Source organism: Pipra filicauda, unplaced genomic scaffold (genome assembly GCF_003945595.2).
Source record: "Pipra filicauda isolate LSUMZ 115617 unplaced genomic scaffold, ASM394559v2 scaffold174_size2080704_pilon, whole genome shotgun sequence".
Lineage (NCBI taxonomy): Eukaryota > Metazoa > Chordata > Aves > Passeriformes > Pipridae > Pipra > Pipra filicauda.
The window spans coordinates 1,513,277-1,784,717 of NW_024104262.1; the positions used below are offsets into that span (position 1 = coordinate 1,513,277).

The window sequence follows — 271,441 nt, forward strand, 5'->3', positions numbered from 1 at the left end:
TGCAGGCTCTAACCATAGCTTATCTCTATCTACTGAATTTGTTTTCAAGGCTTAGCTTGACATATTAGCTCTGGTACAATTTCCAAGACTGCAGGACAGAAAGAAAAGGAAAAGGGAAAGTAAGTGGATGGAAAGTTTACCCATTTTGTCCCACCATCTGAGACAGAGTGTACAATGCATTGGCAACAGTATAGTCAAAAGATGATGGGAAAGAAAAAGAAGGGACGGAAACAGATAAATAGACAATGAAAATACTTACAGTTGGGGTATAAAATAAAGGTTAAAGTATATCAACATCACCCAGAATACATGTTAGTAAACTGTGTTTAACCTTGAAAATTGACTGATCCGAATGGATGCAGTATTCCACAGCTCAGTCACTCCGTGTTGCAGGGATAACTAGGTAAAACAAGTACACACCACTCTAATTAGCACTTGGGCTACTAAATTTCAAATAATCTCTAAAGTTCTGGAACAAATGCCCAAGTTTACTTGGTTAAACCCAATCCAAAAAAGAACTTAAATGACACTTTGCTTAAGAATGGAGCTGACACCAAATATTGCTGTACAGATACAAATAGAAGATAAAATCTGGGTGGGGAAAAAAAAGAAATGAAAATAACTCTTCAAAATATTATAGCCTTGCATTTGGTCTTTATTAACTATTCCTCACTGGGTAGTTGTCTTTGACCAAATGAAGCTTAATGAGATAGCACAGCATTTTTTCACCACACAGAAAATTTTTGGTCTCTAATTTCATAGGGTGTCTGAACTATACAGAAATCCTTGTATTTAGAGCACTGCCTTGTAAGTTTGTCTCTGATACAACCCAAGAAAAGAGTTGTCTGTAAATCCTGACTAAGTGTTTCAGTTCGAGCAAAACTAGAGGTAGGTTTGGAATATTGTTCAAGTATTTGTAAACTAAGAAGTTAAGTACCAGTAAGAATCAAGTTTTACAGTGACTAGTAAGAAAAAAAAAATTAAAGTCCAGCTCAGTTTTCCCAGCTTGCTAAATGGAATCACTGGGGACCAAGTCAGAGGAAGCAGATGTTGTACCCAAGCTTTTTAAAAGAATGCCTGTTGTTTCAAGAGGAACCATTGAAGTGTTGCTTAGCTATCTCAGCCTTTTCTTTGCCTCCATACTTTCTGTGTCCTCAGTTATAATTCATAAAGGCTGAGAAGTTCAGAAAAGATGGGCAAACACATGAAGAAATTGATGGTGATGGTGATGGTGCCTCATCCAGTGGGTGGCCGGTAACTAGTGGGGTTCCCCAAGGCTCAGCATTGGGGCCAGGTCCATTTAATATCTTTATTGTTGAATTGGATGAGGAGATTGAGTGTACCCTCAACAAATTTGTGGACAACAAGTTGGGTGGTAGTCTTACCAAGTCTTACCAAGGCCAAGTCTTACACTTTAGCCACAATAACCCCATGCAGCAATGCAGGCTGGGGGCAAAGTGGCTGGAAAACTGCCCAGTGGAAAAGGATCTGGGGGTGCTTGTTGACAGCAGCTGAACATGAGCCAGCACTGTGCCCAGGTGGCCCAGAAGGCCAGTGGCATCCTGGCTTGGATCAAGAACAGTCTGGCCTTCAGGACCAAGGCACTGACTGTCTCCCTGTATTTGGCACTGGTGAGGCCACACCTCAAGTCCTGTGTCCAGTTCTGGGGCCCTCACTACAAGAAAGACATTGAGGTGCTGGAGTGTGTCCAGAGAAGTGCAACAGAGCTGGGGACGGGTGTAGAGAATAAGTCCCATGAGAAGCAGCTGAGGGAGTTGGGGTTGTTTAGCCTGGAGGAGGCTCAGGGGATACCTTATCACTCTCCACAATTGCCTCAAAGGCACTTGTAGCCAGCTGGGGGGTCGACCTCTTGTCCCAGGCAACTAGTGACAGGATGAGAGGACATAGCCTCAAGCTGTGCCAGGAGAGCTTCAGGTTGGACATCAGGAAGAATTTCTTCACTGAAAAGGTTAGTAAGCACTGGAACAAGCTGGGTGGTGTTGTTTCAGGTTTTGTTTAGTTTTTTTGCTTTAAAGCCATTTTAAAAACCATTTTACCAGCACTTAGCATGCCGGAAAATGCTCTTCTGAAAATTTTAGTGTATGTTGTTTCACTTTCTTTCTTCACTTTCAGGTTTCAATCTAGGTAAGCAATGTCTTTTTTTGCCCGACAATAGCAGATTGAGGTTTGCATGTCCTCCACGCAATTTATGCCCAAGAATTATTATGCTGCCTACCACTGCAAGGTAGTTACTTGGTCTAATGCAAGAAAGTCTAAAGTAAAGTGCAGTTTAAAGGGAGAAAGCCTGAGAAGACAAAAAGAGGGGTTGTTTGTGTAGGCTGCTTATCCACAAGAAGGCAGTCCCATAACATTTCCTTTTAAACCACCAGCCCATTTCACTTTCTGCACATTATATGTGCTTAGGTATTTGTATATGTGGTGGTAGAAAGATCAATGGCATTTTGTACCTGATAACTTCTGAACTGGTGGAGAATGTCTGACTAGAAGAGGATAACTCTTCGAGGAAACTTTTTTTTTCCAAACCACTTTATCACAATTAAGTGTATGTATTTGCAGTAAAGAGAGAGAATACATGGAAAAAGACATTTTAAGACCTGAATTTTTCACCAAAATTGCTTTTATTTCAATACTGGAGAAATACAATCCTTTCAAAGTAACACTTACAAAAGCCTGTGAGAAGAACACACTGTTTTTGAGTGTTCATCTATTTAGCAACTCAGATCTATACAAAATCACAACAAACTCCCAGAGACATTAAATCTAGAGTCTTCTCAGAGACAAGATTTTCTCCTTTTGACTTTTCGCAAATGGTAAATTAAAACTGTAAAGAAAAGTGAGACACTCTTATTCCTCTATTCCAAGAGTTCAAAACTCTGAACCCTCTAAATCAGTGCAACACATTTAATTTTAAGAAGTCACTTGCACATTATCATTTTATTTGTAACAGTGATGCTTTTATCCCTAATAACTCAGCAGTGAGTTAAACTGTCCCAACAGATATCCCAAGACAAGGCTCCTTATAAGGAAGAAATAATTCATTCCCAGGGTCTATTCTCAATAAATGTAAACTGAATGTGCTCACTCCCTGAGGAAATACATCATCATCATGGTTGGGCTTCATGAACAAAGATTTGGGAAGGGCTCTACCTACGTTTGTTACAAGCGTGCTGGTGGCTAAAAAGGCCAATACGAGATAGGCACGTCTGGTTGCAAAAGGCACAGCAGAAAGACTCCTTAGGTGGTATATTCTGCAAGACACAATTCTTTCTTCATTGTCTTTTCTCCTCAAGGGTGATCCTGCGTGCGTTCTCAAAGGCATCAGCAGCGTTATAGATGGTGTGTCTCCAGACCTCCCGATTGGAGGCCAGAGTAGACCAGTTATGATGATCAATATGGCCAAGGCTGAGATGTTGTTTTCATGGAGTCCTTTTACTTCTCCTTTGGGGCTCTCTGCTTGTGGCGCAGTGGGCAAGTTTACATAAACAAGATCTTCGGGAGGCGGTGGTCCTTCATCCTGAGATGTGCCCGCCCAACGCAGCTTTGTGTTCTCATAACATGGCCTCAAATACTTTGATGCTGCTTTGTTCTAGACCAGATGTTTATGGTCACATAAATCTGACCAGTGGATGTTAAGGATTGTACAGAGACAGGTTGGTGGAAGCGTTCAGGTCGCAGGTGGTGGCGGTAGATGACCCAGGATTCAGATCCATATAAGAGAGTAGACAGCACTATGGCTCTGTAAACACTGATCTTGGTACTTTTCTTCAAGTGTTTATTTTGCCAAACTCTTTTATGAAGCTTTCCGAAGGCACTGTATGCCTTTGCTAACCTGTTGTCTATCTCTCCGTCAATCTTACCGTCTGAGGAGATGAGGCTACCTAGGTAATTAAACTGCTGGACTGATTTGAGCTCTGATTCGCCAATGGTGATGTGGGGATGATGGAAGACTTCCTTAGGTGCAGCTTGACCACTTGAGAATGATTTCATATGTCAAGTATCAAGCCACAAAAAGGCAGAGGACACAGAAATGAATGTCAAGAGGATTTTGCTCAGATTAAGATGTTTGTCTCCTTTCATCATTCTGGAATACTGGTAAAGCACACTTAGTATTTTAAGCAAATTTTCCTACATGCTTTAGATTCTAGCCTCTGACTCCAGTTTTAGAATCATGAAATTTAATTAAAATAAAAAGCTGCACTTTGAAAGGGCTCATTCAGTGCTGCTGGTTTATTTTCACTTTAACAGAGAAACCCTAAAGAGCTGGTAATATTCATCCTAGAGTATTTGATTTTAAAGGCTAGTAAAACGCAAAAGTTCTTTTTAAGTCCTTAAATTAAGAATAGTTTCTGAACATACTGAAGGAATCTATTTTAAGAAAACATTGTAAAACCACAGACATTGACCAGTTACACTGCACCAACCAATTTTAAGATGATAACTTCATCAACACTCATCACTACTATCTGCTTTTCCTACATTTTGAATTTCCAGTGTCACTACACTGTAAAGTGCAGTGATATTCAGTACTTTTACCTACACCAGTGTTTTTCAGCCTTTTGCATGATGTTAGAATACATTTGGTATTTGTAAAACCTAGAGATTTCTAATAAGAACTGAAGTGCCTAGTTATCTAAAAAGGCACACAGAAACAAGATAAAAAAGACTTGGTTTAGTACTGTAAACTCTTTCAGTGGGCCAATCAGTCTTTCTTGTTTTGATTATTTTAGTGTGGTTTTCTCAAGTAATTTTTTTTCTTTCTTAAAGCTTCAGCTCTAAGAACTCTCTAGCCTCCCTTCCCGTATTTTTTCTATCTTTGATCCCCTACCCTCTGAGAGTTTAAAAATATTTTATGCAGTGCATGACCCAGACTTTTGTTCAGCTTCAATGCAGGAAAGTTTCATCTTTTCAGATAAGATTTAACCACCGGGGTGGCTTGTGCTGGCTAGCATTATGTTGTCTGCCATAATTTTTCTACATTTAGACCACGGTGTGCTTCCTACAAAGACAACTGTGCAGCTGTATGCGATCTTCCTTTTAAATCAAACTGGTAGAATACTCAAGCTTTTGCTTTACTGAAATGACCACAAACGACTGCAAGTGGTCTAACACTTTAGATTATTAGGAAGGAATTTCACTGAGTCGTAACCAAGGGTGTTTTCCCATGCAGCTCATAGAATAGCCTTTGATTTCATGCAGGAAGTTAACCAAGTTAAGGCTACTGTTTTGCAGCCATTCTTTCCCCTCTGGGTAGCTCTGGGAGACAAACTTCCCAAAAAAGCAAAATAGAAACAGGAAAGGAATGCTCAGCTTGGCAAGGCTTTCTACAAGAACATCCACTGAAAGAAAAACTAACTAGCAATTAAAATACAGTTTGAGTATGGCTTAAACACATTTGACTTTCTTCCCTGAAGTTAACACATCTTCCCACTTGCTTTCAGAAAGCTGAGGGAACTCAAGGAGCAAAACTGGTTGGACAAAAGAACTTAAGCCTCAGAAAAGAATTTGCAAGCTGTTCAGGTGCTATGCCCATATAGCCAGAGCCCATGGAGAAGTATACTTGGTGCCTGTGGCAGAATTATAGAGCAAAGATGCCATTACCTCTTGGTGTGCTCCTTAGCCCAGAAACAAAAGAACCAGCATCCTGTATATCTATTAATATTTAAAGACTGAATGGGAAGTAGCTATTCCTGATGAGTGGTAGACGGATGAAAGAGGTGGATCTATGAGCTTTTCCACCTATTTTTCTCTGGGATTTCTTTAGCGAATTTAAGATTTCTGCCCAGATCTGAAGAGGAAAGACTAAGCTGAGATAACTGACATAGGCTAATTCTACTTATTGTGGATGATTTGTTGTTGTCATTCCTCTTACTCTTCTTATTTCTTGGTTTTTACTGTAAAGCTTCTTTACTATGACGAGAAGAATTCTTCCAGTGGCATTAGTGTTATTTTTATTGCAGCGGGTCTCGTAAAGAACTGCCACTGCCCACTTTAGCAAAGTATTTTTACTGACTTGCTAGATGCTTGTTTAAAAAAGAAATAGTGGTAGAACTGAGAAGAAAAATTGCTTTGAGAGGTGAACAATCATTAATCATGTATGGGATGAAAACTAAATGTAACTTTCCTCTCCTCTCATACACATGTAATCATGAAGTTCTTTTTTTCTACCGCCTTTGTATTCCATTTCTCTGCTCTCAGAAATACTGAGATCAATACCATATTAATAGCAGGAGCATTACAACTGCAGCATACAGGCTCCCTAACACCTCCAAAATTTCATTGGAGTTTAGTCTATAAATCCAGTAGAACACTTGTAAAACACAGAAAGAAGACAGTTAGTATTCCAGCAAGGTATCTATGAATTTATCAAACTGGCACCTCAACAGTGTTTTGTTAAGTCCATAGATAGAAGCACAAGCATCACTTTAAACTCACTCCGTACCCAGAAGGTAGCTTTCATGATCCAAAAGAAAAACACAAACTTGTAGCATATATATAAAAAATAAACTATGCAGAACATAGTTCTGGCACTGCCTGCAGTTTAAACTCCTTAGTTAAAAAATATCAGCCATTTTCTTATTATGAGCAACCAGCACCAGAAGATTTTTTAAAAAAAAAAAAAAGCTCCATACCTAGATGTAAATAAATCTCTACCGATGAAATTTCAAATCAGTGCTACTGTCTAGGAGCTTAAGAGCATACAAAAAAAAAAAAAAAAAGCCAGTACTTGCATATTCTAAACCACCTTCAGGATTCTGCCGAAATTTCTTTAAAAATCTAAGTCAGCAAGTCTGATACGGTTCATTCATTTTCTCATCCATTTTTAATGGAAAATGCAGTTACGGCAAAGCTCTTCAATCCCTTGATCAGAAAATAAGCGATTGTTCCAGTCTGGGGGGGGTTGGTGGGAACAAAAGGCGACGACAAGTTTGGAGCTAAATCGATGTTGTTTGCACCTCTTAAATGTTACGCCTGGCACGCTCTACGTTCCTCCGCCTCATTCTCTGACGGAGCCACCTCCCGCGGAGGGCGGGTGCGCTGCATCACGGAAAATGTAGTCTGTCTGGGAAAACCAGCCTGCCAGAGGGCAGCCACTCCAATTACGGCTTCTGCAGGGCATGGCATGCGAGCAAGTGCTGCTCGCCGGGAAAGTAAGTGTTGTTTTCAACCGCGAGTCGCCAAACAATGCCACTTAAAATCATAGAATCATAGAATCAGCCGGGTTGGAAGGGACCTCTGAGATCATCAAGTCCAACCTTTGATCCACTACCGCTGCGGTTGCTAGACCATGGCACTAAGTGCCACATCCAGTCTCTTTTTAAAAATCTCCAGGGACGAAGAATCCACCACTTCCCTGGGCAGCCCATTCCAGTGTCTGACCACCCTCTCTGTAAAGAAGTTCTTTCTAATATCTAACCTAAACCTCCCCTGGCACAATTTGAGACCATGCCCTCTTGTCTTGCTAATAGTTGCCTGGGAAAAGAGACCAACACCCACCTGGCTACAACCTCCTTTCAGGTAGTTGTAGAGTGATGAAGTCTCCCCTGAGCCTCCTCTTCTCCAGGCTGAACAGCCCCAGCTCCCTCAGCCTCTCCTCATAGGACTTGTGCTTGAGTCCCTTCACCAGCCTTGTTGCTCTTCCCTGGACCTGCTCCAGCACCTCAATATCCTTCCTGAACTGAGGGGCCCAGAACTGGACACAGTACTCCAAGTGTGGCCTCACCAGCACTGAGTACAGGGGAAGAATCACTTCCCTGGTCCTGCTGGCCACGCTGTTCCTGACACAGGCCAGGATGCCATTGGCCTTCTTGGCCACCTGGGCACACTGCTGGCTCATGTTCAGCTTCCTGTCAATCCAAACTCCCAGGTCCCTCTCTGTCTGGCTGCTCTCCAGCCACTCTGTGCCCAGCCTGTAGCTCTGCATGGGGTTGTTGTGGCCAAAGTGCAGGACCCGGCACTTGGCCTTGTTGAACCTCATCCCATTGGAATCAGCCCATCTCTCCAGCCTGTCCAGGTCCCTCTGCAGAGCCCTCCTGCCTTCCAGCTGATCGACACTCCCCCCCAGCTTAGTGTCATCTGCAAATTTGCTGATGATGGACTCAATCTCCTCATCTAAATCATCAATAAAGATATTAAAGAGAACTGGGCCCAACACTGATTCCTGGGGGACACCACTAGTGACCGGCTGCCAACTGGATGCAGCCCCGTTCACCAGCACTCTCTGGGCCCGGCCCTCCAGCCAGTTCCTAACCCAGCACAGAGTGCCCCTGTCCAAGCCATGGGCTGACAGCTTTTCCAGGAGTATGCTTTGGGAGATGGTGTCAAAGGCCTTGCTGAAGTCCAGACAGACCACATCCACAGCCTTCCCCTCATCCACCAGGCGGGTCACCTGATCCTAAAAGAAGATCAGGTTGGTCAGACAGGACCTGCCCTTCCTAAACCCGTGTTGGCTGGGTCTGATCCCTTGTCCATCCTAAATAAGTTCCAAAATATTTAATTAATAGAAAATATTTGGTTTTAACTTTGGTCAATAAAAATAAAAAAACCGCTTGATTGCTCTACAATGACACATCAAAGCCTCTCGGTAAATCCGACTGCCGAGATAAAATTTCAAAATAGTAAAAATATTTATTTTTAAAATGTAATTACTAAAACAAAACTGCTTTTTGCTCCACAGTAACACGAACACCAAAGAGCCCCTCTGCGCAAGGAAAGGCAGTGTGGGCTGTGTTTGCTACTCCCGATCCTTGCCGTGAGGCACTTCCATGCGGTGTTCCAGGAGCCGCGGAGGCGGGAGCGGCGCTCTGTGCTGCGGAAAGCGGCGGCGCCAGCGGGATCCCGAGAGACCCTCAGCATATCTATATATACACAAATACATATATTTTTCAGGAAAGACACTAAATTTGAGGCTCCGGCACACAGCCCCGAATGGCGCAGTTTTTTAAGGATCGCTGAGAAACACCCCGGCCGTCCGGTCTGCCGCCACATCCTCACGACCCACCTGGGCAGACGCAGTGCCTCCATCGCAATCCAACTGACTGACAGCGAGTCCGCACAGCCCAGCCCTTCACCCCGGGGCTCCCGGGGCGCTCCCAGGCCGGGACATCCGCAGAGCCAACCGGGAGCTGGCACCGGGACGACGGCGCTTACCGTATTACCTATAATCGAGGGAAAACAAAAAACTCACTCCCCGACACACCTTGGAGTTCGCCTCACTGAGCAACGTCAAGGACTTGTTATAGGCACGCGCCGGGGCTCCTGTCACAGAAGGGGCTTCGTCCGTCCCGCCCCTGAGGCAGGAGCCAGGTCTTTTCCGTCCTCGCTCCGCCCCAGCCGTTACCGTATTTCCCGTCCGCAAGGCGCGGCTCCCCCCACCCTTCCGGCTTTCCCGGCAAAGGTGACCGAGTTCAGGCCGCGGCGGCGGGCCCCGCCCCCGCATTCCATTCCCTATATGGCAGTGGAGAGGGGGCGCCGCAGGCCACGCCCCCCTTTTCCTACCACTCGCGCTCGGGCGCGCTCGGGCTTGCGCGCGTGACATCAGCGGGAGAACGGGCTAGGAATGAGGGGGGTAGGAGCACCGCCTCCTCCCCCCCCGCCGGGGCCGTTCTATTTACGTTTGTGAGCTGATTTGCATAATGTCACGCCCGCAGCACCGCCCCCCGGGCCCCGAGGCCCCGCCCCCTTCACCATGTTAGGGCAGAGAGGGGCGTGTCTCCGGCGGCTCGCGGGAGCTCGCCGCCTTCCTGGAGCCGTTTATACGGTACAGCCACTTCCGCTGTCGGCTTAGAAGGGGCGCGATCATGGCGGAGCGCGGTCAGCTCCCCCACCCTGCCAAGCGCCTCTGCTGCAGACCCGGCTATGGCTCGGGCTGCAGGCCGGGGCAGCGGGCGGGCGGTGCTGGGCCCGGCGGCGGCGCGCTCTGCGCCGGATCCTCTTCCGCAGCCGCCGCCGCCGCCCTGGGGCTGCTGCCGCTCGGCAAGACCCAGAGCCCCGAGTCCCTGCTGGACATCGCGGCTCGCAAGGTGGCGGAGAAGTGGCCCTTCCAGCGGGTGGAGGAGCGGTTCGAACGGATCCCGGAGCCAGTGCAGCGCAGGATCGTGTACTGGTCCTTCCCCCGCAGCGAGAGGGAGATCTGCATGTACTCCTCCTTCAACACCGGCGCCGAGGATCCCGCCGCCGGCCCCGGCGGCGCCGCCGCGCCCGGCGGAACCGCGGACGCCACCGCCGCTGCCGCCGACGAGAGCCGGCTACCCTTCCGCAGGGGCATCGCTCTGCTCGACGGCGGCTGCGTCGATAACGTCCTGCAAGTCGGTGAGTCACCGGCCGGCAGGGAGGGCACCGGCGGCCCCCCCCGGGGTCGCAGGTCTCCCTCTGCGCGTCACCCACCCGCCGTCCGTCCGTCCGTCCCTCCCTCCCTGCGCCGGCAGCTCCCCGCCCGCGGCCCGGCCCATGCAGCCCTTCACTCCCTGGCCATACTGCAGGCCCGGCAACTTCCTCCGCCGGTCTCCTCCCTCTCGCGCCCGGGACGCGCAGTGACTCCCTGGCTCCGTGACACGGACTCGGTCTCTGCCTGCCCCCTTTAACTCGCAGCCTCGCACCTCGCCGTGCCCGCTTCCGGCCCATGTAATCCCGTTTGGCTCTGGCCCCCTCCCCGCACCCACCCCCGATAATCCGGGTCACCGCTTTACCCCGAACCACAATAGCGAGGAGATGCTGCTCCCCCATCCAAGGGGGGGGACCGCCGGTGGAAATGAATCAGCAGAAGGACGGCCGGTGGGGGAAGGAGGGGGGTGTGGGTTGCGTCGCCGTCCAAAATAAAGACATAAAAGCGTTGCAAGACCCTGGCACCGGGAGTGCGGGGGGGATCCTGGAACAAAGGCATTTCTAGGGCATCGGCGGCGAGCCGGAGGGAGGGGGCGCGATCCACGCCGCCGAGGGTGGTGGGGCTGGGGTGGGAGCTTTGGGATGAGCCGCTTCGTGACAAAGAGACGGGGGGGGGGGGGGGGGGAAGCGCAGGTCTTCCTCCTCCTGGAACAATGTCCCCTTCTTCTTCCTCCCCCCCAGCCCAGCCGCCTGCCGCTGCTCTTCACCCGGTGCGGGCGCCCCTGGTTAACTCCTCCCTGCCAGTGTTTAAAGGGCTGCAGAGGTGGGTACCCCCCCCGCACTTTTTGAGGGCTATCTGCCGGGGGCGGCTGACCTTCCATTCAGGAAATGGAAGGGAGCCGCCCCCGGCAGACAGTCCCCTCCGCCGGTGGGTGATGCTCTTTGTGCGACCCGGCCACTTTGTTCTCATTTTGATGTTGTTTATTTGCGTCTTTTTTTGTTTTCCTCCCAGTTTTCTGTCGCTTCCCCTCCTCCTTCTCTGGAAAGGGAAAGACAGACAAAAGAAGTTGCTGCTCGCCTTTTGTTGACGGCGGCGGCTCGGTGTGTGTATGTGTGGGGCGCCGGAATCCCTCCCTTCATCCTCCCCCAAAACCTCGGTCCTGCCAGCTGCGGGCTTGACTTGGCAGGCACCTTGCAAACGTGCCATCAGTTTTTTTGTCGAAGGGAAGACGTGTCCCTGCTCCTAGGCTCAGTGCCCCTCCCTTCTGCCTAGGGGGACTTGTTTTTTTAAAATCTAATTAACTTTGTTATAAGTTTCATCTTTTGGCTTTCTCTTTCCAAAGGTCTGAGGTGCATCTGTGGTTCCTCAGGACTGGCAAAACCAGAAGTAGGGCTTTTTTTGGTTTGGTTGGCAGTGCTGAGGTTTTTTTTTTCTCTTGCTTGCACTTGATTCTGTTAGCAAGCGATGAGGAATGACAGGAGTGCACATAGAAAGGGTTTCTTGGCTGATTGCATTTAAGCCAGGAATTCACTGTGAAAATAAAACCAAGGGGCAATAAATAAGAGATGCAGTCTTCTCTTGGAGACAGACACCCAGCGTGGGCTTTGCTTTGCTTGCTTTCGGCAGTGGAATAGGCCTCAGTGAGTAGTTGTAAAAGAAAAAAAGTAACTTTTCATATGTCTTCCAAGGGGGGGGGGGCATTGAGTAATGCTGGCAAGGGTCAATGTGAAGAAACAAAATATGCATAAATACAACTGAGGTGTTGACTGCTTCTTCTGGAGCCCTTATATGCATTCCAGACAAATGCTATACCTACTGCTGCAAATACATTTGCTTTGTTGTATTTCCCCTCCCCCATGTGAGATTCCTTTGAAAGTCTGCACAAAAATAGTAGTGGAAACTGGTGATATGAAAGATGTCAGTTGTTTTGACAGAGGCCTTTGGCGAGGGAGCTGTGGAGGACTTGGGTAGGCTGGGTCTTGCTGTAGGAAAGTTCTTGTGTAATTTGGGTAGGTAGCTGTATCATTAAGGCCAAGTCTTGCTGACAGGATATTCCTTGTGAAGCAGAAAGGTGCAACTGTTAAAGGCAATTCAAACAGAGTAAGTTATATTGGGCAGAGAATGGAATTGTTTCCATGTAATATGGCTGAATATGTAGCATTGATGGCAACTCAACATTGAGTTTATGTAAGTGCATCTTTAGTGACCATATAAATGTTAACTTATGTTCTTTGCAGTATGAGTAATGGAAACTCTGTAAATGTTTACTGTTGTACTATAGAAAAGTGCAGTTACTGGACAAAGTATATTTTATTACATAATTTTAAGAGCATTGCTTGTAACCTGAAGTATTATTATAAACAGGGAATGTAAGATTTGATTTCTGAGAGATGCATGAATGGTAGTTAAATGTCTGAATTTTACGTTTTAAATTTTCCAGTGTAGCCCTGAATAAACATTCTGACAATTTTATCACGGTAACTCATTTCAAGCAGGAGGATTTCAAAAACCTTGTGTCCAGGCTTTGCTAAAAATCTTCATGTGATCCTTCATGCCCCCCAACTTAGTCTTGTGTTTTGTAACGAAAATCTGAAGTAAAAAGATGATGTCATATTAGTGATACACACAAACAGTGTTCTTGGTAATCAGGCAGTAAAGTTGTCTGCTAGCCTATTTTGAAGTTGAGTGATATTGTCGTAGCGTAATAATTAGCCTGACTTAATTTTGAAAGATTTTTCTCCAAAGAAGTTGGCTTCAGAATTCCGTTTTCATCTAATTTATTGATGTATTTCTAGCTTTTTGATATGCTTCAATTGGACATGAAGGATTTTCTTTTTTAGTTTATTTATGTAAAAAAAAATAGAGAATGCAGGATCCTAAAGCAAACCTTCCCAACTGCATGAAACAGCTCTTCAACCTTGCGTGTTTTAAATTTATTTCAAACCAAGTATTTTTAGTAAAAATTACAGTCTAAGGAATGAAGCACTTTGTGAGTAAATACAACAATCTGGAAGGAAAATTAGAAATTGACTGTGTTTCATTTGGCCAAATTTTTGAAGATTCCAGGAGCAAGCAGACAGTTTTAGATGGTGAAGTGTATATTTGGGTTCTGAGGTTAGTCTTGAATTAGTATACAGTACTGTATTGTCGTCACAGCTGTGGCTGTCAAGGTTAGAAAGAGGTGTGATCCCTCAATAGCACAGCTGACCTGGCGAGAGCCCTTAATGCAGCTATTCTAGGAGAAGAAAAAAACCTTTGTGCCTCTGCTGGTATGACTCTTGCTTGGGGAAAGACAGACTGCCTTGGTTGTAGTGCTGTGGAGCTCAGTTCCACTGCTGTAGCTGCATCTGCATTATAGGAGCACTTGAAGTGGGTTTTTTTGGTGTTTTTTTTTTGTTTGTTTGTTTTTTTTGTTGGTTTTTTTTTGTGTGTGTGTTTGTTTGAGGTTTTTTTGGGTGGGTTTTTTTGTTGGGTTTTTTTTTGGATATGTCATACAAGTACTCCTACAGGATCCCTGCCTCTCTGTAATTTGAAGTCGGTTTGTTTTTGTTGCGTAGACCCTGCTTGTGCATACAGGCCTTTCTTAAAGGAGTTACAGCCTTTCCATGGTAGCATGTGGCTTTGTAAACTCTGTAGTCATGCCTCTTAGGTATGAATGGCAAGGGAGTGAGTTGGAGGGAAGGGACTCTTAGGGAAGGAGAATAATATGAAGAATTCATTGACTGGCACTTAGAACAGCTCCAGAATATAATGTTAATACTATGAGCTAGGAAACTGCCTTGTCTGTGGAAGGGGGTTCAGCCGAAGAACATCATCAGTGTGGAGCTGCAGGTCATTTTTTTGAAACATCTTCAGTGATATGTGATTGGGTGATGTAACCAAAATACTCTTTAGAGAAAAAGAAAATAAAATTTCTTCGTTGTAAACTAGTGGTTAAAGGTCTGTGAATGTTTCTTTTGTTGGTTCTTAAGTGAAGTTAAAGGCTTGAGCCTTTTTTTTTCCGGATTCTCTTTTAATGAGAAGTATTTATCTTCTGACTCAGAGGTGCTTTTATCATCTGTTATTACAGCTGATTATTTCTCTCCTTTTCCTTTTTTAAAAAATACTTTTAAATATGAACTGAAAGATGGTGATTACTTTCAAAACCAGGAGAAGTAATTTTTTCACCATGAAGAAGAGAATGCTTTAGAAGACCATGTTGGTAGCTGCTGCATGTAATTCTGGTGGAATGTGTATTGTAGTCAGCAAATTTCAGATCCTTTCAATGGATGATGATTCGAGTTAAGTTTTGGTTCTTCCTAGCCATCTTTACTAAAAAACCCACAAAACCTTTGAAATTGTGGAGCAAGTAAAACAAAGGTGATTTCTCTTCTTTCTGGGCTAAGTTGTATGAATGCCAGTGATATAACATAAAACACCTTTCTATTGATAAAACTATAGCAAGTATTTTATGAGCAAATCTAGCACAAATGTTATATTGTGCTGTGAGTTGAAATGTGCATTGTAGCAGACAAGATGATCTTCACTGATGCATGCAATATATATGTAATTGCTGATGAAACCTGTGGAAAAGATGGCTTTAGTAAAAAGATTTAATGATAGTAATACTGAGTTGCGTGACAAAACTAAGGCTGTCATTAGTGGGAATGCAAGCACTGTGTTTTGTGTTAACTTTTTATGACCTGTGATACCAAATTGTTCTGGTAAGTGTAGTTACCATTTTCCAAGGGGAAAAGGTTGTGTTAAACTCTACCTGTTTGAAGAAGAGAATTTTATTTGCTGACATGCTGAAAGAACAATCATAGTTTCTTCCACCATCAGCCTAAGTTGGAGTTTGGTTAGGAATGTATGAGTAAAACAAGTAATCCAAAGTTTGTGAATACGCTGTTGTGGTATAGGCATAAACAAATGATGTCTGACTTTTTGGTGGACTTTTTTTGACTTAGTTCCAAGACTACTAGAGTCTTGCAAAAATGTCTTCATTGATTCCAGTTTCAGTTTGCTTTAAGAAATAAGTACCAATATTTTCAAGTTCCAGAAGAGAAATAAGTAAGCTCGCTTTTAAATATTTCTTCCTGAAAGGGAGACGTCTAATGCGTTCCAGTTTCCATGTTAGATTTGGAATGTGATGCATTAATTGGGGAATGCGCAAGCTATTTTCAGTGTGTGCTCTGATGTACTATCCTTGACCTTGAATAATTTCTTTGGAAACCCTAAAAAAAAAAAAAGTAGGGGAAAAGAAGTGAAAAAGTTGTCTTCTAAGACCAGATCACTGAAGATGGGAAAACTTTGTAAATCAGCTCCTGCCTTTTATTCAGTCATTCTAAAAATATCTAATCTGGATCTGAAGAGAACATAAGCCTTTTTGAGTGATTTCAAGATCTGAAAATAAAACCTTATACTAATTGTGAATTATGGGATAAATGTAATAGGACAGCGTCAATACTGCTCTAGAATTCATTTAATTTATGGAAAAAAATTAATTGCAAATCACTTCCCATCATAATTTTAAAAGCAAGGAATCTTCCTTTATACAGAAATTTTATATTTGGTTGATATAATAAAATTTTTCATTGTCTTAGGTCCCCTTAATTTCAAGGCTTTCCTCACTTCCAAGAAAACAATTTTCATTTTCCAAGTTTGCATTCTGTTTTAGAAAGTAATTCCATCTTTGTATATGATCGGATGTTTTTGTGTGTAGCAATGCTTGAATTTGAGTCAGTTGTCATGCCAGCAAACTGATGCTTGCATGTGCTTTCTCACTCTCCCTGTACTCTAAGTTTCAGAGATGAACAATTAATTAAAAGCAAAATCTGTGTGTGAGGGTAGGCTGGAGCTGTTTAAAAGTTAGCATATGTCAAACTGTTTTCTTTAAAAATCAGTAACTAGTTGCTGCATTTTCCTGTATCACTGTTTTTTTTTAAAACCTTTTAAAATTGAACCATTACTTAAGAATGTGGTAAAGTTCTAATTTAAAAAATACAACCTACTCCAAATGAAATGAAGTATACTGTCACATACAGCAATTTTTACTGGTGAAGGGTAAAGTATATTAGATGGCACACTCTAAGATGTGTCTACATGGGTTAAATGTTACCTGCTGTCTAGGTAATCTAATTTTGTCAAGATACAGCATGATGTTTCTTAGTAGTGTAACAAAATATGAGTGCAAAGTCACCGTAGTATAGGAAAGCAGCTGACATCCCTTAACTCACTTTTTCTTTAGCTGGTTTTCTTTGGGGATTAGGTAGGAGAATTTACTGCATCTTTAAGAAAAAAAAAAGACAAGGAAGAAAGGACCATGCTATTTTAACTGACAAAAGCTGCCCTAATTATGAAGATGCTGTCTGTGACATGAACTAATTTGAAATCTTAAAAAGCTTTCATGTGCAGCAAGGGTACAGATTTAATGCAAATTCTGATTGCCTGGAATGCAGTCAGCCTGACAGCACGTGAATACTCAGTACTCTCCAGCAACTGCACTTGTTCTGGGAGATCTGTCTCCTTGAACTTCCAGTTTTTCCTCTCCGTTTACCATCTAAGACTAGCTACGTAAAAAACTTCTTTTAGCTGGGTGTGTGTGCAGCCCTTGACATAGCGTCATAACCTTCTGTGACCTGGATCACTAGAGATGTTGGCTGGTACTGTATGCTGGTTTGCATTCTCCTTACAGCTACATGACAGTTACCGTGATTTATGTGATGCCCTTGAGGCGCATTACCCTAACGGAGTAGCAATATGAATCCAGTCTGTGTTGCTTTGGCCCTGCTATGGAAGACCAGAAAGTCTGGAGAACTTGAGATGTAAGTCACAATCTTACAATAGTTGTTTTCTGACTTAATTCTGCAAATGTACAAACAACTGGAGGAGTGTAGCCTTCTAGTTGTAGAGAATTCCTTCGTGATTGAGTCAGAACTGATAAAAGGCCTGCTGTACAAGTGGGATGAGGATACAAAAGACTTTTTCTAATGTGACACCATTCACTATAGACTGAAGAGTCTCCTAATGCGGAATTTTTACCAACACCTTATTAAACCCTTCTGAAAAATCAAAACAAATTGTCAAAGAGGGGAGACCCGAGCAGTGTTTAAAATGTATTTTAAAGTAATTGTGATATGCACCATCACATGCTTTATAAAGGAGAGTTCCCTTTTTTATTTGTGGGGGGGTTTATTATTATTTCTTTATTTTTTTATTATTTTTTTTTACTCTAACCCTCTCTTCCTCTTTGCAAGTGAATGCATTTGACAGTCTTGAAATACCTGGAAATTTTGCTGTGGAAAAGCATGGGCAATGGCTGAGAAGGTCTGATGTTAATTGGAAGGATACAGTAAAACCTGTCAGTAAGTTTAAATTCACACTAGTAGAGCTAGCTGAACAGATAAATAAGAAGCTCATTTACTTAATTAATGTGCTAAAAATTCAGATGATCTACCTTTATTGTGCTTTATTTACCAATCTGCCTGTTTACGTAAGTCATCTTTTATTGTTAATTGGTGTCAGACCTTTAATATGTTATGGCATTGTTGGAAAAATAACTGGGCGAAAAAGGCATAAGAAGAAGAAATTTCACAGATTTGTGTGATAATATTTATGTATTGATATTATTTAAATATTATAATTAATATTTATTAATATTTATTGTGTCTTTTTTACATTTTTCTTATTTTACAGAAGTTAATTGCATTCAAGTGATTGTTTTAAGAGCTGGGAAGATCAGCTGTTGCATAGCTGTATGACTTCTAAGAAATGAGACACTTTATTGAACATGTGCCAAATTTAACTGGTTACTGACAGCTGGTAGTAATCCAGTGACAGTGCAGGAACTATGCAAGAGTTGTGCAGCTGACTACAGTGTTTAATTTGTACTCACTAATGAAAAAAAAAACATTTGACCGTCGAGGAACTTAAAACTGGATAAAGTTTTATAAAGTGTGCGACTAAAATGTACAGTCTGTAAGAGTAGAGGATCAGGTTTGCATGCATTCTAATTATATAAGTTTTTTTAAACTTGTATTAAAAGCAAGATATTGAGTTAAAGGCTTTAGCACTGACTCTCAGATTTGTTTCCTTATGCTTAAAGTTCAACTCTTTCCTGTTCTAAACTAGTGACCTGTCTGCATAGCAGTGTTCCATTATGTGTGCAAGGCATAGGGGCAGCACAAATTCTCTTCCACGGTTCAGCTTCTAACTTACCCTAACTTAGCCACTTATGTGCCACTGTGGCTATGAAAGGATGGCAGATAAAATCAGTATTAAGAATTCATCACCAAATGCACCTACATTTGGTAGTAATATTCTTGGGATATTCTGGAAAATGTAAGCAAATCAGTGGAGTGGAGAACCATACAGTAAGCTATTGGTTGCTTCCACAGCAGTTGCATCAGACTTTGCTTGTCCTGTTTGTGGCGCACAGTGCTTTGGGAGGGTGGAAAGTAGGCTTAGTAAAACACTTGTTCGCATATTTACAAAGCTGGCCTCAGTGACCACATTAAACATGGCTTGTGCTGCTTCAAGACAATTCTGTGGAGTCCGCTAATTTTAAAAGTTCAAGAATGGAGAAAAATCAATAGTCTAGATGAACTGTTTAATATATTAGCTAAAGAAAAAGTCCGGAATGCTTTTATTCTGAAGTTCTGTGTTATGACCAATGACAACTGGGACAATTGGCTCTGCTGCTGCTTCTGTACATGCAAAATGAGTCTCAGTTCTTCCATTGATTTAGACTGTAAACCGAAACCTTGCAAACTGACTACAGTTAGTGTCTTGGGGATAAAATATCCAGTCCATTATATTCTGTTTCTGGATTTAGTGTAACTATATTACACAGAAGCCTGAAACTTCAGTTTCACTTCCTCTAGAGTAGGGTGATGAGGGTGATGTAAAATGCACAGCTATTTTTTAACTTTCTCTTATTGCAAGCTGTGATATGTGAGAACACCATCATGCAGCTTTCCTGGTCAAATATGAATGCATAGAGGTGACTTCAGCTCAGCATGCTAATGCATGAATGGTAGGCGGTGACTAGGAATGAATGGGTTGTGATGTAACAGGTGCTATGACAGTCTGATGGGATAAGGAAGCTGAGAATAACTTGATCAGTCCTACATACAAATTTTAGAGACAGCATGCCACTTAGCTTTACTGAGAGTTTTCAGTGATCAGTCTTTACATTGTCATGTATCCTGGCAATACTTTACAGACTTGATTTTTAGGTAATTATGCAGACGATAAATGTAAGTGGCTGTTTGATGACAGGAGTGAAGAAGTGTTTAGTAATAAATAAGAGTTTTTCTTACTGAATAATATGTGTTTAAAGAGAAGAAAGGTGGTGAAATGCTGAGTTAGATGCTTTGTAGATGAGAGGCTAGGAAGAGAAGTGGGGAAGTGATGATACCTGAGATAAGGTAGAAGTCAGAGACCTCAGTAGATACCCGATGCACTTAAGGAGGATATAGTTCTCTCTATAGGGTCAGCCTTCAATGCGTGTCAGCATAGGCATAGAAACTGATAGATTCTTTCCTACAAAATGAAACACAGTTTTCAAAAGGGAAAGCAGGTAAACAAACTATAACTTAACTGTTCTGTAGCTTTTGAAATAGTAAAATATGGTTTAAGTTTTGAAGTGGCTGTTCTGTCTTTTCAACTTTATATTCCAATTTCAATTTTATAAATAAGATGTATCTGACGTACAAAGGTAAGCTCTGATTTTTCAGATAGCACTGACTTTCTGTGTATTTGAAGGGTGTTTGTCAATTTTACTTTATTAGAAGCAGAAACTATTTCTGTTGAGTAATGGTGGAGGCTTGACTATTAAAGTGGTAGAACAAAAAGTAGGAAGTAGGAAGGGGAAAGAGGAAGAGAACTGTTGGAATTGCTACGGTGGTGATCAGAAGGACTGGAGAAGTTTTCCTGTGGATAAGAAGAGGCCATGTGGAAGACAAATCTGACATTAGTAGGGATATAAGATAAATAGTAAAGTTTGGAAACATAGGACAGATGTGGGTGTTGTAATCAGAGCAGCTAAGAGATCTGAAATTTTGTTGTATTTAAAAGGAAGGACTTGTATATGGTCAGCGCGACAAGGAAGGGTGCTGATGTGATCAGAAGAGTGAATATTCCCAGCACACAGAGTAAGCCTTAAAGGAGTAAGATGTCAGTAAGATCAAAGCTGCTATTTCCTGATACTCAAAGTGTGAAATGATAGCTAATGAAACATGTGAGTGGATGAATGGAAAGAGATCTGAATCATGGGCATGAGCTTCAGTGAATCATGCCTGTTATGAGATCCATCTTCCCCTCCCTCCTTGAATAACAAAAAGAAGTTTAGAAGTAGAGGTAAGTGTTGAGAAACTGCTACTGAAAGGAGGAAGCAGAGGAAGATGACTGAACAATGAGACACTAAGCTGTGATTTTTAGGAAGTAAAAGGAGAACCACAAAAACTAGTAAAGGTCTAAAGTTCTGGGAGGGGAATCAACATTTTATAGAAGTGCTGAAAGGTACAGGAACCTGAATCCAGAAAACATCTCCACTGAGGACCATGGTGAAACCCTCCCACTGAGATGCACTGCGCTGGAACCAGCAGAGGCCCAATGGCAGAACCACATTCCAGGCAAAAGGGCCTTGGTGTATCAATGACTTTGCTGTGGGAGCAAGGTGGTGATGTGATATCACACAAGCATCTCAGGCAAAAGTTAATGGGTGAATGAGGTGGGAGAACCAGCAGCATAAGAGTGCAAAAAGTTTGTATATTAGCCTGGCATGCATGCAGCTTGTTTGGTAGGAATGAGGTTGTCTGTAGTTGTGTTTTGGTCCGGGAGCCTGGGAGGTATAGCATGTCATTAAGCCTTGGTGAGGAAATAAATGTCATGAGCCTGGGAATGGAGGGGTGGGATGTAAGTGAATATGCCAAAGTCAATCTGCTTGTATTGCAGCTGATGCTGGTTTGAAGTGCCAGAAGCAGAATGTGTCTGTAGGGCTGACTGGAGGTGAGACTGCTGTGGACGTAGCCTGCAATTTAATCTGCATTTAGTAGCTGGGTACAAGTAATGTACCAGCATGTTCAATGCAGGTTGGAGGGACCTTTGATGGGCTCATCCCTGGCAGAGCTCACTGCCCTCTCACCCTGCTCTCTGCACTGAGCAGCTCCACTTCCACAGGCAAAAGCACTGCTGGACCTTTGGTTGGTTGGCTTTGGCAAAAATGGATATATTTGCAAGCAGGGGGCTGTTGCAAGATTTGTGGGCAATACGTGCTGTAGGTGTCTAACAGCAGTGCCCCAGTGTGGTGGTTGCAGCTCGCTGGCCCTTATGTGGGCACACTGGTGTGGCAACACAGGGCCTCCACTAACTTGAGCAGTGTATGTGAGCTCTTCAGAGGCTCTTGTACCAGTCTGCAAAACCTGGGTTGTGTCCTAAAGGTGGCATGCTAAACAAGGGCTGAAATCAATTAGTCTGTGGTCTTTGTAAATATGGGTTTAAAGCTCAAATACAGATCTGCTGTTTGTCTTCTTTCTAAGGCTGGCAACCTTAGGTTGCCTGACAAAGACTGTAAATGAACAAGACCTTAAATTCTGAGAGCAGTTATGACTATATTTCCAGCTGCAATTTAGCAAGAGTTATCATTCTTGCCCCCGCCTTATTCTGGGGAGTGGCCCTATTCCTGGTTTGCCAGCCTTGCAGCCCTAAGGAAGTTGCTGATGTGGAAGCACAGTGTGACTGTGAGCACGAGAGTTCTTCTCCAAAAGGTTGTTCCAGCAGATTTTGCTACCTCTTGTCACTCAGTGAACTCCTCCAAGGATGGACTACAAAACAGGCCTATCAAAATAATTGTTTTACGTTGTGAAATACTTGTCATGAATATGGTAAATGAAAGAACTGACTTATTTGCTGTGCCTTGGCTCATTTACTGCTCTGTTCCTCACTGTGTAACTTAAAACAGCAAATGCACGTTGCTGTGCTTATAAACTTGTATTTTGCAAAGGTTTTCTGTGATTGGCATTTGCACACTTCACCCATGGTGATGATCGCTGTGTGTTATCCACCCTGAAGTTACGTAATTGCTTTAGGCTGGCTTATATTCAGGCTGCTGTCAAAGGAATGCTGCAGTTTTCCTCAAGCTTGCAGCTTGTGCCAAGGCTTGTGGAGCTGTGTGGTGAGCCAGAGAACTGGCCTGCTTATGAATTCAGATCTTGCTGGGTGAGTTTCACCTGGTTTATTGGCCAAGAAAATGCTACTGTTGATGCAAGGGAGAGGAGATTGCAAGAGGGGGCACTGAGAAATGCAGGGCTCCTTTCTGTATCGGTCACACTCGGACTAGCCTAAAATAACCTAACTGCTGCCTGGGGAGAGGAGATGGCTGCTGTGCTTGGGAATTCACCTATGGCAAAAGGCAGCCTGTTTGTTTCAGAGACATCAGCACAGGTCTTTCCCGAGCCCAGACTGTGTGTTGGGCCATGTGAGTGAGCTGTTTTCCACATCGCTTCATCAACAGTGGGGTTTTTTTGTGTGTGTTACAAAACCTTGGCCAAGTCATGAGTACCCCTCCCACACTCCACCAGTGGTTAAAAGAAAGAGAGACAAATGTTTACTTTGAGTACAAGAAAGAGGAAAGAAATACCTAACCATTTAGTCAATTTGTGCACATTCATGTCTGTCAATATTTGCATAGCTGATGCAAAAGGTAGTTTTTGCCTTCAAAGTTCGTACATTTCCTCTTGAGGCAGTGCTGAACTTCAGCATACTTATGACTTTCAAAGTAGTTTTTCTCCTTATTATGCAGTTGTTTGGTGACCTACTAGTGTGTTCAGTGTTTATTTTCATCATAGCTATTGACTTCATTTGCTAAAGTAAGCGTTCACAGCTTTTTGCGTCACTAGACCTAATGAGCCAACATAGCTAAGAGTGAGGTGAAGTCTCTTCTTTCCTTCTTGAATTTTGATCTGTTGCCACTTAAGAGTCTCACTGGAGGCTGCAGGGTTGTGGTAGTGTAACAGAGACTTTAGTTGTCTGACATGGTCTTTTTTACTTGGTAGCATTACTTGAAAAAGAAATGATGGAGCATGACTTTCTTTCAAGAAGATTTTGAGCTGGGATTGTACAATGGGCTTGTGGGGGGGGGGAAAACTTACTACTTTTAAACTCAGTATTTTTATACGAACATCACCGAGAGTCTAAAATAGCTTTGTGATGTTCTGGTATCATTACTGCTTCTCTAACTACAACAGCAATTGAGCAAAATGTTGGTGCTTTTGTACAGCTTCTGTAGTGTGGAAGCTAAATGACAGCTACTTTGGTAAGTGAGGTGTATTTACTGAAATGATCTGTTTTCAGGACTGAAAGCCAATGTGTGATCTATTTCAGATGAACCTAACTAATGCAGAACTTAGTTTGCACATAACTGGTGGAGTTATGAAAGCCCTGTTGCACACTTCACAGTGCAGATGAGGCCATTTTTAGGGCAGAAACGGCTTCCCTTTACCATAAAGAGAAATTTCATGGAACTTCGTGTGCCTGTCTGGGAGAGGGTGTTTGGCTTTCTCAACTGCTTGCGCTGGGGGTGATCAAAGCTTAGTACTGCTTACTTTCAACAGCAGCCTGCTTCAGTGAGGAAGTATTCATCTGGGCTGCTCACATCCTAGAGCCCTTCTACAGCTCTGCCTAGACAGTTGTGGCTGTCAGAACTGTTAAAGCATTCATGAGCAAGACACCAGGTCCTGCAGTTGTACATAGCTTAAGCAGGGTACTTTACCTCTCTGGGTTGTCTCCTGCTGGAAGGAGAAGACATGCATGACCTCTAACTACTAAAGGTATCTAGATCCTTCCAGACCTCTGCAGGTGGTATTTACTGTACATGTTTATCCAGGATCCTAAATTAAATATTTTTTATTTGAGGAAAGTGAAGTTTATGTAGTCTGGAATCTTTCCTGCTCTATAGCAACACTGCTAAGAGTCTTTTAAAATTGATGTCTGCTTGTTTTAGGCTGATCACAGGTGTTTAATGTGATACTTTACAAGCTGACTATGACTTCTGCAAGCCAGGCTTGTTAAAGAAATGCCAGCTTGAACTTTTGTCTACTTAGGAGAATGGAAAGCAGTCAGGTGTATCACTCGTTCAGTTTTTATACAAATTAGTATGGTTTCATGGTTGTCTTGTTTTTGATCTCTCCACCTCTACCTCTACTTCTGCCTTGCTCTTTTGGAGATAATTACAATCAGGGGAAACTGGCTGTTCAGCACAGGGTTTTGAACTATACACAGTGCTGTTGCTCACATGAAGTTAACAAATAGGAAAAAGAACGATCCCCATGGGCGATGCAAGAGGTTCTTTAAACAGACTCAAATAAAACAAAAGTGCTCAATTTTGAAGCTTGGGTAAGTTACATTTAGCTAAGAAGCACAGTCCCAGGAAGGTTGGAGGCTTATGGGGCCTGGGTGAGGGAAGAGGAGAAGAGCAATGCTTGTAGACTTCCTTTATCTTCATTAAATTCTTAAGTTATTTCATCTACTATGGGTGGATAGGTATTCTTCAGTTTCTATATTTGCACAAATCAAAGATTGCAATTCATGTCATTCTAGAAAAAGTACTTTATGTCAAATTTTTTTTGTAACTACGTTTTGTCTTTAATATGGGGAAAACTATTTTTACCTTTCTTTATTGGACAGTCAAAAGAGGGTTAAAACCCTGGGATTTTTATGCATTGCAGTTGTGTGAGCATCCACAAATCTACCAAGTGTAAAACTTATTTAGATTAATGTTTTTTAATGTAACAGGCAGCTCAGACTGGATGTTTAATCACAACTCTGGGGTTGAGTGAAAAACAGTCTACCACCAAAATCCAGAAGGATGCACCTAGTTCTTTGCATACACTTTTGCTCACAGGTTCGGAATTTTATGGAACTGGTTCAGGAAGCCTGACTTGCACTTGCCATCCTTGCTAAAGCCCTCCAGAAGCATTACGTAAATACCCTCACAGCAGCTGGAGGTGAGAATGTTGCCTGTGGGTGCATGGCCAGAAGCTGTTGGGTGTCAACTGCTCCCTGTAATTTCCTCTCTTTGGACTTTTATCTTTTACATTCCTGATAGACAGCTGACTGCTTTCCACCAGGGGCTAAAGTCCTGTGGTTTACTTTCCAGTCACTGTTGGGAGACTGTCCACAGGGCAATTTCCTTGGAGCAATGAATGTGCCACCAGCTGTGCCTGTGCATAGTTTTTTTTGCTGCAGTAGATGTGAAGTTATACAAGGTTGTTTGACCTAGCAGAGAAGTTTAAGACTACTCTTGGATTTTAAATTTGAAGATATGAGGAAAAATTCATACTAGGTTCAGATTACTACCACTTCTAAAATTGTGTGGTTTTATCTGCTTAGGTGCTGTTGGAATTCAGGCTAGAGTTGCTGTTGGTTATGCTGTGCAGATGGTAGGTTTAGTTCATCTAGTAGTCTCCTTAAGTGTATCTATCTTTAACCATAAAACTGTGTGCAAACTCGGACTTGGGACTCCTGAAATTATTTTTAGCACACAATTACTTCTAAATGTATCCAAGAAGAACTTAGTGTGCACTGTGATTTGATAAGCTTCCATCAAGTTGAATCTGTCACAGTCAGGATGCAAGTACTGGATCTGTTCTAGCACATAATACTTTGGCAGAAACAACAGGCACAAAATTAATTAGTCTGAGGCTCTAAGAGATGTACTTTAGTAGTCTCTTCCCAAGAATAGTGCAGCACCAGATAATAAAGAAAGTAGATGATTTGTGCATAATGATTGAAACCTTGGCTATTGAGAGGCCTTAGAACATTGGTCATTTGAATCACATGTATGAAACTCGCTTTTACATAGGAGTGTCACTATTCTTGACTTAGACCATTATGAACATTTAGTAAATTGAGATATTAAAAGCAAAGCGTCGGTTTTGGAATCACTGGCATCCCGAAAAGAAGGGAAAATGTATACTGAATGATGAATTATGGTGAATATACAGGTTCACACTGTACTTCTCATTGAGTTTCATGATGGTTTAATTAATTTCTGTCTTCCTCCCCCCTCCCATGTAGTAGTGATGAGAAGGCAGTTTATTATAAAGAGACAGTTGAAACTTAAACCACCTATTTGTAAGCAGAATGTGACATTGGCCTCCATAGGTGTAATGGTTGTGAACCTTTTGAAATCCTTCAGTTCTTAATTGCCAAAAATTTGAAATGCGTTCCAGGTGACTACAAGCTTTTTCATCTTTTTGCATTCTGGTTAGTCAGAATACAATACAAAAAATTTGGTGCATCCTTATAAACCTGCTTTAATTTGGTACATACAGAGGGTGAACTGAACACAAAGGAGAAACCTCTGCTGAAGGCTGGAGTAGCTTCACTCAACCTGGTCAGTTAACAAAAAATGTATTTCCTCAGAAGAGCAGGTAGGGTATGCGTGCTGTATCTTGGTCATCATTTGAAGTTAATACCTGAAATAATATATCAAACTGGGGACTGTGCTGTAATTGGCAGGTTATTTTGGAGGGGAAAAAAACATAGCCGGTGAAAGGAATCTGTGACTTTTAACAATTTCCCTGAAAATTATTAAGTTCTTGAGCATGCCTGAAAGGTGGAATAACTTTTTCTTCTGTTGACAGCATTCAGAGTTAACATATATCTATCCTGTTAGATTTACATTGGCCCACCTAGTCCACTTAAAGCAGGAAAAAGACCTCTGAGAAAACCTTCATTAACCCTGTGTGCTGATGATGACTGCTGCTCCTCTCATTTCACAAGTAGCGGTTAGTAGGGAGATCGCCTGTTTTTGGCATTCTGAAGTTAATTACATTTATCGTGCTCTTTACACAGGCTAATTTTGAAGGCTTATAAAAATAGGTGTGTGGGGGAAGGGGGGCGAAAAAATTGTCCAGAATATATAAAAATGCTTATATGTTTTGGAGACTTTTGTCCATTGTAAACATAGAAACTACTTGCCAGCTTTTGTTTTCTGCCAGTGATAATAGGTTTTCCATACATCCACAATATTTATTGTATAAACAGCCAACAAAAGCTCAGGCTTTCAGGGGTAAGGTGAGCTGGCCTCTAGGTAGAACAAAGACCTTTGGTAGGGTAGGTGAGACCTTTGTTTTTCCTCCTGGAACACCAATGTAAAGGCAGCTGACAGCATGAGTGCAAATCGGAAACATATCTGGAAACTTAATTCCCCCAGTTGTGGTGTTACTGAAGTGCAAGGATTTATTTTTGTCTTACTGTCTTAAAGGGATGTTCATATTTAGCAAGAACAACTATGCTTTTTGGTTTGTGGGAAAAAAAAAGGTAATGCACGGAGAATAATTCTGTTAGAGGAACGGACATGCTTGCACAAGTGGTGCGATTTGTCTTGTGGTGAGGAATGACGGAGTTGCTGGGATTAAACTAGATGAAATAAATATACAAACCCTCTAGGTCCTGGAGCTTTTGGGTTTTCCTGAATTCAGCATTATGTGGAAGTGTTATGGAAATAATAATTCAAAATAAGCGACTCCTGATGTTTGTAAACCGGTATCTGATGTGCTTGCTTTTGTAATGCTCCTTCCATAGCCATGACATTGCTTATTTGCATGGGTGTTATTACTTAGAAAACCCTAAAGGAATGCTACTCACCTCCTCCATAGTTTTTCTGTGTGCCTAAACCATTACCACAAAGTCTTGACCTAGCTCTGAGACTACTTTAGCTCGAGTGTTTAGTGTATTCTGCCAGTTAACCCTCTAATTTGGCAGCAGTGCTTGCTTGGAGAGAATTTTCTTAAGGAGAAATGCACGTTCTGCTTTGAAGGGATGCCGCTACTAACATGTGTGACTGGATTGGGGGAGAGCTGTGCTGGCAGAAATCAAATCAAGTTCTCCAGGCACAAAGAAGAGGAACTTCAGTGCAACAGCATGGTAACAAGAAGGCAGCCCAACTGCACTGACAGGATAAATAGAAAGTAATATCTACCACAAATGGAAGAAGACAGTGTTGCACAATTCATGTGGTTTGTTTGCTGAGAGTAAATTGCTTTGCCTTGGAGAGCAAAACAAAAAAGTTTTTATTACAGCCTTCAAAAATTCTTGAAGAGCAAAATAGAAAAGTTTTTATCACAACTGTCATAACTGGCAACTAGATGTCTTTGTCCTTCGGTTTATAAACAGTTATGACTCTACCAGTCTAAAACAGTAAGAGAAACTACTTTCTTTTGTAATTTGAAGAATACTACTGCTTTTAAAATGTGTGCTATTGAATGCTCTGGGAGGCTTCCTGGAGAAAACTTATTCTAATTAATGAAGTTATTACACTATATTAGTTGAGGGACATTTTTTCTTGTTCAGTTTTGTGCCAGTCATAAAGTCTTAAAACTGCTGAGGTTCTAAGTTCCATGTCTTGTGTATAAAAGGCATTGAGCTTAATTACAGCAGAGTTGAGTGTTTAGGCTGCTATTACAGAGGATAGGATGCAGTGTGTTCACTGAACAATAGAAACAATAGAAAACAATTTAAAATTTGTTACAGCAACCTTTGTTCTAAACTTCTTACACTTATTTTTAAATCACTCTGATTTACAATTATTCAACTATACTGTCTGTAAAGAGCAAAAGATTGTCAGAATTTAGGATCCTTTCCTTAAAGAGCATAATAATGTATTTTTGAAAACTGCTTAGAGCAATTCACTGACATGTACGGGGTTATAAAAACACAGCATGCTCAACACTAAATGATCCAGTGTTTTGTACTATTCAGAATGTTCTTCTGTATTAATGAGAAGGTTGAGCTGATTCTTGGCATAGAAAGGTAATAGATGGCCATCACTGTTTGCCCCACCAACCCAAAAATCACCTATCTCTATTGTAGACTTAACATTCTTTTGTTTCCTTTTTTTTTTAATCTTGCTTGGGGCAAGTTCTGTCAGCTATTTAAGGCACCTTTTGCATTACGTGGAGCAGCATTCCTGGAGCTCAAGAAATCATTTTGGGTTCTGTTTGGCTAGATATTGGTATCATTAGGTTCCCTTTCCTGCTCTTCTGGCTCCCTCCCCAAATTTTTGGTTTGTACTCTGTTCTTCATCTGCTGCAAATGAAGTGGAATGAAGTTTCTTGCCCATGACCCTCATTGCTATAGTTTTTCTTATCTCATGTAATTTGAAAGCTTCACTGGGTTTTTCTTTAGTTTGATACTTAGATCAGTTCTTTTTCTTATTGTGTTTATTATGGGTTGGTTTTGAAACTCAGTACAGGTCTTAAACCTTTTTCAAGGGGGCATCTGCTGTTCTTGAAATGTAGTTCTTCCTGTGAAGAGCTGTATGCAGTAAGGGTTCTTAAAAGTTTTAGTTTACTTTTCCTTTGCAGTTTGATTGTCTCTGTAGAAACAGGGGGCTTAGTTGAATTACACTGAGTCTGTACAGTATGTCACTGGACATTCCTGCTGATAACATAGCTTTGGCTGCATCTGCAGTTGAAGAACATGAAATCTTGCAGTGCTGATGAGCCTTAAATTGAGTTTGCAAGAATTACATGCACTGTAAGGCATAGACTACTAATGTGGAACACGCTGAAAGCTGATTAAATGATTGCAGAACTTAAATCTAATTTTCAGCAAAATCAGAAATGGTTGAAGTCAGATTTCTAGGGTATTTTATACCTAAGTCTTTGCATAAGTGTATAGCACAGCAGCAGTTATACAGCTAATAGCTTTGTTCATGTTTGTATTTGTTGGCACTAAAATGTCTTTTAAAATTAAACACAACAAAAACAGGTTCTCACTGGTTTCTTTCAAGAAATTACTGCTCCATGAAGAATGAGGTGCGTAAACAAAACAACACTGCCCCTTTTGAGCTTTTCAGATCTTTCGCAGGCATTAACCACTTTTTGTGTTTGTTGGCAGTTGAATTTAAGCTTTAGAATTTTTGGAAAGTTATGAATATATCTTAACCCTATTGCCTTCTTGGGTTATGTGGTGGTGGTAGTGTGGCTGGTTTTGTTTTGTTTTGGTTTTTTTAAGTGATTAGCTGAGAATTAAAACTCTTTAGTTTTTAGGCAGAGTTAATCCTGGGAGAAAACTAGTTCTATTTCTGGGATTTTGACCTCTCAGTCAAGACTGAAGAATATTGACTGGCATGCTTATGAAACTGATAGGACAATAAATGCAAGCTCTTTAGGGATTTTTTCTGACTCCTTCCCAAGATTTCTGTCTAGTTTAAACCCATGGCCTGGCATATTGGCAAGGAAGTCACTATGATAGTAAAAAAATGCTTCCTTATGTTCAGGAGGAGCCTCCTGATTTTACTTTGGCTTGACACTGGGCATCACTGAGAAGAGTGTGGCTCAATCTTTATGCTCTCTCTTTAGGTATTTGTACAAATTGAGGTTCCCCTGAGCCTTCTCTTCTCCAGGCTGAACAGTCTCAGCACTCTCAGCCTTTTTTCCTATGTGAGGTGCTCCAGTCCCCACATCACCTTTGTGGTCCTTTGCTGGACTCTCTTCAGTATGTCCACATCTGTCTTGTAATGGGGAGCCCAGCTCTGGACACAGCACTTCAGATGTGGCCTCACAGAGGGGGAGGATCAAATGCACTGACCAGCTGGCAACACACTTCCTCCTGCAGCCCCGGATGCTACTAGCTGCCTTTGCTTCAACTAACAATTAAGAGAGCATTTTAACTTTTTCTGGTTTCAGACTATCCTTAAACCCAGACAGCAGTGAAATAAAAACACTTAAAAAGCAATCACAACTCCTCATTTGTCCTGCTTGTGTAATTGGAACGGTTTCCTTCGCAACTTTAAGAAGGGTTAGTTTTCAAGCTTGCATTTGTAACACCAGCTTTAACATCAGTCTGTTAGTGGATGGGGATTGGAGTTGGTGCTGCTTTCATTTGTGAGAAGCTACAGCATTAATTAATGAATTGTATATTCTTTTCTGTTACATATCGCTTGCTAACTACTAGTTGTAGCTGTTTCTATTATTTGCTTGGATTTATGCTTAATAGAACTTGGGTGCTTTGGTTGTCACTGACAAGACTCTTCAGGAATGAGGGTACTCATGTGAAGTTTACCTGGATTGCCTCTTTTCTCCACTTTTTGTTTCCCTGAAGTTGTTGAATAGAGCAAAGCATGGGTAAAGAGGAATTGAGGATATCTCATGGAGAAATTTTGGTTATTATATCTTCTCTTCAGCATAAAATAAGAAACCCCCAAACTGTTGCAGTATGGGGAGTTGTAATAAAAGCTGTACTCTTATTAGAAGAAGAAAGTTCTGTAGTGATTTAACCTTCCAGCTTCATTACTAGCCTCAGTTGAAATGGAAACAGTGGTGTGGGTGGAGAAAGCTATCTCTTAGGATCTGTTCCTTCTCCTTTCTTTCCTGTCATCATCTTCTGTCCACCAACAAATGTCAAGATAGCTTAACTATTCCAGAACATAAATATAGGTTATGATGAATCTCCTACAACTAGATATTACTTAAAACCAAAAATTATAGCTGCCAAATACATATGAGTGGCTACTTTCTGGACAAATAGTGAAAAATGTTTTAATGTAGAACAGAGAATGCTGTGTAAGTGAAGTAGTTTTCAAGCCAATGATTATTTGTCCTTAATAAGAATTGTATTTTTGCAGGTGCAGTTTATCACAACTAGAGAAAGTGAAAAGCAAGGAAAACAGCTGCAAAATTACATTTAAGAAGTGAAATTATTTAATGTTTCTCTTTTTTTAACAGCAAATCTTTTCTTGAAAGTGGTCTAAGAGTCTCTCCATTTCCACAGTCTATGACTTTTCCATGTACAGTAAGACTTTTAGAATAAGTATTTTCATGCGGGTGACAGGGTAACTAAATAGCAAGTGTATACTAGTGACTTTTCTTTAGGAAAGGAAAAAAAAGTTGGCTTTTCTGTTTGGAGTTCAGGCCAGAAGCTAGCTTTCAAATGGAGTGGTAGACAACTGTTCTATGCTCCTCTCTGTTCTTCATTCCATGCTGTTTGAAAAGTCAGTTGTGTTTGCAGAAGATAAGTAATGCAGGAGGGATTAAAAAAAAAATGAAACCAGCTTTATTTCCCAAAGCTTAGGTATGGTGTCTGCTATTGTTTCTATTGCAATTGTAATAAACAGCTTTTTTATCTTTGTCTTTTGATTATGCCTGAGAAGTACATGTAGGTTATGTTTTAGAAGGTTGTTGTATGGTTGAAAGTCTGGAAAGTAGGTGATAAAATAGATGCAGATACAGATACCACCTTGCAGTCAAAGTCTTAGCCCATACTCTCAGAAGAAAATTTGTTGTGCAGCAATGATAGAGCATCATAGATGTTTGCAGGTAATTCCTCCTAAATAAAACAAAAAGAAAGAAGTAAGAATATGTTCTGGAAACAAGTAAGCAATACATTTTGACTTTTAACTTCAGTTTATGTGGTTGAGCCTGTCTCAGAAATCCAATATATGCAGATTCTCACGGTCTAAAATGGTCTTTCTTTTGGGGAATTTAGGCCTAATTTCCTACTTCCTGTCCCAACAATGAAGACCTACTTATGTCTTTGAACCTTTGTTGGAAAGCCTCAAGCATGTTACACCTTTATCTCTGGATATGTAAGGATGCAGTCATAGCCACAACCTAATTGTCAAATACTCACTACTTGTTGGTGTATTCATTAGGTGGACCTGAACTGACTTGAAATCTGTAAAGCTGTAGCCTTTCTATGTAGTCTTGAAGACCTCTTGAGTGGGTGAACATAAACATTCAGGAAAAGGTCATGCTAGAGATTATATCGCTGACTTGAAGTGTTTTGTTTAGAATACATCACAGAATGTAACTTACTGTTGCTTTTAAGAGGATGTTAGAATTTTTCTAAGTTACAGAAATAGACACTGTTGACCTTGAATGTAATACAGAGAATTCATGGTATTTAAAGATAAGTTCATACATTGTGTAATGGATCACTCTCCAAGATGTGTAACTAGGTAAAAATGTAAAACGTTGAGTATCATACCAGACATAGGAAAGTATCTGAAATACAGCAGAGGACTCATTATGTTAGTGACAAGTGAACTTTGTTCATTCATGTTTCCCCTATGCCATGAACATGTTTAACAAAGTATTCATTTCACCAGTCCCATCAATACAAAAGTTATGATTTCAATTCAGTCATCAAAATTGTTAATATCTGAGTACAAGACAGAGTAGATTTGATTCTTTCAAGCAAGATTTAATTTGGGGGAGTTTGGAGTTCTGGAAGTGCACAGTGAAGTGGAATAGTAATGGAATTTAGGGACTGAAGAGCATCTTAATGGGTTTGAATTTCAATACGTAAGCAAATGAGGCAAATGGATATTTTCAATCCAAAAGGCAAAGTTATTTGGGGTCTAAGCAACTTGGTATGGTAGGGCTGCTTGTGCAAGTATGTGGGTAGGGTTTTTGTTTTGGTTTATTTTCCGGTTGGGTTTTTTTGTGGTTTTTTTTTTACCCTGACTGGGACATTACCAAGTGATAAAATTCATCTTGGCTCCTTCTTTTCCAGTCCTCTGCCTCTACAGGACACTATTGCTGGCACCAGAGAGCAGTATAATTGAGACTATATTGTGGTGTTTCAGACTTTCTTTAAAGTTCTGTACACTTCACACAGTTTTCTGACCTGTTTTGTCAAGATGACAGTGACAGAAGAGTTCTCATCAGAAGGTGTAAGTAGGCAAATCAGTCTGTTTGCTCTGGCTGAATGTGCTTGAGGTCATTTCTCTGTAATTAAGAGTGGCAGGGTGAGCTGACCTCTTGTTTTTTCCTAAAATTTTTGGAATGCATTGTAGAGCTCTGTGAGGCTCAGGCTTTGGTGAGCAGATGTGCTACCATTTGGCCAGAGCAGAAAACCTGTCTTTATTTCAGTGTCTTTAGGTTAAGAAGGTGTTATTTTGTTCATAGATTAGGCCATATTTCATGAGGCAACTAGGATGAAGCCGTATTTCCTTCTCAGTTCTCTCATTTTGCACAGAGCCAGTGAAGCAGCAGGAGAAACTTATTTGTGTACATCAGTAGATTCTAGCTAACACATTTCATTTGACAGGGAAGTGACACTCTTGTTCTTGCCAGCCTCATTCTAGAGGGAGAAGATAATGTAACTTAGAGAAGTATTTTCCAACTTAGATGTTACTGCAACCAAATCTGTCACAGCAGTTAGTTAAATATTTTGGTCTCACCTGTAAACCATTCATGTCTTTGCCTTCTACAGTAATTACTAAACTTGTCCCTTCAATCAAAAGCCCTGGAACATGAGACATGGAGCGGATTCTTAGGAGGAGTTTTGGCATAGCTTTGGCTTAGTTGTTATAATTTATGCCCTTGCATAGTGACTTAAGTATGATATCAGGTTTTCAGATAAAATCTGAGGTAACCACCACTGCCTAATTAAAAGACTTGAAAGGCTGCTCTAAGTAAAAGTACTTTTAAAAGGTTGCATTCCCTGAAGTAACAGCAATGAGGGTTTGAAGCAGAGAATTGTCCTTCAGAAATATCTTAGTTTAGGAGGAACAAGAAGGAAATTCTGTGTAAATGTTGTTTGTATTTCATTGTTACTAAATTCTTTGTATTTAGAACATAGGAGACTTTTCTCCAACAAAGTTGGCCATTCTGAGTGAGCAGGTACTCCCTGAGGACCATTTTTTTTGCCTAAAGATCTTTGGAGAAGATGATATACAAGGCTGGCTTGGTTTTTATGTCTCAATTTTGCAAGTTTCTGATGGTTTATCTGTTGGGGAGCTTCAGGGGGCTTCCCTACAGAAGCTGTTCTGAGGCTACCAAGAAGTTAGGTAGTCTAACTAGTCTAACTAACCTAGTCTGCTTTGACCTTCACCCTTATCTTCTCAGGGGGACTGCACCTTTACAAAGGCAGTGTGGATGAAACTCCTTGAGACCTCAATACTTCGCTTGGACAGTCCTTTTTGTTATTTACATCCTGTCCTTAACTTGGGAACAAAATCATTTAATGTATCAGGATACAAATTACACCCTCCCCTGCCTCCCTCCCCTCCCAGCATTCTGTAAATACAGATAGAATTGAAGGCTTTGTTACTTTCTGAACATGACTACTGTAGGTGGTGGTGTTGCTATGATGACATCCTGCAAGTTATGCATTTTACTGGTGTCCCTTTTTTTTTTCCTGTAATGGTAGCTTTTATTGGATAGTAACTGTTACCCACATTTTTAGCATTTTTTTGGGTGGCTTTGAGTCACTAATGCCTCTTAATTTTGTCCTATGGATATTACATGTCAATTTTTCAATGCACTTGGCAATCCTGTTTCTTCCTTTTATTTTGTTTTACCTAGCAATGTCATTGTTTCAAAAACTGGCTTTTCTTTTCTGTATTGGTCCTATTTTTTCTGAACCATTAGCATGTCAGTAAGAAGGGTGATTGCTCAGAAGCATCTGTTTTAAACAGGTGATTGTGTAGCAGCTTATGAGCTGTGTTTAAGTATCTGAAATTCATTCTTTGATTTCTGTTGTTTGATACACAATTTTAGGACTGTATTGCTGGAGCATAATATATTGTCATTGTATTTTTATGTTTTGTTTGAACCTTGTGATGATGCTTTTTCAGTTGCTAGTTGCAATTCTGATTAGCCGATGATGATGCTTCCTTACAGGTTGTTGCATTTTATCATGAACACTATATTGTAGGCAGAAAAATACTAGAAAGTTTGTAGTTTGAACTAGAGCAGCTCTTTTTAAGGTCTGGAAGATACCACAATAAACTCCAGCATGTTGCATGAGTGGGGTTTGTGTCTCTTGTAGATGCCTGACATTTCAAGAAAACAGGTTTAACCCTTGTTAGAGGTTTGCAAAACTGTCCTGAGAGTAATTAGGAGTATATACCCTGAACCATGTTGTAATGAAACACAGGGGTTGGAACTTGATGTCTTTCACTTGAAATTACAAGTGTATTCTGTGTATTCAGAATGCTTGTAGAAGTACTTCATGAGTGGTGTGCTGTGGTGTCTCTTGTTAGCTGAAGGTAGTGGTGAGAATAAAAAGTGTTCGGGGCAGATGTTTTCGTGTCAGGTGAGTAATTTACTGACATGTAGGTTCTGGGCTTTTTACAGTTTCAAAATGCAATAGGGAGAGAACAAATGTTACTGGGGGGTGTGTGTTCACCTGCTGTCTCTGTATGGTAACTTGCATTATAGGTTTAGCTAGTTTTACGTTGTAATTTACTTTTTAAACTAGTAAAAGCTTTTTTTAAAATAATTGCTAAGATGTGTTAAATGTTTGCAAGCGCACTTTATCATGTGCTGTGGGAACTCTGTATATACTTATGTATAACTTAGGCTTATGATGGTTTCACATACATTTCTTGCACTGTCAGTATAAGCTGGAGTAACTTTCAGCTGCTTTCTTCTGCCTTCGTGATGCATCTTTACTTGTGCCAGCAGAATGGTTTTGGTTTGGGGTTTTGTTTGAGGGTTTTTGGGTGGTTTTTTTTTTTTTTTTTTTTTTTTTTTTTGGTTTTTTGTTTGTTTTTAATTGTTTTGTTTTGGTTTGGTTTTTGGTTTGTATTTTTTGTTGTTTTTGTTTTTGGTATGTGGCCCGGTATAGTGATATGGATCAGGGAACTTAACCAGTGAAAGATGGTGAGGTTTTTATCTTTTTATTTGGGTGAGTGTTTTTTCCCTCCTAGCTGGGTCCATTTCTTGATCAGTTGAGTATATAATACCATAGAGAGGAGTTTTGGTAAAACTTGATAGGACAGAGTAGGGGGCAAAAATGAATGTCAGTGACTGATGCAGTCTTCTACAGCTTCTGCCACTTCCCTAATGCTGAAAGTAACTTAGATGAGGTCATGCCTGCGGGTGTGTTAGACTGAGGTACTACGTATTTCCTAATCCTTAACCATTAATGACATACTTTATTACCTTAATTCTCCCAATCTGTGCTTATGCTAAGTCTTTGTCCAAGGAAGAGCGTGGGTCCCGTTTGTTTGTGGCTTACCTAGTTTCTCCTACCAAGCTCTGAAATTACACTAGACCTAGCTGATGACGTTTTTCCAAAAAACAAGATGGAAGGAGGAAAAAATAACCATCCCCTGCCACCCAAAACTAAGAGGAAGAATAAAAATACCTGACAACCAAGTGTCCCTTTCCTTCAGGTGGCTCTTTCAAGGATATAGTTTACCTGATGTAGTTCTGCATGTAAAAAAAGACCATGTAAAAGCTTAGTACACAAGTGTCTTCCTATTCTTGTATTTTGCTTGTTGAAAAAAAAAAAGGAATGTATAGTGCTGAAATATATTCAAGTTGGCTAAGAAAAATGGAAGGAGAGTTGTTTGTTCCTTCTGCAGCATCAGTCACTCAGGTCCTTGCTGTAGAGTTCATGATACTGAAACTCTAAGCCTGATACTCAAAGCTTTGTTGATACACCATAGCATGTGCTTGAAAACACTCAATATCTCTGCACTTAACTATCCATTGCAGTACAAACTGTAAAGGTGGGAAAAGGACAAACTATGGTTGTTTGAAACTCCCTTTTTTAGGCCTCCTATGAATGAAAATTGGGTTTGTAGATAGGACCAAGAATGAGATCTTTTTAAACTGCAGAGCTCACAGAAGAAAACTATGTCTTAGACTGCAATAATGAAATGCAAGACTTCAGTTTGTTCTTAAGTAGACCTTGTGAAGAGTTGCCAGCTTTAAAAAGGGTGCAGTTTAGCACTGGAGTTTGTCTTAAAAATATTTGCAAGGCTAGTAATTTATATTTAACTGCAATAAAAATAGAAGGTGTTTATTCATTTTAAGAGCTGCCTTGGCTTTTCTCATGAAATGGAGATTTTTAAGTTGAACTGTCCTTTTGCTTCCCTTTGCTTCCTTGTTCATGTGCTTTTAGAAAAGGTTTTAGCCTCTCTGGATTTTCTCTTCACTGTTAGAAGCTTTTTATAATCGTTCTTATCTGCCTTACAAAAAATAAAATGTTTAGACTTTAAAAAATCACTATCTTTGGCTCAGAGTAGAGGAGATGTCAGTAGATGACTGAAGGACCTTTTCAGAGCTTGTATATGCTGCCACCCCAGTACTTCCTATTCACCTCTGCCCTTACCCACCTGTACTGTATTCTGCAATGTTTATTATTTTGTCCTCTTTGTGCAAGATCCTGTGTAAACTTATGTTACCAGTCAGCCCTAGTTCTATAAAGTTTATTCTTAAATTATGATGCAAAAAGGTGTAGGAAAAAGGGGGAAAAAAACCACAACAGGGAACGGAAAGAGTGAATGAGAAAGATGTGAACACATGGGTTCTTTCAGAGGCTAAATAGGTGTCATGTAATTGGCGACTAAAGTGTTCAAAAATCATTACTAACATCTTTTCAAATCAAAAGGCTTAAGAAATAATTATAAAAAACTTTAGAAGATAATTTTGAAATTCCATAGTTATTTGCTTCTTGTAGTGCTTTAGGTGTTTGTAGTTTTCAAACTGTCCTTTGCAGCTAAAAAGAGAAGCTTAAAAGAAATCTAACGGGTGAAAGGCAGACACAAATAAAACTTTACTGTTTTGAATAAGAGAAACCAAATAGCAAGTTGAAAAACCATGAGAAATTTAGTATTGTGATTATTCTAGGAAGATTTTTGAAGATAACAGCTGCTGCCCATGCTAATATCAAGATGTTCAGTTTTTTCAAATGGTGAGCTAGTAGTGAAATACAAATGTGGTGATACTAAATGCTGCTAGGATCAGTCATTATCCTGTTTTCAAATCCCAGAGAGGGATTTGAACATGATGTGGTTGGCTTCTCTGCTGATGACCTTTTTTGAGGAGTACTGAGATAACTGAAATGGTAATATAACCATCCAAAGGACATCATTCTCTGATAGCATTACATGGAATCACCATGAGAAATTGTTATAAACATTGTGGAAAATTTAAGCCTAAATTTAAAATGTCTGTCCACTGCTACATCTGATAGTAATTGTTATTTCAATTTTGTAACATACTCTAGTGACTAAAAAGCAGATATACTAATTGTTTCTCAGCTTTATGTTTTATCAGCAAAGATGATTTAGGGGCACTGATGGAACAGAAAAAACAGAGGAGGCTCACGGGGAGATATTTTTCAAAGTTCATACAAGTACCACAAACGAAAACCTCAAACTACAAAGGTAGAAGCTCAGTAACTGAAATCCCTTCAACACTGCTGTCACTCACCCAGTGGAACATTTCTATCGGTTTTTGGAACTGGCATTGTTAGGAGGATTTCAGGAAGATTACTGCCTCAGTAAATCCATGAATTGTATACTGCAATGGTAGAATAGATCAGATACAGCAACAGATCCTTTCCAACTCAATTATCTATTAAATGTAAAAGAAGTACAGAGATCATATGTTTAAAGCAGAGACCAAATTTGTAACCGTCAAGAAACCTAAAAGTCATGGCCCCCACAGAAGGTATTAAGTTACCCCCTAGTGTGCTTGAGTTTTTCGTGTTGCTATATGTGTTGATAAAATCTTGCCTTAAAATATGTTGTGGTAGTTATAGTAGCTATGGGGAACTTTTTATTCAAATAAATGCTCTGGTGCTTTGAAGGCATTGAACTGATTTATTCTATGCATTTAGATACTGGTGTCAGTTATGCATTCAGATAAAATACTTTTGCTTGTTATAGTTAACTCCTTAATTTGTCCAGCTCGCCATATCATGCAACCTGGGCAAGATTTATAAAACTTAACATGAAAGGAGCTGTAGAAGTGTTAGGTATTTCTTAATATTTGAAGTCCTTCATGGTATCCATTAAAATTGTGCATGCCACATGTGTGGCAGTCTAATAACATTGTAAAGTTTATGCTCTATTTTGATGACTGGAGCTTCTACACTACCTAAGAGTGATGATTGCAGAAGACTGGAAAAGGGACTCATCTTGAAACCATGCTTTAAAGACTGAATGGAGAAAGTGTGAGAGAAGAGACATGCTTTTTTTTTTTACCCATCCTACCTGCTCACTCAATTTAGGAACACAGGTTTATGCTATGATCTCTTTCAAATTAAAATGTAGCATGAAAATATTTCATTACAGAAGTCAAAGCTTGTTTGTTTTGCTTTAAACTGTCCCTGAGCAATGTCCTGTTCTAAGGAACACTAGATGTGATGGTTGTCTCCCTGTTCTGTTTTCTTTAAGTGGGGAACTTTAAAAATCAGAACTTGTTTTTCCGACTAAGAATGTGAACATCCATTTTAGGAAATCTAGTTTGTCATGTAAAAAAAATGTAACTGTAAACTTAGGAGTCCTTGCCAATGCTGTACTTGCCCCTCTTCAGGAAGTACATAGATTTTTATTTTCCCCTTCAAATTTGAGTTATCTGACATGGTTACAGGAATATCATTACTTATGTTGTAAATGATAGTGGGGAGCTGGAAACAGCCGATCTAAACTAAACATCTGTAAAAAGCTTTCCTGTTTTTTGTATACAATTTTCAGTGACAGTTGTACCTTGCCAGCAGTCTACTTGCTAGCTGAATTAAAAATTATCTCTAGTTTTACTGACAGATTATTTGATTCAGGCTTGCAGTATATGTAATGCTGTGGTACTGAGATGATGTTGACACTCAGAAGGAGGAACTTTATATAGGGTGACTGCTTTTTTAAGATGAGTGCCCCTTGCTGGATAAGGCAGCATGTACTGGATAGATATTCACTTAAAAGGGCAATAGAAAAGTGGTTTTGCATGGCATGCACTCTAAAAACCAGAGCTTAACTTGATTCATGTAGAATAGGGATCTGTGATGAGAGAACACGACAGTATAGCAGATCTGTGAGTGCTTAATCTGGGAATTGTTGCATGCTGTTGGTGACACTTGTGCCTGTCAGTGTTAAACTCGTTTGAGCTGTTGTGTTTAACTTCTTAAAAACCTCTTTTGAAAAAGAGGTTCAGGGATAGTGAGACTTACTGCTGTGCTTGTGATTATTCTTGGTCTTACTTTCAAAACAACTGGTATGTGTTTGGAGGGGGAGTTGGAGCATCTGTTCCATAGCTGTAACAGAACTGCAGTCTGGGAGCAGAAGTCTAAAAATGGGTTGTCATGTTCAGAGAGTCACAAAACATCATGGGTGGAGTGCTGGGAAAGAATTTACTATGCTGCACTGTCTACACAGGTCTGGAATAGGAAACCTTTCAAAAGTAGCAGGGCTATGTGAATGCAATGTGGAAACTGAAGTGTTGTGACCTTCAGAAAGCTTCTTTCATTTTCCTCAGATTTTTAGAAGTTATTGGAAAGCATTTGTATAGAAGATGTAGCAGGCTGTAACCACAGCTATTCTTAGCCTCCTCTCCACGTCTAGTTTTAGATGTGCTCGTTCTGAGCCCTCTCTGAGGGCACCTGGGCGTGACCAGTGCATCCTCCACACTCGCCCTGTGCCAAGCCCCAGTGCAGAGTCAGCAGTGCTCTTGCCTGTTCTGTGCTCGTATGCGTCGACCTCTGCGAACGGTGGCACCTTCAGGCTTCATGTATAAGTATCATATATGAAAATGTGATTAAAATCAGAGCTGCTGTTTCGTGCCTTGCTGTCAGAACGCGAACTTGGGTTGAACTCGGGAGGAAATTAGGGCTGTGTTCCTGCCCAGTTTGCATCTGCTGGGCCGTGCTGGGGCTTGCTCCTCACATTGCAACCGGCAGTCCTGGGCGAACGGGACGGTGACTCCCTGGTCGGTGCAGCGTCCCGGTCCGTGTCCCGGCGTGCCGGCGGAGCGCGGCCACGGCCCCGGTGCCGCAGGAGTTAAAGGCGGCCGGGCCGCGGCGTTGTGCAAAGCCGTGCAGCGAAAAGGAAGTGCATTGCAAAATGCTGAGCTCAGTAACCTGGCTCCCGGCCAAGCCCGCTCTTCCCTCGCCACAGCTGAGGGCTCCGTGAGCGAGCGAGTTCCCTCCCAGCCGCGGCCCGTGGAGCTGTTCAGGAATGCCGCCGCCTGACGTCAGGGAGTCGAGCCCGGGGACAGGCGGGCAGGCCGCGCCCCGGCGCCCGCTCCTCCGCGAGATTCCCGCCCGGCCTGCAGGAGGAAGGCGAAGTTGCTGTTCACTGGGAAAAAGCAAGTGGCACACACACGCACCGCCGCCCCGGCGCTTTTGTATTTCGTGTTCGGTGCTGCAGGCGAGTCCGTGGAGAGCTCTGAGCTCTCGAGGTCACAGGGCTAGAGGGTTTTGAGGGGCGGGGTATGCCCGCCGCCGCCGGAGCTCCTGCCCTGCCCTGCTGTCCGTCGGGTGACAGAAGCGCCGCAGCAGTAAGGCACCATGGTGCCATCACAACCCCATGTTTCTTGAGTTATGGGAAAGGTTATGTAGGAAGGTATTTGGAGGGTGGCAAAGTGTTTAGCTTTCCGTTAGAAATTAGTAAAATTATGTTGGATTTGATTGCCTTCTGGGTGATTTTCCTTCAGCTCTTTAATTGGGTTCAGGGCAGATCTGTGCTTCTGGATTATTATGAAACAAATGCCGAAAATTATTATGTCTGGAAAGTATCCAGGCTGTTGAAGAGTGACAGAAAGCATGTTTCACTATCACCCTTACTGGCAATAGAGGTAAGTGGAACATTACTTAAATATTTCCCTTTTAAAATGGATTTTGGGAAACATGTTGATTGCAGAGACTTCTCGGCTGCCTCGATTCTTGCTAAGCAGATCCAGGCAACTTCTTTGGCTGCTCTCTTGGTCTTTTAATTCAGTTTTTTTGGGCCTACCTTTCCTTCTATAACCAGTCTTGTTACTTGTAGTCTTTACTATTAAAATCTGCAAAAGTTATGGGGCAGTGTTTATCATTACAGGTCTCTGGTCAGTGTGCACTTGTTGAAGCGGTCTAATGCTGTTGTAAATTAGAGGTAAAGGCTGCAAGACTCCATTCAGAATTTAAATATAAATACATGATGGACTTTTCTAACTAATAGTTCTGTGAAGGAGAGGTGAAGTGGAAAAAAAACCTCAAGAGAAGCCCATTTTTCTTTCCTCTCCTGCTTTTCCTGTTCTGTTAATGATATTGCAGATATAGGTGGCATACCTGTTCCTAGTAGTGAGGAAGACAAATGAGATGACGGTCAGCAGACTGGAGATAAAAATTTTTGAAACTGTTAAAAAAAAATGTTTGTGCAAGGCAGGTCTAGTTCATGAAATTCATTGTCAGATGGTGTTGGGGCCAAGTCTTAACTAGACCCAAAAAAGACCAGAAATACTAGTATGGAAAAGACCTTTTAAAATTTGAGACATCATCTAGTCAGTGGTTGAGGCTTTAGGAGTCAGAAGTAGTAAATTTTTTCTGTCCTGCTGATGTGCTGCATGACTCTGGGTGAGTCACTCTTATGTATATTGCTTTCTCCACTGTCCTTTTCCTGTCTTGTCTGTTGGAGATTATTAAATTTCGTGAGTGCTGCTGGACAGTGCATACCACAGTGGTGCCTCAAGTTCTGTCTGGGGCATCTGCACAGTAGTAATACTTTAGTGTGACTACTAGGAAGCCTCTGGGTTGCCTCTGTGAATCAGACTAATTTACACCTCTCATTCCAGCAAGCAAATCTGGGATTTCCTCTTGAGCTATAAAATGACTAAGTCTAGTTAAATGCAGCATAAACCATATAAAACAGAAGTTTGGAGCTTTCAAACTTTCTAAATATTGTAGGCTATTTAACAGAAATTGCCTACACTGGGTTTGAGTCATGGAAAGAACAGGCACCACATAAAGCTTAACATTTACTTCTCAAATTCACTGTCAGAGGTTTAATTTGATGTATGGAGATGGATTTTACTAGAATATCTACCTAAGCATGATTTTTTTTAAAAAAAATTAGATCTATGAATTAACACAACAGAAACCATGTTGGTTGTATAGTTGGTTTTCATTGGTGTTATGCTATATGTGTTCCTCATCTTTCAGATTTCACTTCTCCTAAAGCCTGTTTTTATGTTCAGTTATATTCCTTGCTTAAGTACCTCGAAGTTCCTTGTCATCCTGACTCAAAGTGAACTTAGAAGCAGTTGAGAGAGAGAGGCCCTTGTCCTTTAAATAAGGGAAGTGAATCCAGTAATGTATTCACTAAGAAGTCCTGTGGAGCACAGCATTTACTGTAACTCTGAAAAAATGCCCAACCAACCAAACACAAACAAACCAGTGAAACCAACCAACCAAAAACCGAAAGTATAGAGCAGCACTGGTGCCCGAGTGGCACATGTTTTTCCGTTATTGCTCTACTGGCTGATGGTCCTGTCTTGTGCAGGCTCTTGTCCATCCATCCTGATGCAGTATTAACAATTTAGCACAATGTTAATGTAACTGTGCAGGAAGAAAACAGCAAAAGGCTTCTTAAAAAGCTAAAACAATGTAGTACCAACCCCTTTGCTATTACAGCTGTTGTGTCCCTCTGATAATTGGCAGAGAAGAATAGTCAAGAGATCAAACTCCCATGTATGTACTAGCTGCTTTCCCAGGATGATTCTCATTTCTGTGACAGTGTATTAAGTGCCATGTTGGGTTTTTTACCTGTGTCAGCTACTTTGGCAAAGGAGTGCTTGGGCTAAATTTGTGTCCTTGTTTTAAGTTTTAATAACTGAAGAAATTTGAAACACAGCATGTTCTTGCCTCACTTCTTTTTCAGAGGCATACACATGCAACTTCTACAGAAACTACTTTAGCAAGGGCTCTGATTAAGACACCACTTCTTGTTCCCCTCCTTTCCCCCACTAGGTCTTTGGGGACATCCCATCTGGTGAACTTATCATAGGTTGAGATTGGCCCCCCTCTGAGAGTCTGGGGGCTCAGAGGTGACTGAGTGCCAGGGCAGTGTTCCCTGGAGAGCCAATCACTGTCCATGTTGTTCGCTTCTGCTCAAAAATCATATATCACAGCACAGGAAGCTGCTGGCAGTCTTGGTTGTTTTGCTGTTGGTGTCTGCTGCGTGTAGGTGTTGCAGGCCAGGGGGTGGCTGGGCTCCCTCTCTCCCCCTCCGGAGGGAAGAGGGGAGCCCTGCGGCCCCCCCAACTCTGCCTAGGCCAGAGTTAGAGACAGCATTGGAATGAGTGCATGTTTGTGAGGGATGCGACTCACAAACAACTGGTAAGTGGGAGAGAGAGAGGCAGGCCCTGCAGCCAGGCCCTCTTCTTCTTTCCCCCCCACCTTTGTAGCCAAGTTGCCGAGGAGGGCTGTTTTTTCCCCTCTCGCTGTTCAGTGAGAGTGGATGTGAGGCTCAGCATTAGAGCAGAGCCAAGTGGACGGGCTGGAGGAGGCTCGATTGCTAGGGAGAAAATCCCAGGCAGAAATTAGAGACGGACCCCCAGAGAGAGAGAGAGAGAGAGAGGGGCTCGGAGGATGTCTCTGCCGTGAACTAAAACACAGGACAACCAAAAACCTGAAGGAGGAATCAACATTCCAAGACGCAGACGCTTGATAAGCTGAACTACACTGCAGCAGCCTACAAACCGAGGTATGACACTGAGAGGGAGAGATCACACAGCAGCAGAAGAGCAAGGACTCAAAGCTATTTTCTTGGACTCTGTGAGGAGAGAGACTGCAACAAACAACTGGAACTTCTGGAACTTGGTGAGAGGGGAGCGTTCAAGCCCAGAACACTCCCACAAGAGGGACTGGTTACTTTCCAGCCTTGAAAAGCTTCTTTCTGGACTAAAGGAAGGGGGCTACTAAAGGAAGGAGCTAAAAGGACTGACAGAAATGTAATATATATATATATAGTTGCTTTTAGTTTGTACAGTATATTTATTTGTGTAAATAAATGTATATATTTCCCCCTTCCCCTACAGAAGCCTCTGGTCTGAAAGTTTCCCTCCGGTGTTAATATAAATTGTGGGAAGGGGTAGGGGAAAGCCTGGAAATTGGATTTTTGGATTTCTAATGTGGCTCAAACTGCCACAGAACTCATGCAGCCAGAGAGCTGAGAGCAGAACACTCACAGCTGGTGGATAAATTAGGAATAGTAAATTAGACAGCTATTTGATTAGGTAAGAAAATAACACCCAACAGAACCGGTTTCCTTAGTATTATAAGCAGCCAAAAGTCATGTGTTTTTAAGTGCAGCAAAGGCATTTCTAGTGATTCTGATGAGAATACTTTGCAGAATATGAGAGTGAAAGCTTTCCAAGTGTCTCCTTCCTCCCTTCTCTCCACTTTTTTTCATGTGCCATAGCACAAAAAAAGGCTTTGTTTTGCTGCTGTTTTTCAATTTGCATGGGGTGGGGGTGGAAATGCCCCTCTTAAGCTTTAAAATATCAGAATGGGTTTGTTAGTTGTTTGATGTTGGTTTTGGTGGGTTTTTTGGTTGTTTTTTTTCCCCCTCTCCTCTCTGGTGTAGTGAATCAGGAGGATGAAAATCTCTCTTGATGGTTTCCTTGACAGGATTTGGACATTGTAGTGGTGACAAATAAACAACTTTTCAGTCTCATCCCATTTGCTGCATATCATTTCCTTTTCCATTTCTCTTTCCGCAGACACTTGGCAGCTTTTGCTTCAGATCTGTCTGCCCAGCATCCCATATTGTCCCTACACCAGGATGTGAGCCATTGTGACAGTATAATTGGTGCCCTTTGCCAGGAGATCCTGGGACATTGCAGGAGTCTCAACTGAGCAGGAACAAGGAGGAACTGAATGTTAATGTGTCTGGGAACCCCATGCCAAATGCAGTGCGTGGCTCAGAGAACACTGTGGCACAATGTAGACTTGATGAAGGTGGCTGGCTTGACTGTCATATTATGTACATTTTTCTCTAATGATTCAAATAACAGCAAAATAACTGTCTGCGGGGGACTGTGGCTAAATGAGTAAATGGAGCATTTTCTTAAACTTTTGTTAAAATGTCTTTTCAGTCCCTGTAATAAGTTTGTTAACTTTGAACTCGCGTATCTTTTTGATTCAAATCTTGTTTTGAATTTTGTACCTTTTTAATTGGAATTTTTATTTGACCGGGGGCCCCTGGTGGTCTAGTGGTTAGGTTGCAGCACTCTCACTGCTGCGACCCAGGTTCAACTCCCGGTCAGGGAAAAAACCCCCCGGGCAGATGGAGCTCGTCAGCCCTGTAAGGCCATCCATCTAAGAGAAGGTCACTCTAAACAAACCTACGTCCTGAGGACCTCGCTGCCACCGTCCAAGCTCGCTCGGCCCCGGCAGATGAACCTCAGGATTAAAGGGTGGGCTCAGTTCAGCGCACACTGTGTCTCACCTGAAAAATCCACTGCGCAGGCTCGAAGGGTAATGACCTTTCCCAAATCTTCACTCGCGAAGACTGGCCATACTTTTATTTGACCATATTCCACTTTTTTACCTTACTCAGTAAAATATAAGCTGCATTTTATTACCTTCTGTACGTAAATGGCATAGCTTATTTTGCTTTTGTGTGCAAGACCACGGTTGGTGTGGTTTGGATGTGGCTGGCCTGTGGTAACAGGAGGCCCAGAGGTAGAAAAACCAAAATCCTGTGCAGTTAAAAAGAATTTAGTTAAAGAGATTTTGTGTCCTCTTTCTTGTTAATGGCTTCTGATGGCTCAAGTATCGATAATTATATACCAAGAAACATGGTATAACCTTGTTCTAGCCTTGAAGTGTATTCACAGAGCTGCTTGGTGCTAGCTGACAAATTCTTGTAATAGTGTGGTACTTAAGTCACAGAGATACTGTAATAGTACATTGAATACAGTGTTGTCTGCATTCCTCTACTGCTTTGAGATTTGTTGTATCTGTAGGAGCAGACTAGAAGAGTAAGGTCTTGGTTTCAGCTTCGGGACATTTTGGAAACTTCCTCTTGAAGTTCAGTTATGCTGTTTGAAGTGACAGTTGCTGCACAGATCCTTACAATCGACATATTGTTGTAAAGCTAACTGGAATTAAAAAGGAAAAATATTCACAAGTTTTGCTCCTGCCTGTCTGGTATTAAACTACAGTGGTTTTAATAAGAGTTTATTAAAAACCTATTAGCTGAAAAATGGGTAATGTAAAAGTACAGTATCTGGGATTTTGTGCTGACAATGTACTGTGTGTTCAGAAACAACTTCTATGGGTAGCTCTGTAATAGTACTCACTTTTCCGTGCATTCATATTTCAACAAATAACACAAATAACAATCACAGGAAAATGACAAAGCAGCATTTTATAAGCAAATCTATGCAGGCTTCTTTACTCAGTGCTGCTCTTTTCCCTGTTTTGGCAAAAAGCAATGAGAGATACTCTTTACGTTGACAGGTGGGAACATGAAGAAATTTTTGCCTTTGCTTGCCTGCGTAAGGATCTGTTGTATGAAATTTTTTTGTTGCCTTCAAAACAACAGCTGTGTTTTGTACTACCAATTTACATTTTTTAAATGTGAACCAGTGCCTAGCAACATACAGGCAATGCTTTTGCTGCTACAGATTACTGTCCCAGAGTGTATACTATCTGGCTGTTAGGTGAGCAGCATTGTGAAGTGTCTTCATTTCTGTGAGTCTTGCCCTGCCTGGAAGTGAATTGTTACATTTGGCAATGGGGTATTTGAGCTATGGGGCATCCTGAGTCTCAAAAAGTTCTGTGAAAGAACAGAGAGGAGGTGGATATTTTTTTGTTTTTATGGCGAATGTGACTTGTTTTTCTTAAATAGAAATTTCCCCTTGAATGGAGCATGAAAACCCAATTCCCGGTAAATTCTGAGTGATACTCTTTGGCAAGCAGGAAAGTTTCCCAGAGAGCTTGCCAATATAAACATCTTGTGTGCGCTACTTTGGTCTCCTCCTGCTGTCCCACCTCTTTGATACAACTTAGTTGGCACTGGCTTTGCCAGTCGCTGTTGTGCAGGCTGCTGGAGTTGAGCTGGTGCTGCTATTGCTTGGGAATTACAGCCTAAAATTACAGTCTCTTTACCCAGCAAGACCACCATGTAGCAGGGAACATTATCTGCAGTTTGTTGTCCTGCTTCCATCTACTGGGAGGGGGAAACGAATGCAGTGCAGCCCAATAGATTTTGAAGAGCTGGAGGAAGCAAATGACCAGGTATGAGCTTTTGCTCAAACTATACCTGATTGGAATAATTTGAGTTCAGCAGGATTTTTTGTGATGAATATTTGCAGTTTTGTGAATGACTTTTTAGCTTGTCAGGTTTTCAGAGAAATGCAATTCTTAGTTTAGCTGCTGGTAGTTATAAAGAGTTGATGAAAACCACAGGTGCTTTTGGAGGTGTAAGGCCTGGTATTGGAGAGTCTGGTCCCAAACAGTTATGATTGTCCAGTTTAAAAGCACGTAGGCTTTGCTTACTACTTTTAAAAACCCAACACTTATTTATTATATAAATAATTGTATTTGTTATGAGTAATGATGTAGTTTATTAAAATCAAGACTATCAAGATGAGCAGTATTGTGTTAATGATGGCAAGTCAGTGCAAAGCATGCTTGGAAGCTGTTTCTGTCACTGGGATTTCACATGGGAATACTGGAGCTTGTCTCTGCGGAGGGGAGGGAGAAAATTGTATATGATATGCCAAAGAGTATTTCTTCAGCAATTAAAGATTATTTTTGTTTGACACCATTTGAATTACCTGCTTTGTTTGTGAGGTTTAATTAAGATATAGTCAGCTTGTGCTGACAGGAACGTAAAATCAATGCCTAATTTGCCTGAGGAAAAGGCTCTTTTTTCCTTTTGGTGTCTGGCTATGTATTTTTTGTTAAAGAAAAAATCATTAGCAATTTAGAGAGCAGAAGCAAATAGCCATTTTTAAAATTCATGTCCTCAAATGTTAATTTGATGCTTTGAGGCATAAATGACCTTTCTAACCAGGCCAAACTTGTCAAACAAAGAAATGATCGAAATAAGCTGCTTTGTTCTAATACAACAGGCTGCCTTTCAGGGAGAATTTCAAAACAATTCTGCCTCCTCGCTTTTGAACAGCATTAAATATTGTCTTCTGCTATATTTGAATTCAGATTTATGTACATCATTGCAGAGATGCTGAGGGAATTTAGAAAACCTGTGCAAATTCAGCTACAGACTTCAGCTCCTAGAACCCAGGGCAAGTGAATAATGCTTTCACCCACAGCTACCCCAGCTGATATTACTTAGCACTGAAAAAACAGTTAGGTGTGGGTCAGAAGCTGAGGGGAGGATTAAAAGGGGATTTCTTTCTTGCCACAGAACTGCAGAGTCAGGGAGAAAGAGGGGAGAAAAGAAATAAAACTAACACCACTCTTTCGTATAAGTATTTAGATTGCTGTATACACCTTGAAGGTCAGATTTAAAAACTAAATATAAATATTTCCTAACTACTAGGGATTTCATTGAGACTGGAACTGTGATTAAGTCTATCCTGTATGAACAGGAAAAACACTGGTTGCATCAATGATAACTCTGTCATTGTCAGATTTACCAGAGAAAAGAAATACAGAAAAGGTCAAGGTGGAAGATACAAGGCAATATCAAAAATAAATGTCTTTATACAAGATAATGCATTCTTTTCTACCTCTATGCAAAAAGAAGATAAACTAAATTTGGTACTCGAATAACATTCTTCTCTATCAGATGTGCTTGTAACAACTGAAATTAATCTCTTGAAAGGGTGATATGTTCCTGAAGCAACATCACAGTGTAAGCTTTTTCTTTAGGATATGAATAGTATTCTGGTGTTGCTGTTCTTGTTTTATTGCTTGGCTATTTTTGCTTACCCATATTTCTCTTTGCTAACATTGATCAGCATAAAAAAGGAGTATTTAATTATTGAATTTCTTCCAACTTCAGAAATTGAAGTATGTCCTTTAAATATTTGCTGTTTTTTCCTATTACTTACCTGACCAGAGATTTACCTGGCATGTTCTTCTGTATATCTATCTGCAGCACAATCCTGATATAAGTTTCTCAGATAAATGTGAGAAGGTAGCACTTGTCATTTTCAAATACTCAGGAGCTGAGCAGTATCATAAAATCTCTGTTCATTAATATTTGGTTGCTTGAATCTTTTATGTTAGGTTTTATTTTATCTTAGGGATGAAAAGCACAGCATGGTGTGCAAATATTTGAGGAAAGTTAATGTGATTCCTTCCGTTTTTTCATTGTGGGGGTTTTTTTTAAGATCTTCTGAAAGCTGTTTTGTATAAGATGGGAAGAAGAGAAGATACTTACCTGTTTGCTTTTTCTCTTGGCTTAGTAGAGGGTTCATATATAACCCCTAATGATAACTTTTCTGACACTTCAGGATCCATTCATGAAGGTATTTTACTTTGATAGACTCACTGATTTCTATGCATATTGCATGATCTTCTCATAAAATTAGGTTTTGTTGGATTTTTTGATTGCTTATGGTTTATGGTTCTTTTTGTTTTGATTCCTAAGAAGAAGAAACTGTTCTTGTGGCCTGAAATTTTGTACAAAGCACTTAAGTCCGATCAGGCTAAAACTTGGCCAGATGCTATACTTGTGTGGATTGAAACATATCACTTCTTATAGAGACTTGAGTTTATCTGACTCAAGAGAGAGGAGAAACTGAAGTAAAAGTCTAATTATTGCTTCAAAAAATACTGAATTCTTTTTGAAACATCAACCTGTGCACAAATTTTAGGTCACAAAATTCTGTTCTCTGGAATAGAACAAAGAGATCTTTCTTTTCTACTGCAGTGTCTTGCAAGATCGCCCTGCAGAGCTGTTCTGGGCGGTAAAGTGCTTGATCAGTCTGAGATGTTCATTCAGATGTAAGAACAAGCTGTGACTGCCACAAGGAATGCATATGCATGTACCAAACCAGGCAGAGTTGCTTGTGGAAAACAGCCAACAGCACATAACTCAACTTATTGACATAAGTATGAACAACACTTTAATTATCCCATAGTTTGCAGTTGAGTCTGGTAGTTGATCCAGATTACTGTCAGACAATATTTTCTTGCACACAGACACATGTGCTTTTGCTTTAAATTTGTGCAACTATTTCAGTTCTGGTTGTGCATGTCTTAAGCAACCGCTAGATTCTGTTTTATTTGGTTATGTGAGTACTGAAATGACTGTCTGGATGAAGCTTTACGTGATGTTTAAAGCACAGCGGAACTTGGGAAAAAAACCAAAAAGCTGCTGCAAGTATGCTATCATTGGCTTTTATGCAGCCAAAGCTTATCTGCTGTCTGAGACCACAGCCTTTTTTTTTTTTTTTTTTTAAAGAGATTGAATTCCTCTACATGCCATAAGACCTATAAGATATATACACCTATACACCTATAAGATATCTACACATTAATCTTCTGAAAATGCTTCTTCACCTGTTTGGCCTTAAGGGTGTTTTGTGCTGCCATGACAACTCAGTCACAAAGAGCCTTGAGTTTGTGGTTTCCAAGCCTGATTAATACAATGTACTGTAATTAGGAATAGGAAAAAAAACCCACAGACTCTTTTCCAAATTAAATATTCCCACTGCTCCCAGGACTTCCACAGCTTTCATTGTGCATTGTTTCGGGTTAGTCATAATTGAAATATTTATTTTGTTGAGTGTGGCTCGGACACTGGGAAGAGCCCCTGGAATTTATCGGACCTTTCAGCCTCTGAACAGCATAGTTTTGGGGTCTCTTTGAGAGGGCTCTATGATTTGCTATGTACCCTAAGAACGACCAGAGGTATTACAATAACAGCATTTCCTGTGTCGTTCGTACTTCTGTAGCACCAGTGCTTATCCAGAAGGGAATTAGAGATAATACAAGCAATATGACTTACTTTGCTCTTGCCATATTCTTTAGTCACTGTTACTTCTTTCCTGTGATAGTGTCAGTGGGAAATGAATTGGTGAAGAACATTAAAGCACTGAAATGGAAAAGACAGCAAAACACAAAGCTAGATATATTTATTTTTTCTGGTATAATGGTAACTGGTTTGATAAAATAGTTTTAGAGTTTTCTGTTTTTTAATGTGAATTACTAAATCACATTACCTTTTTTTTTTTTTTACTACAGCTGCTGTAGAAATGTGTACACAGCTAGTGTTTTGGTAAACAAAGCCTAGTAGCCAGATGGCAGGAATACTTAAAAAGTTGAGCGACATGGTTTGGGAAACATCCAACTGGAATATGCTGCATTTTGCTGGGTACCTTAGATTTAGTACATAGTGAAAGACTTTAGAGGTGTTAACACTGCACTGGCTTGAAAAAACAGATAAGACTATTACATAGAATACAAATAATGTATTGTATGTATTGAAATACATTGAAACTTGTAGTTGATTCTTTCTGATAGGTGATCCAAACTGCTGTCACACTGTATTTAGTTACACGTAAACAGATATGCTTGTGTTCTAAGTTCACCGAGCTGTTCCAAACTTAGTGATGCATATTTTAAACAATAATTTCTGTTTTCATGAAGACTTAAATTTTTCAATGGGTCCTTTCCTCACCCTTACTCTGTTCCATCTTCCTACTTGAAAGTTTGAGACTTGGTACATTTGGCTAGCTGTTATATGACTGGAGAACTTTGAGGGGAAAAAAAATACGCAGGGTATGGATGCTCAGAGTACTCTGCTGTTCTTTTTTATATTTTTAATCTGTTGAGTAACTGTTTACCATGGTGCATTAAAACAGTCAGCTTACTGGTTTTGTCTGGTTTCCAAAAGTAGGCTATAGACTGGAAGGTTATTAGCATCAACTTAGACACAGTAAAACTTATTGGGAGGTAATGAAGTGGATCCAGCTCTTGGTGACCCAGCTAGGGGAAAATACAGTTCTTGAAGTATTAAGCAGCAAAATAACTTTTTCCAAGACATGAAGCATCATCAGTAAATGGTGGCTTTCTGGCTTTATTAAAACTAGGGTCTTCCTGCAAGGTTCCCTGCCTCTTTTTCTTCCCTTCCCCTCCTTTTGATGTGGGAAAAGTCTGCACTGTGCAATAGCCGAGGCAAAGCCGCACAGCCCCCACCCCCCATCCTGTCTAGACTGCCTGTTTCTCATGCACTGCTTTTTGGAGGAGAGATTACTCCCAGGTTGTGCCGCTCACTCCTCCATGAGCAACAGCATGGGCTCTTTTCCTCCCTTTGTTTGCAATTCACCTTCTGTTGGTGTTAAGACAACCTTTGTCTGAGGTGGGTCAGTTTGCCCTGCAAACCTTTTCCATATGAACTTCTGCTTGTCAGAGCGCAGCAAATAGGAACCAGTTTTTGGCAGCTGCCACTTGATGCCCGTCTGGGGCTCGGAGAGGCTGGGAGTCACAGGGGCACTCCTCCAGGATAACTGCCAGCCTTGCCGTGGCATAGCCCACTCTGCTGTCCTGCCCACTCTGCTGTCCTACCGTGCCTTTTCACTGTCATCGCTCAACACAACACTGTTCAATCCATGATAGAGGGAGAATATCTATATTCCACCCTCCCTGCCCTGTGCAGACAATTTTTGTAGATTATGAATATAAATAATACTCTAGTGCTGAAAACATTAGCAAACTGCCTCTGGTGCGTTGGAAGTTTTTCTCTGCCCTTTGAAGTGGTCGGAGAGTAGACTAGTGGTGTGAAGCATCCAAGTGGTGGAATGAAAGGCTTCCTTACAGGGGAGTCTTTTGAGTCCTGAGGACAACAAAGCAAAACAAACTCATAAGGTTATTGGAAGGATAGGTACTTAGTAAATTGCAGTTATTTTCTGTCTCTTTGTTACCCTGAAAGAACAGCAAGAAGGAAAGTTTTCTTTGCTTTCAAGAAAGATGTTTTCTTACTGGAGAACTCCAGACCAGGAGCTCTAAATCCAAAATAAGGTTGTTCTCTCTTCGTTAAGGCTTTTTTACTTGCTTAACAAATAATTACACAAGGAAAAAAATTGGTTAAATAGTTTGTTTTCAGTTCAGTTTACTGCTGATTTCACTATTAACTCTGAAAGAATAACTACAAGTAGTATTTGGTCAGATGGTAGAACATTTTAAAAGTAATAATTTCTTAATAAACCACCATTTCACTAGAGCAATAGATCCTGCAAATGTCATCAGAAACACTTTGTTTGACTGTGAAAATGAGGTCATAGAAAAATTTCCTGTCCAAATGTGGTAAACACTAAGGTTGTAGGGACAGTAGATGAAAAACAAAATCCCAGGAATTCACCTGAAATAGAAATAATGCCATGGCTTTTCCAGCATTCACTTATTTGGAAGACAGACTGAAGAGAAAATACAAAGGTTATGTCTCGTAATATCCTGGACAACTGGACAATTTCTTTTTTTTTCTATTCAGCATTTTTTCAGAAATGAAGTATTATCCTGCCTTAAATGGTGTTTTCTTCAGCTGTCTTGTTTTTCATGGTCTAGAAGGTTTGTAATTTCCATTGCCCTCTCACGTAAAGAGCAACCATCACCCTTCAAAACCAGTTATGTAAACAATGACATGCTTACTCTTAAAAAGAAAATAAATTCTTTTTCTTTCTGCCAGTTTTATTGCTGGCAGGAATACTTTAAAATCATATTACATTTCCCAAACCAGAATATAACAGATCCATTTTCTACTTGATGAATTTTGTGTAGATGAATTTTAAAAAACTATATAAATTAATTTCTTTTAGCAGAGTCTTGGTTCTGCTTCATGATTTTGGTATTCAGACTGTTTCTCTTCATGTGGACTGGAAGGGAGTAGTCTTTGTTAAATATGCCTGTGATGGAAGAAGTAGATTTTTGTTGTTGTTGTTTGTTTGTTCTGAAGCTGGCATAATTAATTTGAGAAATAACTCTGCTTGCCATCATATACTTCACAGATGTCAATAGCTGTGATGGTCCTTCCTCACTGATAGGAAAACCACTGCCTCATCTTGAGAGGTATCGATGTGTTGTTTGAATAGCTTTCTGCTTTAAAAAGAGAAACTTCATATATTTCTGTAGCAGGATAAAGAAATTAAATATTTGTGTTGTTTTATATAGCATGTCTTAAGTAGATCCAAAATGTAGATTATCTGAGAATTTTCCTGTTGTTCTATTGCACACAAACTCTGTGTGTGCACGTGTTTAAGGGGCAGATGATGGTGTTCCGTTCTGCAGTTCCGCCCTGGTGCAGTCTTCTCTGCAATCCATACTCTTGATCAGCAGTGTCGAGCAGACAGCAGCCTGTTTAAGCCTGCTGATACCTTTATGCTCTCAGGCAATGGGGTGATGCTCTGCTTTACAAAATTCTCAGGACAGAGTTTGAATTGCACATCAGAGGAGCCTTCATGTGTGTATTGGGTGAGCAGAAAGGCCCAGTCCACCTGAGTCCTTTTTGTCCTTACAAATAAAGGCTGTCTACTTTCTAAATAAAGAAAGGAGAGTTAGGAAAGCCTTAGGCATCCTGTCATATCAAAACAGTGGGCTATTTGAGTATCATGTGCTCATAGCAGAAAAGACAAAACTAGACTGAGACTTTGTCTGGCCAGAAAGGGCTGTCTGCCACTCCTTGCTCATTTGTAAATTCATTTGTAGCACAGAACAAGGAGAATAGATTAGTTAGAATTTTGTTCCTAATATCCTAAAGCAGCCTGTGGGGATACCTAAGTGTAGTTATAGCTCCCAAATATTCCTAACGTCAGAACAGTCTGAAAACTAATTCTAGAGCAAATGTCTGCCTGCATAATCCTGAGTGCTTAGTTGAGATAAAGCTTGTTTTAGCTACATATATCAGAATCTCCTTTGCTCTGAATTTACGTTCTCCCTCCAACAGAGAGCAGATTGTCATTTACTCCAAATCAGATTTAAAACAGTGTTTCTCAGAAGGCATCACTTCAGTTATGCAGATCAGATTCATTTCCTGTGCTTACGCTTCTTTGGAAATATGTAATTCAAGTCAAAATCTGAGGTGGCAACCATAGATGCTAGTGCTTGCTGCCTTCTAGAGTAGATGCACAATCATTTTGCCACCTGAAATAACTGTGTTCATAATCAGTTTTCCCTGAATGAGGTGTAGGGGAGGATTGTTGGGACTGTCTTAAGATGACATTTGGCATAGGAGCATATTGAAGTTTTTCCTGAAGGGCATGAAGCATGTGACATACATGTGCTGGTCCCACACTTGACTCCAAAACGCTCTAGCTTAAAACTTTGGTGGTTTTTTTTTTCCTCTGAGGTGGTTTGCTATGTCAACAAAATGATTTATAACTGCATGTGGTAGAACTTAATGCTAGTACTCTGACCATCTTCTAGAAGAAAGAATAAAGTCTGTTGCAAAAGCTGCTGCTTTAATACGAGTACTCACATTTCCGGTGGCAAGAGTAGCCTGGAGTATGTGTCCCACCAGTTGTCAAGATATGATTCTCTTTCCAATTCAATTCATATCAAAACAGTGTAAAAGTATAGACTGGGGAGAGAGACCTAGGAAAAGAACTAAATTAGTAGTGCAGGCCAGAAGCTTGCGTCACCCTGAGTCCTCGGGTTTTTTGGTCTAGAATAGTCTATGAGCTGCTTTTTTGTTTGGGGCTCTGTTACAAGGAACACCAGGGAGGCGGCCTGTAAAAAGTACAATGTTTTTCAAAGGGAATAATGCTACTTAAGAGCACATAATATCTGAACAAACTGCATTAAACAGCATATGATTCTGCACATTATGCAGTGGCATTAAATATACATATTAGTAAGGTAGCAGATGCTGTAGTTGTGAAATTGCCCTGTGAAATAGGAGTCTTTTGCAGCAGGGTGCTGCTCTGTGTGGGACTCCTTCACATGTAATGAATAGCTAATTTCAGCTCGATAGTCCATGAGCAACCGAAGGGGATCAGGGAGGGGTAGAGTGTTCCAGCAGCCCAAACCAGCAGGATGTGCTGAGATGTGCTTTTAACGGAACAACATTTCTGAACTCTTAGGGGTAAACTCATAAAGAGGGATGCTGTCGTGGTTTAGCCCCAGCTGGCAACTAAGTCCCACATAGCCAACTGCTCACTTGCCTGCAGTGAGATGGGGGAGAGAATCAGAAGACTAAAAGTGAGAAAACTCATGGATTGAGGTACAGACAGTTTAGGTAAAGCAAAAGCCAAGCAAAGGAAAATAAGGAATTCGTTCACTGCTTCCTATAGCAGGCAGATGTTCAGCTGTCTTCAGGAAAGCAGGGCCCCAATCATGCTGTAACAGTGACTTGGGAAGAAAAACGTCATCACTCCAAATGTTTCCTCCTTCCTTCTTCCAACCTCTTTATATGCTGAGCATGACGCCATATAGGATGGGATATCCCTGTGGTCAGTTGGGATCAGCTGTCCCAGCTGTGTCCCCTCCCAGCTCCTTGTGCACCCGCAGCCTCCTTGCTGGTGGGGTGAAGTGAGGAGCAGAAAAGGCTCTAACTCTGTGTAAGCACTGATCAGCAACAGCTTAAACATCTCTGTATTATCAGCACTGTTTCCAGTGCAAATCCAAAATAGTAGTCCATGCTAGCTGCTATGGAGAAAATGAACTCTACCCCGCCAAAACCAGCACAGATGCTCAGCTGTTTGTATTCAAACTGAGGAATTGTTCAGCAAAGGGACAAGTGGGCATGTCAAGTGCCTGTTGCAGGGATGAGATGGTGATAGGTCTAAGTGTCTCATCAGAGGTAGTAGATGTCTTGTTTTCTACTTTCTTTTCATGTGTGCAACCAGCAGATGAACTGAAAATAAAAAAAAGGCATACATAAGAATTGACACTGAAAAGGTGAGCAATGATTTCCCTCATCCCTCTTTCAAAATATATGAGAATGCTTTTTGATCCAATTAATGTAGATCACAGATTGGGAGATTAATCTAGCACTGCACATTTTACAGGCATTGTTTTGTGAGAGCTCAGGTATAGGAGTTTTCTTCATAAGAAACAGGATTTTCTTGCTGCATACCCTGCAAGCCGGATATTCCAGGTTTGTTGCTGACGTCATTATGTTTTTAAAGTATTTTGAAAACAGTTGGTCTGATGTTCAAATATTTGTGTAGGAAACAGACCCCACTTAACCTTAAAACATCAACATTGCTAGTTAGGACCAAGCTAGGTCTGTGAATCTAAAATGTTAAGACTTGCTTGGAGAATAAGAAAGGCAGGAGATGCATCCAAGTATGGTGTGCCAAACTCTCATCCAGAGATTTAGACTGCAGAGAGGAAAGACAGATTTCTAAGGAAGTTGCTTGTATCTCCTGATATCTGGCTCACTCCTTATCAGAGGAGGAAGCCTCCTGTTTTACTAAGTAAACAGGAAAGGCCATATGTAGGGAATGGTAACCCTTACTACATAGTCTGTTTGATCTCCTGTGGTATAGTGAATGACCTGTTTGAACCACTTCTCAATAGATAGTCTAAATCATAATTGACCTTCTGGAAGCATAGTGCTAGTTAAACAGTTCTTTTCCTTCCAATTTGTCTGAAGAGGGTATGTATGGACTTTGGGCATCATAATTTTAAAATATGGACAGCTCTGACAAAGTACCCAGTTGTCTTCCTTCAAATTACACTGCTGAGAGAGAGCAGGGGAAATCTGCAGAAAGGGGTGGGGATGTTGTTGCAGGGGACAAGGCAGAGAGCATTCTTTCTAAATAATTTAAATTTCTTTTAAGCCATTTAAAGTACGAAGAAAATAAATCTCTCTTCTTTTATGTAAGGGCACCGACTTCAAAGTATTTCAGTTTATTTTGCTGAGACCTGGAATACTGACATGCTTAAAACTTAAAGGCCAAGTTTTCAGGTTATAGTTCTCTGTCGTTGTAAGAGAGGCTGGATACTGAATTTAACTGTCTTTTACTTATGTTTGTCTTACTGTGGCACAGAACTACTTCAAATACTAGAATGTCTCTCAATTTGAGTATCTTGAGCAACACTGAAAATGTTATTGGTGTCTTGCTATGTAAATGCAGTGGGACGGGACAGCCTTAGGCAGATGACAGTCCTATACTGTGCATCACTGAATTTAGTCTTACTTTATCTAAACTAGAAAACAATCTTTAACCATTAGCAATAGTATCAACAACTGATGTTAGAGACATGTTTCCTGTTCAGCTTTTTGACACCCTCCATCTTTACTTGCATCTGTTTCGGACTTCAAATACACATGATTTTCTTCAAGAACTTGAAATGATCTTCCTTTTTTCCCCTTCTCAATTACATTTAGGTAGGTTATGATAAAAGGTAAGAGCATAAACAAGAGAACCTTTCATTACTGCAAAAGTAATGCAAAAGTAATGCAAAACCTGTAGGCATGAGAACTGCATCAAAAAAGAGATTTAGCACCCCTACAAGAGTGTGTCTGGTTTGAGATAAGTAAAATTAACAAACATTGAATCACAAAGTTAGTCAGCAGTGTACTTACGGTGTCTTGTGGGTTGGGTTTGATGGTCACCAGCAAGCGTAACTCTTGACTACTGTAGTAGTCAACCAAAACTAACAAAACAAGGCATTAACCACACCTCCAGAGGTACACCACCTACCAGCTTATCACAGATGCTAATATTTGTGGTATAGACAAGTTAGCAGAAGCTGAAGCCCAGGAAAAATAAACTGCAAGAAAAAGCAGGGGTCTCATGAAAGCAGCTTGTTCCCTGGCTCACTGGAGCCATCCTCGAGGTTTTTGTCTTCTGTTGCCTTGTTTCTGTGTCTCCCTACATTGCACTATAAAAGTGAAATAAATTGTGGTGGTGTTGTAATTATTTCCTTTTCCTCTGTCAAAAAGGTAGTTGCAAGGTGCTTCTTGGCTTGTCAGTGAAAGTTAGAAATGTTATATGTTGCCAGACATGGTTTTTGTTTGGGTCAGTCTAATAGCTTATGTACTGTAAAACCTGGTCTGGAACCATGCTGAATTCCAGTAACTTGCTTAATAAATGACAGATTAACTTGTATTTTGCTGTATAATTTGTCCTCCTTTCTTCGATTGTTTTCCTTAATGTGTCCTGGAAGTTTTACTTCCTTGATTGTGCAGTTCTGTTTTTGCTTCATCCCCTTGTCTTTCCAAACTTTTCATTATCACCTTGCTGGTGTCGGGAAGGTTTTGATTTTGTGGGTGTGAGGCATGGAAGAAAAAAAGAAAAAAAATAATCTTCTGTTGCATTTTATTGTTCAACCCTATGTATGTTAATAGAGGCTTGAATGGCATGTTATGTGCTAACATACTCTCTAGAATCTTTTATTAACAGTCGGATAAGTGTAACTTCTTAAATTTCTGAGTGCTGCAGGTCAGAGGTGAATATTCCCTGAAACTTGTTGGCTTTTGAAAGGAAGAATGCTATGCTTCTCCTTCTCAAGGAGAATTAGTGTATGACTTTAGAGAAGGGGGTGGGCTTCTCTTTACTTCATAAAAAAAATTAACTTTTTTGAAGAAAATTGCATACTGGTCCTACCTATATTGCTTGAGGAGCAGCCAAGTGCTCTGAATTGGCTTAGTAGACGAATCTACATTGGGCTTCCCCATCCGCGCACCCCTACTCAAGCTTCTAAGTGCTTGCCGTGCATGCAGCTCCCAGACATCAGAAATGCCAAGGAACATACCTAGTTTTTTATTTCGAACTGACAGGTATTTCTGTTTTATGGATGTGGACAGATGTATGAGCAACTTACACTGAAAACTGTCCTCTCCCTTTGGAAATCCGTTTGTCTTACATGAAGCCTGTTCTTCGTCCCTGTCTGGAAAAAGGTGGTGCATGTCTATATGGAGGAGTACTAGTATGTCAAGTCTTATCACCCAGTTTTGATGGGGTGCACTAGCCAGGGCTGCTGCATATTGATTTGATTTTATGGAGTAATAATTGAAATTGTTGAGAAGTGGGGTAGGATCTACCTTAGCAACAGTAGGGAAAATTGTGAAGCACAAGAACCTGATTTCATACAGTTATGTCTATTTGTGTGGGTTTGGGCTGCACGCCAGTGTTATAAAGGATATTTTGGCTTGTAATACAAGTGACCTGTGCTGACCTTTTTTTTTAAACGACTCTTATTGTTATTACAATAGTTTTTTTGGGGATTCCAGTCCCCATTTGTGACTCCACTGCAGTTGGCCTTAGAGAGCTAGAAAAAAAGATTTTTCCTCTGATGCTGGCTTCAGCCATGCAAGGGTGACTCACTTGTGATATTGGTGGGTTTTTAGACTTCAGTTCTGGAACTCTTTGTGCTCTGGTTTTAGTGGCTTTCTGTCTTGCTTTGTTAGGAAATACTGTGTTGTGCTTCATTATTTTTGCTGGAATCCTTTGTAGTGCCCTGGTGACTAGAAGAAGTTGCTGAAAATATTTATCTTGTAAAATTTACAGTCCAAAATGAACTGAGCTCCTCCCAAGTTCCTACATAGAGACTGTTGCTTCCACGCTTAAAAGCCTATTTTTCTCTTTTCACCTCCACTTTGATTATGAATGAAATAGCAGTTCAGTGAATAACCTGACTCTTGCAGTAATTCACAAACATTTGCTAGAAAATTGAAGCAATAAAAACACAAGTATTCATGGATATTTAGTATACGAGTGGAAGAATAGAATCAGGGCCATAAAGAAAAGGTCTCCCTTATTTTCTATGAGATTTTGTGTCACTTTTCATTTGGCGCAAATGCAGCATTGATTTATTCTTTTTTTCCCCTCCCCGTTTTAAACAAAAGAAAATTATTTATTCCCCAGTTAGTAATGGAAATGGGAGTGGTAGTTTACTCTTTTAGGCCAAGTATAACATTTCCTGATGGAAGGTCAGTTTAGATGCAAAATTATATTGCTTGTGCTATTGCATAGCCTAAATTTGACCTGTTTCGGTGCAGTCTTAAATTACTCAGTGAAATGTTTTCTGTTGTTGGAATGACCTAAATACCTTTTACTGCAGGATTACTGTGTTTCAGACATCCTGTGCTGGGTTTTTCAAACTGTGTGACTGTGGAAATCCAGACACACTCTTATCAGGAATTAGTAATTTTCTAATATTTTTAAAATCTCTTTCCATGTTCATATCAGTGGTTGCTGTTGTCTTCGTTTTTAGGATTTTGTCCACTTCTGATTAAAAATACATGTTTGATCAAGCCCTTATCAAGTGTATGAGAAAGCAGTTTTTTCTGATGATAAAGCAATGAGTCAAGCAGGATGTAATTTTAAAGGTTTTTCCTTCTTGCGTTCACGCACCTTCTGTTGAACCTTTGTGCTGTTCTGTGGCCAGTGTTAGCTGAATTCTGTTCGTCTTTGAAAAGCCATGTAGACAACTACGGCTGATGATTCTTTACTGTACAAATTAGGTTGAACCCTAACTTCAGACAGTAAAGTGAAGCTGATACAGCCTGTGTAACATAAGCAAAGGACATGGCAGCAGCAATAAAGAATGTGAAAAGAGTAGAGATTGTTTGGTTTTGTTGCTCTTATTCATTTGCAGTGACTTTCCCATTTGTGATCTTGATACTTGTGCTGTAGCAAGTAATCATAGTTTCTCCCTGCAATTGTGATGAAAATCCAAAGTTGTGGTAAAAGCTGAAATTATTTCACTTGTAGAGGTAGATACCTCAGGCTATTGGAGGAGTTTCCGCTGCCTGCTTCCTGCAGAAAGGATGTCAGCTTCTCCCCACCATACTAGGAGTGAATTCCTCCTCAAAAGCTATTAACAAGTGTCTTTGCACTGACCCTCTGAAGACTGGTCATAATCGGTCCTTGTTCTTGGGTACTCTTAGTGTATTCTCAGGGTGCAGCTCCTTGCAGACTGTTTGTGCTTTCTCCTGTCTCAGGCTTTTCCCTTTGCAATAAATAAGGCCTGTGAAATTTACCAGCAGAGTGAAGGTTTGTTTACCAAAATTTAAATGTAGGTTAGTAATCTCTCTTGACCTCTTGTTTCTAGTCTTTGTTATGGATGAATGTAAACTTGAGCATGATGCTGACCTATATTTATATTCTATTACAATTTACCTACAGACATTTTAGTGTATGTTAGCTGGATGCTCTGGACAGCATGGTGAGTAGCTCCACTTACAGCAACTTTCTTGAGTATTAGTTACCCTTTCTTTACCCCCTGCCCTTCATTTTGAATTTACTTCCAGTTTCTCTTCAGCATCATGGTAGTTTTGATGACTTGTGATTTCACAGTTCGACTGCAGCAAGCTGCTTATATGATATATCCAGCCAGTTTCCCTCAGCTCAGCTAGTCTATTAAGTCTCCCTCAAAAGTTTCAGGCTTACTTTTCCCACATTTTGCAGAGGTTATGATTTCTTCAGCATAGATAGTAACCTGCAACCGTGGACTGCTGGCCTTCCTCACAGGACTCTGTTGGCATTCACAGTTTTAGTGAATCTCAGCACTGTGTTTAACCTTTGATTGAAGAGACTTGTCTGCTTCAGCTCTGCTTCTGGTTTGTAAGCCATAAACATCATTTGCCACAGCATCCTAGATCACAATTTGAACATCACTATGCTAGAGGAAAGTTCTATATTACTGCTGTCTAGAAAGCACTTTTCTAAACATCTCTTGTTTACACCTAGATTTTGATGCTTTCCTGGTGTCTACAAAGCTGAATGCTACAAACACCTAACATGGGGTTGATTATATCCATATTAAATGAGTTAGAGTTCTCAGCTTTCAGGTTTTGCAGAGATGTCATCTAAGGCTGTGAGAAGTGCTGGTAAGAATGTCCTTCAGAAGTTTGTATGGTGTTCCTGTGGGGTGGGTTGCAAGTTGTTCAACCACGAGGATAGCAGTGAAACTTTGAGGGACCATGCTCATTTGGTGAATGTTTTGCTCAATGCCTCCACCTCCAGACAGCATGAGCTGCTGCAGTCTGTATCTGTCTTGAAGCAGTCCAGACCTGATATGGCTAATGGGCAGGAATAACGGCAGTTATTTGTTGTTTGGACGCCTTTCCTTTTTTTCAGGGAAGAGTAGTCTGGATGGATGTATCCCATTCCTAATCACCCACGACTCCTGCTTGGTGATAAGCAGCTGCTGTTGATCATCAGAGATATGATCAAGTTTGTCTTGAGGGGTTAGTGGAGGCCTTTGTCTAAAGGACATAATTGGTTGAACAGTTCTCAGACTTGAAGGTTTGGGCTGGAAGACCTGTAAGATTGATTTTTTTTCTTTTAATGTAGCTGTTGAATCCATAGTGTTGGAACAAATAAATTTTTTTGTTCAAGTCACTAGTGCTGTCACTGTTGCAGCATGCATGTTCTTAGTATGTGCCAGTAGTAGTGAACCTTTAAGTTTTCAGTGTGGTGTGTGTGCATGGTCTTATTTAATGCTGCTCCCACTGTCTTACTGGCAGAAATTCTGCAATATAAAATTCTGATTATTGTCTGTATGGAGGGGAGTTGTGGAATCCAGGTGGTTGGTTATTACAGATCCTCTGTGGTTGCAGTGGAATAAAATGCCAATTTTATTCTAGGTGGCAGTGACCTCAAAACATAAGCTTGTCTATACCCTAAATCAGTGTTTTCTCTGTTTATAAATAGGCTCTTAACCTTAGCTTCAGGCTGAGAGGCGGCATGCAAAGTTTTGACAATAATTTCAAAGTGTGTTGTTCATCTGTTTTTAGAGTGTTCCAAAGTTCAGACAGAACTGAATATAGGATACTACTTTACCATGTTAAAGGAAAACTACTTCTTAAAAGGCAAAATTTGAATGAGGTAAATATAGCTTAGACTTGTGCTTGTCTTGGGAAAAAAAATGCAACCACTGATGTAAGTATGAAAAAATAGGTAATGGGCATGGTTGGAAACTACTTCCCATAAGCATTTCTTGCTGTTTTTGTTTGGTAGGCAAGATGAAACAGAGGTGTTTACACAGTGATAATGTGTTTGCCAAGTAATATAGTAGTCTGAATAAATGCCAGCTTATAGGCCTGCAAGTTATTTTAAATGATTGTTAAAGACAGAGTGTATGATTCTGATAACCAACATCAGGTTATTTAGGGGAAGGTTACCTTGCATGCTGAAGACTACCCAGCTCCCACAACAAACTCTTGCATTTTTTTCTATATATGTAACTTCATCTCTTGGCTTCTTCTGGGGTAGTAAAACAGCTAACGTATGTTCCTGACTAAAAGTATATATACCTGGTAAAAGAGTCAGTGGATCAAGGAACACATCCATTTTCCAAATACAGTTGGTGGTATATTTCCTGATTTTAGGATAATGTATGCATAGTGGGTGAGGCATGTACAGTATTCTCAAAAGGCACATGGTGAAAAGCTATTCAAAAGCACCATTTTTTAAGCTGTGAGGTATTACTGTAATCCAGTTCTGACATTTTTATATTTTCTGTAAAGGATAAACAATACTCAGTGGTGAGGTGTGGTTGCATTTCCATTAAATCCTTCAATTGTAAGGATGAACTTAGAGTGATTTGTTTGTTTGTTTGTTTTAACCATTGGCATTACTGCACACATCCTCCTCTCTCCCACCCTCCCTCCCTTCCCACCTCAGCATTTTCACTTGGCTGGTTCTGGCAGTTCTTGTTCATTTTGGTCTGTATGTTTTCAAAATGTGTCTTTGGGCTTGGGTATATTGAGGATAATGTTTTTTAACACTGGGTGACAGTAGAAATGAATTTGGCTTGTGAGATGTCATTGATGGTGCTTGTTTAGTGCAGTAACTTTGCTGCTTAGCCTGTTAGATTAGTGAAATCCCCTATTCCAAGATTCCCTTGACTTGAGGAACTAAAAGCCTAACTGCTGCTGCTTCTCCACATACCACTGTTATTTCTCCTCTTTAGTGCCTTAGAATTTGAATTTTCTTTTGTTTTATTCTAAAGTGGTTTTTGTTGTTGGGGTTTTTTTATGACAAGCATATATACTTGTGCTGGCAAGTACTACATTGTAATAGTGCAGATTTTCATTTATCAGGCAGCTGTACAGTCACAGAATGTTTTTAGTTAATTGACTGGATGCTGTCAAGCAGATTTTGGCAAAAATTGCTTTGTAAAATTCACAGACTTCTTAATGCTTTCCTCCTGATGGCATTTGGCACAATCCCCTTCCGAAAGTACAACAGCTGAGAACACTATCTTATTGGCTGTTAAATAACTTTTGAGGTATGTTTGAGGTGAGTGTTCAACAGCAGCAAAATCCCTCTGTAAAAGAGCTTTATTTTATACATTGTCTTAATGCTCCAACTGCTTTTTCTAAACACACTTTTGCAGAATGCAAAGCCTCTGCACATTGAAAATGTCAGCAAGACTTGAATTGTTGGTCACATGCTGGTTTGAAAAGAGTAAAACATTTCAAATTGCAGCAGCTGAAGGGAAAAGGTGATACATGCCTATTCTATAAATAGCTTCTGTAATAAACACATGCTTTTCCACCTGCAATTCTTTTGTTGTCTTTAGATAATAATGAATGAACTCTTATACTGAAAAGTGTTCTTCAGTGTTGGAGATTTTTGGAATGGATAAGTATTTCCAGCCAAGGTTTTGTAACTTTGGGTAAAAGAAATTTCCCCTTTGAAGGGAAGTACTTGTTTAGGGTGAGGCATTGCAAGTTTTAGGTGAAAAGACGGCTTCTGCATCTTTGGACCTGTTAGTGAAACGTTATTATATTCAAGCCCCCGCACAGGTAATTCCCTCTGTCTTCTTGCAGGGCCATGTAACATCTTGCTTCTCGGCAAGCTATGAATTACTTCTGATGAACACCTTCTAGCAAAGCACAGTGCATCAACTTTTTACCTGCTACTGACTTTTCATACTTTATTTGGAGAATATTAGATGGTTAGGTTATAAAAGATTTAAGGCTATGTCTACAGGAGAGCAACAGCTCTCTCAGTATTCTGCAGTATTGGGGGCAGTGGAGGTGGTGTCATTTGATGTCTGGTGGGTTAATTATAACAACCCTACCAGGGCTCCTGAGCTGAAATTTCCTGAATTGTTTTCTCTGGTGTGTTGAAACCTTTTTAAAGGTCATATTTACTAAAAACAATTTCTTTCTTTAAAAACACAGAAAAAGAGGAGGAAAACAGTGTTCCATAATTACAAGGCATTCCTGGTGGGATAGTTAATACGCAGCTTCTACATCTTTAGCCTGCAAGGTCAGCTGATGTTTTTGTTTAAACTCTCTGAGAGTTAAGAAGGGCAGGCTAGGTATGTTGACTCTATTAGTGCTGTCATTGTTTAGATGAGGGTCTGTGTTTCTAAATGTTGCTTCTTGTAATATGAATTCTTAAAAAACTCAGTGGAGAGGGAGCCATGAGCTGTGTTTGTATCTGAAAAGGGATTCAAGGGCAGGCTTGCTTTTAACAATGAATATTTCTGGGGACCTTCATGTTTCCGGGAGGATTTTACCTTTTTCTGAATGTTTGAATTATGTACTGACAAATTAAAAGTGGTAGTATTGTTGGGGTAGCTGGCTGGTCTTTTTTGTTATTTTACACCCGTTTAATGGAATATCTTTTATTGGGCCTTTTTCTACTGGAATTAATAGGAGTTCAGATACTTACTAAGAGTAGGATCATGCTCTTTCAGTGTATAAGCATTAGACTTTTCCTCAGCTAATGGATTAGAGTTTTTTGTGTGCTTCACAGAAAATTGATATTTAAAAAAACTCCCATGCAGTTTCTTTGAGACCATCAATCCAACTTTCACTTACTGGGAATGAACCTGAAACAAATACAGCTGGTTAATTTTTAAAAAGTTTCTCTTTTTGAGAGAAGGTACTTGGAGGAACATGCTGTGTGACTACTTAAAAACCAAAAGGAAAGGCAGAGGGAGAAGCTCCTGATATGAGGGGCAGTTCCACTCCCCTTCTCTCAGCAAAGGTTGCGTGGAGACAAGAGCAAGAATACTGCCTAAGGCCTGGGCTTGTTCATGCTCTCCCCTTCCTGTCTGTGCACTTTACAGCTTACTGCCTCTTCAGCCTTGACTCTTAACTACTTTACCTGGTAAACATTCTCTTGCAAAGTCAAGGTTAGTGTGTGCGTGACCTTCTTCAGGATAGAGTATCAATCAGACTACTGCAGTTGAATGTAATCCAGACAGGGATGCTGACTGCACAGCCTGCTCTGAAACATACAGTGTAAACAAATGGAAAAAGATGAGAGATTTTCATCTCTGTTTCCTGTAAGTTGAAGAGCTTTTTAAAAATTACTTGGGATACAGCATTTTTGTTTAGAGCTATGTATATATTTCTTTCCTTTCCCCCTTATCTAATCTTCATGTGACAATGCTTACTGCAATACACTTTTCTGGTATTTCAAGAATATTATATCAGTTTTTGACTTTGAGGGAGTGTGAGTTTATATTATTTCCATTATAAGTAGATAATGTATAACACCTTATTTGTATCTACCCAAGATTTTATATATACTGTCCAAATCTAATACTGGTACGGCGTATGAGAGCTAGTTGCATTGCCCTGTATCTGCACCTCTGACTTAATGCTTGAGCTGAAATTAGTGTCTTGCTGACATAAAGTCAAAAAGAAATCCGCTGTCACTGCTATTCAGTGTTAAATCATTGAGAGCCAAACCTGGGCCTTCATGTTGGGCAAACAGATGGTTTTAGGTTGGATCTTCAGCATTTGAGACCTTGTGCTGTGTCTACACATGGTGTCTTTGCTAAAGCAAAGTATGGTATAGCACATCTCCTTACAATATAAGCAAACATAGCTCTTTTGCCTTGTGCTTTGTTATGCTGCATGGAAAACAGGACCATAATGCAGATGTCTGGAACAGTGCATGTGTCTCATTCAGTGTTATAAATCTGACATCCTGTGTGTTGGTAACTGCAGCAGTTTGTATCTCCGAAGAGCTGCACAGACATGGCTGTTCTACTGGGTCACTTGGGGGAAGGTGAGCTTTAACATGAGCTCAGTGGTGGGAGAGTTGAAAGCAAAGAAATTAAGTGACTTGAGTCAGTGAGTCAGTTGAGACTAGGACCTGTGTTCATGCCACTAGAGTGCACTGCTTCCCTCTAACTTACTGAGAGAATGGTTACATTTGCTGGTAGGTGTGGCAGGCTCCCTGGTGGGGAGTTTGGAAAATTGCTGCCAATTTACTGAGGTATAGGAGTTTCACATCGGTCTTGATGGGATGCTGCCTTACTTCTGCAGCTGTCGTTTATCAAGTAAATATTTCTCTCGCTGTCAGACTTTTAAGAATGTTGTGATAGAATGGCAGTGGGCTTGTAAACTAACTTTTTACTCCCCTTCTGATTTTATTGGAGATGAAAGCAGTATGTACAAAAGACAGGATTAATCATATTTGTAATTAAGCAAGTTCTTTAAGATGTATCATTTCTCAGAAATAGCCAACGACTTTTACTCTATTAACAAAAGATTCTTGATAATGAGATATATTTTACATATATCATTAAGTTCTCTTTTTTTCCTTGCACAGGTTTCCACTTGAGTGGCACAGTAACAGAGCCTGCAATGCAATCGGAGCCAGAAACTGTTTGCAATGTAGCTATCAGCTTTGATCGTTGCAAGATTACCTCAGTGACCTGTAGCTGTGGAAACAAGGACATATTTTACTGTGCCCACGTTGTGGCACTCTCTTTATACCGGATCCGCAAGCCAGATCAGGTCAAACTGCATCTCCCCATTTCAGAGACACTCTTTCAAATGAACAGAGACCAACTACAAAAATTTGTACAGTATTTGATCACAGTGCACCACACAGAAGTTTTGCCTACTGCTCAAAAATTAGCAGATGAAATTCTTTCTCAGAATTCAGAAATCAATCAAGTCCATGGTGAGTTTGATACTTGTTCTTCCTTTTGCTTCATCCTCTCTTACATTGTGAGCTTTTTTGTGGCAATGAGGAGCATGACCTCCTTAGTTGTGTTTCAAGCTGAATCATTCTGTGATTTTATGGTGTTTACTAAAGAGGATTCTGTTATTGAACCTTTGTTTTAAGATGTTTAGAAAATGGTACTCTTTGGAAAAGAGAATTCATAAACAATGAGCTTGATGTCTCCAATATTGTTAGTGTGTGCCCTGTTCTGCTTCATGCTTGTATTTTCCAGCTATTAAAACCTGAGTAGTAGTGTTCTTTGCATAGCCATATTGCTTAAAGGAACAGTCTTATCAACTTACCACCAATGGTCTCTTTTTATTATTTTGTTGTTTGTAGTAATCTTCCAGCATTTTAATTGTGTAATTTTGTTTTAATGGCAAAGCATAAAAGCAAGTAGGTGTTACTCTTTTTTTCGTTCATGAAATATATTTCTGTCAACCTTTGGGATTTTGTTTCTGTATGAAGTCAGGAGACATATAAATCCTGTATTTCGGTGCTTTTCTCCTGTTAGTGCTGAAGCAGCTACAGTATAGCAAAGGTCTTGATCTTTCCTGCTCTTTCAGCTGCACACGTTTTAATGACTCTGTTTTTTGCAATGAACGACTTCTGTTTATTAAAGGATGATGGATGTGACTTGAGGCTTCTGACATGGCTTTTTTTATGGACCCTGCTGAAATGAAAGCAAGTAGTTGTACGCTCGAGGTGACCCAACTAGTATTAGAGTACTGTGTTCCTGTAAGGTCAGCTGATAGAAATGTCCTGTCAGGTGACCAGAACTGTAAGAATAAGGACAACTTAGAGGGGAAGAATAAGTTATCTAAATAACTAGAAATATCTTTTGCTTTTTTTTTTAATGAAGGAACAGGTCTTGTGTTAAATATTCAAGAGGCGTGACCATTATTCAAAGAATTTGCAATACAAATAAAAGCAAGAAGAAAGAAAACCACGTATGCATTACTTACAGTGTAGACAGAACAAAACGAGAGTGTTTCCAGTAACAGGACTCATCTGCAGCTTAGCCCTTCTCCTTAGGGTGCTCTGACCCTGGCAGGCCCAGACAGGTGATGTTGCAAGAAAGTGAATTTCAGGAACAGTGCTCTTTTTTTGGCATTGGGGGTTGTGGAGATGTGGCCAGAGGCAAGGCTGTTGCTGTGTTGTTGAAGGTAATGAGAAGGTTATTGTCAGAGCTGCCTGGTGACAATGGAAAGGAGGTGAAACTTAAAGGAGATACAGGACATTGAGCAGTAGAGGAAGATGCTCAGATTTTGTGCACTCAGGGCATGTGTCACGTGAGAGTTGTTAACAACCTCTGAACATAAGGAGCTAAGGAGTGAGGAAGAATTACAGTATGAGAGAAGTACAGAAGATTCAAACAGTGAAGGGTGATTAGAAAAGAGGAAGGTAGAGGTGGGAAACAAAGGGCAGATGATGGCTATATATGTCTGTATTAGCTGTACTGTAGTTAATGTAAGAGAAATGACAAGCTGTTGCAGAGACTTGATCAATATGAAGTCTGCAATTATACTAATTGTAGACATGCTAGTCTTTGTCAGCTATTTTCTTATTGTCAAAATACTTCACTACTCATTATTATATAAGGTATTTTTAGAGATTTGAGACTTATATCACAGCTCAAATAGCAAAAAGAATAGGAAATAAAAAAACTGAGTTGATGATCAGTTATGAAATTTAACAATGAATCTGAGTAGGTTAGTTTAATATTATCCACAAAACTGAAACGTTTCTTACACATGTTGCTGTTCTCCTAGTAAGAAAGATTGCAGTATTATATTGACTGTCAGTATTTCTTAATAAAATGCCAAAATCCAAAGTAGAAAATCCAAGCAGCATAAGAAAATAAACTGCTATTACCAAAAAAAAGCTGTGTTTTAAAAGACATTCTATAATTTCCTGCTTTTCTTCTCAGACTCACATAAAACCATGGCCTGAATTTTTTTAATGTTCACAATACCGAAAAATTACTTTTTCCTTAAAAGAATTATGTAAGTTCCTCTGATTATGTAGCAAATAAGTGTTCTTCTGGGATTCATAATGTAATTCTGTTATTTTGATCTTTAATCGATTTCCTTAAATTAAAAATAATAAAATTAACCAAAAGAAATCTGTGAAAAATAACCAAAAGAAATGTCTCTGGTTCTAATATCATAGGGTGATGAATCTAAGATCACCCTTCACTCTGTCATCCTCTGTGCTTCACATGTTAAGTTTAATACAAAACTGTCTTGTAGACTGTCTTGTGTTGAACAGTTTGACGTCACTGAACTGGTGTCTGAAGAGAAATTATATTAAATGCTACTTGAAGGCACAGATAAGTAAGAGGTAAAACTTGCTTATAAAATTAAGGGGAGACCTGGCACAGAAACACCAGAAACAGCTTTGATTAAAGGGAAGCCCTAAATCTGGAGTTGGATGAGGAAATTCATTTCAATGTGACTTAGGAGTCTTTTAATTTCAGGGTTGTTCTATACAGGACTTGAGTTGTTAAATTTTTTATTTTTCTTGCATGGTGACTGTACTAGTTCTAGTTTTCATATATTTGCAGTAATGCACAAAAGAAATCAGCTCTTGAATACTATTTGTATGTATAAATGGTCTGGGACGTAGAAGAGCTCTGACCACAGTGTTCTTGTTGTCTTGTTTATGAGATGACTGATAAGAGATGATTAGATGGAACAACTAGGCAGTACTTTCACAAAAGGAAAATTGGGTAATCATTCATTTGCTCAAAATTCTGTGTTGTGCAGCATTTGATCACTGACTTTGGCCTGATGACATGGGTTTTGGAATAACCAATCACTCTGAGTTCCTTGGTGGATATAAATGATGCAATGTCCTTTCTTGCTTCATGGCTGAGCCTCCTGCAGGAAAAAATAAGAGAATGCTGTTAGAAGCACAGGAATGTGTTGTCTAGTCACCAGCTTCTTCAGGAGAGACAACTGATTCTTTGGGAATCCTCTTGTGTATTTACCATTCTATTTTGACTTGGTGGTGATTACGTTACAAGAGTGTTTTGCATGTTTTTAGAGCATAAAAGCACGTCTTACGTCTCGTGTTCTGGTCTCCTCATGTGACACTGCTACAGCTGTGCATGTTCCTGATGATTTCAAAACTGGAGTTCTGTAGTGTGTAATGTCCTGTACTGAAGACGGTACAGGAAGGTATTAATGCTGATACCCTGATGTCTGCACTGCAGAACTGTTGGCCTTACATTGGGTTTCAATGTGAAAGCTCTTGCAGGAAGCTGGTGTAGCTTCGGATCCTGCTTAGATGAGGCTTTTGTCCTCCCTGTTAATTTTTGTACTGTTGTAGCAGAGAAGGTTATCAGGTGTGTGTTCTAGGAAGAGAGCAGTCAGGATGACAATGGATTATCAGCTGTGTTTGTCATTTTGTATATTTCTTTTCGTAGGTATGAAACTTTCACTTGAATAAATTGGTTAGAAGGTCAAACTGTGTTCGTGAGAATTTGAGTAGAAATGGGAAAGTAACTGCAAGATGGGAGGAAGGAGAGATGGAAGGTCTGTTTTCATATTAATCTCATATTAGAGTTAATTTCTTATTATGTGCATAGTGGAAAAGAGTCTACCTTTTTTGGTATAAGGATGTCCTGGCAAACCTATTTAGTTTTTAACTTTTAACTATCCTTTTTCTTTTCTTGAGTGTTTAGTACTGCTGTGGCAATCTCTGCTCTTAGAAGAACTATGTGGATTTCTCCAGACTTCCTCCCATTTTCTGATTCTCCTACTTGCAGTAAAAGTTACTTGCCAGTACAAACAAACCCCCTTGCAGATGAGCTTAAATTTAAGGAGGAGAACCTGGGAGAAAGCAGTTGAAATATATTTGTCTTCTGAGTAGAAGGGGTACCTTGTTTCTATAGTTTTTTCTGTATTTGTCTAGGCAAATATAGGTACCTCCTCAGCAAACATTAATTTGTAATGCCTATTAGCAGTGCTGGAGGAAGCATTCAAGAAGGAAACATCTATCAAAAAAAGCCTTCAAAGAAAATTTCAGAATATCTAGTCCTGTTCTAGTGTATTTTAGGTTCAAAAGGGCAATCTAGAGGTATAGGTGTGTGTGTATAGGTATGTGTTAAGATGTACTTAATGTATTTTACTGAAATTACAGGTGTTTTAGTGGAAAATTGTAGGGTAGAGTAGGGCTGAACGACAGAATACAATCTACTGCTGATCTACTAGTAAAGAGATTGTTTAATGTTAAAGAAGATAAATTATTTTAAAAATTATGAAATCTTTCACATGACCCAGCCTAAATTGGATAAGTTGCTTGAGAGATTAGTTGCAAAGTAAGAATGTAGGACATGACGGGTGAGTTTCCTTTCAAGAAAGATGAAAGTGAAGTGCTTAAGTGCTTAGTATGCGAATTGTTTAGTGAGCCAGAGTTGGAGTAGCCAAAACTAGAGAAATTTCAGAAATTCAAGTAGAAGTAAATAAGTACTACAATGTAAAAAAAAAAAAATTAAAGATCGGTAGCTGCAAAATGAAAAAATAATTTATGAAAGTCATAATTTTAGGAAAGGTATTTTCAGACACATTAAACATAAATATAAAAATTGTTATATAGAAGATGATGGAATTTTGTTAAAACACATGCAAGGTAAAATTAATTAAAATAAAGCATACTTATCTGTTCTGATAATGTTCTTTTATCTGCCATACACAAATGAAGTTTGAAACTTATCGCTATATGTTGTTTGTGAGATAGGGACTTAAGCAGGAAAGGTTAGATATTGTTGGTAAATAAGTTAGTGCATTTTGCTGTATGTGCAGAGGGAAGAGAGAATTTTTTTGAAGTTAAAAACCTGTTGGGGATTTATTAATTTCCCTCAGCAACTTAGGATCACCTGTCTTCTCTTCATATTTTGTGTTGTTAGCACTGACAGCTTCATAGCAGTTGCAGTTTTTCTTTGATGCTGTGCACTGCTGAACAGGTGTTATAAGTCACCCAAGAGTTCTGAAATTGAGTACAAGATGAAGTGACTTATGTCTAAACTTTTGGAGAATCAAAGCCATAATAATATTTTTGACTAATTAATTTTATGAGCTTTGGTTTTATGTAATCATTGTTTAGATTAAGACTGAGCATATTAAGTTTACGTATCAATCTGATTTTTATTTTCTTCTCCTTCTTAGAACTTGGGAGTTGATTATGTTTAACATGCAACCTGCTATTACCTTAAATATAAAAGGCTGCTACCCTGTTTTCAAATGTTATTTGGGTGTTCAGTGTTACAAACAGTTGTGCACAATATTCTTGCTTTGATTACTAAGATTGCAAAAGAGCATGAGTAAATATAGATGTCTGTATCTACATACTGATTATAAATATTTATTGTATTTAATTGTAACTACATGAAGTAAAGTATATTTCAAAGACCAGTCACAATAATAAAAAGCCAGAGTTTGAAGAGAGGGAGATTAATGTGTTAGTGACAATAAACTGACACAGTTTAATTACAGGTTTTAATATTTAGTATAATTGTACAGTGCTTTCCACTTTCATAGTTCAAATGTGAAACCCTAATTTATCCTCATGACATCCCTCTAAAGCACCTAAGTAGTTTACAAGCAGGGAACGGGGTTTAACCTTGGTAGCAAACTGCACGGCAGAGTTTAAATTCATGGCTGCCCATATTCCTCTCTGCAGCCAAACTGTACCTCTGCCAAGGCCTTGTGGTGGCTGTTCAAGGCTGTTCAAGGCTGAGCAAAGCTACTGCCTATGGGTTGAACCTTCAGCTCTGCCTGGTGCTGAGCTTGAGCCTTCCTGACAGCTATTGCTAGGCCTTCTTCTCATGTCTCTTAAGACAGCTCCCTCTTGTTGCTTGTTCAGATAGTTCCTTATCTATTCACCCAGTCCCATGTTTTCAGAGGAGAAGTGGTAGTGTAGAAATCCTACGCATGATCTGTGTTTGAGTGGGAGAGGAAACAGCGATCACCTGACTGTACGTGAACCCAGTCAGGTTCACTTCACCCAGTTGTGAAGTGCCTAGTTGAGAGACATGGAGATAGTCATGTCTTGACCCCAGAACAGGAATGACGTGGGCAGTGTAAGCTGAGGCTTCCTTGGCAAGACCATTAGGATGCCTGGCTGTTGCCGTGGTGGGAAGGTGGTTTGGACTTGTGCCTGATCAGACATGGTTTCTCCCTGCCTTGTTGGTTCATGGCTATCGGCTGAAGACTGCTAACAGTGTTGAAAGATGAGTGAATTACGACTGTAGCTAGTGCTGCTTACATGAACTCTGAAATTTCTTTATACAACCTCATCAAAAATTTTGATCATACTAAGTGTAGCCTGTATAAGATCTTTTAAGAAAATAATCATTCTGAGTCAGATGTATCTGTAGTACTGTGCTAAACAGCATCATAGAGCTCAGACGCTTGGCATCTTCACCTTTTACAGTCTTCTGGCCTCCTGGCTTGAAAATAACACTGGTGTGAGTATAGCAATACTGAGCTCCTGGGAAAGGTGTATTTGGGATCATATTGGGAGAAATAGCCTTGGTGGGGCAGTGCTGCTGTCCTGGGGCAGTGGACATGCTTGTTTTGTAAAGGAACCGTGTTCTTAAAAAATCTATGGTAGCTGTGTTGAAATTTAACCTTCTAGCACAAACTGACCGGTGAGCTTTTTGATAAAATGTAAACAGTTACAGAAGGAATTTATTTTTTCCCCTAAATAGGGAAGCTTAGCTGAGGAATTTTGGCCTATTTTTAATTCCGTCTGAAAGCAACCATACCAAGATTATTTAAAGATAAATATCCATTGAGGTGAAGAAAAAATATAAGTGTATTTTGTATACTGATGCTTTTATATAGTTCCTCTTCGCTGCTCTTTGTGTGTTAAAGCAATGAAATATTTAAACTATTTGCAAGGTGATACTGCAAACCTGGGTCTGCAACAGCTGCACTACTTATTCTTGTGAGGCTTGATTTCCCTTTTTGTCTTGTTCCTTGCAGCCAAAGACTTGTTATGTATGTCGTGTAGCTGACCAAATTGAAAGCCCCTTGAAACTAACATACTGAAGATAGAAGCACTCACAGAAAGAGGAGGTTTTTCATTTCTTGGTTTTTGTACTGTCTTGGATTTGATTCCTGTCTTTTGAAACACTGTGTGTTTCCTGTGGAAGGCAGGAGAGTTCATTCACATCTTCAACGACTCAATTCCTTATTAATTTAGGTATATACGTGTGTACATGTATGTGTGTGTATATATATATAGCAATGCAGTGTTCCCAGGTGTAGGCTCTGAAATTGGAGGCAGTTTAGGAATTTGCTGAGCTGGAACATTTTTTTGTTTACTGTCTCAGCAACTTGTAGACAAGACATCCCTCTGACCCTTTAAATCTTCTGATTTAAATCTTCTGATTTGTGTTTTCATTGAATAAAAATTGCGGCAATTTCTTCAACCACTTAAAAGCTTCATCTCCGTGGCAGAGCTGCAAGTGTGAAATGGAGGCTTGAATCAATAGAATCAATGTTTTTTTTCCTATACATCTGAAGAGTTGTAGCTATCTTTGCTTTTCAGATTCTCAGGACTTCTGTGACAAACCCCCAGATTTTTACAAATCTATATAATTTTCCTTTCCTGGCAGTATTCTTCTCTTTTTTTGGTTCAGAGGTAACATGGACATGGATTTAAAAGAGAGCGATTGTGTAATGTGATTCAATTTCTAACATCTTTGCAAAACCTAATAGATAAACCTAGATAGAGATTACACAGTTGTGACAAGTCCAAAATAAAAATGTTAACTTGAGTCTCGGGCATGCTTAAAGCACCTTACATCTGGTATGGTGATGCCTTACCTTGAGCTGAGTCCGACACCCATAGGTAAGTACGTTTCGGTGTTTTCAGTTTGAAGACCTTTTAAAAAGTGTCCAATGGAGTTGCAGGGGTCTTCAGAAAAAGAGAGGTCGCTAGATGGTGCAAGAACTTGTTTTAGTTAATTTTGTCATCTTTTAGTAGAGGCCACTGGGGAAAGTCACTGGTCTGAGCTGCAAAATTTGAGTTATAACAGCCTGTGGCCGAAGCACTGCCTGATGTAAATCTAGTCATTTCAGTCGACACCAAACTAATTCAGGTAGAGTTGCTCTGAATTGACTCTGCAGATGACTTTGCCTATGTAAAAATGCTTCCTTTGGAAGCAGCATGGTCTTAAATAGCTGTAACTCTTATTTATGATGGAAATGCCTTTAGTGCTTTAAGACTTTGGATTTGTTTGGGGATTTTTTTACTCTTTGTTTAGCTTTGCAGAGCCATCACAGCTCAGAGGCACCGAGGTGATGATTCTCCTCATGTTCATCAATAGCAGCGCTCACTAGCAGTCACTTAAACCTGAGCAAGATTGCTGAAGGTACAGGAATTACACAGGTGTTTTGGGGAGAATGGTTTTAACGTCACAATCGTAGAAATATAAATCAAAGTCTTAATTTTCCCTGTAAAATCATTTTGGTATAAATGCTGAGATGGGAGGAAAAAACCCTTCACCTTAATTTTAATGTTTTGTTAGAGAAGAGAATATTATTTCTTTAAATACTTATTCATAGACTGTAATTTCTAAGTGCTTAAGATTACTGAGGAGAAATTTATGTCTATTTTAAAGAATGTTTAGATTAAAACCAAGGCATTCAAAACAGGAGAGAACACAAATCCAAAAACCTCTGCAGTAGTCCTCTCCCCTGGACTGAAGAACCTCCTTTCTTTGTATAGAACATAATGATTTCTTTTCTTGCTGTTTGCAGGTGCTCCTGACCCAACAGCAGGTGCTAGCATAGATGACGAAAATTGCTGGCATTTGGATGAGGAACAAGTTCAAGAACAAGTTAAACTCTTCCTCTCCCAAGGCGGATACCATGGATCAGGGAAGCAGCTCAATTTGCTATTTGCAAAGGTGTGTTGAGTACTCTGAACCCTTTTTCTCTCCCGTGTTCTCGAAGCCAGTCTGTACTTGTTTGCGTCTTACTCAAAGTACTGTTATAAAACAAGGCAAAATCTTGGGAACACAATGTCAACTTAATGAGTTGTACAGCAGTGGACTGCAATCTGATGTGTCTTGATCAGTGTAAGGATATGAAGTAACATTTCAACTACCTACAGCTCTGCTGTTCTCTTCCTTCCCACCCCTAAAATGTTGGAAAAACCTGTAGAAATCAGTTTTACAGCAGTTTGCATAATGCACCTGTGGATTACATGTGGAAAAATTCTCTGAAGAATTGCAATTGGATACTGAAATCAAAATTTTGTTCAATTTGGGAAGGCAGACTATTTTTTCTACTTAAAAATTTGACATTGCACATATAAATTGCATTTCTGACTTAACAGAAGCAGAATATTTAACATTGCAGGATATTGTCTGTACTGCAATTTCTTTGCTTTCTTTTCAAGTTTGTATTAAAAGACTCGTTTCCTAGGTGCGAGAGATGCTAAAAATGAGGGATTCAAATGGAGCTCGCATGTTGACGTTGATAACAGAACAGTTCATGGCTGACCCTCGTCTGTCGCTTTGGAGACAACAAGGAACCACAATGACTGACAAGTATAGGCAGCTCTGGGATGAACTGGGTAAATGCATAGACTCATTTAGGTGTTGATGTGTATAATAAAGGAACAATTACATATTTGAAATTGAGAAGCTGTTACTGTGGTACTAGGCAAAGCAGGTTAGACTTTTCTGCAGTTTTCCTTGTTCAGTTAAGGTTGGGTGAAATTGAATTTATCATCTACATCATAAGACAATTGCAGTTGAAGAGGAAACATGGTATGAAAGAAGTACAATTCCAACAGGTTGCAAGTACTTTAGGATATAAAAGGAATAATGCAAAAAGTGGAAATGTAGCTACACAACTGAGGCTGAATATATAAGCTGCTAGTGCTAAACTGGAAAGGTTAAGGAAGAAATCAATTCACAACTAGAGAAGTCCATTACTGGACTGAGTAGGAAAGGGGATCAAATAACAGAAGACTAATATGCTTACTACTGCTTTAGGGGAAATGTGACCAGAAAGATGACATAGTTGTATAATTAAGAGAAGAACACAGGATGAAATGGGAAAGGAATATTTAAACTAGTGAGGTCTGAGCACACTTGCTCTTAAGTGTTCCTGGCTAATAAAGTTTTTAATTACTGCTTCAGAAATTTTCAAAATCTCTAAGAATTTTGTCATAGAATGGTTTGGGTTGGAAGGGAGTATAAGGATCATCTAGTTCCAGCCCCTCTGACGTGGATAGGGACATCTTCCACTAGACAGTTTGCTTAGAGCTCCATCCAACCTGGCCTTGAACACTTCCAAGGATGGGGTATCCACAACTGCTCTGGGCAGCCAGTTCCAGTGCCTCACTGCCCTCACAGTAAACAATTTTTTTTCCCAATATCTAATTTAAACTTAATATTATAGCAGACAAAGCTCCGTCATAGTCTAGATATAAGTGTAACAAGCATTTCACTATGTCATTTTTATGATCCCTTGACTTGCTGGGAAATAACAGTTTTTGCCAAACGTGGCACATGGCTAGCTGGACATACGTGCAGCATCCCACCATACTGAAAACTGGAGGGTCTCGTGCTTCATTGCTTATGTGGGTTAAGCTGGTAGGTTGTGAGAGGCAGAAATGTGTTCTTCACAACAATCTTAACACATGCTGTCAATAAACATAAAAGGTTTTGTTAAACTTTTGTAGTGGCTCCTGTTGTTCCATAAGTTTCATATTAACATCATTTTCTTGACAGCACCTGTCTGAAGGTAGACGAGGTGGAATCTATCTGCCTGCAGCATTGAATAAGCAATACTTTTGGATTAATTCAATTTAATTTACCTCTATTTAATCAGAATTCTAGATGCCATTCCCAGAAAGCTGCAGTGGAACTGTCAGCCTCACCACTACCTGAGCTGCTGTATCTGCGGTCTGAGGCAGACTGTATTGTTTCAGTCATGAACTACTCTGTCACCTCTTAACAGTATCAAAATATGTTGATCATGTACTGTGGTTTCCGTTGCAAATATATTTCAATCACTTCATGTGTGCAGTAGGCAAAGGGTAGAACTTAAGTTGGTTCTTCCGCCTCCAGATAGTGTTTATTTTGCTAAACTGTCCATTTCTTCTTCCCACCAGTGCTTCCACTGGTGCTTAGCAAGTTCCCTCCAAAATGCTGTTAACTGAATGAATCTCTCCAGCTTCACTCCCATCTGATGTGAAAGTTACAAGCTTCTGCAGTGTTTTTGCTAGGATTTTGCCTTGAGTTTCACTGTTTTCACATTAAACACATCCCTTTTTTCATGTGTAACCTGCATATCAAAACAAACAAACAAAAAAGAAAATAAAAAAGTGAATGTACTGAAATTGAGGGAGATTTTAAGGGAGACCAGATTTACAATAGGATACTGCAGAAGAAAAAGCAAGATGGCCCTGGCAACATACAATCTCTGCTCCTAATGGAAGAGGTGACTCAGACCTTGAGGTTTAAGGGTGTGATGGTATCGTTATGTTACAAAGTCATGTTTGCTTCTCCTCTTGTCATCTTCTAAGATGTAGGAGAACTAAAATATTAACAGAGGGAGTGAGACAGGCCTTTGCATACTTATCTTTTTGTATTATCAGTTCAGAGTAATCTGGGAGTGGCATATACGTATGTCTTTTAAAAAAGTGTTTTGTCTGTCCTATCATTTATTTCACAAGTAGGTAGCAATTTAACATTGTAGTTATGGAGAATTTTAGGACATAAAAAGTATGTAAATATAGACTCTGTTTAATAAAGGTTTGCTTGCTTGCCCTAGTATGCTGTCTGCCAACTGCTAGGCATATGGCCACTTTGTCAGTTCTATCTTGACATAGATTTTTAAGCATACTTAAATAACTTCGGCTTTGCTTCTTGACTGGGTCACTTGAGCCTTTCATTAGAACTTAACTGGTGCTTCCTGCCTGACATTGGGCATTGGCAAGGGTACTGGAAGGACACATTGAGCTCTGATCAGAGTTCTTGTTGAATTTTATGGTAAATTGTTTATTTCAGTAGAAGTCACATTGGGTTTGAACGTTTCAAGGTGCTGATTTGAAAACAACAGCAACAAAAACCCCCACACCTAAACCAACAACAACAATAACAACAAACCCCCCTAAAATAAACCATTGAAACCACCACTCAAGACCCCTAAGTAAAATACTTCAGGTCTAATATAAATCTATATAAATATAAATCTAGTATAGACACCTGATTTCAATATAAATCTAGTATAGACACCTGATTTCATAGGTAATTTACAATTCGAAAGCATCATATTAACAAAAAACACCTTGCACATAAGTAGGTAGTTGGGTTTTAAAACCTCTAGTTTGGGAATAAGAATATAATAACTATGCCCTTCAGATTCATCTGTTGGACATCAAAAAATTGGATGAGCTAATTGCTACTTATGGAATACCAGAGGTATTCTATTGGAAGGATCAAGATTACAGGTCAGAGCTCTAAGGTTGCTTGTGTACTTTTCATACTAGAAGAATTTAGATGTAATTTCAGTGATGCACTAGTGAATGCTTCCAGTTTGCCACAGTGACACATGAATTCCACTTTGCAGAGTTTAGAGCAGAGTTTGAATTCTTCATGTTGTTTCTGTTTAAATGGTATCTCTGTACATAATTTTCACATCCTGATCTTTAGTTGTTTGATTCTTGGTGACCATGGTTGAAAACTTCAGTATGTCATAATGATTAATTATCCGAAACCCCTTGGTTTACCTTTTAATTAAATTGCATTGATAAGATGAGAGAGGATATGGAAATACACAGTGAATAATCGCTGATGCCTGTTGAGCTGAAATCTCTGATTTGAGAGAAAGGTCAGTTAAACTTCTTTGTAGTCTAAGTGAAAAAAAATGGACCGTGAATCTTAGTACATCAAGAAGTTGTTAATATTCATCCATGAAAAATTAAGTAAAAGTTGGTTGTTCTCTGCAAAAATGAAAATATTTCCTTAAAAAAAGGGGGGAGGGGGGAATTGACTTTGTGCCCCAAGCCAGGGATCATGATGGCTCCAAGGCTCTGCTTTGGAAGTAAATGTTGAGTACTGACAGATGCCAGACATTGGGAGGAGACTGTTTTGTCAGCAAATGGGATCTGCAAGTTAATTGGTGTTTTCTGCAGGCTTCTGGCTGTGAAATTAAATTGGAAGCCCTTTAGCCACATGGATAAAACAGGACCTGAATACAAATGGCACATGTCACCATCAGGGCCCACTGTGAAACAATAGTGTTCCCATTTGAACACTGTGCCATTACAGATCATTTAAATGTGGGGATTACATTTAAACTAAAAGCCCCATTTGCCTCTTACTGCAATTTAAAAGTCCTCTTAGCTAAAGCTAAGTGACAAATTAAATGAAAAAAGTGCCCACATTTTTAAAGCTGTAATGCAAAACAACCTTTTATTGCTTCTCAAGTGTCACGAATGAATCATTATAGTTGTCAACCCTAAACCAAGCCATAATTGGAGCAGCTACTGTTATCAAAGTGGGGCTGCTCTTGTGACAGCTTAGTAAAGCTGAAACTGTTAAATTAAATCCCAGATGTTTAATCTGATGAAAGTAGTCAAGTAGAAGAATCTAAGACAAGTATCTACTGCTTGATGGAATGATGGAGCCCAACACCATGTCAACATGTAGATTACCAGATCAGATTTTTTTTTTTTTTTCAGTGAACTGCCATTTTCGGTATCATCTTACTGCTTGCCTTCACGGTGAAGAAACTTCACATAATTTGCGTATTTCAAAACAAACATTTCTAGTAGATTTCCTCCATTTTGCCATGTAAGAACTCTTTAAGGGGAGGAGAACTGGTTTCTTTAAATTGTGGAATAGTTTCTTGTGGAGTAGAAATATGATGGCTGTGTCATGGAGAAGACGCTGTGTCCAAAGGGCTCTTTGGCAAGGCAGGACAGTGGATAAAATTGGAGGATGTGTTCTGGTTTTGCGTCATGCTGATCCTGGTCTCTGTTGCTCATCTTATTTTATGATGTTGAGGAGAATTTAAGTGGTACTCTATAGTTTCAGAGTATGTGGTACCTTCTGCATTTTAATGCATAACCTTTTCCTGTCTACCTCAACCACCTCTTGACATCCAAAGTTTTTAAGCATAGGAACCTGTTATGATACTGCAGTGAGCTTCATTCATACGATAAAGTTTTTTTCCTAGTGATATGCTTAGAATCCTTTCTGTTATATACTAAATATATTCTAGCATACTAACTGGGCTGTTGCTATAAAGGTATTTCTTAAATGGAATAACATGTCTTTGCTGTAGTAGTTCTAATAGTAGTTCTTCACTAGTACTTTGCCCTGTTACAGGTCGCTTTTTAAATGTTGAATCAGGCTGATGGTCTGTTTTGATTTCACACTTGCTGATATTCTGGCCATTTTCTGGATTAGAATGATAAATTTTTGTGTTAAAATTTGAACTAAAATATCATTTGACAAGGTCATATAGATGTAGTGATATAGAGAAATAGTGCAATATATTTCCTGATCGATTATGCCTAAATTTTTACGAGTAGCACTTTGTTCCTCATCTAAACCTTAATTCTAAATGTTGAGTTTGAGCAAGGAATCATCATAGATTGATTTGCCGAGGGCAAACTAATGATCAAGTGTTAAATAGTGCTCTTTTTTTTATTTTAATTTGGAAACTGCTAGGAGTTTTTCTGATAGAAGTTTTTATAGTCATCTCTAGAAAACAGCAAGTTTTCTTTTAACCTTAACTGAGTGTAACTATTTTCCATCTATATTTCTGTCTCAGGCATTCCTTTCCTTTGCAGTTAGAGAGACAAACTTGTATGAATGGGACATGCCAGCTGTTCTAAACAGATTATCTGTGCTTAGTACCTAAGTGGAGAGGGGAAAAGGACAAAAGCAGCTGGGGTTGTTGCCAATATGCCCCTAGAGAAATTCCTTCCTGATACCAGATTTGATGACTACTCCAGGGCTGCCATGAAAAAGAATCGATAAACTTAAGCATTCATTACAGTTTTGTGCTCTAGTACCATTTTTCTGGAGCTACATGTTTCATGCAATCCTTTTTAGAATCAACTTCTCCCCACATTTTATGGTATTTAAAAAATGGTACAACAAGGGTCTTAAATTTCAAATCTGAGTGCCAAGTTTATATTCCTATTGTTATTATATCGTTGAATATCCCGAGTTATAATTGCATCATGTTCTGTCTTATAGCTAAGGAAAGTATCCATGCCCTGGATCTGTAGAAAATAAAGTTAATTTCAAATTTCTAAGTATACATTAGTCAATTGCACATAGCGCATTTCTGGCCTTAATGTGAAAGCTGTGGGTAGCCCTGTATTTCAAAGGAGGTGTGATGCACCATTCTTGGAACCATTACCATTGGTCTCTCATCGTGGGACTTTCTGAGTAGAGTGGTAACTTACACATATTTGTGCCTTAAACTGTATCATATCCAGTAAGCTGTCTTTGCTTAATTGATAGTTACTTTCATTTTGTTTAGTCTTAGCTGTCATGGTCTTATGAAACGTGTACTTCAGTTCACGTGCTTAAGGTTACACCTGCTTTTTCACAGAACAAGCTGTTAATATATGTCAGTGTCTTTGAATGATTTGTGCTTTTGGAGGCACTAAATTAACAGTACGTCAGAGCTAGCATCACAAGATAATTTTTCTGCTCTAAGGCCTGAGTTATGGATGACAACTTAAATTGCTGTTATGGCCTTGCAGTGTCTCAGTTGTTCTGCTACCTGGGTCTGCCCAGTGAATAAAGCCAGGCTGCAGTTCTGCAAAGATGGATTTTGTCTGCATTTTCTGAGGACTGTTACCTTCCTCCTCCATTATGGACATTGCCATAATGGTATTTGAAATGAGGATGTATGAGGCCAGAATATGACAGAAGACTTTGGTTGGTTGTGGGTTTTTTTCTTTGTTGGGTTTTTTTGTAATTTCACAGTATATTGTGAATTAGAAGGGACCTACAAGGATTGTGGAATCTAGCTCTTAAGTGAATGGCCCATATGGGGATCAAACCCACAACGTTGGTGTTCATAGCACCTTGCTCTAACCAACTGAGCTAATCCTGTGGCATTTATCAGATTTGAGAAATAGTGGTTACAATAATTACTTTTGGTCTATAAGCATAGTTTGAGGGGCTTGTTTTTAATATCATACAGAAAGTTACTTTTCCATTCAGTTTGCTTGGATGGAAAGTACTTCAAATTTCTTTGAAACAGTTCTTGTAATTTTTATTCCTAAGATGTTGAACTGATTTACTTATAAATGTCCTAAAAAATTGTTGCGTAAGGAACTGGTACAAAACTCATTGCATCCCTGACTGTGGAATCACATCTACCAAGACTAAGGGCAGAGTTTTACTGTAAGCCAAGCTGGTTCTTAGCATTGGTTTTTTTCCTTCTTCTCATCCTTCATTTTTCATATTTCACTAATGCTAAGCTGCCACTTAGTTTTCCAGTGCCACTTCTGGTAAATACCAGAGCTAGAGAGAAGTGATAAATTCATGAGGAGGAATTACTGACTCTTCACTAATTTCTGAGCTTTACTGTGGTTCAGCAATCTAGTGTTGTGATATTTTCCATTTTATTGTCTTGAATGGACACTGGAAAAATAAATCAAAAATTGGAAAAGTAACTTAAAATGAAAAGTGCAAGAATCTCAATCTGCTTGGGTATGTCAAAGAGAGACAAAAGAAACCCTTTGTACTTTAAGGTAGCCTATGGTAGACTAAAAATTAGATAGGGAAGACAATTCTTCTAAATGAACAAAAGGTAGCTAAAAGTTGTAGTTGGAGATGGAGAAATTTAACTAAAAATAAACTTAGAATTTTGGGTTGTGGTAGCCAGGCAGTAGACTATCTAACCAGGAGCTGTGCTAGATTCTTGTATTAGAAGTTGTAATTCAAGTGTGCTGTTTTTGTAAAAACTCAACAATTGTATTTGGGCTGGAAGATGGAAGTGACTTGTGAAATGTTAGAGTATAAAGGAATTCAAACTAGACAATCAGAATTTGTTCCTCTGACCAGTTACAGTGCAATATTTACATTCTGTGAGCACAGTTGTGGTAATCATAATTCCCGCTATGAGAAGGGAGTGTTTTCGCTTGCTCCACTTTTTTTTAAAGGAGGGATATTTTCATCCCTTTCTTTATGAATATCTTATTTTGTTGGACAAAAATCAAGTTTTGCAGTTTTGTATCTTCTTAAGAAAATTAGCTGGGAGAGAAATTCGTTCCTATCAATCATAAATTTAGATAGAAATAGCTTAGTGCATTTATAGTTAGTAGTCACATTAACTTTTCTTCTGAAAATTATTAGTCTCTGAAAATAGATGGTAACTTCTGAGAGTGTATTACTAGTTAAAGTACTTAATAAAATATACATATTTTGGGCAGGAGCATACTTTCACCATCTGGCTGTAAACATTGGCAACTACTTAAAATTGTGAAGAATTACATTAAGATACTCATGAAGGACTATTTTTGTAATGTATGTGTTAGTATTAGCAGTGCTTTTACCTTCAGTTGATTGATTATGAACAAATGATTGAACAGTTTTGTAAATATGACTCAAGTTAATAATTTGCAGATTCTTTATGCTTTCCTTTAGCTTTGTAGACTAATAGTCCATGCCTTGCTACAGCAGTTTCCTTATAGGGTACTACAGATGCATGTGGTAGGGTACTACTCTAATGAGCATGTGACAGATCCTAAGTGATCCCTTGGGGAGATAGTAATCTTAAACTATTACACTGTTAAACTGCACCTTTCAAGCTAATTCCTGTTCTTATATGAAACCCTTTGGTTGAATAGGCAGAGCATCTGCAAGGATGCAGCAGTTTTTAAAACATACTCAAAATGATGGAAGTGTGTGGTTGGTTTCTTTTTCCATTGTGCTAAAAATTGAAAACATAGGGAGAGAAAGCAGAAGTTTTTAGTTACTTGACACAGAGATCAGAGCATGTAGTTGCTGATAGCTGTTTCAGCCAAATACACATGTGCCTTTAGCCCTTGGAGCAGCAGCAAGAGAGAAAGGGAAACCTAAGGAATTAGGCAATTTAATTTGTCTCTGTTTTAGTCCTCTACTTTGTCAAATACACACTCAGAGGTTAGTGCATAGAGGGGCAGTGATTCCCTCTTGTCATCAGTGCTGCAGGTAATCTACTGCATTAGTCAGCCAGGTAGTGTGAAATGCATGGGGAGTGATTAGACTATCATACACAATACAATCAGCATGAAACACTTGTCAAGACCAATACATCAAAGTTTAATTCAATAATAGAGTGAATTAGAGCAAAATGAAACATTCTGTTCTCCAAGAAACACAACACCCATAGAAAGCATTTTTTTTCTGGAGGCTGAACAGAGAAACTAGAATGCATTAAGGAATTTTTATGAATAAAATTGCAACTTGGATGCAACAGAATGCTGAGAATAGTTTTCCTTGAGATTCTTACTGAAGAGAGAACAGCACTGAAGCACTTTGCCTGTCTTTACTATTGCATAAAAGCAACTGTTTAATTGGAGCATTCTCCAGTGGGACTTCTGATTATATTTTGTTCTAATGGAGATCTCCCCAAACCTGGAGAAGGGCAGTGGCTTTGCCAGTTATTCTGAAGGCACTTGTCCTTCTCCTTGAGAGTCAATAAATACCATACTGTACCTTCTTTAAGTTTTCTAAGTGGCTGTCCCAGTAAAAGTGGGTGTATGTTTAAAATACAGATGTAAACCATTTTAAAGTCCTTTGCTGACATTTCTACTTTAAAGAGTTAATAGGTTCTACCTGCTAGTATTGTTTCTCCTCTGGCACTTCCAGTGCTGGAAAATTATGCCTTTGTAACAGAAATGATTAGTCTCAAATGGGGCACAGTGGCAAGTGTGCTGCAAGTGCCGAAGCTGTTTAGTTTGCTGTGCAAAGGTAATGATCTTGATTACCTGGCTGCATTTTCTTTGAAATGGTCAAATGCAACTAATCTTATAGCTTAGTTTTTAAGAAATAGTTGTGCATTAATGGGAAGGGCAGAGCAGTATCACAGTAGATGTGCATCTGTTTCTTGCTTATTATAGTTTTGAAAATGCATTGATTGGTCTGAAATATATTAAATGTGAAATTCCAACCAAAGGCCAAGTCTCAGCCATTGACTACACAGGTATGGTAAATGAGGACATGCTGACCTAAGCTCAGCTATACAGCATCCCTGACAAGATAGCGTAATGTTCTAGAGGAAAAGCAGATTTCTTGGAAAGACTGTAATCCAACAGACAAACAGAATTGTATGCCAGGTCACTGGTCATGGTCCATGTCCTAGCACCTCACTGAAATTGTTTCCCTCACCACCTTCCCATTTACTGGGTCAAGAATAAAATATAATTGGTTTTATGAAAAGTGAGAAATGTTTAATCACAGTCCTTGCACTTCCTTTAGCTTCATGAATGCATGCACGCACAGGATATGTGGTTATTATGACATCTACTTTTACAGTGACTTAATGCTTCTTAATGTTTTTCAATTTGCATATTTAAATCCTGATCAATGTAAAGGCATGCGGTCCCTTTTTTCCCCACGAATTCAAAGGTATGGATGTCTCCTGAGAGAAACAAAAGCACTGATGTTCCTTTGTATGAATAAGGAAGGCCTCCATTGTTAAAACAGTAATCTAACCTTTTTTTTTCTTTTGGGTGGTGTGACCAATACTAAAGATGAATGACGACTGTGCATTTTCAAAAGGAGGTCTGTCTGAACCAAAGGTCTGTTTTGGCAAAGCTGGCTTTTACCAAGTCAAGATTACTGTTAAGTCAAAATAGGCAATTCCTCACTGCAATGTGACAGCTGTAATACTCATTCTCTTGTGAAATTATTGCCAAATTGCAGTTGCAGCATGTCTTACTTTCCTATTATTTTGTGAGGAAATTTTTTTTATGTTGAATTATGATCATTTTGCCACTGTACTGTGGGGAGTTTTGTATTGGAAAGATGTGGGTTCGAGTCAAGGGATCCAAATACAAACTTTACTTCTGTTTTTGTAGCATGCAGTTTGGGGTGGAGGGAAGATGTGTCAGCCTACTGAGAAACCAGTATGAAAAAACACCTGGTGAAAAACACCTGGAGACAGGAAGAAGAGAGTGAGCTGTGTTGAGAGAGAAAAACAGAGTCTGTAAACACAAATACTTCCTCTGGATTTTTGGTGTCTCTTTTTTATTTTATGAGACATTTGTTCATATTGCATGTGGCATTGGTGACATCATTAAATGTAGTCAAATATGTAAACTTAAGAATGCTAGGAGTGCCTTTTTAAGGGTAAATTCTTTGGAGCGTAGACTGTTGCCAACAGCAGTTTCTAAGCTGAAGACCATGGAAATTGATTCAGATACCTTTCTTGCAAATTAGGAAGTAGCTGCCAAATTTTCTCCATAGGCCTTATCTGTAGTAAGGGGTAGTAAGCATGATCAGCAGTTTCCCTGTACAGGAGCCATTTTGAAAGAAAATAGAGTATCTCTTGTTTGAGGCCAGTGTAAGCCTCCAGGTTGGCGGTGGCATTTAAGAGCCAGCTCAGGAGGGCTTCCACTGACCAACATCAGAGTCAAATAGGAAGAATATCCTCCAGGTTCCTGCCAGTTGGCGTGTGATAAAAGTCTGGGCACAAGCGAATGTTTTCCTCAAACTTTTCAATACTAGGAGCAGGACAGGAACCAGTGAATTGAAAGAGCCAGAATGTAGCAGATGTTAGGGGAGGGGGAAGGTGTTTAGGGATCAGGAGTAGGAAGAAATATGAATACAGGCAAATGCACCACACTTGGAGGCAGTGGGGAAGAGAAGGGAAAAAAAATAACACAAAACTCCCCCACCAAAAAACAAACCAACTGAAAAGACCTAGAAACGCAAATAGACTGAAGAGCGTGGGGTCATTGGCATTATGCGTCCTTCTCACAGATATTAGGCTTTGTAGCACTGCAGGAGCTGAACCTGAAGCTCTTTTTGTTCCCTTTTCTTCTCCTGGGGGAGTTTTGTCTTACAGTCCTCTTCCTGCAGGGAATCAGGCAGCCATGGAAACTGTGCAAGATCTCAGATGTGCTTGCAGCTTTCTCTGAAGTCATTGGGAGCATGGTGCAGTTGAGCTCTGTTGAAATTCTAAGTCGTTTGTGTGGGGTTTGTTTGAAATACACTTGTCCTTGTGCTTTATTTACATAAAAATAGCCTGGGCTTCAGAGGCAATGGCTGCTAACAATGTAGGTAGGCTTGACATCGTTTTCCACTTTAAACCACGGAAGTTTTTAAAGAATTTTGATACTTTGGGTTCTGTTTTGCCCTCTCCTGCCTCATAGATGTATCCTGTGCATAGTGGAGCTTCTGAAGGAGGCAGGTGAATTCTTTTGCCTCTAGTGGTGTTTCTGAGATGTGGAAAAAGAAAAGGCCGCTCTTCTTTTTTTTTTTTTTTTTTTAGGGGTATAGTGGAGTCAGTAGTGAGTGTTCTGCCTTGCTGGATGATTGAAATACTTAACCAGATGTGATTATGATATTCTACTAAACACTGGGAATCTGGTTACAGATTTATTAGATGCTGAGACGTAAAGTGTCTCTGTAGTGCCCTCAAGTGATACTTGATTTTGAAAATAAATAAACAGTCGCACCTTAACTATTTTCCAAGGCTTTCTAATGTGCCTCATCTTCTGCTTCATTTTGCAGATTGTGAGAAATGTAGTTGTACTGAATCATTGATGCTTAATAAGAACCAGTTGTAATTTGACTTGTTTTGTAGGGTGAAGTGTGCTGGCAAGTGTGTATAAAGAAAACCAGATGATTTCATTTTAAAAAAAGATTTTAAAAAATTGGCCTTATTCACTCCCATGGCAAGTTTCAGACACTTAAATCCAAAACCCAGAACACTTACTGTACAGTATTTAACTAGTGTGCAGTAATAAACTGCAGTAGTATAGTCTCTCTCTGTTCTGAACTGTAACATATCATATTTTGTTGTGGTTTTCAGATTTCTTTGATATTAATTCCCCATTCCACATTGGTCTTGAATAACAGGAGACTTGTAACCTTAAGGATCAAGCTGTTACTCCTATGCTGTGGCTTACCTGAGTTACTTTAGGAATTAATATGATGTAATAGCCTGGTCCCTGGGTATCCATTTTGCATTCTTAGCAAGAGAGTCCTCGAATATGAGAATTTTACTTTCCTGGAAGAACCAGCTGCGTTTTTATTCTCTCTCTTTTTTTTTTTAGCCTGTCATGAGGATTGCATAGTCTAAGCATATTCTCACAATCTCCTGTAGTGTATAAGGCGCATTCTTAATGAGCACATGAACTGTTGCGAAACAGTACTTTCAGATGACTTCATGCTTCTGTCGAAGTTCAAGCTGATGAAGGGACAGCTGATTTAGAGAAAAATCTTTGCATTTGAAAATTGCCACTAGACACCCTAAGGGTATTTATGCCTGCCATGCTATATAGTCTCGGGGAGACGTTTCCAAAGTGGTGGTACGTGTGATATGTCAACACAAATTAGTGTTCCCTTAGAACTCCCTAAACAGAACAAATTTTCTACTGTAACAAAATTACTGAAGTACTTGCAGTAAAAATATCTTATTCCTATCAAACTGCACAAAACTCGTGTTTACTGGTTATCTGAGATCTAGATGTGTTTGAGAATGGGTTACATCATCAGGAGTACTTCTGATGGATTCTGAGTGTGGAAGTATGTGTTTACGAAATATATGTCTTACTAATGTACTTCTTTGGTTCCTGTAACGTGAAGCTGGAAGATACATAATTCTCATTCATAGAAAACCCCTTCTGATACAAAAATTAGTAGGAAAACTTGGTTAATGTTCTTCTGTAACTTTATGTGAATTCTTTTTTGCCTTTTACTGATGTTCCTGTCTGATGACCCATACATTGGGAACTCTGGATGTCTAATACAAAAATCCTACTAATGCCTCTTAATTGAGAAGGCTGACTTGGTACCATCTTTCAGCTTTTTCAGATTGACCACACTAGCCCCAAGCACCTGCATGGGGAATTACCAGTCTGCCTGGTGTTAAGTGTAGCTGTAGTTAAGCAAACAGGGTAGCCTTTGAGGGGAGAGAAAGTATATGGTCTATAAGTTTGCAATTAGTCATTGACTGCTGCGTTTTTAATAGAAAACATAATGTAGCGTTTTTTTTTTTAAATCAGGTGCTCTGTGGATGTGTATAGTCTTAAATCCCCACTGCAAGTTGGAGCAGAAGTCCAGTTGGCTAAAACAACTGAAAAAATGGAACAGTGTGGATGTTTGTCCCTGGGAAGATGGAAGCCATGGAAACGAGCTACCCAATTTAACCAATGCTTCGCCTCAGGGTGCAAATGCCAACCAAGGTGAGCCTAAACGTATGCACCAACTGCAACATACAATATAACCTCTACCTTATATACTCTAGCCTTGCAGAATTCAGCACTCTTTCCTAGGACAAATAACTTTCTTGTTGAGGACTGACCAGCCAAAATTAGTTTTACTAATACTGTCTTTGCAGAAGAACAAATAAGTGGGTTTTTTATTGTACCGGGGCTGCAACATTTTCAAAGCAAGCATTTGTGTTTAGTTAAGTCTTCTAACTTTTCACTTGGTGCTTCTAAATATTGTTGCATAAAAATTGGATGTCTTTGAAGGATGTTGTGTAACAACATGTTTCTTTGCTTTACTATAATCTCGTATTCCTTCTGGTGTTGGGGTTTTTGTTTTATTTGCTGTTACAAAGCCTTGATAACTATTTAAAGAGAGATCTGTTGAAACTACATTAATCTTGTATGTGAGAAACTAAAGCAGCTGTCCATGGGATGTGCTCTGTATCTGTCATCTGCATTGCCAGGTGCAATGGAGGATGTGGAAGCAGTGCTTCCATCTTGGAGGACATGTCTTTTCTTACTCAATATCATGCTTTCTAATCTAAAATGTGGTTATCAAGTCTGACAGAAGCTTTGTACAATCCTCTTCAAGCAAAGATGGCTATTTTGCTAATAACTAGACAAAGTGCAGGGTATTTACTCAGGAAAAAACCCTCGTAATCCTCAAAACCCTCAGTATTGATGGCAGATTTGCACTTAGTTGGGTTTTTTCTTGTTTCTTTTACTTGGAAGATTACCTCTGAAGGAAGAAGCTTGGTTCATTATTAAATCTCACAGCCAGCCGGGGACATAAAAGTTCATTCAGCAAGTGGCTGCTTACAGAGGTATTTTGCTTCCTCATGATGTTCAGACTAATGTGGGCAGGCTAGTGGTAATTCTCACATAGCTTCTCAATGTTCAAAGACATAGTGCCTTGTTAGTAGAGAAATTCTGCCATAGGAAGATGTCCAGTAAGGACTATGTCAGTCCTATAGGTTCACTACCTCACTGTATTAACAGTGTTTGTGTATGTTCATGGCAAACAAAGTTATACAAGTGCTCAAAGTTAATGTCACTTCTCAAAGAGAAAAACTACAAATCTTTTTTACAGTTTATTCATCCTTCATCCTGACAGCTCTGGGTCTGAGGAGAAAAACTGGTGATGCTTGAGTGCTGTATATCTAGTTTGTTTTTAGGGGAGTTTGTACATGCTGTTGAATGTCCTTCACCTCTGTCGGTTCTCTCTGCAAAGTCCTGTTTATCATCAGCTGTGCTGGTTTCTAGATCTCTCTCTGAATGTAAATGAATGGCACACACATCGTCTGAGCTGTGGGTATTAATAGGATGTGAAATGTCATCTGGTGGAGAGGGGGGCAAGACAGGCTGCCATCAGCTGGGGTTTGGTGAATAGGCAGGAGACAAGAATACTGTGAATGAATGATTCACATATGAGTGAATAAAAGCTGATGCAGCTTTCTGAACTTGTGAAAATGACAGATTCATCCAACAGACCACATCGGACAGTGTTTACTCGAGCCATTGAGGCGTGTGATCTGCACTGGCAGGATCTGCACTTACAGCACATTATCAGCAGTGACCTATACACCAACTACTGTTACCATGACGACACTGAAAACTTGCTCTTTGACTCTCAGGGGTGGCCCCTCTGGCATGGTAAGTAGCTAAACCGGAAAGACGTTTCCATGACTTGCTGCTTTGTTCATTTTCTATGGCATTATTTTGTGGGGGGGAGGTGATGGGGAGATGGATGAAGAGCCTGGCAAAAAGAACAGAGGCTCCCTTGAAATGCTGGCTCAGAAGTAGTCCTTTAAGTCTCTCTTGCATAGTTTTAAAACCAAAACAAAACAGGAAAAAAATAAACAAAAAAAAGCCCTTTTGAGTAACCTAGCAAAACAGACCACTGCAAATATGGAAGCATTGCTGTTCCTCAATTATTTTCTCTGCTTTAGAACATGTTCCTACAGCCTGTGCGAGGGTGGATGCACTACGATCTCATGGATATCCACGAGAAGCGCTGAGGCTAGCAATAGCTATTGTTAATACACTGAGAAGGCAGCAACAGAAACAGCTGGAAATGTTCCGGGCTCAGAAGAAAGGTAAATGTGGGGAAGAGAAGGGCAAAGGGCATGCAAGTGGGCAGTAACACCAGACAGGAACTTCACATGAGGAAACTGGTTTTGAAACTAAAGTGAATGAGGTGACTTTTAACTCTTTGGTTCAGATAGTGGTAATGTCACATTCTGGATGTCAGATTTTCTGTAAGCTGTGTTGTGAGCTGTGCAGGGCTCTGTTCAGCCTTCTGCAATATATCTGGTATGATGGGGCCTTTATCCCAATCGGGGGTTTTGGTTACAAAGTGAAAATAGTCACACTGTGTAATTTACAGGCTTTTGAACAGAACTTTGCATTTGGTGTGTCAGGTGTTTAATTTTTCTCTCTCTGACATAAAATTTTGCTGAACTCTATATTCTGAGGTGTAAGCCTGAAGTGGACATTGAGGGTAACAATGAGGCAAAATCTGCACTACAGAAATTCATCAAATTTGGCAGTGTGTTCCAAGAGGATATCTTCTAATGCTTACAATTTCAGTGTTTCTGAATAGAGGGGATTGGTGGTTTTTTGGCTGGTTGGTTCATTGGTTTTGGTTTTGAAATGCTGTTTTTTATAAAATATTTTGTAGTGTTTCTCTGATCGCTACCCTTGGATTTTTTGAAGGAATGTTCTCCTTCAGATACAGTTTCTGTTATGTGATGCTTGCAACCCAAAATAATCCTGCACTGAACTTTTTTAGTTTGAAGTGGCAGTGAAGAAGGGGATGGCTTTGTGGTGGAAGAATGCATGAGAAAAAGTAGAATTCCTTTCTCAGCTGCTACAATAATCCCTTTATTCAAATTTTATTTTACCTTTTCTTTTCTACTCTTAAATATGTATATTCTCATGCATTGTAGGTAAAAATACCAGTGTGAAGTCATACGTGTAAATTTTTGAGTGTGTGTTCAGATGTTTTCCCAGAAATAAGTATTTAGAAGACAAGGTATGCACCTAGCTGAAAAAAATTTAGCTGCAGTTCCTATGTGTCTCCATATTTTTTTCCCATGGTACTCAAAGAAGAAGGTTTTCTTTGAGCACTGTTTTTGGTAAGAAGAGAGGTGTCTACGTCTGTGTGTTCGTACTGCTGGCAGGTGTGATGGGTCTGTTGCAAGTTGTGTGCTGGTTGTAATACTGCTCCTCTTCATTCCCAGTTGCTAATGCAGCATGTACACATTCAATACTTGTGTTAATTTCCTTTCCCTGTGAGCAGTTTCTCTAGCTATCAGCTAATATAAGGCTATTATAAATAAAAAATGGAGCACATGAAATGTGAACTGTCCTGCCCCAAAACAAAGAAGTTTGTTGTTTCTGTGTTGTCACTCAGTGCTTTTTTTATTTTTTACACTCAAGTAGAATTTTTAAAAGATGCTCTTTTTATACTGCAAAATGTGCTGGTCTTCTCTATAACCAGGTGAAGTCTACAGCAACAGCCCAGTTTTAGGGTTCAGTTCAACAAACTCCACATCCCTCTTCTTAGCTTTTATTCCTGTGACTGATCTGACATCCATGGAAGCACTTGTGTGATTTAAAGTTAAATGTCTCTGAATAGAGGATTGAAGTCTTTGGTTGACATAACACAAGCGAAGGTCGTAAGTAGGCACAGTAGAATAAATAAAACATAGGTGAGTCAGTAAGAAGTCACTCTGATTAATCCTTTTTGATAATACTACTTGCTTCTGCCTGTCATCTTTCGTATGTGCTATTTGTAAGTAAGACAGTGATTTACTCGTTTGTTTTTCACAGTGCGTACCAACGGATTCTTTAAAAAAAAACCTACCTTCCTGACAAGTATGTCTGTGATTCATTTTGTAGCCCCACACATTTAATAGGCAGGAGCAGGACTTAAAAGCTCTGTGATAGCAACATATGGTTACTCAGAAATATGACATTTCATGAACAAGATAGAGTGGAGGCAGGTACAAGTGTGACAGGCAGAGAAGCTGAGCATCCATAAAGACTCCTATACAGTTTTTAAACAGTCACCCATGATGCTTCTCACCTCTCATAGTTCTGTTGTGTCTATGTGTCTAGGAGGAAAAAAACTGGGAGTTAAAGGGGAGCTGTTGCCATAGGGCTCTTAATGAAAAAAAGATTTGGAGAATCTCTAATATTTGTTACCACAATCACGCTTCCTCCAATTCACTGCACATAACAATTTTTTCATGTTCTAAGCAAATGATGGGTGAGGGCTACAGAACAAACTATCTGTAAAGGTATTTGTGGACTGAAATTTTAAAATGACCAGAAATACACCTTATCCAATCAAAGGACAGGTTTTTTTCTTGTGTACCTCATTTAAACATTTGATTTTTTTTTTTTTAAAGTAGCTGTCATCCTGAGTTTAATGAACTTTTTATATACATATATTTATATATAAATAAATATAAATAAATAGATCTAGGGTAAGCTCATAATTTATGAAATTGGGTCATATTTTAGAATATTTTCTTTTTTTCAGTTGTATCAGATTATCTTAAAATGTAAAAGTCGTAATGTATCATTTTGAGTGAGGAAATAGTTGTGAATATTCTACTAAAAAGAAATCTTAGTTGTAGTTCTTCAACAGACATTTTAAGAAGAGTTACTGGTATCAAGGAAGAGATTTCAAGAGACATTGCAGTTGAAATTTTTAACCCATAATACACTTTGCTAGTGCTCAAAAAGTTTGGCTTCTATTCTTTCTCTTTTTTTTTTATTTCATCTTTTACATATTCACAAAGGGCAGTGAGGCAGTGAATTCACGCTGAAAGATACTACTTTCTATGCAGAAGCTAGTGGAAATACTTTGAATTCTGTACTGAGAGCATTTCAAGCAGTTTTACTTGTATAACTGTTCTGAGAGGCTAATGTAAGCTCTCTTTCCTTTCCTCCTCCCTGCATGTTTTCTGTCACAGAACTTCTCCACAGAGGAGTAACCTCAGTAACGAATCTTGAAGGTTGGGTGGGACACCCTTTGGACCCCATTGGCACCCTTTTCAGTAGCCTGATGGAAGCCTCTAGGGTGGATGATGAGGGTTTCCATGGATTCTCAGACTTCACGGGTAAGGCCAAGCAAAGGGAGCAATCTTCTATGTGTCTTCGTTTGCCAGAGGTGTTTTTCTGTTTTGCCTTTTTGAATCAGCTTCAAAGCCACTGTTTTTATAGAATAAGAACTCACATTTGCATTCCTTAGGAAAACACGAGGGAGAGAAAATGTTTGAAGTAAACTAAGAAAGCACTTAAAAATTACCGGTTACTCATTCTTGAAGGCAGTTCTGTATTTCACACTTGAAATAAAACCAGATAAGACTTTATAGCACCAGTCCTCTCCACATACATTGCTCTGTCCTCTTTCTGAGAAATTGCAGGAAATCACAGGGTCACAGAGTTGCTGAGGTTGGAAGGCAGCTCTGGACATCATCTAGTCCACTTGGTCTGCTCGTAGCAGGGTTACCTAGAGAGCACATTGCCCAGGTCTGTGTTCGGTTGGGTTTTGAATAGCTTCAAGAGTGAAGACTGTACAACCTTCCTGGGCAACCTCCTGCAGCGTTCAACTACCCTCATAGTAAAAAAGTGTTTTCTTGTGCTCAGATGGAATTTCCTGTATTTCAGTTTGTGCCTATTGCCTCTTGTCCTGTCACAGGATACCACTGAGAAGAGTCTGGCACTGTCTTCTTTACATTCTCCCATCAGATATTTATACAGTTTGGTAAGATCCTCCTGAGCCTTCTCTTTTCCAGGCTAAATAATCCCACCTCTCTCACTCTCATTGTATGAGAGGGCTACAGTCCTTTAGTTACCTTTGTGTTCCCGCACTGGATCTACTCCAGAATGCCCATCTACTGGGGAACCCACAACTGGACACAGCACTCCAGATGTGGGCTCAGTCACTAGTGCTGAGAAGATGGGCAGGATTCATTCCCGCAGCCTGCTGGCAACAGCCCTGGATGTTATTGGACTTTTTAACTGTAGTGTACATAATGCTTCAAAACAATGACAAAACACTTAAAATTGATCACAAACATAGTCTATAAATGACAGGAGTTGGAAAGTAGTGTTGCTATATCCAGACATGATTTAGGATAGGAATAGGATGTGTACACCCATTTTGATTTCAGTATTTGCTTCCCAGGAGTTTAACTGATTAATTCCTTATTCTCAGTCTCTTTCCACCTTTGGGGTAGCTTCTTAACACCACTTGTGTGGACAGAAACTGGATTCATCCCTTTACCTGCAGCTCCTTTATATATATATATCAACAATCTTCTTGAGGCTTTGCCTCAAAACTCCTTTTATTCAACTAGATTTTCTTCAATAAATTTCTAATCTCCTATCCACTGATTCTGGAAGAACTTTTAATTTAAAAAAAATGGAAATCAGATTCTCTGCAATTATAAAAAAACTAAAGCAACCCCATGAAATAAAAACATTGTGTGTTGAAGAGTAACTTCTGCGCACACATATCCAGTCTTCCAAATGCATTCAGCCTTTCCATTTGCTGCAGTTGCCCATCTCCTTACATCTGACAATTATAACTTTATGTTTCCAAATTAGATTGTAAAGTGCTACAGGCTGGAATAGAGTTTTGTCATATGCTGTCTGTGAAGTGCCAAATGAATTGGTAGCACTCTTTAAAGCAATTTATGGCTTGGCCTGTGTGGAATTTGCTTGTAATTGATACTAAAAGTAGGGCTTCTAATGTTAATAGTATGCATTTTTATCAGAAACACTACTGTAACAAATTAAAAGCCTGAAAGGAGTGCTAGCAAACAGGATACTTTAAAGATGTGGAGTTCCCAGGCCTGTTGTATTTGCACAGTTCTAATAGCTTCAACTGAAATCTATACAGGCGTATAAGCACCTTTCCCTTCCTCTTACACATCAAAGCTTTAAGGAAATACTGAAGTGGGTGGGGAAAGAAATTGAAGTGGATCTTCCAATTTTGGCCTCATTAACACAAAGCTAGAGGAACTGCCTTTCTCTAAATTGTGCAGTTTAAAAATAAAAACTTTTATTTTTACTTGAGTGGGTTATTTAAAACCTTTTTCTTTCCTTTTTCTTTGTGTATTTCTGCCACATGGAATCAGATGACATATTTTAGATTGGATTTTGAGACTGTGCTAGTAATTTAAATAATTTTTAAAAATTAATACTACCAGAGGAAGCATTTGTATATGTAGCATTATAGGCAGATCATGGGTCAGAATGGTTTGCTGATATGTTTTTCTTTCTATGTCACCCCTTACAGAGAACATGGGGCAATGCAAATCTCCGGAGTACCAGCACCTGCCTGCTCACAAGTTCTTAGAAGAAGGGGAATCTTATTTAATGCTGGCCGTGGAAGTAGCATTGATAGGGCTGGGACAGCAACGAATAATGCCTGATGGCTTGTATGCACAAGAGAAGGTTTGTCGAAATGAGGAGCAGCTCATTTCTAAGCTACAGGAAATTGAATTGGATGATACTCTGGTGAAGATTTTTCGAAAACAAGCAGTCTTCCTATTAGAAGGTAGCTGAATATAGATGCTAACTGCTCCTTTAAACTGCCTCCCCTTATACAAGCACACAGAAATAGTGTTCCTGTGTAAACTGCCTTACATGTTTCAGGTGGTTTTTTTACTTAGAACTCCAGGAAAATATATTTTCAGATCTCTTATGAAAATCAGACATACTTTAGATGTTGCATGACTGTAGAGATAAGGCATATATTGACCTGTAAACCTTTTGTTTTAATTTTGATTATACTTCCTTCTTTACATTTGTTGTGTGTCATAATCTTAATAACCTGATTATACAATCCAGGCTCACTATTATAGAATGCAGGCATCAGTTATTAACAGTTCCCAGGTAGCAAAATTCTAGGTATTCCTTGTATCCTGAACAAGAGACCAGACTGGCAGCTTTATAAATGTATGAAGATTTTTACCTCTGTTCCCAAGTGAAGAGTTCAGAAATTTCACTTAGAATTGCTGAGAGAGAAATGTAACTTTTTTTTTGTGGCAGTTAGAAAAATTACTTGCCTTTGAAGTTTGTATCATATATGAGAATTGAAATATGCGTTAAAATACTGAGGCTTAAGACTTGGTCTTGTGACTAAGCTGTGACCAAGAGAATTCGTGTTTGGGAATTCGCTAGCGTTGCAATAAAATCTGTACATAGAAGTGCATACTTTTGCCTTAACTTTCAAAAAGTCTTAATATGTAGCACTTAAGCCTCACATTCAGATAGTAGTTTCATGGGTTCTGAGGTTGTCTTTCTGGTTTTTGTTTTTTTAAATGGAAGAAAAAGCTTTAAAGGAACCAGGTAGCCAAAGGCATGGTCCAGGTTTTTGAGTGCCTGCTCAAGGGGTGGAGGGAAGTGTGGTACTGCTCTAGGTAAGTTGTGAAATTGTTACAAAGTACTCAGGTTTGCTTTCTTTTTGTAAGTTGTTACTCTTTTTAAACTTCCTCTTTTGTGGAAGAAGTGCAGTATGTTGCTTAGGGTTCTCAGCTGTAAGTCACTGTTTTTGCCCAGATTGTTAAAGACTTGTGCCATTGGAAATGGTAGAAAAGCTACACCATAGGGAGAGTTTCTGTCACAGTGTGGCTGTACTGCTGCCTTATGGCCTTTGGACAAGAACTGCAGCTGTCTAGATCGAGCTATTAACTACCATGCAGGATTCCTATGTATTATAGAATCAATTTGCTGCATCTGTTTACTGGTAAGGATGCTTTAGGAGGAAAAGACAGAATTTCTCTGACGTACTCTGTGATAATTGAATCAGTTTACAGCTTTGATCACTGGAATTCTTCTTATATTTACTTAGAGTAGTAAAGAAGTGATCATAGCAGGAAATCTGCTAGTATTTGGCTATTGTGAGTAGTGTGCAACAATGGTCTTGCATTAGTGTGTGATGAGAAATCTGGCTTTTCTGCAGTAGTTTGGTTGACTCCATGTTAGGCAGAAACTGACAGCCCAAACGGAGGAAAAGCTGTGCAGTGATTTAAGAGGCTAATTATATCAATTGTGGGTTTTTAGTAGAAGTCCTACAAATACAGTAAGGAAAACTTAATCCAATATTAAGCTGATTTCTGTGCTGTTAATGCAAATTAGTGCATGCTGTATGTAGCTACCACTTGAGTGCCTGGGAAAGCAGAACATTAGACTATTTTGCAAGAACTGTTCTAACTTTTTGCTTGACTGCTAAGTTAATGGCAGAATATATTTTCATATAGGTCCTTTGTCTTGTATTCTTTGTGTCCTAACTGAGTTTCTGACCGCACCACCAACTGGCAAACATACATGAGACGGCTCCTTTCATTCAAGCAATGCCAACTTGTTTTGAATGGCTTTCAGCTTCATTTTAAATGATTATGAGACACACTGTCACCTACTAAATCTTCATTGACGTTCCCTTTGTAATCAGCCCTGGCCTTCAGAAATGCCCACCTGTGGAGCTCAGAATTTTTTCATGCCTAGTGATTTTTTATTCTTGCAAGTTTTGCTAAAGCATCAGTCAAAAACATTGCTGAAAAAGCTTGGCTGTTTCTCCTCATCTGCTTCAGTGTAGAGTAAGGGCATGTTAGTTTGAACTGCTGCTGGAAGCAGTTTAAATGCCACATGTGACTCCACAGTGAAAAAGTAAATTCACACAGCTGGCCATCCATCCATCCATGCATCCAAGTGTGGTGGGTTGGAGTCTCTAGTAGAAGTTGTAGTAATTTCTAGGACTGCTGGATGCTATCTGTGCAATAATAGTCCACTAATACTTGATATAAGATTCTTAGTCTGTATCTTGCAACATTTAATGCCCAAATCTCTTGTCACTAAAATAAAAAACTGTTTGACACAGTTTTCCTGTTAATAGAAATAACAGTCTTAAGTTTGCAGGAAAAATATAGAAATGGGATTCAAATGTGCTATGAACATTTAGAACTTTGCAAATAAATAGTTGCATTTAACTGTGGTGGTGTTGTCAATCCTGTTACTGCTGTCGTGAAGTTGAAATCTATATTCACTGAGTGAGAAAAAGCCATTGCCACAACAATGGGGGTAGTTTTCCCACAAAAAATAGAATTTTTAAGATCATGTGACTATAATGGACAAACAGAACCGAAGTGGACTTTGATGGACAATCTGATCTAGCATTCTCTGAATCACAGAATTGTTCAGGTTGGAAAAGACTTATAAGATAATCGAGTCCTGCCATTAACACAGCACCACAGTGGTCACCATTAAACCATGTCCCCAGGTGGCACGTCCACGCTTCTGTTGAATACATTCTGGGATGGTGATTCCACCACTTCCCTGGACAGCCTGTTCCAATGCCTGATTACCCTTTCAGTTAAGAAGTTTTTCCTAATATCCAATCTAAATCTCCCCAGCCCTTGTTACTTCGGAGAAGAGCCCAACCTCCACCTGGCTGGTGAAACGTCCTGTCAGGTAGTTGAAGAGACCGATAAGGTCTCCCCTAAGCCTCCTTTTCTCCAGGCTAAATAGCTCCCTCAGCTGCTCCTCACAGGACTTGTGCTCCACCACTTGTCCTTCACCAGCACCTCAATGTCTTTCTTGTAGTGAGGGGCCCAGAACTGGACACAGGACTTGAGGTGCATCCTCACCAGTAGCCAGTACAGGGGGACAATCACTGCCCTGGTCCTGCTGGCCACACTATTGCTAAGCCAAGTCAAAATGCCACTGGCCTTCTTGGCCACCTGGGCACACTGCTGGCTCATGTTCAGCTACTGTTGACCAGCATCTCCAGATCCTTTTCCACTGGGCAGCTTTCCAGTTACTCTTCCCCAAGCCTGTAGCACTGCCTGGGGTTGTTGTGATCCAAGGGTAGGATACAGGACTTGGGTCACAACTTGACCAAGTCCAGACCAGTTATTTAAATGCTTGATGTAAAGTGAGATATTTGAGGGATCAGATGCTGCTATGGTGATTGGTCATGTAACTTTAATTAAAGATATGTTTCTACTGTAATCAGTCTTTTTTTTTCTTGGTGAATTTGTGATAAAGCAGTCACACATTAATGGGGTGCATAGGGATTGAAGCGCACAATGTAACTGTGAGGAGGCAAAGCTGGGATTATGACTCTCTACTTATGCATACCACAGGCTGCTGAATTAGCTTTGTGGTGCACTGTAACCATTCTGTCATTCGTACAAGCACTAGTAGTGTGCCTAATACTATACAATTTGTAGTCTGTCTTGTTTTCTCAAAGGTATTTATGGTATATAACCATAAATAACCATATATGACCATATAACCATGGTATTTAACATACATTGAATTTATATATTTCACTGAAAATAGCAATATAACTTTAGCTTTTTAAAGCAAACTCTCTCTTTGGATACCACTTCTAACTGAAGGTGTAGAGAATGCTTTTAAAGGTCCAGAAGTTGGGTTTTTGCGGTATGTAAAGACTGACATTCTGTTCCTCTTTTCTGCAGGTGGACCATATAGTGGTTTAGGTGAAGTCATCCATCGAGAGAGCGTTCCAATGCACACATTTGCCAAGTATCTCTTCACCTCTCTCCTACCTCATGATGCTGAATTGGCATACAAAACTGCACTGAGAGCCATGCGGTATGTACTCACGGATTGTCCAGAAAGAGCATCCAGTAGTGGATGGGAAAGGTGAAAAGGCTTGGTAATCAAGACCTAATCTATTTTTCTCAAATACACATTCTTCCCTTCAAGGACAAATTATTTTGGTTCTGTCATCTATAAAACTAATTGGTGTCTGTAGTAACTACAGTATAATAATTTGTAAATATACTGTTAGTGTTTATTTACACCTGTAAAACAGGATTTCCTGTCACAAATCCTTCTAGAATCCCACTCTTGGAGCAGAGATTTTGTGTTATACAACCACTTTAGCATATGTCTTTTCTCACCCCCATGGTTTTATGTTTATGATGGTATTGGTATTAGGAAATGAGGAAAGAGGCATTTCACCAGAAGCCTCAGGATCATCTGCTGCTCAACCTGTTCAGTAGGACTATTTGTTTCATTGGCCTTCTTTATAACTTAACTCTCAGTGATAGACTTGAACCCATATAGTGTGGTCTAAGCCTGTACATTTTTTTGAGCTTGCCCTCTTCTGGGTGAATGTTGGGATTTAAATGGAGTATATCCAATGACAACAAAATGTCTGGTTTGCATTACATTTGTCTTCAGTAATCAGGAAAAAGATGTTTCTCAGGGAGTGCTCAGTGTGTGCTGGCTCTACCTCAGTGTGGACCAGATTGGTAATGGTGTCTAAGAAAAGCCTTCTGAATGAGATTTCAAGGACCTAAGTGATCAGCAATAAATCCGTTGTCCACATAGAATGCAGGGAAGAAACCAGTTTCATCTGAATTGTCTTGTCTCTGTCAAGAACCTAGTAGTTGATGGTTGACAAAGAATAGCCACAACTTAATAATAAGAGCAATCAAGTCCTAGAATTTAAAAAAGAAAACACGTTGAGTTTTCCTGGTCATTATTACCAAGCATGGTTGCACAGTGATTCAAGGACATGCTATCCACATAAGTAGTATTAGGTTCAACAAATAGTTTCTGCCTGTATGGTTTGGAGGTATTTATTCTGCAGCTACTTTCTCCAAAAAGCTAAATAGGGAGAAAATAATTCTGTATTCAAAGGACTAAGTGGGAGGCCATGCATAAGAACAAAACACAGCTACTGTCAGGTCAGGCCGAAGGTCTGCATAGCCTGTTGGGTATTTTCCTGCCTCCAAGACAGCCTAGTAATGGATGTTATGAGAAAGAGTCTAAAAAATAGGAAGAGTGACCTCAGATACTTGCTGATTATAATTAGCATTTTAGGAGATACGTTGAGAAGACAAAAGTACATTACTGATTGCTATTGAGAATAGTCAAATGTATGATCAGAAAGCTGCCTGGACCATCTAGGTATGCTCCTCTTCTTTTATCTCAAGGTAGGTGCATCAGTAACTGGTTATATCAGATCAGGAAGATAGTACCAAATGTAGTAGCTGGGGGGTTTTTTGAATCTTTTTTTGGTTGGTTTGGTTGTATTTGGGGGGGGTAAGAAAAAAAGGTTAATTATTTTATAATTTGTATTTATTTTCAGTTGCTACCTTAAAATAGTTTCTCAGAGATTGTTTGTGTGGTGTTTTCCTCCTTAAACTAAACTATTGAAACAATGCTGCAAGAGTAGAATAGACATCTATCAGCAACTTTGCTTAGTGCACTGAACTCTTCAGTAAACATGACAGCCTTGTGCTGGTCCTTTTGAACAAGGATTTGGGCTTTCCCCAGAAACCAGTTATAACTGAAAACTTCTTTTTTGAAAGTTTCCTTTCTCAACTAGAAAAACTAGCGAGACACTGAAAGATCCAACTGATGACATCTTCAGTTAGTCCTGGGTAGCTCCAGCCCTCTTTTGCTGTGAAGCTGTCATCTCGGCCAAAGAAGTTACTCTTCAAATAGACCAATATAAGAAAGAGTTGTCAGTGTCCATCTGGTAAAATCACAGGAGACATCAGTGCAATCAGGGCTGTTCTCCATAGCCCTTTTGTCATAACTTTATAAGATAGATGAAAGTTCAGCCCTAGACAGTAATCAGTCTTTTTGTAGCTTGATATTTGGCAGTCTTCAAAAAGGTGGGCTTCTGTCTTGAACTGTGGTGATGGCAGATTTAGACACCTCCTATTTTATGTCTGTCTGCTTTCCTCCACACTTCTCAGATTCTCCTAAGGATGGTTGATTACTCTTTCCATTCACACCACTGTTAGTTCAGTGCATAAAGGACTCCCAATACAAACCAAATGAAAAAGTAACATAATACTGCCTCAAGGGAGCAAGAATAAAACATGAAGATTGAATGTCTGTCTCATGGCTGAGTGGTTGAGTAGTCAGAAGATGAAAACTTGAGCATCTTTTCTTCCGTGGCAGGGAGGAAATGGCTGTGGCAAGGACAGAAATCTTGTGTGGAAATCAGTAAAGGTGCTGCATAGAAATCTCTCCAGCTGTTCATGCTTTTAGAAGTGAAGCATATTTCTTTTCTCACTTCAACTTTTATTAAAGAAGTTAACTTCCCAAGACCCCAGCTAATTGGTTCTCCAGACATAAGTGTTTAGTGTCAATCTGCACACAAGTTTGCATGGGTCAATGACCCACGATAGCAGCTCTGGAGTTTTTAATCTCTCTGTATTCAAAAACACCTGTTGCTCTTTAATTTTTTGAGTCCTGTTTCAGTGTGTGGAATGTTCAGTTTGAAATCAATGGAAACTGATACCACAAAGCCTCTCATGTGTGCACCTCAGGTCTGAAAGGACAGGATTGTCCTATCCTCGATGGTCACTTCTGTCTACAGTTCTCTGCTTGCAGCACTGAAACATATGGAGCAGAGCCTTGGTAAATGTGGATCTGCAGTGACCTAGTTGGCTGCTCACTTGGAATCTGAACTTGAATATTTGGCTTAGTTTGGCTGATCCCTTGTTAAGCCTGAATTTCACCCAGGCTTTGGGAGCCAGATTTTAATGGTGATGTTTAATCACAAGGTAGCTTTGCTAAAACCTCACTAAATAATTGATGTTCCAAGGGGGGAAAAAAAGTCAAGAATGCTAAATCTCTTTGTGCTTTTCTGATGTTCCCTAATCTTGCCATAATTGCATGAAAGCTACCAATTCACAACAACACTTCTTTTCACAGCAAAAGAGCACAGAAGCTGGCAGCGAAATTCAAAGTAACAAAAGATTTCCCCAAAACAGACTCCTTCTTTCATACTCTTTTTCTATTTACTGTTATACATAACCTAATAATCCCTTTTTTCATTAGGTAGTTGGGATTTTACTGTTTACTGAAACCGTCTTATAAAACATCTCTCCCTGCAACCTCACTCTATGCTTGGGAAAAATCAGCTGAAGAGTTTATATGTGTTTTATTCTTACATGTGTAGAGGTATCTTAGTGGTACTGGGGAATAGACTTGACTCAGTACAAGAGTAAAAAAGGAAGGGTTTGGGTTTTTTTCATATTAGCATGCACATACATGTGTCTGAAAATGTAATATAGCCTACTGATAGGTATTTATGTGGTGTGTTGTATTTTTTTGTACCTGCTAGATGCCTTCCCATGTATTCTAAATTACCTTTCTCAGTGAATTCTTAAATAGACTATCATATTCTTTTCCTAAATATGCTATCGTATGCTTCAGGAACCTACAGAAAATTGATGGAACTTAAATCTGTTTTGCTGTGAGAAAAAAAGACATGCACGACAGTTGCTTACGGAACTTAGGTATTTATTTAACTGCAAGAAATTGTAACTTATATTTAAATGAGGTTATTCCGTAAGAAATATTCTATCACAGAAAAACACAATGCATTGGATTTTCAATGTTCGGTAGTTGCAATTTGGTTGACAGAAGCGATCCAACCTCTTTATTCTCCCAGCTGACTTTCTGCTAGAAAATCACTTGCATATGCAAACTGGTAGAAACAAACCTCAGGTATTAACCCTCATCAAGAAACTAAGCACTGTAAAGCTTTTCTCGTGAACGTTGCCTTATTACTCTCATTTGATGTCTCATTAACCATTCATGTCCTGAAACTGTACTTAGTTGTATTGAAAAAAAAATACCTAGTTTTGTTCACTCCTGCTTTTTGCATTGGCATTTATAGAGTATCTGGTGTACCTTCTGTATCTAGTGTATTGTAGGGGCCATCAGTTCAGTCTTTGTGGGTTGTCATTTGGATTGTAATAGTCAACAATAAACACATTAATTTGAATTTTCTAAGTATGAATGCTCTTTGTTGGGTAAAGCTGTTGTAGATTGATGCATACTCGATTAAATTTTTGCTTCAGGATTAGAAAGCAAGTGTCTGATAATGATTTTAGAAGGAAACTTCCTCTGTTGCTGCTGTTTGGAACCCTAACATCAGATTTTGGTACATTATAAAATGTTGGTAGGATAAAGTTTAAAGACTTTTAAAAGTAGTCATAGTTGAAAAGTAGAATGTCCTTTTGAACATAATTCATGTCTGAATTAATTGCAAATCCAAATGACTTGTTGAAGTCCAAATGACTTGTTGAATATCTTTCTCCATTACTTTGAGCATTTGGAAGTGAAGAAGGCGTGTTCCAAATATTGAAAAATATTTACAAGGTCTCAATAGAGCAAGAAATGCTCCACTTTCCTTCCTGAGGGCTGTGGTTCAAGGATTGAAACACTGGTAGGAATTAAAACTTCACCTCTATACATGGTGCAGAAAATCTCTGCTGCCTTGGCTAATGAGTGGCTTAATTGTCCTGTGAATTTCTGCCCATTGATGTAGGTGAGTTTGGCAAATGGACTATTAAGATTCCCCAAGAAGAGAAGGGGTTTTCCAATACTGGGTTTTTTTAGTGTAACTGAAAAGGCACATTTCAGCAGGACCGGGGAAGTGATTCTTGCCCTGTACTCAGTGCTGGTGAGGCCACACCTGTGTCCAGTTTTGGGCCCCTCAGTTCAGGAAGGATATTGAGGTGCTGGAGCAGGTCCAGAGAAGAGCAACGAGGCTGGTGAAGGGACTCGAGCACAAGTCCTTTGAGGAGAGGCTGAGGGAGCTGGGGCTGTTGAGACTGGAGAAGAGGAGGCTCAGGGCAGACCTCATCACTCTCTACAGGTACCTGAAAGGAGGTTGTAGCCAGGTGGGTGTCGGTCTCTTCTCCCAGGCAACCAGCAGTAGGACAAGAGGGCATGATCTTAAGCCCTGCCAGGGGAAGTTTAGGTTGGATAATTAGGAAGAAATTTTTTACGGAGGGAGTAATCAGACATTGGAATGGGCTGCCCAGGGGCGTGGTGGATTCACCATCCCTGGAGGTTTTTAAGATGAGACTGGATGTGGCACTTAGTGCCATGGTCTAGTAACCACGGCAGTGTTGGATCAAGGGTTGGACTTGATCATAGAGGTCTTTTCCAATCTATGGAAGGATTGGAATGATTCTATGATTCTATTTCATAGACGAGGCCAAGTGTTCTGGCTGCTTTAGTTTAGCTCATGAGTAACTAAATGTAATAGTCTTTTAATTAAGGAGGATTTCTCTCATATTTCAGGTTGCTGGTACTGGAATCTACAAGTCCTTCAGGAGACATGTCCCGCCCTCACCACATTGCATCTGTTGTTCCAAACCGGTATCCCCGCTGGTTCACCCTAAGTCACATCGAATCCCAGCAGTGTGAGCTGGCGTCAACCATGCTGACAGCAGCCAAAGGTACGTTGCTGTCAGTTATGTACTGAACTAAATGTATGCTTTTAATATTGCATGGAGTAAACAGATTATAAAACTAGTATTTAGGAATCCAAATCACAATCTGACATGAGCTTGAAATGGGTACAACAAACTGAACTGACTTAAACCTGTCACGTAATTTTCTAGTAGTTAAGCTAGCTAGGTGGTATCTAGATGACCTTGGTTTGAGTCTGATGAGACAGCTTTTTGTTTTTCTGACATATGGCATTGACTGTGAGACCTAAAGGTCAACAAATCACTTCTAAAATTCACAAATCAAAATGACTTCTGGTCCTAACACCATCAGACACTAGACGAGTTGTGTGCAACGAAAAGGGTGCATATCTTTCATTCGTATGTGACTAAGTATGGAAGGTTTCTAAAAACAAGATGTGTATAACTGAAACATCATACTATTGCACAGCAATCACAAGCTCAGTTATAATGCATCTCTGGGTGTTTTGGGATCATGTTCTATTTTGGTCATTCTTTTTACACCTTGCAGGTGATGTTCAGAGACTGGAAACAGTGTTAGAATCCATCCAGAAAAATATACACTCCTCATCACACATCTTCAAACTTGCCCAGGATGCATTTAAAATAGCAACACTCATGGACAGCTTGCCAGACATCACTCTTCTGAAAGTTTCTCTGGAGCTGGGCCTTCAGGTATTTCCCTGGTTCGTTGTGTTAGTAGAATAATATAGTTGTTGTATTACAATAGAAGAAAGGAATTGGAATTAGTGTTGGTGGGTATAGCTTTAAGTGCAGGAGAGGATACTCTCTTTGGGCTCTGCCTAGAAGTGTTTTTAAATTCTTCTTCCTGACACAAAGCTCAGTGTACTGGTAAACACAGACCAGGCGTCTGCACAGCCCCCCTTTGCACCATTTAGGCACAAGAGAGAGCTGGCAGTCTCTGGCTACAAGGCACTCTTCTGTTCAGGGGTGAGAGAAGACCAGTGCAATGGGTTCTGCTGTAGGACTGGCTAGATAGCAAAATTATTCTGCTTTCTAGGAATGCACTGTATTTTCTGTGTGGCCTTCAGGGGTTTCTTACTATTCCTTCTCTTCCTTTCCCCTAAATGAGGATTGGTATGTGCTTGTTGAAAGTCAAGGTCAACCATAATGACCTGTTGCTAAGGCAGACCGTGCTGACTACAGCCCTCTCATTTCCATCATCAAAATCCTTATACTCCACAAGCTGTGGTGTAGTCAGATGCATCTGACTCAGCTTGAGGTGTACAAGAACCTCAGATCAGTTTTCAGGCTCTTAGGAGAGACTTTGTAAGCTAAAAGGAGACAGCTAAGTAGTAATAGTTCCTGACACTGTTGAATCTTGGAGTTTACATGGTTCATATCAACAAAACTAAGTACCTTCATCCCTCTTCAGCGAATTCTTAAAAAGAAAAAGCAAAGATCAGAAAACCATTTATTACTTGGCTTCAGTAAATAAAGCTCCAAAGATTTCTGGGAAAAGGATATTATTCCAGTTGCTTCTTATGCTGAAGAAAGGTACTATATGTCTATTCTAGGCTGTTAGAAGCCAAAGCCTTTAGTCAAAAAGCTGAGGTTCTGTATACTTTGTTAGCCTTTCATATTTTCCAAGGTCACTGTGGAAATCTGCTTGTTTCTTGACATCCTGGAATGTTTCAGCCTTAAATGTTTGTTTACATGAGAAAGAGAAAAATCCTTACAGCTGACCTGTGTGTCACCTTAAGTGTTCACCAAGTATCATTCAGTGGAAACAGCACACTTTGGATGTCACTGTATTCATGGATACTCTTGTGTGGTTGACAGTGTCATCAGAATGTCTTCATTGAGGTCTAGTGGAAGTAGTATCATGAACCCATACTTTGTCCTCAGTCCCAGGGTTTCAGTCAAATTGGTGTAGAACTTGTCGACTGCTCTGTCCCAAGCTTACCAAAGGTGTTTTAAGAATCTTAAAGATTTGCTTTCCAGAAGGAAGATGCATAACGCTTTTCTGGTAGTAACTCCCAGCTGTGTAGTTTTCTACAGTAATGCTTTTCCTGCCAAAAACTTAGTGTCAGCACTGTCTCTAGTGGCCTACTGATTATTCCCCTTTCTCTTCCCTTGACTTAGTTGTAATTAGGTTGTATTTATTCACTATCTGGTATCTGATATCTACAGCATAGAACTAAAAGAGGTGGCAGGAGTAAAAAATATGACAGAAAGCTACATGCCACATTCAAGTGACTGTAGGACTGGAAGGGAGTATAGGTTGAGAACCCTCTTACAAATGCTGCTGACTTCAAGCTGTTTTGTGAGTGCATTTGTTGACTTTAATATGTAAAGATGATCATTGAGAGCTCTATGATTGACCTATTATGTACTTTATTTAATTGCTACAAACAGTAGTATCACAATAAAATTACTGATATACTGTGCATAGAGGGAGGAGAGATTATATAATTTGAGAAATTGGTAATCGATTGTTTTTTTGTTGTTTGGGAGGAAGCTTTTTTGTGGGGTGGGGTTTTTTCTTCTCCACAAATAAAACAGTCTCTCTCCTTGTATTAGGGAGGGTTTGGGTCATACTGAAGCCTGAAACCATGACACCATTGAAAGCTCAACAAAACTGATATTTATTACCAAGAGGTGACCCACAAAACGAACAAACCCAAAGGAGAGGAAGGAGGAGAGAAACAAGCCCCCAACACGACCTCCCCAGTCACCCAGCCCATAAAGTTATCTTACTGACCTAGCATGCCTATAATTACCCATAGCAGAAGCTGCATCCTTGGAGAGTCAGTAAGTTCACAGATTGGCAGGCGTCCCCACCAAAAGGCAGCGTTGTCCTTGATGTGAAGCTTGCTACCTTCCAAAAAAGAGCTATCTGCTTTTGTACAGATCCACTGATTACATCTGTCTAGGCAGGTGTGGCCAGCCTAGACACAACCAGAGGTTGTCAGTCCCACCCCCATGGTTATATAAGTGCATTACTTCAGCGCATGCGTGAGCACTTTGGCCACATGTGCAGTATGCTCCTGGGGTCTTTCCTAATTGAGTCTGGGGCGTTACTTCATCATTATAGTCTTCAATTTCTCCTTCAAGCGACCTTGGAGGATGATTAGCGAATCATAAAACAGCAATTAAATGTAGTTTATACAAGAACTCTTTTCAAGGATGAAGTTCCCATTTTATCAGTGCTTGTTTTCTCATAACTTGTCAGGGAAAGAAGAAAACTTTTACAGGTGGCTGAGCCAAACATAGACCAAAAGTATCAGCATAATTAACTCCTGATACATTCCACCATGTGGTCTGTGGTTGGACCATGACACTGGTGAATGACTTGAAAAGCATATTGATAAAGTGTCATCTCCAAAAATGTAAACAACATCACAATTGAGTAACAACAAAAGTACAGACAATAATATAATCGTGTCCATCCTCAGTGAGGAGATCCCAGCGGGTTTCAGTGGTCATTTATTTGAAGTCAACAGTACTTGAGATAATCTTTTCCTGGTTGGCAGAACTAGTTCCCAAGTTTGGACAGATGAACAGGTGTGTCCAATCATATGGGCCCAGACAACGTGATGAATCTCAGGAATTTCTGCAAAATATAAAGTCTAGTACAACAGAACTTCTCATTTCAGAATTTTATAGTTTGGATTCATCTTTTATAGTATGAAGTGGTTGACTGCCAGTCACACATTTATAGGCCTGTTAGGAGCCATCACAGGCAATGTATATCTGGAGTTTGATGCAACACCAGACAACATCCTGGTCTCACCAACCGCTCCCACAGAAAGCTTGCACTCTCTGTACAGATTCCAGGCCTCATCGGGGCAAACCGTCCTGCCCCAGTTTACCCCTGACTGCAGTCAATCCCCCCTCACCTCATGGAGTGATAGTACAGGTTATCTCTTGCCTCCATGCTATAAAAGAATTTTATCCATCTTCACATTAACTATACTATTGAGTGTGAAATCATTTCTGCACTTAACTAGACTGTTACCAATTCATCATAAGAAAATTGTAAACATGATGCAAGCCAGAGCCCATAGGGAGGCCCACAAACATCAGTCCTTCATTTGCAGTCTTGCCAACCAGCTTTTCAACATAAGCTTTTCTTCTGTGAGACCCAGCACCTCACACATGGTTATTTCACAGTCACATATACTTGTATGTAGACTCGTAAGCCAAAAGGTTTCTGTCATTTGTTGATTCCAAATAATTCTTGCCACCTGCTGTAACACTACTGGGACAAAACACATACAAATATGAGCACTGCAAAACAATCAGGGTAACAAAACTGTAAGTTCCCTGAAGATATCTCTAAAGCCAGTGAGACATCTTCAAAATTCATCTGATTTAGAATCCCTAAACCACACCATTCTGCCTGATCTTCACAGACATCACTGGTGTGACATTAGCAGCACAGAAACGGATCGCTCTTTACAGCGATGACCATTATTAGGCCTCAAGATGTTACAAGTTCTATAGTTTTCCACTGTTTTCTTTCCCCCCTTAGTGACACGTCTGCCCCATCCCAGGAGACAAAACTAAGCACAATTGGAGTTATTCTGTACACAGCATCACATATTTCTTTCACGTCTTGAAGTCAGGGCTTAGCTCTAGCCATTACTTTTAATATTGCTGCCAGAACAATTTGGCAGCACACAGTTCAGGAATAATATTTCAATTCTGATTGTTGCTTACTAGTAATACAAAACAAAACATACAGATTGTTGGTGCAACTCATCTAAGAAACATAGACCTTCTTATCTCTGGAACAGTAGATCCAGGAATCCGTTGGGACACGAGACCTGCTAATGCAAAAAAGAATAACCAATCCATTTTCTTATTCAAGATACATGGCCTGCACTGAATAGGCTAATGCAGCGGTAGTCATGGCTGTGGTAGCTGCATCCTCCCAGCCCCTGGCCAGGCTCACTGAGAACCACAAATGACAAATAAGGATCACTTGAAAGGCATTGTTCATTACACGAATCACAATGTCAGGTGTGGACAAGAAGACACACGAGAGACAGGTACATGATAACTGAGTCATTACACCAGTTAGTAAAAGTTAGTAGACACAATGAATCATATTTAGGAATATGTTTCCTTCCATGTGACATTTAGGCTGGTCTTGTGCTGCTCAGCATTCACTGATTTCCATCCAGAATTCTTGATACCCAGCCTCTGCATCTGCAGAACTGGCTTGGGTCTGATCATGGTAAGGTTTCATCAAACGTGCTGGAAGCCAGCAGGGTCCTGTGGGAGACAAAACACAAGCAAACTCCCCCTTCTCATACTACTCCCATCTATTTGGGGTGTTGTATTGCCTCTCCTCATTACAAAAGTATAGTTTTATCAAGTTAAGGTTTTGTTCTATTCTTGTTCCTTTTCTTCTCTTGTTTTATTTTCTTTTCCTTGGTTTTAACAATTATACTTTGTGAAGATTCTTAAGAATCTTAAATCTTCAGACATGTTTCATTTTCTGTTTGTGACCCCAGCCCACATGTGCCCACCGCGTGACTTGAATGACCACCACGTGAACTGAAATTGCTATGGCTTATTAATTTCATGCCAAACTTCCAAGAACTTAAACTCACAATAACTTTGAGGGCTGGCGGCTGCTGTTTCACTGCCTCCACCAGGGCCATAAAACTCCATATCAACCTAACACCCTCAGGGGACAAAGTGTCACTGGCCCCATGCAGGTTAATTCACAACATACAGAAGAGTCAAAGCAACTGATTTTTCACAACTATCATGAAAAAACAAAGCTCCTTGACTGCATCCAAAGCAGTGCTTAAGCTAATTAAAAGTGAATTCATTGAAGTCTCTAATTGACTAGTCTTGTACAGAGCTTGCTCCTAAAAATCTAGCCTTCTGGAAGACACAGTTGGGTCTGGAGGAGGCCCTGCTGCTCTGCACCTTCAGAGGGGAAACCAGCTCCTGGGTGCTGCTGTATTCCAGGGATCAGATACCATCAGCCATGCCACCTTGACAAACATAACCACGAACTTACTACAACAGAGTTTCAAACACAGCTTAGGTATCTGCTTTCTCCCTTTTTTTTTTTCTCTGTCTTTCTTATCACTGCAGACCTCTGCTGCTGTTACAGCTCGCCCTCCTTTCCCCCGAGGGGTGGAGAGGGAGAGAGTGGCCAGAGCTGTCTGTTTTTTGTCTTGACTCCCTACAGTTGCTGCTGCCCAGCTCCTCTGCCTCTGGAGGGAGGAGGGGGAGAAAAACGGCCAGGGAAAAAAAAAAACCGGCCAGAAGCTGCTTTTTGTCTCTCTCCTTTATTTTTCTCTGCCTGCTACAATTTGCTGCTGGGCTCCTGCCGCCCCCTCCACCCTCGCCCTGCGCGAACTCCTGGTAAACTCGGGTTTAGAACACGTCCCGGCGTGGCCCCGGGGGGGGGAGGAAACACCCATCCCCTCTTGGTCCCAGGCTTAGAATGCATCCTGGCATGGCCTCGGGGGAGGGAAATGCCCATCCCCCTCGGGTCCCGGGCTTAGAACACATCCCGGCCTGGCCCCGGGGGGAAAAATGCCATCCCCCCCAGGTCCCTCTACATAACACAGAGCCCGACGCAGCTCCACAGAGAAACCTCTTCCCCCGGCAGCCCCAGGGATGGCAGCCCGGCACCGGACTTGACTCCTAAACGATCCCTGAGTGAATATCAAAGCTCCTGTGTCCGCCTAGGGACACTTCGACTAGGGACACTTCGACGAAAGGGGTAACACAACCCCTGGCGTTTTTAACACCATGTCCTCCGCCCATAGCTCCCTGACACGCTCACAAGCAATAACACTTGACTCGGAAAGAGTCTTGTTGGACGGACTCTTCCCAGTTTATGTGCTGGATGTAAGCTTCCATGGCATGAGATATCCCTTTGGCATATTCAAATCAGCCCTCCTGGCAGTGCTCCTTCCAAGCTTTCTTGTGCACCAGTTCTCTACAGAGCATGAAATACTACAGGACTGTCAGTGGCATTCTCACACTGAATCTAAAACACAGCACTTTAACAGCTATCAGGAAGTAGCTTAATTCTATCCCAGCCAAAACCAAGTGTATCACAACACCATAGACAGAAGATGAAGATCAACAGAAGCACAGGGAGTCAGCTATATTCTGTAGTCTACCCCCCTAGCCCGATTTTTCTACAAAAAACAACAGTTCACTCCACAGGCTATGCATCCCACCTGCGAATCCTACTTTGTCCCTGGCAACGATGTGTTTTGTGTTCAGTGTGACATCCTCATCGCCAAAAATGTATTAGGGAGAGTTTGGATCATACTGAAGCCTGAAACCATGACACCATTGAAAGCTCAACAAAACTGATATTTATTACCAAGAGGTGGCCCACAAAACGAACAAACCCAAAGGAGAGGAAGGAGGAGAGAAACAAGCCCCCAACACGACCTCCCCAGTCACCCAGCTGTTGCCCATAAAGTTATCTTACTGACCTAGCATGCCTATAATTACCCATAGCAGAAGCTGCATCCTTGGAGAGTCAGTAAGTTCACAGATTGGCAGGCGTCCCCACCAAAAGGCAGCGTTGTCCTTGATGTGAAGCTTGCTACCTTCCAAAAAAGAGCTATCTGCTTTTGTACAAAGCCACTGATTACATCTGTCTAGGCAGGTGTGGCCAGCCTAGACACAACCAGAGGTTGTCAGTCCCACCCCCATGGTTATATAAGTGCATTACTTCAGCTATAAGTATTCCTCTATCCTTGAAGGATCTGCAGTTGGAATTACTTTCTGCATGCTATTCTAATTTTTTCAAATTGTTTGACCTATTAGGTGAAAACAAGGAACAGAGAGGGGATGACAAGAGGCTGCCATTTTGAACTCCAGTGTGTTTGAGTAACTTAAAATCCCTCATTTAAGGACCTAACGGGTCTTGGTTTGCAACAGGATTAATTTGTATTTTGTTTGTGTTGTTTTAACAGGTGATGCGGATGACACTGTCAACGCTGAATTGGCGACGGCGGGAAATGGTGAGGTGGTTGGTAACATGTGCAACCGAAGTAGGTACGTTCTGAAATGTTTCTCTTGTCAGCTACTCCTAGAGGGCTTGATCTTTGTTGTCAACACCCAGGTTCTACAAATGCCTCTCACTTTCTGTTCATCTGTAAAATTCCGCTGGTGAGAACACATTATGGCAAGGATTAGTGGGTATTTTTAGGCACAGAGCAAGTGAGGCAGTAGTTGAGTAGTGCAGTGTGACTTCTTTGTCCCATAAGGTGGAGTGTGCATAACCTATAGCACATACCATATACAAATACTCAATACCCAAAATACCCAGTGCAGCAGTGGGAGAACAGTGTTCTCAGCAGCATGTTCTGATCATTTCTGGGCTTTGCCATAGATTTCCTATGTGTCTTCATGAGGCATCCCTTAGCTTCTGTATTGTGGTTTAACATCTGCAAGATGAGGATACAGAATCTGAAAATAAAGATGAGTGCATTAAAAGCTGTGTAGCTGTTAAAAAAATTTACAAAAATTAGCAGCTGTGGTAATGAGAACAATATAAGTACTTACGATAAGGGAGCAAGGGAGCAAGTTTAATTGTCAGTAAAGGTATTTCTGGACAGTATGCATTTCTATCATATTTATTCCTTCTTCATATGTCTGAGTTGGATTGTATGGCAAAGATGATTCTTGAGTTTCAGAACTTTAGAGAATTGCTGCTGCTTATTCTCTGGATTAGTTTATCCTTTGCTTTATGTTTAACTGGGAAATTATTGTTGTCAGTAGCATGGGGGAATAGAACTCGCCTTTTAACCAGAAAGTGGTTTGTGTCTGCAAATTTTCATGCAATGCTCTCGTATTTATTGCTTTTATATCTTTGCTAAGATGATTTTTGCTGAGGCTATCTTACAGGTATTAGTGTCTGAATATTGCTTTGTGCAGTTGCATATCAGCAAATAAAATACTGGGTTTAATATTGCTTTAAATTAGTTTACATATCCTAATAGGAGTGTCCCATAAAAAACCTACAACATCATGCAAAGTACTCTTGAGGCTTAATCAAGCTGATATAGCTAGGAATCTATTTAAATGAGATATACCTCATTTAAAAGGTCCTATCTGGCTATGCTGAATTGTTGCAGATGAGTGGAGGGGTGCACAGGAAGCACCAGAGTCTTAGAGAGAAAATTAAGACCTCTTTGTGTGGTTTAGGTGGGTCACAGATGTGTCTAAACTGCCTCTAGCAATAATAAGGCACTCTAGTTGGCTATAAGGTTCCATTTAGGGAACTCATCAGTCGCTGTTTCCTCCCCCTGCTAAACACACACATGATGGGAAATAGAGTGATACGAAGGAAAACACTTATTTCAGTTAATATCCAGTAGTTCATATCACTCAGAGTATTTCCCTAATAAGGATCTTGATGTTCAAGTGCTTATGAATTTAATTGATTTAAGATGTGTTTAGTAAGTTCTGCTAAGGTATGCCATGGTGTTGTACTAAGCCATTTTGCATACTTTTCACATTCTTTTGTGGACATGCTATGCCTTGAGATGTACAGTGAGAAAAGAAGTTGCAGTTGCTCTGGTGTGCGGTGTGAGGGCTGCTTTGGAATGATGTGATGAGACCAAATGAAACGTTTTATCCAAATTGTCTTAAATAACAAGCAAAACAGCTCAACTGTCACACAGGAGATTAAACCTTGTCTTGCAGGCTATTTTCATTATTCTCTGAGTTTTGGTGATTGTTACAGTTTGCAATGATTGCAGAGTTTGCACAGCAGTCTTTGTTTTAATGTTCTTTTCCAGCCATGCTGTGTGGTTGAGTCTTTCTTGCTGGGACATACTGGTAACCTCTTAGACTTTGCGACAAGTGTAATCTCTTGCTGTACATCTGTATCTGCTAGGTCTTATCAGTTGTGGCTGATCCTTTCTTCTCTTCCCAGGTGTTTATGCACTGGATAGTATCATGCAAAACTGGTTTACACTTTTCACTCCAACAGAAGCCACTAGTATTGTTGCTACAACAGTGATGTCCAACAGCACCATTGTCCGTCTGCATCTGGACTGCCATCAGCAGGAGAAGCTGGCCAGCAGTGCTAGGACGCTTGCTCTACAGTGTGCCATGAAGGATCCTCAAAACTGTGCCCTCTCTGCACTGACCCTGTGTGAAAAGGATCACATAGCCTTTGAGACTGCTTACCAAATTGTTCTAGATGCTGCTACAACCGGCATGAGCTACTCGCAGCTTTTTACTATAGCACGGTACATGGAGCACCGTGGTTACCCCATGAGGGCCTACAAGCTGGCCACTTTGGCCATGACACATCTCAACCTGAGTTACAATCAGGACACACACCCTGCCATTAATGACGTTCTGTGGGCATGTGCACTCAGCCACTCCCTTGGGAAAAATGAGCTAGCAGCTATAATACCTCTGGTGGTCAAAAGTGTCAAGTGTGCAACAGTACTGTCAGACATTTTGCGTCGGTGTACTTTGACCACTCCTGGCATGGTGGGACTTCACGGAAGGAGGAACTCTGGTAAGCTCATGTCACTGGACAAAGCCCCTTTACGGCAACTCTTGGATGCCACAATTGGAGCGTACATTAACACAACTCATTCACGTCTCACTCACATCAGCCCACGACACTATAGTGAGTTTATAGAGTTCCTCAGCAAGGCACGAGAGACCTTCTTAATGGCTCATGATGGTCACATCCAGTTTACACAGTTTATTGACAACCTAAAACAAATCTACAAAGGCAAAAAGAAACTGATGATGCTCGTTCGTGAGCGGTTTGGTTGATGAAAATGTGTGAATGAGGGGGTTGGGGGTGGGAGTGGTGATTTGTTTTTACTTGAGCCTGCCTTTGTATCCTTTTTAACTTAAAGAAACAGAGCCACACCGGTATTATATGTGTATAGTTATATTGAGTTTGCAAACTAAACTGTCAGGTTGTGAAAGTTTGTGTGTTGAATTTTTTTTTTTCTGTTTTGTATGAGAGAGAGGTTAAAAAAGGTTTGGTTTACACTGAGTATATGTTGTCAAGTGGCAAAAGCCCACATCGCTCTCCTCTTCTTTCCGTATACGTTCACAGCCTCAAAAACAAACATATATTGCAATGGCTTTAGAAACCAAACAAAACACCTCCATCCTGTGATAAGTACCTCGAATGGATTCAGCTTTACTCCTTTGTAACTCATCCTTACATTTCAGCATATTTAAACAAACCAACAAATGAAATACTAATAGTTAAAAGGCTGACCACGTGGCTTTGCAGTGCTGTTCATCCAGAAGCATGGCACACAACGCTTGTGCATGTGGAAACTTAGCAACTGTCAACATACATTCTCAGGGATTTATCAAAAAAATTTAAAAAAGAATGAGAGCATTTATTGTACTGTATATATATTATAGTATATGTCTGAATATTGAAAAATATAACATTAACTAATTTATAAAAAAATCTATGTAATGCAAAATACTTGAAGCTGCAGTAGCTTGGTTTTAAACAAAAAAAAAAACCTATCAGAAGGACTAAAGTGCGCCTTGCTTCAGGGTTGGCTCAGGTGGTGAACTATATGCTGGGCATCTATGCAGAGCCACCTTTTGGATTGCATGGTTGGACTGATACCTATTGGGGAAAATTTTATATATATATATTTATACAACCTGTGTATACATATATATGTATACATACATACACACATGCTTGTAACAGGCACTATAGTAAAGAGGGACAACAAAAAATATACAGCCAGAGCAGCAAGCCTTAGCATTAAGAATACAGTATGCCAGAATCGGGGTTTGTGCCTCCTAGCCTAGAAAACTTTAAGAATATCCTTTTTGACACAAGACGCAAAACGTTTTCCAAAATGATTGACATGATACATTACGCCTTTGCAGTGAGCTAATAATAAGCTAACCTTTGTGCACAAATAACATATATATATATATTATATATATATATTCTGCATAGGTATTTTGACTTTGTGCAGGACAGAAAGTTGTGTAGGTATGACTGTTCTACTTTTCAGTTTGGTTTTTTAATATATTTTATTTTCTCTAGAATTACTCAAACAAAAGCAGCCTTCTATCTTGCCTTGTCTTAATGCTTTAAAATAACCAAACTGGAGATCTAACTACCAAACTGTTCATTATATTATTAAGTACCAACTTTGGTTACAGTATAGTGTCTTTACTTTAGCTGATGGTTCTGTATCTTTGTGCTTTTTAAAGCAGTTTTTATGTTTTGGTGCAAAAGTTGTCCAGTGTCTCTTGTTCACTTCATTAGAGAACATGCTAGAGGTATGTTTGTAGGTATTTTTGTTTAAAAAAACTATTTCATGCTCTCCATTTTATTTATTATAATAGGTAAAAAGGTTGTACTTCATCACTCATGTAAACATGCTCATGAAGTTGAAAGTAATTAAGATTTGATACACTGATATCAATTTATTTATGTAACTAAATCACTGTTTTATAAACTTGTTAATGATCAACAATTTTTTTGTTTTGATTAAAATTAGTTTTTTGAAAGTTGATTCTGCCTCCTTTAATGGTGTCTGTTACTGGAGTTGAATTGTGTTACAGATAGTTCATAGATCTTGAATGCCCAGATTGCAACTGTGGTACATTATGGTGGTAAGCAATATGACCACCGGGTCCAGGAAATAAATTTCGTGTTCCTCGAAAATTTGCAGAGGAATTGGAATGTTAACAGCTGCTGGTGGAAGAAGACTTAGTGCTTCACAGGAGGGGCTAAATGCTGCCTGAGTCTGAAGATGTGTCTTCTGTACAACTAACAGTAAGCTTTGACATATTGCCCTGGGAGGATTGTTGAGTGTGTGGGGGTGTGTTCCCACTAGTGGATAATATTTGGGTGACTGTAAGAGTAGAGATGCACTGCAGATATATTCAAGGACAGTTCTTTCTGTGTGGATTGGCTTTTCTAAAGTATTTTTGTGTATTTTGTGTTGTGCAGCTCATTCCACACAGCACGAAGTTCTTGCTCACCAGCTGATAGCTGATATTTTTGCTTTTTTTGAGCCCTTACTCCATCAGAGTTGTGTGAATTTTCCAGCCCTCAGAGAATAATGGGATATGACATGGTTGAAAACTGAAGAAGAGCTTTCTGCTTTACTACCATTTTTGTCATCTTAGGAATGTTACCTGATATTTGACTACATGACCTAAACACCTTCAATTCCTTTTTTTTTTTTAATATCTTCAGCTGAAAAGAGAATTAGTATGCAGCAAGCAGCTATCAGAGATGCCAATGTAACCATGAATTCAGACAGTGAGGCTTTGTGTCACTGGAAGATTAAGAAGGAAAATGTCCGAATCTTTGTACAACTTGTCATGTAAAATATGAGTCTTTTACAAAGCCTTGCTAACAGCTGAGATGTCCTGACCTAATAGTACTATCATTCCATATCTTCTGTGACTTCAATTCCAAGTATTAAATTCTCATTACATTTTTGCTCTGTTATTTTGTCCAAGATGAATTATAGGCAGTGTCACAGTAAGGAAATATCACTCCATTGTGCAATAGGGTTTGCATGGTTGCTTTTTCTTGGTGGTGGTGGTGGTTTGGGTTTTTTTCATTTTACAAATAATTCAGTATTAAGGATATTGTGGATTATGTAGGTTGCAAAACTGAAGCCTATTTGAAGACCAGGCTTTAGAATTAAATACAGTCCTGGTGGTTGCTACCTGGTTTTGATGGGCACAGTGGCTTTTTCTTTCAGAACTGATAGAAGTTTATTTGGCTTGTTTTCATGACTGAGTAAAGTCTGTGCCTGCACTGGTGCTGCGCAGTGCCGTTCACACCATGTTAAAAGCCCTCAAGGACTAACAGAGGCTTGGCCAATCTTTCTAGTAAACTTGTCTCAATATGTACTGCTTTTGGTTTGTGAAGGTAGGAGGAATCCAGGAATGGGATTCCACAAAAAAAAAAAAAAAAAAACAAAACCCAAAAAACAACCAACCAAAAAAAAAACCCTGAGGGATCTTTTGGTGAAAGCCAATCAAATATTTCTATAATTCCTGACAGTGCATATGAATTTGGAAGCATAAGGAATCCTAACCAGAATACAATGTCTCAAATTCTTTATCTTCTCTTTAGAGCCATATATTTGAGATACACAACTGAATACCTCTGCTATCATTGCTTCCAAGTGTTTGAGTGGTTTTCAGCTTTAAATGAGAACTTCTTTTAAATCCAGGTTTGCTATTCACTAGTGATGGGATCTGAATATTATTATTGCATATCATAGGCTACCTTTCAGTCTTCATTCTTCTGGCGTGTCAAGTGAAGTCCTGAAGTAGATGATATCATTTCTGTATTATGAGACTGTCTTGCAGCCCAAGAAAGCGACTTTTACCCATAAGTTTGTTTTCAGGTATCCTTTACTGATTCTGCCAGAACAGAAACCAAAGAGATTTGCCTTACCTAAATTACATTATCTTTGTTTAGTTCTTTAGTATTTCAACTCTTCTTCGTTTCAGCTTCCATTTTCTTCCTGTGAGAGAGAACTGCATAGCTTTTCAGCATGAAAAAGAGAAGGGCACATATGGGAGTCTCACAAGGTGCGGCTGAAATCCAAAACCACTTCACCTGAAGTGCTTCATGTCTTATTCTCAAAATCTTTCATTTTTGTTACAACAGTGGAGCTAAATCTGGATTGCGTGTACATGACAAGGAATTTTTTGAATTGTGTGAGTAATATTTTGAGGCTGGGGCTGCAATGCCAAGACTGGTACTATATTTCATTGTGGTTGTCCAGTAGAACAGATAGAGGTCTTTCAAGAATAGTGCATCTGCTAATAGGTGCAATGAGTGCTTTGAATGACTAATCGACAGCTCTCGCAGTGCAATTGAAATTTTGGAGGACTGTTTTTACTATCAAAGGTAAATTTTGCTTCCTTGTATTTTTAAGGATAGAAGATATTGAGTACTTTGTATTATTAAATTTCAATAGAAATCCATGTTCCTTCATTTTCTTTGTATAACCATAAAAAGTTTCTTGCTACAGGCTTTCAAAGGCCTGTGAAAGTCACTCTGTAATATTCTGTCCAATTAGTTTGAGCTTTTAATTTTCTTTAGTAGCAATTGAGATTTTCATATAACTGGGTGCAAGTAACAAGTGCAGCAAAACTGGGCTGCTGCTTACACAGAGGGGAAATGCTGCTTTCTGAGGTGTAGTTAGAGTGAACTGGCACTAAAATAAATTTTTCTTACTGAGATGCCTTCAGTTTGATTAAAATGTAGATTTTTTACTGAAAAATCATACAACCTTCTATTTCTGCTTTAAAAATGAAAGTCCTAGGAGTTCATCTAGTTTTAATGAAGGATATAATTTGGAAACATGGCGATACCAAAAGCTGATACCTTTACAGAATTGGGAAGTTGTTACACTCTGGATTTTAAGCCATAAACTGCCCAGAGCAGTTACATTTTATTTAAGACTTTTTAAAAGCCTTATAGTTCCTTATAACATCGAGTTGGCATCCGGAGAAGGAGTCACACACTCTTCTCTAAGAGGAATTCTTTTAATTTGGTGAGAAAAATAAGATATTTTGGGAAGAGGTCTTACAGGAGTAAAATACAACCAAGAAAAACTATTTCACTAAAACACTCCGCATAAAAACTCATTCCACAGAAAATATTCACTACAAACACTCAATATACTAGTTTTAGTAAAATACAATTCATTGATTTTAAGTTACTCACAAGAGAAGGAAAAGAGTAAAAGAAGAAAACAGATTAAAGTGTGAAGAAAGAGAGAAGGAGAGAGAGGAAAGGAAAAATGGTTACTGACAAGATCTGATGGTTCACATGGTGCAGACTGCAGGAGAGAGGAGAGAGAGCATTTACATGGAGCCTCATGAATTTATACAGTTTGGTTTTCCCTCCCAGGCAGGATATCCGGTCAGTGCCTTCCAGGCCCGAGCGAGTTGTGCTGTAGCCAGTCACAGGCTCCAGGGGTGTGGTGTGGGCAGGCTACCAGGCAGGTCTGCTTTGACTGACGGCCCGGCTGCAGGGCCTTCAGCTCTGCCATGTGCTCTGCATGGGCTGCAGGCCTTGCCTTCTGGCTCTGCCATGTGCCCTCAGGGGGACCGGACCTCTTGGCTGCAGGCTATGTATTCTGAGCAAGCCTTAGGTAATAAGCATGCCCTTGTAACCTGCCATGTAACCTGCAGGTCTAGGCCCAGTCCTTCCCCACACACACACAGTCACAGTGAGTTGGTTCCGACCCATATCAATAATTCAGTGAGGTTCGGATCCAGTATCTCACAGAAGTATGATACCCTCAGGTATCCTCTTGCTCTGCAGTTTTGGTTAAAGTGTTCAGAGACAAACATTTTTCCATCCTTTTAAGTGTTTTCCCCCTTGAAAGTATGTATTTTTTGCAAGGATAAGTGGGGAAACTAGGAGCGCAAACCACAAAGTGTTTTGCTTGACCTTTGCCTTGCAACAGTGCAACAGGCAGACTACGTTGAATATGAAACAAAAAGCTTTCTTTGTAAGATTCTAATTGGAGAGACAGCAAAGTGTCAGAGATAGCTTTATTTCTGGGAAGAGGTTGGTATGATTTGCCTTCCATGCAGAAGTGTGCACTCTGTACTGCACAGGCTAAATGAGTCTTGCCTTCACTGACGCCCTGGGCAGTTGGCATCAGGTAGCATCCAACTGAAATGTTTTCCATCCATCATTACAGGTAGTATCAGTATCCCTACAGTTAGTAAAAGCATGGAATTGTATTCTCTGAGAAAAAGAACCTCTTTTAAAAAGAAAATTACTGCAGATGCTGATTTGCAGAGAATTCCAAGGTCATAGGATGAAGCTATTAATATATATTGACTACAAAGCACAAGTTATTTCTAAAATCAACCCTGACTAATTCTTACAGCTCTTTGAGCTGTAAGTTATGACTAGGAGATACCGGAATCATGAACTGCCCCAGGAGACACCAAGTGAGTAATCTTTTACTGAGTTTTGTGCCAAATGCATGTCATTGTTTTAACTTTCCTTTTCTTCTTCTTTAGCCTTTGTCTTTTTGCATTTAAAGGGCTTTGTATTTGGAAAAATGTTTACCTGAAAGATGATGTTCTTTGGTCTGATGATGTTAAAAGTGCAGTGAAGCTGTTCTTGGTAACCATGGTCCACAGTGTTGGAAGTAGCTGTGGAGCAGTGAATGAGAACGGTGAACTGTTCAGTCATGCTTACACCGGAGCTCGTGAGCTCAGTGAGACCTAAGGCAGCAGCCACAGCTGGCCTGCAAAAACAGCACTGTCTGCCTTTCCATCACTCTGACCTTGGAGTTGTTTGTCTGACCACAGAGAAGTCTTGGTTTGGCATCTCAGGCATCAAAGGCAAATCACTGTTCATAGACTTTCTGGAAAGTCGAAAAATAAATGAGGCTGATTAAGGACAGAGTAAATGCTCCTCTGGTGAAGCTGCTGGAGTTACATCATGGCTAACCTTGGCAGACACTTTTGGGAAGCCTATTAGTTATAAGAACAACAGAGGCAAGAGAAGGACTGCCAAATTCTGCCTGGTAAATGGGCAGGAAAAATCATTTGGGGTTTGTGGCCTTTATTTCCAGATGACGTACATTGCATTAAACAGCACAATAACTATTTGTAATGCTCTTTATTGCTTGGCTTTTCCAATGCACAGGGAAGAGTCAGGCAGATTGTAACTCATTTCTTGTCTGAGGCATTATTACAAGTGGTATCCCTGAAGCCTCTATCCCCTCTGAAAATGCAGGGGGACAAAGCTTGCCCTTGCCCGGGCCATCTTGCCTACACAGAATCATAGAATCAGCTGGGTTGGAAAAGACCTCTTGAGATCATCGAGTCCAACCCTTGATCCACTACCAGCGTGGTTACTAGACCATGGCACTAAGTGCCACATCCAGTCTCATCTTAAAAACCTTCAGAGACAGAGAATCCGCCATCTTAAGGAATTCTCAGCAGCACAACCAAACCAATTCAGAAGGCTAAGGCTGCAACAGGGAAAATTTCATTAAATGCTTTCCCAGCAAAATGCTATTTGTAAAACTTAACAGCCATTGGTCACTTAGATGAATGGAGATTGTGGTTTCTGAACAAAACATGATGTCTTTTCTGCCTCTAATTGACACTTTGAATGTGTTCAGTAGATCAGTAGGTTAATTAAAAATATCCCAAAATAAACACCGAAGTGGAAGACATGCTAACTTGTTGCTGAAAGGAGCAAATGTACTTGAAAAAGAATTTCTTCACAGTTATGCTCTACCTGCTGTACTGTGAAGATGGAGGTGTGAAAGGCAGCTCTTACTAACAGCATTGTGACAACCATCACCCCTCTCCAGCTGGTTTTGGTGGGAGAGAGGGTGAGGAGACATTTTTGGATGATGTTTCTTGAGTTTTAAAACCCTTTTTTTCTCTAGCCGCCTGATGACTGATTTCCAGGTGTGGTTTGAATGTAGCATGGGAAGACTGCCTGGTTACTCAGGATGCTTTTGCTCTACCACCCCTGTGTCAATACAGATGTCTGACCCAGTGCACACTATATTCTCCAGCACCTTGCAATTTTTACCTCATTGAGGATGCTATCTCCAATTCTGTCATGCTTTCAGTTTTGAAAGATGTGCCTCTCTAACCATCCTCAAAAATCCAGGATCTAATTTAAAAACATTATGTGCTAAAAGACCTTTGATGCTCTGTTGGGAGCAGTATAGCTTGGCCACTACTTAGTCATTTAGGAGTTCTTTCCTATTCTTTGACTAAATCGTATAATGAGAAACTGAGAAGCCTAATAGGCATGTTGGAAAATTTTAGTGTGAGATGATACCAAAATACTGAAAAAAGAAACTTAAGCACTGCCTTATGGAGTGGCAATTGTAGAGGTAGACTATACTCCGAGAGTTTTCAAGCTGCTCTGAATCTCTCAATCCTTTATGGGAAGGCTAGCCCAATTGAGAAAGACTTATTATTGCACAGTGGCTTTGATTTCACAGCCTGCTTTTTCCCAGCTATCACTGTATTCTCCAGCTGGAACTACCCATACGTCAGCAATTCTCTTTTTGCATTTTGCTACTGGCATGGCGTATATGGTGTTATACCAATGTTCCTCATGCTGCACTGCATTACCTTAATGAACAAGTAGAGTTTGTCCAGGTTGGGTTCAGTTTTGCTTTGTCTGGAAACCGTGGTAAGTTCCTGTCTCCCAGAGATAATTAGGGCCTATGGGTGCTGTTCTCAGTTAAGGAATAAGTGGCCACAGCTCGAGAAAGCAACATGGTTCTACTCCGACTTTGATGTCATTCATTTTATGAGCATTTTGACTTCCTTACAGAGCAAATGCAGGCCATAAAACCAGAAGCTAACAAGAAGCAACTTTTTTTTTTTTGTAAAAGGCAACAATTTTCCAACATTTGATCTTACATCAGAAAGAATAAAATCAAGAAAACAGTAATTACTGACAAGATTTTTGAGTGCATCACTAAACATATACACTGCCAAGGCACAAGTTCTCCACTCCTAGAAAAGTTCAGACAAACCAGACAGGATGATTTGATCTTTTAGTTGCTTAGTACCCAGATGGTCTGTGTATAGATTGGGTGTGTGTGAGGGAGATACAACTGGATTCACTAAAATGGCACTGACTGTGTTTAGAGTATGAAAGCACTAGTTTATGCACCTGTTCATCCTGCTGAAATGGAGAACAACAGGTATTTCTGCCACACTTGCCACGTTTGCAATCTCCCTGGGCTATCTCGTTGCTCATCCCACATTACTTATATTTAGGTTATCTGGTACCAGCAGCAGTCTCTGTTTACTGTTTTCTTGTTACCCATATCTCTGTCTCCTAGTGAAGGGAAGTAAAATTGTGAGGAATATCTCTAATTAAAATTTCGGAGACGGCTAAATAAAGTGAAACAACTTTATTAACAGCGCGCCGAGTGTGATGGACTTGTGACCAAGTCCGGGCACACTCAGAATGGGAGGGACAAGCCTTTTTAAGGTCTCTTGGTTTACATAACCACTCCCTCGCTCCTCCCATGCCAGGCCTCTCTTTTCTTCTTTAAAAGGTGATCTTTGCCTTCTGGTGCAGTTCATTGGTTGTTCCCATCCACCTGTCAGATTGTTTCCCTGCCCCCGGCCGCATGGTCCCTTGGCAGTGAGCCCAAATTGGTCTTACTGCCTTACATGCTTTCCAATCTGCCTCCACAAGCAGCAGTAGGTAACATTAAGCAAAACAGCAAGAAGAGTAAGCAAAACAGTAAGCAGCAGTAGGTAACAGTGAACAGAATAGCGTGCAAACCCCCAGCTCCTGACCACAAAATGGTTCCTCAATCTCTCCAAACAAAATGACCTCCAGGTATCTCAACATGAGGTAACCATGGAAATCCCTACTTGTAATAAACCCACCTTATTTATTTCCCACAAAATGAATAACATTTCTAGCATTTGGACTGGTGCTTGAGAAGTGCAGCTGAAGTGATAGCTCTGAGCAGAAGCCTGAGCTTTAGCAACTCCTGAGTTCAAGACCTAAATTAGCCAGTAATTTCACAGTGTTTTTGTCTTTGCTGCCATTCAAGTAGGTGTTTACAGGTGAGCATGTTCATCAGGGGGAAATGTAGACTCAGCTTGTGAGTCTACAACCAGTAAACATATTTGTTTCTGTCCATAACTACATATGCCCTGAAGAAATTGCTTGTTTCCCCTTTTTGTTAGTACTAAATGCTTCTCTACTGGATAAATGGTGGTGAGGATTAAGGCAGTAGGTTGAGCCCTTTGCAGGCCACGTGACTGAGATCGTAGATATTCCTTACAGCCTCCCTGTGTTGTGTCATCCCATCCCATCCATGAGCCTGAGCGACTGCCTTTGTTTGAAGTGACTGGTCTTTTGTGCAGCTGTTGGTTTTCTGCAGATGTTTCAAATTGCCAGCAATTCTGGTGATTTTCTGTATGTAAGAATTGTGAGGAATTAAACTGCATATTGAACTGCAACACCATGGATTTGTGATTAAATTCAGAAATTATAGTTTGGGAATTTTTCTATAAAAAAATATTTCTCGGATAGTTCAGTGCATCCTTGATGTCTGGCTTTTCCAAACAATGATGATTTTCAACTCGCTATATTTATTTAACATTCAGCAGCGCAGCTGAAGAGCCCTCTTTATGTTTCAGAAAGACACAGGTCTCTGGAAGCTGTAATTCCAAAAGATGTTTGGATTTGGGGTTTTTTTTCTACGAATTCTTATCCTATATACTGAATGAGTAGCAGTTCCTATGGCAGATCTTACATATCCCTAATGTGAAGATGAGATGTAAGTCTGAACTGTCTTTTGATTTAGGTCTCTGGATCAGCAAGATATGAGATCAGACAGCTGAGCCTGTGTGTGTGAATAGTCACTGTGAGGTCAATGGTTAACTTCCATAAAGTACTTCACTAAAAAGAGGGTTTAGAAGCCCAGTGGAGTGCACAGCGTGCTCCTTCAGCAGCTGGTGGCAGCTGGGTCATCTGTGCAAAGTATATCATCCTATGGGACATCTGCCCAGAGCTGCTGAGGTGACTCCCCACTTCCACCCCTTGATGCAAAGCTCCTCCAACAGATCCTGTGAAGAGCCTGTTCTACTCTGCCTGGAGGGATTCATGGGATACACAATCTTCTCAGAGATTCAGAAATGGACATGAAGGAATATGCTATGGAAGCTGTAGAGGGAATTTCCAATCTTTCTTAAATGGAGAAGCTTTTAATCTAATTTCCTTTGTTGTCTTTTTAACAGCTTAAAATAAAAAGCAGAACAAGAGTGAAAAATAAAACTTAAATTGCTTCTTGGCAGCTCTGTTTCACTCACTGATGTTCTGCAAATTTGTCAAAGCTCTTTGCAGCCTAGCGTTTAAAAAATCCTCCTATTTAATGTTTTAAGTGCCTGCTAAAGTAGGTTTTTGGACTGCTACTTGTTTACCAAGTGTCTCGTTACAGGCCTGCTGCAGAAACGTGTTTGGGGAGGATAAGAGAGTCTCTCTCCTTAGGTGAAGCTCTCTGGCAGCAACATAACCCTCAGAAGAAGTGGATATGGTCTCACAGTAATTGCTCCTAGGGTTTGTAAAACAAATTATGGCTCGCTACAACACGAGAGCAGTGAAAGCTATGATGTCAGAAGCTGAAGACAAATCATTCCTTTGATGTAGATAATTTTTGGCTACAGAATTGCATTCAAGACTAGGATGCCACCATCGCTTTTATATATGCGTTTGTGCATGCACACTTTTTAAGTCCTGGTATAGAAAGAGATTGTGGCTGTCCCTGCCGTATCTTTACAACTGAGTTATAAAACACTTTAAAATAGGGGTTTATAATGGAAACACTGACTGATCCTTAAATATGTTGATGCTAATAGGCACCACTATAATAAATCCCATAAAGGTTTTAAAACATACATGTTTTTTTCTGGGAGAGGATAGACTGGCTGCTGCCTGAAGTGAAGCTTGTCATTTCTGTTCTTCAAACCATTTGAATCTTCAATGGCATCTAAGAAGTCCTGGGTTTTATTTAACACTTCAGATGGTGCTGGTATGTAGCAAAACAATGTTTGATATCTAAAAGCTTTTAAAATTGCAATATAGGAATGACAGCTCTTTTCAGAGCATGTAATTTTGCGTATGTATGTGTGATACAGTGCATAAAGTCTTTCCAGCTTCTTCATTAATTTTTTTTTCCTGAAATAAATCCCAGTATGGAGCAACTGTTCTAGCTTTTTGTGTTCTAGGTACAATCACTACACCCGCTTTTGTTAAAATTGCTCCCCTGATAAAACTACCTTCTTGTCATTATCTTTAGTCTTACTCATTTTCTTACAGATTTTAATAGGTTTCTGACTTTCCTATTGGCAACAGTGGACAGAAGCACACTGCACCCTTTAGCACTGGCTGTAGCTAAAAGTTCTCACCCATGCTCTTGTGAGCACTTTTTGAGTGATCCTTCCTTTTGCTAGCAAGAGGCAGCCAGCTTGAGATGGGAGCAGGGAAGCTGTGCAGCACAGCTGTGCAGCATCTCACAGTTGCTCTGGGGTGTTAAGTTTGTCTTTCACACTCAAGAAGGCAAAGCAGATTTGTAGTCTGAGTGCAGTGATATGGTTTGGACTTGAGCTGTGATCCCAGGGTGTGACATACTTGCTCTGGAAAGCAGCACAAAGAGCAAATAGCAGCATTAAACACAGGAGTGCTACTGTTCTGTTGGACATTGCTGAGCCTTTCCTGGTGCTCACCACAGCAATCTTTCCTTTTTCTTGCCTAAGGTCTAGAAACAACATATTTTTTTCAGTGGTTGGTTGTTGCTGTTGTTGTGTTTCTTTTTTGTTCCCCATGGAACACATGGTTCCCTTGCACAGAGTCTCCTGGTATGTGCCAGCAGCCCACTGCAGCCTGGTGCCCCAAGTGAACCATGTAGGGGGAAAAATTGTGCAGTATGCCTGAGAAGGCTCAAAGACAAGGCAGGGAATGTTGCATGGTCAGACTCTGGGACCACACTTTCACAGGGAAGTGAAAAGGGACGAGGTTGCTTTGTGGTGAAGTGCTCAATTGGCTGCTGGTAGGAAGATGCTGAAAAGACGCTTTCAAATTGAAAGAGGAATAGGTTTAGATAAGTTACTAGGAAAAAACTGTGAGAGTGGTCAGGCACTGGAGCAGGTTGTCCATGGAAGTTGTGGATGCACCATCCTTGGAAAAGTTCAAGGCCAGAGCACCTCTAGTTGAAGGTGTCCCTGCCCATTGCTGGGGGGTTGGAACTATGTGATCTTCAAGGTTCCCTTCCAAACCAAACCACTTAAAATAATAATAATTATAATTCCTGAGACAGAGAAAATGAGGTGACTTGCATTGTTTGTGTCTTCTGAGCTGTGGTGTGACCAAAGTTTATTATAACTTGGCAGTAGTAAGTCTGATTGAAGTAGAAGATTGCTTTCTGCTCTGACAGATGCAGTATCACACAATTCCTTTCATATCTTAAACAAGTACCTCCTGTCAATCTCCAAGGATCTTCCTAATTTCCAGCATGCACAAGAAGGCTCAGGAAAGGTAGGTGCTGTGTCAGTTGATGGGCAGCAGAGTAGGGAGCAGAGCAGCCTTCAAAACCTCAGGCCAGAGACATGAACTGCAGGCTGGAATGGAACAGTGCAGGGTGACACAAACACAGGTGCCCTCAGCTCATGATGGTGTCAGCTCTGTCCTTTCAATAAGCTAGACAGGGGCTCAGCTGCAGTATTTCCAGTTATGATTTCACATCTATATGCATGAGGAATTCCTTGGTGCAAATATTAGGTGAGAACGTGTAGTCTGGGAGATAACCTAGACAGCCACTGCAAAGTCATCAGCTTCCTGAAAAGCTGCAGTTTGTGCATGGGTATCTAATATTGTGTGTTCTCCAAAAGAGTACCAGAACATGAAATTCAATATACTGAAGCTCCATGATCTTATTTATTGGGGTTTTTTATTTTTCCCTCTAACCTGCCTTCCTTCTCCATCTGTCCAAGAAAGAGATTACTTTCTCAGTTTAGAGCCCTATTCTTCACTATAATGTGAGGTTCCCAAAGGGGGCTCATAGCATGTGATTCAGGTGGCAACAAAAAGCAAAACCCGTGCAATGAATCTGCTCTTTACACAAGGCTGTACTTTTGTGAATGGTGGGAGTTTTCTTCTGTAAACTTCAGAACTGCAAATGACATTGAGAAACCTCCTGTTTGTGTCAGACTAATAAAAAATACAGCAGTGGTATACTACTTGAATAAATTACTCATTGTGAGCTGCTTTGTGGCTTCATGTGACAATTAATAATACCTGTACTGATGTTGTCAGGTTAATGTTTGTATTACGCTGGTATGTAAAAACCACAGCATGTGTCCAGGTCTCCTTGTGTCACCTGTGCCTCCAGAGTAGGCACGGGCCTTGGCACAGTAAGAATCCTTCCATGCAAAGCTATGTGACACTTCCCTGGTGGCTGCTTTTCTTTCTGAGTCTGATACCTTTCCAAGAAAGGATAATGGCTGCTACTGTGCAGTATATTCTGGTTAGTCAATCTATGTCTCCATTGCTCAGATAGTATCAGTGTGGTAGCATATGAACCTAAGACAAAAATTGCAAAAACTATAATCTATGTAGTAGCTGGAAGGAAAATTGTTATAAGTTTGTAATAGTTGTGGGTTTCTTTACTGTCTTCCACAGAGCAGAAAAAAATTGGAGGGATCAGGAGCAGTAAGATGCTTCTGACACAGCTGGATAAAATCAGCTTTATCTGAACAGCATTTCTGTTAGCACTAGGTTTGTCATCCATGCGTTTTGGTTCCCCAACAGTGAGACAATGGATGAGTTGGATGCTTTTATTAACTTGTCTCAAAGTACCATGTAAAATTAATAAGCATAGAGAAAGAGTGCTTTCAATTCTTGAGAGAATTAAAGAGTGTCAGAGACAACATGGACTTAAATATGTAATGGGAAGTAAGCTGCATTCAGGGATTTCTGTAATAAAGATAATGGAATCTAGAAATGCAAGAGGGTCAGTAAGCTTTTGTTTTCATGTTATCTGCTCTGTAGAAACTGCTCTAATGATGACACAAAACATTGGTATTCTATCATGTTTGCAACATGACTCAGGTATATTGATAGGAATGACCTCTGTCATGACCACATTCCCAGACTGTGTCCCTCTGAGATCTGTTGTTAAAATGCAGATTGGGAATTCAGTTTAAATACAGTCAGCTAAGTAAAACTAAGTGATACTTCTGATGAAGCTGTTCTGAGTGACTAGTTGGTCTTCTACACTCTTTCTGAGGGGGATCATATTAAAATCAGTTGCCTCAAATATGGCTCATTCAGCTGAGGTAATTTCTTCAGCTGATCTTGACCAGTCTTTTCTCTCCTTACTGCCTTTCCAGAAAGACCAAGTTTAATATCTTATTCCTAAACTATGGCAAGTTGTGTGGTCCTCTTGCCTCATACCAGAACTGACTCTAAGCATTAACTACTATTGAGCAGAATTTTCTGAAAATGATGGCAAAAAACCACTATGGTTTGCTTGGTGGAGACTTTTAAATTAGCACAAATTAATTGTTTATTTTTGATTTTTCATAGCAGCCATCTGTGATCTACACAGCAAAAGGCAGCTAGCCAGAGCAGTGACCTGTTCAGGTTTAAGCTTTGCGAATTTCCCTGGCTTGAGTGCCACCAGGTGCCTTCCAAGTGGCAGTAAAATTGGGACATAAGAAAAGCACCTTGACATGGCTGCTAAAGAGCTTGTCTGGAAAGGAAATTTTCCCTCATCATAGGCTCTCTTGGAAAATTTTTTACAGGTAAAGCTGGTTATATTAGTACTAAATAAAGCATTGTAAACAAGAAACCTAAGGGGAGCTGAGGAATCTTATCTGTACACTCAAAATATTTTAAAGTCTATCATCCTGAAACATGTATTGTCATTCTGGATCCAAAAGTTTTCTGGTCAAGTCATGTGCAGAAGAAACTGTTCCCAACAGTTATCGTCACAGGTGCCTCAACTCTTTCCCAAAGGGCAACACAAGGGTGGTGCTACAAGTCTCTCCTCGGCAAGCAGAGGTTGCATTTAGTGATGCCTACTGAACCAGGTAATGACAGATTGGAGGATTCCTACTGGTTATTTCATGCCTTTTTTTGCTGAAGTGAGTTCAGTTCTTAGGTGATCCCCCAGGAGTACTTTTTAAAATAGAGAACAGTCAGCCCAACATTCAGCTCATAAGAGTTTCTAGGATGGGACAGAGATGTGACTCTGTCACTCACAGTTGTTATGCCCACTCCATACATGAAACAACAGCCAGGAGTCTTACAGGGAAAGGAGGTTGATTTCACCCAAAAGATTTCTCTCACAGTAGGAAGTCAACAAAAGAGCCAGTTCCAAAGACCCCTGGGCTGTGTGACTGGAAGAACATGTAGCTGTGCTTACTACGCTAATTCATGAGTGATATAAATTGTGCCCAGAAAGACCAAAGTCAACACAGACTGCTGAAACTTGTATTTAGGACTGGGGAAGTCTAACTGGCTTCATAAGTCATTGTTGCATGATAGCCACCAATGAGTGCAAGAAAATGAATAGCTCCTCTCTTTGACTCTGTAGATATATGTCTGTTACGACCTGCCCCAGGAAAAAGGGGGATGGGGGGGGGTAACCCAGGTTTTATCAATAATTCCCTTGGGGTGGATTAAAGTGAAATGACACTAAATAACCGGTGTCTGAAAACATATATTGACAAGGTTTATTTTAACAATTTTGTATCAACAGGTATGCTAGCATTTTAGGTGCTGTCATATAACAAGGCGAACCTTTCGAGGGAGGAGAAAAATGCATAGGGGAGAGAAAGACAGGGTAAGAGCAAGGGAGAGCAAGAAAAAAGAAAAGATGAGAGTGGTAAAAACGTATATAGTCACCACCCACTGGATCCAGCGATGTAAAAAGCAATGGTCTTGATCCGCAGGCGGTGGGGGGAGAAGAAGAAAAGATACCCCCCAAACCCCCGAAGTCACCAGTCAATATCTATATCCTTTGCACCTCCCCCAAGGCGGGGAGTTGTTTTCATAGGGTGGTGTCCCCCTTTTTGGCGCGGAGTTCATGTGGAAGGCGTGGTAAACTCGGCTCTTCCCGCCTTTTTGGGGCTTGACATCTTCTGCACTGGAGGAGGGAGGATGGGCCCAGTTGCCCATCAGAAAGTAGAGGTCTCTTAGAATGCATAAATCATTAACTGTTTCAGTCTCTGACAATGTCTGCGGTTATTCCAGCCAGACATCCCTGCAAGCACCTCCTCCACTGATATTCTTTCGGAGAGTGAGCAAAAAATATTTCATTTATAGCTACCACAAACATTGGTTGTAACTTTTTTGCATGTGTGATTGCAGCTTTTAAAAGTGTATTTGCAGTAGCTTTATTTAGCTTGGAGAGCAAGAGTGAAGTCATGCTCTTCAGCACAAACTACACAAAGTTGGCTTGCTCTGTGCATGCTCACATGATTACTTTGGTGCCTAAGTTCAACAGAGTAATGAATAATTATTTCCATATAATGTTTCCTTCATTTTCACATATTTCTATATGATCAAATGGGAAGGAAGAAACACTAAATTCGCACTTACAGTAAATGAGCTGAATACAATACCTACATATGTGTAGCATTGAAAGAGAATGATCTTCATACATGAAATCTGCAAGATTTATCATTGTGCAGGACACATGCACAAAAGCAGATCAAATGCAACAGCTGGAGTCACTGGAGAGCTAGATAGGAATTTGGTCTGGGGAAAAAAAGTCAACAATGTCTATTATTCATCATTTGCCGTTTGCAGTTGAGGAAATGGAATACCCTCTGACACATCTGAAGAAATTTATGATTTATTGGAAGTAGTGAAAGAAGTATAAAGCCAAATAGTAATGACATCCCCTGGGGATGTCTTGCCACAGTCTTTTACATACCATTAGAGCCATTATAAATAGCTGTACTAAGATAAAAATCCTGGCAAATATTTGGCATTTAATGCTTGAGATATGAGACTATTCATTCTTTGAAGTCAAGAGATTTTAGTCTCGTCCAGCACCATAACACTAAAAACTACTACCTTTATTTAAAAATCATTCAAATTCTCTTTCACTTTATACCCAGTCTCTTTTTGCTGGAGGTGCCCTGGGGATGAATAGCATTAACCACATCACCTCGGCTTTGTGGACTTGTTTTGTAGCAGGAGAGCCCCGTTAATTTACAGTGAGCATTGTGTGGGATTTGCTTTTGACCTGGAAGAATATTGCTTTCATTCACTTTCAGTGGCCACTACAAACAAAACCATTTCATAGAAATTGGCCAGATGGAATGAAATACTCGCTTAAAATATACTGGTTAAAAAACCCCAGTTATTATGACTATATATGGAAAAGCCATTATGGAAATGTAGTGAGCCAATCTGAGTAGCTGTTTTCCAAATATTACCTATACATTTAATTTTTGCATGCTAGCCTAAATGAGAAATTGTGTAACTTCCTAAACTGGAAATGGTAAATACTCCTGAGAGCATCGTTTTAACAAATGATAACTATGCAGCCATTCATGCCTAGACTTGTTCCTGCACAACCTGACATTTGTGGCATGAACACTCACTGGTTTCTTCCTGCTGTTGCATTGCAGGTTCCTTGCTTTGCTTTGTAAACCAGGAATTCCACGTGTTAGAGCATGGGTGGAAAAAAGAGGAAGAGGGTTTAGAGAACACTAAACCAAGAATTCACCTGCCATGGGTCTAAACCCCAGAAAGCACAAGCACTCAAACTATGTTTGCTATGGTCTATAAAATAGCACTCAAGACATTGGGGAATAGTTGGGCTCAGACAAAAATCAGTGGTATTGCAGAGGTAGTTTGGGTCTTGTGTTTTATCCTTGGACAGTATTTTTGCTTTAAATTACCACAAATGAGAATGCTTGCAAATTGTCAAAAATTCATGCATAAAGGACATTTAAATTAGACTTTGTGCATGGTAACCAGGGGGCAAATGTAAAGCTGCTAAGTTACAAGTGCAAGTGACTTCAGTCAAGAAACTGCATATAGCAAGTAATACAGAATAGTGCTGTAAAAAGAACAAGAACTACATGTCAGTGTGAAGTAGCTCCCTACAGTCGTAAAATGGTTGGGTCAAACAGACCAGAGATAAACTTAGCTTTTATGAGTTGAATTGTCATCCTCTTGCAGATTAAACATGAAGTTCCTATAGTTTTTAAATGCCTCTTTTCCAGATGTACAAGAACATGTACCTTATATAATTAATTAAAATTAATATTATTAATATTAGACCTTACCATCACACCCCATCATTATTTTTTTCTCTATTCCATATGATTTTAGCAGCCATCTTCAAGAGTGAGGGTGCACACTTCAGCTGGCTTTAAAAACAAGGACTCCAAATTCCTGCACAGGACACAGTGCTAGGTTCCCATCATGGCAGTTTGGCCACAGAATTCATCAGCCATTTAAGCAAAGTTCAAATGCAGCTGGGCAATGCTGCTTATAGCCCAGAGTAGGCACAGCTGAAGATCAGACATTCTTAGTTAGTTATTCCTAAGCATGCTGCAGGGCAGGCACCTCTGTGTTTTGAATATGTGCAGCTGACTAGTCGAAATGATTGATAAAATGCTCTTTTTTTACCCATTGCCACTGAAGTTTCCGCCACCTTCACATATGCCTCAAAACCTACTGACATCTCTGTCCTTTCAGAACAGTATAACAATTTGGCATGTCTTGTCTACTCCCTTCTTTATTTTTTCCTCCAAAAATTATAGGTACTTGTAATACACTGTGATGATTTCCCAGCTGCATGTCCCCTTTGCATAGTCTTTTATGTGATCCACTTGAAGTTATGTTGCCCATTATGTTCCTCATAGCCTTTCAACAGTTGAGATAACTTTCATTATGTGTTCCTGACAGCAGGATAACCCTTAATCTTCCTTGTAAAAGAGTTAATGTTTCTGAATGAGCCCAAGCTTCCATTTTCTTGCCCAGCTGGTTTTTCTGCTGTTGCACTGAGTTAGCAATTGCGATGAAGTTGCCTGCAGATTCCATTACCCCAGTCCCTTATGGGCTATATGCCACATACATTGTCATGTATGCTAAAGATTTCCTAGGACAGAAAAGCATTAGAAGGTTTCTGCAGAGACTGTAAGTGAAAACATAGATGAAAGTGTAAAAGCAAGGTTGAAAGCACTCATTTAATCTCATCAAAATAAACATTTACAGCTTTTCTGACCTTTTCCTATAGGTCACCTCAAGCCCTTCATCAAGGTCACTGTGATTTAAAATTTAGACCAACATTCCTTTTAGGCTGTTACATTAAAGTCCAGATGGGAGCGAATGTTCAGGCTCAATCTCAAATTTTCCACCAACTTCCAAATTCTTAAGCTGCAGACAATTGCAAGAAAGTCGGCTGCACATGACTATTTATGGATCCCACACAGGAACACTTTGTATGCAGTGGCTCTTGGTTACATAAGCTGTTAAATATTCAACAGGTGACACGTATTTTACCTTAAAAGGTAATTTTTTGAACTCAGGACGGGGTGTTACCTTCCCTCCTGATTGACTGATGACGTACCCCTCTGTACATGCACAAATGTACATGTACATTTCTGCAACAAAGGCCGGCCATGTGGCCAGGGGTATATTTTTCCATTTTTATATTTTTCCTACCTCGACTGCAACGTTTCCCTGGTGCCAGGCTGGGATGGGGCCTTTCACTTTACAGCCTCCACGAGGCGCCTAAAGAAACTCTGGAATTAAATGAAAGAAAAGAAAATTCCACCCCCTTCTGTTTTCCACTAAATTCATTTTGCTTATAATAAAACCAGATTATTTATTTCTCATACTCAGGACACAGAGTTTAGTGACCATCTTAGTCTGGGGTGAGCAGATCTTGCTGCTTGGAAGGTGTTTTCCAACCGTGCCAACGCTACCCTCTGCCACTGTCCTTTCTGTAGCTCAGAGGGTTTCTCCACAACAGGGCCTTGGGTCAAGTCTCCCACCAGCCAGGCTACAAGCTTACAAAATCAGATTTTCTTAGAGTTTTGGTTGTTTTGGTCATTTTGTTTCTTTGTTGTTGGGGGGGATGTTGATGTATTTTTGGTTTGTTTCTGTTTGGGCTGTTTTTTTGTGGTGTTGGGTTTCTTGGTTTTGTTTGTTTGTTTTGTTTGTTCCCTTCCTCCAACTTCAGGAAACCCATAATTCTGATCCATGAAAGGGAAGGGAAGTCCTCCCTACCTGGAGGACTCACCTGGGGAAGGATGGACCCATAGGGGCTGCAGGGACTTGACTGCATGCCCTTCAAGCTGAGAAGGAAGCTGAACAGAAATTTCCTATTTCCTATATAAGTAGTCTGCTGTCATAGGTTTACTTGTTCTAAAAAAAAAAACCTTGAAATTTTTTTTCCCATGCACTATGAAAGTAAGCTGTTGAACGAGGGAGGGGGATGCTGGTTGTCTAGAGTGATTCACACACACAAAAGAACTGGCCGGCAGCCTCACATTCCAAGCTAATGGGCCTCAGAAAACTTGTGGGGGGGAGGTAAGTTGTTGGGGTTTTTTCTCCTCGGGAAACAGCATCCTTCCTCACTTTACTTTTGCCCTGACTAAGGGAAGGTGTGTGTGTGGAGGGGCTCTGAGGTTCATTTTGTTTTCGACCAGGTCATCAGGCTGCCTTTGACCCCAGTCTTCCTCTGTTCTCCTGTGCCCTATTCTGTCCATGGTCTGGACTCGCTCAGATTTCATAAGGGAAGCCAGGGCCATCTGCGGAGGAACCTTTGAGGGAAGAGGCCTCCCCTTCCCTCCTCCATTCCCATGTTGGCAGCAGCTTGTACCTACTGAAGAAGGGGGGGGGAATCCCAGCCAGAGCCAGCCACTGACAGCGTGAGTCCATAGGAAGAACCCCCTTTTCCCCTTCGATCTTTCCCCTTCTGGTGGGGTGGGAATCTCCATTTCGGCTCCTCCCGCGCTCCGGGGCCCCCACGTGGCCACCGCCAGAGCCCAACAGCGCCCCCTGCCGGCCACCGCAGAGCACTGCAGGCTCTGCTCCTCCAGTGATCCAACAGCGCCCTCTCCTGAGCGTGGTTAGAACTGCGCCAAAAGGCGAAAAGTACTGAACTCCTTTTGGTGGGAACCTTGGGTGCAGGATTGTTGTTTGGGGTCTTTTTTTGGTGTTCTTTTGTTGTTCTGCCTATATATATATATATCCCCTTTAATAAAGGGCTGTTATTTTTTCTTTCTCCATACTTCCTCAATTGGAGCCTCTTAATTTCGGGTTTACAATTGCTTAGAGGGAGTAGCTTAGTCTTCCTCATAACTTGTTCCCTTTAGTGAACATTTCAGTCTCATTAAACTGAGACATCTACCCACTAGGTTAAGAGCTGATTTATTTATTCATCTACAATTGCGGGTTTTTTTCATTGATGGCACATATGAACACACAAAATTTATTCTCTTAAGAGTGTGCAAAGGAATTGAAAATGTTAAGGGTATTGGTGAGAAAAGCATATGACTGATTATTCTGTTTTTTAAAACATGCAACTTGAAAATGCTTCTTGGTCTGGGGAGAAAATATTCTGTTTGACTTTGGTGACCAATCACATAGTGCAGTTAGTGAAAAAGCAATAGCTGTGGCACGGTGTTCTCAAGTAAGTACACAGCCTGCAAGATGTTCCCATGAATTATTCAGTGAATAACTCTAAATAATGAAAACACTGAAATCTGTGTGTAGATGTAATACGGGGGACCAAATTAAGTGCATCGTTCAATAGGAAAAGCTGACTCAGCCCTAGTGAAGAACAGAACCAGCAGTTCAGAAACCTGTGGGTCTATGTAACATGAATTTGCTGTGTGCTAGGAAGAGTAATCCAAGCCCAGCAATCAGAAGTGGATGGCAGGTATCTTTCAAAATGACAAAGCCATTTCCAGAATACACAGTCTTCACCCATAGGCTACACCTTCACTGTAAAGTCACCTTCTGAGTCACTTCCATTTTCCATGTTGGCTTCTTGGGAACTGACTGTGGTTGGCTGAGAACTATTGTCATGTACCCCCTTGGTGTCTGCAGCAGGCAGTGACCCCAGCTGTGGCTGCTGAGCTATGGGTACTCAGACTTTAACCTATTCCCCCTGCTTCATACCACCTTTGTGTGTAGACTAGCCTTGATAATCCATAGCCTTGATAATGGCAACACACAGTTGCAACACAATCCTTACACGCACTATAGGTACTTGTTTGTATCAGTCTGGAGATGTTACAGCTTTGCATGTATTTGATGGTTTTATTCTGAGCTGTAGCACATATTCAAATACAGCAGAACAGTAACTCTTTCTTCCCTTAATGTACCCATCAAAGCAATCATAGGGATAAAAACCCTGAACAGCTGAGATAAAAAATAATTCATGACCAATGCCTTCTTGGAATTTTATTTCCCATTTTATGATCTAGAGGAGAGGGACTAAAGCTCACAGGTGGTGTAGCAAATTTCCCTGTTGTTTTCAAAGTGTTCCTGCTGGATGCAAGGCAAGACTTTACAAAAGTTACTGAAGGACAGTGGGGAATAACAGCAGATTTATATTTAAAAAAGAAAAACTAGACTATGGTAAGACATTTGCCAAGCTATGACTCATCATAAAGCCAAACAGAGGTAAGTGAATTGCAGTAAAAAGTTGCATATATTTTATTGATTTTTGATGCATTGCTAATTTTGTCCATGCAGCCAATGTGTTGCTGGCTTGCAGTGGATGAAAGAACAATAACAAGAAATTGAATCAATCATTTGTTTGAAAGTAAGATAAAAACAACAGTATGGAGAGAAAAGAAGGAACTTGTGAAAGATCTAGTTACTGTTTTATTTTCAACATTCAGCTACTTAGCTTTAATAGAGCTTAAAATACCAGTCAAAAGTTGTGGCTGGGAAGGAAAACACACAAGGAAAACGTTTTCTGATGATTGAGAGGTTTATTCTAAAGGCACCATGGGAGAAGAATGTCTTGGGGCTTCAGCAGATTTGAAATGTTGTACAAGAACTCAGAAAGAAATTGATCTAAAACAAGCAGTAAATGTATTTATAAGTCTTATTGACTACCCTGGTGGGTTACTGCTTCTAAAAAGCTCCAAAGTACAGGTCTGTAATATAGGTTTTCCGTTCAGACACATGAATGCCACAATCTGCTGGGATTCAGCATAGATAGGGGTTTTGTTTTTACTGGAAAAATGCAAGAGGCACATTGATGCAGTTTTCCTTTTCTCAGGTTTTAGTGATCTGAAATCATAAGTGTCTTAAATAATCCATAGTTTCTTTGTGCAAACACAAACTTTTGGGATGTGGGGATGTAGCATGAATCACATTTTATTTCACTTCCGTGTTACAGAGTTCCAAAATACTGTGGCAGCACAGCTGCTAGATTTTATTCAAAACACTTCAGAAATCTGGATAAGGTTGTGCTTGTACTAGAATTACAAATTTGGATGGGACAATATGGATGATTTTGCTTCATCCTCCTCAAACCTCTATCTTTTTCCTGCTGTGAGAGAGGATGGCTGTTATCTGCATATGTGTTGTCACAGGCTGCAATGTCATGCAGTCACCATGTGATCTTTTATGTCCATACTTGTAAATGACATGTCAAAATGAAGAATTGTCTGCCAGGTGGTTTGATGTCTGCCAGCTGTGTGTGTAAATTGTATTCCAATTTGGCATTGTAGAGTAGGTTGTGACCGTCACCTTGAGGTTTGCTACTGAAACTGTTCTGGCCAGTAATGCCTCATTTAAGGAGCTATAGCTGAGGGAAGGGAGTTTGGATTTTTATCGAGGGAGAAAGGGGTGAGAGTGGAATAGCTTGGCTTTTGGAAAAACCTGTAATACTAAGGATACTGTCGTCACGGGATTTTAGGCCAGAGACCCCACAGCCATTTCTGGAAAGTTCTCAGCTGCTCTGTCACTAAAAATTTGAACAGTAGGTCCTCTTGGAAAATCAGGTATCCTGAGCAGCTCTAGCAGTTGGTCTTGCTTTGAGCAATTCGGTCTGGGACTTAACAGAAATAAAACAGCAAACTGAGAAAGCCACAGAAAAAGAGGAGCCATGAATCCACTAGAAAGGTGCAGAAAAATGTCCCATACCCCTATCCCCCAAGGTTTGTTCCCTAACCAAACCTATTCCTTTGCAATGTCTCTCCATGGGAGAAATGAATAATTTTGAGGTTGAGAACAAAAAAATTAAAGTTATTCCAGTTTATTTATGACAAATTATTAAGACATGGTCTATCGTTTCTTTGTACCTTCAGCATGGAGAGAGACTGGTAGAGTTCAAGGCATATCAGAATTTTGCATGCATTTTAGCTTGTTGAAGGACAGCCATTATTAAAACTATGAAGGTCATTCTGCCATGGTTAACAACCACAGAAATGTGAGACTCGGTATGGAACCCTTAATATCAACCCTCTGAAAGTCTATTTTCATTTTTAAAAGTATGCTTTTTAATCAAACTGACAAGAAAACAAGATGTATAAAGAACAAAGAAATGTCTGTTTTCTAAAAGGCAAAATTTGTGAAGAAAAATTTTCTCCCTTTTGTAGCTCTTTTCTATCTTCTTTTTCAAAATAGCTTTGATATCTTGGAAAGAAGAGAAAACAAGAGCGAAACTTCAAATAATGCAGTATCTCATTGTGGGGGTTTTAAGCTCTATTTTTCTTAGCACAGTTCTTTTTTCTCACCAGAAAATTACCACTGTCAAATTTGGAACAGGCTTGCTTCCTTCCTAAGGGTATCCTTCAGTGCATCTGTAGCTTTGATTATATCTGTGACGACTTTGAAAAATTTCCACTAAATTGGACAAAACAAGCAGAGTGACTGCAAACCCCATGAGCTCTAAGCAGATTAGCTGTGAACCTCACCCTTCACACAGGGCTTTCTGCCTGTTGAGCTTCATTTTGCTGTGACATCCCTCTGGCTGTACCCAGGGCAAACTGCTCTCAAACTGGCTTCCCATATGTTGCTGCAGGAGCAGCCAGTCTCAGCAGTGATTGCAACAGTTAGGTCCCCACTTCTAAACTAAGATCTCTCCAAATTAGGGCTGCAGTTTGGAGTGGGAAATCTACAAAGCACTTACTGTAGAGTACTAGTTTCCAAAGATTTGTTATCAGCAGTGTGGGAACAGCATCTTGAGCAAATTTAGATGACGATTAGAAAAATATTTCCTTCCTATGAAAGTAGAATAATATACCAAGAGTGCGAGAAGCCCATAATTTGGTGTTTTTCATCTCCAAACTGTAAGGAATAGTCCTGTAATGTCAGGGAAGGATATAAGTTCTTTAAGTTGTTTATCTTAATCTCTGCTTTTTAAACTCTGTATTGTGTGTACAAGATACCAAATGATATGGTGGTGTTAATGTAACTCTGTACCTGAATAGATTGTGAAGGTGTGTGGGCTGATGCAAGCACACCTTGTTTTGAATTCTGTACTATACCCTCACATGATGGCTCACGTGAGGTAAAAGGCTGGAGGCACACATCTTCAGTCAGAAAGAAACATCAGTACCTTCCCTTTCAATCCCTTTCTCCCCAGTAACTGCGTAGGCCTCATACGTTCCCAGTACTGTGCTTACCTTCCATGAATGTTTGAAACTGGGGGATTGTATACAGTCTCATACTGTGGAGTGCAGGGGGAAGGGTCAAGAGATAGGGAAGAAAAGGAGAAATTAAATCCCCCGCGGTACCAGGGTAAATCTTTCCCTGGAATATAGTCCTAGTAAAAAGTTCTTCTGGAGTAACTTTGGGCATGCAGATAGACCATGTCAGCTGTTCCTTGATTGCAGGCTGTGAGCATGCTATTGCCTACAGTCTATGTGGAGCAACTCTTTCCCTGGCAGGGAGACAGATTTTGGTGTATATCTGCCCTGCAGTAAGAGCATCCTCGTGGGTGGTTACCCAGAACAGCCAACAGCACCCTGTTTGAGCACATCTCAGCCTGTGGTAAGTTCTGTGTGAGCTCTTCGTGAAGATCTCAGGAAGAAAACATCTTGCGTCTGAATTAAATATCAGCTTTCTTTTTCTAGAGGAAAGAGCATTTCCTGGTGTATTTTAATCTGTAGTTTGTTCACAGATTGCATTGCAAGCACTGCAACAAATGCCTGGGTCTAAACCTGAGCAGTCCTTTGCTACTGTTAGGCAGGGGACTCAGGAAATTTATGTGGACTTTTTACATTGCTTGCAAAACACGATTGAGCAGCAAGTGGAATCCGAGGTGTCTAAACGTTTAATCTTGCTGCAATTGGCAATTGAGAATACAAATTCAGATTTGTCAAAGGGTTTTACATCCCTTACAGTCTGCCAGTCCATCCATAACTGACATGATTCAGACGTCTCAGAAAGTTGGGACTGATACACATTGAGCGGATCTATTAGCTGCAGCTTTAACAAACAGATGGTGGTGGCTGCTGCACAATAGGCACCCTGTTACAATTGTGGTCAGAAGGGGCATTTTAAAAAAGACTGTAAAGATGGCAAAAAAGCGGGACCCTCTGTGAAACAGACAAAACTGTGCCCTCGTTGCCAAAAAGATCTTCACCGAGTGCAAATCTAAGTTTCATAAAACAGCACCCCTCTTCCACCACTGCAGAGTGGGAAGAGGAGCGGGAAGCCGTCAGCTCCAACAAGGAATACGACAATGATGCCAGCACAAATGCAGGAATTTCACGGCAACTGGCTTGCATCCTGCGACCAGCCACCACAGAGAGCACTGGAGTGGACCTGGCTGTCTCCCGGTCAGTCTTGTTAACCAATACATCAGTTACTCCCCACGAGGGTCTGGGGACTGCTAGGGAATGGTTACAGTGTGTTCTTATTAGGATGCTCATCCTCAACACATGCAGGCTTTTTTGTGCTCCCTGGAATCATTGCCGCTGATTATACTGGGGAGATTCACATCATAGCTTAGACACCTCACCCTCCTTGTCATATTAAGGCTGGGGAAAAGGTTACGCAGCTTTTTTATTTTACTGCACAAGGTCCGAAGGGAAAGGGATGTCGTAATGAAAATTTTGGCAGTACAAACATATCATGTATTATGGGGAACAGCAAATCTCTCACAATCATCCAATGCTAACTTGTTATATTAAAGGGCAACCATTTACGGGTTTGGTGGACACTGGTGCAGATGCTACTATCATATTGAACACTGATTGGCCCACCAATTGGCCCCTAAAGACTCCTATTGCTGCAGTCCTGGGTATCGGTGGGACCCAGCTCCACAGACAAAGAGCACAGCCGCTTGAAGTTCCAGGATCAAAAGGACGAAAAGGCCAAATTACACTTTATGTGATGAGTGCTCCTTGTACATTATGGGGGAGAGATTTATTGAATCAATAGGGTGTTTTTATATAAACAAATTTATCCTAGGGGCCACTGTAATGCAACCCTACCTAAAACTCAACTGGAAGACAAATATGCCAGTTTGAGTAGAACAGTGTTCCCTGAAACAGGAGTGGCTGCAAGAACTCCAAAAATTAGTGCGTAAACACTTACAGGCAAGATATCTTGTTTCTTCTACTAGTCCGTGGAATACACCTGTGTTTGTTATTCCTAAGAAGAATGGTAAATGGAGACTTTTTACACAATTTGTGAGCAATTAACTCACAACCCTTTAGCCCGGCCTTCCTTCACCCGCTATTTTACCTGACTCTTGGCCACTGATAGTTATTGACCTTAAAGACTGTTCTTCTACCATTCCTTTGCATCCAGAGGATATGCCACATTTTTCTCTTACAGTACTGGCAGTTAACAATCAGGAAGCTGCAGAATGTTATCATTCGACTGTTTTACCCCAGGAAATTATGAACGGTCCTATAATGTGTCAAATATTTTTTGCATAAATTCTTACACCTGTTCAAGTCTCTTTCCCATAGGTTTTGCTGTATCGTTATATGGATGACATTCTCGTCGCAGCACCAACAGACAAACTGCTCTGAGCGCTTTCTCTTCTACAGAGACAATTGCAGCAAGCAGGGCTGTGTCTTGCTAAGGATAAAGTCCAAAACCATTCTCTGTGGAAATATTTGGGGTGGAAAATAACAGAAACAGCTATTTTCCCGCAGTCACTACATTTAGGCCTTGACATACAGACACTTAATGATTTGCAGAAACTGTAAGGCACAATCAATTGTGTGTGACCGCAATTAGGGATATTTACACAACAATTGGCCCCATTGTTTGAGTTCTTAAAAGGTAATCCTGACCTATCTTCACCTCATTCATTAACTAATGAAGCAAAACATGCTTTGTCATGTGTGCTTCAAGCTATTCAGGGTCAATACAGCTATCGCATAGTGTTAGAATTACTGGTTTTTTAAATTTTGATTTATAACACCCTTCAGCCTTATGCCCTCTTATCCCAGTGAGATGTTGCTTATACTGACCCCTTACAGGTTCTGGACAGGGTTTTTTTACCTCATGCCTTTCCTAAAATGATAACCGTGGGTATTGAGATGTTAACTATGCTCATAACAGCGAGGCTGACATCGTTTGCAGCAGTTACTGGCATGCGATCTTGCAGGAATTTAGGTACCAGTTGCCAAACAAGATTTTGCTTTTTGTTTCAACAGCACATGCCACTACAAATTGCTTTAACAACATTTACTGGGGAAGTAAAATTTTCCCTTCTTCATCACAAGCTCTTACATTCGCCACCAGCCTTACCGTTGCACCTAAAGACTCACCTTTCTCATGCCCCCATCCCAAATGGTTTAACTGTTTTTATAGACAGGTCTGGAGCAACAGGAAAAGCTGTGGTAACCTGGAAGATGGATAATGATAAATGGGACTCAGACATTACATTTGTTACAGGCTCTACACAGATAGTAGAATTGGCAGCAGCTGTTCGTGCCTTTACTCTTTTTTCACAACATCCTTTTGACTTGCTTAGTAAGTATTCCTCTAGACCCGCAGGAATTATTCACTCTTTGTAACCAATCACTGCATACACCATCTCCCTGCCAGAATCTTACGAGAAATGACACTTATGACCCTTGGGATGGGTGGTGGTCTCACGTAGGTCAGCCATGTACTAATCCCCCTCAAGAACTGGAGTTGTTAGGATCCCTGGGTGCACATAGATGCATAATATTTAGGAACAATTGTAACACCCCATGGAATGTCATCAGTACTGGACAATTTAGTAATGCATCTCTATGGTGTTCACATGTAGATAATAGTACCCTATCCTTTTTGAGTCATATGACCTTGCCATCTTGTCTTTTCCTCTTTTGTGGAGATCAAGCCTGGGTTTTGGTACCAGCAAGAATTATTGGAGGGCCTTGTATGGTAGGGAAATTAACTTTGTTCACTCCTAATACAACAATGATCCTAAACCACCATAATAGATCCAGGAGACACGTACACACCTTTACTAGTGAGTGTAGGGATGACAAAAAATTTTGGAATCAGGAGACAAGAATTGATACTTCTTTCCTAATAGGTGGAGTGGCAGCTGCAAAGGCTTTAAATACATTAAATAAATTAAGATATTGGTTAGAGAAAGAGACAAATGCTACTAGTCAGGCTATTGACCGATGTCCAATCAGTGAGACATGCTACTTTGCAAAACAGAGCTGCTATTGATTTTTTGCTTTTAGCACAGGGACATAGATGTGAAGAATTTGATGGAATCTGTTGTATGAATTTGAGTGACAAATCAACCTCCATTCATAAAAACTTACAACAGTTACAAAATCTAACGAAAAAGCTGACAGTGAACGACAGATAGAACCCCTTTGAAGGATGAGATTGCACTTTGGGATTAGGGCCATTGGTGAAAAAAATTCTAATGTGTGACTTGGTTATAGTGTTAGGTTTATTGGGGATGACTCTGTTTACCATGCTTGATTGGGATTGTACCGTCTGTGATACAAAAGGCCTTATGGTACAAGTCCAACAACTTTAAGTGCCGTAGAAAATAAAGACAGGGAGATGTAGGGAACCGGGACTATGTGACCTTTGGAGAAACTTAGAAAGGGAAGTCGGCAAGATAAAAGCGGACATGGTGAAATGTGTCCTCGTGTGGGTGAGGCCGCAGGAGTGATATTCTAGTGAACAAAAAGTGCTTGACTAGCAATAGATGTAGAAGAAAGTTACTCACAGGAATTTACTACAAACGTAACAGGGTGTATAAACCATGATAGAACTGTAATAAATGATCTCATTATTCCACTTGGTGTCCATGCCTTCATATGCCACACTCTCCCTCTTTCCGCTCTGCTCTGAGCAGGCAGTATCATCCACTGACACAGGATGAATGAGAAATAGCACCCTTTGTAAGCAAAATCCTAACCAGGACCAGTTCTTTCCTAGTGAGCTCATAAATTTTTGGGAACTTCACTTCCCAGCTGAGCGTGCCTTAACATCTTTCTCCTATGAAGCAGAAAGAAAAATGCCAAAAATCTATATCCAGCCTCTCTACCTCTTCAGATTTATATTGCAAACATATATTTATAAAAATAAAATGAAAAAAACATACCAACCTCCCCAAAACCAGGAAAGTGGATCTCAAACTACCTTTTAGGGGAGAGGAGCCTAGAACCAGATACTTTGGAAGTTTAGACAAAATTAGAAAAATTAGAAAACTAGGAAGTGCAAACAGTGTTTCTCAAGCCCATCTCTATTTGATGTGGTTTAGAAAAGCTTTATTTGTCTTCAAAGGATTAGTAATTTGCTCCCTACTTTCTCATTAATGAGCCCTTTAGAAATGCAAAATACTTCATGGTGACTCCACCACAGACATGTCCTAAAACAGTGACCATACATCATTGCAGTGATTCTAAATGTATCAACCTCCCCCGTTGCTTTGCTGGTGGGCATGGGGATGGATTGAAGTCAGGCAGGACCCCAAGTTCATCAAGCATGTGGTGCTTCCCGCAGTATATCAGAGCCTTTCACCATCCACATGTGGCTGGTGCACTGAGCACATGGGTAGAGACCTTTACTTTGTTTCTTATCCTCAATATATACCTGTTTTCCTCCAGATTGCTAATGACCTCTTGAAGAGCAACCCTGTCTCCACAAAAGGCAACTTCAGGCAATTACTGAAACCCGCCTCCCCACTCCACCTCATGTTCCACTGGTTTTTTCCCCACCAATGTTCTTCTATTCCAAAGCAGGCATTCTCACATTTCAGTGTTTTCATCTCACAATTTCAGTGTCTTCCTTTATACTTTGTCTTATCTAGCAGTTCATCAAGCTCCACCTTGCAGAATGCAGTGATAAGGAAAGAATTAAGAGCCTGAAATTCACCTCTATGAGTTGATAAAAACCTCCCCCTCTGGTCTCTGGACATACTCAGGGACTGGGGAGCAAATTCCAGAGCATATATAGAAAAGGATTATGTAAAAATAAAACTGAAAAAATGCAAGGAAAATGTTTATTAAAAAGCCTCAGCATACCTTTTAACATAATAGTGTGAAGATATTTAATATCAGCAACTATCAAAGCAAACTGAGGTCTGGGAATCTATGACTGTATTACTTCTCTCTGTGTTCTTGCCCAGCCTTCAAAGACTGTGTTCACAGCACAAGTGATAATCAGACCAGGCAAAATTAGAAAAGACACTAATCAGCCCAGTGTACTGACTAGTGTGATGCCACTTTAGCCCACGGCTACAACAGAATTGGTAGGAGAGAGATAAAGGCTGACTTTTCTAAACTGTGACATGTACGTGAATGAGCAACAGAGTAAGAAGACGTGCAACTAGACACACACAGTCTCCAGATGTGGGAAAAAACCTGTTGTCTCCATGCCCACTGTCTACACCTCCCATCTCTGTGGAGCCACCTGTGCAGACTTTGCCTTCTACCTGTTTCTAACAGGTGATACCAGAGTTCAGTGGTTACATCCTGAAAAATGCAAGAACATTACTGAAAAGGAACTGAAATTATCCATTCAGTATTTCAACTTCCCCAGCATAGTAATGCAGAGGGATACCTGTGTTGAAATGTCCCTTCGGTTCCTGACATAAACAGTCAGCCATGGTGTGATCACACAGTGATCACTGTATCAGATCTTTTGCCTGGTGAAGTTAATGAGCCTTTGTTAACTTAAATTTTAGAGCAGCTGCAGAAAAACAGGTTTTACTTGGTCTTGCATCCAGATCACTTCCATCACTTACCTGAAGAGAAGTTTAGAATTTGAGAGAACACCTTACTTCTTGCTTTAGCTATTTTTGAAGCATTTCAGATTTTGCTTTCATCCTCCTATGCCCATGAAAATCAAAATTAAAAACAACAAAGCAGGCACTAACAAATGAAAACTTTCATATGCAATTAGATGCGCTATGCATGAGGTATTTTCTCCGTAGTAAGATTTTAAACACTGGAAGCTTGCCAAATTCCAGTGTGTATTGAAATATTTTCTCGAACTAGAAAGGTAATAACAAATTTTTGACAAGCCATCAGTGCAATACATAAATCTCAGGAAAGGTATAATTTATTTGTCTGTATAAATTTTTCTGCTATTAAAGTTGGAGCTGTTCTGATAGCATAAGCACATAGGATTGAGAAATACTTGATGTGCCATCACATTCAGTTCTTTATGTGTGAAAATAACTGTACCCTAAGTAGTACACTATCAATAGCTTAATCCTCCACTTTCACTTTTCTTCTTTTCCCTGTGCTATTGGAAAGACATGGACTGTGGATTCACAAAAGATGTAGTGGGGTTAGATTTGTTAAGTACCTATTTCTTGCAGCCAATTTGAGAATACCTACTAAGTACTCAATGAAATGCTGCCTGGGCAATTACTGTTCTTAAGACAAGAGCAGTCTGAGGTTCTACTACTCAGAGATACAACCCCCCTAAAATTGTGGTGCTTATGACGAGGCCCTAAATCATGGAGCCTTTATAACACTATTGAAGATAATGTACAGAATCGTAGAATTATTTAAATTGGAAAAGATCTCCAAGACCTTTAATTTCAACCTTTGGCCTATCACCAGCCCAGACAACAGTAATAACTTCCATATCCAGTCACTTCTTGAACACTTCCAGGAACACTCCACCACCTTCTTGAGCAGCCTGTTTCCATACTTAACAATCCTTTCCATGAGTAAATTCCTGATGTCCAACCTGAACAACCCTTGGCAAAGCTTGAGGCTATTTCCTCTGGTCCTGTTACTAGTTGCCTGGGATGAGGGTTGATCACCACCTGGCTACAACCTCTTTTCAGAGAGTGATAAGGTCACCTCTGAGCCTCTTTTTTCCCAGGCTAAAAAATCCCTCAGTTGCGGCTCACTCAGCTGCTCTTCATCTTGTTCTCCAGATCCTCATTAACTCTGCTGCCCCTCTTTGGACACCCTCCAGCACCTCAATGTCTTTCATGAAGTGAGAGTCCCAAAACTGAACACAGGACTCGAGGTGTGTCCTCACCAGTGCTGAGTATAGGGGAAGAATCACTGGCCTGGTCATGATGGCCACACTACTGCTGATACAAGCCAGGATGCCCTTGGTCTTCTTGGCCACCTGGGCACACTGCTGGCTCATGTTCAGCTGCTGTGAAAAAGCACTCCCAGGTCCTTTTCCACTGAGCAGTTTTCCAGCCACTCTTTCCCCAACCTGTAGCAATGTCTGGGGTTGTTGTGACCCAGCACTTGTTCTTGTCAAATTTCATACCGTTGGCCTTGGTCCATGGATCTGGCCTGTCCTGATCCTTCTGCAGAGTCTTACTGCCCTCCAGCAGATCAACACTCTCACCCACCTTGGAGTCATCTACAGACTACTGAGTGTTCATTTTATCCCCTGGTATTCGTGTGTCATTAGATGCTGTTATTTTGGTCCATGTCTGGCCTTGCTGCCTGTGAGAGTCTGTTCTTATCTTGCTAAGTGATCAGAAAAGAGAAACTGACAAATGGAACTTCATCCGTGAAGGGAAACATCTCGTGTACACTGAAATTTTTTGCAGTGTTGCTACTTGCTGACAACCGGTCAAGGACGAGTCAAGGAGAAAAAGAAGAGGAGGCTGTAACAAACACCGACCCATAATGGGAGACCTCCGACGTACACTGTGCAAGCGCATGGGGATTTCCACTTACATAACATGGGGAGGGACTGGAGACCTCTAGATGGGTCTGTTCTGGCCACATATATCCAAATACATGTCAGAGACTGACTGCATGAAAGACAGACAGTTCCTGCTCCAGGCTGGGGTGTGGTAACAAAGAGGACTAAGCGTGTTAAGCCTACTGAAGTCCAGGAATGCAGTGGCTAGTCCTACTGGGAATTTTGAACATATTGGGGTTGGTATGTAGAGTAACTGTGTGAATTACACAGAGTGAGTGGGAGTTGACCATGGACTTTCTTTTTCTTCTTTGGCTTCTCTTTTCAGTTGCTAATTTTTTGCAATAAGGAGTTGGTTTCTTGAATTTTATACAGTGTCATCGTTTCGCCTCAGAATCCTCCTGGTAATACCCCTTATCTAGATCATTTAAAAAGTTATTAAACAGAACTGTCCCTGGGGAACAGCACTGGTGACTGGCTACCAACTAGATGTAACTGCATTCACAAGCACACTCTAAGCCTGTCTAGCCAGTCAGTTTTTAGCTCAGTGAAGACTTCACTTGTCCAAGCCGTGGGCTGCCAGATTTTCCGGAAGAATGCTGTGGAAGGTAGTATCAAAAGGTTTGCTAAAACAGGTAGGCAACACGCGCTGCCTATGAACGTGTTGACAATGACTAACATACTTCCTCCTGGAGGGTTGTGTGCACAGGTGTTTAGTGTGATGAAAAGACAGACTGAGCCTAGGAGACAAAACATTTCTTGGTGCTTACGGAGCTGCAGGACCAAGCTCCACATCCTGCTCTTGTTTGCTCCTATCATGCTACACCTTTCATAAGCTGAGCAGGTATACAACAGAGGTTAAATCCCTGTCTGAGAACCACGAAAAAGCACCATATCTTTTAGAGAAAGGACTCTCATTGAGAATGCAAACTTACAGGAAATGTCACGAAAGAGGAGGCAAATTTCCAAAATACCATGTCTACAAAGAATCCCTACCACTGGAGTATACTTGCTCCTGTCCGTTGCATCCCAACATCCTTGGTGATATTTGAGGCATTATACTAACCTATATTTGATCATGTTGCAGACAAAAGAGGATTTTGCTCAAAATGTGTGGAAGTGTCAATGTTGACCTCAAAAGACAACAGGGTACCTCGGCTCTTTTCCTCTTCCTTCTTGTTTTTTCTCCTTCAGAGCACTCTCAACTCTGTATTCATTCAAAGGAAAAGGTGGAACTGAAGCAGATGAAAACTGTGGGGGGCACTTGCAGATCTCTCAGCTCCATGGCCATGCTGCTCAGGAGGGACCACCCAGGGCTACAAGACCCCCTAGCAGACCAGCACCTGCAAACAAAAATGTTACTACAGAACAAGTTATCTTTCTTACTGGGTTCATAGAAAATTTAAACAATACAAAAAATTACCACAGGGCCAGCCAAAATACAGTTAACAGTTCACACAGCAGGCTTGGGCTCCAACTTTTGGGCTTATCATGGCCAGTCTTCGCAAATGAAGATTTGGGAAAGGTCTTTTACCCTTCGAACCTGCGTAGTGGATTTTTTAGGTGAGACACAGTGTGCGCTGAACTGAGCCCACCCTTTAATCCTGAGGTTCATCTGCCGGGCCGAGCGAGCTTGGACGGTGGCAGCGAGGTCCTCAGGACGTAGGTTTGTTTAGAGTGACCTTCTCTTAGACGGATGGCCTTACAGGGCTGACGAGCTCCATCTGCCCGGGGAAGTCCCCTGACCGGGAATCGAACCTGGGCCGCGGTGGTGAGAGTCCTGCATCCTAACCACTAGACCACCAGGGGGCCCCTTTGGGCTTATACTGGTAATGGAAAGTGATAAATTTGGTTTTGTGGTTCTTTCAGTATGTTAAGTAAATGGTGGCTGGGAAATATGAGGCAGAGGTAAAAAAAAAAAACAAAAAACAGAAACCAAAACAAACCTAATTTTTCCGAATAGTGAAATATGTAGGTCTGTCTCTATTCACAAAAAAAAACCCAAAAAAACCCCCAAAAACAACAAAAACCAAAACAACAACAACAAAAAAAAACAAACTCAAACCAAAACCAATAGATAGATGTTCATATGTTATTCCAGGGAGTTATAAATTAGGGAATGGAGGAAAGGAAATATGTAAAGGTTTGGTGTCTTAATTCTTGAAAGTACCACAATTTCTCTTTAATGTTCAGTAACTCTTCTCAGCTCCTTATCTTATGATAAGGATAAATTCCAGACCTGATATGTATTGCAGCACAGAAGCAAATGGTAATTTTGAAGGAATATTTGTGTAAACTGTTGTGTTCTGTGGGGACTTAATATAAAGAAATATATTCAGTAGCTCGGTTTGCTATATTGGAAATGGGAATTGGGAGCATTGCTGAAAGGAGCTGCCTCTTATTCATCTGTCGGGTCTAATTTTATTAACCGATGCAAATTATTCATTAAACATATATAAAATAAATTGAAAAGGAGAATGAACTCTGCATCATCACTGATACCTTTAGTCTAAATATCCCAGTAAAAATAACTACAAAACCCTGGGTACCAGGTGCTTTTTATCCTGAGTTTACACTACACTGTAGTGAAAGACCTTGGAAGGGAATGGTTGAAGTTTCCCCCGTAAAACTGCAGCATTTTCATATCAGTATCACATTTCCTTGAAGGCCAGGTTTAGACCTGTTTAAGACCTAATGTGTTTGGACAGCAAAAATTCTGTATGTTATAAGGTAGAATCCCTTTTATACAGAAGGAATTGGATCAATGTGACCCAGATTTTCTCTCTCTCCATTTTTTTGACGTGCTATTTCAAACCCTTGGCATTATCTTAAGGAAGGGGCTGATCAAACTGTAGGTCTGGTACTTGTCAGTTGTGGATAACTTTGGCTTCAGTCAGTCATGTTCACACATAAATGAGTCGTGACAGAAATAGACTGGTGAATAGAAGAAGCAAGTTTACTGCAGGTAACTTTTATAAATGTAACGAATAATAAAGTCTGCTCAGCAGGAAAACAGCCCAAAATACTTAACAGATTTATATATTCTCTCTTTTACTATCAGGAACTGCTCCTTTAAAAATAAGTACCTTGTGGGGAGAAACAACAAAAGGGCTATAATCATAAACTCTTCTTCTGCTCTGTACTGTGAGATAATGAATGAGTGTCCTGCTCATGAACAGAAGACATTGCTATGTACAGAGAACAGCAGAAGTATCATAGTGACATCAATTCTGCCTTAGGGAAAGGTGATGCATATCTTGAGTGAAACGGCAGAAATAGAAATCCCACTCCTCTCTGCTTTTTCAGGATTTTTTTTTCTGCTTGTCTAGAATTCAGAAATCTAAAAATATATATATTCCATTCAAGTCAGAGAGGGAAAACCAAAATTCTAGTGCAGAGTCCCCTAACTGAAAAAGAAGTAAAACCAGTGTGGTCTTATTTTTATCCATGCGATATCACTCTGCTATGTACAGTGTGGAAAGAAATTAAAAAGAGAAAGGTGGGACGAGGGGAAATAAGGAAGGGGTTTTTCCTAAACCAAATACAACTCAAACACATTTTCAAAGCAATTTGTATTGATGTCTCTCCAATGATTTTTTATTTATTGCCCCTAAGTTTCTAATTAAATAATAATTAATATTATGACCAGAATTGTCTCACATCCTCAGCTCACTTTGTCACTATCTTTGTCTCTTTGATTAATGCATAGTCATTTATTATCTTATTTAACAAACTGAGGTTCCTCTTGACAAACAAGACTAAATTATTCCCATAATATTCTCCTTATTGCAGAAAAGGAGATTTAAACTTAATAAAAATTATCCTCAATAAATTTAAAGCATTCTCATTGCAATCTTACAAGATGGAAATAGGGTTTTTATTTGGTTTATAATATATGGAGTTGTATAAAGCATCCATCAATAAAATTTACATATTCATTTGTACTGCTTCTGTAGCCCTGGGTGCTTATTATTTAACTTTTGCTGTATTTATGAAAATAATTAATGGTCTGACCAGACAAGGGACTCCAATACTCACTAGAATGAGATAATTGAGGGCATAAATAACGTTTAAATTTTGTATTTTGCTTTTTTAATTGATTATTTTTTTCTAGCTAAACCTCATAAAGAGGAAATCAGTTTACCTGGGGATTATAATGAGTTTGCATGAAGCAGTTTGACAATGCTGGAGTTGTCTGGGAGGCTGCGCCAGGAGCTGCTGGGCTCTGCCCAGCGGAGAGGGGTGCAGCACCAGAAATCCCAAGTGTGTCCATGCCATCAGGGCCAGTCTCTCCCCAGGGAGCCCAAATCCCACTCCCTTCCCTCCCATCCGTGCTGAGAGGGAAGCAGAGACAAGATTTCTCATTGCCCAAGAAAGCATCCCTGCCATGCAGACGAGGAGGAGGGAAGCACCAAGTTTGTAATGAGGATATTCATAATGAAGGGATGTGGGAATCCCTCTGACACTCAGTCTACTGGGCTCCCAGAGGACCTTGGATTTTTTGAGCTGCAGTCCTTCTGCTATTCTGTTTTCACAGACATGAAGAGTTGAAACAGGTTGGCAGGCTGCACTTCATTTCTTCCCAGAGCTCCTTTCTTCCCCTGGTTCATTTTCATAAATGTATTTTTATAATTATAATTTATTCCAATTTCATTAACAAGGAATTTCCCATCATTCTACCTGCATGTTTCTTAAGCAACATGTATAAACCATACAAAAATAACAGGAATGTTGTTATTTGATTGGGAAAGCAGAGCCACCCATTCATAGCACCCAGTTTCTCTTTATTCCCATACATTCCCGAGCAGGGGCATAAGGGAGCAGCCTCAGGTGGCAGCAAGGACCTTGGGACAAAAGGGAAGATACGCTTCTGAGAGGAGGAGGTGTGGACAAGATGCTCAGCATTCATTGTTGCATCTGAGAAATCAATCAAGTGATACTTCAGGGGAAAAAAAATCCCATCATGGCCTGATAAATTGAAGTGACTGCACCTAGAGAAAAGTTGCATACCTAAATAGCTTTTGAGATCAGATGATAATCACTAATTTTACTACCTATGAGGATAGTCCCTCTTTAGGTAAATAAAGGCCACCTTTCAGGGCTTTTTTGTCACCAGTGACCTGTGTAACATGACCCAGTAAAGCTAATCAATATGATTGTCTTTTCATCAATATCTGATGAATACTGGAAGCAAATGGCTCTTTCTAACTGCAGAATCTCAGGACATAAAAAGTAAAAGTATGTGGTAGGTTAAAATTAAAAGCCAATGACAGCCGTCTCTGTAAAAATTATTTAATGGCCTGTAAGACTGAAGCATTTTTTCTGAGGTAAGTCAGCTTTGCCATGTACTCATTGAGGGCCTCCTCTTTCTTCTCCTCACTATTCCCTAGTGAGTTTTTATTTTGTGTAAGATGAAGATGGTGATGGCAGAGTGCTGTGCAGGTAGAGGTCAATCTTGACAGGACACTCCACTCAAAGGCCTTCTCCTGGCTTGATTTAAAAATTTAGTAATGAGTGCAGAATCTGGGCTAAAACCAGGTTAAATAAGTATGTCTCCTTGATTCCTGCTATTAAATAAATCAAAACATATTATTCTTCAGATATGAAGAAAACACAGAAAAAGAGCAGTGAGAAAGAATAAGTCAGCCCTTCGCAGGATCTTTATGTCATAATGAATGCTTGCCAGCCCCCCCAACTACAGTAGAGGGCACATTGGTGGCTATGTAAATCAGACAAAGTACTCCACCTTCTGCATACCAGAGCGGAAGATTTCCATCCTCTCCATCTGGCTCATGGGGTCTCTGGAAAGACATTTCCCATCACAGTTCGTCCCTCTATGAAGTTTGTTGGTTGCTATGGCAGCAAGGGAGCTTGAGGGACCTTCACCAGTCTGTAGTCCGTTCCAAACCTTGAAGTTCAGTGCCAAAATTGTGGGTAAGCAGCAGTTCAAGGATTTTGAACCCATTTCTCTATCCCCCTCTTTGTAAACCCATTTCTCTATCCCTCTCTTTGTAAAAATGTGTGACAATCTCCTTTAGCCTTCATATGATAGGACATTGAGCGCCTTTCTGCCATATTTCACAGAGGCACCTTGCTATGTTTAAATTCAACCTTTGCTTTTCTGATACCAAATAACCTTCCTTTTTTGCTGGTGTGTTGTTCTCTTCTATCCAAAATTCCTGTAATTGACATCTCAACAGATGACATTCTTTCTGACCACACATTTAATTCTAATTGTATAGCAGTGATCCCCAAGATCCTGGTCCCCGCAGAGGTCTCAGGTTGCTTGGACTGGCCAGCACAGGGAGGTCATGTCAGGACCATGGCAGGGGTACAAAGCTGTAAAGAAAGAAAAACCTCTTCACATTCTGACTTCTGTCATCTCCATCTGCGGATATGGCCTGAGAACCTCACTCCTCCATCACAAGCACGGTCATGCAGGGGCATGGGGCTGAAATGAACCTAGGTTGTTGGCTAACGCAGCTGCAGCAATCAGCTCTTGGAGGGTAGAGTGCAGGGGTCTGGCAGCAAGGAGAGGACCCTGACTTTTGCACTAACTGGTGCAACATGCTGTTGCAAAAGACTGTGTAAACCAACATCAATTTTTAAGCAAATTCTAATTCTAGGACACCTTTTTATCTCTCTGATATTTGTGTCCTGTGTTCCAATTTGTAGCCTGAAAAGAGGCTTGGGTATATGCACTTCTTTCTTCCCGCCTCTGCCCACCTTCTCTGCTGTTCCCACATGCCATGACAGCTCTCTGCAAATTCTTGCCTTCCCCTTGCATGTGAATTCCTGGAGTTCTGTTCTGCAGCCTAAGGAGCAACAAACAGAGATATCAAGGGGCAAAACCAGCACCCAGCCCTTCTCTGATTTCCCTGTCTCACCCTGTGACCTCCATCTCCTACAGCAGCTCTGAAGCCAGTAGGGTAGCAGGCTGATACTCAGGTCTGACTGGCAGGGCAGATCTCTTCAGCCTGAATGAGTGAGGGAAGCAGAAACGAGGACATTTGTAGGAGGTTTTGCTCGGAGTCAGCTTGAAGTTCATCTTTGTGCTTTCCTGGTTCTGCTGGCTGTGGGGAGAGAGCCCAGACTGGCATGAATCAGGCAGACTAGCTAGAAAAGACAGCATATTCTAGTTTTTTCTCTGTCCTGGATGATGGCTAAAATGCCAACTCATAACTATTGTTCAGAATTTTCCCTTTTGATGTTAATAGCCGTGTTAATTAATAAAGATAACAACAATTAATTTAGCTGAGCCAAGATGGCCAGTCATTTTGGAAATAAAATATGTACACTCACTTTCCGTTTATACAGTTTGCATTCACTTGCACACTACTTTTATTAGGTCCTCTGCTTCTTAAAAATACCATTTCAGGAGAGAAGAAAATTTTGTTTAGCATGTTACCCCTGTGAGTCACCCTTTAATTGGAAAAGCCAGGCATACATATACCTTTCTGGACTCCTCTGTTATGAGATGACACATGAAATAATGCATTAACTAATTTGATCCAGCAACACAAAGGAGGTCATGAATTACTGTAACAACTATCATGGACAGGAAATTAATATTCTCATAGCTACACTGATCCTGTAAATGAAGTATCAGAGGTGATTAAAACCTCATTTTGATACGGCAAACTGTCTCAGAAAATCATGAGAATTTTATAAATATGCTGACGAGCACAGTTTGTCACAAACACACCACAGGTGTGAATGACCTGAGACCTTACAGCACAGTTTAACCTGCGGTCACTGGAAGCATCAGCGGGGGATTGCAGAACCACCGTGTGAGCAGACTGCTTCAGTATTCACCTTTATGTGTCACCAGCAACTTCCTGTTAGCTTTTAAGAGCCTCCTAAAATGTGATGCTTCATAGCAGCAGTTAATATTCTTTATCACTTCTGAGGGCAATGGTGAGGAGAAACTCTTCAAGTTAACAAGTATGGAACCTCATTTCTGAAGTTAAACCCTAATCACAACAGACAGCATTTATATCAATTTTGACTTTATTTGACACTCAGAAAAAAAAAAAAAAAACAAAACCAAAAAAGATGAAAAAACAAATCATATGTTTTCCCCTCAAAGATTCCAAAGTTAAATTTTTAACTGGCTGTAATAGCGCTCAGTGACTTTTTTTTTTTCCTAACTTCAAAACACTGGGTGGGAGAGGGCAGTACCAGTCATCAAGGCCAACCTAATGCTAACACAGACAATCACATCACTGAATCCACTTCATTAACTCACAGAGAATACAAGAACATCATTGACTAGGAAGCTTTACTGGAGGGTGGCGAATGAAAAGATAATGAGGCCAAATTCATAATTCCCATATGTATAGTGGAACAGAAACAGAGCAGCCTTTAGGATCATGATCTTGTCATGCAATGTGTGAGTCCAACAGGTCTATCAGGAATGCTGTGAAAATCTCCCAGCCATTTACACATTGCTGCCATAAAAGTGGGTTTATGGTGTAGACAATAAACAGTGTCCTTAGAAAGTAGTTTTGAGAGCTCTGAAGTCAATCTTCACGTGAAGCAGAAAGGTTAGGGTTAGATGGTCAATCAAGTCTGACCATCCTGGTCATACTGGCACAGCAGGTCTGATAGTTCTGATTAAACCTAATTAGGATAAGTTGGTTTTGTGGACCAAGTGGCTTAGTTGGAGAGACCAGGATTGGACTCTGTCAGCATGTTGAGTGACAGCATTCTGACTAGCAACATGAAACATCAAGGGCAATATTTTTGGTGGAAATGCACTTAATGGAAAAGATTTGAAGAAAAATGCAAAGTTCCTCTAGCTCATTAAAATTAAACTGATACTTCAGAAAAAAAAATTCTAGAAGAGCTGGTCTAATTTTCACAGGTTTGCAGAAGAGGAAGTATTTGTCACCTTGAATAAGCTGTGAAAATATTTTTAACTTGTTTAATTACAATTGGCATTCCTTCAGCACAGCCAAATGCTAGAGGTGGCCAGCTCTCTGAAAAATTACTGTTACAACAATAATGTTGCTGTGGGAGCCCTGTGGGGGAAACTGTAAGCCAGCTTCGAACTCTCTTTTTTCACTAAGCCATCTCTAAAACCTGAGCTATCTGCTTCTTTTCAAGTCGCTGAACATTAGGAATTTTACTCAAATCAGCACTATAAGCAGGAGCCACTTGGTTTTTACTGTCAGACAGATTGGCTTTTCACTTAGTGATTAAGAACATGGATACCTTTAACATGAAGTGGTTATCACCATCAAGTTCCAGTTATACATGCTCATATACAAATTCTGCTTGTCTGACTTAGACTGAGAAGAACTTCTTGTCTTCCAAACTCTTAGACTGATCTACTGGCAACAATTTTAATTCCTTTTCTTTTCATGGACTAAAGCTGTGCATGCTCTGTGGGGTGTTTAAGACTGTGCTGGTTTCATAAATTGACATGGAAATGGAGCTTTTTGGGATTCAACTCTTTATGCGTTATGATTCTAGGACCTCCCTCCCAACACCAACAAGCAAGTGTCAGAGTCCCTTTTGTCTTCATGTCTTCTTTATCCTTATCATGGTGTTATTTTCCTCCCTCCTTTGGTGAAATATGATTCACAACAGAAAGTAAGATATTAAGAGCTGTGTATTACTATCCCAGGCAGAGATTCCTCAGCGCATATAAGTGGGTCATTGTCACAATTGCAAGCCTGCTCAAAGGCTGGAAACTGTGCATATGTTCATGCATCATGGTGATGCTGTGTTTGGGTTAAGTCACTATGCTTGGCCAGAAGTTTCCTTTGTTGCTGTCAGAGGTGCAACTTGAGCCACGCTCTGCTGAATCAGAGGTGAAGTATCTTGAAGACTCTTGCCTAGATCTGTTCTCACTGGGGATGCCATGAAAGTGGAAGGAGGGTGTTGGGTTTCTCTCACCGGAGAGTTAGGAAAACAGCTTACTGAACCCACTAACAAACTGAACTTTTCCCCCTGCCAATCCTACATTTCAGTGGGGTGTAAGCCATCTGGCAGCCTACCCCAGGTAAAAGAATGTTAGCCCTATCTGCCATGAGCCACTGTGAATTTTTGCCTTCAATCTGGGGCATTTTGCCTGCAGTTTCATCAAAGTCTGTCTGGCAATCCCACTCACTACCTCTTCCCCAGGCTTGGTGCTTTCTCTACTGGAATCCATCATTATAGACTTTAGATGGACTTAGTATTTTTTTGGCTTTAGCAAGATTGTAAAGCATTAAAATTACCAAACATTTGACCACATTAATATTTCTTTAACATCTATTAATCCACTCCCTCTCTAAAAAGAGAACTATTACACTAAAACAACATGACCACATCAGTCATGATCTTGTAATACCTCTACAGCAGCTTTCATACCATACTTCTTTTCTACGGAAATGCTATCTGTCTTAGGCCCGGGGATAACAGAGAGAGGGAACAACCAGAGAAAAATAAGCAGGCATTTTCAAGGCCAGCAATGCACTGCTAACCCTTTCTGTGACTGCCCAACCTATCCCTGACACAGCCCCATCCCCAAGAATATGCATGCTATCTAGGGCACCCCTGTGGCCAGCTCTGGTAGCCCAAGGCACACTTAGAACAGACAGAGATGTAGGCCTTTTTTCCCTAGGATTCAAGGTGCTACCTCTGCTGAGTTGAGCTGCAATTGTGAGCCTGAGGCTTTTCTGGAACAGAATTTCATCATCGCAACTGGATGGGAAAATGTTTTAACAGAGCAAATATGCTTCATTTGGGCTTGGATGCTTCTTTGCTTTGGTAGAAATTTTTCTGATATTCTCAGAAGGAATTGTGTGTCATCACTCAATTTACAAAGAACAAATGTCAGATGAAAATTTTGCTGAAGATGATCCTGTTTGAACTACAAACACAAACTAACACACTACCTGTCCGGCAGTTCTGGACTCTGCAAAGATTGCTGCACCCGGGCAGTACCTCCAACCGTATGAGCCCATACATGAGCATAGGTGTCGGTATTGCTGCTTCTCCTTTTCTGCAGTATTCTTTTCAGCTGATTGTTAAGTATGGTTTGGTTTTTAGTAAACATTTAAAATTAAACCTAGATAATAGACTTCCTTGAATGTGACACTGATAGCAATTCTGAGAAAACCAAATATCCCTTCAAACCATTTGTGAAGCTAATAGATCCTAAGAGAGGAGCAAAGCTTCCACTCAAAGTGAGAACTGTGAATGTTCAGTTAGTCAGGCTAAAAAGAAAATAAAACCTTGTCAATCTCTCTACCCTGTAGATTCACAGACAGGAAGAAAGGGGCAAAGCCTACCTTACTTCATTAACTGAATCCATATTCTGCACTGTGTTTGTACTGATACCAGCAACTCTTTTCCGTCAATATATGTGATTACGGTTGCCAAAATGCATTTTCACAAATAGACTGTTTGTCTGCAGTCTTACTTCCAATTGATATCTCATACCAACAATTTCTTTATCAGGAAAATGGGCATAAAAAAAAGACAGTTCAATGCATAATTTTCATTTATATTTTACATATTTTTCCAAGTTATTATTGCTTATTTCAGTCTCTAAAAGCTCACTAGTTCTTTTCGAATTGCAAAAATCTTGCCTAAAATGAACTCTGAGCGATCAATTAGTTGGATTACAGAATCAAACCTGTATGTTAACTATTGTGTACTTTCATAGATTCCCTTATATTCTCTCTACTCATATTTTAATGAATTTTTTTTAGTGACAAGATCTTTCTCTATCTCCAGCTTTAATTTCAGCCCCAGATATTCCTGGAACACGAGGTGCAGTTTTTATAGAAAACTAGAAAGTCAGATATGTCTGTGTCTGCCAGATGTGCAAATGCAGTCATGTGATGTGATTGACAAACCAGATCACGTTCCTCATCATTACAAAGCGGTGGAGTTGCCCAGTATTGCTGAAAAGACACTGGCATTTGGGAAAAATTTTTTTCAAAGTGAGTGGCTCTGAATGTCTTTGGGCAGATGGGTCTCACCTTGTAGGGTCCGACTGGTACACCTAATACGAGAGTTTTATTACAGGGCTTGTAATTAGCAACTAATGAAATCCCCCCCATCCTCAGCCTCCTCGTAGACCAGCAGCAGGTTCTCCTATTTTCAGACATATGCGAAATATCTGCCAAATCACTTGGCATATCTCAGCAGGAAATGTGCCAAATTGCGTCACAGCTAGACTGCCTTTTAAAAAAAAAAATACAAGTGCTGCCACGGCTCGGTTTGCGTGGAATAAGATTACCCTCCCCTGGAGCCGGGATGCTGGTGGGGATCCCCCTGAGGACAGCTTCACCGCTCCTGCCAGCTTGCTTGCCCTGCTTCCATAAGTTAAATCTTTTCAAGTCCTTCTTCCATATTATGATAAGGATGTGCTCTCCGCTTCTCCAAAATCATTACCAGTAACCAGTTCTGCAGGTCCAGCTCTCAGAATCCCCACAGTGAAATAACAAAGCACAGCTCACCCAAATCTTTTGCAATTCCTCTGGTTCTAAATTAGGTTTTCTCTCCTCCAATACTTAATGACAGATAAATTAAGAAAAGTTATAATTATAACTCCGGTCCAGCACAAAAACCCCTATCTTTACATTTTCCTGAAGTTCTGTTCTGCTTGCAGGGGCCAGGTGATATTCTCAGGTTTCATGGAGTGATTTTAGAGTAGCTTAATCAACACCAGTGAATTTACAGTGTTGTGTTATAAAACATTATTAAAGTGAGAGACCAAGATTTGTCAAGCATCCTCTGCTGAGTTTTATCCTCTTTCCATTTCCAATCAGTTCTGTCAATATTCTGTCTTATACATTTTATCCAGCTGGAAGTCATGCAACTGAACATGCAAGAGAAGAGAAGAAATAGATGAAAGAGAAGACAACATAGAAAAATTTGAAAAGTTTTCCAGAGAAAATGGAGAAGAGAGTCTTGAACATTATTTGACGCAACAGAATGTAGAGCCATAATTACAAAATAGCTGCAGTGGCTAAACCTCAGACTATCAACACTTTGTAAAGACAGTATAACTACTTTTTCCCCTGTGAATTTTTAAATCTAGTAATCAAGAAAAAGCAGTGGCAAACAAGCACTATTGGTGGCAACTTTGTATCTGCCCATTGGTACTCATCAGAATAATTTGAATATACTGGAATGCTAAACATTGAGTAGGGAGAGATGTACAGAATTTCACCTGAAAATCCTAAGAAAAAAAATTGCTTGATGCTGTGGAAAATATTTTTTAATACTCTTGAGAATTCATAACCACATTTCAAGCCACATTTGAAGTGACTGAAACAAAAAAGAACTGAAGGCTTTTGTTTTAAAGAGCTGTAAAATAAATTGAAGCATAAGATATACACTCCTTTAGCTGGACTGAGTCTCCAGGCTGTAAAGTTATATTAAGGACTAGCAACTTTTATTGTGGTTGGAGCCATGTTCCACTGAGGAATTCTCCATGAACACACAGAGCCAGGCAGCACAACTCACCCCAGACAAGGTTCTGTGCCAGAGGAGTCAGCAACAGTTCACATCTGGCAAGAAAAGAATTTTGTGTCCTTTATTTATTTATTTATTTATTTTTAAGAATGATTGCAAGGGCTTCTTTTCTAGACAAGGAGAGCATGTTTGAGCAAAAGGTTTTGAAGGTGGTGTTAAAAAGAGAAGAAAAATATTGACTTCTCCCTTTCTGGATTGTCCTTTCAAAGCATCTTCGTTATAGTTCTCAGTCAGCAAAGTAGCTACAGCACTAAAGCAAAGAATAATTTTTGTTGTAAAGAGAGCACAAATGAGACCACAGTACATATTTATGCCTTAGGATTCTTAGGATTTTTAGTTTTTCGTATATTTTAAAGTAACCGTGCAGTAGATCTAGATTTTTGGTGTAGTGGTATAGTCTCTCACGCTATAGAATAGTAGTGAACACCAAACACGCTTCCCCACTTCATATTGAATTTTCTGAATACTTTAACTTGTTTAGACTCCAATCAAGGAAGGACTATAGTAAATACTTCTTGTGCAAAAACATGCATTCCAGGCCCAAACAACAAGATACCGTCATAGTCAAAGCAACCTTCAAACCCGGCACCTTGGGAAAGCTGAAGAGAGATTACGTGCCATGAAGAAGAGGAAGATGAAGAAGCATCTTGGGACCTTTGACTCAATTCCAGAGAGGCGGCTGGAAAGGCACCAGCTGCTGTGTACCTCTGAGCTTACATTGCAAGACCCTCCTGGCCCATCTCAGCTATTTGACTCAACTTTTATTAGCGTTCACAAACACAAAAAACTATTCTGTTTTTGACAGAGTTGATCATCTCTTCACATCCAAAGAGGTAACTGGTATCATGAAGAGGGTAACAATGATAGAAAGCACGGCACTAATTCACATGTGTGAGAGAAATTGTCTAACTGACAGCAGTAACATGTTCCATCAGCTTGTACACCTTATGGAGAGAGTTTGCCCTCTGACTGGTGTTGTTTGTGTGCATGGCCTGTAGTTGTCCTCGCTTGAAAAAGAAGCCATGGAATCTTATTCAGCAATTGAGTTAAAAATACCAGAAATTACAGGAAAGGAGTGGGGAACAAATTGTAGGAATTCAGGTAGTCACCCAATATCTAAGGTGAAGGAAGAGGGGAAATTCTAAATGTAACTTTTTCTTCCATGCTCTGAAAAACTAATAGAATTATTCACTTTCAAGTGATCTCTCTTTAAAGATACATGTGTTAATTTGGGCTAATGAGGGAAAAACTTACTGGGAATTACAGAATCTGTAAATAACATGACAGCAAAAGAAACAAACAGATTTGGGTTGTCTTTTTTTTTTAGAACCTTAAACGCTAGAGAAAGATAATACTTATGTACTGTAATCTAACTGTGAAGGTGGGATTGTTCCTTACTGAAAGGATGATAGTAACAGACTAGTTTACACTAAGCTTTCAGTATATCCTGATGCAGATTGCTGAGTAATGTTGCACATTTGTAAGTGCAGGGATATTTCTGACCGTCCGAGTCCTAGCAATGTTAAATCCCTGTACTGCCTCTGGCTTTTGTAGATTGAGAAATATTGTTTCAATTAATTTCTTTATGTGTACAGTGCAGAGCCAAGGCCTTCACAGAAGGGAAGGATTACTTAATATATTTGATATTGTTCTGGTTTTATATATCCCACTGTGACGTTTGCTTTTGTACAGCATCATGACAGTCTTAATTTTTGTTTGTCCCACCCCTCCCACAGCACTGCACTTCATTATTTTTGTCAGCGGGTACAGACTTCCACTTATCCTCATTGAATTGCAGGGTATTTATTTCAGTCCATTTACCTCTGTTTATTGAGGTCCTTTCAAACACTAGTCCCATTATCTAAAACATTTGCAAGCCTTCCTGGCTTACACTTGTATGAAAATAGAACAGGCATCCTCTCTGATTTTTCAACCAACAGTAGGCAACACATGATTGAAGCCCATACAATCCCATTTAATATATGTGACTAAACTCTAGGTGAACAGATGATTTCTGTTCCCCAAAGATGATTTTCTCAAGACATGTGGCATGTTTCTTTGTTGTTTCCCCTGGACCCCGTTGCACTAGTCTGCCTATGAACATGCCATGGGAGACAATGTAAAAAACCACTCTAATGCTTGGATATATTACATCTTCATCTTCTCTCCTTACCACAAGTCCACTTATGCTGCCATTGAAAGAAATTAGAGTGGTTTGACATGATCTATTTCTGGCTATCCATTTTAATTACCACTTCATGAACCTCTTGGCACTGTACTAGAATGTGTACATTAGCAATATGCTGATAGTACAGTTTGGCTGGATCTCAGCGGCAGTGAGTCAAGGGAGAACATCCAACATATTTTTTTTTCCAACATTTGTCATCTCTATCAACATCATTACTCAAAAAACCCCTTTACTGCACCCCTTCTGTTTGAAGAGGAACAGAAAGAGTGATGTGGCCAAAAATTTTAGTATGATTCCTAGTTTTTCTTGTCTGAATATGCTCACTCACACGAGGGCATTTGCACTGCTAAGGACATCAGTATTCTGTTAGGTGAGACCTTTGTGTGTCACTGCTTCAGAAAAATCACAGCCCACACACTGATGATTTATAATATTAGTAGTTTCACTGACAATTTTATTTCACTTCATATAGGTCAGAATTGAACCAGATATACAAATTCTTCCCTGATGTTCTGGAGATACAAATGGGAAAGAGAGAATATGAAAAGAAAGGACAGGGTAATAAAATGTTTAGGCACATAAATGTGACAGTAAAACACCTGGGTAATGTGCTTCATTAACAGAGATATCTCAAATGCCTTTGGAGGACACAAGAGATGACAAAAATACACATATCTCCTCTTGAATCACAAGAGTGCAGTAACTGAACACAGCCATAATTCAATACTCATGTCCATTTCATTGTTAATCCAAAGAAGTTGGCTCCAAATGACTGGTCTTTATCTTTCTGAAGAGAAAAGAAAATATTCCAGGCGAATCCATGTGGTCTTGTGCTTTAACTCTAATGGCAGAGAAGCGAAAGTGGGTCTGGAAATGCCTTCTCCATTAAACAGAATTCTGGTACCAACAGAGTAAATGCCAAAAACAACAGCGTCTTCTCTTTATGCTGCAACCACTCAGTGAGAGACCATGGACACACTTGCTAGGTTGTGAGCTTCTCAGACACACCTTGTTTTCTTCCAACTAAGACATTGCAGGTACGAGCACACCAACAAGAATAAAACCAGCATGAATCCTCCCCGCTGCCATTACTCTCATAAAAAGTTTGCATAGAGGTGGTATAAACATGATTCTACTCCCTTAAATTTTTGGGGTTTTTTTTGTCTTTCCAATTCTCATCAATAAGCAGTAAATGATTAATGTGGCTTTTTCCACTAAACTGCTTCAGGAAATGTTGAACATTACTGGTGGGAATCTTTTGAATAATTCAATCTCCTTGTTTTAATTAAAACTAAGTTCTGAATGTAGTACCTATTTTCCCTGGAGATACTCATCAAAATGTCAAGTGTTCCTTCTAGTGGAAAGGCAATCCCACAGTACAAACAAATGTATTTATCCACTGTTGCTTGCAAACAGGAGACCTTTGCCTCTATTTTTTGTCACTTCATTTTTTAACATGAGTAAATAGACCGTGAAATATTAAACAGTCTTTATGCACAGAATGACAGACTATTATATATCAGAAGAGCTTGAAGAAAAAAACGAACTACCAGAGGTAAAAATAGTTAGAAGTCTTTTCTTGTATTTTACTAATTATTCAAGTGTGACTCTTAAAAATGCTTATTTAAAAATGGAACAATATTATGAAACAAAATATTTCCTTCACCTAGCTTTCTCAAGGCAATGTTTTTGCCTTAGAGAAAAGCAGGGCTGGGGTGCCACCATCCGGTGAGCTGCAGCAATATCATTAGCACATTGCAATTTTTGACAGTTGCTGGAACTGAATTTACAATTACATCTGTGTCTTGATCAACACTCAAATTATGAAAAATCTTTTCAAGTTCCTTTTGAGAAATTACAGTAGTAGGAAGATGCGTTTTAAAAATCATACACATATATTCAGCACAAAAAATCCTGACAGAGTGCACTGTATGCCCAGCAGGTCAATGCGTTCACATGCTCTCTCCTCTTGCATGGCTGAGACGCTCTGAAAGTGGAGACTGGCCTTTTGCTGTAAAACACAGCTCTGAGCCATGTTACTATAATAATGTGTTCTGAAATCAGGAAGTACATGGTGCTGTACCAGAGAGAATATAAGTTCACAGTCACATTACTTTGCACTATCAGTCAGATTTTACAGAATGTATTTTAGATTCTTTGTCCCATTTTTATTTGTTTACCTTAATTTAAAGGAAAACCCAGGCAGACAGTATGGTAGGGTATGCTTTTAGAAAACTGAATAAATTTCAGGTAAACTCCCCATTATATATGATGGACTGGCATCTATCCAGAATTAATTTTTTATTATAAATTATTATTTATAAATCATTAGTATAAACTATAGTTATAAATTACTTATAATGGCTCTTATCAAATTTGGATGTACAGTACAGTGTTAGTTAGAGGTAAAGATAAGACAGTTAAATATCTGTTGTTCATTAGCTTCCTCCCACTAAATTGTCATATATAAGTTCCTGAAGTTATAAGAAATGGTGTATATTCGTGTAATAGGCAAAATAAGTCCAAAGCTTAATATTGTTGCACCTAAGTTAGGTCATTTGGGAAGCAGGCATCTAGTCTATCTAAGCTTGTCAGGTAAGATGATAGAAGTACTCACATAAGCCTAGAGGAAGCAATTTCTTCCTCATACATTGCTCAACAAAATCTAAGTGAATGAGATACAGCTTTCAGATACATATTTGGAGGAAAACAGTTCTCTAACCAAATCTGTAAAATGTTGCCTTTATTCCCAGTCATGGAATTTACATACATATGACATTAGTCGTAACTCCTGTGCACTTCCTACAGCTAATCCTCCTGTTTATCACTTTATTTGCAGTGTTCCTATTATAACATGGCCAGACACAAGGGGAATGACTGTGTCATTGGCAGTCCCAGTTCATAGTTTGCAAATATTTCAAATCTAGCACGTCAATGCCATACAAAGTTAGTTACTCTTACTAATCCTCTAGTGGAAGGCTATTGCTTGTGTTTATAGTGGAAAAACAAAATAAATTTCTTTTATTTTTTTGGTCTTCCTTATCTAGCATGAATAGTCTTCAATCTGCTAAGAAAATTTTAAGCTGAACCTCCTTAAAACCTAAATGCTCTTACATGTATGTGTCTGTTACCTATTAAGTCTAAAAACCATAGCATTCATCAGTTGCCTATATACAGGCAGACAGGTATTAATGCAGCTGCCCAGTTGTCACAAAGATGGGTTTGGGAAGTTGTGCCACCAATACATGAACTTTCTGTGTTTTGGTAATGCCAAAATTGTCAAGGATCATTTTGCTGGGAATTTTTTACCCTTCATCAAGAAAATAAATTTCTCTTATTTTCATTGTTTAAGTATCCTGAGGGTATCAGTCATGCATTGTTTTGATGTCCAAGTGCCTTTAGATGAGACTATTCTGAGGGGTGAATTACATGGATTCAAAAGTACCCCAAAAAATCCCTAAAAATGGTTCCCAAATCATGGTCATGTGCAGTGATTAGCTATTACAAGAGTCTCAACAGTGCTTCTGTTCTAGACCTGCCTGCACTCTCCTAGAGGTCTCTTCGAGCAAGTTCAGCAGTGCCTGATGCTACCCTGCTGAGACCCTCAATTGGTCCTGGCCCCTACACCTGCTTTGCATATCACTTCCCACCCAGAGTGTAGGAGGTGTCTTTAGCTGGCATGGTCCTTCAGGACCAATCAAGCCAACCTGACACCATAAGCAGATCACAAGTCAACAGCCCAAGCGGAGTCATCCTCTGAAGTACAGACTGAAGGGCAGGCTCTTAATAATCGATTGCTTTCACTATTCAGCTTCATAAGCAGGGTAATTCAAACATTGGATGGCGTTTTTTTTATCTCTAGGATGAAGATTAGAGTATGTCCTACTTGGCTAATGTGGAGACCCTAGATGATATAAAGTTATATATCATGATTTTACCCCAGCCAGCAACTAAATACCATGCAGTCACTCAATCCCCAGAAGTGGAATGGGGGAGAGAATCAAAAGAGAAAAAGCTAGAAAATACGTGGGCTGAGATAATGACATGTGTAGATGTGCTCAGCAGGGGAAGGATTCCTTTTCCCAAGGAGGAAGCCATGGCAGAAACAAGATGCGATAAACTGACCATTACCCATCTCCCTGTGCTACTGGTACGGAGGAGGTAGATGAACCTGATCTCTGTACTAGGGAACTAGCTATGAAATGGAACAATTTAGTCTTTTTATCTTTCAGCAATTTGGCAATAGCTGCCAGGAATACTAATCTATAACAGGAAGGCTGAAATTCCCATGTCCTCCTTTCATATGAGTCTTAAATGTAGAAAAGCCCAATATAATAACAACACTGCCATCCAAATTCAGAAGGATGTCACAGAATGTGGTGATTTATCTGCAATGGGAAATAGTCTTTTTCAGTGGGTACGCATGGAAACATCATTCACCTGCAACAGTTACGCTGTTTTCTGAAGCAGAGAAAACCTACTTGTTTAAGATACACCTGCCACACTAATGCAAATTATGTCATCCTTTGGTCTGTGGTGGAGTTTGTAACAGCTGATTCTGCCTATTTTTTTTTTTTACAGGACAGTACAAAAGCTGTTTAGACTTCTCAGTAAGTCGCACATACAGGCCTGCTCTATGAAAAAATAGGCTTAATTTGCAAAATTAATACCAAAAGATCTAGAGAGAGGACATACCACAAGAAACAATAATTAATTTAATAGATGGACAGCATATAAAGGACTCTTGGATGTTCTTAGAGATATTGCTGATATGTATTTATAATCACTGAATTTACAACATAAAATGAGGAATAATATAGAAATAGAAGGAGTTTTAATGAAAAAATGTTAAAGGTAAAAATTACTGCAGGAATTATGGCCAACATACATTTAATTTTTGTAGTATTATCAACAAGTATGATGTAATAATGTACCTCAGAAATTACAGAGGGAAAGAGTCTTGACCTTTTAATTTCATGGAAAATAAAAAGAAGTATGAAGATTTTTATTACCAGCACTGAAATATATTTCATCTAGAATGAGGTGTACCTATTCAGTTTTATGCAACATTAATTTTCATATTTTAAAATATGCTTAGTTGGCAGCTATTGTTTTTTGTTTCTTTTCTTTTCTTTTGTTCTACTGGTATTTTAATTTCTAAACTTTTAATCTTCTGAGACTACTTAAAGGCCGATCTCACACCCTGTCATAATTAGCCATGCTGGGGAGCAGCAGGATGATGGCAGTGCTCTTGCTGTTGGGAAAGAGGAATGTCAGGATGGATATAACCCCATCCCTAGCCAGAGCAGGGAAATGGATTATCACAAAATCTGTACTGGTCAGTTAGAGATTCAATTTTTATAGACATTTCTTCATCACTTTGGCATTCTAGATTACACTGGTTAGAGGGAAGCAAACACTTTTACCTCAAAGAAGTTCACCCATGTAATATGAAATAGCATTGTAATTTTACAGCATTTTTTCCTCTGATATCTGTTCCTGACTGCTTTTTAAAGATGTTTCCTTTCCCATCACAGCAATATCTGCCGTGCTGTTTCCTCAGCCCCAACAGCTGCCTTGACTTATTGCTTGAGTATGGGAAACAAGTTCAGTATCCCCTGTCCAGAGGGTGCTAACTCAGCCTCCTCAAATCCTTCTCTCCATCCTGGCACTTGAACATTGCTTGATCTGCCCAGACCTCTTCTTGCTCTCCTCCCCGCCCTCGGCTTCTTCCACCTGCTCTGAGTCACCAGCACAAATAGACTTTCACCTGCTCAGAGTCCAGAACAGATTCATATGGGAAGAGCAGGCAGCTAATGCCAAGCAGCCCGGTTCCTGCACCAAACACAGGCAGGGTTGCATACATGCTTTTTTTTAAGTCAGTATTTGCCTTTATGTGCATTGAACAGTCTGTGCTGCCTTAGTCTCCAGGGAAGACTGCAGCCTTCCTGTGTTATTAAGTTCTGCCTAAGGGTGGTCGTACAGCTTTGGTTTGTGCAGAAAAAAAATTTATTGATGTTCCATATGGTATAAATCAGTGTTGAGATATTGTGGGGATGAATACCATGAAAAATTTGGCTTAATTTTTTTTTCTCATGACCTGTTGGAAACTCAAAGCTTAAATCTATTTATTCACTAAAGTAAGCCCCTCCAGCATGTTAAAATGCTGGTTTATTATAGCACTGCTCATGAGTGTTTATATTACAAACATTAAAATTTTTTAAAATTTATTTTACAAAACATTATGAAATTTGAAAAATTAGCCACTGAAAATTAAATTAATTTTGCAGAAATGCCTTCACATAAATAAAGGTTTGACTTTAATGAATTTAGTTTAACAGAGACATATATTATTGGGTCATATATTGAGAAAAGAAAGATTAATTACTTAATTGGCCTCTAAAACTCAGTAAGTTGTAAGTAAAGTCCTGAAATACTTAAGTTCCCATTGTAATGCTTTTTTGAGATATAGCTAAACAAATGCTCAGAACTGTCTGTAAATCTAGCCTTCTAGACGTTGAATTCAGCTGTGAAAAATGGCTTATCCTAAAAGATTCTGAGATCTGAAATCGGTACTTCTCTCAGTTCCAGTATAGACTATCACACTCAAGCACATGCTTCACAGCCACCTCTTTCCAAATACAAAGCTGAAGCAAGAGAGGTCTGACGCACGCTTTGATACAGGTGCGTACAAAGGTCTGTACGCAGCAGTTGATACCGCTCTGAAACACACCTATTTCCACTCACAGGAATTTTCACTGTTTTGTCATGGCTGTGCACCAGGATAACCAAAAATAGATCCTGTCCCCATTAAATCAATTTTGATTGCAAGTACCTGCTAGTAAAGAGGAAACAACTTGAAGCACCTTTTGCTCTACTTTTGAAAAGATCATCAGATCTAGAGTTTAATTGGTGTCACTCAATGTCGCTATGGCCCTATATGCCTTTGGCTTAGAATTTTTATTGACTGGGAGGGGAAATGACCATCATGGCTTATACAACTAGTTCCTGGAAAATGTACTTGAAGAAATACAAAACTGCTTAACTTCTCAAGTTTGAACTTGCATGATAGGATTGAATTGTAAAGTAACACAGGCTTAAAAAACTGAAAAACGTTAATTTTTTAATATTTTCTTTTTAAAGATAAATAGGGATTATACTAATAAAAACTAATACATTCCATGAGAAAATTATTAATAGTGTTAAAAACAAGGCATACAAGTAAATTCTGACAAATACATTTAGCTTGCACCAGATAATGTTTTACTCCTCACAAAGAGGAATCTACATGGTGGGTGACACTATAAACCTGGTGCCAGCAATTCTGACAGATCAAATTTATTAATTCATTCAAGAACATGAAAAAATTGACCATTTCTGGCCTACACCAAGAGACAAGCAATAAGGAATTCTCGAGGCAACATCCACATTACAAACCATCATGACAAGGTAACGGCAATAAGATAAGGCCAGAGGAGAAGGAGATGACATCCCATTAGGAACCCAGGAAACAAACCTAGGTCAATAAGCCTCACCACCTTTCCCTGAGGAGTTCAGGCTATAAAATGAGATGTTTTCAGGGCTAGGAGATACTACATATTGTCAACAGAGGCTTCTCACTTTTATTCAAGACCAAACAAATCAAATAGAGGGCTCTTATCCATTGTTTAAATCCAAAGGACATAAACAAGTTTCCAGCCTTTTGCAGTTTGGTGATCCCACTGCAAATTTCCCATAGTTCTGTACACCAATCCCTGTCAATAGCACTTATCTGACAAAGACAGGGACCACGAACTCTTGTTATTGGCAGGTCTCATCTAGATTTTTTTCTTCTCTTCAGAAAGAAATAAACGTTTTATTTTCTCTTAAAGGGATCTGGCACTGTAAATCATAGACTCACAGCATGGGTAAATCTGGAAGGGACCACAGTGGGTCCACAAATGTGGCATTACTATGTTACTCATAAACCATAGACGTGACAGAGAAGAAAGGAGTGATTTTTGTCATAGTCAAAAGAGACATGTCACATGATGTGTTGTCCAAGCAGAGGCAATTTATAAATTTTAAAGTTGCTTTTAAGTACCCATCAGTAACCTATCTCCTTTCTCAACCCTTTGTACTATTCATTATAATTCACAGATGATTTTTCACCAGCAGTATTAGGATTTAAAGCACTAAGGCTTCTACTCAAAGCAAAAGAATGCATTTAAATGATGAGATATATATTATTAAAAGGTTTAAAACAAAACAGAATAGTATATTTTATTTTAAAGTGTATGATTTGAAATCTTATTCTAGGGGGTGCTTTTATTTTATTTTTTGTGTCATACAGAATGAATACAATTTGGATATATCCACACAGATCCAAAAAAATACGGACATCTCCAGGTTAGGGTTTCTGGTCCCTGAGCTGCTGTGATCTTTGCAGAGCATGGGATGGCAGTAGAGCATGCCTGGCACAGCAACAGTCTGGGAGGCTTATATACTGAACGCTTAATAACCAACGGTTTTTCTAAATCCCCTTCTAATCTGTCTCTGATACTGAGCAATAAAAATTCTAGCTTGACCTAGTCAGACTTACAGACACTTTCTTAATGCTGAGCACAGAACATTCCTAACAATGAGTTTGCTCCTATGTCTTTTATTTAAGCAAATTCCTATAAACCCATTTCAGCTGATGACTGCAAAGTGAGTGATAAGTCTAATAATAAGTGACATTTCAATGATTTTTTTTGTTGTTGTTGTGATCACCAGATTATTTAAAAGAGTACTTCGTTAGTGTTTTTCTGCTGGAAGGATCTTTCCTGGTTTATTTTAAATAAATAAATGCAAAGATTTTAAAATAAATGAATTCAGGATTTTTAAAGATCAGCAGTCACTACTACAAGTCCTATTAAAACACCTTAAAAAACAACAGGAAAGATAGTGCTATTATCATCTCATTGAAATTATTAATGATTCCATGTGAAAATTAAAGCAATCACAGAATATTCTGAGTTGGAAGGGACCCACAAGGATCATCAAGTCCAACTGTTAAGGTGAGAGGGGCCCATATAGGAATCAAACCCACAACCACAACTAAGGTAATTTCAGGTTCAATATAAATCTAGTAACAGAGTCAATTATTTCCTGGTAGTAAGATTGTTCAAACACATTAACCTGAAAGTATCACTGAAAGGAGATAGTGCTGCAGGAGTGATGGTCTCCTTCACAAGCTAGTTTTACACCACTGACTACAACTTTGCTCAAACAAAGCAACTTCTATATTGACCTAAATAGAGAAATAATCTCAGGTTCTAGGTTTTGCTAGACTTATACCCTTCGGATAAGTGATTTCCAACCTCTTCCAACTACGTAGAACTGCCAATACTCAACACTTCCCAAGAAGCTTAAAGATATTGAGGGGAGTCCTGCAAATTGAAATACAGTTGTCGTTTGTTTTCTATGGCCTCCTGCCTGTCACCCTGCAGCAACCCATTGAGCCTTGGTAGCTGTCATAGGAGTGGCCAAGAGGAGGGAATTTTCTTTCAAGCTAGCCAAGGTGACATCTGTCTCTATAGCAGTTTAAAAAGAACAAGGTACACGGGTAAACTAAAAGGCATTCTCATAAATGTATGAAAGGATAACATATGCTGGCTGAGTCCTGATGAGTTGAGATAACGTCTTCTGAAAAAACTTCTTGCTCTCATTGATGCACACAGATCTGGGACTCATCTCAGAGAGAGTAGTACAATATTTCATTTATTTTAAAAAAATGAGTTTAATTACAAAAAAAAAAAAAAAAAGCACATGGTTATGGATCTGTATCTCCCTCAGTGAGTGCATAGGTAAATGATGGGCACTTCTGAAAGCAATGAAGAGGAAACTGGGCTTGTAAGATTTTCCTGTTAGTCATGCATCTGTTTTTACCAATCCCGTGATGTTTCCAGGTGTTTGGCTGAGTAACTTGCTTGTCCATACAATGCTAAATATATGTCAAGTGACCCGATTATGCTTCTTCAAGGAATCTTGCTTGCAGAGCTGCAGTTCCTCATGCCTTGCTCCTGCTGCTGCTGCACGGGATTACAGAGAGCTCTTTATTATCCATGACTCACATCATGATGGGCTAATTGTACAAACGCAGTCACTGTATTTTGCAGTGCATGCAGATCCAGCTCCTTTTTTTTGCGCTCACTGCCAGGGCTGTTGTCCCATCTTTTTGGTGGTCAGTGTGGCATACAAATACCTTGCTTTTTGCCACAAACTCTGCAGCTGAATTGCTAAATATGAGTGCTGAAACCTCAGTTCCTGACAAGAGGCTTTTGTGGGGCTTTTGTGACCACATTCAATGGTTCAGATGTTTCTGCGCTGCTGGGTGCTTGTTCCCTCTCGGGCAATTGCTGCTGTTTGTCAGTTCTTGTTTTCTGGATGTATCAGTCTTCGTATTTTCTGTTGTTTTCACCTTACACATCATTTCTCTATTTCAAAGAGCTGCAAGTTATTCACTGAGACTTCAGGGCATTTGAGAGAATAGGAATGAATTCTTTCTAGCTGCAGAGCACCTGAGAGGCTTGGGAGGGGAAACATGGCCATAGGAAACAGGAATAGGCTTGATTTATTAATGGGTAATATGCTTTGTCCATAGCCTGGTGGCCTTTAACAGACTTTCTGGAGTGACAGACAGTCCTTGGAATAAGTTATTTTTCAGAAAGGCACAGTTTATTTTCAGTAAAGCTACAAAGTGTTGCTGTAGGGCCTTTTGAGTTCTTCTTTCCCAGTGACAGTACTCATCCTCTCTGGTAAAAGTGGGCAAATAGAGCACTTAAAATTCAAGCCCCCGAGACCTGTTATTTTCAAATAAACCTTATGTTTTATATATAAAAAGCTGGAGCAACCCTCTGTGGATACTGACCTGTCCCCAGGCAGATACCCAAGGCCCACAGACAGGGTTACCCTTGTCCGGCCCAGCTCTTTGGCTGGGGAGTTGCAGTAAATGGTCAGAATTGCACAATGTCACTTCAAGACAGTGAAGAGCTGATGAGATTGGTTGAGAAAAGCATGATCTGGGCCCCTTGCACCTGGCTTGAGTGAGGACTATCAGCTGAATGATGTTTGAACTGAAGCTGAGGTTTCACAGCCTAGTGTTTCAGGGAGGCACAGAAGACCACCTATGACTCTGTATCAGCCAATAGCCACACGCCCTTCACCGTTAAATACAAATCTTGTTGTAAGTCTAGTTCATTAAGAAGAAAATGATAGGTGATGAGAGTCTGATGAGACAAGCCTTTATTGCCACCTCAGTATGTGGAGGAGGCCAATGGTGTTTATACTACCCCTTTTGTCAACTATAAATCCTGACTGGAAGTAAATGAGTTGCTCATTAAGTCCCATTTACATATTAACTTACATACCCCTCAGGATACAAATGAAGGAGACCATGGCATGTGTAATGACATGCATGACTAAGGTCACCAAATGCTACCTCTAACAGGTGATTGTTCCATTCCCTTGGGATAAGCCAAAATCTATAGTATAAAAAGGAAGCTTCAGGGCAGAAAGAGTTGGGGGGAGAAAATGCTTCTGGGGGATTTAAACATCTTTGCCTGCTTGGGATCTGTCAACGTACTATGTCTGTCCTCCCCTCCTGAATGGACTCCTTTAGGTGAGCTTTTTGCCTTCAACTGTGTCCATGTAAACCCATGAATTTTCATTTATATATGTGTATATAAAGTGCTAACAGATCTCTCTTACTATACTTTCTGTTGCAAAATGTGTTAACAGTCTTTACTTTTATCACCAGCAATCTTGAATCTGCTTTCCTCTTGCTTCAACTGTTCGTTGGTTTTAAGTATTAGGCCCACCAGGAAGGAAGGAAGTATTCCATCCTATTCCTTTACGTAACCCAAACATATAAATAGATGGAGAGAGAAGCCTCTTCCGCTCTTCCCTTCCAGCGAGGTTTGGAGACAGCAGATCCCCGCAGTCGGTCCCGCTTCTGTGGGGGAGCTGGGGCCTGGCTTGGCCTATGGGGCCTGCTGTTTTCTGCTGATTCGGAGTCCAGTGGTGTGGCGGTGGAGTTTGGGGCAATTGTGCTGTCCCAAGGAGAGTAGTGAGATATTCTTTTGCTAATTCCTTAGTTTGCTAGATCCTGAGGTTTTTGATTGTGTGTATATCTATTTTGGTTTTTTGTTGGTGTTTTTTTTTTTCTTCCTTTCCCCTTCCCTTTCCCTTTTCCTTTTGGAATTGTACATAGTATTTCAACTGTATGTAACTGTAATATACGTAAATACATTTATTTTAATATAGTTCAGCAAGTTTGGATTTTTCATAGTTTGTTTCTTAGCTCTCTGCTGGAGGTTTTTTTGTGTGCTGGGTCTGGGGACTTGGCGAGAAGCCAAGTAAAAACTTAGACAGTTTTATCTGGTGCGTTGGCCAGGAAAGCTGCCAAGAGCCATTTTGTTTTGTAAACATTGACCATTGTTTGGGGACACAACCGGGAGAGCTGCCAAGTACAATTTTGTTTATATAAACATACTTATTGTTTGGGAACAAAGAGAAAGAATGTACAAACATGGCCTTTTTATTCATTTTTTTTGGTCATCCTAGCTGTTTTTATATGTTTCTAGATATCCTGTGAGAAGTCACCCAGGAGGCATATACCAATTCATACCTTTCCTTAGTCTCGACATCAAGGGCCTAGTAACGGAGGTCCCTAGGATTAGAATTGGCCCCAATCCTTACCTAAATTGTTTAGCAACGGTGCTATTATTGATAAAGGCCATGGAAGTGTTATTTAACATTGGAAAGGTGGTGTTGTACTGCTTTCCTTTTTGTAGGAAAGGCCAAACCTCGATAGGATTCACTGGAACTTTGGGAAGGGCCTTGAAAAAGCCAGTTTCTGGACGGCAAGGAATGTGGGCAAACTTTGGCAAATTGGTAGGACATGTGACACCTCCCATTAGTTGGGACTTCATGCCAGAACAAGTGTTTGATCCTGACGAGATGGCACGTCATTTAGCAGAAGGGTGTTTTTCTTATGCGGATTATTCAAATATGCAGTTTTTTGCTTTGTACTGGAGCCTGGCAAGTGCCTATTGAGCTGCCATTGACTACTCTTGGAAGGCTAAGGCCGAGGCAGAAACTCCAACTATGCCACCTAAGACCAGCGCCACCTCTACTACATCCACTGAAAGTGGGACTCAAACTACACCACCTGAGATACCTCTTGCCCCTGTAGTGACAAGGAAGTCATGGATATTGAAGCCCAACAGCATAAGTCTATGACCAATGGGAGATCAAAGCAAGCCAGATGATAATGAGGAGGGGCCCGATACTGATAGCAGTGCCAGAACTCTACTAAACCCCCCGAAAATAGAAAGTGAAGTTTTGCAATCAGTGACCCCAGCAGAACTGCGAGACTCGAGAAAAGACTACACTCGTCAGCCTGGTGAACGAATTCTATCGTGGCTGCTCTGATGCTGAGACACTGGGGCTAGAGCTCACATGTTAGTAGGTCATGAAGCACAACAACTAGGATCCATCACTAGAAATCATGAACTTGATCAATTACTTGCAGAAAGGAAACCTGAAATCAGTCTTTGGGTGTGGCTTGTCACAAGTGTGAGGTAAAAGTATCCATTCAAAGAATATTTAACATGCCCTCTGAGAAAGTAGACTAAGGTAGAAGAAGCCACCCAGTACTTAAGAGAATTGGCATTTTTGGAACTTATGTATGATGACTCTCAATACAATTGCATCGTTGATGAACCAGAGGGTGTCACCTGTACAATGCTTATGTAGAGAAAGATAATTCAAGGTGCTCCTGCATCATATGTTCGTGTCTTGGCAGCAGTGATGCTTCCAAACACAGAAGCAACCCTTGTGGGCACGCTGTGTACTGTGTTACGACATAGGGAAGAAACAGTAGAATCCAGGAATGCATTTTCTAGAGACAATTTTGATTCCAGTTACCGACAAACACCTGCGAGAGAGGGGCCTTATGAGCATTCTGAATGAGGATGACTACAGATACTACAGAGACAGACACTACAGAAAGAGATCAGCAGAACAGTCTTGATCACAATCTCGATTTTGGTCCCGGTCCCACTTGCGATCTCCTTCCATCACACGCAGAAAGAGAGAAAGTCCTAAGCGTAGATCATGTAGTGAACTGTGGTCTTATTTGCATGCCCAGGGGGAAAACATGAGGAAGTGGGATGGTGAATCTACTTCCAAACTTGAAGCCAGAATGAGAGACCTAAGATGCAAGAAAGCCAATAAGAAAGTCATCTGCATGGTAGATGCAGAGATGCAGATGTCCTAGAAGGAGAACTGCGATCTCCAAGACTCGGGAAGACTGAGGTCCGTTTCCGGGATGACAAGAAAGCCTCTGATAAGCCCAAGCAAAGATCTGATGGTGAATGCTCTAACCAGAACCAACAGAGGGGCCCTGCCTTCTGCCAGGAGAAGGAGAGGGATGAGAAAGATAACAGAGTTTACTGGGCTGCGTGGGTTCGATGGCCTGGCACATCGGATCCCCAGAGATACCAAGCTTTAATAGATACTGGTGCACAGTGTATGTTAATGCCCTCAGGACATGTGGGCACAGAGACTGTTTCAATTTCTGGGGTGACAGGAGGGTCTCAAGAACTGTCAGTGGTAGAGGCTGGAATAAGCTTGATGGGAGACCAATGGGAAAAGCATCCCATTGTGATGGGGCCAGAAGCCCCTTGCATTCTCGGCAAGAGAAGTATCAGATGAGGATACTTCAAGGACCTGAAGGGGTACCAATGGGCTTTTGGTGTAGCCGCGGTGACCGAAGAGGAATCCAAATGATTATCTGCCCTGCCTGGCCTCTTAGAAGATCCTTCTGTTGTAGGATTATTGCGAGTCGAAGGCCAGGGAGTGCTGACAGCCACTACGACAGTGCATAGGCGACAGTACCAGACGAGTCAAGATGCTGTGATTCCCATCCGTAAGATGATGGGGAAATTGGAAAGCCAAGGGGTGGTCAGTAGAACACACTTGCCCTTCAAAAGCCCCATTTGACCTGTATGTAAATCTGATGGGAAATGCAGATTGACTGTAGACTATCATGGCTTGAATGAAGTCACGCTGCCACTGAGTGCCACTGTGCCAGACATGCTGGAGCTCCAGTACAAGCTGGAGTCCAAGACAGTGAAGTGGTATGCCACTATTGACATCGCAAATGCGTTTTTCTCCATTCCCTTAACAGCAGAGTGCAGGCCGCAGTTTGCTTTCGCGTGGAGGGGCGTGCAGTACACGTGGAACCGACTGCCCCAGGGGTGGAAGCACAGTCCCACCATTTGCCATGGACTGATTCAGGCCACACTAGAGAAGGGCAGGGCCCCAGAACGCCTCCAGTACATTGATGACATCATTGTATGGGGGGACACAGCAGAAGAAATTTTCGAGAAAGGAGAGAAAATCATCCAGATTCTCCTCAAAGCCGGTTTTGCAATCAAGAAGAGTAAGATCAAAGGACCTGCCAGAGAGATCCAGTTCCTAGGGGTGAAATGGTAAGATGGATGATGACAGATACCAACAGACATCATCAATAAGATTGTAGCCATGGCGCTGCCGACCAACAAGAAAGAGACACAAGCTTTCCTGGGGGCCATAGGCTTTTGGAGAATGCACATCCCTGAGTACAGCCAGATTGAGAGCCCTCTTTACTTCGTGACACGTAAAAAGAATAGCTTTCAATGGGGTCCTGAACAGCAGCAAGCGTTCAAACAGATCAAGCAAGAGATTGCACATGCTGTGGCTCTTGGACCAGTTTGGACAGGACCAGACGAGAAGAACGTACTTTATTCTGCAGCTGGAGATAAAGGTCCCTCCTGGAGCCTCTGGCAAAAAAGGCCTGGTGAGACATGAGGGCGACCACTTGGTTTCTGGAGCTGAAGCTACAGGGGTTCTGAAGCCAACTACACCCCTATGGAGAAGGAAATTCTGGCAGCCTATGAAGGCATACAAGCAGCCTCAGAGGTGGTTGGCACTGAAACACAGCTCTTCCTAGCACCCCAACTACCAGTCCTGAGTTGGATGTTCAAAGGGAAGGTGCCCCCGACCCATCATGCCACAGATGCTACGTGGAGCAAGTGGATTGCTTTGATTATGCAGCGTGTATGAATGGGAAGCTCAAATCGCCCTGGAATTCTGGAGATTATAACAAATTGGCCTGAAGGTGGGAACTTCAGTCTGGCAGACAAGGAAGAAGATGAAGAGCCAATGAGTTGAGCTGAAGAAGCTCCACCATATAATCAGCTGCCAGATGAAGAGACGCGTTATGCCCTTTCCACTTATGGTTCTTGCTGTATTGTAGGAAGGGACCAGAAGTGGAAAGCAGCCGTTTGGAGTCTCACCCGACGAGTGGCAGAAGCTGCCGAAGGTAAAGGCGAATTGAGTCAGTTTGTGGAACTCAAAGCTGTCCAATTGGCCCTGGACATTGCTGAACGAGAAGGTTGGCCAAGGCTCTACCTCTACACTGACTCATGGATGATAGCCAATGCTCTGTGGGGATGGTTAGATCGATGGAAGAAGATGAACTGAAGGCGTAGAGGAAAACCCATCTGGGCTGCTGACTTGTGGCAGGACATCGCTGCCAGAGTGAAGAAACTGAATGTGAGAGTCTGCCATGTAGATGTCCATGTACCCAAGAGTCAAGCTAATGAAGAACATGATAACAACATACAAGCAGACCGAGCTGCAGAGGTCAAAGTGTCACAAGTAAACCTAGACTGGCAGCAGAAGGGAGAATTGTTCCTAGCTTGATGGGCCCATGATGCTTCAGGCCATCAGGGCCGAGATGCCATCTATAGGTGGGAACAAGACTGAGGGGTGGATTTAACCATGGACATTATTTCTCAAGTTATCCATGACTGTGAAACCTGTGCTGCTATTAAGCAGGCGAAAAGACTGAAGCCCCTGTGGTATGGTGGACACTGGGACAAGTATAAGTACGGGGAGGTATGGCAGGTTGATTATATAACATTGCCACAGACTCATCAAGGTAAATGTTATGTGCTTATCATGGTGGAAGCAACCACCGGATGGCTAGAGACTTATTCAGTGCCCCATGCAACAGCCCAAAATACCATTCTGGGCCTTGAAAAGCAAGTCCTATGGCGACATGGGACTCCAGAATACACTGAGTCGGACAATGGGACTCATTTCAAAAATGATTTAGGTACTACTTGGGCAAGGGAACGTGGTATTGAATGGGTATACCACATTCCATATCATGCACCAGCTGCTGGGAAGGTTGAGAGGTGTAATGGACTGTTAAAAACTACTTTGAAAGCACTAGGTGGGGGAACTTTCAAGAATTGTGATCAAAACCTAGCAAAAGCCACATGGTTAGTGAACACTAGGGGTTCTGTCAATCAAGCTGGCCCTGCACAAGCAGAATCCCTCCACATTGTAGATGGAGACAAAGTTCCATCGATCCACTTGAGAGGTATGCTAGGGAAAGCTGTTTGGGTTACCCATGCCTCAGGCCAAAACAAACCCATTTGTGGGATTGTCTTCGCTCAAGGGCCAGTATATACCTGGTGGGTAGTGAGGAAGGATGGAGAGATCCAGTGTGTGCCTCAAGGAAATTTAACCTTGGGGAAAAACTAATTCTGTGCCTTGAGTTGTGTTTTACAGGAAGCCAGTCACCAGATGAGAAAGACCTGAACTAAGCTGATGTCGGTATCCAATGAGGAGACAGCCCAGAATGATGAACCAGCCCTAAAACCAGAACTGTGATTGTGACCGAGGAGGCCACAGATCCTAACTGAACTGATGTTGGTGTTGATTTTCAATGACAAGACAGCTGCTCCGAAAGACAAACAAGGACTACATATATATATATGTATATATATGCATGGGATATAGGTGAATGCAAGATACAGGTGTTAATAGTATGGAATAAGGGGCGGAGAATGTAATGGTTTTAAGTATTAGGCCTTCCTTCCTGGTCACCACGAAGGAAGGAAGAAAGTATTCCATCCTGTTCCTTTACATAACCCAAACATATAAATAGATGGAGAGAGAAGCCTCTTCCACTCTTCCCTTCCAGCGAGGTTTGGAGACAGCAGATCCCCGCAGTCGGTCCCGCTTCTGTGGGGGAGCTGGGGCCTGGCTTGGCCTATGGGGCCTGCTGTTTTCTGCTGATTCGGAGTCCAGTGGTGTGGCGGTGGAGTTTGGGGCAATTGTGCTGTCCCAAGGAGAGTAGTGAGATATTCTTTTGCTAATTCCTTAGTTTGCTAGATCCTGAGGTTTTTGATTGTGTGTATATCTATTTTGGTTTTTTGGGTGTTTTTTTTTTTCTTCCTTTCCCCTTCCCTTTCCCTTTTCCTTTTGGAATTGTACATAGTATTTCAACTGTATGTAACTGTAATATACGTAAATACATTTATTCTAATATAGTTCAGCTAGTTTGGATTTGTCATAGTTTGTTTCTTAGCTCTCTGCTGGAGGTTTTTTTGTGTGCTGGGTCTGGGAATTTGGCGGGGAGCTAAGTGAAAAGTTAAGTCTCCATTTACAAAAAAAAAATATTCTGACTCTCCCTGTGGTAATAAATGGAGTTTCCTGCATCATTAATGTCTCCTAGCAGAGTGCCTCAACTATCAGGTAACAGCTCAGGCCAAGAGAGGCAACAATAGTATACTCCACATACACATTAAGCACTGTAGATTTCTTCTTCATATGCCTATACTTATTCATGATTGTGGAGTTTTTCTGTATTAATCCCAAATCTATATACATTTTCCTTCTAACTACGAAGGAAAAATACAGTGCACCAGAAAAAGAGAATGAAAGGCATAGGCAAATAATCAGACTCATTAAATATATTAAAAAATAGAACAGAGACAAGTTGGAAATAAAATGGTGTGGTGAACAATGTTATTTTTAAAGTCCTATGAGAACAAAAACTGTTAATTTTTCAGCAAATTTCAGTTGGTCTAAATAGTAAATAAGCTGTAGGTAACACTAATTATGAAGATGCTTCAAATGCTACTGCTGCAGTTGCCAAAACATCTTCTACCACTTCATTCTATATGTTTTTATCAAGAAAGATAAATGATAAAAGGATCATCATTTCAACAGACTGAATTCCATGTTTCTAAGGCTATATTTAAACAGATATTGTCAAGCTTCATTCCTACAGAAATTAAGGAATGCTACAGACCCAACAAAAATCACTATCACAGCAGAAAATAAAGGCTTTTTAATTAGAAGCTTCTTGATCAATAAAAATGTACTGGTGTATGAGCACAGAGACATATTTTTGTAATTCTTAGCCTAAAGAACACCTGCCAGGTTTAAATATTCTAACCGAATGAACATGAAACAGAAAAGTCATTGCAAAAATCCTTCTGGGTAAATGGGGCCAGTTCTGTACTTCATCCGTCTCTTTATGTAGGTGCTTAACAGGAAACGTGTGCAAATCTTACTTAGAATTTAGTGCCCCTTTAGTTAGCTGTTGAACACTAACAACTGTGGTTTATTCCAGTACTCTTTTTTCTTGCCATGCACCAGTTGATTCAGAAATCACATGTATCAAGAAAGAGGAAAGTGAAATCCAAGTTCTTCCTGACACAACAGTGTTTCAGCAGCTATAGGGAGGTCCTATTTCTTCTGTGCATTAGGTTTGAAGGTTTTATAGCTGATATTTTTGAATAATAATGTTTTTCAAAGTTGAAAGGAATAAAGAAGTGTTTTTCAAAAAATGAATGAATTATCAAAAGTGATGCATTATGCATTACTGACATTACTCTGTCACTGTGACGTCTTTCACTTGTATCAAAACACACTGGAATAACTCAGTGGTGTCTACTATTTACTGTGTGGTTATAAGAGAACGCTCTCACCCTAAAAAGCTCTAGAGTTTTGCAGCACGTCCATCTTTCTCCAGACACTTATCCCTGCATGTTTCAAAATCTATGGACCAACATTGTATAATTCCTAAGCTGAAAAGCTGAAAAGGGTAAATATTAATTTTTTTTCATATCCTACAAAAAGATTAGGTTTTGACTAATTGTAACAGGGAAAGTTCGGAAAGATGCTGAGACTGAAACCATAAACCGTTGAAAGCTCAACAAAACCCAGTATTTATTACCAAGAGGTGGCCAACAAAACAAAAAAAAACCAAGAGAGAGGATGGAGGAGAAAAATAAGCCCTCAGTACAACTCCCCCACTCACCCAGAAGTTGCTTATGAATTTATCTTACCAACCCAGAATGCCTAGAATTCCCCATAGCAGAAGCTGCGTTCTTGGAGAGTCGTCAGACTCACAAGATAGCGGGTGTCCCCGCAAAAAGCAACGTTGTCCTTTGATGTGAAGCTTGCACCACCCAGCATGAGCTATCTGCTTTTTATACAATTAATTGGTGATGCCTACCTGGGCAGGTGTGGCCAGCACCACCCAGCTAGAGGCCTTCAGTCTCTCCCTCCATTATGCAAGTGGTGCCCCTTCTGCGCATGCATGTGTACTTTGGAATTCCCCCCGCACTTGCGCGCTATACCTCCAGGGGTCTTTTCTAAATGAATCTGGGGGTGTACTTTCAAGTGCCCTTGAAAGGCTGTCAACCAATAGAGAGGTACCAATTAAGTATAGTTTATACAAGATGCTCCCTTCAAGAATAGAGTTCTAGTTTAACAGTGCTTGTTTTCTCATAACTTGACAGGAAAAGAATAAACTCTCACAGGTGGCTGGACCAACCACAGACCAAAAAATAGCAGCATCTAACTGAGCACGAATACACTAATATTAGACCTATTGTAACATAGGAAATCCAACTCATTCACAGATACTTGGTTTGCGTACTTTTTCAATTGTTATGAAATTGTTGTGTCAACTGAGCTTTAGAAAAAGAAGGGATGGGGAAACTTCCAAAGTGTTCTTCTTCTGCTTTTATAGGTTCCTTGTTTAATTTTATTTCTTTAATCTAAGCAAAGACAGTAATAGAAGCAAGTTTCTCAGAAAATTCTTTATTATGCCTCAATAAGCTATAATTTCTGATAAATAAATTTACGGTATATTGGGGAGATATTTATTTATCCGCAAGTATTTTTACTTATTATTATGGGACATCTAACCAAGGGCGGAAAGCAGGAAATGCAACTTTCAAGGCTCTACTTTGAAGATTTTTCTCTTAATATTGTAGAAAACCAATTAGATTCATTCTAAGAGAAACAAAAATACACTCTTGACTGTAGCAACCTCATTGTGCTGTGTTTTTGGGGGAGCTTGTCAGCATCTGTCTGATCCACTCTGATCTTTATTCCCACTGTAAACATCAAAGACACTTTTTGTTGCTTCTCATAAAAATAAGCATCAGACTTCAACATGTGCTCTTTTGGTTGTTGGCTTCTGGGGACAACAAACTGCTAAAATTCAGTCTGCAGAAGTGCTAGAAGAGATCCAAACAATTTCTGCATTTCTGCTTTCCCTGTTTCAGCAACCTTTCATACCTCTCTTTTTTCTCTTATCAAAGTTGCACCATTTAGTCTTTTACACAAGTAACTTTATCTCTCTCAAAACCTGTATAGTGTCTTGAGTGCCAAACTTGAAATATTTGATATTAGGCACATCAACATCATTTACTTACAGTAAACCTGATCTTCAACAGAACCCAGCAATGCAATGGCTCTATGGATTTTGTGTCAGGTTCTGTACTTGGTTACACCGGTAAAGTTCATGATGTTCATCTATCAATGCAACCGAGTAAGATCTGTTCTGATGAGATGGGAATATAATACTTTCCACAACAAAACACCATTTTTAGAACTTCTGAAGGCCTCATAGCTTCCTTGAACTTCTCTTCAGCAAAGAATAATCTATGCTTGATTTAGGCAACAGTGACAGCCCCTACAGTTGACATCATTCCTCAGAGAAAGCAATTAGAAACCTACTTTAGCTACAGTAGAATTGTATCTCTGCTGAAAGGTTTATCTGCAAAAAAAATTGTCTAGGATGTGACATGTCTTCTTGCAGGCACCATGAAGACACCAAGGCCCATTACAGGGCTGTTAGAAAAACACATAATTTAGCAATAGAAAACCTGTCGGCATCACAGCACATCAAAAGCCTTTTTAAAACTTTAATGATATGTGTACTCCAAAGGCCTGCTCCAAATCTGTTAAAAATCAGTAAAAAGAAATTTAGAAAGGGAATACCTTTTTTTTAATGTACCCTTATGTGTAATCCATTTATTATTGTGACATAATTGTCACTTCGTTTAAAGAATCACATCCTATGTTAAACAAATAAAACGTTTACTTAATCTATTATGCATTTTTATGCAACTTTGTTGGAAAAGTAGTGACTGGCCCTTGGCTGGTATTTGGTAAGTTGTGACAGTGATGTACAAATATGACTGCATTTTACACACACAGTGAATTTCCAAATTTGTTTGTATTTTTATAAAACATATAAAAATAACATCCATTAGTGAATGGCATAGATTTTAGGTACTAGTGAGCATAAAGACCTTTAAAATAGATGGGATTCATACATAAAATGGACAGGCTAGTCAGTTCTGGTTTGCATGGATTAAAAGTCAATACACCTTTCTGTTACAGTGATCATTTTATTTAACAAGATTCTCATGACATCCCAAAAATGTAGATGTCCTGAGGGACTCTATGAAAAGCTAGCCTTGATACCAATCTTGGCCTCCAGCAAGGGAGCAGTTTAAGCACACTCCCTCTGTCTCAGTGAGGGTGGCTATGAGCCAGGTTCACCACTAAACCCTGGAGTAAAAGGGGTTTCTCTCTGGGGTACTCACCAAGGTGCTCTGCAGAGTGCCTGCCAGAAACACCACTGGCATAACCACCCAGCCCAGGAGGCTCCCTGCTCAGCATGAGCTGAAAACCTTATGTTGACTTTCTGAGGGAGGCAGGAAAAATGGGTGGCTGACACAGGATTCTAGGTGTCATTGTGGGGACAAGTCCCACAAAGACTGTTACAGCAATAATTAATTTCCAGGTACAAATAATTATGTTTTGTATACACATACAATTCTTGTAGAGAAGTCAACGAAACAAAGCCTGTGCAGCCCATTGTTAGGCAAAATACAAAGTGAAGAAAGGCATCTTTGCATGTACTTTTCATGGTATTTTTTTTTTAATTATTGTTTTTGATGTTTAGAGTTCCAAAGTACTGCCAAAACTAGTCCAATGAGATTGCATGAAGCTACTGCAGATACATTCATTATTTCTGACTATCAAAAAGAACAACTTTAATCTCAAATCATGTACCAAGTGTTGAGGAAAAATCTAGGGCACAAGAGTGAGTTTAAGCTATGAGGAAATGACAGTTTCTTCTCTATCTATGAAAGAGGATTTCTTTTCATGTATCTAAGATGATACCCTACTTTTCAGCTTTAAAACTCAACAGCTTTCTCTTATAAAAAAAGAATAAAACTCTCAAATACTTCTCTAATATATTAACTAGTAAGTGGACTGTCTTAAGGTTCTCTGAATCATCTGTTGGGAGGTGCCATGTCTTACAAAATTACACTGCTTCCAAATATTTTTGCTAAATGAAAGGAGAACTGGCATCCACACTTGGGAGTGGCATTTTGTCAAAATTTATCACATCAGTGATAAATGTTATCACTTCGGTCAAGTGAATATATTGCAATTTAAACATTTTAAACTTTTAAAATATTAAAGATCAATAATTTTTGAAGATCCTGAATTTTTATTTATTTCCTTAGACTACTTAGAAATACATTCCGTAAACTCTTTTTCTATCTCTCACCTGTTTATGCCTTTTATATTAGTCATCACTATATCACCTCTCTATTAGACAAAATTATTGCCATAGATTGTATAACAAGGGCCCTACTTCTGCTGCACTTGCTGTGAATTATTTTTGTTCCTCTTCCAGCCCCTGTCACCATCCTTCCATGATTTTTGTCTGTTAGTGACAGAAAAATGGTATGTAACACAGAGATAAACTGTCCTCAGTAACTGTGATTTCATATTTTATAGTATTCTGAAGTCAAATCTAAACACTTCTTTCCAGAAAGAAAAAAATTGATGTTTAAGGAATGTTTAATTATGAACATGTTACTGGTTTAAACTGGAGAATGGTAACAATTCATCCTTCATCCCTCTTTATGCATGGAATTCACTGTTGTTTTTAAACATGAAACTATTGGTATGGATTGAGGGTAACTCTATTCTGGAGTGAAAATATGCTATTCAGTTTGCCAAAATTCCTGTTTATTTTTATATTAAGAGATGAATGTTCATTTTTTTTAATTCTGATAGTTGCTAGCTTTAATAGTTCTTAGACGTTGCCTGCAAATACTATCAAATTCCTGAAAAGACGGACTTAGCACACTTCAAGGATTAAGTCTGAATTTAAATATTTAGCACTTCACATAAAAGTGACCCAGTTTCAAAAATATTATCAGGAAAATTCCACATATGGCAGCAAATCTTGCATTGCTTTCTATGCATGCTTACTTATATTATGACCATTTTCCAATCTAATTCAAGAGAATTCATGAGAAATACTAGAAATACATTTCTCCACGTACATCTTTTAGGAACCAGTTTAAGGCGTTTCAGAAATATGCAGTCATACAGGAAACCTGTCTTGAAAAAGCTTATGAATTCTGATTGATCCTGGGAACTAGACAATTCATTCTGATTGTAAACTCCATTTTGAATGTGATACATGGCTGATGTACTCAGTGTCATCACCATGCATCACTAACCTGTTTAGTAGTTAACTAGGAAGACTCTCATTCCAAAAAAGTATGTTTGATAGTGGTCCAGCTGAACCTAATAAAAATAATTTTCATTTTGAGTAGCCAGGTTTGAGATGGGAAAATTCTCAAACAACAGGAAATATAAAACATTGCCATTATCTTTAAAAATGAAATTATTGAAGAACATCACAACACTGGAAATTACTAAGAAAGTATTTATCACATTTACAATGGATTTTGACAAGCACTACTGCCAGGGTCCTCAAAGGGGCCTCTCTGGACAATGGCTGGAACCACACCACAAAAAACGCAACAGGTTGACATTTAGAGGGACCTGGACAAGCTTGAGAAGTGGACCCATATGAACCTCATAAAGTTCAATAAGGCAGAGTGCAAGGTGCTGCACCTGGGTCAGGGCAATCCCCAGGATCAATACAGGCAGGGGATGAAGGGATTGAGAGTAGCCTTGCCGAGAAGGACTTGGGGGTGCTTTTGGATGAAAAGTTGGATGTGACTCAGCAATGTGCACTTGCAGCCCACAAAGCCAATTGCATCCTGGGCTGCAGGTCAGTGGAGGGGATTTTGCTCCTCTCCTTTGGTGTGACCCCACTTGGAATGCTGCATCCAGATGTGGAATCCTCAGCATACAAAAGACATAGACCTGTCAGAGTGAGTACATCAAAGATGACCAGAAGGATAAAGCACTTTCCTATGATGAAAAGCTGAGAGAGCTGTTGTTCAACCTGGAAAAGAGAAAATTGCCAGAAGACCTTGTTGCCCAAATACTTGAAGGCGGCTTATAAGACAGATGGGGACAGACTTTCTAGAAGAGTCTATTGCAATAAAAAAAGGGTTAATGGTTTTAAACTAAAAGAGGGTAGATTCAGACTAGATATATGGAAGAATTTTTTTACAATGCAGGTGCTGAAACACTGGAACAGGTTTCCCAGAGAAGTGGTAGATGCCCCATCCCCGGGACAAGTTGGACACGGCTCTGAGCAACCTGATCTAATTAAGATGTCCCTATTCATTTTAGGGGAGTTAGACTAAATGACCTTTGAACGTCCCTCCCAACTCAAATACTGTATAATTCTATGAAGACAGGAGAACAGACAATGCTGCAGGCCCACCAGAACAAGCTTTATTGTGCACAGGTCCATTGTGGAAACAGGGAGCCAAAGCCACCTGGTAAGTGCTGGAAAGGGGAGCTCTGCTTCTGAAGTGGAAAACGCTGAGCTGGCCTACAACCAGTGTGCACGCTATGCACACTAGTCACTTCAGTGGTGTTCCTGGACAAAGCATGTTTGAGTCTTTGTCAAGTCCCTGTATTTCCTTAATTAATGCAAAATTGCCCAGAGAGGATAATGATGTGGACAAATGGTGTGCTATTGAAAAGACAGGTTGCTGTATCTCAGTCACAGTTTTTCAAGGAGGGAGAAGGCTCTAAATATATATGAAATAATTACAGACTATAAGGAGTGTAAAATGAATAGCCTGTGTTGTGCCTGGTGGGCTTCACAGAAAACGGTTGGTGTGACTTCCGGACAGGGCACTTCAGAACATGTCAGGATGAGGGTGAGCCTGTTGCACTACACATTGCAACAACCTTGTAAGGTCACAGACGTGAAACTAAGAGCTGAGAAGTCATATGTACCAAATTTCCAATCCTATGTTTTCATCTGTTAGATGCATATCGCCAATCTCCGTATTTTCCAGTTTTATTACTGCTATTCCATAAATAATTCGTTCTATCCAATACAAGTGGCTTCGTAAGAGTTGATAAATGTTTATACCTGACCTTATATACTTATAATTATTTAAAACCACTAAGTAGTAAGTACAAATCTAAAAGTAGGGGATCAACATCTAATAGAATAATAGAATATCCTGAGTTGTAAGGGATACACAAGGATCATCAGAGTCCAACTCCTGCCCTGTCAGGGCAGCCCCAAGAATCACTCTATGTGCCTGAGAGTGTTGTTAAAACACCTCTTGAACTCTGTTAGGCTTGGTGCTGTGACCACTTCCCTGGGGAGCCTGTTCCAGTGCCCAACCACCCTCTGGGTGAGGAACCTTTTCCTGATATCCAGCCTGAATCTCCCCTGATACAGCTTCAGGCCATTTCCTTGGGTTCTGTAACTGGTCACCAGAGAGAAAAGATCAGCACCTGCCTCTCCACTTCCTCTTGTGAGGAACTGTCATATGCTATTTTAAAGTTATTTTTTGTTTAAATACATAAGTCCAGGAAATGAGCTTATAAGGAAAATCCTATGTATGATAGTCACAATTAAAATAAAGTCAAAAAGTTGATAGCCCTGAAGTTAATTTAGTTTTGAGACTATTTCACAGAAAATATAAAGGAGGATGTAAAAAGAAAGCTAGTTTCTTAAGGACTGTTTTAGAATATTTCCTAGAAAAGGATACAGTTTGTTTTAGGAATAAACCAGGTGTACATATAAAGAGAGAATAGTGGCAAAGATACCATTCTGGTAAGTTACTTATTTTTCATTGGGAAAAAAAAAATCAAGCTTGTGATTCTTTAATCTTCAGATGACAATAGCTCTTTCCATCATCTTCCCTGAAGTGCTTTTACATAATTTCCTCAGTGATTTTGAAAAATCAGTTCCTGAGCCAGTTGTGTAGACAAGTTACTGTCCTCTTCAGGTCACCTGTTCTGTTACTAACTGAGTTTTGGGCTAAAGGAGCTATGGCTAAGACCAGAGTTTCTTGGGAGGGAGAAATCCTATTATTTTTCTTTCTGGTAGAAATCTACATCTTCAGCAGAGAAGTGACATAATTTAAAAATGCATTCCTGTCAATGTACTCCAGAAGTGGTGAGAAAAATGAAATCCACAAAGAAAAAGCTCAGATGAGGATCAAGCTGAAGATTTATATCCACGAAAACTGAGAAAGAACGTCAGAAATCGCAATCTGACAGAAATACATTTTTTAGAGAAATCTTTGAAATGTTGATAGAATTTCATTAAAAGGAAGGATCTTATCTTACCTCAGTTATATAATATGGCAATACTCAGTACAAACTGCTGAACTTTGTAAATGGCATAAAGAAGAGATAAAAATGTGGAAAACCTCACAGGTTAATATATTACAGCCTTGGACCAACACAGGTACCATGTTTCTCCACTAGAATAAGTGAAATTCCTTACGAAAGCACTACACTATGATACATGAGTATTTTTCTCAGCAAACAGCACTGCACTGTACTATTTCTGTTATTGACTGAGCAACAATACTAGCTTATATGGTCACTAGGATCATCAGTCTTTAACACACAGCTTTATATGTAACAACAATTCCACACCAAAAGACATATCGACTGGTAGATGAATTTCTATGGTTGTTCAATGTCACAGGTTTGAAAAGAGATGTTGGAACTTTTTCCCAAGGTCGTGCCCCCCCTCCAACTGTTTTTTCCGGGACGGGGGTGGGGGCAGAGCGAAGCCGCACACGCTGGACAGCGCGGGGAGGCCTGGCAGTCCTTTTTTGAGGGGGGGGTTGGGGGTTTGGTCAGCGACTGGACAAAGCAGGAGCCTGGTTTCTGGCCGCCTCGTTCTCTTTTCCTGAGAGGAAGTTTTTTCCCCACGGGACACCTCGCGGAGGACGACTGAGAGAGAGAGACCCACTCATCTCAGAGTGAGGTATTCTGCTTTCAAGACTGCCTGTGGGAAAAGGACTTGGTTTTTTTTCATTGCTGGCTGCGAGCACACGTGGCTGTGAGCGGCTTTTGAACTGCCAAAGGCAGTCCTGCGTTCCCTCCCAACCCCCCGGGTTGCCGCGGGTTTCTCCCCCCCACGTAGGGATTTGGGACTTTGTTTTGTTTCTTCTGAAAGTTTTTGATTGCACCATTTATTGTTTATTCAGATTTTGTTAATAAAAAGCTGTTTCTTTTCCACAGTTCCACCTGAAGCCTCTTAATTTTCAAGTTGTAATCTTGTTAAACTAAGACATTCAGTCCTCGGGACAACCCCCCATAGAATACAGAATATGTGAAACACTGGCCTTCTGCATGTACTTGTATTTTTTTCTTATTTGATGATTTAGATTGGAGAACTCCTTATGCCTCAGGTTTCATGGGATACAAGAATTAAATTTGGACCACAGAAACAAATTCAATAATTTGTTTTGTTTTTCCAAATACTAATTTAGGCTAGAAAGGCAAGTTTTTTCTAGCAGAAATAGGGCAGCAGAGACAACACTAGTGTTAATGGTCTTGCGTTTGTCTTCATGGATGTCTGCTGAATGTTGATGGTTTAAGAGGGAACTCTGAACAGTCCTGATGTCCTAACACCACTGAGGGTGTCTAAAATCAACTTTATAGAGGATATTTTAATACTGAGAATATCTTAATATCGTATATTAGCCATGCCTGGTGAACACACTGTTTCCACACAGCAGTAATATTCAGGCTTATCTACCAGGCAGCTTCTTGGACATGGTGGTGCTGAGCCACCCTTTTGACAAAATTTTCTTCAATCTGTCATTTTGTTGCTTATTCAAAGTAAGCTTTTCCCATAGTCTTACATTGTCATTATCACAGTCTTCCTGTGTGGCATGTATTTTGCAGTGATGCAAGTTTTCTTTACAAATTATTCTAATGCGAGTACTTTACACTTGCGTGTGCAGGGACAGGTCACTATAAATGATTATTACAACTAAAATAGATTTCTTTGAACACACTAAAACTTCGTTCAAAAAAAGCTGTTCATTGTTTACCAGGAGTCTGCTAAGTGCCGTGATCAGAGTCATTCTGTTTGACTCTTGCTTGCTCAACACTGGAACATCGTGAGAAGATGGCTTAATAAATATGTGACAGTCTATCAGATATTAACACAATGAAGTTATGCTATGATCTTTTAACTCTGGGGCACACATATTGAATACACATTCTCAGAGTGACCACAGTTGCCTTCCTAAGACACACAAAATTAAATTCTTCGAAGATATTTACTTAAGTAATGACAGCTGAGAACAAAAAAGTTACAATTCCTATAAGCTAACTACTGGGAATTAAACACCATTCTCTAAAATGTGTGGCAGCTTCATGGGTTGGATGTAGAACGAAAACCTGGATGTCCTCCATTTCATCGTTTCTCAATGTGTTGGGTTATTTCACTAATTTATTTTACTCTGAGGATGAACAATTTGCATAAATTCACTCTTTATGTAAACTTATTTTAGAAGGATGTTAATATAAAGAATTTGTTAAGTTATGAAGGCAGGAAAGTTACAGGATAGGGATCTTCTTTTCACTATAACTGGGTCCTGTTGCCTTTCTATTTGTTTTGGTTTTGATAATAGTTGACCTCTGAGCAACAGAAAACAACTTGTCAGGACAGTTTCTGATATAGGGATACATGTGCTGCATATCCTAGAATTGTCTGGGTTTGCCTGATTTTCTCTGTTGTTTCTCATTTTCTTAGATGAGGTTATAACCTCAGAATTAGAAATGAAAAATGATAGTAACTGTAACAACCTCTAAGTAACTTCATTTCAATGCCCCTTAAGGGCACTTCAGTGGTTTTATACATAATTATTCAGAAAAAAAGCCTCCACCTCTTCTGCCAGCATATGGAAAGTCAGGAATTCTTTCTTCAGGTTCCTTTGTACAGGCATGCCCATGTAACCAGGAAAATCATTTAGGTGGTGGTTGAATACACAGCATTAAACTCATTGCTAAAACAGACATGAAGTTCAAATGAAATCTGTTAATCCAGGTGGGGGAGAAGGTTTAAGCAGGCAAAAACCGATTTGCCATGATTACAACAGAAATGTAAGGTAAAGATCTGAAAGAGGTCATCTAGCCCATCCTCTTGCTCGGAGACTGGGTGTATACCATCTCTAAGAGGTACTTAATCTCTTCTTGAATCACCTTCACTGGAGAATTATGACAAACAATCTGATCCAGGGCTTAACTATGCTTAAACAGAAAGGTCCTTCTTTTTTCTACAGTGTACTCCAGCCTCTAGTGTACTCCAGCCTCTAGTGTACTCCAGCCTCTAGTGTACTCCAGCCTGAACCAACTGCTGCTTCTGCAATAGCAGTTTGACACGGGTTGTCTTAAGCGTGGTTATTGTATAAATCAAAGCACTATTGATTTCTCATTTGTGGATTTAACATTTTAATTTTCACAATTAATCTTGTATATATAATAATTTTGGGGAATTGTAACTTTCTTCCACATGCTCACTATATCAACAGGCTGCTTGTGCTGGACCAGTGTGCCTGCCAGGCCAGCTTACACCATTTGCAAGCATATAAAAGTTGATAAATCTTTTCAAATTTATTTTTTTCTCTGACATTAATGAAGATAAAAATATACATGAATCCATTTGCACACAAATTTATTAATTTATCCAATGAATCTGTTTTCAGCTCGTGTAAGAAGTTGTGTTTGACAAAGCTGCTCTTTGAGGTCCCTTTTTTGAGTTCATCACAATACTATCTACATTTGTATGACTCTCTGAATCGCTTCCTCTTTTCTAACAGCATGTTAAGAAGAAGAAAAATGATTTCTTTTAAAATGAAACTTGGCAAAAAAATATCTCTTGGGTGAGCTCTTTTGGGAACTATACACAGTACCATTGTCAGCAAGTCCAAGGGGGAAAAAAATGAAACTTGCTTATCTTTCATATGCCTTTCTGCCATTTGCCTGAATTTTCATCAGTGCTGCACTAAAAAGGAGAAATTCAGTCATATTTTTGCCAGAGGAGATGAGAAAAATAAGAAATAGTCTTTCTTAGGGAAGATGCTGGGACTCAGATGATACTTTACAGCGTTCCACAGGTATAGATCCAGAAGTTTAGTAAACAGAAATTAATATAAATACATTTCTTTAAGCTGGAAGAAGAGAACAGCTTCAAAACATTTCCTACCTACTTTCAGAGCAAAACATAAAAAAGTTTTTTCCCCAATATACTTTCACTATCTGTGTAGTACTCAGTACAAGTATAAAAAGCTTAAATGTATTTAAATCTATTCCAGTAGGTGGATCCAAAATATTCTAAGTATTTCTTCCTTCATGATCTTGATCTATTGAGCTTGAAAACATTTGAATTCAATTATGAACATTCAAGTGAAAAAACTTTACGCTAGATTCAGTGTATTGAATCATGCTGGTATTTCCAAATAACTCCACTCCTTTGCTCCACAGCAGCTGTCTGTGACCGTAGCCATGCCATGCCTTTCAGCCAGACACTTTATCTTCTTCAGAGGTGTCTCTGTCCACAACTCAGCATGACAGATTTTATGCTTCCAGTTCAGAGAGACCAGACTTCCTGCCACCTTCTCTGAACAGAAAAAGGCTTGCCCAATCACTGATGCCTGCCAGAGCCCTTCCACACCAAAGTGCAACCTCACCCCCTTTACACAGAGATGTCTATGCCACAGAATCTATTTAGGTATACAGCTAATTTCTTAAAACTGTGTAGGATTTTTATCCACGTCACTTGCCATAGAATGCCTGTGGTCTTTCAGTGACTTGCCCTCCTACACACTGAATGTAAAGGAATCCTTGCTTTCAAATAATCTCAAAGTAGCAGTTCAGCTGAAACTGAACCAAGTTAACATCTTTGACTGGGAAGTTACTGCAGTAATTTCTTCCAAATGTAATACTTTGTTATTGTTGCTTTGGGAAACCAAGAAGCAGTAAGACATATTTCTAGGGACTGGAAGACAGTAGGGTTGTTCAATTTTGTTTCACCATTTCTGAAACCCAGGAAAGAGGAACATAGTTTGACTATAACCCTTTAATACTGGAAAATACCATAATGGCTGTTTTACAAAAAAGGGGAATTAATAACTTTTAGCTTTTCTGGTTATTACAGTAAGTGGTTACAATGTCTAAAATTTATTTATTTTTTTTTTACTTATGGACAAAAAATTATGTTTGCTATGCTTATAACTGATAAGAGCTCGCTAAACATAAATAGCCTTTGTTAAAATACCTTTAAAAATCTTCAATCTGATAAATACATGCAACTTAATTTGTCAAATGCACAACTGATCTGAATAGTATGCATATATAATTTCTGTCTAGTTTCCAAGGTGAATGAGTAGGAAATACAGTGAGATTTGCAAGCATATAAAAGTTGATAAATCTTTTCAAATTTATTTTTTTCTCTGACATTAATGAAGATAAAAACATACATGAATCCATTTGCACACAAATTTATTAATTTTTCCAATGAATCTGTCAAATTATTAGACAACAAATGTGTTTTAAGAAAATAATTTTATTTAGCAGTGATTTTTTTAATAAAGGATCTTTTGCTTTATTAGATATCTAAATTGCTAAAAGAGATTACTTTTTTCTAATATTTGATGCAAGTTTGTTCTACGGAAAAACAGAAATAAAATGAACCTGACTGCACCAAATTCTGTCTTTTAGGAGGGTAGGGATCAACAGAACAGTTTTAATTATTTTGATTTAAAAAAAAAAGTTGTCTCATGATTTTTAGTTCCAAAAAGTATTCATTGTTACAGTTACAAATGTGCTCCAGATGCACAATCAGCGTACTATCGAAAACATATCTACTGTCAGAAATCTGTGGTAGTCCTTAGAAGGAACCTTGGGATTGTTGTATCATCATACTCATTTCAGTGTTTTCTGTTTGCCAGGATTTGTGCAACCAAATCCACTGCATGTCTTCCTTTAGAAGAAATATCCTTTTAGCTTGAATTCAAGTCCTGACTATCTCATGATTGAGGAACTGCAAGTAGCTCTTTTTGTACTTTTTTCACCTCTGTGTTGTATGTTGAGGAACAGGCATATTCAGGACTGAGTTCCATGTCCTCTGGGCATATTATCAAGCCCAGTGTCTGTTTGGGTGTTGCCATAGTATTATGCGATGCAGTTCCAGCTGGTTGTTCAAATGTTACACTGGACATATGAAAGCGGATTAAAAAGGGGTGAAACCACAAAACAAGCATGCTGACAATCTACATATATTCAAATTTCAACATAAAAATGTTCGGAAGAACTATGTATTTAGACAAAAATACTTCACATGTGAATACCTGGTTTTGCTAATACCGTGTGCTAGTAATGCAGACATCTACAGACAGCTATAGAATAACTTCTATGTTCAAGTAAAGAAACCCTTCAGTTTTTACAAGGCTGAATAGGTCTACATGATTTGCTGCAGAAGCTTTAGTGGTGGTGCAAAAATTGGATGAAAATGTTAGATTAAGCTGTAAGGTAGATGCATTCATGCTAAAATTATTTTTACAGGTAATATGACACAGGATACTTCCTTCTGTCAGAAAAGTTACATTAGATAGCAGAAGGATGTAGGAAATGTGTGTTTATCACTCAGTCAAATTGCCTGACCGGAATGCTGTTTTTCCACAATTCCTCTGAGATTTTCTTTGAAGACTTAGAGAGGAGTGAAAAGAGAGAACAGGAAGAAGGAAGAGGAGGATGAAGATTAAATATCCACAGTACAGTTGTTCTGGGCTTACCTGTACGCAGCAAGTGGCTTGGACAGAGCCACTTGGACAAGCCAAGCCAATCTTCTTTTCCTCATGTTTTTTTATGAAGCAGTTTGCTATTTAGCAGGAATTCTACATGTGTTTAATACGATCAATAGGGAACCATAATGAAATACAACCCCATAATGCCTTATGTGCCAGGGCCATAATGACAACACCTCTGTCTACTGCAATGAGCATATCTAGCTTTCCTATTCTTCACTACTTCCTCTATTATTTTTAACTTTTGAACTAGTGTAGTTTTTTCTGGACTGTCATTTTAACTTTAAGGACATATTATAACTAATCCAGCTAAGGTGCACAAGTAGCTATGAATACAGGGAAAAGCAAAAGACGTTGCCACCACTACTACAGATGCAGAGCTGGAGCGAAGGACATGGTAAGAGATGGAGGTGTGCTTTTCCCAAAAGCACTTTGTTTCTCTCATGTCACCTGCTTTGAAGAGATTGGAATACATTCACAATCTTCTCCACTTTTTGATTCAGATTTTTAGGAGTGCAGCTCAATCTGGAATAATGATGCAGTAAGCAAAATAACAATTTTATTTGTATAGTTGCATTTGCCATAGGGACAACTTTGCTCAGTAATTGCTTTTCTCCACACTTTAGGCTGAACATTCAAACCAGGAGGAGTGTACCAAAACTGGCCTATGTGGAGTGATGGTTTTCTAAGTTATCAAGGAGGTAGAGTCATATTAATAACTCAATTTTTACATTGAAATAGAGTAAATTAAAATTTTTAATTAATATGATTGTGTCTGTTTGAAATACAAGCAGATGACAGTGTTTGTTGAAGACTGAAGAATCCCTTATAACAGCTGAAACATAACTGGTGCACGATAATTTTCCACTATTTTGGATTACTAATCCAACAGCAGCCAAAGTTTTGAACTGAATGCCAAAGCTTCAGTAATTGTATTATTTCTCTGTATTGCCAAAAGCAGCATGTATGGACACATAAAAAGTAGACACATACCACTCTGAGAACTTTGTAAACATTATTTTAGAAGCCATGAATATGCTTTCTAAAAATGATCAGAGAAAGTCTATGTTGGGGGCCAATAAAATGGAATAGTCTATATAATAATATTTTCCTGTACTTCAGTTAAAAATGTGTAACTAAATTTGGGAACTCAAAGCTTTCAATCTTCTATTTAAATGCTGGATTGAATATATATTATTAACAGAAATTGAGAAGAGACATATATTTAAAATACTAGGTCAGAAAGACCTGGTACTCAGGAGTACAGTTTTGGAAGGTTTTGCTTATAAAAAAAAAAGCAACATGTGCTTAAAAAAACCCAACCAATTAGGGATATTTATTCCATAAGAAAGCTTCCTACAATGCTTTGTCGTATTTTAAAAATATTTTGGATTTATTTACTATTAACACTGTTCATTTTCCAGGCACACACAAGCAGTTTTCTGGACATCACTGATGTGCTCTATGAAAGCTTCCACATGTACTTTATGACAATAACAAAAAATCTCAGTTATCAAAGAGCATACAGCAAACCAATTATATATTATGAGTCTTATTTTTGTAAGTCAGCTTAAAATTTGTGTTTAAAGTTTAGGACATTCTAAAATGATTTGCTGCACTAAGGCCAAAGTGTTTCAAAGATTTCAGGGTTAACTCCAGATTTATGTGTACTTAAGACCTATTTTATTTTAGAGTAGAATCTTATTTTGTAAATACTTATGGTTGTGTATATGTTTCTAAGAGACACCTTTGTTGGCTCAGTAGAACGATTTCATAATTTCCATTAATAATATATATAAAAGTAGTCATCTATTTCTGCAGTGACGGGAGTCAAATAATTTTCCAGAAAATTATACATAATTTAACTCTCAAATTTTTTAGTTTGACATTTATGGAATACACAGAGCAAATAACATGAAAAAGAATTTATTGTTTCTTATTTAACTATTTCAAATGAGGTGCTTTTCAAGTACTCTGCATCTAACCTGAGTATCTGAATGTTTTTGTTTTTACATTACATAAAAACATCAGGGAAGGTTTAATCAAACTGATAATAAATAAAACAGTCCAGAAGAGCTCAAAGGGCCACCGTGTATAGGGTTGCAAGAGAGTGGGCTTTAGTCATAGCAATTTTCCATCCTGGCCAAAATTCAGGCCTGTAACTTTCTCTGAAAGTTCAATAACAAAAATGTTGTTCCACTTGGGTTGTTACTCAGCAAGAAAAAAAAGTTTCCAAGACCACTGGTTAAAAACCAGGAGCTCATTAGACAACATAAGTTCCTGACAACAGACTGTTTCTGTTAAGCTCAAGAGCAGCTTAGCACAACTGCTGTTTGTCAAGGCCTAACAAGCATTTCTGAGATCACAGTGTGGCCCAGGGTGGAAATTGTACCACCACAACTATATGTATAAAGGCTGTAGGAATTGGGAGGCCTGATTTCTTGACTCTGACTTTCCAGGTGTCATACTGATTTCAATGTGAAACTGACAGTGGGGAGGCAGGGAGAAGAGGTGACACAAGTACGGTGACAGGCTGGCTGGAAGGGCATAGTTCTCAGGGAGGTGGCACTGTGTCAGCTGTCATTCCATATTACCCGCTGGTGTGTGGATTGGGGGATTATTTTTACTAGACTAGTTTTTGCTGGGCAAGTATTTAGGGAGTTTGTTGTGATGCTGCTCAAGGTCACCAGAAGCTGTGCAGGAAGAACAATTTTAAACCAGGTAGCTTCATCATGCCAGGAACCATCCTTGGAGGAGAAACCCAAGGGGTGATGTGGTCTGGGGTACAGGAGTCAAGATAGTGAAATGTGGAACATGAAGTGTGGTTTATTTTTATTTGAGCTGTATAAAGGCATGGGGCGGTGATGAGGCAAAGGTCATAGTATCATAGAACGTTAAGGGGTTGGAGTGGACCTTAAAGATCACCTAGTCCCAACCCGCCCTGCCATGGCAGGGACACCTCCCACTAGGCCAGGTTGCTCAAGGCCTTATCCAGCCTGGCTTTGAAGACCGCAAGGTTTGCGGCATCATCCACAACCTCCCTAGGCAACCTGTTCCAGTGTCTCATCACTCTCACAAAGAATTTCTTCCTATTATTTAACCTGTATTTCCCCTCTTTCAATTTGCACGCATTACTCCTTGTCCTATCACTACAGTTCCCGATCAAGAGTCCCTCTCCATCTTCCCCATAGGCTCCCTAGATGGATGGATGCTGTTGATGGGGTGGCCTTCACAGAATCACAAAACATTCTGAGTTGAAATGGTCCCACAAGGATCATCAAGTCCAACATTTAGCCCTGCACAGGACACCCCCAAGAGTCACACCACGTGCCTTTCTTAGACCCAAGCGCTGCTGGCGGGTTGGGGAGCAGGAACACTGCTCCTAAGCCGTTCTGCCCGGCGCATGGGCGGCGCATGAGCAGACAGCGGGTAGACAGAGCTATTACATTAATAGCTGTGTGCGTGTGTCCCTAAGCTGCAGAGGCTGGTACAGCGGCCAGCGGCTAGGCCGCGCAGGGCAGGCGCTTCCCGGGGCTGGGGGGCGGTGCGGGGAGCGGTGGGTGAGGAGTTGAGGAAGGAGGCCGCACAGATCCCCCGCCCCCTCCCGCGGGCCGGAGCCGCCGTGACGCGGCGACGGCCGCGCAGGCGCAACAGCGGCCGCAGCGCCTGTTGTATCCGGCCGGCGCCTTTTCTCTCCTCCCGCCTCCTCCTCCCGCCCGCCCGTCCCGCCCGCCCAGAGCCGCCGCCGCCCCTGCCCTGCGCGGCCTCTCCTCCCTCCCTTCCCTTCCCTCCCCTCCGTGTGCCCGGCCGGCAGCGCCTCTCATCTCCCCTCTTACGCCCCATGAAGCGATGGCAGCGGCCAACTTCGGCAAGATCCAGATAGGAATCTACGTGGAGATCAAGCGCAGCGATGGTGAGCGGGGCCGGGGCGGGGGTGGCGGCGGCCGCGGACCCCCCCTATCCCCTCCCCCCTCCTCCCACCCCCCCATCCCGTCCGGGCGGGGCCGCGCTCGGGGGCGCGCGGGGCGGGCGCGGCCGCGCGCGCTGGGGCCCATTGTGTACGCGGGGCTGGGGCGGGGCCGCGCAGGGCGCGCGCTGCGGTTGTCAAGGGAGCGCGGGCGGGGTTGGGGGGACACGAGGACGTGCGGGGGGCCGGGGGTGGGTGTGGGTGGTGTGTGTGGGGGGGGGGCGTTCGGAGCGTGGGTGGGTGGGAGGAGAGCCGAGGAGCTTTTGGCAGGGAGGTGGGAGGGCCTTCGGGGAAGGGATGAGGTGATGGAGGGAAGGAGGAAGGGAGGAAAGGCCTTGGGTGTGAAGAGGTAACTTCTTGTCTGCTCCCCGTGCTCTGAAAAATGACACAACGGTGATGCCCTGGCAGGAATGCCTTTGGACACTTTCATCACTTGGCAGAAAGCATGATGTTATTATTTCAGATGTTCTTTGTGATTAAAATGTAAGAAGAGTGCTTGCTATTTACGCCGGTGAGTTGTCTCCGTTGGGGACCCAGTGTTCTTGCCCAGCATCTCCTGGCAGGAGCATGTGTGGTGCTGTCTGAAAAGACACATGAATCAAGGAGGCGTGTGTGGTGGGTTTAGGGTGCTCAGTCTTCATATTTGCCTCTGGAGACATTCAAAACCCACCTTCACGCATTCCTGTGTCACCTGCTCTCACTGGCCCTGACTTGGCAGCAGGGTTGGACTAGATCATCTCCAGAGGTCCCTTCCAACCCTAACAATTCTGTGATACTATGTGGTAGGAGAGCTGAAATGGGTGGCTGAGTCCACGGCAGGTCACTCATGACTTCAGCTCTTGGATTTGAGTGGGAATATGTCATCTATTCTCAGCCTCTGTGAGGTCTGTGAAGCCTGCTAGACTGGGGTGGGGTTCTACTGGGATTTTCTGGAAGATTTCCCCCCCCACCCTCGGGTCCAGGAGCTTGCAAAAGAATAAGCAGATGTTTCTAAGGGAAGAAAAATCTGAAGGTCAAAGGCCCTGAAGTTAGTATGGCTTTGTCATGAGGCAGGAAAAAAGCAGCCAACAAGCTTTATACAGCTTGTCTTTCTTGTGTCCCATGCTGCAGTTCAACCCTACGATGAAATAATGATTGGTGTTGGCTGGACACTGTATTATACCCAACCCCTCAATTTCTGCCTCATGGCTTGTCTGTCACGTGAAGAATCTGATCAGTCTGGCAGTTGTTTGCATAACTCCTGAGGATCTCAGTTTTTGTTTTCAGAAAACCTCACAGTAGCAACTCATAAAACTGTTTTTGTGAGGTCTGTGTGAACTTCTAAGAAATGTTACTGTTTGGTTAGTATGCCTTTGGAAAATAAGGCATGAAAATGCTTTGCTGCTCTTGTTTTTTCCCCTCTATGGGGTGCACATTTTTTAATGTCAGAAGTGAGTTTGGTAACTCTCGAATATAACAATACTTATTTTCATCACTCTTGGTGGTTTACATATTTTACCGCATCACTTACACATGTGATGCAGCTCATTAAGTATATTACACATCAGTAATATATACTAGGGGGATGCTCTCATGTCAGTTGCTCAAACTATAGGGTTTTGAGCATTTGTGTTAAGTTGGTCCTTGGGTGAGCAAGACTACAGATGATGGGTTCTGGTTACTGAGAGGTGTCCTTGTTTTTCGCTGGGGCTGGAGGAGATGCCCCATTCTGGCTTAGGCTACTGACACACTTAATGTGTCATCCTCTTCCCATTAAACTATAGGAGAAACTGTCCTAGGTATGTGGAAGGGAGTATTTTGCGAAAGATACGGAAAGACAGCCAGCACTAGATTGCATTGCCTTTCAGAGGGTAGTTTTCTAACCTCAGCTGTGGTTGCATAGGTGATTGAAATTGATCTTGCTGCTAAACAAAAGGAGGGTCTTGCTGCCTGTGCCTCTGTCAGCTGTAGTGTTCCTGCAGACTCTCTCCTATCCATGATTTTTTTTTCTGATGTTGATATAATACATCGATTGATGATTTGATTCACTAAACACATTGGAAAACTTTTGGATGTGCTAGTTTTCTGCACAATTAGTGTGTCCTAATAGCTCACAGAGAGGTCTGTGACCACAACAGTATTAGTACGTAGAAAAGGCATGGCCAGAATGACATAGAAGTCTTCAGATATGATCTTCTGATTCAGTTACAGTGAGCCTTCTGTATCTGCTCTATCCAGAACCGTATCCTAGGTAGAATCAGGGCTGTCTCTCATACCAGCTACCCTTGGCTGAGAAAGCACAATTAAAATGGTTTAAGAAACTTTTGGAAAGAGGGATGTGTTTGTATGGGCTTTTGTTTTACATGTTGTCTTATCTGTAGGGAATCCTTTTTGAAAACCAAATATTATTTTGAGAGGTAGGTGTAGTATTCTTTAAATGTTCTTTATTTACCTATTTGCTGCATCCAGAGAAGAATAAAGTTTTACTCTATTAGTGGAGTCAATGAAAAAGTATGCATTTTTTTCTATCTACCAGTTGTGTTAAACACTTTTCTGAATACAGAGTTTTATTGATTCCAGATAACTGTTTTTCTTTAAGTAAAAAGGAAAGCTTAAAGAAACACACACTTTTGGCGAAACGTGAATGTTACAAGACCAGAACATTCTGGAAAGAAAAGTCATTCTGTCATTTTGACAAGTTCTAATTAGCTTTAAGTGTTTCATGAGAGATTTATTCTAGGACTGAACAGAAAATATTGTTGTACAGAAGAAAGGCATTGTTAGAAGTCATGGCCAAAAACACATGAAAACCAGCGTTTGGATAAAACCCAACATTTTCAAGCACTGACGCTGCAGAGCTGCTTGCTGTGTATGTGTGTTTTTTCTCAGTGGGTAAACATTGATATAAATATTGCCTAGAGTTGCTGATAATATTTGCACTTATAATTGGAATAACTATTTATGTCCATGTATTGTAAGAGTGTATTGAGTGGTCAGCTAGTTTGTTTTTTTTTAATAACTTCTGATACTGAAATCTCAGTAGGTTGCTTGAAATATACGTTGGTAGTCTGTCTTGAAACCACAAAGAGAACTTCTTCAGCTTAGGTTGCAAATTGCTAAGAATGGACTGCATTTCCACGTTTTAAAAATGTATCTTATCACATGGAAGCTAGGGAGGTGGGAGGGAAGCCAGAAGGCACCCACCAGACCCACTGTAATGATCCTGTCCAGAAGATGCTCCTTGTTGAAGTCTAAATATGGGCATTTGTTGACGAATTCCCTTCACTCAAATAATAATACCCTGCCGGTTTGTGTGTGAACTTAGACCTGTATCCACACCTCTTGTGCTTTATCCCGTTAATGATTAATGATGACAAAGACCTATGTAATTACTTGGAGAAAAAATCTTTCACATTTTTTTTCTCATAAATTCAGTCTTTTGCTGAAATAAATCCCTTCTGCCCTGCAGCCCTTCAGCAGGCTGATTAATGTTTTGTCTTTACTTTTTCAGTCCTGCTTTGTTCTGTCCATTGCCTCCTCAGACTGTTCCTATTCTGTCTGTCTTTGCATATCTGAAATACTACTTAGAAAGACAGAAAATTAATTATATATTCGCTCATTTTGAAAGTGGGATGGGGGGAGAGAGGAGCAAATACAGTTCTGGTCTCACTGTTTCAGAAATAATGTACAGGCATGAGAAGAAGGGACATTCTTGTAATTGGAAGAGTGACTGAAGATTTGACCGAACTTTAAAGATAAAGGAAAAATGCTGTATTTTCAAGGATTAACCATCTAATGGTGTAACAAAGAAGTATCATGACTTTGTGCCCATGTTTTTCATAATACAAGAAGAGGAGAGCTGTCAGTGTCTGAAAAGGAAATCTTAAAATTGTTAAAGGAGAAGAGATTAAGTATTATCCCATGGAGCTTGTCACCAGAGGAGATTGAATCTAGAAGCATAACAGAATTTTAAGAAGAATGTTAGGATTATCAAGTTTTGCACTAAAAGCTAGAAAAGTATACACCAGCAACTGTAAACAATAATATCTGTTCTTCCCGAGTCTGTAGTTTAAATAACTTCTAACTGATGTGAGATAGGAAGAAATCTTGCCTGTGGCCGTGTTATTTTTAACTGCCTGCTTAAGAATTTTCTTCATTTGTCTCTGAAGCAGCTGGAACTGGTCACGGTCAAGGATAATCCATCCAGTCCAAAAACCTACTGGCAGCTCCTCTCTCCTTCATCTTGCCAAAACATCATGGTAGCTGTTTTCACCTTCAAGCACAAATGAGACTACATTTTTGCAACAGTCAGAGCTGTAATTTTTTTCTTTAAAATCCGACTACTATGAAACTTGTGTTTCTCAGAGTTGAGAGGTCCACAGCATCCTCTCTCTTCTGGATAATCCTGTATGATGTGATCTTCAGGTACAACTCCCAATAGCAAGAACAATTTTATAGCAGGATAGAAGGTTTAATGATGCTATAAAAATTCTGTTCAGATTTGGGTAATCACCCTATTTTACAAGCTCGTGGGGAGAGATTTAAATGGTAATGTGCTTTTACTCTTTCCTTTGGTGACATACATCTCTTTGTTCCCTGTGATTAATACTTTTCCATTACTGCATTTAAATCATTTAAGTCAATTGCCTAATCCCTATGTTAGCCATACAGACACAATGTCTTTGTGCTTCCATAGTAGCCAGAACACACCCAAGGTTTCAAATCTGCTGTTCCTGGTCCAGCATTTAGGCTTACTTATCTGGTGTAGGTTCTGATTGTTACATCCAGAGTTTCTGGAGATTGTTCCCTCAGAAGAATTGACCAGGAGGATGTGTTAAATCTTCTGTGTCATATTTGAAATCACTTTTTAGCATTCAGCTTTCATTAAGCAGTAAGTGAATTTTCACTGTAACTCACAGATTCTCAGATATTTTTGTAGGCCTTCTGTATTTTGTATAAATAGTTTTTTTGAATGACAAGAGTTGAGTCCTAATCTTCAGAGAATCTTCTCATTTTTGTTCCATAAATATGTTTAATACAGCATTACATACAGAGCTGTATGTGGCAACTGGAATCAAACAGCTTGTATTGCATGTTTTTCCCCACACTAATCATGTTGTGGGGGAATCTATCCTTTGTTTCCATTTAAAAGGTAAAATAATTGTTCTTTTCACCCAATCTCTGTAATGGCCTGTTGCGTTGAATTCTGTAGTAAGTGTTTAGCCATAAGATGGTGCTGACTGTGTCCGATAACCTGGAAGTGTGCTTTGTTCATATCCCCAGAAGATACCATGATAAACAGTCAGTTGTGGCTTAGAACATCCATAAACCATTGATTTACTAGAAGTCAGTGAATTCATCTGCCATGTTAAATGCTTTGCTGAAATGGAGCCCCTTTGGAGGTAGAACAGAGGGCTTGATATTTGTCTCTTGTGCCACTCTTCACCTTTCCTGGTAATTTTTCCTGGGAAATGGTGCAGCCACAAGTAGTAGTTCTCAGGGAGAGTGTTACAAAGATGATATTGCCATTGTTAAAAAGTGTTCTGTGGAGCTAATATTGCTGTATTTGTATTTGGTCATTGCTAAATATGTTAAACTTAGATTTTACATCTGTTAGACAAAAGGCAATAAAACTGTGTGAAAAATGACATAAGATTTGCCTTTCCTGGAAAAGAGAATGAATTTTTTAAGCTATGCTTATGTTGTTTTTTTTTTAATGTGTGTAGTGCACTTCATCTTTTACATGAGCAGTACATGCATAAAAGACTTCTGATAACTCTACTATTACTGCCTAAATTCGGTTGTTTCATGTTGCTAGAAACCAAAGTGAATTTTAGAATTGCTTAGTTTAAAGGAGTAGGTAGGAGTTCTTGAAGACAACTCTGTACTGTGTGTCTAACCAAGACTTTTGATGACCTTTTTCAAGAATGTGAGTTAGCAGTCAGATTTAGTAATTAAGCCACTTGATCAGTTTTTTCTTTTTTTTTTTTAATTGAGTCTTGTTTGACAGCATTCACTCTGATACTATATTTTGACTCTTGAAAGATGAATGAGGAACTTTGTTGCTTAAAGGCTTGAATGTGGTAGTAGAGTTTTTTATTTTGCTTTAGTCATATAAATATGCTTTCAGAGTAGCTTATTTTTACTAGGAGCAGTTCCTGTTGCATCAGGCATAAGTGGCTTTTGGGTTTCCCAGGCTTGTAAAGGGAACTGTCTGTTGCATGCCCTGCTGCTGGTGTAACACCAGCAGACACCCTGCAAAGCTAATTGATCAATCCCAGTCAGTAAGAAAGTGACTTGCAGGTAACTTGCAGATAACAAAATAGTCTTTTTCTTTGTTTTCATTTTTATGAGTGTGGTAATGCTTTTCAGATGGGGGAATGTTACTTGCTTTCAAGTTATCAGTAATCCGATTGAAGCTTTGCCAAGTGCAAGTTTGATGTTCTCACGACTCCCATCAGGCACTCACAGCTCTTGTGTAATTCCAGATATCAGAAACGTGAGTATTATCATTTGCTTCTGTTAATTACAGGATTGTTCTGAGAGTTGCCTTCAATGGATGAACACACTGTGTGAACGGAGGGAGACGAAGGGTTGTCTTTGTTTAAAACTTAATCTTTAGAAGAAGGTATGTAGCATACTTGTGCCCTTGCAGGCTTTAGGGGCCCCGTGGTTAGGATGCAGGACTCTCACCGCCACGGCCCAGGTTCGATTCCCGGTCAGGGAACTCCTCCTGATGATGGAGCTCGTCAGCCCTGTAAGGCCATCCATCTAAGAGAAGGTCACTCTAAACAAACCTACGTCCTGAGGACCTCGCTGCCACCGTCCAAGCTCGCTCGGCCCCAGCAGATGAACCTCAGGATTAAAGGGTGGGCTCAGTTCAGCGCACACTGTGTCTCACCTAAAAAATCCACTGCACAGGTTCGAAGGGTAATGACCTTTCCCAAATCTTCGTTCACGAAGACTGGCCATAAACGCAGGCTTTAGAAATTTTGTTGCACAGGGCTGCACATTTTGCAGTCACTGAAAAGCGTTACTTTTCTTGGATGACTGAACTACATATGGAGTTTGAGGAGTATTTCCAACTGATCTATAAAAATGTTTGCTAGAGATGCAGGCATTGCAAAGTGATGTCGTGATGAGGATCTCTGGCTCCAGGAAGATGGCACTAGAAATAAATTCAGTTTGAAAAGCACATGCGCACTTAGATTTTTGAATACTCAAAATTTCTGATCCCAGTTTTGGTTGTGTTTGCTTGTACTTCTGTATTTTTATTATTTGAACTTCACAGTCGATTTTGACATTTTAGTATGATAGGAATTCAGGTGATGATGAGCGAGGTGAATATTAATCACAGCCAGGTGATTTTTAAGTTACAATTAGCTTTCATCAAACACAGAAGAATTAAAACATTGCTTAAAGTTTTCTTGTTCGTTTAAACTTTTAGAATTTTGTTAAGCTAAAGTACAAGCTTTAAATTTGCATGAGAATAAAGTTGTCTCAGTTTTGACCAGGAGCAACAGTTGGCAGCTCTGTAATGAATTGAGTTATGGCAAATGTTCTTACTAAATATAATATTTTTTAAAAAAGGGGAAAAAAAGCCCCAGCAAACAACAAACCATTACATGACATGTGGTTCATGAAAGGCAAATGGTAAAAGGATGAAATATCCCTGTGGCCAATTTGGGTCAGCTCTCATGGCCATTCTTCCTCCCAGAACACAGAAAACTGAAAACTCCTTGATTTAGGGTAAGCACAGATTAGCAACAACCAAAACATCAGTGTGTTATCAACATTATTCTCTTACTAAATCCAAAACACAGCAGTGTACTGACTACTTGGAAGAAAAATAACTATCCCAGACAATACCATACAAGAACATACTTGGATTGAATCTAATTTTGCTCCTAAACATTATAAATGTATTAAAATTTATACCGAACTCAGAGGGCCTGGATCTGCAAAAATATTTAACAAGGTATTCTGGAGAGTAACTTTGAGAAGCAGTTTTAAAGATTTACAGAAGCTGCCTGCATAGTTGTCCTAAAGAACTCCATCATCATCATCATGGTTGGGCTTCGCGAACGAAGATTTGGGAAGGGCTCTACCCACGTTTGTTGCAAGCGTGTTGGTGGCTGAAAAGGCCGATATGAGACAGGCATGTCCGGTTGCAGAAGGCACAGCAGAAAGACTCCTTACATGGTATATTCTGCAAGGCACGATTCTTTCTGCGTTGTCTTTTCTCCTCAAGGGTGATCCTGTGTGCTTTCTCAAAGGCATCAGCAGCGTTATAGATGGTGTGTTTCCAGGCCTCCCGATTGGAGGCCAGAGTAGACCAGTTATGTTGATCAATATGGCCAAGGCTGAGATGTTGTTTCAGGGAGTCCTTGTATCTCCTCTTTGGGGCTCCTCTCTTGCGGCAGCCGGTGGCAAGTTCACCATAAAACAAGATCTTAGGGAGGCGGTGGTCCTTCATCCTGGAGAAGTGCCCTGCCCAACGCAGCTGTGTTCTCAGTAACGTGGCCTTGATACTTGTGACTGCTGCTTGTTCTAGAACAGATGTATTGGTCACATAATCTGACCAGTGGATGTTTAGGATTGAACGGAGACAGTGTTAATGGAAGCGTTCGAGGAGACGCAGGTGGTGGCAGTAGATGACCCATGATTCAGATCCATATAGGAGAGTAGACAGCACTATGGCTCTGTAAACACTGATCTTTGTGCTTTTCTTCAGGTGTTTATTTCGCCAAACTCTTTTATGAAGCTTTCCGAAGGCACTCTATGCCTTTGCTAACCTGTTGTCTATCTCTCCGTCAATCTTACTCCAAGGAACTGCAAAAAGATGTTAAATTATATTTAGTTTTACAAAACTCTAAAAAAATTTATACAAGACATTGAAGTATTCCTGAAATTAATTTACAAGTTGTGAACTCATGGGACAGTGGGAATGTCATTACCAGGAACTGAATGAAAACCTTCACTTATGCCAGTAAAAGAAAAATGTGATAGAGGACAGAAAATACAGTCGCGTTATACATTAATGTCTTGTTCCCATTTGAATAAAGTTTGCATCTCTCATTGCTTAAACTTTCTTAAATATGAGAACTGGAGGGGGTTCATGTGGGCTATGGAAGGGACCAGCGGGCATTGGAAAACCTTGCAGGAATTTTGAAAATGGGTAGATTATTGTTGTTTTCATTTGGGCTTTTTTTTACACTTTGGAAGGGATATTGCTATGTGAATAGATTAGATTAAGATTACTTTTTGAAAAGTGAATGAAAACGTTTTCCTTCTCTCCTTATAAGGTTTCTACTGAAGCTGAAGAACCTTGTGGTTTTATAAACTTCATGAAGTGTTTTTGTCTTTTTGGAGGTTCCTTACCACTTATAGTACTTAAAAATAAGCTCACCGCTACTATAAGAACTAGTAGTGGATCAGATGGATGGTTCATCTAACGCAACAGCTGTTGAAGAGACTATTTAGGGAAAGGAGGTCAGCCTTGCCACTGTCCAGTCTTTGTCTTCCTACAGTATTCAAAATCATATCTAGGATATTATAAGTACAACTCTGTCTAGTCCTATTAAATAACCATTTATAGACCTATTGTATGTGAATTTATTGAATACCTTTGTTACCAAACTTACACTGCCTCTTGCAGAAACAAGATTGAGAGGTTCTTCACTGCTTGCTGCATAGAAAAGTACATTACCACTTTTGTCTGTGCCTTAAGAGACTTCTCCCAGCTTTAGTGTTGCAGGATGAGGTGAATAGCTGTTGTCCCTTATGGTTGTTAAGTGCAACCAATTCCACCCCCAGTTTTTCCCTCAAAAGTGAGCAGTTACTTGCCTTAATATTGTAATTCTCTTTGTCTTCTTATTTGTCCTTCTCTTAGCTTCCTTTAATTTCACTGCATGTTTTCTGTGGTGTGAAGACTAGTGTCACAATACTTGAGATGTGGGTGTACCTAAGATTTATTTATACTTTGAAAATAATACTTGCCTTTAAGTTTTACCAGCTTTTTTTGTCGTTACAGCTACATGTTTAGTCAACGATGTTTTCAGAGAACTGTGTCAACTTAAGGAACTCTTGAGTTGTAACTTCTAGTTCCAGTTTCAGCGTCATGTACCCATAATTTAGATTTGTTTTCTCTCGGTGTGTTACCTTGTCTTTGTCTATGTTGAAGCTCATCTGCCATCTTTTTCTGTACTCCCTTATTTTTGGGAGGGCCTTTTGAAATCATGTCATCTGACTACTCAAAAAGCTGTCTTGCCAAAGGATTAGATGGCGGATTTAGTGTAATTCAGAGTGTAACTAAACACCAAGCTGGAAGATGATGTTTAAGTTTGCAGCTACAGTTTTGAAAGGCTTATATAATAAAAGAAAACAGTGCTTTGTTTTCCCAATGCCTCCTTTATTAGTACTTGTTTACATGTAATCTTCTTGTATAGAGGATTAAAGTATTTTATGATTTGCGCTGTTCTGATTGTGAATTTATCTTGCACCTCATTTTAGTCTAGTGTCCTGGTAGCATGATCATTCTCAGTGCTAGTTCACTTCCAGGCTCACATCTGAGTGAACCAGATGACCTGCCTCCTACCAGTAGCCTGAACTTCTTTGACTAGTTCTCAAGAATAGACCTGAACTGCACCATTTGTCTATCACTATTTGAACAATCCTTCTGTATTTTAGTAAGCGTCATACTTTTATATTCTTCTGCCTGTCCCTGGGCGCACAGCACACGCTCCTATTCATGCTCCTAAAAGCATCATAGTGAGAGGCTGCAATGCAGTTTTATCAATTTTGTGTAGGTCAAGGCAAATTAAGAGCTCTTGGTGCTCTAGGCATGCCATTTGGGACCACAGGGTTGCACTTGTAACAGATGTTTCAGTTCATATGAAAAATGGGCTTTGGACGTGTATTTTCGGATCATCTCTTACTTCCTCGTGCTATTCTTTAGTTCACTGTGAAAGTAGCCATGGAGCACACCAAATTCCTTTTGTATGAAATGTAGCTGGAGGGTACACTCAAGATATGTATATGATGTCCTCTGAAAAAGGATGTTCACACTGTGGTGCTAGACCCTCCCAGTCCCCTCCAAAACACATGTTATGAATATCTGATCCCCAGCACCACCTGCTTTGCTCTGCTCCTGTTGCAGCACTGTGCTACTCACTGCCATAGGCAGAGCTGGGGAGCCTGGGCTGAGCACTTAAAGCACTGCACATTCAATGTACCATGAATGATGCTGTCCCAGGGAAGTTGTGGGCATGAAGCAACCCCATACCAGTTGTCTTAGGGTTTCTGTCCATAGTGTGGTCTGAAAAAAAGGCACAGAGGTGATCTCCAGGACTTTCTGTTACAACGTCATACTGCCTGCTGCTTGATAATGAGGAGGTTGTTCATGGATTATGCCATGGCTCAGTAAGTGTGGCACAGTCTACCTTGACAGCAAGTCCTAGATCCTTGTAGGAGTTTCTTCCCTTCCCCATCACAAAGAGAAAGACCATTGTGGTACCCCAACAACAAAGCCAACAGAAGTGAATAAAAAGATTTCGTATCATGTCCATTTTGTGTCATGTCCATCACATTGACATCCATTTCAGAAGTGATTACAGCTCATCCTGTTTTATTTTGCTCTGAAGCAAATGGAAAAATTACAAATCAAATCATTCTAGGAACGTACAAACGTTCTAGGAATGTACCTTGACAAAAAGAAGTAGCAAACAGTGGAGGACAAATGCTAAAGTGCTTCTAGTCTCTGTGTCCCAAACTAGCATGCTAGAGATGGAGTAGGTAAACATGATGTTGAATTCTGGAGCTGAGTATGGGGTGACATGACCAAAGCTTGGCCCTGCCAGGGCCAGTATGGGAGGGGCTTTGTGCAGCATTGTATCTCTGAATTTCCGTAAACTGTTTAGTAGAGTATGAAAAATTATTTAGGTGAAGCTTAACGTGAGAAAGGTAATGTGTTTAAGACAGGGGACGATAACATACCTAGTAATTTTTAACTAACAGCATACCTTCTGGGATCAGTTTTGGGACTGTCTACCTGTTTTTTTCCATCCGTTAAAGTTATTAATTCCTGAGAAAGTAACACTGTTTTTGGGAAACTTCATTACCATGTTAGTGTGTGATTATCACCTCTGTGGAGATGTATGTCTTGAAGGAAGATGAGGAAGTACGGAATGAAACAGCTGAGGTAAAAAGTGACACAAAGTGAATGTGCTTTTGCTGTAGATTAGGACATCGTAAACTGTAAATGGCAGGTGTAAAACTTTGATATTCTAGCTAATCACAAAGTAGGTGTGGACTACAGGGTGCAGTGCCAAGAGGAAAAGTGAGTGCCATTTCAGAATTATTGTAATTTGTCAGTGAGTGCTCCTGTGGAATGTGATCTGGAACTTTTCTGGGATATTGCACCTCCTCCCTAACAGTTTTGGAAAAGCAGATACTTCTAAAAGACTGAAACAGGTAGAGTTAGTTCTTGTATAGGTTTGTTTGTACAAGCCATAAAGAAAAGCACAGAGTACTAAATGACCGCAAACACATGCAATCTGTAAAAATATTTGTGTATATTGACAGCCAGGTGCTAGTGCAGCTTTTTGGGTGAATAGCAGAGGCACTACTTAATAACGTAAAAGTGAAATGTATTCAGTTTATTGAAAGTTTAATAGGGAACTTATGGTATGTGTTAGATATGACCAGACAGGTGCTTCCTTCCAAATACCTTTTTCTGTGGGTGAGTTAGTAAGTAAGTAGAGAATTTAAAAATGATAGGATGACTGACTTGGTACAGCTGAGATAACTTACTGGTAAATATCTACATATCAGTGCATCTGTCGGCCATCACGGTGTGACAGTTATGAATTCAGCTGCTTTAGAAACAGGTCTCCTCTCTCTGACGCTGACACCTCCAGAGGCAATATGCAAGTGTAACTTCTGAATGCTACAGTGGTGAGGTGCTATTGAAAACCCCTTGGGAAGGCAGTGGGATGAGTGCCATTGATTTAACTGGCAATTGAAGCTTCTGAAAGCAAAGAAAGGGAAGATGTTTTACGAGGAGCTCATTAATGTAAAATAATGCCCTTTGAAATGTGCTTAAAAGAGTATTAGGTCCCCACCCTTAAAAGAGACTGGACCTACCTTGAAGGGAAGTAAAAACCAAAGTGTTCCATTGAATGGGGAAACCACAAGAAACTTGTTTTGAATATAAAGGGAAATTTTAGAGATCAGCTTGCTAAATGAAACACTAGCAGAAAAAGCCAACAAATCACAGCATGAAAAGATTGAAGATTTGACAATTATTAGAGAAGCAAAAACCCATGGCAGCAACATGGGAATGCAGCTCTTGGTAATTTCAGAAAAGCTACTTCAGTATGGACATCTAACAAGTTCAGCTAGGCTGAGCATGGTGAATTTTAATTTAGTGGTTCAGAGTGGAGGGGCTTAAATGCAAAGGGAGCGAAAAAGTTGCCTGTGTCCTGTTTGCTGTATGGGGGACATTAGGTGTACTGTATTTTCAATCTAAATATCATACACAGTTAGTTCAGTGACATGTCTGTGTGTTGCTTATTTCTTCCCTCCTCTTTCCTTAGTGGACTGTCAGTAAGATCTGTGAACTTGATTTTTCTAAAACACTGGTGTTTGATTGGTACTTGTACATAAATTACATACATATCTCAGCTTGGGATATTTCTGAGTTTGGTAGCTTTCTATGCAGAGGCAAGAGTAGATTAAGTTGGATTTTAATTCAAAGCTGAAATATATAGGCAGAAGTGGGAAACTTGATTTGGGTAATACTGCTTTATGTTATGTTCTCAAAATCCCTGTCTGTTACTTTGTAGAGGTTTACAGAGACGATAAAATGTGTTTGTAACATGCATGTCATATGAAGGTCTTGTGTATTCCTGTGATAATTTAGATAATACAGCAAAACAAGTTGGTAGCAGCTAAGGATCATTCAGAAAAATTAATATTAAAATATGTATTTAATTAGAAGAATATTTTTTAAGAACTCACTTTAGAAATATTGTAGGTATTGTGCATATCTAATGGTTCATTTGATAGTGTGATAACACTGTAACTCTGGTAACAGACAAGACAATAAGGAAGGCTGGAAAACCCAAAATAAATCCCTATGATTAAAACAAAACTGGTGTAACTGTGGTAAATGCAAAGAAAATAAAAGGCTACTTGTTTGTGGATAAATGAAACTTTGAAATAAAATAAAATCAAATACGTTTAGTGTTGTGGAGAAAGTAACATCAGTCAGCAGTAACTGATGGTTTTTCCTTGGGGGATTAGCAGCAGGACTGTCTGTGCAGTGCAGGGAAGACCATGACAAGTGCTGATTGTCTGAATAGGGACATCCCCACAGTTGACGCTGCTGGAGACAGCAAACCTGAAATTCTCTTTTTCTTTCGGATTTTTACGTTAAGGTTTGCTAAAGGCATTATTTGGTGAGTAAAGGATTTTTTTTCCACCTCTCTGAGCTCTTTGAGAGCAGGAAAGTGCTTCCACCATAGTTGCAAGGAATGCAGCCTGTAGCATAGAAGACAATTTTCTGGACCACAGTAATTCTGATGAGTGCTGCTTCTGGATTTGCAGCCTCATGTTTCTCATAAACGGTTTTTTTTAATATGTAACTTGGGGCTTATATTGCTTTTAAAAGCGACTGAAGAAAATTGTACTTTTCACAATTTTAATTTTTGACTATCAAGTGACAGAGGGTGAAGGTCAGTCATGTCCAGGTGTCTCTAGGTGAGGTAACATTCATATTAGTCCCTCATGAACTAGAATAGGAAAATCATGGCTATTTCATGAATGTGTATTATACTGTTTTAAGGGATGAATACCTTCTGTTGCAGTGGTCATCCTCAGCAAGACTAAAGCAGATATGAAGTTTTAGTATATTTTTACATTCACCAACATGTACTGCTGATGCACTTAGGAAAGCTAAGTCTGATAGTCCACTGCCTGAGCTAATAGAACACATTTGTGCTCCTGAAGATGTGGCAAGTACAGGATTTCTTTTACTGAAGGTCTGTTAATGTTGCCATAATCTGGTTCTGCTAAAAATAGTTGCCTGGGTTTGAGCTGACAAGGCTTAAACAACTGTATGATAATCATAATGTAATGCTGCTGGGTAGGGTCCTGCTACTGGTTTTGGGGGTGGAATGAGATGGTCATAGTGGAAATTATGAACCTCTCTTCTCCATAGCCCAATCCAGACCCTGAGTGTAAATTTTTAATTATTATGACTCAAAGGTATTTTTAAGACTTCACAAAACTTTTGCATGTAATGTGTGAATACAGTGCCTTTTGCGGCAGGCAGACTTCAATTATGTGGAAGCTTTATTTCTTGAGTCACTTGAGAGAGCAAAAAGGGGTTTCAGTCACATGTCAGCCAGTGCTGTAGCCCAGTCTGTAACTTGGAAAACACCAACCCATATTTCACACTGGTAACTTATGTTTCTGAGAGGTAGTGGGAAGATGAAAAGGCTGTGATTTTAGTATTGTCGTTGATTGCTGCCTCAAAATTTTGGTAGTTTGGAGAAGTTTTGCAGGCAGAAAATGTTCAGTTTGCTTAGAGGTAAGGATCTATGTACAGCTTGCTATTTGCAATCAGTTGGCACTGCTACCTAGGTTGGGGGTTAGTTAAAATGTTTGATTTTAACTGCCCTGGTAATTTGCTTTTGCTGCTCATCCTGAACATTTTTGTGCACCACTAGCTGCCTTAATAGCTCTTAACAGAAGCGGATATTTATCTGATATGTCAGCAGGTCAAATCAGTATGCTTGCTGCCTTCTGTTTGTCAAATGTTCATCAGAATGACTAGGAAGAAAGCGAAGGAAGAGTTATTTTTCACTTCTGTTGATTAGAGTGAGAATATTGTAATGTATGTGTATTTAAGGTAATTTTAAAGTGTTGGCTTTGCACAGTTCTGTGTTGTATTGCTGTGTTGGCAGCAGTATTTTCTGCATGCTCTAGTTATCAGGAGATAAGCCAGATGTCACATACTGTATGACAGAACATATTTACACAAATATTCTTTTTCAAATAACTTCTCCATTAGTTTTGAGCCCTACAGAATATGCTGAGTTAGAAGTGACCCATCAGGATCATCGAGTCCAACTCCTGGCCCTGCACAGGACACCCAAAGAATCACACCATGTGCCTGAAAGCATTGTCCAAATGCTTCTTGGACTCAGACGGGCTTGGTGCTGCGACCACTTCTCTGGGGATCCCTATAGCAATGGAACAACTTCCCAGAAAAAAAGTTGCTTGTGATGTGAATTCTAATCATGTGAGGAGAGGCACTAGAAATTAATGGAATGCTGAGGGAATAGTTGTTGTATCAGCTTTACTTTTCTTTTGTTTCTGAGGTGTGTATGAAGATGAACTTCCTTGAATCACTGGTTACTTTTTCAGTTTGTCATCATGAATGTTCATTTTTACATGGACATACTTACATGTCACATTTTGTACCAGCTCTAGAAAGTGCACCAGAAATTAGGGACATTGCGTTGAACCACTCTGTGCAGATTGATTTGGCTCTTTTTTTGTAGCTTGGTCTTGCTTTGTATGCTGGACGAGATTTATGCCAGCCTAATTTGTTGCTGGCATTCCTGAATTTCCAGCTGCTGTATTCGGCTGTGTACTAGAAAAATATAATGGAATACTGTTTGCAGAGAGCAAGAAGCAATTGTAAAGATGTAAATGTGCTATCTGGCACTTCCATAACGTGTAAAATTTTAGTAACACAAAGAATTTTTAGGAACAAATTGTGTGAGTACACTGCCAATTTAAACATTGTAGTGAATATTTTCTGTTTAAGCTGAGAATATTTGGAAAATGGACATTTTTTTTTTTTTTGTCAGTGTTGGGGTTTTTCGTAGTTTTTATTCAGTCCTGACTTTGTTGGCCAGGCAACGGGTGAAATCTGTCACAGAGATGGAAGATTTATTGTGATTTTTTTGTTACGACATGCTGGCTTACTGTGCTTTTGAGAGAGTGGGGTATTTTCTGTTCATTCATCAGTCTGTTTTGATCTCTTTTCACTTGTTATGGCAAAAATTAAACCTTTTTTAATTATTAATTGTTCTCTATCAAAAGTAACAGCACAGAAGCAGGTAGTAGGACTTAATGTGATGACTCTGTGACTAATACAGTGTCACAGATTTCAGCTGTGACTAGTAATTTTCTTCAAAATTTATAAAATTTAGTAACACTGAATATTATTGTAATATTGTATAGATTGTGTTTTGGTAAACTTATATTTTTCATATATCATTTTTGTCTTGATTCTGGATTGATAGCTGGGTCAAACCTTAAAACAGCAGCAGCATATTATTCCAATGTAAGCTCGAGTTTCCACTTCCCAGAGTTTGTATGTCCTGGTGGTCTGGTTGCAGCACGCTCCGCAGAAGAGGCAGAAGTGGCATTGCTACAGGAAGACAGCAGCTTCTGTTGCTGCTTTGCTGAAGGACCAGATAACTCATTGAAACAGTTCTACAACAGAGTGTTCTTGCACAAAATTAAGTCCCTAGGGGTTATTAAATGCTGAAATACTAAGGGAGAGGTGTATTGAGGATGGCAAGAACGGTGCTCAGGGAGCACAAATGGAGGGGTTTGGTCAGACAAAGTATGGCTCAGGGAAATAAAAAGTGAATGTCAGAGGACAGGAACCAAGTGAAGCAAAAGGGGAGGCTTTTCTCTTTTAATATTAAAAACTGCTTAACCTTCTTTGGTAGTGGAGCGAATGTTCTGCTTAGGACAAGGAGAAGCATGGAGGTTTTAAATGCATATATGATGTATGTTGCTGTTGAGGTGAGTGCCACAGATGTGAAGGCAGTGGTACCCAGGGCTGCCAGCTGCTCTGTGAGTTCCCTGAGTGCTGTGCTTCGCCTGGATTGCTGTCAATCTCTTCCTCCACACATTGTGTTAGAGTACAGGGAGTTACTCGTACCTTCCATGATGCTTCCCCTTATTCTCTCTTCTTGCTGAATCTTAACTAGATGTGAATGTTTAAGCAGCCTTTGTAATAAAAAAAAATTAATGGAATATATTTGTTACTTCCACTATTAGGTTTGATAATTTGGGATATCACTCTAGGTTTTTCTTTCTGTCCGTCAGTGGGCCCTAGAAGGCTTAAACTGTATAAAAACATTAATCTTTATGTTTTTGGAAAACTGTTAAATTGTGACTGAAGTGGCTAAACCAAAAGTTTGAAACAATCAGCGGAGGAGGAAACTGTGAACACACTGGAGCAGATGTGTATGGACTGTGCTATGTTTCACCCCAAGCAGGTGCCCAGCAGCGGCAGCAGCAACAGTATATGCACGACTGCTCCAGGTCAGTCACTCATGCTTGGAGAGCTGCCCTGGCCTTAGGGGGTGAAATGAGGAATTGCTTCTTCATACTCTACCTCATTAAAGGAGGGTGTGAGAGCAGCCATTGCATTGGACTTGTGTTCTTTAGAAACCTCAGTTCTTGGTACTCTTAGGGCAAAGCATGGATGCGAAATCAATGTGACACCTTGATCCTTTTGTGTCAGTGCATGGCTGTTCTGCTCTTCCAATTGCTTTTCTCTACTGTGCATAGGAAATAGGACGTAAAAAAATGGCAGTGCACTATATATTTTAGAAGAAAAATCCTTATTCCTACTGAAAATTTGCTGGGTTTTTTGTACTTTATGGGGGCTCACTACCTTTGTGTCTTTCACGGGAGAAGTCAAAGCAAAAGCACCTTAACTCAAGCTCAGCAGCCTGTGTAAGTAGCTCTTTCTAAAATAGTAGTTTCCATTATTGTTCCAGGCAGTTTAATTTTAGTTGGACTACCAACTGATTGGATGCCCATAAAAAAGGGATATCAGAATACAATTTCAAAGGGCTTCAGTTCTGTGTTGAGATGTGTAATCTTGAAGCCTAGAAGGGGGACAAACCAGCCTTTGGGGAGTGCACCTCAGAGGACTTTAGCACCTGTGGGAGTCCTGTAGTATTCGACTTTTCTTCTCCAAGGAAAGAGAGTCTTAAGTGGCATGGCTTTCATGTGGTGTTCTGCTTACGTACCACTCAGTTTTCTGTTCATCGCCCTTTGCGCTTGAATGCTGACTGTCCCATTACAACCTCCACTTGTGGATTAGGTCTGAGCCATTTCATAATGTGTGGCCTGGAATCACCTAACTGATCACCTAACTTTTTTCAGCCCTCTTCTTCCTACCTCTTTCTGCATGTCTCAGTGCAGGGATGAAAATAAGTTCTTGAAATTTTTTCCACTAGTCAGTAAATGATCATCTGTGTTTGCTTTCTAGGCCGAATTCACCAAGCTATGGTAACATCCCTAAATGAAGATAATGAAAGTGTAACTGTAGAATGGATTGAAAATGGAGATACTAAAGGGAAAGAAGTAAGCTTAATTATTTAGAGCTTTTCTCTTTTAAAAAATGTGTAATCTACATGAATATTACTTTGAATCTGTGCTGGATACAAAAGTGATACATAAATCTTAATTTCCTTGATTATTCTTTGGTGGTTTTTTGCACGGGAAGTGCTGAGCAAATTCTAGTTTCTCTTGTAGTAAATTTGACTTCCTGAGCTCAGTGTCATAGCTGTTAAGTTGTTCTTTTCATCTGTTGATTTAGAACCAGATTACGAAGACTGACCTTGTTACCCTCTTTTTACAAATAGAAAAATCAAATTTTTAAGAGGAAGAATGACACAGTAATACTAGCTACTTCTGTTTTAGTCTAATCACTTTACAAAATTACAACTATGTATTGGTCATTTTTAATTTGTCCCTTTTCTGACTGATATGTTTTCAAATAATACAAAGACCAAAGCTTAGTCTGTTTTTAGCAAACAAAAAACAAGATAATTCAGATCTTAGAATTAAAAAATTGTGGGCTAAACCCACTAAATATATTTACTGTTTATTGTCAAATATAACAGGAGAAATAGAGAGGGTTTATTATGTTTTAAGTCTAATAGACATGTTTTATGTTCTTTTACACAGATTGATTTAGAGAGCATATTTTCACTTAACCCAGATCTTGCACCTGATGAAGATATTGAACCTGGTCCAGAGACACTACCACCACCTGCTGCATCATCCAAAGTAAACAAAGTCGTGAAGGTTCGTAATATCTATGTAACATGTTCATGATAGCCATACAGTAATTCTATATATGATGTCATGCTGAAATTTTTAACTTCTGTTTCTGTTGTGCTATTTGATAGCAGTGTTCCTTTCTTTTTCTTATGGTGAATAGGGATTTCTAAAATTTTTTAAGAACAGGTTTGGCAAAGGGGCAGTTGGAAACTAATATTTATGTAAATATATCCCAATGAAAAATATAGAAAAAGTTTTGGAGATTGTTTTGAAACCGTACATATGGTTCAATCAATCTTCACCCCTTCACTTTTCAGGGAGGGATTTGGCAGCAATCACATCTATATTGCTCATGTCATGTTATTTTCCTTAACTGGAAAAAGTCAGATCAAATAAGAGAGATTTCTTTCTTTATAGACTCGACGAACTGTGTTCCCTTCTAAGAATGACCCTCCTACCAGAGATAATAGAGGTAAATGTTATCACTTACCATTTCAAGGAAATAAAAAATATGGGAACATTTTAACCTCCTGTTCATCTAGTATTCTGTAATAGTTTTACATTTATCATTTGGTATGTGTGCTTGTGACGTGTAAAAGACGTGGTACATAATTCCTGGAATTATTTCTCTGTATGTCTAGGAGTTCATACTATACAAATAACATTTATATACAAGTTTAAGCAATACAGCATTATGAAAGTTAAGCCGAATGAACTGAAGGTGCAAAAATTTGAAGATAATTAATTATGCAACAGTAAATGAGGTGTGGACTTTTCATGTGAGGACTAAGCATCCTCAGCTTATTTGAATGTTTCAATGCACTCTAAGTAGTGCCCTTAAAATTCTTATACTTTCAATTTTTTTACTTGGTTTTGTAGCAGCCTTTGTGTGAACAGTCATTCAAAGAATACTTAGACCCTACAGGTTTTTTTCTCGCTCTACAATTAATAGCGAAAAATCACTTTTGTACTCTTCTGGCAGAGTCTGTTAGAGGTGTGTAAAGGAAGTGGGCCAGCTGAAGCAGAGCTGCTTGAAGCAACTATTTATAAAACAATTTAAAGCATTCAGCTGTATCAAAGACGCTTGCATGCTCATCACTCCCACTGCATTCGCTGGGAGCAGACATCACAGCATCTTCAGAAACTGGCATCTTTAGCACATTTAGAATGAAGTTTACACATATTGAATATATCTGTATCCCTTCTGGTATAGAGTCAAAAGGGTTTGTTTCTTCCACTTGCAGGTTGAGCTGCACTTTGCTGGCTTTTATTTCTATTGCTTTGCTCCTCCAGATATCGTAGGCTCAGTGGGGTTGGACCATTTTGTAACATCTAGAGAATGTGAAACAGTGGGGCTTTTTTTCTTACTAGTTTTTGTGCGTATAATCACAATATAAATGAAATTGCAACACTTTAAGCTTCAGGGCTGCATATCTCCCAGTACTCTCTTTATTGTGTGCAGATAGTAAGTTGTACTAATTCTGCAGTATTAAAAAATATACATGTGCAGCATTGGTACTTAATAATTATGTTGTGTTGGTGTATAGTGATAGGATAAAAAAATCTACATACCAGATGTCTTTATTAATAGACTTTCTATGAGTGTGGCTCCTCCTAACCCCAGTAAATTGTTGTGTCTGGAAAGGGGCCACATTTTATCTCATCATAACAAAGCATTTCAGAAGCGGGTGGAACTGTTACTGTTGCTCTTCCATGTCCAGATGAGCTTAGTGCTTTTTCTTTGCAGTGGTTGGTTCTGCACGTGCGCGACCTACTCAGCTTCCCGAGCAGTCTTCCTCCTCTCAACAGAATGGTACTGTTTCAGATATATCTCCAGTTCAAGCTGCAAAAAAGGAATTTGGACCCCCTTGTATGTAAACCGTGTATCAAGGACTCATTCATTCTGGGCATTAAATATACATTTTCTTGGATTATGTTGTTGTCCATAAATGATAAATGGTCTATATGCTCAGTTGTTGGTGAGCTTCCTTGAGAAGCTTTTTCAGAGAGCTGTGGCTAAACACGTTCATTTTTGTCATAATTGCACTACTATTTGGAATTTGTTTTTTCTTTGTCTTCTTTTGACCATGGTGGTGTTGTTTTGCCTTTTTTTTTTTTTGTTTGATTTGTCTGGGCTTTCTTTTGATTCAAACCAAGAGATCACACGTGTCTGTCCAAATATTTTTTGAGGGTCATTGTCCATATATTTTTGATTGTGTAATTATTTTCCATTCCCATGTCTTTTTTCTAACAAATTTTATGAATTTTAGAAGCTAAAATGCCGCAATTATTCTTTATTAATAGTGATTTACTTGAAAATATAGTTGTAATTATCGATAAATTAATGTAATTGAAATGTACACTGTAAATACTAAATTCATACTTTTTCTTTAAGCACGTAGAAAATCTAACTGTGTAAAAGAGGTTGAAAAATTGCAAGAGAAGCGTGAAAAAAGAAGGTTGCAGCAGCAGGAACTTAGAGAAAAAAGGGCTCAGGTTAGTACTTTTAGCTCAGATAGGAAACATATGTCAGCAAGAGAAGTTTACAAAATCGTTATGCTTTTTTCAGTCTTTAATAATTTTTATGAACTGTGATAATCTTGAAATATAATGTTGTCATCCTGTATACAAGTTTTATAAATATTTTGGTGTTTGGTAGCATTACTCTCATAACTACTACTTTAGATAGCTTTCCCCCTTTTTTCTTCCTACAGAAATAATTACTTTCAATCACTGTCTTGCTGCATGTTCTTCAAAGAGTGACTACTGATGGTAGCTATTTCTTAGGGAAAATGTATTGTTGAAAATAATCAACCTTTTGACTTTTAGAAAGGTCTGTTATTCTACAGGAGGTAATCCAACATTATGATAAATTGTTCTTTATGATCTTTGATGCTTTATAGATCTATTTGAGGCTCAAGTATGAACAGTGACTTTTCCTAAACTTTCTTTAAACTAGTCTATGCTTTTACAATTTCATCATGCGAGCAGCTTGGCAGCAAGTTGTTAAAAACTTGCTGAAAGAAATGAAGTTGCTAATCCTTTGACAAAAATCTCGTAATATTAAATGACTTTCTGTCACAGTGGTGTAAAAGCTTTAGCAAAACTAGAAGCGTTATCTTGTTGGCAGCCCTGTGCATATGTGTTAGTCTCTAAAGAGATATTACCAATCCACTGCTGATGTAAGAGTTACTACCACCAAGTAAATAATTCAAACGGTTTACTTTTCGTGGTTTAATGATGTTTCCAAGTTGACCTAAAATCACCTATGTTAAATTTGTCTTCTCTATTTTATGTCCATTTACGCAAATACAAAACATTACTATGTCTTTGTGTGTGAGGAACAACCATTTTGGGCTTTATATATTAAAATACTTTGAGGTGATGTTACTTCTGAAATTTTCTTTTTATTGCTTCTATTTGCGTCTGAGTCTTAAACTTCGGTTTGAGGAAGTTGTTGTGAAATGCAGCAGTAATTGACCAAGCACTGACTTCTAATGTGCAAGACCTTTAAACAGGGCTTGCAGAATATTAGGCAAATGCTTTTTCCACAATAAACAATACTTCTTTCTGAATGTTGAAAGGAAACATTTCAGTAGGAATACATTTTGCGAGGATTTATTGTCAGCAGTTTTTAGTTCACTGTAGTCAGAGTGGATGACATCAAAGTACATTCAGCTTCTGATTACCAGGACACAGTTTTGTCTTAGGTGAGGACTGGCTGTGTCACAGGTGCAAAGAATGAGCTGGCTCCCTTTCAGCTTAGTAACTCCTATGCACTGCTTTCTGAAAGTGCCTGCACTATATCCCCAAACAGCTGATCCAGAAGGAGTTTTATATCACGTGGGGGTAGCCATCAAAAACTTAGTAAGGTCTGAGCACAGACCTGGCTATGTATGGCATGAGCAGCATGTCTCAAAGTGGTGTAAAACAGGTAGTTGCGGGGAGAAGTGACAGGAAGATTGTTTAATCAGTTCTGCAGAGAACCAGCTCATCTCACAGTAGGCTGAGGCTTAGCAAGGCTTGGTGGTGCTCCTTGCATGGGCTCTTAATGTGTCCATTCATTCTGGTACTGATGGCTCCAAGTTTAAGAAAGGGAGGTCTGAGCCTGTGTCATGGGTCAGCTGTCCTGGCTGTGTTGGCCTCCTTGCTGGTGGGGTGGGGTGAGGGACAGAAAAGGCCTTTGCTGTGTAAGCACTGCTCAGCAATAGGTAAAACATCTGAGTATTATCAACCTTGTTTCGAGCACAAATCCAAAACAGAGCTGCATACCACATTCTTCTATGGAGAAAATGAACTCTATCCTGGCCAGAATCAGCACAGCCTGAATGTAGCCTACTGTGTATTCTTGGGATTGCATCTGTCTTTTGGGGGGTTTGGGACCATTAGAAGTGTTTTTAATGCATCCGAATAGGAATTAACACAGGACCAGTACTAGGACCAAGCTCCTTTAACGGACTTGGATCCAGCAGGGTTGTATTTAGAGCAGTTGGGTTGCCTGCACTGTCTTCTGTGATGTGTGTTCTACCTGTGTAGTGGAATGTATATGTGCATCTGTCAAAGCGTTTTCTATTGCATGCCAACCAAAAATGTGAAATAGGAAGCATCTAATTCCTTTGCTTTATGGTCAGTAAATTAGCTACACCAGAATGGAAAAAGGCATTAAACGTGCATTAAATTTGCTAGAGACATTTCTGGTGTTTTGGACAAAATATATTGTTTCATTTAATGTGTATTTTTCTTATAGATAAATATAGAAGATACTGAACTTAGTCCATTTTAGAAAACAGAGTATAGTAGAAATTCTGTTCCTTACTTTTCCCTAGGATGTTGATGCTACAAACCCAAATTATGAAATTATGTGTATGATAAGAGATTTCAGGGGAAGCTTGGATTATAGACCACTGACAACTGCAGATCCTGTAAGTACACCAGAAACATGGAAATATTTTACCCTTCTGTGGCTTTGCTGTGTTTTTGTTTGGTTTTTTTATTTATACTTCTGTCTGTAAATTTGAAAAATAGGTATTTTAATATATAATAGTATTCAATGTAACGTGGGTTTATTTTTCAGTAATTTGATGATATTACAAATAATAGGCTGAGAGTTCTAGGTTACTAAATTATTGTTAATTATGTTAGTTAAGTATCTTTTTGCTATTAAATAATGCCAATATGTACTAAGTAGTCAGTCAGCCTTTGTATTGTAAATTTTTCTGGGATGCTAGAAAATGTGCACACAAAACCATTAAACTTCTCTGAAAAGCCCTGTTTAGCATAAAGATAAATATTTGATCTTTGAAGGTGATCTTTGGTTTGCAGAGAAATCAGAGGAGCAGAATCCTTAAATGATGAAGATTGTCAGATGTCTGTGGAAATCAGAGATTGTGACATTTTCTGTCAATAGCATATATACCCCGCTAAAGCTAGATTCACTTGCAATAGTCCAAGATGTATCTGGTACTCTGTAGGGTTAGATCACTGTCTGCAGGGAGTTTTATTAATGCATAGTTCTTCTTTTTGGGTTCTTGGCTATTGTGCAGACACAAGGGGCTTTTACATGTTCAGGTGACTCACTGTCTTGGAAATTTCTCTTTGTTTAAATGATTGGTTAATTAATTCAAGAATAGAAGTAAAATATCTTAAAAATGGAATAGTAGTATAGTTCACTGAAAAAGTTTCCTTTGCAGATCGATGAGCACAGGATTTGTGTTTGTGTACGAAAACGACCACTCAATAAAAAAGGTATGATTACTGAAGATTCTGCTGACTTATTTATCTGAAAAGCTGCTTCTGATAGTGATATTATTTGTGTTAAAGAGCTCTAGAAATACTGATCAAAGGCGAAACTGTTATACTAGACAGTATGGGTGATAAACCTAGGAAATTCATGGAGGTGTCATAACCTGGATAGAGATGGGAAGAAAAATAGTTTGACTACCACAATTTTATGGATTGGGAGCTGAGGCACAGAGAGACTTCAGTTTTTTTCCAGGGACATCTAGAATGTATTTAGTTGATCTGGAAATTAGTTCTACTGTAATTTTTTCTGTATTCTTACAACTTGTTAGGATCATTGTTATTTTAATGTATCCTTCAAGTGATCTGAGTAGAGAGTTACACAGTGAAAACTTTCATACATGTTTTTGTACATGTATTTTTATACTTTCAAGTGGTCTTGAATCAGACATCAAGAGAACTATTCAAATACTGGTGTCTTATGAATGGTAGGTGCCCAAACATGTCCCAGACATCCTCACAAGGCTAGTGAATTACAGACAACAGGAGACTTGTATATCCTGTACCTGCTGCTCAGGGCTGGGCAAACATACCTTAGAGCATATCAAATACCACTAAAGAAAAGCTATTAGGTACTAAAATAACTCCCTAGTGGCCATTTTTTTGGTGCGTAATGAGTAGTACAACTATTTTTCTTACTGCTTGCTTATCATACTGGAGTCTGTGTTCCAAAAAAAACCCAATAATCTACTCAGGTTTCAACTCCAGTTAAATCTCAGTCTTCCTAGGAAGTTCTTTACTGTCAGTGGGAATTAAAGAACTCAAATGCTTCTGAATTGCAGCCTGTTGGAATCCAGTGCTGAAAGATGTTTCTTTCCTTCTCTGTCTCTCATATTCTGTTTAGCTGAAGGACTCAAAAGAGCATCACTCTGATGCTGAAACAACATGGGATGCATTTACTATTTTTGTACTGTCAGAACTATGAAAAAAATGGGAGAATTGTTTTTCCTTTCTCATACATAAGTTGATACTCATATATAGTTAGGTTTTGTCTTACTTTTACCCTTCACATTGCTGCTTCTATTTTTTTTTCCATTTTTACTTTTACTTTTTTCTTGTACATTTGGGACAAATGTCACCTTCTACCTGTGCTAAAGGTACAAAGGGGTACAGTAAATGAGAACAAGTTGTCTTTAGATATGAGTTGGGATACAGAAGTAGGATTTGATTTTGGGATAGTTGCATTTCTTAGGTATTAGTGATTTGGAGCTATTAAAAAAGTAGATCAGAGGTGTTTGTAGAGAATGTCTAAGTGAAAATGAGGTTGGCATGAAAGCCATTTTGCATTTTTAAGAATAAACTCTGGTAAAAAATGTGTTAATTAAATAATCAATATGCAGAGGATGATAATCTAGTACTCACATGATACAATATTCTGAAAACACTTCATAAGAAACAGGATTTCTCATAGAATTGTAGAAAAGTGTGAAATAAGTAAAGATACTAGACTGTAACCTTATGAATAGAAAAAATAAAATAATTTGTTTTGTGAACTCACACAGAATTATCACCAAAAACTTTAGGTGTTCTCAGCACCAATTGTTCTGTGGATTGACTTTTCAGGAAGTAGGTGTTCAGAGTGACATTTCAAGATTTTATATCAGTGACATATATTTATAATTGCAAAATGTATGGTGGGTTTCAGAGACACTATTTCTAATTTTCATCAACAAGGAATACAGGTTCTCATACCAAATAGCTGGAAGCAGGTAACTGTCTTATTCCAAACAATTGTTTAAGAAAAATCATCTTTTGACTGGTTAAACTATAAAGTTTTTGCTGCAAAGAATTGTCCATCATACATTTTTTTCATCACTGTTCCTTATTTTTCTCTTTTGTGATTGCTGCAGAATAATTGCATTTTACTTTATTGAAATGCAGTTGAAAAATTGTTTGTACAGTGACTGGAATGGATGTTTCTGTTGGTGTGTAATGTAATGCAATGGTAACCATTTTACTGTTTGATTAGGATGTTAACCCATGAAAGGGTTTCTATCTGATTGTATAAAGTCACATCAAATTCTTGAACTGCATGCCTTAAGAAATATTACATAGAAATGCAAATAGGACACATTATTGAATCCTGATGGTACACACAAATATTCTTTATTTTTGTGCACATTGTGGATCACTAAGTTCTCTGTTTTGCTGACTCATACAACAATTAGCATTAAATTGTAGTGCTGTATAGTAATTATAACCTGGGATGTCACTGTTGAAGTCACAGTGATAGGATCATTAGCATTTACAGCTTTTTCTGCTTACAAGGTAATTTTTAGAAAGGATTTTAATTTTAGAGAAATTATATATCAAATGTGTGTGCTGTAGGTTCCAGAATGCACAAATTGTTTGTGCGTTCTGGACACAAACTGTCTGTGAGGAATGAAAGCAAAATTTTTCTTTTTGAAAGCTATGAACATATGACTGTAAGTTTCAAGATTTAGAGAAATTATAAAGATAATATTTTAAAGTAAAACAGATCATAAGGGTATTAATTTCTTTGTGTTTCCAAGTTTGACCATCTGAGCAGTATAGGACTTTCGGCATCTAGTTTCTCCACTGGGAATGTAATTGTAAAAAGTCAAAGAGTATGGCAGTAAGCTGTAAAAGAGTATAAAATCTCTGAGGAAAAAGATCTCAAATCCATTAAAAGTGTTATAGAATACACAACAAGCTACAATGATAATGCCGTAATTAACAATATAGTTTTTCTAATCAGTGTTGTACAACTTCTTTTTCATTTCTAGCAACTGGTAGACTAGATATAGACTAGATGATGACTAGACTTCCAGAATGAAATCTCTTACTTAGCAGATAACTATCAGGGCATCAGAAGCCCAAATCCATTGCAGTGTTGCTTCTTGGAGGAGCTGTGTTATCTGAGATAGGAGTGTAAACAATGGAAAAATGTAAAAAATAATGACGTGTTGTTAGTTAAATATATATTTCACTTATTTTATAGAAACTTTAATGAAAGACCTTGATGTAATAACAATTCCTAGTAAAGATGTTGTGATGGTACATGAACCAAAACAAAAGGTGGATTTAACAAGGTACCTAGAAAACCAAACTTTTCGTTTTGATTATGCCTTTGATGACACGGCTCCTAATGAAATGGTTTACAGGTATGTGTATATGCTTTTTTTTGTGTGAATCTTTTTTCTCATGTTTTTTCCATGTTAATAATTGTTGCACTTACCTTGGTCATAGACTTTATTCTTATTCTCTGTGTTACCAGAGCGTTATATTGCTACTTCCATTATTTTGCCTGTTTACTTTTGTTTTAACTCTTTATCCCTAATTCTTCACCTGCAATGTCATCTCCACCTCTGTTGACCTCATTCCCGCTCCTATTCCTCCTCCGAGCCCTGCTGGTTTCCAGGCTCTGGAAGTATTACCTTCCTCCTCAGCTGCTGATTACTTGAGCCATGAAATGAGCTCTCCGTTTGCCTCAGAGTTGTTGTCTTATGATTAGTATGTGTGCAGCACCTGAGGAACCTGAGTCACAGCTTTCAGTCTTCAGGAAACCTCGAAGAAAAGGACAGCCCTAGCACCAAAGAGTTTGCAGTTTGAATATAGGATAATTAAGATATGCAAAGAAAATCAGTAGAGGGTGGGGAAAGAGTACAAAGAAAGTGAGAGAGTTTGTATTGGTGTATTGCCTGATACCTGAGCTAGCTTGCCTGCTGGAAGCAATCTGGCTTATGTAACATGGAAATGTGTAAGTTACCTTGCTCAAAATGCCAAATCTTTCTGATTTAAAGAACAATGCCAACAAAGACATGCATCCCCTTTCCAGTCCAAGGTAGTTGAATCTCTGTTTTTTTCTTTACTCTTCTGTTTCACTTCCACTGCTGATACAGAATAATTTGCCTTGTACAAGTCCCTAAATGGAGTAGATACAGTAGCAGGCAATGTTAGACACCACAACAGGTCATAATCTTGGTACAAAGTCTAAATACTGTGAAGCATTTTGCAGGGAATATTAATATTAAAAAGGAATTTGGTGAAGATATTTTTCCTTGTGCTTAGAAAGTGCTTCCCATAGCCTTAAAGAGTATTGACAGATGAATGTCTTAATTCTTGTTTTTAATCCACAACTAGGAAGTGAAAATTAGGATCATGACCTGGTTGACAGTGTTATCCTGTCAGTGGATAACAGAAAATTCATAATAAAAGAATTCTTAAAAAGCTGTGAAAATAAAAACTTCTCTCTTATGCTTGATATAATTAGAGAAGGATGGTGAAAGGAAAATCTCATAGTCTGTTAGTTTACACTAACAAAAGACTTCTAAACAGCAAAGCTGTGTCCTTGGAGATTTCTGTCTCTGCTGGCTGAGTACTGGTAGCATCTTTCCTTTCCTTGGTGCTGAAGAGCTGTGGAAGAGCCAGCTGGCTGGTGATGTGTGAAATAATTCTCCTCCTTGACAATCCATTCTTATAATCTCCCTCCTTGCTGTTCGTTATCTGTATGAACAAAGTGTTTAAATGTGAGGGGTGGTTTCGGTATACAATGTTGTTGTATTTTTGTACTGAATTTTCTCCAGACAGTTTTTATTAGTTATGTAATACATTAATGGCAATAGAGGAAAATATTTTAAGATTATTTTATTCATATTGAAACAGTAAATCTTTAATCTTTCTCCTTCTCCCTCATATGGCACAATAATGACCATTACTTGAAGGGCAATCTGCTTCAAGGTCTCCTCTAATAACAGAAGTAAGAGCAAGATAGGTATCATCATCTGCTCTCACCAGAACTTCAGAGTCACAGTGAGGAAAATAACATTGTGTGAAGTTGTGCCAGTTCTCTCCAATATGCTAAAATTACTCTATGTCTATACTGAGAACATGTTCTCCAGTTTGAGAACATTGTTATTATTATTACCACCATTATTACAATTTCCACCATTATTACTATTATTACTTTGCTTAATTTGTATTTTAAGTATTTTTTAATCCACACACTGCAACACTGAGTTGCAAGTTTTTGTTAATATTAGAAAATACCAGTTTGAATGTTTTAAAGGAGAAACACTTTACATTTCTGGAAGAACAAGATTGCAAGTAAAAGTTCTAGTAAAATTAAAATTGGACTGTTTTGACATAGTAGAATTTGGAGGTTTATGATGCTTTGTAAAAACTTTTCTAAATATGTTTGTGTTTTGCCTTACTTTAAAACAGATATAATTAAGTCCCTTTTTTTATAAATAAGGAAAATGAATAATTTCAAACTCAATCAAACAGAAGTAATGGAGTATGCGTCTAAGGCGGATAGGCTTTTTGGAATTTTTTACTTTACATATAAAGACAGCAAATGTCAAAATATGGGAATATCCTCTTGATAACACAGGAGGTAAATATTTAGAAGAAGCAAAAACAAAAGACTAAGGCTGATCAGGAATCATCTGGTATATTCTTGATGAAAATTCATGATTCTGTTAGACATAGATTTTTTGCATAACCCTTTTTTACTGAATGGCTCAGTCTTGTCCATATTATTTTTGTAAGTGATCTTGTGTTTGAAAGCAGAATGAAAAAAGGATGTAACACCTCCTTGTTTCTGTAATCCATTTTTCCTTTTTCAGTCACTTTTAGGTAATTTACATGTAAACAACCGGAAAAAGTTTAGAGAGAGAGACTGTTGCAGAGAGACTCTTATCTCCGTTTGTAACCCTCCATTACTTTACTCTTTGCTTTTGGAATTTTTAATGCAATAATGGTGATAAGCAGCTGAAGTAGGAACAATAACTCCATTTTTCTTAAAGTAAAACTTAATTCTCTAAAATAAGAAATAATAATTCAGATAATATTTTTGACACAGCAAAAAGTACCTCAGGAATTACTAGATTTTTTTCATTCAACTTGGCTATCCATTTTCATGAGCCTTTTCTTGATGTATGCATGTTCTCAAAATACTAAGGTGTGCAATGTTGTGACCACTTGTCTTTCAAATTTAATCTTGGAAGTTGATTTGGGGAGAAAAAAACCCCCTTCAGCTGAATTTTAGTATTGACAAAATTCATATCTGCTGCACTGTCCTATTTCAATGTCTTCTTATTCTGTCATCTTTAGGGAGTGCAAGACTCCATGAAGTAAATTGTGGTGCGTTGGATCATTAAACCAGGGAACTCTTTTTCCTTGGGGTTTAAAGGATGATAATATTCTCGTGATATAAATGAGAAAGACCTTGTAGCTTTTCATTGTTTGGGAAATTTTAATGCCTTAGAGCTGGTAGTCTTTTAGTTCAGAAATTAATGTATAAATGTCCTTTGACTTTTCAAACTACACGACCAATTTCTGTCACTTCTGGTCTTAATGTTTTTATTATCCTTTTGGTAGTGGCATCTTAAAGTACTCCAGTTTGTTAAGTACTGTTGTGTTTTGTGTTTAAGGTTTACTGCTCGACCTTTAGTGGAGACCATATTTGAAAGGGGAATGGCCACTTGTTTTGCATATGGACAAACAGGCAGTGGAAAAACCCATGTAAGTATTTCTTCTCCCTGTCAACAATACAGTTCTTTTTACATATGGCAAACTTAGTTGAGTTCTAATAAGTAAGAAATATGTAAGTTACAGTTCTGTGATTTTTATGTGCTTTTTTATTTATTTTTAATTTAGACTATGGGTGGTGACTTTGCGGGAAAGAACCAAGATTGTTCTAAAGGCATATATGCACTTGCAGGTAAGACTTTATTGATCAGTTGACTTTTGGCAGATTAGTTGGGATCAATACATTTTCTGCTCCCTGTCATACAAACATAACAGTTTACATATTTTGCATTACAGTGGAGCTTTGGTAACATCAAAGGTATTTCCTAGATGTGGAGCCTTTATGCAGTAGTGTAAATATAGACTGCTTCAAAAAATGCAATAACAGAGGATTTAAGTTTATAATTTTGGGGTCTTCTGCATCTTCCAGTGTAATGTGGTAGTTTAAACTGCATTGTTTTAGACCTAGTTACTGACCCTTTCTGTTATTCTTGCAAAATATGAGAGATGCTGTTAAATAGACCGTTACGCATGAATGAGTGTTCACTAAAAAAAAATAGATGACAAGATTTCTTTTTGTTCTGGAAATGTATTCACAGCTCGTGATGTCTTTTTAATGCTAAAGAAGCCAAACTATAAGAAGTTAGAACTTCAAGTATATGCAACATTTTTTGAGATCTACAGTGGTAAGGTAAGTACCTGGTCTTTCTCGAAGGAAGGAAGAATTTCTTATTCACAAACAAGATTTTGAGCTTGTCACATAAAATATTTTTTTTCCTCTTTGTACTATCAGCTATATTTAAAATAGTTCTTTACATTTCCCTTGCAATTATGTTTTTCCATGGAATAATTCGTGTATTTTGATGCAGAATTTGAAACAGTAATGTCTTTTAAAGCTCCTCTTTAACTGTTCTGTTTTCCCCCTTCTGTAAGGTTTTTGACTTGTTGAACAGGAAGACAAAATTAAGAGTGTTAGAAGATGGTAAACAACAAGTCCAGGTGGTGGGATTGCAGGAGCGGGAAGTCAAATGTGTTGAAGATGTTCTTAAGCTTATTGAAGTAGGCAACAGCTGCAGGTATCTTTGATATCTTACACCAGTTTTTCGCTGTACATTAAAAAATCAGAACAAGATTTTTTTGGGATCTCTTCATAGTGATGCCTACAAGTAAGGAATCTATCTACCTTTTAAATAAAGATATTTAGAGTTTCTCTGTCTCCTAAAAAGAAAAAACTGCTTTTTCGATGGAATGTGAATTGTATGCATTATGTAAGCAGCTTACTGACTTAAATTCACATGATTTAAAATCTGGAGTGCTGCCAGGTTCTTCATCTGTAAAAGGCCTTGATGCGTTCTGGCAGAGGTTAAGTGCGATATTTTTTCTTTTTTTTTTAAGACTTGAGCTTCATTGTTTTTAAAATTAGCCTTGTGCATGGACTACTGCATGATCAGATAGAAGTGCCGTCAGCATTTTATGTCTAAGCTTTTTGATAATCTGAAATATTTGAAGATCTGATTAGTCTTGCTTTTAAAAGGGAGGTAAAATGCTACTAATCTTCCATTTCTGATTGAAGAGATGAAAAAAAAGATATAATTGCACTATGTATATCCAATTATTAGTGTTCTATCTCTAGTGTTCACAGGAGTGTTAAACATGCTACCAACATGTAGGAAAACACAGGAATCTGCCCTGAGAAAACTAGCATTGTGAGATTAGTGTTTAACCTGTGTGGTCCTTTGCCTATTCATATGTCCTTCTCTTTTCTTCCCTCGTTTAAAGGACATCTGGCCAGACATCTGCAAATGCACACTCATCTCGAAGCCATGCAGTATTTCAGATTATTCTCAGAAGGAAAGGAAAATTGCATGGTAAATTTTCTCTGATTGATTTGGCTGGCAATGAAAGAGGAGCAGATACTTCCAGTGCAGACAGACAGACCCGACTGGAAGGTGCAGAAATTAACAAGAGCCTTTTAGCACTCAAGGTAACTTACATGTTTCCATTGCCTTTGAGTAAGTGGAAGCCTACATATAATAGCAATAACTATTAAAATTAATGGTTTCGCAGGCTTCACTTGTCTACATTTTCTACTGATTTGACAGGTAAAATAATATATTGTTTTTTCCTCTAAATGCCTGAAGGAACACTTCATAATTCCCAAGTAGAAACAGTGCAGAAACATTGGCCTACCAAATTGCATCTAGTTTTTGTAAACAAAAAAAAAAAAACCAACAAAAACCCAACCAAAAAACCCATCTTGAACAGAAAGTCCCTAGTAGTTGAGTTTTCAGACATGTCTGATATATATTTAAAATGGGAAAGCAAGTGACTTACTTTGGTACTCAGGATATGAAATACTAATTGGAAATATGCTTACTGATCTGAGTATTTATTTCTTTTTTTTTTTTTTTTTTTTTAATAAAAAATAAAATTACATTGACAACATATTTATTTACTGCTGTTAATATATTCACTAGAGCAAAACAACAGCAACGTGTCCAGACAGAACTAACAAATGCATTAAAATAAGCCTTGGAAGTTGAAATCCACAGCAAATTGTCTGATACTGTCACTACAGATTTTCATACATCAATCCAGGATGCATCAACAGAGCTATGAAATACCATGCACCAGCACTGTGGTTTTATCTAAAAAAACTGAATCCCTAAATTACTGTGCTTACTTTTTTATTCCCATTATATATTTAGGAGAAGACTGGTATCTAACTATAGAGATCTCACAAAACACCACAAAATTTTGATATATAGTATGTCATTACAAAACTGTGTGGCGTGTTGAAAAATTGGAAGCAGCGGTTCCAAAAGTGTAGCCTATTCTGATTTAGCATCAAACTAAACAATGCAGGGAACATGTTGGTGTTACTGTTCTTTCAAATGTAATTGAATGAAGCTGTTTTGTTTTGTTGTGTTTTGGTTTTTGTTGTTTTTGGCAGGGGGTATTGTTTTTTTTTCAGTTTACTTCTTGATTTTGTGCTGGCTAGTGCTCAGACAACATATTTTGTTAGTTTTCCTACAAGTTGTCTTTTTAATTGTAGCAAAAGGTTCTGCTGCTGCTGTACTAGTGATTTTGATCAAAATTAGGTGAGGAAGAGGAAATAAAAATAAATTGGGGTTTTGCAGAGATCTAAAAGGTGGTATAAGACGATAGAAGTTTTTCAATTTTATGTTAGTTTTCCATTTTCCATCTCTCCCCAAAAACATTACTCAGCTTTTTCTACTTGTATTCAGGACCCATGAAGTTATTGTCAAGTTGAAATTAAACTAGTATGTTCTGAGAAGTGGTCTTTGATGCTAATCCAGTGATGTTTGTATCTGGGTATCAGTCCTGTCTTAACCTGTTCAGATTTTTAGTATGGGAAGTTGTCTGTGTAATATCTCTACATGGAAGTAATGTTGTAATTTTGTTACCTAGTTTTCTGAGCTGTCATGAAAAGCAAAAAGCAGTTAAAAGCTCCATTAATTTAGAAGCTGGAGGTGTCCTTCTGTAATCTTTTACTAATAAGGAGATAGCCTGATTCTATCAGAAGTAAGCAAACTAAAAATCATTGTAGTAAATTAAAATATCTTAATTAAACTTGTTGATTGCCATATCAGTAATTCAACATACGCATTTGTGACTTTTTACTTTGCAATGTCACTTGTTGAAAATCTGTTGCTCCTCTTCCTGTCTTACAAGCTTTTACCTTTATGCAAGTTTAATATTAATGTATAAATTAAAAATATTCAAGGAATGCATTGCCTTGCTTACCTGTAAGTACTGAGTCCTATTTTAGCACTTGTATGTGAAATTCGCATGCAACAAGCTTCAGACTTTCTGTTTATCTGAGCTGTGTCCATTCTGAATTGTAAAATTCAGCTGGTCAGTTTTTTCAATAATCACTTTAGTTAAAGCCAGTTTGCCCTTGTGTTTGTTTCATCCTGTATAATGGAACTTTTATTCCAAGCCCATTTTTAATTCTGTTTTATGCTGTTTCACAGCTGCCATGCTTTCTCAGATTATCATCCAACAGTTTCTAGCCTGGCTTTTGGAAGAAGCTGTTTCTAGGAAATTTCAAAAGGCCACAAGGATATATCTTCAGCTGAAGGATTAGTTGAACTTCTGTAGAACTATTCATGTAACACAAAAGCCATTCCATCTGTTAGTGCAGCTAAAAGCAAAGCTCTAATTTAAAAAGCAGTTGAAGTATGGCTGGTTATAGAAGTTCTGTGTGTACATGTGTTAAAAGTGCACCAAGGAAACTTTGCGTCTGAAGAGGTGTCTGTAGGCAAAGTGTTAAGGCAAAGGCACAATCTGAATTAATGGTCAAAATATGATGACAAAACCACAAAAATTTAAAATGAAACTTTCTTTGCCTAGGAAGTAGCTTATGATGTTAGAGCACTGAGTGGATAGAAGTGATGTTTAGAGTAATGCTATCTTGGTTTGCACTGTTGTGCTTAGTTGCTGCTGTAACTTCTATAGTAATTTCATAATATTTACATCTGTAGAGTATTGTTCACTGGAACCCAACCAATTGCAAATATTAGTGTAGCTCCATGCCCCTGCAAATGAAAGAGGAGACCTTATCTCTGGTTTTTTCACTTAAATAGTATTTTAAAACAGAGAATGACTTAACATTTTTGAGCGTCTTCCAGTGTTGAGTACCTCAGTAAAAAGCCATGCATACTAGGTTTATGGCCTGTGGAAGCTTTCAGAGTTTGCTTTCTTCTGAGCTCTAAAGAAAGTCAGTGGTCAATTCAGAATCAAAGCTACTGCTTTTAATTGGTATAGTGAACACATGTCCCTGTCCTTGCTGCTGGCAGATGATGTAGGTCATTCAGGCTTTTGTAGCTGATAATCAGGAATAATTGTTAGCCTGAACATTTAACATCAACAGTGTTTTGTTTTGTTGTTGGATACAATAGATGTAAACATTTTGGATGACACTCAGTTTTTAAGCTTCTAAGTCCTTTTTGAGTTCCTTCCTCCCTGCTGAGCTTAAAGAGAGCTGGAAGCCTCTTTAATTACTGAATCCAAGCTTTAATGGTAAATTTTAATGATATTTTGTGGGAGAGCAACAAAATAAACATGTATTTTCTGATTCTGAATTACATTTTTGTTATATTTGCTTAACACATATTAAAGAACCTCTTTGTTGTTTCAGGAGTGCATTAGAGCCTTAGGCCGAAATAAACCTCATACACCCTTCAGAGCAAGTAAACTTACTCAGGTGCTAAGAGATTCATTCATTGGAGAAAACTCACGTACCTGTATGGTAAGTTGGTTTGGTTAACTTTTCTAACAATAGCAAAGAGAAAAGGCACTGTGAATTTAGGCTTTTATGTTTAAAATTGGTCGCTTGCTACTAGCAGTGTGTTGGACTTAAATTTCTCCACTAACTGACACTGTATGTGGAGGGGGACTTCAACAGAGACATTTCTGAATGGTTGAGATTGAACATTAGGAGAAATTTCTTCGTCAAAGGAGTTGTCAAGCATTGAAACAGCCTGCCCAGGAAAATGGTCAAGTCACCATCCATAGAGGTATCTAAAAGATATGTAGATGTATCACTTAAGGACAGTGGTGGTGGGCTTGGTTGGGTAAATGGTTGGATTCAATGATTTTAGAGGTCTTTTCCAACCCAAATGATTCTGTGATTTCAGATAACTTGCTCCTGTCTCACTTTTTATTGACCTTTCTTATTTCTTCCTTTAGTTTTCTCTCTAGGCAGGCAGCTAGAAACACTTCAAGCTAGAATTTTGTCTGTTTGTTTTTAATAATGTCTTAGTTATAGAAGAGTCTTTTTTGTTGATGCAGAATTTTGGAAAAGTCGTGTAGACTGGAAATACTAAGATTAGTTATGATCTTTAAATGAGAAAGACTAAAAGTTGGTACCAAGGGCATCAGCATGTGCTTCAGGCTGTTGAGGGGGAAGTTACTGGGATAGATAGAATGAATAGCTGTAAATAAATATGTAAAAAATATATATGTGTATAATATATAAAATAAAATATTAATCAAAATTATTGAAAATATTAATTATTATTAGCTATTATAGATATATAAAGACATGATTATATATACATATGTAAATAGTTGTTGAATTGTTGTAAATGTCCATCAGTCTGAAAAACAGAATTATTCTGGCAGATGGAGGAAAGAACAGATAAAAGCACTGACATCAAGTTGTCTTATTATTCTTAATATTTCTCCTTATGAGAAGGCAAACTCTCTGCAGTGCACACCGATTACTAGGCTTCTTTGGTTACTTTTCACTGACTCCTTGGAATTACTTAGTCTGGAAGCCAAAAAGGTCTGCAGACCACAACGTTAAAGCTGTGGTATTAGGGCAGCCTAGTCTTCCCTTTAGCTGTTAGGTATGGCTATAATGTGAAAATGGTGATAAGATAGCATTTATTAACCTACCTTTCTGCAGTTTTCTGGTGAAAAGACAGGATTGTTTTCTTTCCCACTGAAACATACCTAGCTGAAGATGCCCCTGCTTACTGGAGAGGGGTTGAAATAAATGACCTTGAAGAGCGTTTTCCAAACCAAATCATTCTATTATTCTATAACTTCGTAAATCCTATCCAGGATCAGAAAGCTAAATTGTGCATCTCCAGTGAGTGTATCCACACTGCCGAAGGAAGTTTGAAAAGTTAGCCTGTTGGAAGTTACTCTCTGCACTTTGAATAACTAACATTTGTGAATATTTCATGGAAGATCTGCTTCCTTCAAAAGAAATCCAGAGACATATAGTCAGCATAGATAAGTTTTTTTGAACTTTATTAGTCATTGCAGTTTTACTGTTCTTGTCCTTAAATTGTTTGAGAAACCATTTAGTAGGATAATTTATCGCCATTTGAAAGTTGCAATGTGACTACATTGAATAGTCTCATTTTTTAACCAGTCCTGCTCCTTGACATGCTGCATCCTTGATGTGCTGCAGTCATTGCTGAAGTGCCAGACCCATCAACCCTCCAGGGTGGGAGTAGGAGCCTGCAGACTTCAGTGTCCCAGCAGGGCCATTGATCCCACTGTGATGGCTTATAAGCAATGTAGACACATGCGAAATAGAAAGAATGGTAATTTCAGGTCTTAAAGATACTCCTGTTTGTAAGTAGTGCAGCTTTTTCCATCCCCATTTGGAATTCAGAATGAGGAAGTGAGTGACAAAGAGGTCAGAGTCCTCCTGTCCTGCCTGGACTGGGCTTGTTGGGACATGAGGAGATGTCATATACCAGGAGTTGTGCATGGGTTCATGTGCCCTGAAAGGGGTATCCACATGGCTGACAGCACCTGCAGAGGCACATCTCTATGTGCATTTAACTGTATGTACTATAGCAGCTGTACTGCTCTTTATACTCTTTATACTCTTTAAAATGTTGAAGCAGTCTCCTAGTATTGTAGCAATTTTGTAAATAGGTAAAGCAAAAGACACGCACACAAGCAGAGGAAAACCCAGAATTCATTCACTTCCCATTGTCAGGCAGGTTCAGCTGTGCCCAGGAAAGCGGGGCTGTATCACATATAATGATGCCTTGGGAAGACAAACACCATCACCCTAAACATCCCTGTCTCTGGCATGCTCTGAACATTGAGCTGATGGAAGAGATGCATACATCTTTCACGTTATATAAGTCAGGAAGGGTTTTAGGAATGGCTAAGTTTTTGTTAATTAGAACCCAGCACAAGAGATGTGCAATTGTGTGATCTTAAATCTATGCTTGTTGTTTTCATTGGTAACTGATGTGTGTTTTCATTAGTAACTGGTATGTAAATTTAGCAGTTTAAACTTAAGTCTGTATGGTAGTAGGCTCTTTAGGCTTTCTAACCTGCTTCCACCACATATTTTTCCTTTCTCCCCAGAAGTTCCTCTTGGGGTGACAACTTCTGCTTTTGTATAGGAATGTCAGCAGCAGGATGTAAGAGAAGATTGGGATTATCTAATTCCCATCAATTTAAGTCTCCTGAGAGACTAAGAGGCATCATTCTTGTGATGCCATGACAAATGTTATTGTGTAGAATCATAGAGGTGTTTGTCATGGGTAGAGCCTTTACTGCTCTCTTGAAAAGAGCACAGGTGGAAAAATTGGACTACTGAGAGAAACTAGGACAAATAGTATTGCCACTGTTGCCCAATCACAGTTTTTATTTTTGCTGAGTTCTGGAAAGAAGTTACTATCTTCAGAGTATCTTATTTAACTGGAAAAGGAACGACCTTTAGATTCCAAATATATCTGATAAAAAGTTTGCTGTCAAATATTGTTTACAGAAAACTTCTGATTGAGGAAGAAGTATCATAGAATCATGCCATAGAACCATAGAATCAGCCGAGTTGGAAAAGACCTCAGAGGTTGTCAAGTCCAACCCTTGATCCAAGACCCGTGGTTACTACATACACCGTGGCACTAAGTGCCACATCCAGTCTCATCTTGAAAACCTCCAGGGACGGTGAATCCACCACCTCCCTGGGCAGCCCATTCCAGTGTCTGATTACTCTCTCTGTAAAAAATTTTTTCCTAATATTCAACCTAAACCTCCCCTGGCACAGCTTAAGACCATGCCGTCTTGTCCTACTGCTGGTTGTCTGGGAGAAGAGACCAACACCCACCTGGCTACAACCTCCTTTCAGGTAGTTGTAGAGAGTGATGAGGTCTCCCCTGAGCCTCCTCTTCTCCAGGCTAAACAACCCCAGCTCCCTCAGCCTCTCCTCATAGTTCATGTGCTCAAGTCCCTTCACCAGCCTCGTTGCTCTTCTCTGGACCTACTCCAGCACCTCAGTATCCTTCCTGAACTGAGGGGCCCAGAGTACTCCAGGTGTGACCTCACCAGTGCTGAGTACAGGGGATGAATCACTTCCCTGGACCTGCTGACCACGCTGTTCCTGATAGAGGCCAGGATGCCATTGGCCTTCTTGGCCACCTGGGCACACTGCTGGCTCGTGTTCAGCTTCCTGTCAATCCAAACTCCCAGGTCCCTCTCTGTCTGGCTGCTCTCCAGCCACTCTGTGCCCAGCCTGTAGCGCTGCATGGGGTTGTTGTGGCCAAAGTGCAGGACCCGGCACTTGGCCTTGTTGAACCTCATCCTGTTGGAATCAGACCATCTCTCCAGCCTGTCCAGGTCCCTCTGAAGAGCCCTCTTGCCTTCCCAGCAGATCAACATGCCCCCCCCAATTTGGCGTCATCTGCAAATTTGCTAATGGTACACTCAATCCCCTCATCCACATCTTCAGTGAAGATATTAAAGAGAACTGGGCCCAACACTGATCCCTGGGGGACACCACTAGTGACCGGCTGCCAATTGGATGCAGCACCGTTCACCACCACTCTCTGGGCCTGGCCATCCAGCCAGTTCTTAACCCATCAGAGAGTGCACCTGTCCAACCTGTAGATGTCTTTACTTAGGAAAATAGTTAAATTAAACTCATCTTTAATACTGTTAAGTATGATTTTTGACTATGGCCAAAATCATCATAGTCTCCTTGAACAGCGAACAGCCTACAGAGATATATGAAAAATAATCTAGTAACTGTTTGGAGGATATATTAGTTTTACACTCTGTTGAGTTGCATATTTCCCATTTTGAGGAGTCTTTTATTTTTTAGTTAGAGTTTTGCATTTACATATTATGTTACCAAGGTGGTGAAGTTAGAGAAATTGACTGAATTTCTGTGAATTCTTGATGTTCCTTTTATGGTTAAAGGAAATTGAAGCTTTGACTGGACATCTGTGTCCCTGAGATGCTGCTGTATAAGGACAACTGTACATAGCAGACATTTTTTGTAGAAGATTGCAAATGAAACTGGAGATTAAAAAAATGTATGAAGTTAATTTGAGTTCATCTACCCTTTCATGTGTACAAAGCGATTTATTAACATGTGGCTTGTTTTCTCCAGATTGCTACAATTTCTCCGGGGATGGCATCATGTGAAAACACTCTAAATACATTGAGATATGCAAACAGGTATAAAAAATATTATTTCTTATAGCTATACCAGCTGTTGATGACTGACATTTGAAATAGTTGTTCCATGATGTATAATTATTTTAGCTACTTGAATAATTTGATCGTAGTTGCATTTCTTAATAAGATCCAAATTACTGATCCAGGCTCACATTTAATTTAAGTTGTCACTATAGAAATTGCATTTACACCATTATCCAGAAATGCAGAGATGGATGATGTGGATTGCAAGATATGTGGGAGATGTCACTATTAGTTTTGCCCCTGCTATGGAGGAACCATCTCCTGCATTAGTGTTTGTGATGATTCCCTGGGACGTTAGCTACAAGTTCTGTGATGTTATTTTTTTTTTCATCCCCGTGGTGGAATTGTGTACAGTTGCCAGTCTCTATCATACGTTCATATGAAATTTCATGCTTCCCAAATACAGGCAAATATCTGAGACCCCTAAACAAAAAGGCAGTAAATCTGACAGACTTTTTGATCACTGTGGAGAAATTAGCACCTCCAGAGGCAAATGCTGATGCTCTGAGACCTGTACTGCTCTAAGAAAGTGTTCAGCTCTCCCCAGTGAGTTTGAAAGAAACCCTCACCTGCTGCAGTTCTCCCACATTTAATAGAAATGGGGTGATCAGGTCCTGTGTGTCCCTGCAGTCAGACCTTGACCCAGAGACTCCCCATGTTTTGCTGCAAAGCACAAAGGCTGCAGACAGGGGCCATCAGGTACCCTGGTTTTGCCATTTTTTACCATGTGGTGGCCTGCTTGCCCCAGTGAAAGATGGCAGAATCACGACAGCTCCTGCTTGGCTGGGCACCACAGCCAGTTGCTGTCTGGGCACAAAGGCCTGCCAGGAAGGCTTACCACCAGCTCCTCTCGATATCCAAATGTCCCTGTGTCTGAGTCAAGGGAGCCAGTAGTAAACCTGCCTGGCTTGGACCAGTCTGTGTATTTTCCTTCCTGGAGAGAAGGAGGCTTCTCCTCACCTCCTTACAGTAACATAACAAAGGACTGTCCACATTCAAGACTCGTTGGAAATTTTACCCCCTTACAGAACTTGTGTTGCTGAAGTGACTCTACAAAGAGTCACTACAAAACTAATTAAACACCTGTTTCTAGTGTACTAATTAGTTGTACTGAAACTGTTTCCTCCCCTTGGTGTTAAAATTGTATGTTGTTACAGAGTACCTGTCCCTGTAATGTTCCTTCATGTGTTTGTATGGTTTTTTATTTTTTTCTAACAATACATCATTTTCACAGTTTTTAGGTGCTGGGCACTACTGTGTGTGCAGTGAAGAAAGGAGGCAGAATAGAATTTAAAGTTTTGTAGCTGTAGTGGTTTGATATTTTAAAAGGAGCCATTTAGTGGAATATTGGATGTAGACCAAATCTTATTAACTATACAAACGCAAATCTGGAACTACTCTTCTGAAAACACTGCTATTATGGTCCCCTGCAAATTAGCAGCACTGGTTTTGTTCAGTTTTATTAGTAATCTGAACTGCTTGCAGAAAGTTTAAATATGTTGACACACATGTGTTTTAGTATAAAAATAATTTTGTAGTTAAATATTAAAGAAGTATGCTAAACAAAGAGTTGTCATTTTAACTGTGTTTATGAGAACATTTTCTTTTCATTTGCCACTGTATTTTGCTGCTGCAGAGTAAAGGAATTTGGAATTAGTCCTTCGGACATTCCCTTCTCACAGGGTAGTGGCAGTCGCTCTGATCTCTCTCCTTCCTATGAGTATGACGACTTTTCTCCTTCAAACACCAGGTCTACTTCATTCTATACATGGAATCTTTAAGTTTTCTTTTTGGCTATGTAATTTTACAGATCAACCTTTCATTAGTTGCCTTGCCATGAGTCACACATACGTTGTTTTTATTTTGGTTTGGCAGGTGATGGTTCTGCATGATCTGCAATCATCTTCCCAGTATTTTGTTTATGCTCCTTAAACATCCACATTCTGTATCCAGACTTGCTAGTTTCTTTCATACATTAAAAAAAAAATGGTGATGTCACCTTCGTATATTTAGTGGACCAAATCTAACAATTCCGTATTTAGGGTAACTTAAATATCTCTGAAAAGTTTTGTAAATAATTCTGTTATTAAAACTTTTCATCACCCTGAAGTTAAATGAAAAATATTTTCCACTGTAATAAGTAAGTGCTAGTTGAAAAAATCATTTTTCCCATTAAAGAAATGAAGAATATGTTCTAAAACTTGCTATACTTTCAGACTTTTATCCATCTTTCATAAACTTACTTTTAAATGGGATTTTTTTGACAGAAGCGTTACTAATCTTTGAGCTACTTTCATGCTGCAAGAGCCTAACATTTTTTTAAAATATTTTCAACTTTGAAATGAATTAAAGGATCTATTTGTTCTCTGAAATACTTGGTTGCAAGTTATTATTTTCTTCAGAATTTCTTGGCTGTTTTGCTTATAACAGCTAATGGGGTGCTGATCAACTAAATATTTAAAACACAATTGTGTATTCAGAAAAAGAAAGGCGGTCAGGTTTAGGGTGCTGAATGAACTTTCCTTTCAAATATCACTCATTGTTAAGGAGTTACTGTTGAGGGGGTTGAGATTTTTGCCCTCCTGTTAAGTAGTAGTAAGATTTTAATGAGGAAATGCCTCTTGCTAGAAAATTGGTTGTAATCCACATGCAAGTAGTAAAACTGCAATGGTCCATCCTTTTTACAAATCAGACTAACACCTTTTTGTCACTGAAAGTACATTAAATTTGTGAAGCTGACATCATCATCTTCCTTATTAAATGAATTAATTATGCATAAACATATAGAGCTTTATTTTTGATTGTGACTCTTTTGCACAGGAGGTTACTAATTTACAACTGGAACATTTTCTGTTTGTAGGGTGAAGGAGCTGACAGTCGATCCTAGTACCTCAGGGGACATCCGTTCCATTATACACCATACTCCCAATCAGATGGATGACTTGGAGACACAGTGGGGTGTGGGAAGCTCTCCTCAGAGAGATGATCTCAAACTGCTTTGTGAACAAAACGTGAGTAGTTTACAGTATTACATGGAAAGAGATAATGAAATACAGTGGCAGCACAAATCCAGATTAATGTGTATTTGTAGCCTGTTAGCAAGATCTTCAGGTAAATAGATCATGCCTCTTCACTTTTTCACTTTTTTGTTCATTTGCATACAAAAGAAAAACCAAACCCAAAAACATTTCTTGAAGTTTTTTTTTTTAATCGTCCTTTCTGATTAGGGATTTTAATATCTCAGCAGGGTCTGCTCTAGGCTCTGGCAATCTGTACGTGTGCATTTTTTTCCAGTATAGCTTCACATTTTTTTCAGCAGATAGCAGTATCTGGGACATTTGTCTTTTTTATTTAACACTCTTTGTGGTCTTGAGCATTATTTTCCCTGCATGCAAACCCCATTTCAAGTGAGTTTGCCTTCCTCTGCATGTAGAAATCTGGCTACCCATCATTCTTCCTCCTGGCATCCTGATTTTCCTGGGGTTAAACCCCAGTGCACTGTTTGGGAAGAGAACTACGTGATGGTCCCAATATGTCTTCCTGTGCTGCAGGAGTGGGGAGCTGAGAGGCATCTTCCAAAGGGCATTTTCCCTCATTGCTGATTATCAGCTCTAGTCACGGTTCCTGAAATATTCAGTAGGGATTAAAACTCGATTTGTGAAAATGCTGATGAAAAATAGAAAGGAAAAGTCCTTAGTATCCTAACTTTTTTCACAAAACTCTGTTTCTCAGAGTTTTTCTCTTCACCACTTCTTTGTGGTGTCTGCAGTATTTCTCCCTTTGATAACTACCTTTTCTTCCAGTACTCTGTTTTATAAGAACATGCTAGTGATTCCTAAAGCTTTCCACCAGACAGTCCTTCCAGCCAGATATCCTTTCATATCACACTTGTTCATTACTCATGTGGAATGAAATTAAGCTTTAAAAAATATTTCAAAAGCATTGTATTATGAACTGTACTGTCTTGCTAAAACATTAATTAAAGCCTACCTAGCACTTTCTTCTTTTATTGTTAACGATTCATTTCTAAACAAGCCCTGTTTACCCCAGTTTGTACATCCATGAGTGCATTCTTCTAATGTATGAATCACTATGTACATTTTAGATTTCTCACTTCACATTTAATTTTTTTTCCCGAAGGATTAATTTAATTTTGATTTCCTGAAATGTATTGAATGTAATTGCTGTTCTCTTTTTTTGAAAACTGTTGCCTGTCTGTTGCAGCATGCAGAACAAAAAGCCCTGACAGAAAACCAGAGTTTTTTGTAGGCATTAAAACCTACTAGAAATTATAATTCTTCCCTTGTGGTTTCTTCTTCCCATTCTTTCAACTTGTTATTTTTATGTGGAATACCCTGTTTTCCAATATTTGCCTAGATTAGTGACTGAAAACTTTAGTGAATATTAACTGAATTGAAATCTGTAAATATTTTTAATACGTTTTGAATTTATTGCCCCTTTGCTCATTTGTGGAGATTTTCTTGTTAGAAGTATTAAATTCTGTTTTTGACAGGTTTTGCCTTCTGCATATTTCTTTCCATGTTCAGTGATGAAATGGATTACATTCAATATGTTTCTGTAGCCACAGTTCTTTCTAGACTAACAAGACTAACTATTGTTTTTAGGAAGAGGAAGTTTCTCCACAGTTGTTTACTTTCCATGAAGCTGTGTCACAAATGGTAGAAATGGAAGAGCAAGTAGTAGAAGACCACAGGACTGTCTTCCAGGTAAAAGATGGAGCTCTACTTTTTTTAATCCTAATCTAGGAATTCAGGTTTTCCCAATGAAAGTGCATACTCTTGAAGATGTAGGATGTCATCTGGATGTTCTGATCTGTCAAAGATTTCTAAATTGATCTATTATTGTAAGCCTACAGATTCCATAACCACTAACCTTTGTCCTCATGATGAAAGAGACGCATATCATCCCAGAAATTTAGTAAAGTTTTCCTTTGCCAGGGCAGGCAATTAAATAGTAACGTCTCTATCAGCTCCATTTCTGTTTGGTCGTCTCCCTCTAAGATACTGCAATACTCCGTCCAAGTATTGTATCTGAGTACCCTTTTGTGACATCTTCCTCTGAGATCCAGATGAGACACATACATTTCAAACTGTCTGTTTGCTTCCCTTTTACAGCTACGTAAAGGTTTTCATTTGCTATTTGTCAGGGTTTGTGAAAGGAATACTGCCCATGCAGTGTAGTGCTGGTCAGTGTTACGGAGTCTTTCACACTCACAAAATGAATTGTGGCAATGAGTTACTAGTTTTGAGAAGCAAATGTGAGTTGCTTCTGTTCATAACCTAAAGGGCCTTTAGGCAGGCTGGCTGTTTGCCAGAGAACAGCAGACCATTAAACCTGTATTAAACCTCAATTTATGTATCTAGCTTAGCAGAACGTTGATGAGTGTTCATAAAATAGTAGGATGCTGAATAACACATTTTACAACAGATGCAGAGATTGTTATTGTGAAACATTAGCCCTGAAGTAAAACATACAGAAGTGTGAAAGTCATATGCCATATGCTGTGGCTGTGTCCTAATGCTTGTGACTTCTGGAGAGACAAACTGCATTAGTTAAAGATGTTATTGCCTCTGTGTGACCATCTGGCCTTCTGCTCTAGACTACTGCTCCTTCCAGTGGTCAGTGGAAGGAAACATGTCTGAGCCTCAGGTTCCTTTGTTCGCAGCATGGCTTGTTAGTTTATGCTGTGCGAGTGGCTGGGCTGCCCCGATACACAATCTACCAGCTGTACCAGTCATCTTCTGTCAGCTTTTTCCTGGAAGCAACTGATACAAAACATCCTTTCCTAATAAAGATGGCTAAACTATACCAACACAAGGAAACGTGCTCTAAAGGTTTTGGGTTTTCTCTGTTTTGGATGTACAAGATAATGTTAGATGAGTCTTACCCCAATGCAAGCTCCTTCTATCCTGAAAGCCAGAAAACAATTTTCAATTTTGCTTAGGTTACTGAGCACAGAAGGAAAGACTTTATTTTAGTGTGTCAGGCCCAGCATGCCTAGAACTGTCAGCTGCTTTCTTTTTTTAAATCAAAGCATTTCTGATGGGATCAGTTCTGATCACAGCTTTGCATAGTTCTGTAAGATTTAAGCTTCTCTTTCAATTCTTCTTTGCTTTTTTTTTCCTCTTTTTTTTGATGATATTCAGAGTGCAAAGATGCCTGAGAAAGAGCCTTTACTGTAGTCCTGTGAGTGGAGTTAGATCATGCAATTACTGAGTTTAAAATAGATCTTCTATACAGCTTTTCTCAAAACTAGACAAAATTATCTTGGCTTCTTGTCTGTAGTAATGACTCTAGGACTATAGTCAGTGGTAACCAGCTGATACTTCAAATTGAATCTTGACTTCAAAGTTTGAAACTTGCCTAAGGGGACACAACCATGACATTAAGTTCTGCTTGCTGAGTTTCTTAGCTTTAGAACCACTTAATGTTTTGAATTTGAAGAGTACTGGTGTAGCTGGGGTTTACCTGTTGCTGGTATGACCACTGGAATTAAAACATAAGGTAGAAAAGATACAGTTTTGCTGAATTAGGAATAAGATTTCATTTTAGTATTTAAATCTGTTATATTGAGGTGACTAGACAGTAAACGTATGGTAATTTTGATAAAAAGTCTAAATCAGCTCATTGTCTTGACACTTGTCTTGAAACTTTGCTGATGTATTTTTTGATTTTTTTAAACTTTTATCTAGGAATCTATTAGATGGTTGGAAGTTGAAAAACTGCTTCTTGACATGACAGAAGAAGTAGACTATGATGTGGATTCTTATGCTACCCAACTTGAAGCAATTCTAGAGCAAAAAATTGATATTCTGACCGAACTTAGAGGTAAATTGCTTTTAATCACTTTTCTGTACATTATTAGCATATGCCATGGAGACTTGCAGTAATAATGAGGAGGAAAAAAAAGAGTGTGAATATATTCAAGGGTCTTTTTTACCCACTTGTCCACTTGTGCTGCTCTGCAGTGTCCTTTGGAAGGAACATTTATTCTGCTGCCTGAGAACAGGTTCACATCTGTGCTCAGATCATCCTAACATAAAGGAAGATTCTATGCTTTACCTCCAGGAAGTATAAACTCAATCCTGCAATTTTTTTTTTTCCTTTTTTTTCAAAACACTGAAGGAAGGTAAGAAAATCCAGACCAACTGTATGAAAAAACCCAGAAAGCAATGCAATGAGGAAAAAGTAGTAGGAACTCCCAGTTCCGGCTCTGTTGCATTCTGTAGTGTAGCAGGGAGCCTGCTGTCATTTTTTTAAGACTGTGCTTATGAGTGGCATCAAGCTCTTGAGTATCTTGGTTGGTAGTATACCTTTTTTTTTCAACAGCCTTTCTGTTAGAATTTTGTCAGCTTATCTATGCTGAAAGACAAATTGCAGATTTACTACTTTACTTGGTGCCCAAAATTTACTCTTCCACTTATCTTCTAAAATAAGCTTGTCATCTTGGTACCTCATGGAGATGAGTTTTTCGTTTCCATTTTTTGTTAACTATTTGGACTCTAGGAGAAATGCTATACTGGTAAAAGCTTAAGGGTGGGGTTTGGGGCTGAGGGGAGGGGTTTTTTGATGTGGTAGAAAACTGTAAGTTAAAATCTTACTTTTTATTCAGTCTATCTGCTGTAAATTAGAAGAGTGCATCAAGCGAATCAGATGTGACCTGTTTGCCTCGTAAGCATGCCAGTTATGCTTTAGCTAGGGATTGGGGGTTCCTTTTCTTTTTATGGATGATGGCTTCCATTTCAGAAGACAGTTTGAGACACCAGCAGTGAAAAAACAGTTTAGGTGACTTCCTGTTTTTCAAAAACTTACTAGATATTGTTTTTGAAACAAGGTACTGGAGGTAAAATGCTATCTAAGAGATCCTTGCATCTTTACAGGAAGCATGATGTATGTGTAGTTTTACAGGAGGGAACACCTGTTAAGTCAAAAATTCTGTCTTGGCATCTTCTATGTTCTGCTCATGGCTCATAATGATCACTGATTTGTTCGGCTTTTACTTCTGTCACTGTGGGACTGACATCTTTATGTTGTCCTTTTGGTTTCCTTCTTCCCACTCTTGGGCTTATTACTGGGGAATGGAAGGGAACAGGAATAGAAGTATGAGGATGCCACACTTTTTTCTCAGGTTTCTCCCATTCTTATTAGTTATGATGAAACAAATGAATGATGCATTTAACTGTTTACAGTTGAATAAGTTCCAAAATTTATTCACAAATGCTTTTCACATTCATAGGAAAACAGGGGGACTAGAAATTAAATGTACAGAAGAGGCTGATTGTACGCTGAATAAGATTTTGTATGCCTCCAAGGTTGGTTTGGAAGGTGCTGGGAAGGAAAAGTAAACATGTAGTATCTCCCTACATTCTCTAAGATAGAAGGAGGATGTAAGTGTGCATTCTGGGCATGCAGTTGTGCAGTTTACAAACCTACCCTGCCTAAAGACAGGGGTAGCATCCAAGAAGGGACTAAGTTGCTAAGCAACTTGTTTGTATGGTGAGTATTGAATTTAAGTTTGTAATTTGTAGCATCAGCTATTTTTGTGAAGGAATGTTCTTTGTTGTGCACGAGGCCTGGGATGTAGAGGATCAGGGTTTAGTTTCCAGATCTGTTCAGCACAGGCACATCAGTATTCATTCTCTTCTGTTTTCATTAAAGACAAAGTGAAATCGTTCCGGGCAGCTCTTCAAGAGGAGGAACAGGCCAGTAAACAGATCAACCCGAAAAGACCACGTGCCCTTTGAAATGGGCCTTTGCTGCTAGAGGAATCCATGAACCTGTACTGCTGTAGCACACATTTGTTACAAAACCCAGTGGCCAGGGGAACTCAACTACTTGAAAGTGTAAAAGCGTTAGAAATGTCTGTGGAAATGTCCTGTTTCTTATTCACCTGAATGACATTTTCAGTTTTATGTGAAATGCTCCTATGATGTCTACAAAATGCTTCTAGACCAGACAGCACATCCATGCAGGGTTCAGATCTGTGAAGCACTTTGTTTTTAATATTTCATTTATTCAAATAGTGAAATTTGTTTGGAGATACTTGCCATGTTTTTCATAATGAAGTAAAACTGTGGCCATTAAAGTCACAGCACTTCCTTCTGACCATGTTGTCTTATTACAAAGTCTAGCTGTGCAGTTCTAAAATTGTGGCATGCATGCACACACTAGTGGTTTTATATAACTTCTCTTCTACAGACAGCTGTGCTTACCTCTTCCCATTCTGTGCCTTGATGAAGGCTACTTAACCCTAGACATCCTTTCTGAAGCACAGCCTTAAAAAACTACATTCCTTATTCGTCAATATAAATTACTTCAGTGTGTGTACATTTTTGATGTTTTAATACTTATTTTTTGGTGGCTAGTTTCATTTCACAGGATGTGCCATATCATTTGAACAGGAACTGCAAGCTGTTAGGAGTGGACAAACAGCTGGACATTCCATTTTCCTTGTACAAATCTGGAATCTTGATTTATTTGAATACCATAAAGAATGGTTATATAATTCTAACATTTTATCTGTAATAATAAAAAAAAACAAACAAAAAAACCAACAAACCAACAAAACCCCACAAAAATATAAATTAGTTGATGTGTAATAAAGGCTAATGTTTAAGTACTAAGGAGAGTTGTACCTTAGGATAATGCAGATATATGGTATGTGGTGATAATGCTGTGTATGGATAGTTTAACTGTCAAACTTTGGGGATAAATACATCCATACTGGCCTTTCACATACTGTTTTAAAAACTTGGCTTTTGATGCATGACAAACTTACATGTACATTAACCGTAGTCTGCAGGTAGTTTGAGTAGTTCTGTTGCTTTAAGAAGTAGCTAATACCTATTTTTCCCTTTGTACAGTGCCAGCAGCTGAAAAGTGGGGTGAAATTGCATCATTTGATGATTTTGCACAATACCTCTACCTAGCGCTAATAGAAATCCTGCAAGTACCTGAATTCTCACAAATGGCGCCATGTATATCAGCACTTTTTAGATGGTGGCACTCCAGTTATTTTTGCAAGTCAGTATCCAAAAAACATTGACCTTTCATGTAAGAACTTCTTGTCAAATGAAGAACTGTAGATCTCTCTAGGAGTTCTCCCTGTTTCCAAGAGTTCCTATCAGCAGACTTTCCCTTGGAACTGTTTAAGAATTACTTTTGGAATACAAGCCTGTTTGTTTGTGCCAGGCGTGGGGGGAAATAAAGGGAAGGCAATGAAAAGAGAGTTAAATGAGCCAGAATTTCTTGTAGTGTTTAATGTTTGTATCTCCCATAGAAGGGTAGGCTATGGGGAAGCTCTTGTTGCATCATGGTTAAAATTAAAAAGTTCTCCTGTGTGTAAACATTAAAACTGAAACAATGTAGATTTTACATAACGTGTTTAATAAATTAAGCTATTAAATGAATTACATCTGAGAATTTTTGTTATTGTTTCAGAAGGGTTAAAATTTGTCAGCACATTGGTTACATTTTTGAAAAGAATACTTACTCTGAATTCAGAGTGAGTATTTACTTCTGCAGCGAACTCTTCTTCACAGGTTCGTCATATAGGAAGAAGTTCCCCAGAGCACTGTCCTAACTTTAGTTTTGCATCAGGTCTTAAAAGAAGCATCACACCTTTCTCAACATTTAAGAATGTCATCCATCACAGTTAAAAGAAAAGAAACCACGAAAAGGCAGGCAGTAGCTTTTGTTAGCAGGTAGGTTATTGTATAATACCAGAGGGTTCCTTTGAAACTGCTCCTACAGAATTCTAGAAAGCCTCTGAAGATTGAGACATCCTACATGAGTAACAGTGGCTTCCATACTATTCGTCCATGGAGCCACAACCAGGCTGTGGCTTCCTGCTGGTACCAAAGGGGACAGGAAGGACAGAATTCACTTTCAGCAGCTTTTTACTAAGCTGCATAATTACATGTGTCCTTTCAGGCAGCACATGCAAGTGGAAACTGTGTCTATAGCCAGTCTTTGTGCCAGAGCCTTATGTGTGATCTATACAGATACTGAAGCATTGAGAATTGAGATAACCTGATACGGCTGGCTGGGCACCTGACTTCCTGTAGCCCATAGCCGCGATGCACTGGAATTACTTTTAAAAGGACTTAAGCAAGCTTATCCTCAATTCCTGTCCTGTAAAATGAAAGCATTTATGAAGTGTGACACAAGCCTCCAGCATTTGTTCCCTCTGTATTAGTCTGAGCATATTCCTTGTGGCTACTTACCCGACTCACAATTTGGTTCTGCATTCAGTGAAGCAGCATGAGAATTACTGAATTATTAAACTGTGAAATAAATGAGCAACTCAGTCTTTAAAGTCAACAGCTCAGGATGCCTGCAAATTCAAGTCTATTTCTGAATCAGTGACTTCTAAAGAACTGAGAGGGGATGTCAATGGTGGAACTAGTTGGACTCAAGAGATCTTTTCTATCCCTAATGATTCAGTGATGTGTATAAATGAAGTTTATCTTACAGGTTTTGCTAATTTGCCTCTTTTCCATTTAAGTGTTGTCTTATGGAAAGATATACTACACTATACCTGAAAAAAATAACATGGTATTTAATACACAGGGTGATGCTTTCACCCCTGCATCCTGCTACAGTTAATAGTTGATGTTTTTGACAGCTGTGCTGCAGAGTTTATGCAAACTTCCTTGGAAAAGCTCTGCCTTGTCCTTAACAACTCACATATATATATATAACCCAAACTATATTAAAGACACTTCAGTACCTTTCTGTGAGGACGCAGGGATGCATTTCAGTCTCACTGAAAGCTCTCATCTGTGCTAAAACTCCTCCTTGCCTTGAAGGGTGAAATAGTTACCTTACAAAAATAACTACTTGAATTTATACTTGGCCAAAAAACCCCTTCCTCTGTGCTTATGAGATGTGGCCTTTCTGTAGTTTTCTTCTAGTTATTACAGTGGGGGATGAGAGGGTAAAGGTGATTACACTGGTGGTTTCAGGTACCTCAATAATGTTTAAGTGATACCAAGTCCACAAGATAAATGCTCTTGTTTCTGAGAAACAGTTACTGGGATTTCTCAAAGAGAGGCAAATTACTAACAGACTTGGAATATGGGTAGTTACCAGAGGACAACTGGAAGAGACAGGCATTTCAAATCAAAAGAGTTTAAATACATGTTAAAACAAACAAACAAACAAACAAACAAACAAACAAACGGAATGATCACAACTCCACTTTTGTTGTCCAGACCAGGGTTGTACTGTCGAGTATTATGCAAGAATATACTGAGATGAAGTCCACAATCAGAGAACATAGATTTCAATTGTGGCAGCCTCAAGCCAGTTTTGGGTATATTTAGAAATGCACTTGTCATGAGGAAGTCCAGCACCTTGCTTCAGTTGTGAAAGAATGCACTGCTTTTAAAATACAGGCAGCACAGCTTGCCTGCTGTCTGTGATAAAATCGCATCTAACATTTTAATAAGAGTCCAAGCGTAAGAGCTTGTCCCATTGCAGTCACTCTGGCTTAGGTAAGACTTTGGTGACAAAAAGCAACACCTGTCATTCTTCTAGTAGGATCTATGAGAAATGGATGCCTTCTGAATTGAAGCCATGCAGCAATCTGAAAGAGTGAAACACTTATGTTACAATGCTACATATTTATACTTCAGCTTAAGGCATTTTTAAGATGTGCTGGCTGACAAAGAAAACAGTATGAAAGCAGCCATCACTGGTCAACTGGAATAAAAAATTGCTACAAACTACAGTTATGTTAGATCATACCAGGTTTACTATGATTCTTTAAAAGCAGTAGCGGTCTTAATTATTACACTGAGAAACAGCTATGAACTTTTATCTCTAATTAGGAGAGGAGTCATGGTGCCACTTAAATTAACTGTCCAGAAGTAAAAGCAGCATATAGCAGTTAATTATTCATATTTCAAATTATGCTATAGACTATGGCCTAATCCTCAAGGCAAAAAAAGGCTGTGTAAGACTCCAGGAAAATTCTAATAACAGTTACATTACTAAAGCCATTTTTGAAGGAGCTATAGAAGGGTCTAGTACACAAACACCAGAAATCAGGTTCTTCAGCTAACTGCTTCTCAATGTTGTAACCGGCATTTAAAATATATATAGGGTTTAAGTGTTCATATTCAGGACTGGAAGCCAGGACCGTCTGGTACTGAGAGGGAAACTACTGTTCCTGTGCAACTCAACACTAATTTGAGCTACACAGGTACAGGTGCAGATAGAATTTAAAGCAGCTTAAAAGGAAGGTATAAAGAGAAAAAAAAAGGATACCGAATGAAATCATCTATATCCATTGAACGGGCTCGTTTTTCAGAGTAACCTGTATCTTTTAGGACTGTCTGTATTTTCTCAGCAATTTTGAAATTTTCGGGTATTTCCTGTCAATGGAAAATAGGATAAAAATTATATTCTACTCATAGCACAAAAAAGGTTCATTTAAATTACCTATGTTTTCCTGCTCTTAGAATAGTTCTTATTTCAAGTGATAAAAAGTTGTACTTTTTCTTGTATGAATTATTGTATTATTCTATTGTATCTGAATTTTTATATCCCAGCTCATTCACTATAAATGAATCACAACAGTATTGCAAAACACAAAAAGTTTTATTAGATTAGTAAAAGACCTTGAGACATATACAGAAAATATTTTAATGGCATACTCGATTTTAAGCTTTTTCACTATAAATTAGTGACCCTTTTAGATTTTTCACTAAGAAAAGAGGCAAGTTCCTGCCTCCCTCAAACTCTCTTGGAAAAACTTTTAACACGTTACGCTTTTCAATATTAATTTTTTACTCTTCTAAAAGACAGTATGTAGGTCACAGTACACAGAAACAGAATATATTAAAAAGGAACTTACTGTATTATGTAAGGAACAATGAATTCGGTAATTATGATCCAGCAACTGCTCTACAGCACTTGACCTAAAAGAAATACAAGTTTAGAACGGAAACTAAACTATAACTAAATTTTTTATATAAATGTGTAATTTTTTACTATAAAAAATTGTAACAACTACACAGAGCTGTTCTTTTTAAACAGCTGCCTAGTTTTCCTCTAAAAGAAATGGTTAACTGGATGGGCTCTCAAATTTTGAAAAGATTTGGCAGAATTTACTTACTTAAAAGCTGCAGAAAGTGTCTTGTTTTTCCTAACAAAGGCTATCCTTACCAGACCATCCCACTCCTGAAATTAAAAATTTCAGAACTTACAGAAAAGAACATTTAGCTACTACCAACAAGAATAGTCACTACTGACAACTTCAAAACCATACTGAAAATCCTTCATGAAAATGAATTTTTAAGCAATACAAAACCATTCCTGTCTTGGACAAAGCAATACAAATGGAGGAGAAAATACTTCACCCACAAAAACCTCTGAACTGTACTTTTTTGTGCCTAGGCACTATTAGTCAGATCCTGTGTGCTGAGAAAGCAGATATTTGAAGAAAATCTGGCTAACCTTGGGCAAGGCTGAAGTGGCCTTTAAGCGTTTTAAAAATTAAGAATGCTATCCCGTAACATCTGTCTTCTGAGATTACACACACTCATCTGAACATAAGACTTCTCATAGATACTCCTTTGACCAAAACCTACAAAGTCATCAGCTGTAAGGGTCTCTGGGAGATATTATCTATGATGAAAGGGACATTATCCGCAGTACTCCAACGGATCTTGATTTTACCAGAATTACTGTACACAAAGCTGTATCCAAATTGATGGTTGCACATTCTGTTAATGTCCTAACACAAGCCTAAACAATAGACTATGTATTTTAGAAACTCCAGCAAACAGCTGGTACTTCATAGTAAAATCAGCACATAGAACTGAGTAGCATTATCTCTAGTATGTTATGTTGAGTATACAATGGTCACCTGGAAGTTGATAGGTGGTGGTGGGTTCTTTGGCTCTATTCTTACAACACTGGATTCAACTTTGGGAGGAGGCCTGAAGTTGTTCTTTCCAACCTGTTGGTCAAGAGCAGTGAGGCAGCTGTGTGAATAAGCAGCAAATCCTCACATCCCTTGAAACACTCTTCTTCTGTCTTTGACAGCTCTGTTACCTAATGCAGAATGACATACCTTCATCAGGTGGTCCACTCGAGCTAATAACTGAGTGTTAATGGAGAGTCTGCAGTACAGTTTAGTTCCTGGTTTTGCAACCAAACGAAGTGCAAATTCCCTTTGAAACATAAGTATTGCACACCTGAGAATAACAGGTATCAGAAAATTAATTCTAAATAATTAATTTTTATGTCAAAAGACAACTAACACACTTGGAAAACACAGTTTGCCTCAGCACTTACAAATAGTAAAAGTTTATCATAAACAAACTCTGTTCTAATTTGTCAAAGTTCTCTAAAAAACCCCAAGTCATCAGAAAACTTGGTGAAGCCATCTAAGTCTCCTCAAAGATGTAAGAGAATTTAATATTAACAGTGCTAAATGGATCAGGATCAAAGACATAGGCTGGTCTCAGAGTTGCTTGCCTGTAACAAATCATTTTGAATAACTCCTTGGTTATTCAAACTCTCCGAAAATTGACCAGTAATGTCACCAACATTAGTGCTTCAGTGACTGAAATCAAGAACTGCAGACATACTGAATAACACACAGAAATACCTGGGCAATTAGACTTTTAGACCAGACAACAGGCAGTAACTTGGATTTGATCCAACCCTTTCCACACTACCTTTTTTAGGTAGGAAGGCATTTGAAATGCTACGATGCCCTACTTATCCCTGGAATGATAACTAGGTATAATATTAAAGAGGTGTAACCTGTTTTCATCAAGCTGGACTAGACGCCAAGACTAAATCTCCTCCTTATCTTAATATATCGACATAAACTAATTTCCAGGCACTATCACGTTTATATTACAGAAGAATTTTGGTGCAGCTCTGATCCATCAAACTGCTATTTTAAGAACCAAAAAAAAATTTGATCTGAAAATATTTTTAAAACTATTTTTTTTCCTAAGAGGCAATACAGAGCTCCACTCTTCCACATACCTGAAAAAAGGTCTATGAAGCAATAACTTGAAAACAAAAGGTGAAGAAATCTGAGGAAAAGAGTAATAGAGTTAGTATAATTTCTGGGAAATAATCATTTAAAAAGAAAAAAAGTTCTACCATATTGTTTAGCCCATACCTGGTAAGGCAAGTTAGCCACACACGCATTAAAGAATGGTAAGTCTGTTTTCAAGATATCTCCAACCTTGATTTCAAGCTTGTTTGCCAGACACCTGTGGGAAAAAATACATTGTGATTATCCTCAGAGAAGCACGTTGCCAAGGTTTTGTCAAAGCAACTCCACTGCTTCAAGTGCTCACTATTTCCACAGTTGATACTTACGTGCCCTGGACTCTCTTCTGAAGTTCACCAACAAGTCTAGGGTCAATTTCACATGCAATAACCTGAAAAAAGCATATATTTGCAACTTTATGCAACATCTCCTAATTGGGATTAAAATTTTAATCATAAAAACCCCCAGCCCCGTATCTATTGCCGTAGGTTTAAATAATTCTTGATAATTCCCTATTAGCTTATGCACCTTCCTCCCTCTCCGAATACGTGCAAACTTTATGGCATAAATGGATAACAGCAATGTCGTTTGATAAAACAACAAAAGATTTACACAGACAACTAAAACCTCATTGGGATTATGCAAATGTTAAAAAAAATATCCAGCGAGTGATTCTACTGATTTGAATCCAGTGTATAAAGACCACAGTCTAAGCCACAATGTGGTCAGTGGTAAGATGGCGTGCATGGGGGGGAATTCCCACTTACTTTTTTTACTTTCTCCAACATCTTTACTGTCAGGTTGCCGGTTCCCGGGCCCACTTCCAGAACGACATCCGTGCGGCGCAGAGCAGCCTAAGGACAAACAGCATTTCGAGTACTTGCCTAGAACGGATTCCGTGCAACCATTTGACTTCAGAACAAAAGATAACTGCTTTTTATGTAGCAAAAAGCGTAAACTGGGTATCAGGAGAGCTTGAGAGTCGTTTAAAAAAGAAGGAGCGGAAATTAGGGAGAACAGGAACGTCCCAACGCTGACTTATGCTGGCCAGGCTCAGAAAAGCCAGCGAGCAGCCACGTTAAAAAAAAAAATAAAAAAAAAAATCACACACACAAAGAGGTAGCGTGATGGCAATAATCGCGGTTCAGCGGTAATAGTCGCGGATCAGCGGAGCCCGGGAAGGGCCGGAGCCAGGACCGCGCGTTCCCGGAGATCCTGGCCAGGCCCGGCTCCCGGGACAGCCGCCGCCGCCTCCCACCTTCTCGATGATGCTGTTGACAACGAGGGGGTTCTTCAGGATGTGCTGCCCGGCCCCGGTATTGAAGAGGATGCCTAGGGCAGAGACCGCCGTGTTACCGCGGGTGCTCGGCCTCCCCGCTCCCGGCATCCCGCCGGTCCGGCCCGGCCCGGCCCGCACTCACCGCCGGCGCGGCCCTCCTGGCGGTCCGAGCGCTTCCCGGCCCGCGCCTTGGGCATGTCGGCAGCTCCACTGGGATCCCTCGGGAAGCGCCGGGCTCGGCTCCAACCGTCCCGGGACCGCGCTCCACGTGCCGCCGCCGCCCCCGACTGGCCGCGCGTGCTCCCGCCGCGCCGGACAGCGCTCCCTGGCGGCCCGGCGGCCTCCCCTCCATCCTCCCGCGAAAAGAGGCTCCTGCCACGTGTGATGTCCCACCCTTAAGGGGAAAGGGAGCACCCGAAATTCGTAAATGCTCGTGGAGAGAGGGAAAAGTCAGAACGTTCGCAAAAGCTTGCGAAGTTTTGTAAGTGAACTACACACGGCATGGAAATCATGCCCTTAACTATCTAAGCACACTATCTAAGAGTGGGATTTGGATAAAGGGGTAGGATGAAAAAGGAAGAAAGAAAAGATGAATTAAAGAGGGACAGGGAGAGAGAGAGAAAGGGAGGAGGGAAGGTTTGGGAAGGGAAGGGAAGGTTTGGGAAGGGAAGGGAAGGTTTGGGAAGGTTTGGGAAGGTTAGGAAAGAGAAGGTTTGGGAAGGTTTGGGAAGGTTTGGGAAGGTTTGGGAAGGGAAGGTTTGGGAAGGGAAGGTTTGGGAAGGGAAGGTTT

At 39.7% G+C, this 271,441-nt stretch overlaps 3 protein-coding genes and 1 long non-coding RNA gene across 8 annotated transcripts; 2 read left to right on the top strand and 2 right to left on the bottom strand.

Moving 5' to 3' along the window:
- Positions 1-8,621: 8,621 nt before the first annotated feature.
- LOC120322955 lies at positions 8,622-9,654 on the bottom strand. Its single transcript, XR_005562951.1, has 2 exons — positions 9,020-9,654; positions 8,622-8,876 (listed from the first exon to the last, which is right to left on the bottom strand). It is a non-coding gene; the product is annotated as an uncharacterized LOC120322955 (long non-coding RNA).
- A 149-nt stretch (positions 9,655-9,803) lies between these two features.
- Positions 9,804-124,063, top strand: ZSWIM6 (zinc finger SWIM-type containing 6). Of its 3 annotated transcripts, XM_027723515.1 has the most exons (15): positions 9,828-10,329; positions 11,083-11,164; positions 70,447-70,803; positions 79,620-79,768; positions 80,289-80,439; positions 94,069-94,248; positions 95,752-95,928; positions 96,225-96,371; positions 99,261-99,407; positions 101,594-101,854; positions 105,780-105,915; positions 111,391-111,548; positions 112,072-112,235; positions 119,495-119,576; positions 121,462-124,063. In XM_027723515.1, exons 1-15 carry the CDS (start codon positions 9,877-9,879, stop codon positions 122,322-122,324), a joined length of 3,507 nt encoding a protein of 1,168 aa, XP_027579316.1. In that variant the 5' UTR covers positions 9,828-9,876; the 3' UTR covers positions 122,325-124,063. The 3 variants fall into 3 exon arrangements, with proteins under 3 accessions (XP_027579317.1, XP_027579316.1, XP_039235683.1); XM_027723516.2 differs by lacking the exon at positions 11,083-11,164 and having other exon boundaries at positions 9,804-10,329; XM_039379749.1 differs by lacking the exons at positions 9,828-10,329; positions 11,083-11,164 and adding an exon at positions 42,846-42,864.
- An 86,649-nt stretch (positions 124,064-210,712) lies between these two features.
- KIF2A (kinesin family member 2A) lies at positions 210,713-263,760 on the top strand. 3 transcript variants are annotated; one of them, XM_027723519.2, is made up of 21 exons: positions 210,713-210,904; positions 230,250-230,344; positions 230,951-231,070; positions 231,464-231,518; positions 232,794-232,916; positions 233,442-233,542; positions 235,873-235,968; positions 236,737-236,791; positions 239,808-239,970; positions 243,241-243,331; positions 243,467-243,530; positions 243,937-244,028; positions 244,271-244,413; positions 245,117-245,321; positions 248,502-248,612; positions 253,236-253,303; positions 254,964-255,077; positions 256,188-256,338; positions 257,953-258,054; positions 260,041-260,176; positions 262,007-263,760. In XM_027723519.2, exons 1-21 carry the CDS (start codon positions 210,841-210,843, stop codon positions 262,090-262,092), a joined length of 2,235 nt encoding a protein of 744 aa, XP_027579320.1. In that variant the 5' UTR covers positions 210,713-210,840; the 3' UTR covers positions 262,093-263,760. The 3 variants fall into 3 exon arrangements, with proteins under 3 accessions (XP_027579320.1, XP_039235674.1, XP_027579321.1); XM_039379740.1 differs by having other exon boundaries at positions 254,964-255,047; positions 262,007-262,781; XM_027723520.2 differs by lacking the exon at positions 254,964-255,077 and having other exon boundaries at positions 262,007-262,781.
- A 1,584-nt stretch (positions 263,761-265,344) lies between these two features.
- On the bottom strand, positions 265,345-270,945 carry DIMT1 (DIMT1 rRNA methyltransferase and ribosome maturation factor). The gene is made up of 12 exons (XM_027723522.2): positions 270,794-270,945; positions 270,631-270,704; positions 270,140-270,226; positions 269,702-269,763; positions 269,499-269,592; positions 269,360-269,409; positions 268,431-268,554; positions 268,224-268,316; positions 267,471-267,535; positions 267,210-267,273; positions 266,621-266,727; positions 265,345-265,937 (listed from the first exon to the last, which is right to left on the bottom strand). Exons 1-12 carry the CDS (start codon positions 270,846-270,848, stop codon positions 265,895-265,897), a joined length of 918 nt encoding a protein of 305 aa, XP_027579323.1. The 5' UTR covers positions 270,849-270,945; the 3' UTR covers positions 265,345-265,894.
- Between the last annotated feature and the right edge of the window lie 496 nt (positions 270,946-271,441).

Bases quoted from the DNA above. Each gene is read 5' to 3' on its own strand.
- KIF2A (XM_027723519.2), top strand. From the start codon at position 210,841: ATGGCAGCGGCCAACTTCGGCAAGATCCAGATAGGAATCTACGTGGAG. The intron at 239,971-243,240 runs GTATGTGTATAT...TTTGTGTTTAAG, and splicing joins CCTAATGAAATGGTTTACAG to GTTTACTGCTCGACCTTTAG. The intron at 244,029-244,270 runs GTAAGTACCTGG...CCCTTCTGTAAG, and splicing joins TTGAGATCTACAGTGGTAAG to GTTTTTGACTTGTTGAACAG.
- DIMT1 (XM_027723522.2), bottom strand. From the start codon at position 270,848: ATGCCCAAGGCGCGGGCCGGGAAGCGCTCGGACCGCCAGGAGGGCCGC. The intron at 270,705-270,793 runs GTGAGTGCGGGC...TCTCTGCCCTAG, and splicing joins CCAGGAGGGCCGCGCCGGCG to GCATCCTCTTCAATACCGGG. The intron at 267,274-267,470 runs GTAAGTAAATTC...TATTTCTTTTAG, and splicing joins ACACTTTCTGCAGCTTTTAA to GTCAAGTGCTGTAGAGCAGT.
- ZSWIM6 (XM_027723515.1), top strand. From the start codon at position 9,877: ATGGCTCGGGCTGCAGGCCGGGGCAGCGGGCGGGCGGTGCTGGGCCCG. The intron at 80,440-94,068 runs GTAAATGCATAG...TTTTTAAATCAG, and splicing joins GCAGCTCTGGGATGAACTGG to GTGCTCTGTGGATGTGTATA. The intron at 112,236-119,494 runs GTATTTCCCTGG...TTGTTTTAACAG, and splicing joins CTCTGGAGCTGGGCCTTCAG to GTGATGCGGATGACACTGTC.